The sequence below is a fragment of the Aulonocara sp. 'chitande type north' Nkhata Bay genome, linkage group LG1, assembly GCF_057382095.1.
Source record: "Aulonocara sp. 'chitande type north' Nkhata Bay isolate Kocher_YH1m ecotype deep benthic linkage group LG1, A_spYH_male_GT1.1, whole genome shotgun sequence".
In the NCBI taxonomy this organism is placed as follows: domain Eukaryota; kingdom Metazoa; phylum Chordata; class Actinopteri; order Cichliformes; family Cichlidae; genus Aulonocara; species Aulonocara sp. 'chitande type north' Nkhata Bay.
This window is the reverse complement of record NC_141344.1, coordinates 17897311-18185668: the sequence shown is the minus strand read 5'-3', so window position 1 is coordinate 18185668 and position 288358 is coordinate 17897311. Positions and strand designations below refer to the sequence as shown.

Sequence of the window (288358 nt, the reverse complement as noted above, 5' to 3'; positions counted from 1 at the left end):
AAGTAGGTAAACACGGTTTGAACCTGTGAAACATATTGTAGCTGACGTGCAAACACAGCCAACAGTAAAATGACTGATTTATGGTTAAAACATGATCTTCACCAGATTTTGCCACTGATAATGCTTGAAAGATTATCCATGTGGAGTCACAGTTAATGATTTCTAATCAAGGTGAGTGCTGTGGTCTTTTTGTTTGTTTAAAAACTGACATTAGTAGTGCTGAGTCCATCAAGTGTGCTGAGAAGTTGTGAGTCTGGGATCTGAGATGTCTTAAACTTTTGAAGCCAGGATTGCTGTAACAGAGATGTTTCTCTTACATCACTGTGCAGGCAGACCTTGCAGGGACCTGATGCTGTAGGAGAGTAAACGCACCTCCTCTTGTGAATCATATGACCCTGGCGAGAGTGTTTGTGAAACCACTTGGTCTGCTATTGTCCTCCTGGGACTGGCCTCCTCTGAAAAGCTGCAGAAAGCCTGTAATCAGATTAAAGGTTGCTGGGAAGGGGAGGGGGGGATTTTTGAGAAATGGCGAAGAGGTCGTGGAAGTTCTCTAATCAGTACCTGCCATTGAAGTGCAGAAGAGGGGCTAAATAACGCAGCAGGAGGGGAGGCGGGAGCCAAGCTGGAGGGACAAATTGGCCTGTTGTTGGAGGGGGATAATAGGACAATGAGGGAGGGGAGTATAATCAGTGTGTATTGAGCGGTAGAGAATAGGTGCAATGGGAAAAGGAGGAGACCGAAGAACTCCAAAGGCAGTGGGCCTTGTCCCATCTTGCACTGGCAATTATATCACCTTTGTGAGCTGATTGGAGCAGGCTGCAGTGTCCATCTGGGCTTATATATGGACGCAACAACCTACATTTTCTCACTGTCCTTGCCAAGTGGTCTCACCAGGCCACTGAGCAAGATATCAGGGGCTCTTATGGTCTAAATTAATGACAGTGGCAATCATTAGTCAAATCTATATGCTTTTTCTCAGACAACCCAAGGCTAATGATGTTTATTGTCCTTAAGGATAGTCATATTACAAGCTTGTTGCTGATGCAATCAAATGCGATGAGAGATTATCTAACCAATAAAAGTAGCCACCTCGCTGACTCAAGCTTGCCTCTGTCACGAGACGTCCCAGTGAGTGCTGAGCTCCAGCGGTTTTTCTGTCGCATTCTTTCTGTCATTGTGATCACTCATCAAACGTCCACTGCCTGAACACCAGGCATCACTAAAGACCAATCCCTACTTTTTATTCAGTTGACAAGAGTCCATTTGTTGGGGTCAAAGGGGAAAGTCTCAGGGGGAAGACCCCTAGGCCGGCACTGGTGATGAGGAGAACCAGAAAAATCACTATTCATAGCAGGGGACTGCTTTGATTTGGGCACAAAGGCCACTAGTTCCCTGCCTAGATTAAACAAGTGGAAATAAGAGCTGGTTTAAAATGTGTGCAAGAGATCCAAATTGAATGGTTTAGATAATTAGGTGCACCTGCCAGCAAGAGCCTTAATTAATGCCTTTAAGATCATTTGTACTATTGTAATAAACCCTAAAATGCAATATTTCTCACCTATTTATTGCTGATTGACAGCGTGCATCCAGTTTAATGGAGAGATATAAGATTTTGAATTTTAATTTACACAACACAAAAGTACAAACACATTAAATCTACAAAGTTAAACAAAAGTTACAGATACAGTTCGTTGAGGTTGAGTTAATGATCAGAGTTATCAAACACTGCGAGAAAAGCTAAATATCAATGCGATTTGGTCCTGCTTTGCTAGTTAAGATGTTAGTAAACCTGTACAATTTAAAATGACAGTCCCCCTCAGCTCCAAATTATCCTACCATTAAAATCATTGTTACATCATTTAGCAGAGGGTTGAGAAGACATGCGAGGAGTCTTAAATGTATATCAAAGCAAGCAAATTGCAAAATATATGAATGAAACGGGTTTCACCTACCTGTTCACTTCATTTTAAAAATGTTAAAAAAGAGAGAGAGGAAGACGTGAGGGAGCATGGTGGTGGGCGAGTTGCCTGGTGAACTGTTTAAACAAGCTCGAGACTCCTACATAGATGTTTTAGCCCTTCTGTTCAGGCAGGATGGGAAAGTAGTCTGCACACATATACTGACACACAACAAATAGGCCAGATTAAAAAATAAAAAACACTCAAAAGTTTGCTTTCCCTTTACCAATGTTTTGAAACACAAATTATTCATGATCAGCTTTTCAATTCATCTATGCTGCTGGAAAGAAAAAAATGACTTGCGTTATTAAAGCAGACGTAGTAACTAAAGTCCTTCCCTTCCAAAACTCGTCCTTATAGACACCACAAGATGCTTTCTACCCTCGACCTTATGTGCTGTAAGAACTCTGTAGTGTACTTTTCTAAACCTACTTTAAACACGTGGCCTCACAGGTTAAATATAACAACACATATCAGTTTACATGACTTACAATACAGAGGGGTCAAGATTTGTAGAGTATTTTGAGCTGTAGTTCATGTACAGTATTTTAATGGCTTCGTCTGCAGTTTTTCAGTTTTTTTTCTCATTCTTGATAAAAATTATCGTCATTTTAGGTTCGAGAAGTACATTAAAGTCACGTTCGGTGCCTTAGGTGGAACTCCAACACAGTGGGCAGGTGATCTGTCACTGAGAGAAGATCTGTAACTGTATCTAGCTAGAGAAGGTTCAGATGTCTATTCCCACTCTGCATCAGTCAAGTTCTAGTATTTCTCTGCACATTTAGTCTCACAATGGTGATTCGAATTGTAATCCTTAAGCACAACAATCTGTTTTCCACAAACTAAACAGACAGCACGATCTCTGACTTCAGTAAATAAAAGCTTAAAAGACCATATCTTGTTATAAACTCTAGAAAGTTCAGATCTCTCAGAAAAGTTAGTTCCAATGGATTTACTGTGAAGCTGCGTTCACTTGCACATGACTGTGTACCTATAAATAACAGTCACCTTAAAAATAAAAGCAACAAAGTTGCTTTGTGCAAATTTTGGGGGGGATTTTCTCTAAACCTCACAGGCTCAAATACACACATACACACAACCCACTAACATTTGGTTAAATGTCCCTTTGTAAATTGCAGCTCATTGCACATTTCTCCAGAAAGATTTTATGGGCTCAGTGTGGGCAGTTGCAAATTTTAGTCGAGCTTGGAGGTATAGATTTTAAAGCAGGGGGTTCTTTCTTTGTACCCTCTCGGTCCATGGCGTCCCATTTCTCATCTGAGGGGGACAGTTTGGGTCTTCTTCCAGAGCTCAGCAAAGTGGTGACACATCTGAATGTTTGAACTGATGGTCTTAAAATCAGCAGTTGTTTAGAAATGGTTCAAAAAGACATTGTAGAACCTTCAGCACTACTTACAGTATTAAAGGATTTAAGTGAGTGTATGTACATATTTGAACCTGTATGTATAAATTAAGCCTTTGTGGATTCGAAAAAATCAAAAATGAATTCAACGTTTAAAAAAAATTTAATTCTTGAATTCTTGAATTCTTGAACCCATTTTTTTAAGTCAATAAAGAAATATCCTGTACAGGCCATACAATGCCCACATCTTTCCCAGGATATTTTTATTTCTGTAAAGAAAATTACTGGCAAAGATAACCTTTATTAATGCACAGATGCTAGGAACTGACTGCTCTTTCTGACAATTAATATCACATCCAAAATAACGGATATACATCTAATAATAAAGCAAAATAGCAGTAGAATCAAAGTGAAGTGCCATCATCACAGAAGTAAAGCACTCTACAACTGTAGGAAATCTAAATCTCCCATATATTTACAAAATGTTTCATTTCACTGCACCTCTTTTCACACCAATGAGAAGGTGTAATCAGTGCCTGATGCCCCACTTTAGAAACTGCACACAACAAGCAATATGTTGCATAATTTAACAAATTTCCTTACAGTCGCAGCTACAAATTCAAAGTGGAACGTAAGCATATAAAGTTTGGTGGGGAGAAAAAAAAATGTGGAGAAAAGATGTGGCATGCACCGTGTCAAAGCAATAAACGGTTTAGTAATAAATAGTTTTGTCCAGATTGATTTCTCCTGTGCTGTCTTTTTACAGACGTATGTTACCACCTGGAAAAACCAAGCTGATGAGACACACTGACAGAGAGAGGGCAGTAATCTCACACTTCACACTCCCACAAATGCAAAGGAGGGAAAGTCATGGAAAAAAGGAGGGAAGATGGGGACCGAGAAAGGTGGGGAGAGCAATGATTCTCTTGGGAAGGGAGGGTGTTTGGGTGAAAAGCAACAGCATATGTATTGTTGGTGGCCCTGACTCGCCACCCTGGAGAGCTTGCTGTTCCCACGGTTTGCTCAACAAACAAACGCACCCCTCCACCCCAAAACACACACACACACACACACACACACACACACACACACACACACACACACACACACCACCATGCTCTTGCACGCAGTGGTGATGTCATTAATTACCATCAAAATGAGCATGACAGCAAGCAAGTGTGCGTGCGTCCGCCATCGAGGCTTTGTGCATGTTTGTGTGTACGTGTGTCTGTGTGTGTGTGTGGTGAATGTGTGTGTGTGAGGGAGAGCGAGGGAGATGTTGGGAATGAGGAAGAAAGAGACCATTGTCCATTCTGAAATAAAGAAATCTCCACTGAAGCATTGTAAATGGAAAAGGCAGAAAAATGGACCAAATTCTGGGATCTTTGAGCGAGAGCCGGGCTGTCACATCTCGTCAGAGCCTCACAAAACCTGATGTGCACACATTGCCCTGCCTGGATACAGAGACACACTGTGGCCCTGTGCTTGTGTGCTTTCCTGATGAAATTCAAGCCTTTTCCCTCCCAGCCTCACGGGGATCTTGTTTTATGAACATTGTTTGTTTCGCACGTGCTTGTTGTTTGTATTTTCCACAAACAAGCAAAATTAACAGGTTTTAAAGCACAACTGTAGATTTTACAGTAATTTTACTGCATAATGCCACGTTACGTTCTCACTGGACGAATTTTGCATGAAACCAGCTAATTAGAAAAACCAGTCAGCTTCAGCTTAAAGAACATTTTTCCCCCAAATGGTTCAGTATCTTATTTTTTCACCATATTTGACATCTTTGCAACAATATATGATGAAATATAAGATAAATATGCTTTGGTTGAACATACTCAAATTTGTTATTGCACTCAGGCAACACGTAATTTTCCCATCTTAAAAATTTTGTCTTATTTGTTGTCACAGTTGTCTCTCTCTCTGTCTGTGTGTGTGTGTGTCCATGTGTGTCTTTTTAGTATCTTTGTTTTTTGTATTTCGCATTAAAATGATTAATAAACTTGAACTTGACACACAGTTTACAGCCTAAGTTAGCAGGACTTTCAGGAATTACTTCCCTATAGCCAGTTTTACTTATTATGAAACAATGTAATTACATTGAGTCTACAGCCATGTTCAAAGCTATGTATGACCGAGTGGTGCGTTGAGCCCAATATTGTCACTAACATCCATATTTTTAACCAGGTTAATGATAATCACTGAAAATATAAATCTTCTATAATAATATAAAGTTAGTTTAACAAGCCCAAGATGTGTGTGTGTGTCAGTGTTTTTGGCACTACATGCATCATTGTGTGGACCTTCGTTAGAGATCATTTGGTTTTTTGGTGCAGTGGGCCTCACTAAGCTTTGGCTGTGCAGTGAACCAAACCAGGGACTGAGATTACTATTGAATGTGTGGCCATAAATGCACGGGATTCCACCTCATCAAAGTTTGCACAGATAATTGCTACTATTTGATCTCCACTATCTGAAAAGACACCGTGTTAATTAGAGGCTTTGATTGAGACGGGAAGAGAAGAGAAACAAATGTGTGCTTTGTTGTCCTGTAGAAATCTCTCCTCTCAGGGGTTTATGTATCTGCAGAGCTGGAAGGCTTTTGTCGCCAAAAACTTTGATGAGGTCCTTGTTTCAGGACCGGTCCCATCCCTGTCTTTGGGAAAACATCCAACTGCCAACTCATCAAGCATCCCGGAGAGCTAAAACAATGCCCAGCATTGAAGACTTGAGATTGGCAGTTTGAAATCCTTTGCTCTGATCTGTAATACGCCTTTAAACTAATGGAAGCATAGTTATGTCCCCGAGATACATCTTGTTGTTTTCAAAACAGTTGTGACAAAATCACTTTATTTTAAAAAAACAAAACCAGTCACAGAGAGTTTTTATTTATTCTTCTTTGACTTGAACCTGATGTAGAACACCGAGTTTAGTTAATGGGAAACAACCAGTCTGTTTGCTAAATGCATCCATTGAACAAAATCATTGGAGCCTAAGGCAGTCCCCAGAATCATGTGATCACTTATTAGAGACTCTTAAGTGGTGCTTGTAAAGCTGAGAGCTTTCTGAACTGTAACTGAAACAAGTTTGATGGGTTTTTTTTAACCAATAAGGATGTTTCTATTTTCTTTGATTAACAGTCATGACAGTCATAGCACCAAAAATGTTGGCTCCTCATCCGGTTGATCACTTTAATAAGACCTCCCTGCAGTCTGAAAATGAACTCTATTCAGGGGAAAAAAACAAAGACAAAAAAAATCTCCTCACTCTTTGTCAAATAACAGTTGAAGATGGTTAATCCACATAAATGGCAGCACCTTCATCATCAGCACAATAGTACACCGTTTTCTTTGAAAGCCTTGTTGTCAAGCATTTTATGTTTCATTTCTTTAGTTTCTAATGATGTAAAATGGCCTAAAAAAAACTTGAACCACATATATTTTTAACACTCCATTAAAAAAATCATCCACACCAGGTATGAATCATGTAGGTTGTACACTATCCCACCCTGTAAACACAGGCATGCACTTAATTCCTGGATTACAATAATAAAAATAATTTTTTTAAAAAAGAGATCAATATTTAGCCCTCTTCTTGCTGTTATTACTGGAAACAGAATAACTCTTTGTTTGCTGGAAACCTGATTCAATAAGTCAGCCTGAGTAGCGCAGATGCTTCTATATACGATTTATAATAGGAGAAGAGCTTACAATTAAAATTGTGTTCAGATTAAATTAAATCTTTCTGTGTGTTTGTTTCTGATTTGTCTTTGTGTTTCGATCGCTCTCTGCTTATAAAGTATCAATTCTCACCATATACTGGATTAATAAATATATTAACACAGCACATGAAAGTAACTCTTGGTTAACAAGCCAAGTCATTTAATTTTTTTTAAAATAAATATTTATCAGTGAATGCATTCGGGCTGATTTCTATAAGGAGCGAAAGTTTGGAGCTGTCCATGCCAGCAGCTGAAGAGATAAACTTCAATTTTAAACAACTAAAACTGTATAAGCTTATATAAAATGTATGTTGCATAAATGTGTGCATTTCATCGCTTAAAGAACTGCAACAGAATAAAGGGAAATCATGAACTCTGGACCCCTACAGTGAGGCCATCGCTCTGCTTTACTGTGGTTGACTTGGTGGGTGTTCTCTCTGAGTGATGAACTTTATGGTGAATCTTCATGCGACTGGTCTCTCACACCATGAAGGCGCAAGTGGTGTGCTGAGTATTAAAACAATGTGAATTATTTAAGCCCTTTGGGAGTTTTTGGACTGGTGTCTTTGACAGTGCTCTTTTACTGCCTGTCAGAATCAGTGCCATACGGAGACATAGACATGACAAGGCCCAGCGGCTTACTAAAACACCTTATGTTGGTTCTTTCTTTCAACATGGAGACTAGCTGAGAGAGGATGCAGAATCACCGTCCACATTTGTATTCAACTATTAAGAATAAGCACAGGAAATGTGCACAGGAACTTTGTTATGAGCATAATCATCGAGGTGTTCTCTCTGACAGTGAGGACAGCCAGGATCAGTCAGGGCAGGTTTACTGATTCCTCTGTGAAGCACTTCGTGTTTGGTCTTAAAAGACACTATGAAAAAATTTTACTTACTTAATTACTTTGAGAGATTTTAGCTTTCTGTTGATAATCACAGTGACAACACTATATGTATCATGATGTCATTGCATAACTGTAGACCTCCACCACACAGTTTAGTTAGTTTAAACTAGCATCAAGAGTTAGGTTTGATCGTGTATGTATATTTGTTCCCACAAGACAAAAATTCAGGCCACTGAGGATATTTCACTTTAAGTGAGATAAATGAATAGTCAGACTCTTTCATCACCCTGTTCATCAGCTATGTGGTGCGATTTCCCTCTTCTATTAAAATCAAAAGACTGAACAACAATAGAAAATACTTTTTCTAATTATTTGACGCTAAGGCTTATTTAGCTACTAATAGGGAACTTGTAGTACCACAGCAGCTCCTTAAATTTGCCGCTGAGTATCACTGATGAGGCCAGAAGCAGAGAATGCCTAAAACAAACTGTAGAGGGGCTTCAGCAAAACAGCCAGAGGCTTAAGATATATTAAATTACCATGATTGGGACTTAAAGCATGGTTAAAGCCCGTTTGAGAGGCTGGGGAGCCTCAAAGCAGTCCCATTCATTGCTGGGGAGTTGGGTCAATAGGTTGGGGAACTTCACAGGACCAGATTTTATTCTTATGCAAACGAGGGGAACAAGACCTAAAGTTCACTGAGTTGGAAGATATAAATGACTGGACAATCATCTGCAGCCCTCCACAGACACAAGCTGGGACCACAGCTGTGTGAGGAAGTACAACTACATCTGAGTTCACTTTAAACATCTCTCTTCCTGTGAAAATGCTGATAAACTACTGGAAAGAGTGAAAGTGTCACCTATCACCCAGACTTTAGTTTAAAATCTGTGTAATGGATGGAAATGTCATAATAAATATAATAAAATGTTTGCTTTCTTCTTGATAGCAAGGTATGAAAGTTAATTTCTCAGCTTTAGTGATATGATTTCCAGTGTCTTCTAACAAAAACAAACCATGTCCATCTATCTACATGTGCCAACTACTAGAATATCTAAGCAGAATGAATGTATGAATGAATGAACACACACTGAGTGCCATGAGAGGGAACACCTGCAGCCTGCTCCTCATCCTCACGTCAGCTGGGTCTCACACACGCATCACTCACGCATACAGTGCAGCATAAATGTACTGTTACTCTGTGCACAACATGAAAGGAGGAGAACTGAAGGCAGTGCTGTCTGCATTTAAAATGAGGTGTGTTTAAACTTAAGAGTCGGGCATTGCAGGACTTACAAATAAAGAAGTGGACTGCAAATGTGTACAGCGTGGATGTTCCCATTCAGTGGTATCAGGTGGACACCGATGCTTGCTTTCTTTCTTTCTTCCAAGAGGAATGACGCAAACTTCACCAACCATGAAGTCGTGTCGTGGATCGAGGAAGGCGCACGTGTCCGACGGGTTGTGTCGGGTCAAGTTGTGTCCCAGGAGAGTAAAGGGTCACGACCCGCTTTCCAGCAGCAGACAAGTTCTCGGGAACTGGGGTCGGGTTGATCTCCAGAAAAGCAGCAACTAGAGGAAGGGCAACATGCTGAAGTCTGCCTTACGCTGTCATCAACAGCTGGATCGAATTACATTTATTTGACCTGTTTTACTTTACGATCGAATCAACAGCAGGGGCAGGAAGCTAATTTTAAGCTTGTCGTAGAGTATATATCATGCCATCTTTGTTTCAAATTTGTCATAATTCACCTGTTTTAAAAAAAAAAAAACTAAAATAAAAATAAATAATCGTCTTTCATTCTTCACCCTCCAAGCGTGGAGCGCTCGTTGCAGTCTGCCTCTGTCCAAGGTGCTGACCGAAACGGCCTTTGTGAAGATTTTGGCTCAGTTTGGCTCAGATTTTAGTAATAATGACAGAGTCATCTCATTTCTGTTTTTTTAAATTACATTTTTATTAAATAAATAGGTTTCAGTCACTTTGCTGAGATACAGTTTAAAAGGGTTACTCCAAAAAGATGCATTAATACACTGTCGACGTACAGAAATTTTACATTACACGTTTATTGGGTTAATTTATGAGTAAGTCATTAAAATGACGAAATACAAAGACCTGAATACAATATGATTGTAGTAATAACTTTCAGGGACAAATTTACATTTAAATAAATAAACAAAAAAATAAAAATTATACACATTTTAGCTTATTTTCTAAAATAAGAAAAAGCACGAATCTTCTGCAAAGAGTGTGAGAACATTTTTGTTTTGTTCGCAGAGCAATTTTATTTGTAATCTGCTTGAAGTGAGATCTGTTTGCACAGCTCTGCTCGCATGTGGGGATAGAAAACTTTGAGTCCAGTAGCGGAGACGGGATTCCTCACAGTGACCCCTGATCCTCCACAGCTTGATGACTCTGGTACCATTTTGGTCCTCATCTGAGGGGAAAAAACAGAAAGAAAAAAAAGAGGACAAATGACATCAGCTGTAATTTAATATACAAAAAATAAATTGAATATTTTTAAAAAACCGCTGTATGATTTTTTTTTTTGTGAACTGCTCTAAACATTTACTTTATTCTTTAACTGGTTGCATCATCTCAGCATATTGGTAACTCCTTTCAAATGAAGTTCAGGCGCGGGCTCGGTGTAGGATCAGACTGAATTCAGCCCTGTGGCCATGCTGCTGCCAGATTCACCAAATTATATATAAAGAGACTCCTGGACAATTTAATCCCACTGGGAGACATGGTAAAGTCCTTTCTCTGCCAATTTTCACCCTCTCTCTTATTCAAACCTCCTCTTTCTTCCTGCAGCCCCACAATGCAGGATTGTGCTCTTTTTTTATGTTCTCTTATATCTTTTCTCTGTATGGCTGCCACCCCCAAACCCCTCAGACAGCATGCAGTTTATGCAAATGATCAGCCTTTCATGCTCAAAGTTGAATGAGACCTCAACAAAATCTCTCCCTTGTTCTCCCACACACACAGACACACACACACACTGCATGACTGAGTGTAAAAATACGCTCAAGTATCATCTTCAATTTTTGCATTTGATTTACCATTTTTTAAAATCTGAAATTCCTTACTTGATCCCACAGTACACCTGTGTCGTGGGGCAGGCATCTCTCTAAGTGTGGGTAGTATTTTAAAGGAGTATTTTAAATATTGGATGGATGAATTGATGGGTAACAGAGTTAGGATTTGGTTGGGGAGAAAAAGTGGAAGAAGGTTGAGAGGGGTGTGCAGGGAGTGTGTGATGAATGATGAATGTGAAATTCTCAGTGTTCCCAGGGTCTGGGTGGTGTTTGAAAGGCTGGAGGGGGCGGCTGGAGGCTGGAAGGGGGGTGATTGTGCCCAGCTGTTGAGGGGGGTATCCTGAGTCTCTCTCTTCCTCTCCCTCTCTCTCTGTCTCTGACAGGCTGTCTTTTTCACCAGCACATACCCAGGCCATCCAGCCTGCTGCCATAACAACGCCACAGCCTCTGTGTCATAGTAATGCCATGCAGTCAACGCAGAGCATGGGAGCAGGGAGAAGGAGGGAGTCCAGGAGAGGAATGAGAGGAGTGAATGAAGAGTCCAGACGTTCCTACCCCTGTGAACTTGAACTTGACTGACAGCCAAATGACGACTGGCGGGAAGAGAATGCAAAATCCACTCCTGAGAGATTTTGTCCTTTGATATGGTCAAATTACATACTGTGTATGCATTTTAACTCACAAATAGATAAATGTTTAATTGGGAGGAAGACAGGGTTTTCATTTTTGTAATGATTATAATATGATTGGTGCATAAATTACATATGAATTGGTCATTTGCAATTATAGTACTACACGTTGGCCTCTTATAAAATAAAATAAAATAAATAAAATAATGTACATGTTAGAATAAAATAGGGACTCGTGCCTATAAATGAATCCCTGTTACAGTTACATTAATAATAGAGATCTAATATTGGGAGAAAAAATAACACATTATTTATTTAAAACATTGCCTTTTTCTTCCCTATATTACTACATGTATGAATATGGACATTTAATTATTTAGTTAACATAACAAGCTGAAAAACACATTTTGATTCTGCTAATTATAAAGCTGCGTGCATGTCAGAGATCAGGATCTTCTATGAGGAGCTGCAGCTCTCTAACCTTTTCAGTCTTTTGCTCCCTTAGAGTCAGCGCGGGGTTGATTGCTTGCCTACAGCTGATAAACGACGACTGGTCCACATCAGGGGTCTTAGCTGCTCAGACCCACTCGACCATGGGAAAAAGGCGAGCTGTGAAAGGTCCCCTGTCGCTGTTACAAAGCCAAGAACAAGCCATAGCAGGATAATCGTGTTTATCCCCAGATTAAGACTGGATCGCAGCTGCGGTATCCTTGTGGGAGGAATGGGGGCTGCAGAGATGTAAAAAGGACAATGTCCTGCCTTCAGGAGACCTCATCATCATCCTTACTATACACAGGTACTACACAGGTACTGAGGTATGAGACTTTGACTCATTCGGATCAGGCTCATTCCCCTATTAAAAAAAGTTCTACTGTGTAAAACTTTGCTTTGGTGAGAGCAAAACACAAATGAAGGTTTCTCTAATGTGAGCCATGAGAATGAAAGCTTCACTCTCACTGCTATCCTTCACTACTCTTCACTTCTCAAGCAAGCACAGCTCACCCAGACAGAGCTAACCAGAGTCTAATCTGTGCGTTGTTTTCGAGTATTGAATTTGACACATGGCAACATAAACTGATCAACCAATAAACTGATCATCAAAGCCCTCAAAGACAAACTAAATGGGCCAGCTCAGACTGTCTTTCCAGTTGTCCAGTATGTTTCTCTCATTTGTATCTCTGTGTCGTCTTCGTTTGCTGTTTTGCTGCCAGTTTATACATTTCTGCAATGAATCGTTGCAATCTTTCCGTTACTGCTAAGATTTTGGGTTTTTGCTGGGATATTTGTAGTGTGTCATGTGCTGCTTGTTAAGACATGTTAGGCAAGATTTTTCTTAATCGTTCTTTGGAAAATTAAGACTCATGACACATGACCACATTCACAATTCAGTTTGTGATTCGCAATAGTTCAGGCGTAAGACAGTGCATTAATTATATGCTCACAGCATGAAAGTCAGTGTCAGACATAAAGAGGCAGGAAGACAAAAGGACAACTTCTACCAGAGACACTGTTATGGCTGCTGTGCTAATGCAAGCATCTGCCACTGTCTAGTCTTGACTGTTGTTCCCACCACAGGGTTTACTGCAGCAGCCTCTCAAATATACAATGTTGGGAGGGGGACAAAAAAAAAGAAGTGGTGGACCTTTGTGAAATACTCCTTTCACAAAGCAGCCATTGTGGAGAGAAGGCAGGATCAGAATTATAATGTGGAGCCTGGTCACTGTTTACCAACAGGCCAACAGGTCTCCTGCAGCTGCACTGTCCACCACCGACATGCAGACTGCACTGTGTTTGTATGTACATGTGCACGGGTGCACATTAAAGCCTTTTGTGTTTATCCAATATACCCCTGAGTGCAGTCAAACAGCACTTTTCCAATAAAATACATTTCAGGAATGACTTTTTTATACGAGAAATATTTTTGAATTCACTATACAGTTATTGTGCAGAATGGCAGCAGGTAAATAATCAAAGATGCAGTCACAATTCCTTGCCCTTCCAGATGTTTAGCTGTTTTCTGGACCCAAAGCACATTAAACCCAGCGTAACCTTACTGTATGAATTTAAAATTTAAACAAAGATCCAGACATAGAAATTAGAGAGCTGAATGCTTCTTGAAAAGCTGATAATGAGGATTTAAAGCGTGTGCTGTGTGTTGCTAGTCACGCAGTATTCCAGTGTGTCAGCATTTATAATTACCCAGCTTTGCCCTCACCCCCAACCCTTCCAGTTGAATGTCTAATTACAACATGTAATAAAGGGACAGTTCCCCTTTTACTTGTTCAAGCCACAGCCTCTGGCTATTAAAACCAGTATTTTGGCATGACAGAGAAAAAAAAACTATAGAAAAAACTAAGAAGCACATGGAGGACTGCCAGCCAGCAAGAATCTGAAAGACAATTTTTTAAATCTAAAATAATCTAAAATAGCATTTTCTCAGCATCTAGGCACAATAAAAATTTAGCTGAACTTTTATCTAATCTAATTATTATTATTGTTATTATTATTGTTATTATTTACTACAACTTCAAAAATATTTAGGACAATAAAACAATCTTTATATTAAATGTAAGCATAAAATTATATTAACGTGTTCAGAATCGCTCTGTCTTTGCATTGCTGGGTGGAGCTCGTAGGTGGTGCTGTGCCTTTAAATGGGCCTACTCGCTTTTACACCCAGTTTTGATGCAATTATGTTAATATGCAGAGCTTGTCTGCGTCCTATTCATTATCTGCTAGAAATGCGTGATTGTTTTCTTTATATTACAGTCAGGGTCTTCATGCATGCCGTGATCCAACAGGGAGCTGTAAGGTGGGTTATTGGGTGCACGGTTTATTCTCCTTTAAAAAAAATAAATAAAAGGAAAATATATTTACTAAGTACTACATAAAAAAAAATCTAATTGCCAAGACTGATTTCCTTTTTTCATAGTCTAACTATTAAATCTTATGTAGGTCACCGGACGCAGTTCAGCCCACTGACAGACCTCGACTTAAACCTGGGCCTAACGTTAATCTCTTTCCGTTCATCAGCATCACGGCAGGAAACGGAAGGCTGGAGGAAGCATTTAAACATGTTTGAATACAGCGAGTTAGAAGAAGGAAGGTTTAAAAATAAAAAGGTTTAAAGGTGGAGGAAAAAACGAAACGTGTATGTCGAAAAAGGATGTAAGTGTAAATGCATATTAACCCTTCAGCTGTATCCTTTTTTTTTTTTTTAAATAAAAGGGGGCAAAGGTTAATTTAAAAACTTGATTCCTTTACAAATAATCATTCTTTTTGAAATAACAAAAACGTAAATCAGTGTTTCGTTTTCCAGGTCACAACTGCATGTTTTTGTCTTTTACACCAAAAATAATTAAACAAGCAAACAAAAAAAAAAAAACCCCATAATAATTAATGCATCCGTTATTAATGGTCTAAAGGAGTTTTACCAAAACAAGACGTTTGCCATACCTGGCGTTTTGGTTTCTAATTTTCTACTTGCAGATGTCATTAAGCAGCTGATCTCTATTTGAATTTAAAATGATTACTATTGAGCTAAAAAAAGAAAAAAGAAAAGAAAAAAAAAGAGGAAATATAAGCTAACATTCTGCATTTTTACTTTCATTTAAAAAATATTATTTATAGTTTACTTGTATTTTTTTTGTATTTTAAGTGAATGATTTGTTTTTAAAGGAGGCCTAACAAATAAACTCAATACTGAAAAAAAGGAAATTACAAATAAATTTTATATATTTCATTTCAAACTTTTTTTGCTGACTAGCTTTTATGGGAAAAGAATTAGGCATAAACAGGTAACAGGTAGTCACTCTAAACTGCTTCAATAACCTTAAAATGTCAAAAGTTTAGAAAATGTTGCACACAATAACACGGTGCTGTTACTTACATTAAGGTTTTAGCTTTTGAGAAGCATTTTTCTCCTTTGTGCTTTGCTTCGGTAAACTTGGGACAATTGTAGGAATTTTTACTTGTTTTACTTGTTTCACCACCTGCAGAGTCACAGAGATGCAGGTTCCCTCTCAGCTTTAATATAATCAAATGTCATGAGGTTTTTTTTCAGCCACTGACTCAATGACTTTCTCCCGCTCTGTTCAATTACAGCAGCAGTTAGAAGTGCAGTGACTCACAGAACGACCTTCAAAAGGCCACAGAAACGTGACCTCAGTGATTTGCTACATCTCTGTTAAGTGAGAGCACACCGGAGGTGACAGTTAAGACAGGAAGGCGTAAAGACGGCAGTGATTTGTATCTGACGGACGGCTGATGATGGACCACATTAATGCGGCTATACTTTCTGCTACACATCCATTTTAAACGCAGCATTGAACCTCCGTCTAGATGACTCCCAAAATACAAACATCCCCACGTACTTAAATTTGAGAAGGAGGCCTCTCATTTAGTGAAATCCCTTTATTATAACCGTGCTTTTAAAAATATAACCTTTTGACACAAATACATGGGTGCTAATCCTTGGAAAGACATAAGCTAACACTTGTGATTTCTCTCCTGGATCTTAACTGTTCTGACCAATTTAAGGAATCTGGGAATTTATTGTTGGTTTATACTGTGATAAGTAAAATACACAGTCTGCTGAACAGAGTCAAGGCAAAATAATATCAATTTTCTAATTTTTAAAGCTAAACTGCATTCAGCTTTAAAAATGAAAACATTTAAATGTAATAGCATTTTTTTCAAGACAAAAAGCACGACTTGTATCTCAACAGTCTCATTATGCTTACTTAAGGTTTCAATCACAGTAACATAAACATTAACATGAGGTAAAAATAGTGTTTTAAATTTGACAACATGAGGCCAAATTCTTCTGTTATACAAAGAAATGTCATCAGTGTGTTTCTAAAGGAAGTCTGTGGTAGGAAAAATCATTCATTCATGTACAACAAAGGCCCCTTGTAAATTCTTTCTACTTTCAGAAATATTTAAGTGACCCCGTGAGCTTATTATTCCCGGATCACTTCATTAAAGCAACCTTCAGAAAAGTTCAGTGTTAGAATTTATTAGAACAAATGCTTTAATTTCTGGGATTCTGTGTATTTGATCATGAGGCTGATAACTGTTGTGGACAGGTGCAGCAAAAACACCTTATTTTGAAAAAAGCTTTTTCAGTTTACTGATAAAATATTTACCCAACATTTTCACAACCATTTTCTAAAACCTAAGACAATGTGTTCATTGTGCCAGTCTTTTTCTCACAAATAGGAAGGAAGAGGCACTTTTGATTGAAGAATAGTCAATAAGTAAAACCTTACTGTATGCATTTTCATAAAGAATCTGTGTATTATTAAACCTAATACACACACATAACCTACCTGAAAAGACAACATGTCCTCCTTTTGGAGTTTTTCTTTCTTTTCTTCTTCTTTTTTTCTTAATCTCATAAACAAGAGGCTGAGGATTTGGAGGTCATTCCTACTTTCGGTTATCTAGCTTTATGATGCATGATTATCACTCATACAGCTAGATAACCAAAGACAGGAACAGGCTCCGTCATTAGCGACAACAGCAAAAGGTAAGTCCGAGGCTTTCTGGGAACAAAGAAAATGATTTGGTATTTATGCAAGTTTAGCTTCAGGTTTCACTTCAACACCATCGAATGATGATTTCTGTTTTTGTTTTTAATGTTTTTAAATCAGATATGTCAATCCCAAATCTCCATAACTTCCCCAAAACTAATTAAACCATTTTAATATCTCACCGGTCTGTCAGTCACCGAGATGATACTCCAATTCTAGAGCCTAAGCACCAAAATACACATGAAAAATAGATGTGGGGTGACAAACTGCACAGTAGCTGTTCCTGTTGTGCTTTAAGGTGCAACTTCACAGCTGTGTAGCCTGTGTGACTGTTTGTGGATTCTGTGCTCCTTCTCACACTTTGCAAACAAACCCAGATCATCAGAATTCATCAAACTCCACTGCTTTAACGTTTCATTAAAGCCCATCTTCCACAGCAACACCTTAGGAATCTATCAAACATGTATGCTAGACATTATTATTATTAGTAGTAGTAGTAGTAGTAGTAGTATCTGCCTTTCGGTTATTTTTACAGCTATATATGATGAGTATTGTTATTATAGGTATTCTAATGGTGCCACTACATCTTTGGTCACAATGCAAGAGCACCCTGTCATATATTTATATCTATTTCAAAATTATTTTGTTAAATATTTGACTCAAATCAACCTCGTGATGACCTCACGTTTTTCCCCTGTACGTCTGACGTCAATATTTTTAATTGGGAAATAGATGCACCGACAAGACGTGCGTCATTTTCTAACGCACACAAATATTAACACTTGTATATATGTGTATATAATTTAAAATATTAAAAAGGCAATAGCAGGTTTCATAGTGTGTTTTTTTTTTTTTGGGGGGGGGGGGGGTCATAAATTAAAAATATATATATCACTGTATGAGTCAAATTGCCTTCAGTGGCCTGGACGGTGTGTGAAAGGCTTCTGGCCTGCATAAACACTGCTTCTCTGTCACAACTAATGTTTTGCCCTTGTTATATGAGTTAAGGCACAGGTAACTGGGTTACTCATGTACCATTTTAATGTTGTTCTCTTGCAAACTAGTTATAGAAGCCAGCACACATCGTTATCTATTGGTCATGGGTTTGACGGTGAACTTGAGCATGTCACGTTAAATAAACGCCGACAATATAACCATAAATGTGTCAAATGTCAAGTCTGCGCCCTCAGATCGAGGCGCATTTGTTGAAGGTGGAATGATCTGTGGAAACTAGTCAAGCCTACCCTAACCACAATACTCACTTCTTGAGATGCCTCCTGCGTTCGTGGAGACCAAAACATCCACATGTGGCAAAGAGGGGCGGCCAGCGTCGCATCATCCGGGCTCCAGATGTTTAGAACATGGAAATGAGTTTCTGTACAGCCTCGCTTCGACAAACAGGTGAGCGCGTGGATCAGATCGATAAATCCCACGCCATCTGCCGAGCCTGCGCAGACGGCTGTGGATGAGACATCCTCGTCGTGCCGTGTGCTTGTATCCGAGATCAGGACGTTCCCGGGTCAGTGCCGTGATCTCCGTGGGACCGACAGAGGAGCGACACGCTTTTCATCAACAGCGTCCAAAAGCGCGCATCATCAGTCCGCGGTCCTGAAGCTGCGACGTGTCCCCTGACAGACACTTCAGTGCTCTCATCTCGCCTCCTCTCTTTTTTTCTCAATACTTCCTCCTCCTTTTGCTGACGTCACGCGGACAGCAAGTTGCCGATAACCAATCGCAAACTCTCTCTCTGTGCGTGTGCGTGTTTTTGGAGAACTCACGAAGACATCACGTCGCCGTTGCGCTCTTTTAACTGTGGAAGTGGAAACCGAACCAGCAAAACAAAACTTAAAAAAGAAGAAAAAGAAGCAGAGAGCACGTTGTTGCTGGCTAAAGTAAAAAAAAAAAAGAGTAGTTACAATGTTTTGTTATTATTATTACATAAGTTTAGTTTTCTTATCTCGTTCAGCTTGTTGTAGCCATATCGCTCCTGGGTGGTGTAGGTGTTGTTAGTCATCTATTATTGTTATTTTTTTTAAAGATGTGTTAGTAAAACAGGAAATCATCTGTGAACCGTTGGAAGCCGGTGTTGGCACATGCTTTTCTTTTTTCTTTTCCCTATATTATCAACGGCTCCCCACTAATTAAAACCATCATACAGATCTAGTCAGTTTCTGACTTTAACGCCACCCAGCGGTAGCAAAATCAACTACAACGCTGTGGCAGATAAGCAATACCCCACGTCCATCATGTGATCTCTTACTCTCTTACTTACTTTTACTTACTTTTCCACTGCTTTTCAAAGGTGGGAAAAGGAAACACGTATTGTTTTCTTATCGCATCACAAAAATACAAAAATGTAACGCAAACTCATTCGGACCAACTCACATTTTCAGCTGAATATTTTTATTTATTTACTTATTTTTATGAGAAGAGGACACAAAATCCCCCCAGCTTTTCCTCAGATACACACCTTTTTGCTAATGGTGTCCTGAAACAAGGCTATTTATTTATTTATTTATTTTTTCATATATAATATAGTTATTTTCAAGCCACCACTTGCCCCTTCTCTATCATGCCTGTTTTTGAAATTAGAATGAGTAAGAATCTGATGTTTGATTAAATATTTGAATTTTAATTATTAATAATTAGATGTAGATCAGATTTTCCATCAGATTTTCCATTGGGCTCTTTTCCATTGATTGATTACTTGTTCCTTTTGGACTTGCGAAAGTCAGCAACACAACACAACACAAACACATACATGCTAATGTGTTTTTTCTTTTTGCTCTCTCTCAGAAGTCAATGACTTTACGAAGAACCAGTTTCTGAGCCCAGAGGGGAAAACAGTCCACAGAGATGAGACTTGAAAAAGTACAGAGATGTTCAGTCCACATTTCAGATTTGAGGTTATACTGCCTTCTAGTGTCCATCCAAACTCTCATGTCCCAGATAGTCTCCATTATCTTTCATGTGTTCCTCTGTATCTAACAGAAGAGAGAAAAAGATTGTGTTCATTAAAAATTGTAGAGAAAGAGAGAAATGGGAGAATATTGTGAATGACAATATGTAACCACTGCCCTAAAGTGTGGTACCTTTTCTCTTACAGGTGGGATTTGGCACCTGAAGACACAGATCTTCAGACTTTTGTATTTAAGAGTAATTTTTCATTGTGAACAGATGTGCACTTTTAGGCTGTGTATAATAATAATAATAATGATGCAGTGTAATGCATCTTTGAAAACCATGAAGCAAAGTTTTACCTGGAATCTGGCTTCTTTGTCCTCAGCAAATTATGCTAATTAAAACATAAAATGATTTTTCTTCTCTTATCAACATCAGCTTTGCTAAGATTCATCCAATAATTTAACATTCAGAACATGCAAACGTCACTCCAAAATGATTGTTTTACAAGTCCTTAAAGTACAGCTACACATATTCAATGTAATTTAGTTTAATTGCTAAAAATTCATTTAAAAAAGCCCCATCAACGTGCTTTATACTGCAAGGTCGAGATTTACAAGATTAGAGATAAATCTCAAACAATTAGACAATCCAGTATCTGCGAGCAGCGAATGCATTTTAAATTCATTCCTGGATTCAACACAGAAGTGAAGCTGATATACAACAAATATGTTGCAGGAGTGTTTAGAACAAATGGGATCAGTGACATTCAAGCCTAGAAGTTAAAAATACACAAACAAGTTTTTCTGCTTTACTGGTGATGGGACGTTTCTAATTTTAGGTATGCTGCACAGATGAAAGAATGTAGTTCTACTTTTTTGTTTAATGCACACCTTGAAGGACATGCTCTGGTCAAAAATGACTAAGATTCTTCATAATGCTACTGGAGAGCAGATACTGCATCTAAGTAAGACATGTTTCTGAGATTTCTAGGTCAAAACACAAAAACCTCAGCTTTATCAGAATTTAGAAGTAAAAAAATCACACATCACTGTATTTCCTAAGGGAAGCATCTATAATATAAAAAGCATGAGTCCCAGAACACAACTCTGTGGAACTCCATGACTTGTGCTGCAAACATTTTTCTTTAATCGTTCTTTAATAATAGTTCCTGTCTCTATAGTAATTGGTGTAGTCAGTGTTATCAAATGTTTCACCTGTCAGAGGCTATAGGAAGATCAGTGATAACCTTCAGTAGTGCTGTTTCTGTGTTGTGATGGACTCTAAATCCTGACTCAAACTTAAAATGCACTATTTCTCTGAGGTAATTTATTCAAGGTTTGACATCTGTGGACTTGAATTCAGTACAAAAGAAAATAAGAAACATGAGCATAGAAGGCAAAAACCTTTTAATATAAAATATTCAAGAAAGTCAAAAGACTACATCATCAGAGAAAGACAGAATCTCGTTTTGTAGGGATGAAATGAGCCATATTGTTAGACCACATACCTACCATCTGTATGACATGAAAAACTTAGTGGAAAGTGCTTTGTATCAAAATCAGTGGGTGTTCATTATTTAAAGTACAAAATTCACATAAAAAAAGCTAAAAGACTGACAAAGCAATAAAACCTTTCAGCGACCACAGAGCAAAAATACATGCGAATTACATGTTACATTTACTTTCAGACAGGATTCTTTCGCACATCTATTAATGCATTGTTTGAGGTCAGTGGTCCAATGTTGAGGCTGGAGCGACGGGACTCCCGGCGAGATTTAACCACAGGCAGGGATGTTGGCCCACTCCAAGACCCCACAGCAGTTTGACCTACACGTTTAACAGGGCCATCACTGGCCACCTGAAGCCACAGCTCCTCCATGATGGCAGGTTCCTCCGTTGGGAGAGAAGAGCGCCTCCACGTGGACGGGAGAGGGGTGTTCACCAGCTCCCGCATTTCCTCCCTAGACTTGGAAGGTCTGTCCAGCTGCCCTGCCCCACTGCCTCCTGAGCTGTCTTCGGGGCAACGGGGAAGCTTTTCCATGCTGCCAGCGTTCGCAGGTTTACCATCAGATGGCACGACTGAAAGACAGTATGTTATAAGGATATTTACTAATGCAGGAATACATTATTTTTAACGGTAAAAATCACTAAATTCGACTGGAAAACTCCAAAAGTTACAAAACAGAAGGAAAATTTGAACTAAAGGCATCTTGTTCCTAGTCCCGCAGAATGACATCGCAATCACACACTAAAAATAAACACTTTTGCACCTTTAGGATGCTCTTTTGGCTGCGTGGATGACCCACAGAGTTCCCTCAGTTTGTTGTTTAGTTCCACATTAGCCGCTTTGTAATGGTTCAGTTCCCTGCTGAGGTTGAGGATCCATCCCTCATACTGCCGCTGCCGCCCTAACAGACCCTCGTCCATTTGTTCTGTTGGGATGATAAAACGTACACAGTATATTAACGGAAACACCATCTGCCACTTTAACTTATACTCTACCTTTGAGCCTTACATATGTTCAGTGTGTGAGACTTAGTCTGCAGTATAGCGTGACTGGTTTATGTTAGTCTCACCTCGACACTGCTGCAGTAAGAGCTGCACACTCCTCTCATGTTCCTTCTGCTGTTGTGTAAGCCGGCGATCTGTGTCGAGTTGTGTGCGATCGAGTGCATTTTCCAGCCACTGCACCAGCCTCTGCTGCTCATCTAGTTGCATTTCCAGCTCAGCTAGGGCAAGTTGCAGCTTACGCTCTTCTTCACGCAGAGATACCACCTGCAGGAAATGTGCACACAAACACTCATAAGCCTACAACTGGTGAGTCCAGACGCAGTCCAGAGTCACATGTGCAAGGTGCACCTGCTCAAATGGTTGTTAACATAAATATATCTAAACATGGCAGCAACTCCAAGCATTGTGCATGTAGATATGGCCAAGACAACTTGCAGAAGTTCAAACTGAGCATCAGAAAAAAGGTGGGGGGGAAATGGTGATTTAAGTGACCTTGAATGGCTGTTGGTGGCAGCTGGGCTGGACTGAATGTTGCTGCTGATCTACACAACCAATTTTAGAGTTTACAGAAAATGGTCAGAAAAAGAATATATCCAGGGAGCGACAGTTCTCTGGATGAAAACACCTTGTGGATGTTGGTAAATGACCAGATTGTTTCAAGCTTATAGGAAGGAAGAGTGACTCAAAAAACCACTCATTACAATCAAGTTATGGGTACATACTGAACCCTGAAGCAGCCTGGGTGCCACTCCTCTCAGTGAACAACAGGAAACTGAGACTGCAATAAACACGGCTCACCAAAACTGGACAATAGATGACTGGAAAAACATTGCCTGGTGATGAGTCTTGATTTCTGCTGTCACATTAGGTAGGGTCAGATTTGACATAAACATCAGGAAAACATGGATCCATCCTGTCTTGTATCAACGGTTCAGGCTGGTGGTGGATGGTGCTGTAACGGTGTTTTGTTACTAACCAACCCCTTTATGACCACAGTGTGCCCATCTTCTGATGGTTGCTTCCAGAAGGATGACACTCCATGTCACAAAATTCAAATCATCTCAAACTGCTTACTTGGACATGACAATGAGTTCACAGTACTCAAATAGCCCCCACAGTCAACAGAGCACCTTTGGGATGTAGACACTCACAGATGTGGTGTGACCGTGATGCTATCATGTCAATATGAACCAAAATCTTAGAGGAATGTTTCCAGCACCTTGTTGAAGAATTAACGCATTTCTGAAGGTAAAAAGGGGCCCAATCGAGTGCTAGCAAGGTATGTCTCGTAATGTTTCTGTTGAGTGTATGTCCTACAATCACCATCCTCATTGGCTACCTTTTCTTTGGCGCATAAAATCAACTCTCTGGAAACAGGCATCAATATTGGATATGTGTTGCTCTTAATTCTCTAAGAGTTTCTCTTAAAAATCTCAACACAAAGACACATTTCAGCTTTGTAACTGCTGATTTGTCGAAAGGGAAGTAAAATGCATCACCGGGCGTTTCTGTCAAGGCAGGCATGGGCACATTAAATGTGAGGGAGAGGGCATACTAAGGAAGAGCACAGCCACAAACTAATCAGACTGAGGTCCTTACATGGGCACAGTTCTCTCTTTTTTATCATCTTAAGGTTTATTCTACCCCCTAAAAATGACTAAAATTTGTGTGGGTCTGTTTATTCAGAACATTTTTTATTCTGTTTCACATACCTTGTCGAAGTACTTGCACAGCAGAGCTCTGGTCTCAGAGGCAGACAGGTAACTGAGCTTGGCCATGAGATTCATCTCCCACTGGGAGAGCATACTGGCAGAAACCCGAAGCTGTCTCTGTCTTTGAGTGATGGCTTCATTCTTATACTCAATCGCTGCATCCAGAGCCTCAATTGCCTCGTCCAGCTGGAAAAGCGTTCGCTCCTCCTGGTAACATCAGAGTGAACAGATGTCCTTAATGAAGATTTGAATACGATGTAGAATTCATTTTCAGTTTGAAACTAGTGCTTTCCAGATTCTTGATAATTAGGCTGTTATTGTGACTGTATTCAGTACATGTGTTCTGTACAGCAAAATATTAATCTAAAGAGTGCTGATAATTGAAATCAGATAAAAGAGCTTGAACCTCAGAGTAATATCTGACCTCTGGTGAGAGCAGGCTACCCTGCCGCAGTTTATCGTCCAGCTCAACTCGCTGTTTAAGCAGTGAATCTTTCTCTTGACGTAGGTTGGAGATCTCTTGCCGGATCTGTTGGGAGTCTTGAGCACTACTACTGCGAAGGAGACCATTCCTCTCACTCAACTCTTCCTCGAGTAATTCAATGCGCCCGGTGAGTGTCATTAGATCTTTACTTAGGGCCTGGAGGAAAGATGAATAAAACAGGACTCAGTATCTGCAAGTCCTCTGTGCTAATAAGCTGAATTGTTTATGTTAATACCTGACTGGAGCGGAGCCTCTTGGTTTCCAATCCGCTGCGTTCCTGTAGCAATGCTTCTTTCTTGGCCAGGATTTCCTCTCTTTTCGTCAGCTCTCCCTCCAGATCTTCCAATCCTCTCCTCTGTTCTAGTATCCGTTCCATCTCCTCATCCAGCCAGCGCTTTTGATCCTCAATTTTCTGCTCACAGGCAAGTTGAGACACAAAAGGACACATAAAAGCACAATAACAGACAGTAGTAGTATTTCTAGGTGCTTTACGTGTATACACTACTACTGCATCTCAGCTCTTGCTGCACCTGCTGCTCTTCTAATGAGATGACAGAGCCGTTGCTGCCGCTGCGTCTCTGCCTCTGGAAAGCTGCAATCGCTTCGGTCTTTATCTTCAGGATCTTCTGCTGCTGCTCATTCTTTATTTCAAGTTCCTGGTATGGTGTAAATAACATGAAAGTCACATTTTCACACATCGCACTGCAAGAACAGGAAGAACTGCAAGAACTGCATTCGGCTCCAATTACCAGTTAAGCTAATTTGCTCATCATTGCCCCCCAAAAGACAGATTCTATACTCATTCTAAGGCTGCTGAGTAAAAAGTATTTAAATGGAGGTGACAGAGGACAGACGTTTGTCCTGTAGGAGAGTTAGACCCTAAGATGAGACGTTTTTGACTCTAAAGCCTTTCTCGCAAGGGCAACCACCAGTCCACGCCACCCTACCACCACTGTGGGATGTCTGCGAGTGTAGCCTGGGGGTAAAGTGAGCCCCATTTGCTCTCTCTTGGCTTGAGCTGCACTAAACACTGAGTGAGTTTAAGCTGCAAAGGAAAGAGGTGCTTGATTTATAACTCAAGAAACAAACGACAGCTTTTTAGTGAAAATGAATTCAAAGGCGTTTAATCTAGATTTTTTTTGGTTTCGTGTTTGTTGGAAAAAAAATCATAACTGACATAAAATTGGATTAATTACCCAGCCTTAACTGAAACTGCAGTGCCATCTGTCGCACAGACTAATATTTTTCAATTAAACTTTGCTTAGTTACAAACAACAAAGCCACTCAGTGGTACCTTGACTCTGTGAGTTCTCTGCTGCATTTCGTTCTCCAGACGACGCTTCTGCTGACTTTCCTGACGCAGCCGCTTTTGCAGCTGCTCCTGCTGCTGTCTCATAGACTGGACGCTTCTCTCCAGCTCTAACACACGGCGCTCACTCTGGGCAGGGAGGTTGGCGAGACGGGCAGTATCCCTCTGACGCTGACTTAGTACCTAATGTTTAACCAGAAATATTTTCACTTTTAGAAGTTTACAGGTCATGTTTAAAAATCAGGAAAGGAAATCATTAAGAACACAGTTTTAAAAAGCAGCATCTCACTGACACAAAACAACAACATCACTCCGAACTTGGCGTCACATGAACACAAACCTGAACTTTGCTCTGAGCAGCAGCTATCTTCCTGCGACATTCCTGTGCTCTGGTCTTGTCTGTGATGCTGATCTCTCTCTCTTGCCTCTCTAGGTCCTGCAGCTGCCGCTGGGCCTCCTGCAGCTCCTGCCGAGCTTGCACAGCTTCCCCCTCCAGAGCTGTGATCTTATGGCTGTACTGCTTGTTCAGAGCCTGAGCATCCTTACCTTAAAAGGCAAACAACTGATTCAGAAAAAACACACAAGAGAATATTTTCTGTGAAAAGGATAAAGCCAAAATTTTAATTGCTACCTGTTTTGACAAGTTCCTTAATGAGTTCTTCTTTCATGCGAATGGTGACAGAGAACTCCCTGATCTTCTGCTGTGCCTGAAGAAGTCCCCACTCTGAAACACCTTCAAAGCTTTTTAGACTTTCCCCACTGCTGGAGTTGGCTACAGAGAAATTTGAAAGTGAACACACAAGGTTGATAGGATGGTGGTACAATTAGGAAGGAGACACAGCTTTGACTCAACTCAAGCACGAGTGGAGTGTAATATAGAAACAGAAAAGAGGCAACAGAAGAATAACAATCAGTTTTAGAAGTCTGCGGTAACCACTGGTTGAACATGTAACCACAATAAAGTACAGAATTAATCTTTCCACGTGATGTTAGTGTCCCTGCAATTTACTTAATTCATTTTCTGTGCATGCCGCACAGAGACTGGATACGCAGTCTGCAGAAAACACAGAAAAATAAGCAAAAGGACTTAAAACTGGATCATAACTGATCGTGTTTGTAACAGAGTGTTTCTGACTGTATGACACTGCATGACTTAAACTTGATTTCTGATTTAAGAAATGTTCCACTAGTCAAGGCAAATATAGTACAAAAAAGAAATCCTGACAATACTTTCAACATCCCGCTCAACGCTCCATTAAATTATTTCTGAGCATCTGGTAATCTTGGTAGTGAGCAAGTTGTTAGACTTACATGCTTTTCTAGCTAAACAGGGGTGCTGGTCTGGCTCCAGCCCTTTGCCAGCAGCTGGTAATCCCCCTGACTGCATGTCCCACTTGGTCCAGGTCAGATTCACCTGCCTGACAGAATAACGCACAAGTCACAAATACCATGAGCACAGGCGTAACACAATGACACTTTGAGTGAATGGTTGATTGACATGATTGCCCAGACAGTTGTTTAGCAACTTTAAAAAAAAATTGAAACTCAATTTAGATTCAGAAGAAACAACATACTTTGACCTCTCTTGTCCAGAATGACTGCCCTCTTTTTCCCTGTAATGCGTTTCCACTCCACCTGGGATCTCCTGCTCCTCATACAGTTTCCCATCCTGATCAGTGCAAGGCCCATTACCAATGTATCCCACTGGACTGACCTGCAATCACACAAAACACACAGATGTAGAGGTATGAAAACTATAAAACAAAAGAATAAATTGTACTCTTAATGCCTCTTAATATGGATTTTCTATTTCTTTTTTTTAATGGCTGGTTACCTGTCTGTGGGTGCCTCCATTCTGGCTGTGCTGCATGGAGCCCATGGGGGCAGTGTGCGGCCGCAGCCTCATGTTAAGACCCAGGCCCATCAGTCCTGCAGTAGAGAGCTGACACTGTAGATCTGCTATCAGGTCCTGCTGCTCCTGCAGCTTATCACTCTGAGACAATAAGAGGACAATAAAATCAGTATCACATCACTAAGATCAGATATGACCTGAAACATCAGTGTATTAAGTGTTGACACAGCTCGGGTGCGGGTCAGTAGGATTAACTTTGTGATGACAATTAAAAAAAATCAAAAGTGTGAGTCACTGCTCCAACAGAAAAACAATATAGGAGATAAACTTTGTCTAACCTGCTGCTTGTACTGCTCCATAGCATCTTCCAGAGCTGCTAGAAAGTCTGTGTTCTCCCTCTCTAACCGCTGGATCTGTGACTGAAGGTGTGCAATAGCATCTTCTTTCTCTCCATCTTTATCACTGTCATGGTCATGGCTCCACCTCTCCTCCACAGCGGTGTCCTAAGGAGTAATTCATAGTTAGTAATACGTGTCCTATGTTTTTGTTCAAAACGTTACTCTTTAAAAATAATTACTAGTGATTTAGTAATTATTTTAGAGTGAAAGGGACAGACCTGGTTTCTTACAGAAGGCCTGCCCCTCCTCAGGCCAGCACTGTCCTCAGTGGAGCTGTTCTCAATACCGCTGTCTGGACCGGAAGCCGTGGTCAGCCCACTTCTCTCTTCCTCCACAGAACAAAGCCACTCCTTCACTCTCAGACTTTGTTCAGCAGTCAGAGCCCCTTCACTCTGCAGCTCCCGCAGCAACCTGTGATCCACCAGCAGCACAGACATTCAAATGTTTGTATAGCCATTGATTTCACTTATCTCTTCTACATTTTTGTATCAAAGAAACATCAAAAATTATGATTTAGAATAAAATACGCAGATGACTGGGTTTTAAATAGTTTTAAACAAGTTACCTTATGTGAAAACCACGCTAAAGTCCCAAATTTTAACTTTTAATTTATTCTCTGTCATGCAACAAACAGTTTGCATGACAAATTTCTACAAATTTTACTTGCATTCCCAGAATTATTATTGTTTAGTTAAAACGCAAATGGAAAAATGTTTATTTTCAACACATTTATAAATAACAAAAAAAAAACTGTTTTAACGAACAAAATCCATACAGCATTATCACCACAGGCTAAAGACAACAGTCGCCAGCACTGGGTTGCAGTCCCTAGGAGTGTGAGACCGTTTTTTCTTATCATGGTTGAGTTTTGCTAGATGACAATACGGGGCAAAATAGTGCATAAGATACTGTTTATGCCTCAGAAACTGTTCAAACATGCATTTTCTGACACAGTTTTGAGAGATATCTGCAGAAAGTGAATGTAAGACAAACACTGGAAATACTAAAAAGTTCAGTTGTTCCTGATTCTGCTATTGCTTGTTTTTTTATGTTGGTAGCTGAGATTCTCAGTCTGCATCTTTGGCTGGCTATTCCCATCCTGCGTCACATATTAAGACTTTGGCTGATTGGACACTTTCATTGTTTTCCAATATTTAAAAAAAAAAAAAAATTATTACGTAATTATAAAATAAACCAAACAGTGTTGTTTTTGCACTGGCTTTTTAAATTGTATGATATATACATATATCAAACTTTTCTCTCTCTAAAGATGTAGATGAGGATTAATTCACAAAGCAGCTGTCAACCAATGTGTACGTTTTTCTGGTAGGTTAAACAGAGTGTCCAAATCTTACAGCACAGGTTAAATAACGCAGACTAAATCAAACCCATCGATAAATGCTCTTTAACCTGTAAGCAGTGTCTGTGCAGGTCCTATAGTGAGCGCTCTGGACTTGCAGTTTGCTTATTTCTCCCTCTCCAAGTCGAGGTCTCCTATTGGGTTCGGCGTGAGAGATTATGCGGGTCTCTGAACGCTGGCGGTTTTCGAGGGCTCTGCGAAGCGCCTTGATTTGCTGCTCGAGCCCTTCCACGCGATCTGGCTCACGTTTGCAGTTGACTGTAGCACGGTTCTGAATGTTTCTTGCCCTTGTGGCATAGTTTAGTGTGTTCAGGCTCTCATCAAAATCAGAAGAAGATGGACTGATGCAAGCAATCATCAGCGTTTTTGAATTTCCTCCTAAAGAATCTTTGAGTATCCTAGTTGAAAGAAGGAAAAATAAAATGATCAGGTATTAATGTTTAGTTAGATTGATATGCTTAAGTCCAGATCAACTTATTATAACTTACCTTGTAATTTTAGAATCTCTGTATGGTATGTGAGAGCCTTTCCTCTTGGGGTCCCCCAGTGCCCCGATAACATTTCCTAGAGCTAAAAGACCGCTGTTAATCTGGATACTCTCCTTTAGTCTCTCTCCAGTGTTTCCTGTCCTTAAAATGCGCTCTGATCCTGCCAGGTCAACAAAGTGAAACTTGGAAGACAACATTTGTGGTCCAGAACTTCCAGCAGTCCCATAAAGGCGAGAGCTTCCTCGTCGTTGGTCCATGTACACAGTAAAAATGGTGTGAGACCTGCTGGAGTTGGGATTCATCTGGGTTGCACCAGTGTGCCTGGCTGTGTTTCCAGACTCCAGTAAACTTAGCACTTCATCAAGACCCTCCACTTCACACTCCTTTACGCCGCACAAAACTACGAAGTCAAAATGCAATTAAATACATCAACAAATACTTTTTAAATGAAAACATTTCTGCATTGACTACTCAAAAACATGCTTAGAAACATTTAAGACTCTTTATTCCTCACCAATATTGCCCTTATCCTCCCGGATGTGGATGTCCTTGCTGGCAGTCTCAACTTCCAGCAAGTCCTTGAAATCCTCTTTGTAAATCTCCAGATAGGAGACTCGAACAGAGAAGTCTGTGAGGTCATTTTCATCGAGCAGCTTGAAGATATCTGCAACGGCCCTGGGGATGATGCCCTGCTCCTCATCACTAAAGGAACCTAAAATTACAGTTAATTTTTAAAAAATGGAAAATCTGATTCTGTTCAGCTAATTTTTTCAATCCAATAAAAAAACTGCAAAATAGCATAGCTTGTATTTTTAAAGTGTGTGCCATGCATGCTTTGTTGAAACCAAAGATTTTACTAATATTTTGAAGTAAAAAAAATTCTAAAAGACAAAAAAGAAAAACTTACAAATATTAGCTTCCCCAATGGTGTAAGTCTTGCCTGATCCTGTCTGTCCATAGGCAAACACTGTAGCATTGAAACCTTGAAAGAAGGCATCTATGAGCGGCTGAACAGACGCAGAATAAATCTCCTCCTGACTGCAAGTTTCCTCAAATACAAAGTCGCAAAGAAAGTGTCGGTCATGACCCAGAGTAACCCTACACAGCTCAGGATCCACAGTGATACAGCTCTCATGGCAGTGCAGAAGCTCTTTAGGCAGCAGCGGACGTACTCGGACAGCCACCTGCACTGCAGAATACTCCCCTCTGCCCTGGCCAGCAGGCAGTTTGGGAGACATTTCTTCTCTCCTCTCTGTTATGTATTGATCATCTTTGGACGCCTAAAGAAAACAAAAATCATTTATTGACAAATATTTGATGAACATCTCATGTCACATTTATGAATATGGTACAAGGTAATAAATGAGGATGCGATTGATGGCATGATAAGATGGGAAAAAATAAGTGCACCCATGACTGAGTAGCTTGTAGAACCACTTTTAGCAGCAATAACTTAACGTAATCGTTTTCTGTACGACTTTATCAGTCTTTGTGGCCCACTTTTCCTCACAACATTGCTACAGTTTACTGAGGTTTGCCAGCTTTCATTCATGCACAGCTCTTAAAGTTGTTCTACAGCTTTTAGTCTGTTTAATGTCTGGACTTTAACTGGGCCACTGCAGCACCTTGATTATTTTATTTTCTGTTGTAGATTTGCTGCTGTGCTTGGGATCACTGTCCTGTTGCATGACTGAATTTGGGCCAAGTTTGATCTGTCTGACAGATAATCTCACATGTGAATCAAGAATAAGATGCAACTTTGCAAACCTACGCGGTGTTGCCATGTGCTGTAGTTCTTGTTTTGTTTTCTTAGTTTTTTTGCATTTTCTCTGAGCATTGCATGATCTGACCTTGGGGTGCATTTGCTGCGATGTCCACTTCTGGAAAGATTGAGGCCTTTTGTTAAGACACACTTGAATGGTCCAGACCAGCAAACTACCAAAACCTCTGCACAAACACCAGGATAAAGGCACATGCTGATGCCCAATTAATCAAAGTCACCTGATTAGCAGTACCTGGCTGCTACTAACCATCAACTACACAACACCTTTCCTGGATGTAGTCCTGTAAAAGGTTTTTCACAATACTGTACTTACTGCTGAAGAACATTGATAAGATATGTGTTCTATAAAAAGATAAAATAAAATAATGTTATTACAGTTATTTAAAAAACAAAACAAAAATGAAAGGAGATCCATGCACAACAAAGTTCTTATAAGGTAAACTCTATAAAAAGTGACAACACCACTGTACTGTATGTGGTAATGTCGACTCACCTAGAGCTAGGATATTTAACTGCAAACCCACTTCTCTTTCAGTTTAGCCAACTTTACCCTTCAGTCAAAGGTCTTTTGGACACAGGTCTTTTGGTCAACCCTGGCTCTTCTTGGCTATGTGTCAAAGTAACACTGAGCAAGATACTGAACCCCGGGTTGCCCCTGATGCACCAACTGGAATGTGAGTCTGTGTGTATGTGTGAAATTAGATAAAAGCACTGTATGAATGTGTGTTAATGTGTGTTATAGTTTGATACTTGTAACAGCAAGTACTCTGAGTTCTCAAAACTGAGTAGAAATGGGACTATATAAGTATCACACAATTTACCATTTTAGACAAAGGCATACAGCTTCTGAGTTGATCATTAAGAAATGCTGACCTGGGTGCAAACATGAAATAAACAAAAACAAACATCTGCAGGAAAAGCTGCTGTGTGAATGTTTATGATTATCATTCATATTCTATTCATGTAAATGTACACTCCCTGAAACTACAGTAAGGAAACAAACAACAACATTTTAGATGAAATAACTCACAATCTTTTTTAGATGCATGCAGTATAAAATAAGTTTTGATTTCGAGGCTTTTTAACACAGCTTATCTCTCCCAAAGTTATAGTGTTACTAAAAATATATACCTGTACCAAGATCTTATTCAAAATAAACGTTTACAATTTCACATTAAACCCCTTCAAGGATGCTTTATTATTACTTGGATTAGTCTGAGCCTATTTACTTCCCCTATTTACTGGTTAATTACAGCTCTGCACTAACGACACAGTAGTTATATGACACAGTTAAAGTCTTCAACAGTTTAAAATAGCGGGTGTCGCGTTGTGAATAATCTTTTCTTATTTTTTGGTCAAGTACTGTTACGTTACTGCGTTTTAACCCAAGGGTAGCGTTTCATCACCGACTTCATTAGTTAAGTTATCGCTTTTTCACGCAGACAAACCAGCTTTGTATCGAGTAAAGAAAAAAAAGTTATAGTTCACATCCAGAAGTAATCACAGCGCTGCTAACTTGTATTTCCCAAGTTAGCAGGGTAACGCTAGCTCGCTGTTGTACAGGGTTACAAAAAACAAAAGAAGAAGAAAACACAAAAATGTACTACCTCTATTAATGAGAAAAATGTCGGCTTTATTTTAGGACTGTTTCATTTTCACGCTGCTTCCTAAAGTTCATAAGTTCGTGAGGCTGCTTGTTGTCCAGATTCACTTCAGCTAAGCTAAAGTTAGCTGACAGTCTAAACAACAACATCAAAAACTTGAGGATGAGGGTGGATAAAAGCTGATAACGCGCGAACTAGCTGGGCCCGTTAGAAATGCGTAACGTTAAACGGCGTACATTGACAGTTTTCGTAACCACTAAACATTTTTCACGACTTACTTTAATGCAGCAGGAGTTGTACCACGGGTTCAGAGTAACTCTGGAGAGCTTTTTTGGGGAAGAATGGAAGCTGAGGGGCAGTCCACGGGCAGCCCAGGGGAGGAGCACGAAACCGTGGCCTGGGTTTGATCTGCAGCAGCAAAGCATCTTGGCTGAGAGGCGACAACATCTCAGCAGGTCACAGCACACGTGATTTAGTATAAAAGGCACTTTAATCATTACGGTTTTGTTTTGTTTTGGATCCTGGATTGTAAAATAATTTATGGGAGCTGAGAGAAATTTCTGTTATCTGCACGAAAACCACATGTGTAAATGCAACTAGTCAAATCACGAAAGCTGTTTTTTTAAATTCACTTTTATTTTTTATAGAGCCAAGTCAAAACAGCAGGCGCTTTATATATTTATATATACCCTACAGTAATACAGAGAGAGCCCCCAACAATCACATTTAACCCTCTGAGCAAGTACTTGGCAATGGTAGGACTCACCTTTGACAGGAAAAATCTTTGTGCAGGCTCAGGTAAGAGAGAAAGACAGGGCAAAACATACTGTAGAAGAGAGCTTGAGAGTAATAATAACTAGGGATTGAAAGCAGAGTGGTGTGTAATAATCACCTAGTGTAGCTAAGGGCGAACTCAGGGGCACCTGGTGCATCCCTAACTATGCTTTATCAAAAATGAAAGTTTAGAATTTTACAGTGATATTTATTCCATGGTTCATTCTCACCACATGGCCAGCCTTGTTTGGACCATAACTGACATTAAAGCAGTACTTTTCTGTTTTCCCCTGTCTCATTTTTGCTGAAAGGATAATCTTAGGTTGTGTCTTCAGTAAATGCAACTTACATTATGTTTGAGAAAATTAAAGGTTGAGGCCAGAGAACTGTTTAGTGGAAGAAAACTAAAGTAAACAGCTTATGGACTATAATAAAATGAATGAATGGACACTGAAAACTATGAATTCCCAAGCAACAAACAAAAAAACAAAAGATCAAATTTGATGTTTATGTGTGCTGGTGATCATCCACCAATCACATTATGTGAACAGGTCAGTTCAGATGTAACAAGACTTGAAATGTAGGCTATACATGATATGATGTTGAATGAAATGTTGGGCTATATTTAAAGTTCTTCAAAAATTGCCCACTTTCCACGGCTCCCGTGTTATATTTAAATATAACAGGCTTATTTACAATGCCCTTTCGCAGGACAGTCTAATGGTAGCTGTAGCTCTTACTCTCACTGAAAAACTGGGTTTAAATGCCCACAAGAAAATGTGCTACAAAACTATTACATTCTCTGATTTTGTTGAAACATTATGCATTATACTTTTCCTAATGTTTTATTTGCTATTATTTTTGTATTCTCTCTATACAGGCCCTTCTTAAAAAAGAGCTCCAACTCTCAAAGAGGCTAGTTTTTTAAATGATGTATCTAAAAACAATAGTGATGCTAATAATCATAGCCACAATGATTACAAATGGTGATGAAAAGCCACAAGCACAGTAAACAAATAAATGTGTGTCTGGATCCTATTGCACATGAAGTTTGGCCTTTCTCTCTCTCTTGCAATCTGTTAAAATCTTAGTAAATTCCAAACCGATAACCAATAACTGTTTAAACAGATATGGTTTATGGCCACTTTTAAAAAGAGTTGAGGGTGCAGTATGTCTAATTTGTGAACAGAGGGCAGTGTTGCATCATATTTTGAAAAGGTACATTTTCTTTGCAAAGTCTCACAGTGTAGGTTTAACAATAAACTTGCTTTTTGAAAGAGAATAGTAATAGTATTCCTAACAGTAATCCTACTACTTGTAATTGATGTTGCCATTTCTTCCTGACCACAACACTGTTATGGGACTTGTATGTGCAGTGGCAAGGGTGAGGTAGGAAGCAGGTGTTTTGTATGGGGTGTCAAAAAATTGAAAGAATGAAGACCAACAGCGCACCTCAGGAAATATTAAACAAACATTGTATTATTTTTTGTTATATATATCATATTGCCTATTTGTAGTAAAAGCACGCAGAGTTGCTGGTAAAGAAAGGGGCATGGCAGATTAATTTAACTAGTTTATTTGACAAAGCAATAAACCTTGAATAAGGTTAGATCTGCAAATAAAGAAGGAAAACTCAACTAAAACCCCATAAAAACTCATAGAATTCGATTATCAAAATATTACTTTACTATAACATTGTAATATGCGGTACTGTGCAAAAGTTAGGCAGGTGTGAAAAAATGCTGTATGCAAAGAATGCTTTCAGAAATATAAATGATTGTTTATTGGCCCCAAATGCATTCTGCAGCAGCACAAGGACCCCAAACATACAGCCAAAGTCATTAAGAACTGTCAGTATAAAGAAGAACAAGAAGTACTGGAAGTGATTGTATGCCCCCCCATATTTCACTTCAAACTAAGACAGTATCCTTCATATTTATGTTCTTACATCACTCTCTGCATCAGCGTTTGGACCTCACCAAAGACGCCTCGCAATTACATGGCTCTCCAGCTTACTGAAAGGAAAAACTAAACAAAAACAAATTAACTCTAAAGAAAGACATGGCTACTCAGTTAAAAGATGAAACACTTGTGTGGCTACTACATTAAAATACACAAGCTAGAATTTATTTAAAAAGGCCTAAACAGGAAAGAGCAGGGGAAACATATTTTTAAAAAATGGAGAAAAATGATTAGTAACTGAGGACCACACTGCTATAGACTAGAGACTTAATGCTGTGATCCTCACTGCTGCCAGGCACTGGGAAGCCAAACACAGGAAATAAAAATTTGGTCCAAAAACACCAGGATCAGACAATGACATAAAGAAAGTCACTAATGTGCTCATTCTGGTACCATCCTTAACTGGAATAAGGCCAAAAAGGCAAGAACAGGCTGAATAATGGGTGCATAGGACAATGTAAGCATTAGAGGAGTGAGGGTTGATGGTGCGTTCAAAAACACTACTCGGGTGAGGAACATTTTTCACTAAGAGTTCTCTACTACACATGCACAATCTGGAGATTCAGCAGACACCATCACTCTCTCCTTTTTCCATTAAAAGCAACATGAGACCAAGATACACGCAAAAGTAAGTACCACTGAAAACCCAAGTGGCTGTCAAAGTGAGCATGCTTGTTTCTGATAATAATGCCCCAACAACCAGACTGAGATCAGAATACTCACTGCAGTCTCACTTTGCAAGCACTCATTAGGGGGACTGTTTTGTTTTTTTATCTGCACAGAGGTGTGACTCATCCACACTGGAAAAAGCTGTAGAGAAGGGCAGTGGAGCCAGAGGAAAAGGGATGGAATGACAAGAAAGTGGATGTAATGTGATAAGGTTAAGGAGCGGTGGAAAACAGGACAGTGAGGTGAAGAGAATGGGCAAAACATCAGATTTCAGGCCAGGTGCTCTCACAGACCAACTTTGTTGTGTATCAACCTAGACAGACAATGGAGAGGTAAAATGCAGAGGATCGGGGGCTTTATTACTGAATCATTACCTCTTGTGGATCCCTGGGGGACAGACAAAAGCCACCCTCCAGCCTACAGTCTTTTATTAAGACTGTAGAGGGGAGATCTGAAGAACAGGGAGGTCTTTTTTGTGGTGGTAATAAACACTACTGTTTTTAATTCACTCTGCAGCTAAGTCAGTGACTGACTGGCTGGTGTGAATTGTCTTCTGTTCAGTCATCTCTATTCATCTGTCATTCTCTGTCTGCCTCCCTCTCTATCTCTGGGCATCTTTTTCTTCACTCACCACTCAATCTTGTTTTAGAATTCTGTGTCTAAAGTATCTCTGCTCCCTCATGGAGCCATTGCTGCGTCTCAGCCAGAGTACGGAGCCCTCTCTGCAACTAAAGACTTCCTGTTTCCCTCCAGTGTAACTACATCCTGGCACACTATCCACTATGTGATTCCTTATTTCTCAGAAAGCTGTGTAACATCAAAGAGAAGATAGATGGCTGGTGCAGCACAGTGGCGACACATTTCATCACGCTCCTTGGAAACTCCTCAGATATAAACCCCCCCTAAATGAAAGGAAAAAGATTGCACAGACTTTACTTTTAGGGCACATGACACAGCTCTTTTCTGTGTGTACTTGTTTTGCAAATGCAAAAGTTAAAGTTATTCGTGCACTGTAGGAACACAGAGGCTCTTTTCAGCAAGCCTTCCTTGGCTGTCAGGCGAACAGCGTTGCTCTGTGCTGCAGGAACTGAAGTGTTAAACAACCTCTGCTCGCATATGTCCCTGCTCACAGTCTATCGGGCAGTTCTTAAAACACATTTCAGAAGGAATAGAGTGTAGAAAAGCCTTAAAGAATTAGTAAGGAAAAGACTGAACTGTTAATGTTTTATATGATGTTTAATGGGTGTACTGGAGGCAATACAGGTATTATAGTTTTATCACAGAAAGAGTACCAAAACTAGAATCAATAAAACATAATTATAAACCAAAACATCCGTAGGCATAATGATTACGTGCATATAAATTTTAAGGCACTATTACAAAAATAATGCTTTATTTCAGGACGGGCTGTCATTCTTTAGTCTTTCCAGCTTATTGCAAGTATCCTCAAGTCAAGTGCTGTTACTCTTTGCTACATGTACCAATTTTCTACATGCATTTCTATTTTTTTGCACAATAAATAGATTTTTCTTAGAATTCATACTGGGAAACAAACATAGTGACTTTGGTGATGTATTTCCCCAGCTGCACTCGCCTCTCCAGCTCACTCATCTCCACCTCTGCCTCCAGAGTGGCAGGGCCCTGCACAGGGCTCACCAGCATCAGCTCGCCCGTGAGGCGGTCTGAGCGCTGCACTGTGAAGTGGCGGCGAACTGGCCTTCCGCCTAGCAGGGAGAAACGAAGGGTGTCACCTATCGGGCGCAGTGCTGACACTCTGAACATGACGCGGGGAGCTGACAGGTTGGAAACAACAGCCAAGTAATGGTAGGAGAAGGAGTTTGGGGCCTGAGAGCACATCTTGTTGTCCACAGGGCAGGGGTTACGTTCACAGCGCCTGGAAAATAATGAGAAAGATGTTACTAAAAGAGAGATTTTAAAGAATTAGTTGTTACTATGCATCTCACACAAAAATAAGGATAATGCTCACGTAGGTGACGTTTTGACATATGTAGCATTAGGAATTTTGGGGCAGTCCACACGAACACACTGGAAACCACCATATGTATTAATGCACATCTGGTCCTTCGTGCAGTTGTTTTGCCTCGTAGCACACTCATCAATATCTGCCACAAAAGAGAAACACAAAACCCCCACATTTAGTTGGGACATCATTTAGGCTGCAACTCTTTGATTTGCCATTACTGAAAAGAAAAAGAGTCAAAATGAATAAAATTGTATTAAGTGTACTTGTAGACTCTACATTTTTGTATTACATTCCTCAGAATCTGCCTTTTGGAGGAATGCTTTGAGTACTTCTGAGTGCAAATTTGGCAAAAGAAAAAATCAAAACAAAAGTGATAGCAAAATATAAAGCAGGAAGAAGGACTGCTCACCTTTGCAACTGCGTCCGTCACGGGTCACGTTGTATCCCGCAGGACAGGAACAGCGATAGCCTCCAGGGGTGTTAACACAAGCGTGTAAACACAACCTCCCAGCCTGTCCGTTATGAAACAGCTCACATTCATCAATATCTAAAATGCATAACACACACAGACATGGCTAACAACCCATATGGGAACATCATAATATGAAAAATGTATAGTCTGTGTTCTACTAAAGCTGTTAGGTGTACCAGTGCAGGTGTAGCTGTCTCTGCCAGAGATGGTGTATCCTGGCTCACAGGTGCAGTGGGTGGTCCCCTGCACTATAGTGCACTGTGATGGGCGAACATGAGGCCCGGTGGTGGCAGCTGGTAAAGTGGATGCAGCAGCAGCTGTGGATGGGGAGGTGGCGGCAGAGGTGTTTGTCATGGTGACAAAGACTGAATAAGGAAGAGAAGACAGGTAAGCAATGCTGGTGTGTTGTAGAAAAGGTTTTCATAACCTGTTTTCATATTTTCTTTGCTGTAGCTTTGTATCTGCCCCAGGGATACGAGTTATTTATTTAGTCAGCTGACAATATATGTCAGACACTGATGTTGGTGTGCCGATGGTGATATGAGACAGTGTCAGTCACGCCTGCCCGTGTCAAATGGAATCCAAGAGGAGAGTCACTGGGTTGTATCGGTGGCAACAACATAAAGCCCTCACAGATACGAGTTTGATAGTTAATATTTAATAAGCTCTGTTCTTCTACAAGAACAAGACAGCAGCATGAGCTTAGTGAAGATATCTGAGTGTTAATATATTTGGATTTGTTTATTTTGCCAGTAAGGAATAAAAAGAAGCAAATGTTTGTGTAGAAATTCTGGTGAAATGTAATTTAGATTATTATTATTATTATCATTATTATTAGTATTTTTAGGGCAGCACGGTGGCACGGTGGTTAGCACTGTTGCTACACAGCAAGAAGGTCCTGAGTTCAATTCCACCATCAGGTCTTTCTGTGTGGAGTTTGCATGTTCTCCCTGTGTTTGCATGGGTTCTCCCAGGGTACTCTGGCTTCCTCCCACAGTCCAAGGACATGCAGTTTGTGGGGATAGGTTAATTGATAAATCCAAATTACCCATAGGTGTGAATGTGCGTGCGAATGGTTGTCTGTCTCTGTGTGTTAGCCCTGTGACAGACTGGTGACTGCAGTTACCCACACTATGTTAAATGGGGGTTGTGGGTGGGGAGGAATATGTTGTGTATGTTTAAATAGTGGGAGGTATAGTGGTTAGTGCTGTGGCCTCACAGCAGAAACGCTCTGGCTTTAAACCTGTTTGTCAGCCAGACTTTTCTGAGTGGAGTTTGCATGTTCTCCCTGTGCTTCATCCCACTGTCCAAACATATGTGTTTTAAGTAAGCGTCTAAATTGAACCTGCGTGTTCACAGCTGTCTCTCTCTCTCTCTTAGCCCTGGAAATCTGTCCACATCTACCACTCCACTCTCTTGGGTAAAGTTGGTGGATGTTTTAATGTAACGATTGGATGACTATCAAAAACATTACCAGACTTTCAAATCTCTCAGTAAACTATGAAACCATCTGTAACTGTAGAAATATTTAGATAGTGTGAAAAAGGAGATGAATTTAGTAAAACTGTTGGTGTCTACTGAATTTTAGTGCCTACACAAGCAAATGCCCAATGCAATCTCTTTCAAATGGTAAAGTATCACTACATTTCATTCATGTGTGTGGTCTGAGTATGCAATGTATTATACTTACATGTTGGCACAGGGCTTTGACAGGTAACTCCAGCCCAGCCTTTGGCACAGACACAGGAAAACTGGTTCACCTCATTAACACACGTCCCACCATTCAGACAAGGGGAGGATGCACACTCATTGATGTCTGAGGGAAAAAAGATATTAAGGTTATGTTTGAACTCTGTCCAGAGATACACACATGTATGCAACTCAATAGCTTTGATGCTTGAACATCACGGAACATTACATAATGACATATGCATGTGTGTGGAGACATATGAGAAAATACGGGAGCAAATGAGTTAACAGGAGGGGCAGCCAAAGTGTAGGGGATGCCACATCCTGATCAAACAGCCTTTGAGTTGTTATCTCAAAGTCAGCAAGCTGTCAAAGGACAAGGAGGCTGGAATATCGCATGTCACAGCATTCAAAAAGCTCTCTGGACAATGACCAAAGTACATAAAGAAATATGATCATGGGTCACATGTGAAATGTATCATCGTATAGAAAAATGTTGTCGGCATGTTTGATGCCCAGAAAGCAGAATAGTGCAAATAAAAGGGGGCAAGGAGAAGAGAGGTTACACAGAAGATGTTGACAAGATTGTAAAAGTGATCAGTGGGTTAGATAGCATGATGAGTGATGGTCAGAGTAATGAAGTGGAGAAACACTGGTGGGAGGAGGATTAGGAGGACGCAATGGAGAAAATGACCATCACAGCAAGGCCAGGCAGCAGAAGGCTCCTCTCTCACCTCGGCAGGTTGGTTGCTGGCTGCTCCAGGTCAGGCTTTCCTGACAAACCCTGCTCTCTGATCCCACGAGTTCATAACCAGGGTCACACAGGAAGTGAATCTCATGGCCAATGCTGTGCGATTTGCCAAGTTTCCTCCCATTAATGAGGGACTCCAGTTTGGGGCAGGTACCTAGAAATTATAAGAACATAACAGCAGAAATACTCTGATATCTAAGAATTTGAATAAAGTCTTTCTAACATATTTACTTACTGTTGATGGCTTTTGTGTTCTGCCTTGCAGCACTGCTCAGCAGTAAATTTATTTTCTTCTTTAGGTTGCGCAGACTCTGCATGTAGGAGGCTTCATGGGCTGACAGAAGCTTCTGGACCTGCTTCAAGGACCCTTGAATTTCTTGCCTGCTCGGACAGTCCTAGAATAATACAGAGCTACTGAATAAATTCATAAATGTTGAATATTTTAAGTCAATACTGATCTTCTAATTCACAAAGAGGATCAGAAAAACAGTTGCAACCATCTAAAAAAACCACGTGAGAAGGTTAGGCACGCTATATAATATTACATTGAAAATGACAGTTTCTTATTAAAAAAACAAAAAAACACCATCCTTGCTAAATATCTGAAAATGGAAAAGCAATTTATTTGACTCAGGACAGGTAAAATTTGTTGAGAGATGAAAGCACCACAAGCCAGTGATGCTGCTTCTATTAACAGTTTATTTATCTTCCTGTTCATTCAAGGACACGAATTCATTCAAAAGTCTTCAATAAAAGGATTTGGTTTTCTTTTTTGTGTCAAATGAAAAAAAATTCAAAATTCAAACTTCTAGTGCATTTCTGTAATGTTAAGTCATATAAATTGCACCTGCACATATTTCTGTGTGAATGCTATCGCAATGAGGAAAAAAAATCTCTTCATCTAAATGAATAGACAAATGAATCTGCTCTACCTACTGCGCTATTTTACCCAGTGCACTGCAGAGGCTGATGTGCTCATATGAAGGAGTAAATCTTGTGGGGATCAGAGAATGTTTTGTCACTATATTTGCCAGCAGGAACCTCCCCCCCCCCCCCCCCCGACAAGAAAGGCTCTGTGTGTAACACTTTCTTATGTGGTTCCAGGTGTGATGTTCTGCTTAGGTTTGAAGTTTTAACTACACGAGTCATTACAGAAATGGAGGTAAAAGCTTTCATTAGAGGGTAATTACTTGCTGATTTTTGACTCAACCAGTCATCTCCTTCCAGCGCCTTGCTTTCATTTAACAGGGTGTGAGCTCAAGTGAGTTGTACACACCTATTTTCAACCCATAACCGTTCCCTCATTACTCTCGTTGATTCAGCAGCATCAGTCCCCACCAGACCTCTGCTCTCTCACATGTTTTCAGACAACCAATTAGTGTTTTCATCCAGCAGCAGTTATGTAAGAAGAGTCAATATTTGTTGAAAACGCTTTTCTTATTTAGACTGAACTGAGGTTTGGAATGACTTCAGTCATTTTTGGTGCTGATGGCTGGTGTTTATCAGGTAGTTGTCAAAGGCCCCTTTCTGCCTGTGCTAGGAGATATTTCACATGGTGTTCATGTTAACTGGGTGATGTTACCACAGTCTGTAGGAGGCATGTGGTGCTGAAGCACAAAATTGCAGCACAGTTCTATTTAATAGATTTAGAGCCTAAATAACAATATGCTCTCACGCACATATGCAAGAGTCTACAGCATCACACTCACATTATTATGCACTTCTACAAACACATAATTGGCTGGCCATTTTTCAGTAGAAAACAAACAAACAAACAAACAAACAAACACATACAGGCACAGACATGCATGGCAGAAGCTGAAGAGAGCCATTCACAGCCAGATGCAGCGTTTTGGAAATGTTTTGCTGGTTTGCAGTGAAGCACAGCATAGATATAGTGAGTGAATTCAGCCACCGGAGCCTCTGGGATGTTGCTCTTGAGGCTTGCGTGCAAAGTAAGGGTGACTCAAGGTTTGCTCTGTGAAACATTTTTTGTGATGCCAAGAAGTACATTCACATTAAGATCTGCTCTGGACTTCAAAAGAAGTTATGCATGCAATTCTCTTTAAGCCATACATAATTCATGAAGCACATTTTAACCAATTCCTTTTGACATAAGAACTTTAAGTGGAATGACGTGATATAAGTTCAGGTACCCTGCTGCGACTAATTCCTTCATTCATTCAGTCAATAGTTAACAATTTTAGTTACATGCTTGCTTACCTGCCCCAAAGTAGGATGAAGCAAACAGAAACACAGTAAGGTGATAGCAGTCACAGGTGATGCAAACATGTTTCCACTAAAACCAGTCCAGTGTGCACTCACTAATCGCTTCTCAAATGTGTTAGAACTTGCGTGCAGTGTGAACTTTGTGCCGCCGGCTCCCAGAGTGTGTAGGAACTCCAGGTGAGAGAAGGACCACAGTTGGCAGTGGGAAAGCTGCCGCAGCTAAACGTTGTGGAATGTTGTTTACTCTTCAGTAGCCAATCAGCAAAGGAGAAAAATGTGACCACATTATGATCCCTTTTTACTTAATTTGGAGTGCACTTCCTCTCTGTTTAAAGCAGCTTGGTCTTGGAGAAAAGGTACAGTGAAGCTGTAACTTCTGCTGGAATAAAGGTGCTTTCCTGTTCTGTAATTAGACTGATTAATTAGATTGAAATAAAGACTGGTTTCAGCTTTCGAGCATAATGTCCATACCTGCCGTGGCTATTATTGTAGCAGTGGATTGTGGGCAGCTGTATAACATCTGGATCCAAATCAAAAAGTTCCCCCAGTTCACTTTTACTTTGCTAAATTCATCTCTTTAATCTCAGATGCTCTTCTTAAACGAGCTATACGCAGCAAGAGTAAGCAGACTACATGTACACCTATCAGCCAGAATATTACAACTGCAGACTTGGTGTGAATAACACTGATTATCTGAATATAATGCGAGATAGAGTATCATACGTGAGATCTAAGGGAAAAACAAGACTTAATATTCTGAATATTATACTATGGAGGACCAAACCTTCAGCTTACTGTATATGCTTGCAAACAATTTGACACCTAATACCTCAGGACACCTTTACACACTTTTTGGAATCAGTGCATTGACTTATGAAAGTTTTGGCAGCATGACTAGTTGTTGAGGTAAGTGATAGATTATAATTTTTAAACCTGTCTGTATGGTGCACGAGTGATGTAGAATGAAGTTGCACTTGCAGAGCTAATCCTTAGTTCTAAAGAAAGTGATAAAGAGCTGCACCTTAAACCAGTTCTGCTTTGCCCTATACCTTAGCCTTTCTTTGAACAACAACGTTAGCTGTAGACAGATACACTTGTAACGTTGCAATAGGGATGAAACAGATATGTCAGTTTCACTCTGCTACATCTTTTTTTTGAGTGAAATCTCATCATTTAAATAAAAATGTAGAGATATGCTAAAGAAAACATTTGTGTAGATGGACTATTGTCATCACACCCCTGTGAGCAGTCAGCAGCGCTACATTTCGATGTGTAAAATGTACCGAAGACCTTGACTACTGCTTTGAACTCAAGCATGAAGAATGTTTTGGTTCTTCCTTTGATTGTTGGTTTTACCTGAGAAATCATCTTTGTGGGTCTGTGTTTGTCTGAGCCTTTAACAGACTGAGCGCACAGCTGTCATTTGGCTCAGCAGAGTCAGAATGTTCCTCACTGATACAGCAAAATCAAAAGGATGGGAAAAAAGTGGACAGCCGAGGGACCGAATCCTCAGTGCAAAATACCTACAGACCACAATGGAGAGAAATGAGTGGGATTGTATTGTACTGTGCTGCAGTCATCTCCAGACACTGAATCACCTCACAGTTTGCAGATTCATGATTCATGCTTCCTGTACTGGGTCCTTAAAAACATTGTCACCAAGTCTAAACAGGCACCCAGAGAGAGCACCATACTGTACTTTTACACAGATATTTGTAGGCTTTTTGTACCACACATCATGTTCTCCTACAGTTTCATATGGCTTAGAAATGAAGACAGATTTCAACTGGCTCATTTGAAAAACATATCAGTGAGCAATCCATCAATAAGAATGACAGAAATCATTAAGCCATATGTTTTCCTTCCAGCGTCTGACAGTAAGTGGCAACACACCTGCTGTCAGTTTTGGATAGTAGGCAAACAAAGCATTTATTTTCAAGTGCTATACTTTATTATGGTATTCCGCTGCCTACCACATTTATCTTAAAACTGTTGTTATAATCTTGCTATACTCATCATATGTGTCACACAACAAGCTTAAAGAATTCTTGAAATATTGTAGATTACATTACTAATCGGTAGATAGTGCGTAAAATTGCTATGGCACTCAGCTTGGAGCGCTAAGTGCCTCTGCCATGATGCTTGTACTACAAACTAGAGCAATTTATAAAATATGGGGGGAAAAGTGTATTTATTTTTAAGTGCATTGTATTGAGAAGAAAACAGCATTAGGAAAACTGCAATATAATCATTTCATTTTAAGTTCTGTGGAAAGACAGCTCAGTCTGCTTAATGGATTTGAAAAGATGACTTATTTTACTTACTTTTATAACCTGTTGAAAGATCAGTATGCTTTAAACACAAATTAAAATTGGGATAATTTGAATATTTACTTAGAAATATATTGAAACAGCATAGAAAATCTACACTGTGTCTACAGTCCCTGTAGGATTAGTAAATTCCTCTTTGAATAGTCAGTGGCATGTGCCGCAGCCTGAGGTGAAAGCACTTGAGCCGGTGAGGATAAAAGAGGGAGGAGAGGGGCAGGGAGGCAGGATAGGATAGCAGAGCAAGTGGCCACTGTTGGTGCAGACGCTGCAGGAGTTCACAATGGGGTCGGTAACAGCGTCCGGGCGTTTGGATGTTTTTGTCGTTTGCTTTCTTCTGCCCTCGTTTAACTCAGCAAACTGGATCATGGCAGAGACACCGGAGCTCCGGATTTTCCCCACCACCGGTAAACACAATTAGCGTTGTGAGAGAAGTCAGGTGGCCACAAGGGACAGTTTCCAGTAGAGAGTGATCAATTTACACACATTTTAGATTGGTTAAGTGCAGCTGTGAAGTGGGTGTTTGAAAGGACAGGTTCAGTTATAAAGGTTCAAATTTTTTATCTAGTAGTTAGAAGTAAAATGTAAATTTCTGCTGACTACTAAACTCTATATTAAATGTGGCATTAGCTTAAATTGAATTAAAAAGGCTTCTCTTTAACTTTTTCTTAAAATGTTTTTAGATCTAATATCAGTAAATTAAGTCAGTAAGATGTGAAGTTGATGATCAACAGATCAAAGTCAGCAGTGCAGTAAAATTTTCTCATGATACAGCCTAACAAATAAAGATTTAAGGTGGTCAGCCCCAGTTTAGATTATTATATAGCATTTATTTTAGCTTGTCTAAGTGCTAAAAGTAAGGAGAATTGGGAATACGTTCAGTTAACTGTTTTACTTGAGTTAACATAAGAAGTAGACACATTCTTAGCGTTTATTTATAGCATAATTACATACACTATGATCAGCAGACATACACATGTTGTTTAGAGACGCTGCCAGCACGTTTATATTATTAAAACGGTTTTAGATCGTTCATATGACAAAGAATTCTCTCAATAAGTGTTAAAAAGTTTTAAAATGTGTTGTGATTGATTTTGTGTTTAACCTACAGACTCCCGGGTGTAGATGTGATAGACTTTACAGTCCAAACTTTTACTCTCTGTCTCTCTCCAGTGTATTTGCATTTAGTTGCCACAGCGACAGCAGTAGAAGTATAGTTAATGACCATCTGTATCTTCTTCCAGGGCTCGGGGTGAAGGAGCACTCACAGATTGTTGCTCACCACAATAGACTGCGCAGCCGGGTCAAACCCATGGCAGCTAACATGCAAAAAATGGTTTGTGGCACCTATTGTCTGTCTCCTCTGTGTGTTTTTGAATAGTGCCTTTGCTGTCACTGAGTTTAACATCACGCTTTTGTTAACAGTGTGGGCTCACGTAAACTAATCAGTGTGGGTAGACTGCCTGGTCTTCCTATGCAGCTCATGTTTTTCTCCTAATAAGGAACATTAGTCATTTGTTGTTGTTTCTCTTCCCATTCCTGTGTGAAAAACACTTAGCTGCAGGTTGTAAACTTAATTGTTATGCTTCTAACATTAAGTAAGCCTGCAGCTTCAGTCCCAAGGCCCAGAAAAACAGTAATTGTCATAAGTGTCAGTCACACTGATCAGGAATGTGTGAAGATATGAGGTAGCACGTCCGAGCTGAGTGCTCTATCAGCTAAGTGTGACTCTCCCATGACAGCATCTATAACTTAGGAGGACTCTTGAGGTTACTGAGGTCCCTGTGCATTTAAAGGACACGCTGAAGTGCAGAAAAGGCAGCTTTGATCAGTGGCCACAGTTGTTTCACTGAAAATAATTTGAATTCTTAAAAGTAAACTCACCAAATGACCACACAAACAGCAGGGTTTGGGGTCGAGCTGTCTTCCTTTGTAGTGCTGATAGTCTCGGCGGTGTGAAATAGTAGCGTTAGTGCACAATTTGTTCTGCTCTGCTGCAGGCTCACTGATAGCGTCAGAAATGAGAATGAGGCCAATATCAACTGGGTGTGTGCAAGTTTGTCAGGGTCACTAAGTTTATTTCTTAGACAACTAAAGTTAAGTAACTAAGCAACATTTTTCACTTGTCTCTTTATTCTAATGATCAACAGATAGGTCTATTGTAAACATGACAATAACAGCATGTTTCGAGAGAAACAATGAGTAATGTTTCTGAATGTGCAGCAAATTCTAAACAGCAGTGCTAAATTGTTTCCCTGTCTTACTCCATCAGTTGATACAGTGCTTATCTGCACAACTCTCTTGCATGTATGTGATTATGAGAGGTAATGAAGGATTATGAAACTCACTGTGTACTAGATACCCTTTGGGCCCAATATGAGATTTGTGCCAGGGCAAACTGTCACTTTTTCATAGATTACATCCTCAAAGCCAGTCGTACAGACTGAGCCCCTTTTCTTCGACTGCTCTTCAGCCTCAGAGAACTGTTCGCAACTGATAAGGCAGTAATGAGAAAAAGAGGATGTGGATAATCACTTTGCATTCACAACTCTGGTTTTACAGGTAATTTCCCCATGAAAACCCTCAGAGAAGGCTTTGCCAAGCTGAAGAGGCATTATTAAAGAGCTTTACTGATAAACGTTAAAAGGCTCAAGGCTTCGCCTGTGTTTGCGAATATCTTAATATACTTTTTTTCTTCCCCCTCTCCCGCACAAGAATGAACCAGCAATTATTATGGTGAGATTGTGTTGAAGTGATTATTATATGGTCCTTTAGGCTTTGCTTTCAGGATGAGATAAAATACCAATATTCCAAGAATGAATGATGCTCCTCCTTTTCTCACCCAGTGCCCTGTCGGCGGATTTTCTTTGAGCTCTTTAGGCTAAGAAGTATTGAGGTCATACCATCACTCAAAGAGGCCGATATTGAAGTTTAGTGGTCTCTTTTGATATGGAAATCATGACCTCTGTTTGTGAGATTTTATCTTACTAATCTCTCTCAGAACTATACCCAAGGGTCCAACGTGTTATTTTAATGTAGTTAGCTTCAGAGGGAACCATTTTCCTGAACTTTAGATGCAATTCCATTTTTTCTGTATTTTTACTGCTACTAAACACCTGAATATAACAGTTGTTGGCGCCACAAAGAAGGCTGAAATGCATAAATTGTTCATGCTGTTAGGCGCTGATACATAATGGCACACTTCAAAATGAAAGATATTACCCAGTGATCTAATAGCCCTCCGTCATCAAAGGCTTTGGCTGGCTGACATCAGAGAGCAGCGTGAATGATGAACTCAAGAGGCCTCAGCGTTTTGACACTACACAGCAGAGTTACACCAGGAAAACCTGTCTTGAAAATCCTGTCAGTCTGACATTTCAGACAGATTTGGATTTTCCATCTGTACTAATTATGAACAGAACAGAGGGACAGAAATACAAGCAGAAACAGGAATCTCTGTCATTTAGGCTAAAAAATGATTGTGGACATTTGAATCATTCTTCTTTGACCTAAAGTTCGTCAGGATTGTAGCTAACCATGGACTGTGCTCACTGAGTTCACGCCTCAACTCTTAACAAAGCCCTGTGATTGATTTGGGTAGTGCAGTCTTAGCAGTGCATGACATCAGAGAGCCAGCCAAGCAGACACATCGATATAAGATCCCTCACTCCTGTTCTGGTAGACATATTGCACACTGCTACTGCAAACTAATGGTTTTGCACCAGAATAACAAAGAGTTTTATGTATATCAGTGGACTGTTATACAGCACTTTATTTGAACACCCAAAGTGCTTTCTTACTGCACTCATTTACTCATTCACACAAGCGCTTTTATCAAATTTAGCATTCACACTCCAATAGATGCATCTGGGACAATTTGCATCTTGGCCAAAGATACTTTGATGTGCAAGCCAGGTATCAAATCACCAGACAACCTGCTCTATCTCCTGAACAACAGCCAGCCCAATATCAATAGTTCCAAAGTACATCATAATGGCTTTCACACGTGCACTTTAGCTCTTAACTGTTCTAGGTGCTTAAAAAGGGTATATGAGGGGCACATTTCTGACACATATTCTCAATATTAGCCGATCTTTAACTTGCCAGGTCCCTGGAATAAAGCCTGTCTGATGCCTAACTGTATGAGAACAGAGTCACTCTATAAAGGCAGTTATTCACTGAAACCCCACTGAGGATTTCTGGTACTGTTTTCTGCATCATGCTTAATCTGCAAAAAGACAACTTTTGTCCAATTCCTCTTATTCCAAAATTACAAAAAGGAAAGGGACAGAGCACCGATGCTAGTGATAGTAATAGAAGTAATAGAAGTCTCCTTAAAGCTAGAAAGTTATTGGTTCGAACTCACCAGCTACCTGGGGCCTTTATGTATTTTGCAATATGAATGGTAGTTAGTAAGTGCATAGAAGATAGTGAATGTGGCGTGTTGTGTAGAGTACTCCAGGAGAGTAGAACATTGCTATATAACAATCAGTCCATTTACCATGTAATTTTGATAGCTGACACTGGCTAGTCATTGTGTATAATTAACCTACTTTAGATGGCCTTGATATGCATCACTTTTTAAAAGACAAAGTAGTTTATTTGGAACTTTTGGTAGGAAATACTGACAATACTGATCAAGTCTGACATAAATATAAATAAATTATAAATATTATAATCTAATGCATCTTAGATTATAAAATGCATTAGATTATAAACAAAAAATCAGAGAAACACAGTGTAAACAAGACAAAGGGCCTGTTTGAGCTGCATTTTCTGATGACCCTCCTATGTTAGCCAGTTGCCTGGGACCATAGGACCATAAAAACAGAGACGAGATTGGAAGCATTAGCCTTTTATCTGTGTGTCTCTTTGTTTACTGTTGAAATTGAAACCCATGCCACTCTATTGCAGAATAATGGGGATGTTAATTTTCTATAGGACTGGAATGAGGAGTTGGCTACACTTGCAAAGGAGAGAGCCACATTGTGTCACAAAGAGCCTTTCCTTCAACACTCCTCGTCTTTCAGCCATATTGGCTGGAACACACATCTTTCTGTTGTTGGTGCTGCTTCATTTTCTGACATCATTGACTTCTGGTTCGAGGAAGGAAAAGATTTTCTCTACTCCAGCGGCCGATGTAAGGAAAATGCCACCTGTCAACACTATACCCAGGTATTCACCAGCATATACAAACCTTACACATGTTTATATGAAGTCCCACAGCTGCATACAGTTTCTGTTGCCTATAAAAATGCTGTTTTGTGTGTCCAAATCCTCTCTTGTCTTGTAGCTGGTCTGGGCTACTTCAAGCCAGGTGGGCTGTGCCAACCAACAGTGCTGGAGAAATGGAGAACTCTGGGAGATATTTGTCTGTGCATACTATCCTGGGTAACAGTTTGCTTTCCCAAAAAGCTAAATATTAAAAGTATTATTAGAAAACACAATTTTTTTGCTGCATATATTTTCATGTTTCAGGGGTAACTGGGAGGTAAATGGTCAACTGGTGATGCCGTATAAATCAGGGCTGTACTGCTCTCTCTGCACCTCCTCAATGTCTGGCTGTTTGAGACTGTGGGACCATGTAGGCGGACTATGTGGTAAGACAAACACACACACAAAATGTATTTATAGTTGTATTTTTTCAGTGACAGCAAACTTTCTTTAATATTTAATATGATCAGTTCCCAGTTGTTCATTTTGCGGCCTACATGTTTTTGTGTTTCTAATCAGAGATTCCAAAGAACCCATGTCGTATGAACTGTGGCGAACACGGCCATCTTAATATCTCCTCTTGCAAATGCAAGTGTGACCTCGGGTTCACTGGACGCTTCTGCCAGGGTACCAATTATCAACAGCTGATGTCATAAATATCATTCTCAGTGTGCTGTCCTTGTTTATCTTAATGTACAAAGAGAAAGCAAAGGCAAAAATGCTGCTGTTTTATTGTGTGTTTTTCAGTTCGGTGCAATGTGCAATGTGTGCACGGACATTTCAAAGAAGAGGGATGCTCTTGCTTGTGTGCTGTTGGCTATGGGGGTGCTGAGTGTGCAGGTAAGTGAAGTGTGCTTTAGTATGCAACAGTCTGCCACAAGAGTAAGGCCTCCTGCTTGATATTGTGCAGGTCTCAGTTGAACTGACTGATAATCTCTAAGCTGTCAAGTGATGGATTTCACTGGATGTCAGATGCTGACTTGTGGTATCAGTCAGCAAGATGTTAGCAACACATCTTTTAAGTCTTGTGAATTGTGAGTTGTGGTCTCCGTAGTTAAAATTAGTTTGTCCAGCTCACATGTGCCTGATCAAAATGAGATCTGGAGAATTTGGGGATCGAGTCTACACCTCAGATTCCTGTAAAGTTTCTCCATCTGTTCCTGAACATGTTTGTTACAGTGTTGCAAGGTTACTGTACTAAAAGTGATCGCTGGCACAAAGGGCTGTCTAAGGTGTGATAATATATATATATATATATAGGAACAGCACCATAAAAATAAAACAAAGGCAAAACTAATAATAATAACAACAATAATAATAATAATGATAATGAAAATTAAATTTGATCTACTAGTTTAATTTCCTCTTCTTGGATCTTTTTAAGACAGCTTCCAAAGATGCTGCTATTCTTTGATCACTTCCTGGAAGTCCCATTCTGAGCATGTGCACTGTCCACTTTGCAGTTTCATCACAGACCTCAGACTTGTAAAGTCAGCAAAAATTAGCTTCTGTTTACGACTGATTTCATTTTATCTGATTTTATGTGGACAATCATTGGTGTTAATGAGAGCTTGATTGGATTTGCAAGGAGTTTTCAGTTTACGAGTCCACATGCAGCATCTCAAGTGATGAGCAAGGTTAGAAACACGTTAGTGGGTTAAAGGCTAATAGCGTTGGTACACTCAGTTAAGACCTGAAGTACAGAGTGTGCTTTATGGCCACACAAACACAGTATGCCCTCAGTGCCCTCCCTAGTTACAAGATTTGGTTCCTTGCACTTCCTGACAAGGAAAGGATAACCTATCTGACACATCAGATGAGTTAGAGCACAAAGACCCGTGTTAAAGGAGGCTTTCACTGAGAGATCTCATAATAGCAACTACACTGAAAGCAGCCGAGAGAAAAGTCGACCAAACCACAGGGTTTTTTTTAATCACACCTCGACATAATGTGCAACAAAGTTTAGGCTGGTTGTATGTGTTAATGAACATCCAGAGGACAATTAATGCCTGCAGTACACACACACACACACACACACACACACACACACACACTGTTCACTGATATAAATGAAAGTGCAATTAATCATTTTTATCAAAAGCAACAGCTTTTTTAAAAATGTGACTTACATTTACATTTTAGGTGCTTTTAGATGGTGGACAGTCAGCGTGTACTACAGCCTGAAAGCCATGAATGTTTTACCCTTGTCAAAGTTCCTGAGATGCTCACTCTTTTTTCCAATTGTCCTGCTGCATTATAGAGCCAACAATTTGACATTTGCCAGTGGAATCAGACAAGAAAATCTTACTTCACCAGTCAGTGGTTTTAATATTGTCACTGACCAACGGTTCTTTATGTTTTTATATATCTAATCAAGTTTTGCTCTGAAACCAAGAAATGCTTTAATTCGTCCACATAGTCCACACACATAATGAGAAATGCCATCTGCTAATGACATGGTAAAGGATACTATAGTAGTTTATTGATGGTTTCATCATTGACCTTTAGAGGAGATATGAGGGGATTTTCTGTGATCTCATCAGGTAGACCGGTAGACACTTTAATACCTTAGTGTACATCTGTCACGGTCCTGGGTCCCCTGACCCAGCGTTTTTAGTTCTTTGTGATTTTTGTATTATTGTACTTGTGTGTGATTTATTCTATGGCTTCTAGTTTTGATCCCTTGCCCTTCATGTCTCTCTGTGTCCCCTCTGTTCTGTTTAATTGTGTGTCTTTGCATGTTTGAGTTTCTTGTTTTCTGTCACTCTGCATTGTGCATTATGTTCTCATGGTTGGTCTTTTGTTACTCCCTCTAGTCTAGTCTCTTGTGTTCCAAGCTGAGTATTTCCCTCTGTGTATTTTGGTTCTTAGACCTCTGCCTTATGGTTTGTCTCTGTGTTTCTTAGTTGCTGTCTCCACTGTGTCAAGTTCGCGTCTCTGTGTGATACTTCCTGTTTTACTTTGATGGTCCGTGTCTTATGTGAATGCGTCCTGCTTTGCTTGTCTCGTCAGTCCTGATTTCTCCCAGCTGTGCCCTCCTTCTGTGTCTCATTCCCCTCGTTACTTCCCAGTGTATTTAAGCCCTGTGTTTCTCTTTGTCAGTGTCGTAGTCTCCCTCATGGCTGTGTTTCCCTGTGTGTTAGTCATCCATGGTCCAGTTTAGTTTTCCATGCCATTCTGCAATAAAGCAGCTTTTTGAGTTTAATTTCATTGTCGTGAGTTTTGCGTTTGGGTCCTTCTCCTACCTGTACACAGCCGAAACATGACAACATCACTTTATTTCTGAGAAACTGGCAGCCACTGAGTAAGGCAAGGCAAGTTTATTTGTATAGCACAATTCAACAACAAGGTGATTCAAAGTGCTTTACAGAGACATTAGAAACAAGAACAAATAAAAAGCATGATTTAAAATTGATTAAAACAAGCAAATAAACTAATTAACTAATAAACAAACAAACAAACAAACAAAACAGTATATAAAATCAAAACAGATAAAATCGAGTAAGGAAATTTGTGCTTGTTCCCAAGCATGTGTAAGCCTGTTCTGTCTGATTTGAAGTTGGTGGTCAGTGTTATTACTCTTCATTTTTAGTTTATGTGCTTGTGTCCCAACAGAGAAAGTGAAATTCCCATTTCAAAGTTGTGATCTCATCATAGATGGAAATTGCTTCATGGTGTCTTCTGATGTTGAGACCTACTATGGGGCTAAAAGTCACTGTCAGGTGTGTGTGCGCTTCACTAAGGAGCCTCATCGAGTTTTCTATAAAACAACATACAGAGACCAAGTTTAAACTTTTTCTTATGTAAACCATCAGGAACAAGGAGGCATTTTGGCTCAAATCCACAATCAGAAGGTTCAGGACATTCTGGCTTTTTATCTTAGTCAGCTGGAGACGAGCAACGAGCTCACCAGGAATGACTTTGAAACTGAAAACTTCTGGATAGGTACTCTTTTGTATTATAAATTAATATAAATGAAATATATCAGTTATATCTTTAACACTGAAAAACACTGACACTTTAACTTGCTGTTTTTTTTAATTTAGACATGCTATGGGTATGGATGTAGTTGAAATGGTGCATAGATAAAACAGCATGTTTTTACTCCACAGGCCTGACATATAAACCTCCAAAAGACTCATTTCGCTGGGACACAGGAGAGATTCCCAAATACTTCAGCTTTGCCTTTGGGCAGCCTGACAACCAAGGGTAAGAGACCCATTTAGAATGAGACATTAGCTACTGACAGACGGCCGAGGGAAATGGACCAAAACAAACAAAGCAATTCTCCTGAAAGGTGGAAAAATCTGCTTCTCTGTTTTGTTTTTTGGGGGGTGGGTTTGGACGTTTGTTTTCTTTTAATTTAGCCCCTCCCCCCTCTGTTTACTTTAGTTCTTTATTTTTATTTCAAATTAATTAATTAACCCAGTTTTTAACCAATAGAAAAAACAGTGATCTTAGTTGACATGCATCCCTCATTAATGCCACTAGATGTCTCTGTTTCCCTCTGTTTCCTTAACCTTTGTAATTATAATCACTTCTTTTGTCCATGCTCTCAGTAGCAGTGCATAATGCTAACCATTTCTGGTATCTATCACAAACCCTTCACATTAGTCCACTCACAGCTTCTCTTTTTCTTTACAGTTTTGGAAACTGTGTCGAGCTGCAGGCATCGAGTGGTTTCAACTGGAATGACCAGCGCTGTAAAACACTGAACAGATACATTTGCCAGCACGGTATGGATGAAAACCTAGATTAAATTTTTGCACAACTGGCTGCCTAAAAATATTGTAACAGAATTTCAGAAAAAATAAGACTTGACATTTTTTATTCAGAGATAAAGCTTAACCTGAGAGGAACACTTCTTTTTTTCTTCACTATGAAATCTTTGCACATTAATTTTACTCAAAAGCAACCGCTGTTTGTCCACAGATGATTTGCAAATGAGAATGTACTGTCCTCCTATGGCAGTCTTCATTTTGAAAGAGATCTGTGTGTCCTAAAACCTCAGTGCCAATAGTGCTATTATAAAAGGATTCACTACACTGACTACTTTGTAATTTGTACTCTTTTTTTTTTTGACATTTTAATACATTTAAGAGAGATTACTGTGATAAGATTAATGCTACGTTGCAGTTCAAGGACAGTGTTTTATCTTCTAAGCCACATGGTATAAGTGATCCTTTGACATAACGAAAAATAAATATTATATTTTAATATTAAAAAAATCTATATAAAGAGAGCTCAATAATAGTTTGTTTGTTTAGGTAGCAGAATGGACATCCCCTCATTTTTCCATTTAAAAATGGCCTCTTCTTTACAATTTTGGTTTCTGCTTCTTGTACATGCTGTGCTGCACTGTGTCGAGGCAATTAGTTTTCCTACTTCACTGCCTCTGTCACTGATGTTCAGTGAAGTGTAAAATATTAATCCAGTGTGTCCAGTAATGATGTGAAAACACAGAAATCTCCATGTGATCCCGCTCACACCTGCCTCTCAGTCTAAATCAATGGCACTCAGTGCTCACCATCAAGAAGCTCTGAGTAATCAATATTCCTCAGCTCCACAAAAGCCTTCAGTGTCTGAAAACACACACACACACACACACACATGCACTTACATTGATCATGAGAAATGAGATGGTGGCAGATGTTTAGTTTTGCCCACTTGAGTGTGTCTTTGCAAGTGTTTGCTGTGTAATCTATTGATTACTCACAGCTGAATGATGGATCTGCTCTGAATCTGGTCCTCGTTGCAGGGATGTGATTTTTTACAAACCACCTTTCTGTTTTTCCTTTGTGTACAATGTGTAAAACATGATTAGTAAATTGTGATCAAAGGAGAGCTTGCTGCTGAACTGTGTCTGTAGCAGATAGTCCTACATGGTTTTAACAAAGCTAAATTTATGGAAATATTCTTCCTCAATCAATAACGTTGTCACACTTCCTCTCAAAATAAAAGCAAAATTTCACTAAAGCAACAAAGAACTACAAGCATAAATTAAGCTGATTATAAGTGCACAGAGCCCTGCAGCCCATCAGACTAATTTCCAGACATTATTGCTGTGTTGTTTTAATTGGTAATAAAATGATAAGTGGATATCACACAGCCTGGAGCAGACACTAAGTTGTGTGTCTCCACAGTACCGCTTGTACTTGTGTCTATGTGTTTTTTTTATGTATGAAAACGTATCCACAGTTTGAAACTCTTTCATGACTTAAACATTTATGACTTTACAATCATTTCTGAAGAGAACCGAAGGATAACTTGAGAATTATAACACAAATGCGACATTTTTTGTGTGAACAACAAGCAGAATCTCTTTTATATTTCATGTTTTTCTTTTAACAGATGCAGAGCATATTGCTCAGTGGGAGGACAGCAGGTGACCTGGATTTTTCAAAGGGGTGAAATACTGCAGGTGTGATTATTTTAAGATGCTGGGACAATAGCCACCAGTGTTGGTGAATGTTTTGCTTTTGTTGTAGTACTTTACTGTGCAAATCTCTTTAACTACCATTTTTACTGGGAGAGCAGGAAATACGTGTGATGCAGTGACTGTTTGACATATGTGTAAACATGCATGAAAATAGAGTATGTGAGGCAGAATTTGTTAATGAAAGTCAACATTTGCTGTGAACACCTTAATTCTTCAACACAGCCTGAACTCTCTTGGGTAGGCTTCCTTGTAATTTCTTTATGTAGTGTTCAGGAATAGTTCTCCAGGCTCTTAAAGGACATTTAAAGTTCTTTTTTGGACCTTGGCTGCCTTTTGTTCAGTTCTCTGTCAAGATGATCCCACACTGCTTCAATAATGTTGAGGTCCAGGGGAGGTCCTGGAGAGGATAATACATGATCGGACAGGACTGAAAATGACTGAAAAAGGCACCAGTGTTCATGCACTTTCAGACCTTCAAAAAAACAACAAAAACAACAACAACAAAAAAAACAACTGGAGAGCTTATGCTCAAAACCACTGGCTCCTTTGAAGCAAAATAAAAGAAATAAGGGGGTGCTTAAGACTTTTGCACAATACTGTACATGGATTCGGTTAGGTTTAGATGTGCTTTAAATAATTTACAAGTATTTTACAATGAAATGGCTTTATGCCACAGCTGGAATGAAAAGTCTCACATGCATCAGTGCACTTTTTAAAATATCTTCTTCCTCACCTGTCCTGGAAACTCATGTGTTCAGCCAACATTAAAGCAAATTTGAGTTCTGTTCATCTCGCTTACAGAAATCAGGCATATTTATTTAGGTGGTCACTTTGATCCAAGCTACGGCATCTCGGTACATTTTGGATCTGCATGGATTGTTTTTAAGCAAACATCAATGATTCACTATCTCCCGAGGAAGACCTTCACAGCTTTGGTCATCCCCTAAATTCTAAACATAACCATGAGGTTGACATTTCTTGCCATAGTTTGATTTAATTTAGAGTTTAATTCTTGGTTACTCTTTGTTTCTTTGTTACCTTTGTTGAATTTTGAAAGGATTTCTTTACTTGTTTGTTTTTGTTGCTCTTACCTCTGTTTGCTGTGTCTTAATTCTTCCCACCTGTGATTAATCGGTCCTGTGCGTGTGTGTGCGTGCGTGTGTGTGTGTGTGTGTGTGTGTGTGTGTGTGGTCTTTTCCCCTGCCTGCTTCTGTGAGTCTCTTCTAATTATTTCTCTGGGTGTGTTTTTTAAATTATTTTTATTCTTCATGTTTTTTTCCTTGTTTTGTTGGATTTTAATGTGACTCCACGCTGTCTGTATCTTGGGCCACTTGGGTGCTAAATGTTAAAAAAGCAAATAATAATTTTAAAATGTTGTCACTTTTAGAAAAAATATATATAGATAGACACAGTTATAATGGTTTCAGATAGTGAATTCAAATGGTCTCTTCTAGAGCACCAACATGGGGTACTTATATCCTGATATACGTGGCCAGCTGTGTATGTAAGCACCTGTCAAACTCATCACCATCAGAATGAAGATGTTTAGGAAATATGAGGACCTTTTCGTCATTCAAATACTTGTTTGAAGTTGGGACTTGCTTTTTACGGTTCAGGTTAAACATGCTCTACCTCAACTTTAGCTTAAAGTACGATGGAAGTTTAGAGACTCGAAGGAAAGACAAAGGTTTGGGAGAAAGATTGCATTTGGGAAATGAACGGCCTCACAGGCATAACCATGCAAATGAGTGTGTGTGATTTAAATGTGGATCGGGTCAGTGAGCTTTTAATGGGGACTCTAAGGTCTGACATCACGATGGCTTTTGAATTAGCAGAGGAAGATACTGCTGGATGGTAAATAATACACTCAGATGGAAGAATGGGATCAGTGCTGCAATATAACTGGGTCAAATCAGCCTGCAGTGAATTAATGCGAATAAGCACACAGGGTTAAATAGTTACAAATGTCCTTAAGCTTTCAATTTCTACTTTATATATTTTATATATTCTCTCTGCAAGTATGCAGCACATCCAGTTTTACAGACACATGATACAGACAATCACAGCCCTAATCCTGCTAGTATACCTGTACCTATAGCTAATGCTCCAACACAGACATTTAAGGGTTAAAGAAGTGTTTAGCTGTAGCGGTTAAAGTTGGTATTTAAAGAGTCATTGTTTCAGTGATGACATGAAAAAAGTCGTTGCCTCTGAAAAGATAACATGAGTGCAGAGAAATATTCAGCCACACTGTGTGCCATCAGTGAGACGTGCTGTCCAATAAACTTTTTTTTTTTTTTTTGCTGATGTGTTGGTTTACATCTCTGACAGTCTTTCTAAGCAGAGTGTGAGTCCTGAATGTGCCTGCGTCTGTCTGAGAGCGTGCTCAGTATGTGTGAATCTTTGCCTCATGCTCGTTGCTCGCGCAGCTTCCTGCTGGTCTCATGGTGCCCCCTGATAAGCTGGTGCTGCAGAGGGTTTCAGAATGGTGCTAGTGGCAGTGGAATTAGCTTCCATTGTTATGATAATGACAGTGATACTCGTGCCCCTTCCAACTCAGACCAGCCATTGTATGGAAACAGGAATGCAATTTCTCCGGCAGCGGCAACCGACAATCCTCTATGAGAGTGAAAGGTCCCTAAATGACTCTCTATTCAGGCGAGGCTAAGGGGCCAGCAGCCAATTAAAGTGGGAGCAGAAGAACAGTGCCATCCCGAAGACCTGAGGCTCTCTAAACACACACATTAAGCAATACTGAGACACACACATTAGATTCTGTATTTTCTTTTTGACAAAGAACATCTAATCCTCATTTTTTCCTCACAAACCTGATTCTTTCTGGGGTACAGACAGTTTGCACTATATAACTCAGTGTGTACACAGACTCAGGAACACGCATTACTGATTTGAAAGTGCCTCAATATTGAAGTTGGGAAATTGTGGGACAGAGTTCCAGAGCAAAGTGGAGACACTCTCCCAACACTACCCATCACCGTTAAATTGTTCGGCAGTGCTTACGGTATCAGACAGTCTCCTCTGGCAGCTCAGGCTGAGTCACGATGGAGTACGAAGAGTTTCGAAAGTGTGAGCGGTGAGGTAAGTGCATGTGTGCTGTTGGGATCTATGAGCCTTAAGCTCATCAAAAGCCCGCTGGGCCAGATACATTTCTTTTAATACAATACAACTAATACTGCCCATCACTCCTCTGACAATTACTCAAAGAGTCTCCCAGAGAAAACAATGAACTTGAAAGTTTCATTTATTCTACGGCCACCTTTAGCCCCAAACTGTTTCTCTGCTCATTTGAACTGCTACTGCATAAACATCTTGTCCCCATCTAAAGTTATACGTGTTTAGCCATCTGAAAACTTTTTGTAATAACTGTTAATATGAAATCAATCCTCATATACTGCTTATAGCTACTCCAGCCTTATTAATTATTAGGTTTTAAATGCACGGTGCGGTGTCCATATTTTGCAGTCCATTGCTTTTGTTGTTAGCGGAGCCCCTGCCAACTTAAACCTTGTGTGACTCATATATTGCCAGTTCTCATATAAAACCTGTGTCTGATCAGACTAGTCAGTCCATAAATATAAGCTCAAGTCTAAAATATCAAACAAGCAGCCTTTGTTTTTGTTTTTTTTGTTTTGTTTTTTGCAGTATCTGACCTCATAACCAGCTTTAGCTTTACCAAGATTAGTTCAAATGATTTTTATTTGCAGCTGAAAATATTAGCCAATGAAAGGCACTTTCACTGTTGGTGTAAAAAGTGAATAATTGCAAAAAGCAGCAAATCCCAGGTGTTCAAGAAAACAGCATTTGTCATACAGGATGAGCTTGTAATATGAACTGAATCAGAATTTAAGTCATAACTATTCTTTGTAATGTGCTGGTTCTCATTTATGTTGAGGTAGAAAACATCATTTCATTCATTCCTGGATGATAATGTATCCTGACTTTATTAGAGTGTCTCGGGGGAGCTGGAGGCCACTAAGATAAAACAACAGTCTTTAGCGGGAACTTTATTAAGATGCAGCAATTTCATGAAATGTTGGCTCTTTTGCAGCAGAGCAGTAGGCATAATCTGCATTTCAAGGTACGTGGTACAAAATATCTTTCCACCACACAATATTTCAAGACCAGGACTTAGATGAAAGCTCTCATACAGCTGCAATCAGTCTGCAATTATCGCTCTTTACATCTCAATGAGGAAATCCAGCTGCACTTTAGTCGATGATGATACAGGCGGAGGAGTAACCATGTATTTTTTTGTGAAGAGGCTGATGATACTTAGAGAGAGAATTACGAAGGGGGTTTCTAATCATCTGAACAAATCATAAGAGCTGCACTAAACACTCCCTTCTCGTCTTCACCTGATGAGGGTCTCTGTTTACCAGAAGTAGGACAATGTTTTCTTTCCTTTTTTTAATGTCCCTTGCATCAGTTTTTGAATCCTGACATCAGCGTTTCTCATATGATACTAAACTGAGAACAAATGCCACGAGAGCATTCGAATTCTATTTAATTATTTGTGCCAGCCATTTGTTCTTCCCTAACTTCTTTCCTAGCTCTGTAAAAATCAAGTGTTAGGTCTGTTTTTAATATAAACTATCAGAGTTTCAGATATGAACAGAGTTTAATTTTACATCAAACCAATATTCAGTCCACACCGTAAAAAAAAAATCCTACAAAAACAGTAATATTCCGGCAGCTGGGGCGCCAAAATAATACCAGAAAATAACAGAAAATAACTTTCTCATAAAAGTACGGTTATTTTCAGTAGTGACAATACAGTTTGTTGCCCTAATTTTACATGGGATTTTGCCTCTTTCAAGTGCTTTTAAACATTAAATTAGGAACATTTTAATGTGATTAAACAATGAAATGACCTATAAACAAGGTCAATGAATGCGGCAATATGAATAATAATACTTAAATGTACAGAAATATACAGTTAACAGTTGGTTTAAATAATAATAATAATGGATTACATTTATTTAGTGCCTTTCGAGACCTTCAAATCACTGTACAATTCCAATATTCATTCACTCTCACACACTGGTGGAGGCAAGCTACAGTCATAGCCAGAGCTGCCCTGGGACAGACTGACAGAGGAGAGGCTGCCATATCGCACCATCGGCCCCTCTGGCCATCACCAGTAGATTAAGTGTCTTGCCCAAGGACACAACGACCAAGACTGTCCGAGCCAGGGCTCAAACCGGCAACCTTCTGATTACAAGGCGAACTGCCAACTCTTGAGCCACAATCGCCCTAAATAACAATGATAATAATAATTATTTGATGTAAAGAAAGTTTATAAGAACCATTATATATATTTTTCCATAGCATTACATTTGAATTTAACAGTTCAATCTTTCAAATAACGGACAAATATTTGTGAAATTATGATACATTTGTGAATGTATTTTAGCAATCTAAATATGCATATGTACAGACAAATACATTTAAAAAAACAAGAAAATTATGTTTTATTACATTTACAATGATTTTACGTTAATTTACATTTGAAATGTAAAATCACAGTCTATTTATGTGAATTTAATGATATTCTAGAAAAACAGTACAAAACTGTAAAATACACAGTAAAATACTTTTATATTACAATTTTTTTACTGTGCAGTCAGACGACTGCCATGATTATTCCACCCATCTCCAATCACCATTAAACTATTATTTCTCTGTCCTTTATCTACACACTGCTCTCTCCCTCTCGTTCTCGGCTGCTTGCTTTGTCTTTTTCATTTTCTCCTTTCAGTGCAGTCGGTATTGAGCAGCGCACAGCATTTGGATGCAAGATTAACTTTGATAAGAGTTAATGTGAATACAGCATTGTGCAGGCAAAGAATGGCTCGGGCTGCACTCAAGAGCCTCCTCACTAGGAAATGGACTGCAAAGAGCTGTAGCCACCCACCCCTCCAGTTTGGAAGAGGTGAGGACAAGAAGAACCGAAGGAAGAAGCAGGAAAAAAAAGAATGGAGGAAAACTAAATGTATGACCGAGAAGCAGAAATGTAGAACAGCACAAGAAGTCCAGGGTACAAACATAATTACACATAATTGCCACATTTATATAACCAACATAATTGTACTCAGCCCCAAAACTTATTGTTACCTTTTTTTCATTAATCAAAGAAAAAGAAAAGAAAAGCACGGCCTCCATTGGCTGGCACTTGTTCCAGCACTCTATCAGACATGATGTTCTTTTAGGAATGAACAAGCTCTTCTTGCAATTGGCAAAAAATAACCAGTACAAAAGAAAACAATGTTCAACAACTGCAACTTCTGCCTTAAAATTCTGAGCATCCTTGTCTGTGCAGCCTAACCGTCCACAACAGAATTCCTGTATGTATTTGTTTGGGAGCAGTGCTGTGCGTGCACTTTTTTAGTTGTGTGTGAATAGTCCTTTGTTAAAAATGCAATAACTACGGAGTCGTGCACATTTGCATTTCTGTCCATGTAGAGTTCTCCTAATCTGTTATTATAAAGGTCATGTTCTTTAGCTAGTCGAATAAGATAAAAGAATTGTGGTTCATATTTCAGGGAAAATTACAGAATCCACAAAGACAGAAGTCAAGCTTTTTAAAACAAGCTCACACTGTCTGCAAATATCAGTGCTGTGATCAACCACAAAAAATTATGGTCAACAAAGAATCATACCCGTTTTTACCTGCTAGCCTTCTGAGCCTCAGTGAATAATTAATAAATGAGTGTTTGCATTTAGTTAAATAGTCATTTATACACCCATACATTTTCTTCTCCTTATCCAATTCAGGGTCACATGGGGTCCGGAGCCCATCACAGATGTCACAGGACGAGAGCTGGGGTACACCTCTCGTCCTGCCAGCCTGTCACAAAATTTTAAATGATTTTAATTCCTCTATAAAAGAGAGAAACACAGTCAGTTACACTTAACTTTCTGACCAGCTGTTTTAACAAAATGCAGTTACACAAGCATCGTCTTTAGCACAGTGTCCCTGGAAATATCTAAGTACAGTGAGTGTTTTTTTAAAGGTAGTTGATTTTTTCCTTAGGCAAAACTAATAATCAGTCCATGGACAAATGGATGAAGTCGCCTCATAAAACATACACGCAAAGACGTTTTGACCAAACTATTGGCGAGTTGACCGGCAGATGTTTGAAATCCAGTCATCTATAACATTCTCTTTTTCAAGATCAAAGAGTCCTGGCTTGAACACACAGTATTTTGTGTTTTCATAATCTTAAACAACAAAGCCATCATCAGAAATCAGAAACATCTCTCACCAACATTTATATTTCATGTGCTAGCTGAATCTTGAAAACTGTAAACTCTATCACAAAAGAATCTGAGGGAATATTTAAAATGCCATCTAAAATTCAGTGGTTGTCTTTCTTCTTTATCTGTGAAACTTGTTCTTGCTGGAAGAGAAAACTCCCTCCTAAAGCTTCAGCTTTTGAGGAAATAGCCTCCGGGTAAAAAATATAAACAACTTTGGTTCAGAATTTACAGGTTTTAGATTAACGCACACTGTGCTCTGTACCCCGACTCTTTTAGCTTTGTCATACATCGAGCCCTGAATCTCACTTAAAGTGTTTTTTTAACACATTAATCTCCTTATAACTGACCCACGTGAGGCGGCGTTATCAACATCCAAGAGATGTGATGCATTATTGTAATTTGTGTTAATTGTGGAAGTTACCAAACACATTTTTTAACATATTTTGTAAAGCAAATAAATTAGATCCATTCACATTTCTTTACTCATTTTAAAGAAGAGGGATGTTGACAGACGAATATAAAATGTGATGCAGTGGAGTAAAAAGACACTTAGACGAGAAGCTTTTCTGTAAGGGACTGAGTAGGAATAGTGATTAAGAATAATGGCCATAGTAGAGTGTAAGATGAGGGTAAAAATGAGACATTAAACAGACATTAAGACATAGAGTGGTGGCATGATGAGAGTCCCAAACAGGAAAAGAGGAGGAGAAGAAGAGAAATGAGATCTGGAGTGAAACATCTCCAGGAGGCTCTTGATAAATGAATAAATAAAGGGCTGTGAGACGAGAGGGCTTCTCAAGGATGTCATATCTTAATTGAAAATGACAACTTCAATTAAAATTGTAATCATTCTGTCCGTTTTCTAATTAAAAGCGAAACGACTGATAGTTTTGACTCATTAACTTCAAAGAGTGATGCAGCCTGACAAACTGGGAAAAGTATATTATTTTCTGAATGCTACAGAGGGGAGCTGATGATGAGGAGTGGTGCAAAGGATGAAGGAGACTGATGCATAGGGTAAAGGATAATCTGCTGCAATGACTTTCTATTACAGAGACACGGGTCTTGGTCAAAGAATGAAGGCTTAAATGATAATAACCAGGAAGCATAGAGATGTTATTCTGTCAAAGAGGCAGTTAGTCCTGACAAAAAGTAACAGCAGTAAGTGGCAATTATTCTGTTTTAAAACGAGTAGCTGCTTCCTCATTACTGCTTTTCTGACATGGATACAAAGTTTTTTAATATAACAAGACAAGACGACACACACATGCACACACACCTATTACTGGAATCACATATAGTTCTTGCTCCATGAGTACGCCATTTAAGGTCTTTTGTTGGCCTGGTCGCTGCCTATGAGAATGACTGACATTTGAAGAACAAAATATTCTGACATTGCCACTGGATAAAAACAACAGCGCACCAAATACAACATGGCAGCTTTGACTGCCCGAACCAGTAGTTAGACTCAATAATAGCCAGTGCAAAGTCAACATGAACATTTTGTCACTTTCTCAGTCTGATTAGGCAAATATGAAGCTATGTAGTTACCTACAACACGTTTGGGGCAATAACAGTATTCATTCTGATTGTGTGCTTCTCTATAACTGGCTAAGGAGAGAAGTACAACCATGAATGTCTACAGCCATCAGTAAAACACGGTGGAGGCTCTGTCATAGTTTGGGCTGCAATTTAGCTTTGTCAAAATTGGTTGTATTAAGAATGCCACAAAAGTATTTTGATCTACCATGCGATGCAATTTGGAAAGTGTTAGACTGGCTTCATTTTTCAGCCTGACAAAGATCCTAAACACAGAGCCAATGCAGTAAAAGCATACCTAGATAGAGAAACAGAGGAATCCTGTCAGCTGCCCCAAGTCTCAACTTCAATATTTTTGAAGCAGTGTCGGGTTAAAATCCCAAAATGAATGAATGAAATGAATAAAATATACGCTGACTTTGAATTCGATTCCTGCAACATGTTTCAAAATGTCGGTCAAATGAAATACATGATTGGTTATGTACTGTTTAAAAACCACCTGGCTGAACATTTCACAACTAATGGCCTTAATTAGTAACATGATTACATACAGATTACAAAAGAACATCAGAGACTGAGTCTTTCTGAAGTTAAATAAAGGATTTTACCGCCTTGTGAGAGAGACTACACAGACAGATAGTCCAACTGGACTGTTAGTGTAACGTAACATTTTATCCTAAAATTATGGGGGAAAGAATAAGTTTCATCATCTAGTGTATATCACTTCATTGAATTATTTAGAGGTCTTAGACAAAAGTCTGTACACAGGGTCAAGGCCAAAAACCAAGAATGAACAGTGCACACTAACCACACTATGGCCCTCTTTAGTGCAACCTAATTTTTAGTTTACTTTTTCAACAAACTGACATGCAAAATTGGATTAGCGCTAGATCATTTAAACTATTTAGACATCGGTACAAATGTTTCTTCACACATGGCTTGGTAACTCTAGTACTGGACAACAAGCTGTTCTATTTGACACCCAGAGGAGAGAAGTTGGCTGAATAAACAATCTTGCAATAATGATAGCATTCTTCTTCACCCAGGTTTTGTGATGATATTTTCTGCAGCACATTGATTCTTATGGAACTATTTTGACAAATCAGACAAAATAAGTCTTAAAATCATGAATAAATGAGTTCTAATATACACAAGCAATATACCAGAGTGCACTGACATAATATTCTCTCCATATGTCTTATTACTCCTTCCTAAGAAGAAAAACTAAAATTCTATAAATAACTATGCATTTACTTGTACAATGTACATACACACACATATATATAAATATATGTTACGATATATGTATGTATACACATATAGCTCTTTGATTAAGTACTTTCAAGAACTTAATCCTTCATTCAGCATCATTCCTTTTTGTTTACATAAAGTTGATACATGGAGTACTATGCTGAACCAGCTCAAAAATAGTTACTGTTACAAAACCCCCACAAACTGTTACAACGGACAAACACAATCAAATTCAACCCAGAGTTTATTTGTAACCACCAAAACAGGAACAGTATATTTACACAGCTATCTTATTTTGTTGTTACATGAGGAAAATGGAAAATAAATATATTTAGAGAAAATTGTATTTCGAGAGCCTTTTGCTAGATAAAAATCAATAGAAACAAAATATTTAAACAGGTAATTTCTGGCATGTATATAAGTTTAAAGTCAGCTGTTTACCTTCAGTTTTTGTCTCCTTCTCAACCCTAACATGTTATAGCATAATACTGCCCCTCCCTAAGTCTGGTTCTGCTGGAGGTCTTGTCTTGTTAAATGAGTTTTTCCTTCCTACTGTCACAGAGTGCTTGCTCGTTACTCTGATTGTGAAAGGTTTTTTTTTTGTATTATTGTAGGGTATTTACCTTAAAAAAATAAAGGCAACTGTTGTTGTGATTTGTTGATACATAAATATAAAACTCCATTGAATTGAAAATCTACAGCGCTTGAGTAGATCTGTACTGTGTACTTAAACGAGTTAGTTTATCCTTTATATCTGAAAGGCCTACTAAAGATAAATGAATCCAGAAAAATGCATAAAGTTTGTGCAGTAAACAGGCAACATGTCATATTGGTGAAAAAAAATGATATCCTCACTATGCCACCCTCAAGTTTTTTTTAAAAAAAGTTTTGTCCTCTACAACACAATAATTTGTGTCCAGTTGAAGCAAAGAAGACCAAAACAGAAGGATACTTAGAGAGTACTCTTACATCATAACTACAGTACCCAAACTTCATAACTGCTTATTAGAAAAACAATTAATATGACGACATGTACACATGCCCGAGTACTTAAATGCCAAAGGAGCAATATCAAATATCAATTCACTATAATGTTTATTAAACTACTCTGAAATATTCTAGCATTTTAGAACAGCTGGCATGCTGTGCACACCTCCCTTTATAGCAAGAGATCAATGCAAATTGTTTGAGGGGACACCTGGTCACAAGGTGCTGGTCTGATGGAAATATTCAATTCAGTTTCAATTGAAATTTATTTTTAAAGCACCAAATCAGAAAAACAGTTGCCTCAGGGCATTTTACATTGTAAGCTAAAGACCATACAGCAAAACAGAAAAAACATAGAAAACACCAACAATCGTATGAACCCCTTTGAGCAAATATGAAACAAACTTCCAGTACCCTCATATTTATCCAAATCAGCACCAAATTGAATTGGCTCTTTTTTTGCTGGTGCTCAAGCTCTACATCAAAATTCCCTTAATTCTTAAGGTCGTTTTTGCTTGTTTGTTTGTATATGATTATATTTGTTTTTATTAAGTGTGTTTAATAGTTATAGTCTCTTTCATATTTTCCTTGTTGAGTTGTTTTTGTTTTTCTGTCTTTTCTAATTTCTGTCAGGCTCTCAAGATGACACAGAAGTTTCTGGTTAGTTAAGAAATTTTTTTTTCTTTCGTCACAGCTGGGCAGTCCAAGTGAACAAGACTATCCCTGACAGAAAAAGATAGGGCTCTGGAGGATGATGAATGGGGTTGTTTGAGAATGCGACTCAGTTCAGCCACACTCTCCGCTCTCTCACGGTAGGAGGCAGGGAAGGAGGCAGTAATGCAAAGTTAACTGAGTTTCAGGTTCTCACTATCTCTGAACATAATTGAATCCTCCTACTAATTACTCATCAGAGAATGCCCAATATAGGTTGGCTCATCCTCTGAGGAACCTACTGTGCTCTTTGTCAAGCCAATTTTTCTTTGTTCACTACATCACAAGTCTGGAAACAGCATACAGTTTTGTGTGTGGTCTCTGTCCGAGAGATGCTCCAGGGAGAAACGGCCTCATCCAAAACTGAGATCAAACTGCACAGAGGACACTGTTATCTCACATTCAAGCTCCTCACAATAAAGACAAAGTCCAAATTCAGGTTTTACAACCTCACAACACTGGGCTATATTTTCAGGAAAAGATTACAATCCAAGGTTGTCGATTTTTGTATACCATCTTTTACACTTTAACATCTTAAAGTATAACTCATAATAATTTATAGGTATTCTGGAAGCATTGGTCAGTGTTTGGTCATAAATAAAATGTTTGTACTGCACAAAAGAATATGTTTAGCCCGATCGCTCAAGGTTAGCATTAAAGCTAATTGAATAGTGCCAGTATAAAGCTGTCTTGAAATGCATAGCCATTATCATCAGCCAAATTACACGGCTGCCACAGTTATTAAATGCTTAAAAAAACTGCCCCACCTGAGGACTGTCACAGTGATGGAGCCCTTTTGATTCATTCACCACAGATCACATACAGGTGCATGCACGCACACAAAACAGAAATGAATGCATGCGCATCCACACTCAAACAGAAACACAATAGCAGACACACTGGCTCAGACATGAACTATAACTTGCTGTCCAATTGAGTTTGCAGGTCCAGTAGCAAAACATAATGAGGTTTTCACACTGAGACACTCAAGCTGGAGAGAGTGGCAAGGGGAAGGTGGGGGATTCAGTGGGTGTGACATGGAGAAGGAAGGGGTAAGGAAAGAGAAAAGGCACTCAATGATAATGTATGAGCTGTCTGCAGTGCTCCATGGTGGAGGAAAGAGTGCAGTGGTGCATTTAAAAAGAAGATTATCATGTCAAGATACAGTAATACCTCGCTGGGCATTGGCCGCTGCTGTCTGTCTGGGTGTGAACACAAAAAGAGGCTAATCAGGAGAGGAGAGTGTGTGTAGGACATGCTGCCGAGTCATCCCATAACAGAACAAAGTAAATTAAAATGAGAACATTTTAATTCATCCTGTATTTATTACAGATGGACCAGCTCATATAATCCTCTTTTACAGGCACGTTCAGTCAAATAGAGGTACTTCTATAATCTTTCTAATCTAAAGTTTCAGGACATCATAAAAATAATGTGGTCCATAGTAAGTACTTAAACTTTGTAAATATGAATATAAATGACAAGAGTGATTATTTAACAAAAATTAAGCCAAAGCGCAGAAGCAGTGTGAAAAAGTAAATAATTGGATAATTCAGTTGCTTGAAGAATCTCACAATAATTTAAAGTAATTTGAAGCATTCGTTTTCTATATGACTTTATTAATCTCTCACATTGTTGTAGAGGAAAGGTGGACCACTATTCTTTACAATGTTGCTTTAATTCATTTGGGCATTTGTTTATGCACAGCTGTCTTAAGGTTCACTTGGGTTAAGTTCTGGACTTTGAGCCATGTGGAACACCTCGACTCTTTTCTTTTTCGATTTCTATATTAGATCTGTTGCTGTGTTTGGGACCACTGTCTTGTTGCATCACACAATTTGTGTCAAGCTTCAGCTTTTGGACAGATGGCCTCACATTTGATATACAGAGGCGTTCATGGTCGACTCTAGGACTGCAAGATATCTAGATCCCAATATGGTCTTATGGCCTAAATCAGCGGTCCCCAACCTTTTTTGCGCCACGGACCGGTTTATGCCCGACAATATTTTCACGGACCGGCCTTTAAATACAACAAAATAAAACTAGTACCGATACCGAAAAAAAGAAGATTTATTCATAACACACGTGAAAAGACCCAGGAAAACAGAGTTAACGATAAAAACGATAACAAAATAACGCTGAAAACCGATAAAAACCTTGAAAAACATACATTTCACACCTGAGCCTCAACTCTCGCGGCCCGGTACCAAACAACTCACGGACCGGTACCGGTCCGAGGCCCGGGGGTTGGGGACCACTGGCCTAAATCATCAACCCTCCACCTCCGTACTTGACAGCTGGTACAAGGTTTTTGTGCTGATACGATATGTCTGATTTTCAATAAACTTGGTGCTGTCCAGCCAAACATTTCCATTTGGTTCTTGTCCTGTCTAAACAGGACAGGGTGGTTTGCTCAGATGCACTTTTTCAAACTTGAGCTCTGCTGCCATTATTTTGTTTTTTACAGAGAAGAGACTTTTTTTCCTGGCAATCCTTCCAAGCGAGACATAGTTGTTCAACCTTTCCAGTGTCATGAACTTTAATATTTAACATGCTAACTGAGGCCTGTGGCTCTTGTATTGTTTTGCAGTTTCTCTGAGTGTTGCACAGTCTGACCTTGCCATTTGTTGCTACTTCCTCTAGGAAAATTGGAAACTCTTGCTTTCCACTTGTCAGTCCACATGTTGGTTCTTTGTAAATGTCCATGTACCTTCCAGTACTGATAGGCAATTGTTGATTCTTTACATTTACCACTGATGTTCTCCTTGACTCTATGCTAACACACATGTGATTCCTCCAAGCCAGCAAACGTCTGCTGTTACAGAGATGCTCACACTTGGTTATGATGAATTAATTAAATGCATTCGATTATCAGCACCTAGCTGCTTCTACGCCTCTTAATTCGTATGGAAGCTAAACTTACTTAGTTTTCACAGGACTGCTTCTGCATTCTGACTTAATTCTTGTTGCATAAATAAACTGATTTGGTGTAAGATGCTATGTTTTTTTATCCAACTGAGGTAAGACTTGCAAAGGACCAGATTATTATTATTGTTCCCATTTTTTAAACAGTGCAAAGTATTTGCTAGTATTGTTGCATGTATATGTTTTCTGAAACAGCTAACAAAGTAGGTTCTATGTATTTTTCTATCCAATAGAAAAAAATGAAGAAAAGGAATGAAGCTTTAGCTGAAATAAATGAAGACCTGTTTCATTTGAAAGCAAGCAGGTGATTGCCAGCTTTAGACTTTGAGACCTTAAGAGGGAGATGGAGAATGCACTATGCGTTCACTTATGCTCTTTTGTTATCCACATCAGCTGTAACGTACTGATATTGAAAGGTTCAATTCTGTTCTTTTAATTGCTTCATAACTGTGCTGGAGTACATGGTATGATTTGTTGATATCCAGGTGTCAGTACAAAAAATAACTCTTTTCATATATTCTTAGGATCTGCGTTTGAATGCAGAGAATTGAAAGAAAACTGAGACTCCAGCTGTAAATTCATGTTTTAAACACAAAAGAGTTTTGTGTTTTATGTATGTGTCACAGTTTGTGCAAAAGACTCGATGGCAGGACGCAGTGCAATGGTGTTAATGAACACTTTCAGACAGTGACTAAGTACTGACAATAGTTCAAGCAATGAGTTTCAGGGGTTTTTTTGTTTTGTTTTTTGCTGAGTTAAGTCCAATTACAACCAGGCGATTTGGCAGGTAAGAGTGTTTTGTTCACACAGGTTGCCAGTTCAGGATAGTAGTAACTGTCTTTACAAGGAAGGCTTTAGATTAATCTTCTTTGGCATTCAGAGGCATGGATGTAGGACTTTGCAGTTTCTCCACAAGGGTGTGTACAGACAAGTATTCTCAAAATCCACAAATTTGCACTCAGGTAAGTATGCTTTAGTGGACAATAGTTGAACAGGTAGGTTTCTCCAAAAGGCGGATACACCAGCAAAAGATCTGTGATGGCTAAATCAGGTAAGTATGGATTAACAGGTAACCAGGAAACAGAGCATCAAAACTAGGCAGTCTAAGATACACAACCAATCATCTATATCAGATGTGTGAGTATCTACTTCAGATGTAGACGAGAAAGCAGGTCTAAGACCAAGAGGGCAGAGGGACCATGACAGTATGAATGTGAATAAGGATTTAAGAATCTTGAGTCTATTACAAATTTTTCAAGATGCATCACTAACCAACAAAAATACAGTATTTTTAGAAGTTTTCATGTAGGAAAAGTTTATTTTATTTTATTTCTTGACCTCAGTCACTACTTCATGCTAAACCTCAGCATGGGTGCCTGCCTCCTCATGAGAGTTTATCAAGAGTATATAGCCCACAGCATATGCTTTGCTATGTGGTCAATTTTTCAGATGGCTAAGCACAGCTTGAGTATGTCAGCTAAAACAAATTTCTTTCTGCAGGCCTATAGCTGAGTTTCGACTTAACTGTGTAGGTGTATCACCGTAACACTATTATTCACACACTACTTTTTTTAAATTACCACTACACAAATAAAGTTCAACTTCCACCATAAGTACCTTCAACCTGAAAAAAAAAAACAGCAGTATCCCATCCCTAACAGGCTTCCTGTATATCATCTCTACCTCTTTTTCCGTATTGTAATTGCGCTGGATTTTGAGTAGTGGTCAGTATTCTGAACTGTACTTGTGATATTGACTCTCACACAAAAGAAAGAGCTGCGAAATGCTAACTAAACCAGGCACATGTAAAAATAAATAAATGCATTTTATAATTATGACAAATCCATGGAGTAGCTCGCTTGGCAGGGCTGAATCACAGTACTGTGTAGTACTTTTTTCTGTATATTTTGGCTGATTTTGTTCTGTTCAACACAACCCCACACTACTTCAAAAATGATGAAATCCTGGCTTTCAGACCAGGTATGCTTTTACTGCATTAGCAGGGTGTTCGGGATCACTGTCATGCTGAAAAAGGAAGGTGTTTCAAGTCAGATGCTTTCCAGATGATGTTACATGATGGATCCAAATTCACCATCATGGTACTACGATCATAATTCCATCAGTTTTGACAAGATCCCAAACACCACTAACTGAACTGGAGACCTAAACCATAACAGAACCTCCACTGTGTTTTACAGACATCTGCTGACACCCACGGTTCCAGCTTTCTCCTGACCTCTTACATATGTATATATGTCAGGATTTGAACCAACACTCATAATCAGTGCCAACAGGTTTTATGGAATGATGATTGTTCCCTTCCTTAAGAATGGCATTGTTAAGAAAGGGAAACGGCATTGACAGCCATCCTTCCACTAAAACCATTTCTGATGAGGCTTCAGTGAACAGTAGCCAGATCAGCTGAAGGGCCAGATTCATCTCAGGTCCAGTGTCAGGTTTTTGCTGGATTTTTTTCCTATTTTTCAGGGACATGATTTTCTCATACTGTTCACCTGTTGTAAATCCCTTTTCTTAGGTTTGCTACTTCTTCTTTTCCACTTTCCATTTTCCTAAACCTTTCAGGTTGTCAAATAAAAGCTCTTTTAGAATCACCCTGTTATGTGTTTTTGTACTGGGCAGCTAATAAAAAAGTGTCTAAAGATACAAGATACACTGTGCTGTTCTACCTTACTGAGTGATAAGTTATAGGGTTTCAGCTCCTTGTCACTTAACAACACAGTTATCCAAGAGTTAACAGTTTAATAAAGCAATTTTGTCTGGGTTAAGTGTAGTGTGAAAAGAGCTAATAATCATTTTAGAGTTGCCTAAGATTAAAGTTTGGCTTGCAGCCAGTCTCACTCTGTGTTGGTAGTTAAAGGAGCTAATTAAACAAACCCCACATGAAAGCCCCCTCCTCGGGAGCTAGAAAGATTAAACGCCCTCAGGTGTATTCGCTCTCTAACTACCGCGCAACAAAAGTGAAACAGCGATTAGACAGCATGCACAGTTTTCACCACGCAAAACAGGATTCTGCTGGGTGTGTTTTGCGATACAGTATTAATTATAATCAAGATCCCAGAGATGGAAATAATGCTGAGAAATGGGACATTACTAGGATTGCAATGAAATCTTCGGTTACTTTCTCAGCTGTTTTACATGTAACTTGCCTCCAGTGCAGTATAGGTTTTGTGTAGAGATAAAGTCACTACTTATATGATCGTTTCCTGTTTTATTTTCTGTTTACTCACATAATGTGTGTGTACTATAAACTGTATATAAAAGATGGGCATGACTGCAGTGATTAAATTTTATTGGTTGAGGGAGCCCTGTTTTGAAGCTGTATTAGCATGTTAGCTACAGATGATTTTGTTTTTCTTTAAGACAAAGTGGCAACATTTTAATAAGAGGCTGGCATGCTAAGTTACTCTGGTTAGCAAGCTGCTCCATGGACTTCAAACATATCATATTTGCCAATCACCACACTAATAGCATACAATAAAATACTGGAATTTCACTTGCCTGGAACACTGGACCAGCTTATAATCTCGATGATATTCAAGGCTGCACTTGTCCAACCAGTCTACATGTGTTTTGTGGATTTGATTCAACATTGTTCACGAGTGAAGGGAGAACATTAGATTGACAGATGGACTGGGGCGAGATCCAAAGTGAATCATATTCTTTTTTATTATTATTTTTTACATTTATTTTCCTTTGAAGACTAGCTGGGTTCTCCCTTAGAGATAGAGTGAGGAGCTCGGTCATTTGAGAGGGACTCGGAATAGAGCCGCTGCTCCTCCACATCGAAAGTAGCCAGTTGAGGTGGTACAGGCAACTGACTAGGATGCCTCCTCCTAGGTGAGCTACTCTGGGCATGTCCTTCAGGGAGGAGGCCCTGGGGCAGACCCAGGACTCCATGAAGAGATTACGGATAAGAAGGATGAGCTGGAATAGGTGGCTGTGGTGAAGGAAGTCTGGGATTCTCAACTCAGACTGCTGTCTCCTCGGCCTGAATCTGGATAAGCAGCAGAAAATTAATGGAAAATAAATGGAATTTCACTTGCCAAAACCAGGAGGCCAGACTTCTTGAGTGAGCCAGTAATAGAATTGATGGCAACACAAAGCATATTATTTGACAGATAATTGTATTAAAATGCACCAAAATTGACGTGAAAAACAGTTGAAAGCATGAAAAATCATAAAAGAGGTGAAACCTAGCAGACAGCTGCATGTTAATGACACGGGAAACTATGGGAAATAGGTCACTTTTGTCCTTTGATTGTGGAAAATTTATTTCCCTATTGCATTACTTTTAGTCGTGCTAATTATATACAGTAGAGACTACAGTTCTGTATAGTGCACATGTGAAGTGAAACAAACACACATCTGTGCCTTCAGGCTTCTGCTCTTCTTTGACACATGCATTAAAGTGCAAACACAAACACACACATGCACTACATGCACTATAGCAGCTTCCTTTTCGCCTGGTTTGAATTTGTAAGCCCGAAGCTCCTGCCAAAGCTCCTGTTGCTGTGGGGAGAAGCAGCTGCGCACTCATCCTACCCTCCTTCCAGTTTTCCAGCTAATGGAACATTCCAGTGCTCCCGTACGCCCCTGCCACAATAACAAATTTGGTACATCCCATTGGTGCTTCTCTAGCTGGTTTGTCACTGACTCAGTAGTATCACAGCAGTCAGCCAAACAGTATTTTGAGCACACGCTTACCGGCGCGCGTACACGCAAACAACACCGCGCACATAGTCTGAGAGTGAGGACATAAGACGAGAGAGTTATAAAACAGAAGGAAAGAAATCCTCGGCTAGTCCTTCCACTCAACAGTCTTCTGGTTGTTCTGCATCCCTGATATGACCCTGTTCAGTCCAAGATGTGAGTATACCGAAGTGTTTCCTTGTGTATGTGTGATGATGCCTGTTTTAGTGGATGTTTGCATGCACCACGGTGTTTCTGAAAGACAGTATTTGCCATTGTTCCTCTCATTCCTTTTCTCTCCACTGCCATTTTCCCCCTTCATCCTGGAAGCTTTTCAGCTTTTGTGTGCTCATCTGTGCACTTCAGCCTGAAGCTCCGGTTTCTCTACATTTGTACCTCAGAGCTGTTTTTCTCGCTTTTCCCTGTCCGTAAACATTAGTCCAATCAGAAGGTGCTGTGGTAATATAGGAGACACTGGACTTGAGGATGTTAAACACTGTGATGCATTAAGAGGTGTTTCAGGCAAATTTACCTTTAAGCAAAAGCCAAGTGTGTTTCTCATATTGGCAAGGTCAGCACATGGTCTAGTCAGGATACAAAGGCTTTTGCTAGTGAAATGACTTATAGCTTAATTATGTTGTAATACCCATCTCTCCATATGGATTGAGATTTCTTTAGTTTTCTTCTTCATCTGCAAAGTGAACAGTGCATCCATGAACAGTTTCTAATAAGACTACATTACCATGCAGGCACAGTGCCAATATCTTCTCACAACTTCCACACTAGTTTGGAAACCTCAGTCTGTTCTCAAAGCTACTTGTCTGGTGGGGAAGCAGAGGCTTCAGACAAGGTCAGTATAGACTAAAAGACTCCACAGTGAAAGTAAAACGCATCTTAAACTGTTGAATACTTCCACAGTGCAAAAATAAAGTCAAGTCACTGTTGTCGTCTCCCTCACTATAATGCTGCAATCTGCTTCACTGTTGAGACGTGGTTTTTAGCACACTAGCATCTCTCTCAACTTACCATGTATCCATGCCAGCAAACAGTATATTTCCTGTTTTTTATTTGTTCCTTAGAGCTGTAAGTAATAATTTATGTTACACAGTTTCGTGTTTTTATCTGTGAGTGGAAACTAAGTGTTCATGGTTGCAGGAACGTGCAGAGACTCGGCATATCGACAAGACCTGCACACGCTGCACTTATACCTAGACATCGTCAACACTACCAGGATGTGAATTAATTAATAAGCTTTATGACAAGTGAGGGGGATTTATGTGATCCTACAGTCACAATGATATCATCAACTGTAAGTCTAAATCAAATTTAGGTTAATAAAATGTTAATTTCTGCTATTCTGGTTGTGCTGCTTGATAGTACTGTATACTGTGCCTTGACAAATTTGTTCTGGTCCAGAATAAGTAGTAGGCTTAAGTAAAGCCAATAACCAGTGATCAAAAGAAAAGGCACTAAGGACAGACAAAGAACAATACAAGAGCAGAAAATATCTTACTGTAGTTTAATCTTTTATCAAGGTTCTTTTGTAATTTAACCAATCTGCTAAATTGAAATCAGCTTTGCAGTCCTGGTTTAAATGATTGTTGCAAAAGCGTTCAGCCATACGCGCTCTCTTTTCTTTTACTTTTAGGATGCAGCGCTTCAGAAAAGCAAAGTGAGTGTGCGAACGGTATTACCAAATATTCCATTTGAATTAAATGCCTCTGAAAATTTCAGTGTCAGTCTGCAGCTCAAGCGTTTGCGTTCTGCTCTGAAGTTAGTTACTCGATTAAGATGTTGAATCAAATTACACTGAAAAATACATCAAACATTTAGGGATGCGGTTCAGCCCAACGCGTGATAAATTGAAGAATTGGGATGAAAATAAAAATGATGATAGAAGACGGCAGATTTAGCTGTTTTTATCTGATCACATTATCCAATCTCCCACACATCCGTGACTTCAAGTGTGTGTGTGTGTGTGTGTGTGTGTGCGTTCAGACTGTTTGCTAAAAAAGAATCTGTGAAAATAAAGTAAGTGCTGTGCACAGACTCCCCTTAATGCATGTGTTGCAGACTCTTAAAGCAACTTTCAGTGTTTTCCAATGAGGTGAATACACAGATTCCTATTTCCTAACTTTGATCCAGGTCCAAGGTTTCATTAGAGCAGGGTGGGTGCTGATTGACTGGGATCTTCAGGGGAAATCTAGGCTCCTTCTAGCTTTGAAAACTCAGAATAAGAAAAGCTTTTCCACATTGTGTCTATGTAATTTTGTTTCCAGGTAGTGTGATTAAGCTGGCTCTAACTTTGGCTGGGTATGAAGCGGCACTCTGGCAGTCAGCCTGACATCCGCTGATACAAAGCATAGTGATGGACTGTGGCAGAGGCTGAGGCTTTATAACCCATTACAGCTGATCGCATGTGACCTTGCTGTGTCCTCTGATGCTCTTTGAGCCAGTTTTACGAAATAACTGTCTATCAGATTATACTGCCGTTTGAGTTCTATATCTCCCTGCCAGTTTGCACCTGGAATCTCTCAGGCTGGTCATGGATTTGTAAATGAGTCCTGAATCACTACACAATCTTGTTATGGCTGAAATATTAGTATTCGTTGAAAATAATCCAATTTTGCACGTATTGCAGAATTGCTGTCTGTACGGTTTCTAACCACACGGTGATGATGTAGTAATGTTTCAATTATGTGTTTATATTTAAACCATATATTTTCTTAAATCTGTCATCTAAACTAGAAGCAAAAATAGAAATAAAACTAAACTAATAGTCTACTTGTGATTGCCCTCCAATAAAATGGATGGTATAAATGGATAATAAATGACAGTAGTGAAACATAGTGGTTGTAATCTGCAACATGTTTTCATGATAAAAGCTACAATTTTGACATATGATCCACAATACTATATGTATGTCCTCAAAACTCTTTAGTCTGCATTATATTCATTTAGCAGATGATTTTATCCAAAGGCCTACAATAGTAGTGTCTTTCAAACAAGTTATTATTTTTTTCTAGCTCTAATAAATGCACAATGTAGCTGCTTAAAGTGAGACTGTTTGGTATTTGCAAGGGGAAAAAATGCATATTGCATCACAACAACCATGAATCACTTTTTCCTTTGCGTTCACCGTGGTTAGAGCAGGGTGGAGTATTTTATAACACTGTGAGTTCACTTCTTTTTCATGGGCCTCTATGTTTCTGTAGCCAACTATAGGGCAGAATCTGTGTGTGGCTCACCAAAAAAAGTTGTCATTTATGTGAAGTCACTTTAATTCAAAACGCAGTTTGCCTTGTTTTTTGAAACTATACCTCTGAACAGAAAACCCCCAAAACAAAACAAAGTATAATACACATATATATACGTGCATACATGCATGGGCATAGATGTGAAGTCTGCAAAGGAGGAGCTAACTGTGGTGTATATAGGATTTTGTTTACTCTGATAGCACTCTGATTACCTCCTGAGGTTTTGCTCCTGTTGAGCGACACAACTGTGCTCAGCAGCATCCTCCCCTCTCTTCCTGTGTAATGGCTTCATCACGCAGTCAATCATACAGTCATCCTGTTGCTCAGCAAACTCATTATAAAACTCAGTTTTGTTTTCCTGGCACACAATGCCGAGCCATTATATTTAAAAGATAATGTGTAGGCCTTTTGTCCTTTTAGTGTAAGGAGATGTAGTCACTTTTTCATGAAAATACTATGTCTACTTTGGGAGGTAAAGGCGCATACGTATGTCTAAATTTCTTTTCACACTTTCAAACCCATACTTAATTAATTGTCGCTTCCAGCCATTTGACAATCATGCTGTGCGAGTGTATGTGCAGCTGGCCCAGTCACACTCCATTCACCACCCATCTGTCCATGTCAGACTGGACTTCTCTCCTCTCCCCGTCTCTTTGCTGCTTACCTCCTGCCTGTTTTTGTTTTGTCTTTTACTCACCTTTGGTAAATTGACAAGAGAGCAAGCACAGTGAGAGCAGTGAGCTGCTGGTGTGTCCTGTAATCAAGATGGTTTATGGTTAAATGGCTAGTACAAACATGTATATAAAAGTGTTTGCAGGAGAGAAAGAGTGAGATCAGAGCTCAGTTGAGCTTTTTAGAGGTTGTGCCAAGTTTCCAATGTATCCTTGCAGACAGGAAATAAAAATGGAGTGAACAGTCTAGCTCAAAGTGGCTGGAGGGAGGTGGACGTGAAAACAGATACTGGCTTCTGTCAGTCTTAGCTGGCCCTTTAGTCAGCATCATGTCAAGCTGCTGTAGATTATGTAAATGTTGCCAGAATAAAGAAGACCCAAGTGTAGGATAAACATGACCATGTGTATGCCATTTAGTCATCTGGAGGTTCCTGTGTGTGTGTGTGTGTGTGTGTGTGTGTGTGTTTGTACTCTCTCTTTGTTGTGTTGCAGTATGTCGCTCTTTACTGTATCAGTACAAAGTTAATTGGTTGCTCTTTCATGCAGACATGAGCATGAGTGGAGAGTTGAAGTCAAGCCGCTCTAGGGCAGCCAGTAAGAGGGCCAGCAACACCACTTATGGGTGAGTATGACACCGCCCACCTCCCCACACCCACAAAGCCCACAAAGCCCACAAAGCGCGCACACACACACACACACACACACACACACACACACACACACACACACACACACACACACACACACACACACACAGGAACACTCTCCTATCCCCCACACACTCAGAGGTAATCATGCGCTCTATTATTTGCTGCAGCCCTTTATCTGTAACTCAATGGTTGCACCTCAGCTTTCCAATCAATGCAGCATTATTTGTTATTAGCTTCATACCAGTGTATGTAAGCTGCTATTGATTTTGGCCAGAGGTGCTGTCTCCATCAGTCAATGTTTGAATCCATCTGTTGATGTAGTGCACACATATGATTGGAGCTGATTACTGTTTATTGCTGACAGTTCAATACTGCGGTGTGCAGCTACACTAACGTAAACTCTGTGCTCAGATGGCTGGGGAAGGGAGTTGGAGGGGTAGTGGAAGAGATGACAGTGTGTGGGCTTGTTTGAATTCGTTCATGGCTTCATTACTCAACTCGAACTCTCTCTTTGAACTGCAGATTTTTCTCTGGCTACGGCTCTGTAGGCCAAAGCTCCTTTTATTAGCACAAACCACAGAGAGTACTGTCTTTTTGTTAAGTTTGAGTCGATCCTCATTTTGTAGCACTCACTGGTAATGGCTCATTGTATGTACTCTGTAAATCCATGTATGTCCTTCAAAATTAATTTAAAACAAAGGGGAACAAAATAGAAAAGTCCAAGAAATTTAGAAAAAGTCACCAAATTCCCAAATTAAATGATAGTTTCTGAAAGCATACAAAAGTGTTTTTTTTAACATTTAAGAAGCTAAGATGAGAAAAACATTAATTTTTAAAATATGTTGCCGGACGTCCACTCTAGGATAAAAAAAAATACTGCAAAGTAGGTTAGGAATGCAAACAAGAATAGAAAATGAATATTAACAGATGTACTGATATTGAGGCCAACTTATTTGTCTCGGTCTCAATCAGAAAATCTCATTAATATTCTATCTTCTGTGCAACAGGGCCTCCACATGTGTTTCCAGCTCCACAATACACACTGATGATTTTCAATTCAAGGCAGCTGTATTGATGTCCTTCTGTTGGTTTCATCATATATTAGAGTGGTGTATAGATGTAAAAATAGTGCAATATGGGTCATTATGTATTATGTAGACAGCATGTCCTTGAAAACAGTTAATCCAGCTCTCTACTTGTGCTCCCTGCTCCAATCCCTCTAACCAGCCCTGCCTAAACCTTGAACCCCCAAACATTATTCAGCCATTCCACCATGCAGTTATTCAACAGCACTGCATGCATTAATGAGATTAGTCATACAACACACATACTCACGATGACTAACACCCAGTGGAAAACACCTGAGGTAGCAACCCCAATGTAGCCTGATATAGCCTCCGTGATATTTTGCAGAAATGACATAGACTTAAAGCAGAGGACGTTGGATTTCTGTGGTCGTTTGAGGCTTATAGACACATCCAGCAGGCTAAACTAAGCACGGGACACATCCAGCCTGTTAATACATGCAAAAAACATGATTACAGTCATGCGGGTCGCTCTGTGACGCATGTGCAGTGGTGCTTTAAGCCTGATGCTAATCTTCACGTCAGCGTATTTATGGACAATGCTGTTCTAATGATAAGCAGGTATTGTTTTGATAAACAATTTAGATTACTATACTGACATATATCACTTACAGCACAGACTTGTGGATGTAATTCTTTTTGCAGAGTTTTGATCATCACTCAAACTAGTGTGGAACTCAAACTATTTTGAGTCTGTTCACATTTAAGGGTACATGAATGCATGATGGTGTACTAACTAACTGTCACAAAACATGAGGATGAAAAACTGCCTTCTTCTCACCCTTAGTGGTCATGTGGTCATTTTTCTAGCCACATAGCACAAACCACCAAACAATTTTCACCCAGCGTGAAGAAGATTAATTGCGTGTAGTGGCTCAGTCACACTAAAGGAAAAATAGGACAGCAGTGTCCTTGCGAGTAGGAAAAATCAGTGGCTGCCCATTACTGCATTTATTTATTTATTTTTCTATTTGTATTTGGCAACTAGTTACAAGTAGTTTTGGTGAGCAACTGGTTTCTTGATGGTTAAATGTCCAACATCCTGAGCGTCTGAGTGACCAGAATGTAAGGAAGTTGCCCTGCAACTCAAACCAAACATCACACGTGTTGTGTCATCTTGGTTTTATTAAACACAACTGTTCTCTTCCCTGGAAATGAATTTAGCATTATGGTCAGACACGCATCAAATTGCTGATGTTCACAAAATGCACTGCATGAGTGCAGCCTGCTAACAGAAGTACCTGAGTTGAGACACGCTGGGATAGTCAGAGGATTACATTATTACAGTTCATCCTGAAAGGGACACAATTTAATAAAACTGACAAATCACAAACTCGTAGTGACACTAGAGGAAGATTCAACAAAGTTTATACAATGAGGATTTGTGTATATGGACAATTTTCTCCATACATTTTAAAAGGTAATCCATCAACAGTTATCAAGACAAACCAAAATTACCAACCGTTAGACTGATGGCAAAATCAAATGCATGACAGTAAGTTACAAAATAAAAAGGAATAAAATGCTTTCTTTTGGCCTTACTGGAAGGCAGTGTTTACAATTCCTCTGCATAACATATATATTTTGATTTCTAAAGAAAATGTGAGCAGTACAGCTACAGTTACACATGAAAATGTTGTGAGGCAGCTACCAAAAAATCTCTCTGTCCAGGCTCCAGTAATCTTGCTTTGTGCTGCTAGCAGCAGCGTGCCCTGACTACTCCCTCCCACTATTCTCACAGCGCTGGCCAACAAACGTTCGCCTGTGGCCTAGATTACTTTGCAAACAAACTTTCTAAGTCATGTCTAAGATGCTAAAGCAGTGTAATCTACTCATCCAAAACCATGTAGCCTACCACTCTTTCTAAACTGTTATTATGGCTTGAAAGCTGGATTATGAAGCTCACAATAAAAATTTTAAACTCTATTGATAGTAAAACCCAATAAAGGTTTTCATTTGATGTCTTAATGCACTGCAAGTCATTTCTTGCCTCATGATATCAAGCACGTTTGTTTTTTTTCTTCTGTCTCTTCCTGCTGCCATTCTCTCATGCACTATATCTACCCCCAGGCTATTTCCTCTACAGCGACCCTGGCAACATATGGGTGTTGTCATCATTTATCGTTCATGCTTTCTGACTGTCACAGGTCCTCTCTATTGGTGAGCCACAGCTGTGGAAGCAGTGATGGGGTGTAGCGAGTGGCAAATGTTCCACAACCCAGATGCTGTTGATGCTGCAGCCGTGGCCCTTGTGTGCTCCAGTGCATTACTACAAAGCTCACTGCACTGTACTGTGTGGCCCATATAGGAAGGCTCAGGTGCCATATGAGGGGTCTCAGAGGAGCGTGTGTGCTTGAATGTGTGTGTGCGGTCAATGTATAGTTAACCCATGGCTTGGGATAGAAGACTGGGTTGGGTGATGGAGGGAGGCTTGCTGTTTAGTCTTTTTTGGCCTTTGTCTCTCAAAGCACTTGCTGTTATAATTAAGATGGAACAATAACACACAGGCATAGTCATGTTAACTAATATTTTCTTCTCCCCTTGTTATGTGTGATAAGACTTTTGTGGCTGTAGTTGTAATTTTTTTTCTCCCCGAAGTATGTCCAGTCTATCTTAAGGTTACTACAGTATTCATTTTACTAGCTGCTCCATTGGTTTTCTCAGTGGTAAGGGGAAGGAGAGAGGCACAGAGGAGGGGGATAGGAGGGTAGCCTTGAAACCGAGTGGCAATGTGCTGAGCATCTGGTCGCTGGTATTTTCGTCTGATTTCTTCTTTAATTATGAGAGGGGCTACTCATAGAGGAGTCGGTGTTAGGATGGAAACAGTGCGAGCCATCTGTTAGATCAGCTCAAAGACGCTGAAGGGGGCAGAAGGGGCAAATATGAACTCTGAAGTGGCCAGAAACAGTAGATGATGAAGTCCTACGTTATACACAGTGAACCAGAACTTAAAAGCTAATTTGACAGCACGGCGATGGATAAGAGAGTGACAGGAAATATTTTAGGTCATATTATTAACTTCATTTAATGTTGCTCTTTTTTTTATTGGTTATGGTAACACTATAAAATCACCAGCCACATCATTAGGTACACTTTTGCCTTCAGAGATCCCTAATTTATCAATACATAAATTCAAGGTTTTTTTTTCATATTGACATGATAGCGTCACACAGTTGCTGCAGATATGTCGACATCAACGGACATCAGTGATGTAAATCTCCCAGTCCACCACATGCCAGAGGTGCTCTGTTGGATTGAGGTGACTGTAGGCTATGAGTACAGTGAACTCATTGTGATGTTCAAGAAACCAGTTTGAGATGACCTGTGCTTTGTGACATGGTGTGCTACCGTGCTGGAAGCAGCCATTAGAAGATGGTACATTTAAACAATATTCATTTGGTACTAAGGAGCCCAAAGTTTTCTTCTTCTTCCTTTGGCTGGTCCCTTTAAACAGGTTTTATGCTTTCCACATCCACAAGTCCACTAGGGACCGCTAGGTACCTGTGACTTAATTTTGGGTCCCTGTCCGTGTACGCAACAGAGTATAATAGCTTTAGTGGTCACGTAAGTAGATCATCTGCCTCCATCTCACTTTAACCCTAGCATCCTCTTCTGTCACACCAACCCTCTGGATGTCCTCCTTTACTACATCCATGAATCTTCTCTGTGGACCCTTTTTTTCCTGTTGCCTGGCAGCTCCATATTCAAAATCCTTTCACTGTTTCTCTTTTGCACATGTAAAAACCATCTCAGCCTTTCTTATTCTGTCTACAAATTAAAGGGCCCAAACTGTGTCATAAAATAATATATGTTCTCTTTAGAGAAGACTGTGTAGGAAAATCCCAGTAGATCAGCAATTTCTGAAATGCTCAGACCAGCCGTTTTTTGTGTCAACAACTGCCATTTTCAAAGTCACCTAAATCACCTTTAATCCCCATTATGATGCTCAATTTGAACTTCAGCACGCTGTCTTGACCATGTTTACATGCCTAAATGCATTGAGTTGCTGCTATGTAATTGGCTGATTAGATTTTTGAGTTAAGAAGCTGTTGAACAGATGTATCAAAGTGGCTCTTGAGTGTACTCTCCAAGCTTGGCACTGTGAATGGGAATGTGTTGTCACACATGGGGAGAGCTGGCGAGTAACCAAGTACAAATACTTTGTAACTATACACGATTTTCAGGTATCTTTACTTGAGTACTTATTTTTCTTTTTACTGTTACGTCCTACATTTTAACACAAATATCTATATTTCCTACCACTTACATTTTCAAAACAGACGTGTTACCTTTGGTTTAAGACATTTGAGGGGAGTTATTATTTCAAGTCTCTGCACCCTTTAACAGTAACACATGAAAAGCAATCCTAATGGTTATCAATTACAAAGAGATATAAGTTGTATCTGATATAGCACCTCATTTGTTAAACCAGATTTTGGATCTGTATTTGATGTAAAGTTGTGTTGTGAAACATCCTGGAAAACAAACTAAGTTATACTAACTGTGTGGTATTTAAAGGTTGCAGTTTAATGTTCTGTGATGGCTGTAAAGCAAAGAACAGTGTGTGACTGGTGCACAGCGGCTTTGGTGTTCATGGTCAGAGTTAGGCTAGATTAAGTGTTGCAGAGATGAATTTGAATTTAAGCTGATGATGCTTAGATTCATTCACTGAACGAAGGACAGTGTAAACATTGTACTGTCAGTGTAGAGGATGGAAATCAGCAAAGACCATTCATGAAACATCTGCTGACATCTTGTTGAATTCAGTTGTGTAGATCCACAAAGAGTAAACAGTAAACCTCAGGTCAGCTGATCACAGCCTGTACATCTAAAATCGAATGGATCTTACAATAGAAGTTATTCTGGGATGTGATTCTTTTCCCTACGTGGAACCACTGCAGTCGATCTTAAGGTTCCTCCACCCACTGAATCCCCCTTTAACCCTGACTGTGCTCATTTCACAGGCAACAGAAAATATATATATTTTTAATTCTCCTTTTCTTCTAGCCTCATGTTCTACATAACTGATTCAAGCCGGGTACATTCATTAGAATTTAAATTTGGACTAAAATAAAGTTTGTCTTCTCATGTGCTTTTAGAATTTTGTGAAATTATTATAGTACGAGGTTCAGATGGCATCGCACAAAAATAGCTTGTAAAAGTGTCCTCAAAAGAGCTTTCTTACTTTGAGTACATTTCAGAGCCTTTTAAATAAGTTGTACTCGATTTGAAGTAAATATAAGTACTTCTAATTGAGTATTTTTTAACAGAAGTATTTGTACTTCTACTTAAATACTGAATGTCTGTACTTTTGTCACCTCTGATGATGGGGAAAGAAGAACGAGCAGACAGGTTTAAACCAAGTTATTTTAAAGAAAACAAACAAAGATGAATATTAAATTCCAAACATTCGGTAGGATATATACACTACACAGCCACATCCTATTACAGCTTTCAATTAAACATACTTGTCTTGACTGTGCATGGCGTGCACTATTAGTTTTACAGCATGAAAGACCAATAAAAACTCTTAAAAAAGACAGATGACATAAAGCTTAAGCTGTCATTCAAGACGGCAGTGTTGGGAATAACCCATAAACCTACATTTGAATCTTAAAAAACAATATCCTCCTCCTCCTCATTTGTTTCCATGCAGCACTTGTTTTGACAGTTTGTATATGAGGGTCTCGCCTTAGGCTCGGTTGGCTGACATCTGTAAATCCACCAGCAGTGCAAAAGCAAAGGGCAAACTGAGGCACTGTCAATGTTCGCCGATTTTAAGAATGACCTCTTTCTGCTGGATACAGTTCTGTGTCTCTCAATTGTCACAACGCAGCTGACTACCAGCTGTTATGATCCCTACCCAGAGCCAAATGTGCGCACAACACATTGTAATCAATTTTTAAAATGACATTTGTAAACATTATTTATAGAGAGAGGAGTGCAGTTTGCACAGAATGAGAAACTAAAAAAAGGCCTCACATTTATTAGAAATGCAAAAAACAGACTTCTGTCACTTCTAACATATAAAGAGAAATAAATATGTAAAATAGATGCAAAACCTGATTACACCGCCTCCTGTGTTCTTCCCAGCGTGGGCTTTGGGTTTAGAATTGACATGATATCATTGTTCCTGATCTATGCCCAAGACTAGTGTGAGCTCATATCTGAGATTGTGTGACTTATGCATGGTAGGAGTAAAATAACATTTATTTCCTTTCATAAACTCGAAGTAGTTGCCCTGTCCTTGCTAACTTTGCAAAAAGTAACTGAGCAAGGGATATGATATTGGATGTTTTTCATCTGCATTCAAAAAGTATCTAACAAATAAAATAGCTCACCTATTGCTTTGGTGTCCATTTGTTTAAAAAGTACTTTGCTGTGTATTCCAGTTTACAGTGATGGATTTCTCGCTATTTAATTTATCCTTACAAATAGGACAAATATTCTGCCTATGTCTGCACCTTGGAAAAATTAAGTTAAATCAAGTGTGGAGGAAGTTCTTTGTCTGTGTGACTAATGCATCCGTGTTTTCTTTGTGAGCAGCGTTGTTGTTGTTCTGCCAGACGATGAGGCCAGTCGAGTGCGAGGCTCGCTGAGTGTGTCTCCATGTTTTGATATCACGGCTCATTCCCAGATCGAGAAGATTTGAGTATTAATTGTGTCAAATCCTGAACACTGCATTATTTAAAGTGTTGAAGACTTGTGTGCAACTCATTTACGCTCGTGTGAAAAAGTGGAAATCTGTTATATTGAAAACATTACACAAAATGCTGACAGAAATGAACCCAGATTAGTCACTTTAGACGTTAGTAGATTTTGAACAAAGCACTTGTTGCATTTTTTCATAACCTCTGACATGTGTCCAGCAGCGACTAACCAGGACAAGTAAAAGTAGCGCGAACTTCTCTGTGAAGCTTTTTATTCTCATCACAACCACGTTTCTTTTAGTGTGTACGACAAAGTGACAAGGGAGGAGAGTCTGACTGTCTGAGAGAGTGAGTGAGAGACCATGGTGGCAGCCTTGACTTGTGCCTCGGCCAAAAACAGCCCACTAACTATTCATCAAAGCCTACTGTTCCCTCCCCTTTCCACGTGAACATCAATTTTACAACATAACTGTCATTTTCATTTTTGTGTCCAGCTTTTCTCTCTGTCCTTTGTCAGCTTGCTCTCCGCATGAATGCACCTGTGTGATGTGCCGTTTTCAGTGCATTCCTGAGAGATGACTAGGGCTGGACTGTGGGTAAAGGTCAGTGCAGTCAGAGGTGGATGTACTGTTGGGGAAAAGGTCGCTTTCCATGGAGACAGAAGGAAAGTGCATCTGCTGGTTTCAGGGCCACTGACAAAGCCTTTGAGAGAGTAGAGAACAACAGAGATGATAGAAGATAGGGTTTGAGCGGTTCGAAGGAAGGAGCAAGGGAGCGGCAGGCTGGCTGCAGACACAATGTTCTTTGGAAATAAGGTCATGAGCCAGCAATGGTGACACCGGTGGCTCAGGGCATAATGGCACGAAGGGCCATATTCACCAGGAAGAAAAATCTATCTCTTTCTGTGTGTGTGTTTCTGTTGGTTTATATCCATATACTGTGTGGCTGTGAGCATTACCAGGCCAGATGAGTTATCTTTCCTGTCCTACAGGCTTATCACTCTACCGTGGCTGGCCCCTTTGCTAATGAAGTCATCTCTATCCCCACAGCATTCTCCACACTGGGAGGAGAATGTAAGGCAAGCAGGTGGAAAAAAGGAGGCATGAATAAAGATTGATGCAGAAACTTGAAAGACAGGCAGGGTGTAATACCGTAACAAGACAAGTGTGAAACAATTGGGAGACGGGTACGTAAGAGAGAAAAATGCAGAGAGAGGAAGAAATAACAGCATTCAGGGAGAGCGAGGGGTGAAGAAAGCAAAGGAGAGAAAGCAAGTGAGCACTGCACTGCGTGTCATTGGCCCCCTGGCATGAACAATCCATCTCAAATTGATCTTCCAGTTCGGCCCAGCAGGGCATTCTGAATCAATCTCAAATTGATCTCTGTGCCAGAGGTCGGGAAAACTAGCAGTGGAGCTTATCAGAAATATAGTGGTGCTGGGAGGATCTGACAGGGAAACTTATCACGCTGCACAACAGGAAATGGGCTCTGAGCCCCCGGGGCAGCGAGAGGACGAGTCGGCTCCCTATACACACGCAAACCACAAGCACAATCACGCACAGATTCAATGTCTCTGCATGTACCCAACACACCCATACACTGACACATGCTCCCCAATGTTCAGCACAGTACAGAAAGGGTATACTGTGCATTCACACGGGCTTATATACCATCACACTCACACAAGCTCTCACACACGTGCGATCCAGGTGTCAGCACACACACCTACAGGCTGCCTCACAAAATACAAAGTTTGTCAGCGCACACTGCGTCAATATATTTTAACCTAGACATGTGAGATTTGAGACCTGGAGCTCTTAATGACTTATAACACATTTAATGTGTCCTCAGCAAGGCTGTGTGAATGGCCCGAGGAAGGACGATCAATACTGGATTGCATTTAGACGGTCAGTCAGCTTAGGGGAGCAAGCTGCCTCTCCAGGCTTGGTAAAAAAGTAAAACGATATAAACAATTGTTCAAAGGTGACTTTCGTCAATATCACTGGGAACACTTAGAAAATCCAGTCCAGGAGCACAGGAGCATGTCCAGCTTCTTAAGAGCACAGAATAATGTTTTTATACTCAACTGCGCGTGTCCAGTGACCAATATCCACATGTCAACATCAATATTAAAACCATTTGCCTAGTGTTTTGTAGGTCCCGCTCATTAACCCTCATGTGGGCTTCTGCACATCCTACAGATATTCCTTCATTTCGGGCCTTGGGTCAGTGCTTGGGCTCTTGGTAGTATCGACCCATTCCTGAGCAGTTTCATGTGGTGGGGCAGGGTGTGGGAGGCTGCTGCTGTCAGAGTGTGGTGTACCGACTGGGTGGGGATCCTTTATCTATAAAGATTGCTAGTTAGGTGGTACATGCCAGGCTACCATCGACATAAACAACAGAATCCAAGATTACCAAGCAGAATATTACGTTGTAATGAGAACATAAGTGTCAGTAGTTTTAATGTTGTGACTGATCAGTGTACATTTCACAGCCCTTGTATTGCTGCGTCTCACTTCCTATTACTTCTTGGATCGCAGGACTGTAGCTACCAGGGACCAGAAGACACAGAAAACTTACTCAAGGTTTATTCTGATGAGAGCTGCAGAATGGCACACAGATAGGGAAAGGTGAGCAATACAAACAATGAGTGGCTCAGGGAGTACAGTGGAAAGGGTGATGATGGGAGGGGTGTGTTTGAGCATGTCAGCGTTTGGGAGGCAGGAGCCCCTTTTCTGTCGCCTGGACCTGAAAAGCTCACTGTCAGCACAGAGAGGTAATGGGGGTTAGCGGGGTGAACAGAGGAGGTGAATAGTGAGTGTGTGTGAGTATATAAACAAGTGTGAGTTTTTACAAAGAGCACTACGGTATTTTAGTAACCCCACTGACCCCCATGATTGCAGATGAACAACAATGGAAATGTACGTAATGCATACGAAACTGTTTGTCAGTTTGTTGCAGGATTTTGCACAAAATAATTTATTTTCAGTCTGTAAAATGCCGTAAGAGGTGGAAACCGAAAAGCCAGCTTAATCGCATCTTTAAGTGGACATCTTGTTGCTTCCTGTCCTTTGCCAAAATTCCCAAATAACATCCTTTTCTCATGAGAACCAAAAACAGACAAAACCTTTTTTTTGACCTTGGGGTCCCATGAGGAACAAATTCATGCACATGCACACACTTCAAAGTTTCCTCCTTTCAACTTTACGCTCCATTTATTCTTGCAATCTCACCTGCAGATGAAAGTCCCTCAAATGTCAGTCTCGTACACCTTCCCCCGCATCGATGTTTCCATCAAAAGAGTTTAAAAGGGTCATTCGTCAACTAAATACATTCCTTTATTCATAACACGCACCTAACATCATGGTTATCTGTAGACAGATGAAACACTAAAACTCAAAAGTACCACACTGTGTGCCATGTATGTATTAAGTACAACAGTACAGACAAGTTTCTACATGCGTTTTTGTTCATCTCAGATTCACCATAAGCTCCAGGTGCAAGATTCAAAAGACTAGATCATAGACTGTATATAAGAAATGGGCATAGTTATCATGATTTCACTTTGTGGTTTATTGATTTGGACTTCTGAAGCCTTTTTGTTATGGGGTGGGGGGTGGGGGGGGGGGGGGGGGGGGGATTAGTTACAGAAATGAAAAATGTTTTTTAAAAATAGCCATTTGATGAACTCTAGTTTCTTCTTTGGGATTTTTGAGACCAGTGGGCTACCACACGTTTCTGAACAGACTTCACATGAATTTTCACCTTTAAAATTTACCTTGTGTTTTGTTTGAGTACATTAAAATTTATTGGAATACCCTGTTTAAAAATTCTTGACTGTGCATATGTTAATTTGCATCATAATAACAATATGCTATTAAAATTACTTGATGACTGCACAGTGCAGAAAATAAATTGGAAGGCAAATCCATTTCTTCCATAAGTCAGTCCTGTTCATTATTTTGCAACATTTTCTGCAATGACTCACTGCAAAAACAGATATTAAAGGGAAAGCTAACATGAAAGAAAATGCTATAGAAAATCTCTTATGTCACATAAATTTATTTCCCTTATTTTTTTAAATGTATGTGTAATTGTTTTTCACAAATGCAAAGCCACATAAATCACACAGCATGCAGTAATCATTAGTTGTGCATTAGTTAAAAACTTTCGACAGCGTCTGTTTGACCATTTAGTTCTGCTGCATTACTCTTAGATTTCCTTAAAATTCTGCTAACGACTCGGTTTCCACAGCACCATACTGCGTACTTTGTCTCTGAGCTGTGCAAACACAATGTCTTGAAGTATTACACTTGTCTCCCTCCTTTTAGACACATGTGCCACTTGATTCATCTGCCGCTTTTAGTTTTTGTGTTAGCAAAAGTCAGACAGATACAGGGAGGTTGTTGACAGAGCACTGCTCATGTTAGCTGAGGTTAAAATTTTGTCCAGTGAGGTTCGTGGACTGCAGTCTGAAGTTGACTCAGCAAATGTCAGTCCTGTCGATCACAGTTAAAACCGCAGACGGCTCTCGTGAGGGGCTTTCTGAATGGCAGCTTATCATTTGCCCTAGATATCCTCTAAATGGACTTCCGGTTTATGTGACTATGGCGTAGGTCGCACCGAGCGTAGCTCCTGCAGAGTCTAGTTATTATCTAGCATTTCCAGGCACATTTTGACGGGTTTTTTCTTTTTGTATAGTTCCGAGACAAGACTGTTTTTGCCTTTTGTGTTTACAATGTCGCGTAAGGTTAATAAGAGCGCAAGCACCTCTCAGCCGAACTTGCGGCCTGCTGCTAACACTGCATCCCCGCCTCGTGGTAAAACTTCGCCACGGCCTGGGTCACCCGACACGCCGCTCGTCGATACGGAAAAATTCACGAAGGCTGAACTCCTCTCTGAACTTCGTGAAGAAATTTCATCACTGTTTAAAAAGGAACTGACGGCAGCGTTTGCGGAGAATCTCACGTCTATCAGGTCCGACATACAGCAACTAAAAACGGACCTTTCCTCAGATATAACTACCATGCGGCAGGAATTCGCTGGCCTCAGGAGCACGGTTACGGGGATGGAGCAGTCTCTCTCCACATGTACAGATGATATTGTCCACCTCCAAGCCAAAGTTGATGCGATGTCAAAGGAGTTGGCCAAATTGGAGAATAAATGCGAGGATTTGGAGTCCAGGTCTCGCCGCAATAATATACGCATTGTTGGTGTGCCAGAGGAGAACGTCCTGTCCGCTACAGATGTGTCCGTGCTGTTGATGGAGGCATTTCAGCTTGGGAAGGAGCCGCTTGTAGACAGAGCCCACCGAACTTTGGCCCCCAAACCTAACACCGGTGAACGTCCCCGTGCTGTGGTTGTGAGGCTGCACTATTACGCGGACTGTGCTAGGATTCTCCAGAAGGCCAGGGAGCTGCAGAGAGTGCAGATAAATAATATGACCATTTCTGTGTTCCCCGACCACACCGCTAAGACAGCGCGGGCCCGTGCGGCTTTCAATGAGGTCCGTCGCCAGCTTCGCGGCATCCAGGGAGTCCGATTTGGGATCCTCTATCCGGCAAGACTACGGATCACTTATCAAGGAATGCAGCGCGACTTCGTCTCGCCAGATGAGGCCAAGGAATATATTAAGACAATAACCACAAGATAAAAGATATAGCAGGACAATGTTTGTCTGTTTGAAATAGCGTATGATCCTAATCCAAACATCATTGTGGTAAGCTAAGTTTGTTACTCTGCCAAACACTTGTTTTGTTTTACCTGTCTAATAGTAAAATATAATTGGGTTATTTTTATTTTATTTGTGCCTTTTAATCTATTGAGAAAAGACTCTGTTGGAGCTTTGGTTTGACACGGTTCGTTTCGTAGTCGGGAGCGTTTTTGTTCAGATTGCTCCGGGTGGGAGCGTGCACTGCCGTCTCCGTCGTTTGGGGATGGGGGCTTTTGCTGTGCAGGGGGGAGGCGGGTGGGTGTGTTTGACGTGTTATTATTATTTTTATTCTGAAGCTGTACTTTTGTTGTTGTGGGTTTGCGTTGTGTGTTTGTGTGAGTGTGTTTTTCCCACTTGTTCTTTCTTTGGGGGTGAAGAAATAAGTATTTTCTCTTTTGTCTTTCTGCAATGATCAGCACTTCAGGTCAGTCCTTAGGCAATAGTGGTATTAGATTTTTAACTTGGAATGTCAAAGGTATGAATAGCCCAATTAAACGATCTAAAATATTTACGCATCTTAAACGTTTAAAGAGTGATGTAATGTTTTTGCAAGAGACCCATTTGCGAGATCGGGATCATCTTAGGCTCAGGTGCCCATGGGTGGGTCATACTTTCCATTCAATGTTTAATTCAAAAGCCAGGGGGGTGGCGATCTTAATAAACAGAAGGGTACAGTTTACAGCCTCTGAGATTAAAGCTGACAAAAACGGGAGGTATTTGGTTGTTGTAGGCACCATGTACAATGTACCCGTCCTCTTAGTCAATGTGTATGCGCCAAATTTTGATAATCCAGGTTTTACAGATGCACTTTTGAGTAGTCTCCCTTCCCTTGATACTCATCTTTTGATATTGGGTGGTGACCTAAACTGTGTTATTGATCCTGCCTTAGATCGTTCGAATCCTCGGACCCTGACCCAATCCTCTATGTCCAAGTCTATTTCTGAGTTTATGTTTCAGAATGGTTTTGTAGATCCCTGGAGGTTTTCTAACCCTACTGCCAGAGCGTACTCTTTCTTTTCTCAGGTACATCAGTCCTTTTCGCGGATTGATTATTTTTTTGTGGACGGTTCCCTTATTCCAAAAGTACTGTCATCTACATATCATCCTATTGTCATTTCCGATCACGCACCACTTAGCGTTGACATCAAGCTCATAGCCCAGTCCTCTTTTTCCTCACCCTGGAGATTTAACTCTTTGTTGCTTTCGGATGAGGGGTTTGTTACCTTTATCAAATCCGCAATTGATGAATTTATGGTGTTTAACGACAGCAATACTGTTACGAGGTCATTGCTTTGGGAATCTCTTAAGGCATATGTGCGTGGGCAAATAATTTCTTTCTCTGCCCATTCCACTAAAAGCCACAAAGCCAAACTTCAAACTTTGACTACACAAATTTGTGACATAGATAGACAGGTTGTTGACAGTCCCACTCCCGATTTGCATAAAAGACGACTTGACTTGCAGACTGAATTTGATTTACTTTCTACGGCAGATGCTGAACGTCTTTTACTTCGTGCGCGTGCGACTTATTATGAATATGGTGATAAGCCCAGAAGGCTTTTGGCCCATCAGTTAAAACGTCAGGCCTCGTCTCGATTAATTTCCCAAATTAAAGATGCGGCAGGCAACTCGGTCTCTGATTCAAAGGAAGTAAACGAGGTGTTTAAGACGTACTATTCCTCCCTATATGAATCTGAATCTGCTGCTGACGCCTCAGAGATGGATTCTTTTTTTAATGGTCTTACAATGCCCACTGTCGATCCTGTTATAGCTGAACAATTAGATGCCCCTCTTAGGCTGGATGAAATTGTGCATGCAATCAAGACCATGCACAATGGTAAGGCACCAGGACCTGACGGGTTTTCAGTTGAATTTTTAAAAACTTTTATAGACAAGTTAGCCCCACTACTTCTTTCAGTGTATAATGAATCTTTTGAACGTGGTCTATTGCCCCCTACATTGTCTCAAGCACTAATTACTGTTCTCTTAAAGAAGGGTAAGGATCCTACGTCTTGCACCTCGTATAGGCCTATTTCACTGCTGAATGTTGATGTTAAAGTCTTGGCTAAAATTTTAGCAATTCGCCTTGAAAAGGTTCTTCCTACTATTATTTCAGATGAACAGAATGGCTTTATTAAAGGCCGCCAGCTGTTCTTTAATGTCCGCACGCTTTTGAATGTCATTCTTTCCCAACACTCAACCACTAATCCAGAAGTAGTTATCTCACTTGATGCTGAGAAAGCTTTCGATCGTGTAGAGTGGAGCTTTCTCTTTGCGGTCTTGCAAAGATTTGGTTTCAAGGACAGATTCATTTCATGGATTCGACTGTTGTACAGGGCACCCCAAGCCAGTGTCTATACAAATGGTGTTTCCTCTGGCTACTTCTCATTGTCACGCGGGACGAGACAGGGTTGCCCCGTCCCCCCTACTTTTTGCTATTGTAATTGAACCCCTATCTGTAGCTTTGAAGGCCCTTCCTCATTTTCGTGGTATTTCCCGGTCAGGCCTTGACGTAAAATTGTCTTTATATGCAGATGACCTGCTTCTATATGTTTCTGATCCCTTATCTAGCATACCATCGATTGTGTCTCTACTAAACAAGTTCGGCTCTCTGTCAGGTTACAAAATAAATCTTCTTAAAAGTGAATGTTTCCCCATAAATTCTTTAAGTCTTACACTTAAACAATCTGACATTCCTTTTAGACTTAGCCCTGCTGGCTTTAAATATTTGGGAGTTAACATGACTCGTACTTTGTCTTCTCTATACTCTTCCAATTTCTCCCCTTTAATGACTCAAATTCAATCAGATTTTCAGAGATGGAAATCGCTACCTTTGTCCCTAATTGGTCGGATCAATGCTGTAAAGATGAACATTTTGCCTCGACTGTTATTTCTGTTTCAGAGTATTCCTATATTTTTACCTAAAGCTTTTTTCAAAAAGTTAGACCAGCTAGTTACATCGTTTTTGTGGGGAGGGAAACACCCCAGGGTGAGGAAATCATTATTACAGAGACTGACATTTGATGGTGGTCTTGCCTTGCCTAACTTTTTATTTTACTATTGGTCCTCTCATGTTCACAAATTGACCCATTGGCTTGAATCTCAAGACCTGCTGTGGTGCAAACTGGAACGCCTGTCGTGCACTTCCTCATCCTTAGAAGCTTTATTGTTCTCTCCACTACCACTTAAGCCTTCTCATTTCACCCAAAATCCCGTGGTACAGTCTAGTCTAAGGGTCTGGTCACAATTCAGGAGTCATTTTAAGTACATCTCTGCGTCAGTACACATGCCCATCACGCAGAACCATCTGTTTACTCCTGGCCTCATTGATGGTACCTATGTACAGTGGAAGCGTCATGGTATTAATACATTTAAGGATCTCTATAAAGATGGCACTTTCTTAACTTTTTTAGACCTGTGTTCAGAAACAAATCTTCCGGCTACCAATCTATTCCGTTATTTTCAGGCACGGCATTGCACTTCTGCTCTCTTCCCCTCCTACCCTCTTCTCCCAAATGTCCAACCGTGGGAGGAATTCTTATCCCTTAAACCCAATAAGAAGTCAATTATATCTTTAATATATAAACAACTTATGGATTTAAATGTCCATTCCGTTGCTAAAATTAGGGGGGCTTGGGAGCAGGAGTTAGGAATAATTTTTTCGGATCAGCAATGGGAGAAAGCAGTATCCAATGTCCGTTATAGTACGTCCTGTGCCAGGTTACAACTCATCCAGTTCAAGGTGTTGTACAGGGTTTACTATTCAAAGTCTCGTCTGTCTGAGATTTACCCACAAGTGATGGATCAGTGTGAGAGATGTCATGCCACCCCATGTGACCTAGGCCATATGTTCTTTCTGTGCCCAAGACTCCATGGCTTCTGGAGTCAGTATTCAGTTATTCTTTCCAAAGCTCTTGGGACCCAAATCTGCATGGACCCTTTTCTAGCTGTTTTTGGGCTTCCAGTCAACACTGGTCTAACCGACCCTACACACTTCAAAATATTAGCCTTTACATCACTTTTGGCTAGACGTTGCATCTTACTCCTTTGGAAATCTTCAAAGCCACCTTCAGTTTCTTTTTGGTTTAGAGATGTGATGTCATCTCTTAAATTGCAAAAGATAGGCCTTGTGGCGAAGGGCAAATACAGAGAATTTTTTTCTATCTGGGGCCCCTTCGTGGACTATTGCAAGTCATTAAACGCTCTACCAGCTGATTAATATCATGTCTCTTCCCCCCCCCCTTTTTTTTTTTTTTTCCCCTTTTGGGGTTTGTGTTTATTTTGGGTTTCTTATTAGGTTTTGTTTTGTTTGTTTACTTAAGCGTGTGTGTAGATGTGCCTGTGTGTGTGTTATTGTGTCTGTTCATGTAAGAAAAACTAAAAAATATGTGAGGGGAACAGATTGTGTTGTCATTGTAAACTACTGTACACTTGTCTCTCAATAAAAATAAAAAAAAAAAAAAAAAAAGATATCCTCTAAATGTTCATGTCCTCTCTTGCTAGGTGATGTGGAAGATGACTGCGTTTTCTCCATGGCTAAATGTGAAAAGTCTGACTAGACACAGCTGCTCACACACGCTGAAAGCCGTTGTATTTTTGTTGCATTTTTATGACAGCGCCTTGTCTTTATTGCTTTTCTTTTGATAGACAGCAAAGATGTTAATTTTAGCTCGGTGTAACCATGCTGCTTTGCCCTTTATGCAGTTGAGCCAAACTGACTTTTAGCTTTTAATTCTTCAGTAATATCAGGACAGCAGCATAGTTCAGAACATGGAAACGATGCAGGGGCTTGACAGAGTTGAAAGGGCTGGAAGGATTAATTACTCCAGGCAGCTTTGGTTAACCTTTTAAGTTAGCACTTTAAGTCAGTTCTGATGGGGGACCTTGTTAGTGGAAGTGTCTTGATATTTCTGTTCCTTTCACCCCTGTGGGTAATGGCTGGATTGGAGGGGTGCCGTGCATGTCACTTGTCACCTTCCCGTGTAATGCTGCTAATTAGCACTAAATAGCCTGATCTCTGAAATTTCCAATTACTGCTCCCAGTGAGACCCTGAGCTTTTGATAAATAACACCATACTAAAGCAGTTGGCCCTCCTGGAGAGAAGCCACACATATAAGTCTTCAAAGAGGTACATGCACCACATTACTTCCAGTCAGATGACATGTTAACAAGGACCTGTCCCCATTTCCTTCACACTCCTTTATGAGCCATTATCCAAAAGCTCCTTTCAGAGTTATTTTTTGTTGTTGTTGTTGTTGTTTTTTTAAAGAAGAAGCTTCATTCTCTTATTTTATTGTATGTCGAGCTGTGTGCAGATGGTCTTAAGTCATGCAGAAGAATTGGACTTATCCCTCTCCCAACACCCTGCCTCCAATAGGATCAGGCCACGCTGTCGACACTGCTGAGGAGAGACTGTTTCTAGCTCTCATACACGTGGAACTAAAGCCACATTTATCTGCATATGCACATATTTATGAAGTGCATACATACCTACACCCACATAAGGTGCATACGCGCTCGCGCTACAGCCACTGTAGAATTCACCCAGTCACAGGGTACGCTGCATGTCTTCTCCTCATTTAAAAAAATGAAGCTTTTGTCTCTGATCCTTTGTTCTTCAACTTGTTTTGTATTTCTGTGTCAAACAGAGGCCAGCCAAATCTAGCACCTGATCAGAGTGAATATGAATATGAAGTGTTTTGTCTGGAAGAACAAAACATGTACAGTATTATTTATTCATGTGCTGTCCTACTACTGAATGAGCAATTAGTATAAAAGCTGTTTGGGCATCTAATCACAATAAACACCTGCACTGTAAAACCATCTGATTTAAAAGGCAGATTATGTTTTTTGTTTTTTGTTTAGGCGTATTCACAGGCCTGCTAGTTCTCTTGTTCCAGTCTACTGTATCCGCTCTATAGTGTTTTATAGCTTTCAGACATTTTAATTTCAGTGTCTTCAACTGTGCGATCAAAGCCTATCTGCAGTTGTGTATGTATATATGCATTTTCCTTTGTGGGAAAACACAAAATGTAAGAATCTGATTGTCAGCTTTCCGTCGCTGTTCACTGGTAATATGTCTAAAGTCCCAAAATGGATGAGAATAACTTCCAGCTCATATTCTGTAGCTGGATGACCGATCAAACAATAACCATACCAGGCCCTACCCCTGCCGTGGCTGATCCTATAAGCCCAGCCAGGAATGTCCACACCCTGACAGCTGTGGGAGAATCTGACTCATTCTGCCCAATGTCCGCATCCTCCTGTCTTTAACAAATGCTCCACTCACCCTTTCTCACTGTCTCTGTATCCTTCATTCTATCCACTCTGGTTTAAGTGCTCTGGAACGGTGGCATTGCTCCGTTCTGTGATGTGAGTGTTAATTTACCGCTGATGATCACTCTTATAAGAGGACATAAGAGATTACTTCTGATGGACATTTGGGCTGGAAGACCAAATAGGGAAAGCGCCTTTCTCCTGTACGACACTCTTCATTGAGTCTCCTCTTCAGTGATGCGTGCCAGTCGTCTATATGAACTGCCTGTTATGCTCCACCTCTGCTCCTGCCTTATTGATACAGCATCACTCCCCAGCTCCTATCTATTAATTTACTACTCTTCTGCACCTCCTTTTGATGGTGATACTGCCAATCAAACCTAAGGAACTGCTAATCATACAGGGCTATTAAAAAGAAGGGCAAGAAGGATGAGTGCAATCTGACACATAACCCTTGCCTGTTTACCTGTACTTCTAAGACTGAATGAAATACACTCAGGCCATAATTTAACCTTGATGCATGCAATTAATCAGTCAATCAGTCAATCAATCAAGGCTTTATTCACCACGTGCAGGTTGCCGTGCAGTGAAATAGGACCCCCCTGACCTTACACACACACAACACAGACATCACATGGGGATACAGGTCAGAGATCGATAGTGTTACAGAAAAAAACCCACTGAACTATACACTACAATGGGAAAGTACAAGAGGAAAAAAGAGACCTCTACTCATGCTGCGCTCCTGGGAGGACAGCATGAGAACAGGAAACAAAAAAACTCTTCTGCTCAAAAAAGCACATAAATGTCCACAGCACAACATTATGGAACACGTGACAAGCCACAGGGTCGGGTGGGGGTGAGGAATAATCCGAAGCAAACACAGCAGCCATCCTGCTCAGCATTACCATTCCAGCGCGGGCTCAGACCCGCCGTGTTCCCAGAAGGGAACAAGCATCAAAGGCGTTTGGAAAGGGAGGGGGGATGAGTGTGCGCATATCAGTGTATATGTATGTGTGTGCGTGTCCAGAGTTCAGCTGAGACAGTGTCCTTCGCCCTGCTAGGCTAAGTAAAAAGTCTTCCAGCCAACCCAGGTGGTGTGATGTTGTCATTCTTTTGCTCAAAGAGCCGATTCTGAGAACTCACGACCACAGTGAGCCTCCCCAAGATGTAATCCAATTTGCGCTCAGAGATGTTATTCCAAGCGAGCCCTTCCAAGATGTAATCCAGTCTGCACTCAGAGATCTTATTCTGAGTATTCACGGCAGCCGTAAGCTTCTCCAAGATCTTATCCGTGCTGCACTCAATGAGCCCATTTTGAGAAACTCACGCCTCTTCCCATCGTTTCAATCCCAGCGGGCAGCCTTGTGGGGGTCTGAACAGCCAGTTCCGCTTTCTTAATTCTTCGATAAGTCAGGGCCAAGCCAGCTCCGATCAGCAAGAACCCTGTTATCATGGTTCCGAATAGGTAGATATCTTCAGCACTCAAGCTCACCCAAGCCCAAACTTCTCGTTGAGAAAGGGGTGTCAATTGCATTTAGGGACCAGTTGATCAAATCCATAATTCCTCTTTTAGGTTTTAGAGAACAGACTGTGAGAGAGTGTTCCAGGGTAAAAGTAATTTAAAAAAAACACGAGACTAGACAAGGACATAAGAGGCTAAGCAGGGAAGCTAAGGGAGAGGAGGAGAGGAGAAAAGTGTGACCGCCTTCGTCAAGAGCAAGAGCAGAAAGCCTGAAAAAAATTTATGAGCTCAATGAGTTACCATTGGGTTGTAGCTGTATAAAACCATCCTGGAGTATGGGCAGTATATTCAAGTAATGCAGACCAGTGGGCCAAGCAGTAAGGGATGTCCATAAGTAGATTGCACAGTGATGTGCTATTGATTAGCTACTGTCGAATGCATGTCATTGATTGAACCAGCAAGGTGTGTGATTGCTGCATGTTGAAATAGGTTCTCTGGAAATGTATGCTTAGTAAAACGTTAGAATACAAAACAAAAACTAGTATTTAATGGCTGTGTGAGACCATCAGGTAGCAAGGCATTAATTCTAGTCTCAAGCACATTTAAGAAATATGTGCTTACAAAGGTGATAGATGAGGAAAATTGAAAAACTGTCCTGCAGTCTGACAACGCAAAATTCCAAATAATTTTTAAATTATATTCCCCAGGCTAACAAGGAGAGGAACCATGCAGTTGTACTTTAGTTAATGCTGACGCTATATGCAGGTTTTGTAACTGCCTTGTCTATTTCATCAAGACACTGCCAAACTACTTTCTGCAAATGTGACAACAACTTTGCTCAGTAATAAAAAGAGCTTGAGTGCTATTTTATAGAGATGCACCAATGGCAATTTTCTTGGCAGTTATTCATTTTTTTCCCAAGTGCAAAAGCCACAACACTGATAACAGTTTGAAGCATAATTAACTGTGCATGCTGCATCTATCAAATAGGCACATATTTGTAGTTTATGCAGAACAGTTGGCAATGATTGTCATCTCTGCACAGGCTTAAACTGACCACATTATATAAATCCATCAGAAATCAAATAAAATTGCTCTATAGTTCGTGTATATATACAGTATAAGTAGATGTGGCTCTGTATGTTGAAAGCAAGCCATTATATTGAAGTATCTTAGATGCATTTTACAAACTAAAAAGGACTTAGAGAAATAAATTAAAAATGTGAGTGGAATGGAGAGAATACAAGTGACAGTGATTAAATGAAAGCGAAAGAGGGAGTAGATTAGCTCAGAGTCCATCCTTAGAGAGTGCCTGATAGGGTGAACAAGCTGCCAGCACTCCCTTCATCTTCCCCTCCTCCCCCGTCAAAGCTTCTCTGCTCTTATCTTCATCACGCTCACCCTTAATATATCATGGTTTCTCTTTCTTTTCTTTCTCTCTTTGTGTCTCCTCTCATTGTCAGTCCATGAGCATGATTGTAGTGCCCCCCCCCCCCCCCCTTTTTTTTGTGGCAGGGCATAATGAAAACTCCTATGTGATAGTTTTTACACAGAGTAATCTCATTTCTTCCTCACTGCTTGCTGTTTCCAGTCTCCCTGAGTTGGTGTGGGCTGTGCAATGTGTTCCCTCTTGATTATTCAGCTGTGTTTTGTTTTCCATATTTTTCACTGTAACTGAGTAGGGGGGCATGGTGACTACTGAACTAGCAATTCTTATTATGCAAAATGTCAACAAGACAAATAAATAAGACTTAGTTTTTCCATATTCTACATGTTTTGTAATTGTAATGTTAACTGGACTCCTGTACTAACAAAAAATTGCAATTACACTGAAAAAAAGTATTCTTAAGAATTGTTATTTACATTAACGTGAGCTTGTCTGGGATGTTTACCACCCTACAGTTTAGCAGTCTGTCCTCGGGTTCCTTGAGCTACGTTTTTGTCATGTTTCACTGCGCTACACATTGACATACCCAGTGTACAATAATAACCTAGCTGACCTTTGCCTTTCCATCAGAAATGATATGGAGCTCTGGGAGTCAGTGCTGAGCCATTAGGGGGAAACGACACCTACAAGCATCAGAGACAGGCTCATAAAAAGATTCTTGTCTTCCATCCATTTAAATCCTCACTTGAAAGAAGTTTTTTCATCATTATTTAAACTTTTCGACACACCAGAATTAGAGGTTTCCTTTCTTTTCCTAAATTGATTCCAGTTTTCTTTCTAACTATAACTGAACACATGCAAGGAAAGACAAAATATTGTTTTCATGGCAAAATGAACAATTATACTTGACAGTTTCTTTCAAACTGCAGTAAGTTGCTTGATCTCTCACTGAAACAAGTAAAAATAAAGAGGTAGAAACAATTAACTGAAACTGAGTTGCTGTACACCCACCTTTACCTGACATATTTTACTATACCAAACAAAAGATGATGCAGTAGATTTATATAACAAAACAAAAGTTATGTACATAATTTTCTAGTATAATTTAATAACTTCACCAGATAACAGGACATTGACCTTTGCTCATACTGAGGCTCTTACGATGGCTACTGGCTTATGGCTGATTCTGAGCTCAGGATGGTATTACATTTAATTAGATTTAGCCAACTTGTGGCTTCTTTCACTGCCCATGTTCAGCTGGGTAATGATTTAAGTGTGATAAAGGTTTGTTGCTATGGACATTTTTGTGGTGCTCCTCCTGTGGTTTGCTTTGGAGAACTTTGTGTCGTCATTGACAGTGAAGAGCTTCCATGCTAACAACATGTTAGTGTGTCAGTATGAGTGTGACTGTTTGCCTGTGCCACTGTGTGCGTGGTGTGCATGCATAAAATGGACTTGCTTCTAGTCAGACATGCACGAGGCTGATTGACCCATCTAAGGTCAAAATGTTGGAATCAACCAATTCCAGTCCCTGGCTGGTCAGTCTGTGCATCTCTAATCAGGATGTCTTATTTCTCCATCACATACTAATAAAGATTACAAGTAAGAAGTTTGTAAATGGAAAAGACAGGATGGTTTGAGTATTTCAAAAACGAATGATCTTGAATAACCAGACTGGTCCAGAATAAATGGCCAGAGTTACTCTGATAATGATTTCTACAGGGAGAAAAGCGTACGATGAAGTCAATACTAACTATTTTAGCAGATGGGCCAGAACAACAGAGGACCACCTGGGATGATGCTTCTGTCCACTAAGAACAGAAAACTGAGGCTTTAGTAACAACGGTGCATCAAAACTTGATAAATGTTGTCTGATTTAATGAGTCTTCATGACTTTAAAAGCTTTGATTCATCCACTCTTGTATCAACAACTCGCACTAATGGTGGTCATGTAATTGTGTTGGGGGTGTTTGAGCCCTTTAGTACCAGCTGAGCATCATTTAAATCCCACAGTCTACCTGAGTATTGTTGCTGAACATGTCCAGCCCTTTATGATTGCAAATTGCTAATCAGCAGAACGTGGCACCGTGTCTCAAAGCTCATTTTGTCTTGTTTCTTGAGCACGAGAATGCATTCACTGTAGTAAAATGGCCTCCACAGTCACCAGATCAGGAGCTTTGCACCATTAAAGTGTTATCCACAAATCTGCAGCAACTAAATGATGTCAATATGAGAGATGTCTCCTAAATCTGCGTCATGGAAAATTAAGGAGGTTCTGATGGGGAATCCAGTGCAGTCATTAATTAATTAGTATACATGCAAGTAAGTACAAAGGCATTTTTAGGGGGGGGGAAACATTAAACTGTATTAAATAAACAAAATGGAAAACACATTAGTTTGAAGCAAAATGAAACTTAAGCATTCAAATATGCATTTTTTATTCATTCTAAACATATAGACATGTTTTAACACCTAGATCGTGATCAAAACTGTTAATATGAAGCATAAAATTTCATGTAAAATAGATGTTTGACTTATTTTTAAGGCTTAGACAAAGTTGTTGTAGTTTTTCTTTTCACTGTCACTGTTACTCACCACTGTCAAGAACTGATTGTCAGTAAAATGTAAAAACTGCCTAATTTGGTTCTAAATTAATTGAACTACATAACTAGTAATTAAACACAGTACACACAAACAATATACACAAAAATATACTCACATACAATTTCCATTGAATCTGTTAAGTTGTGGTGGTGTTTTGCCTTTGGTGGGAGTTTATGTTGGCGGAAATCCCTGGGATGCTTTGTTTACAGAAACAGATTACAGATGCCTGATCTCCACATTCACACACGCACGCACACACGTACACGCACGCGTGCAGCCAGGCAGGCTTGTTGAGGCTAAAATGATTTATAGCCAGCCATGTCTAATGGATTGCTTTGGCACTTGAGAAATTATGAAAAAGAATTAATTAGCCTTCAGTGACCCTGCTGTCCATCTGCCTCTCTCTCTCCTGGCAGAGGCGCTTGGCTGATCACTTTGCATGTAATTACAGGTTAAATGGGCTGTGCTTACCTGTCACAGATTCATCTTCGCTAAATCACATAAAAAATACCTAGGTGTATCATTACTGCAGTATGGTGAGATTTTAATGGGCCAAACACTATTACAAGATAAATAAAGAGTTTATTATCCAACATTTATGGGTTAGGTGACAGCTAATCACTCTGTATGACTCGTACTGTTTACGTTGTAAGGTTGTTACTGTCTAATACAAAAGCTAACACCCAACAAAAGGATAATTTTTATTGATCAAAATAAAGTGACCAAGTGGAAATAAAACACTATAAAAGCTTTAATCAACAAAAACAAATTCAAAATCATTTTGAATTAGGCCTTCACTATTTGCAATTTACATGATTTAACAAATAAGAAATACTTGCCATAAAGCCTTGCAAACAGCCAAAGGTAAACCAGAGAATCTCACAGCAAAAGAAACGAACAGAACGTGAACAGCAGCTTAGTTCCCCCTCAGTGGGGATTATGGTGAATAGCTGTTATTTTCTCTCGTCTAGTTGAATTCACTTGGAGAACAGAAAGCCCTGTTCGGGTAAGAAGCTGTGGAGTTGCTGCTTCCCTTTGTCCTCCTCTGTCCTCAGTGAGTCCTTAACTGCTACAAGGATAAAAGGCAAATTCACTAGAATTGCTTTCTTAATTTTATACCTTCAAATGTCAGAGAATTACATATTACCTAAGAAAATGAACTAAAACAACTTGTAGACCTTGTTCATATCAAATAGGCTAACAGAAGGCCATCTTTAAATTAGATTGAAATTGCGCTTTGCATTTTTGGCAAGTGTATAGCTCAGGCATGATTACATGTTATGAATTATTTTGTGGTTTCCTGTCTCCTGAGCTCAGAAAACCAGCTGGTATGAGACAGAAAAGCGTCCGTGAGAGCGATACTGGAGGAGATGTGATTATGGTTCCCTCCAAAATAAGCCTACACTTCAGATCCACACAAACACACAGTACTAAGGCTGAGACGTTATTATGTTTGTCTTGCTTTGTATGTAATTCTGACTGTGTGGCACTCACTTTAGTCCCCTGATGTTTCTCCTTATACACAAAAACACCTCCTCTTTGAGATTAGCTGCATAACAAGAGAACCACAGCTGCCCGTCAGCGGCAGATAGGCAGATGGCAGGGACTTTGGTTTTGGTGACGACTCCTGAAAAAATGAGATATACGAATCGAAGGTATACATAAATGGCACAAGCCAACAACACAAATGAATGAATTAATACAATTTCATACCCCATCTTCATATGCACCACGTTTTCTTGCACCCATTTCAATAAATTTCATGGACCACAAAACTCCTGCTACATAAGAGAAACCCATCTTGATGTCAAACCCATGCGGAAGTATAAATCAGCTAAGCTCTAAAGAACTTTTTACACTTGGTTTATTCTCTCTCAGCTCATTGTTTTGGGTTTCTGGCTAGCAGCATCACAGCCTTGGTTTTCATACAGTGTAGGTTCTGGCTGCAACAGCATGTTATTTCTAGCAAAAGGGCTCTGATCTACCGCACACACTGTAGTCATCACAGTGGAGTAATTAGTCATTAGTAATTAGTTAGTCATATTCAGATGCATGTGTTGTAAATTTATATTGCATAACCAACAGCAGGATGCAAGACACAGGTGTAGAACATAAGGTGAGCTTTTTATGCTGATTAGTTTAGAGAATTTGAAAGTCCAAGATCCAAAGAACACAACGTATGAAACGTTGGGAATTCTGGTTTTACAGATATAAGGAATACACAATTACACAGACGACACAACAAAGAACAAGGGAAGACTGAAACAATGTATACAACAGATAATGAGGATGGAGAAAAGAGGTGGAAACCCACACACAGCTCAATCAAGCAATCAAGAAAGCAATCAAGACGACAAGCAGGAGAAACAAAATTAGACAAGATACAGAAGATCAAACTACTACCAAAATAAAACGGGAAGTAAATGAGTCAGATAAGCAGGAAAACAAGATTAACTTGACTCGGAAGACAGAAGAAGGCAGGAGAACATTCAAAGAGATAAGACAAACACAGAGACAAGACTAAAGGAACAGATTGGAAACACAAAATGGAACTAACTAAATATAAACTTCAAAGTTACCTCTAACTAAAAACAGGAGTTTAAAAAAAATAAAATATAAATGGAGATCATTATGAATCCATACAACTCATGAAAAATAACACTTGAAAACTGTATGAATAGAACGGTAAATATTAAAGAGAAACATAACTCACAGAAATCCAATGCAAGGACAACTTAAAATGCAAGTCTTACATAATTGGTTAAATATATAGGAGTTATTTTTTGTTTCAAAAGAAACAAAGAATAGAAATCAAACACAAATCTCATCTCCAAACAAAAATGGATCGTGAAGTCAAAAATTAAAAAATCTACGACCATGACATTAGTTGCTAAGAGACTATATTTATAGATGTGATATTGGGAATAAATCTTGCAGAGCAAAATAAAATAAAATAAATTAGTTAATAATACTAATAATATTCTTGTAGGGCATTTACCTTCCAACTTTTGTCATTTGGCACTAAATGAATTGAATTGAATTGATTTGAATTGAATCGAACCATAAGGCTGACTAAAAGACAAATAGAGAGACTGGGGTCATTTTAAACAGAGAGAAAACATGACAAATAAATAAACAAATGACAGACAGACATAGCAGAGTGAGTCAGCGAGAGACACAATGAGACAGAGGGAGGATGAGCAACATGGAGGGATTATTAGTGACTCTGTGAAGGGATTAGGGAGGAATGCTGAGGTCTGACACACTAGAATGTGAAATTGCAGTGGCTTAGTGTCACTTCCCCCCTCCACTTCCTCTGCTCTTTTCCGCAGGTACGGACCATTCACTCCAGTCACATCACTCACCTGCCTCTGATTCTCCCTCCTCTCTCTCTCTCATTCTGACACATATGCATCACTGCTTACCTCACCAAGCTTACACATAGAGGTGTTCAGTGGGTGGTACAGTTGGAGCACGATCCAATTTCTATGGATTATCCACCTTGGATGATGCAGCAGAGCAAATTTGATGTTTTTTTTCTGGCTGGCTGGAGATCATGAACATTGTATTCTTTCCAGATGAAGTGTTTGTACTGTATAACTCTGTTAAGACTTACATTTACAGACTGACACACCAACCAAGCATGCTGTCAGTTATGTGAAAAATGTGATAGCTTTGGTAAAAGCCCATCATGTAGTTTTGACAAATTCTTGACCATTCACCTCATCTCTCCTCTGACTTTTTCTCCACCTCTCCTGCAGATCTGAGTTCGACCTGGAGTATGACAGCTATCATGAGGACTACTATGACAGGTACTGCCAGAAAGCTATGCATGGCAGCCTATACACCTTACTGCTTGTCTGTGTGTCACAGGCGCCTAAAGGCAGAGGCTAAAGTGGATTCGTCATCCTGACAGCCGCTGGTAGTGTCTGCTCCCTGCTGCTGTCTCCCACACAGCTGTCAGTCATTCTGTCTTTGCTTACAGTTTACAGTGTACCCATTTACTACACAACCTACACAACCTCACTAGTTGCACACACACACACACACACACACACACACACACACACACACACACACACACACACACACACACACACACACATCCAATACTATTTACAGACACTAAAACGGTGGGTTTTGATGTGCATTCTAAATCAAGGGTGATTTATTCTAACATGCAAACATAAACTGCAATGTTTGTACGTTCCAGTATTCTTCAACACAGCCTGAACACTCTAAGTCAAACTTTAGTTTAATTTCTTTAAGTAGTGTTCATGAATAGTTCTCCAGGCTTCTTTGAAGCAGTGGCGGAGCAGGGTGGTGGCTTACTGGGCTTAAGCCCGGGTTGTTTTTTCAGAAGCCCGGGGTCTTTTGAAGTGTAATTTTTTCATAGTTAGATGCCTGGCTGACAACTGTATAAAACAAAAACTACACACAATATTCAAAGCACATAGTGCACACTGTGGGAATTTACGACTGTGCGTAAATCCCCCCTAATATTGGTATGATCCGAGCTCAGGCACTAAGCGACTGAGCGAGGGGGCGGGGGAGAGCTGCTGCCTGCGAGTGCGCGGTTGGAGAAGCGCAGACTGAGGAGAACTGAAGTTTGACCAGGTACCAAAGAAAATCATTCGTACTGTAGAAATAATGTAAATATAACGGTGTATCACGAAAGATTGAGGTCAAACTGATCACTTAACATATATTACGTGAATTATTACGTTGATTATGAATCAACAAATGGCGAAATGAAAAACCAAACAACAACAATGCTGTTTTTTCAGTCCTAGCTTACATGTGTGTTTATTTCATATTTTCAGTTTTTCCCTCCACGGCTAAATAAATCAGTTTCAGTAATGCACTGATATACAAGAATGGACATAAGGAGGTTCTTTCAAAGAAAAAACTCTGGTAGATGTTATTTTATATATTATGCTTGTTGTTCAGTATATTTCTATGCAACACAAGAGTAATTTAAATACACAGCAGTATATTCACAGATATTTACATACACTTTAATGAAAACACAAGAACATTTTTGTTACTGTACAACATCAATTTAGAGTAAACTTGTTTTGTTTTGGATAAATAAATATTGAAATATCTTTTGAATCAGTTAAATGTCAGAATAAAGAGAGAGCTGTCTATTTTTTTATCACTTTAATCAAATTTAGGAGCACATATACACTAAGTTTATTGTTAATTAATAAGAAAACTCCAGAGGATTCCATTCTGAGCTGAAGAAGCTTCTGATAGGTTAGTAGAGTCCATGTGAGTAAATTGGTGGCACAGCTGTGGATGCATATAAGGCAAAACACAGAGCCTGTTTCTTTGAAATGGGAAAATCAAGAGATATCAACCAAAACACCAGGAAAAGAACTGTGGAGCTCCATAAGTGTGGCTTAATTTTGAATACAATTTGGTGCCATTTACAATCAAGAAATACAGATAGTTTCTCTCTTTACTCTTAAAGTTAACAAATATGTTTTTTATATTTATCAACCTAAAAAAATAAACATTTAGTCTGATTTTTATGTTACAATTTAAAAAGTGTATCAGTTTTTATCTGAAGAGTGTGTAAATATCTGGTTTCAACTGTATATTTGATACAGCCCTGATTTTGTTCTGCCTTGCTGCTTAATTAAAAAGCTAGTTTAAGGTGTCCTGCATATGTGATATATTTTTTTCCCTATATGAAGTCGTTCTTTTTTAAACAAAACTCAAAACAGAGCCTATTAATCTTTCAGTCATTTCTTTCAAAATCTGATGATACCCACAACACTGCCCAACACCACAGACTGAAATGCAACCCCAAACCGTGATGAAGCCTCCGCCGTGTTTAACAGATGGTTGTAGACAGTCACTGACCTTTTCTCAAATACATATTGATAATGATTTGAATATTGAGTGATGAATGGCTTCTTGACAGCAACCTATCTATTGAGGCCATTTCTGATGAAGCTTCAGCAAACAGTAGATGGATTCACTGAAGGACTAGATGCATCTCTTGTGCCAGGTCTTTGCGGGATTTTTTGTTATTTCTTAAGAACACGACCCCAGATACTGTTCATCTACTTTAGACCTTGTTGCAAAAAACTGTTTAATGACATCAAACTGTGTTATCTTTGGAATATTTCATATATTAACCTGAGGAAAGTGAAACAAATTATTTGTTTTTGCAACAGGCTGTTAGTAACAAAAATACTCAGGCCACTGAAAATGCAAGAAAATCCCTCTCCTAGGAAGAAAAATATAATATAATATAAAAACAAGTAATAAGAAATGCCACATGCTTTAATACTTTTACTCAGTACCGTATATTGTATGTTAATCTTTTCTTGAATATCCCAGTGAGATTATAAACTCCTTGTCTGTTGTGTCTTTGTAAAGTGTTTGGCCAAAACCAGTTTAACAGAACTGCTGAGCTCAATTTTTTAAAGTTTTAGATCTCTTTTACAGGAATGAAAACCATTCCTCGAAAAACAAGTGAAGTGACTGTGACAGTTCTAGCATAATATTGATATCCTTTTTATACTCAAAGTCTTTTAGTGGCCCCTTGTGCCCATTATTAAAATATGTTTTTGTTTCTCCTCTTATTTATTCAAGTTTCTGCTTTCAAGTTGCTGATTTCAAATCTCCAGGCCTTATTAAGCAGGAAAACTAATAACTGATTTGATTTCGCTCACGCCTTCACTTTCAAATAAAGTGAGGTCTTAAGAAACAACTTGTACTGGGAGATGACTGAAAAACTAAAAGTGCCATAACGCTTCACTTTAAATTGGTTGTAGAAAAAAGTGTCAAACATGACAGCTCTTTTTGTGGAAATGTGACAGGTTTTATTTAAGTTTTCTCTTTTAAATTTGCACTTCATACTAGTTTCTGAAAAAGGTTGACAACAGCCATACTCTTAAATTAAGTGACATCTCATAAACACCAAAATCTGTCCTTTGGACAGCGTGCATTTGTAGCGTGAGCGCAGCTTTTAGGTAGATGGTGTAGTTAGCTGAGCTTCATATCTGAATAAAAGAAGGCAGTCAACTTACTGAAACACACACATGCACAGGAGAATAACACCTCATCCTGTAGCTTCTCTCGCACCTAGTTGAGTATTATTGCTGAGTTGAGTGTTACCTGTCATTTTTTTTCATTGTTTCATATTTTCATGTGGTTTTCCTCGCGTCGCATTTTTTCGTCTTTGTTCAGGGGGGAACACTCATTGCTGATTTTCAATTTTTTTTTAACACAGTGCATGATTATTCCCCACACTGTTGGCTTGCGCTTTTGACAGCTGTGCGTGTTTGAGTGCATGTGCGTGTATTCCTCTGGGTTTGAGTGAGCGGGAGCTATGCGTGTGTACACGTGCACGCACGTTTGCATCTGTGTTTGTTGTTTGTGTACGTCAATATGTGGGAAAGGGAGAAATGACTGTTTTTGCCCGCTGTCCTCTTGAGCAAACACAACAGTAAAGTGTCTTTCAACACAGATAACACCTCAGGCTGACAAAGCTGCTTTCCATGTGGGGTCTAATCCATGGAGACAAACACTCTCACACACACTCACACACTTTTCTGTAATCCTCACTCCTCTACCGTCTCTCATTGTCTGAGCTTCTATTCTCTGAGATGACACTTCAAAGCCGGTGTAACAACACATTGTCTATCTGCCCCTGCACACAGCTCTAAAAGACTTTAAACTCCCCTAAGTCTTTGGTTTCAATGTCTCCCCGCACGGACAATGCTCAAAGCCTCTAATCTCACACACTTACGGTGGCCTAATACACTTCATACTTATGTGACATTGTGATGCATATGTGTCTGAGTGTGTATTGTGGATGTGCTAAGAACACAGTCTGTTCAGAAATCACTATATCAAGTAGACGGGCTTCACATAATATCATAGATCAGGAAACAATATAGAAAACTCTTCAGGAAGCCAGGCTGTGTCTGACTGACTGGCTAATGGCTCAATCAGTAAATCTAAATTGCCATCCAAAATCAAAGTCCTTGCAGATGACAGCTTCACTTCCTGTTGTTGGCTCGTTATATACAACAGAGGAACACTTCACTCGCAGGCTTTGCAGAAATATTTTCATTTGTTTTCAGACTGTCTTTTATCCTGAAATATCTAACACGTTATTTTTTTAAGTCACTGACACTATTATAGTAGTGTCATGGTACCGGATCGTTGAGCCAGTGTTCTCTGTTTTGTGACCTTTTGCATCATGTTGAATTCATTTTTTTGATTTTGAGAAGTGAACCTTTTTTCTGGATTTTATTAGGCCGGGTTTTCTTGTTTAGTTCGTGTGACTAGAAATGGTAGCGTTTGGTAATCCCTGTTAATTTTCCTGCTATATTATTAGAGGTCTCTAGTTTAGTTTTAAGTTAATTTAGGGTTATCAGTTTATGTTCCCGCTTCTTTGGTCTGGTATTTCTGTTTTGTTGTTTGGCTTCCCCTCCTGTCAGTCATGTCTCTTGCCCTGTCTCTCCCTCTCATCCGTGTCATATCTCTGTGCTGTCTCCATGTTCTTCTCCCTGTGTTTTCTCCTTTGTCTCCCCCGTCTGTCATGTGTTTCTATGTTTGTTTACCCCCATCTTCGTGTCAAGCCTGTGTGTCCTTGTCTGAATCTTGGTTTGCGTGCTACTTCCTGTTTTATCTTTGACAGTCCCTCGTTTTGCTTCCCCTGTCTCGTTATGCCTGATTTGGAAAAAAAATGAACATAATAACAAAGTGATTGAAATTCTTGCAAATGTATTTTAAAAAGAAACAATTTTACAGCATGTGCGTGTATTCATCATTTGCCATAACACTCAAAAATGAGCTCAGGTACATCCTGTTTTCACTGATGATCTATCAGATTTTTCTACAACTTGATTGGAGTCCACCTGTGGTAAATTCAGTTGACTGGACATGATTTGGAAAGGCACATGTTTGTATGGATAAAGTCCCATAGTTGAGGATTGTATCAAGTCACAGATATGGGGAATGGTACAGTAACATTTCTCCAGCACTGAAGGTCCTGTAATCCGGTAATCTGTAAATGGAAGAAGTTTAAAACACCAGGGCGCTTCCTAGATTTGGTTCCCCGACCAGTATAAGTGATTGTGGAAGGTCCTTTGTGAGGCAGGTGACCAAAAACCTGATGGACACTCTGACAGAGTTTGAACATTGCTCTGTGGAGAGAGGAGAAGAAGGAGAACCATTTCTGTAGCACTCCATCATCAGACCTGTATGGTAGAGTGGCCAATCAGTTTAGGCCCCGGATGACTTGGGGATAGAAGCTCCTCTTGAGTCTCTCTGTCCTTACCCGGATAGTGCGGAACCTTCTGCCGGATTGCAGAAGTTGGAACAGTTTGTTGCCAGGTTGGGATGGGTCCTTCAGTACCTGCGCTGCTCTAGTCCGGCATCTCCTGGTGTAGGTGTCCTGAAGGGGGTGGGGGGGAGCAATCCTGCAGCAGCGTTCTGCTGTACAGATCACTCTCTGAAGAACTATTTGGTCATTAACACAGCTGTTCCCAAACCAGGATGTGATGTTCTGTGTGAGGATGCTCTCCACAGCACCTACATAGAAAGTCCAGAGGATCGCTAGCGAGACCCTGAACTTCCTCAGTTGTCGGAGGTGATACAGGCGCTGCCTAGCCTTTTGGTCTGGACCTGAATGTGGGCAGACCATGTCAGGTCTGAGGAGATGTGGACACCAAGATACTTGAAGGACTGCACCCTCTCCACTGGAGCTCCATTGATGATAGTGGGCTTGTAGTCTCTGTGCTGACTCCTTCTGAAGTCCACCACCAGCTCCTTGGTCTTGCCAACGTTCAGCTGGAGGTGGTTATCCTGGCACCATGATGCCAGATTCTTCACTTCGTCAATGTAGCCCGCCTCATCGTTGTTGGAGATGGCGCCCAACACCACTGTGTCGTCAGCAAACTCCACAATGGTGTTGGAGCCATGGGTGGCTCCGGATCTGTGGTGTCTGGAATGGAGGAGGAGATGATGTTCTTCAAGGCACATGACACATGACAGGCAAATGACAACCCACCTGGTGTTTGCTAAAATGCACCTGAAGGAGCCTCAGACCAGATTGAACTTTTTGGGCTGAATGCTAAGAGTCATGTCTGACCTGCCCAATACCAGTGCTACACCGTGCTACAGTGAAGCATGGTGGTGGCAGCATCATATTATTCTAGGGATGTTTTTTGGCAGCAGGAACTGTGAGGCTAGTCAGGATTAAGGGAAAGATAAATGGAGCCATGTACAGAGAGAACCTTGATGATAACATCCTCCAGAGCGCTATGAACGTTGGACTGGAGCAAAGTTTCAGGTTAGAAAAGGACAACGACTGTGAATTCCTTGACCCAGCCATAGTCCAGCCATAAACCTGACTGAACATCCCTAGGCTGTGCAGGGTGTTCCCTATCCAACCTGAGGGATCTTGAGAAGTTCTGCAAAGAAAAAGGGAAGAAACTGTTCAAAAGTAGGTATGCCATGCTTGTAGCATCATTCTCAAAAAGACTTGAGGCTGTAATTGCTAGCATAGGTGCTTCAATAAAGAATAATAACAATGTCATTGTGTAGAAGTATGGAACAAGTGAAGTAGTATGAATACTTTCTGCATGCACTGTACCATTCAAAACATTAGCTTCCCACACTTTCTACAGGTTTGCCAAGTGATGATTGGTTGGTTTGGATCCTGTAGCTCTGTAGCTTCACCTGGTCACTGGGTCAGTGAGTGTCGAGGCCATTGCATTCTTCAGTCACATCATTATTTCTATTTTTGAAACACCCATGCACAAACACAGTGTCATTTTTTGTAACCACTATAGAGGTTGACAGTGATACACCCCCTGTCACCGGCACTACTAGCCTGCCGGGGAGCTATTGATTGGCCCTGACAGAACCAATTACATTCAGTGACAGATAGAGACATGGAGCTGTCCACAGGGAGGAGGCAACAGTGAGAGTGAGACAGTTTCACTCTCTTGCATTTGATAAATAGAAAATACAAGTCAAAGGAACATAGAATAGACCCCCCCCCCCCCATATTTATTTATGACGGCTGGACAACTGCTTTAATTTGCATCTCTTTTCACTTCGTTTGAATATGATTACATTTTTTTGTAGTCTAAGTTTAGGTATGAATGCTGATTTGAATTTGATACTTAAAGAACTTTGAAAACATACAATATACGTTCAGCTGAGCAAGAGAATATTTCAAAATAAAATACAAGCAAACTAGTCCCAGTTTTGAGCATTGCAGTGTGCCCTGCATCAATCTGCCATCTGAGTGAAAGTTAAAGTGGCCTCATGAGCATGAAACGTCATCACCACCTGTTGCCTGAAACGGTGGATCTAAAAGCTGTGTACTCTGTACGGAGGCTGTGAACAGCTCAAATGATCTGCGGAACAATAATCTGCATACAGCTTCTAATTTGAGTCATTTTCACCTATGTGTGACAAAATGCATTGTTTCCAGCCTCTGATTATCATTTCAGACACAAGCACAAAATCACACAGACACAGCTACAGCACAAAAACACAAGTTGCTGCATGAAAACAGTCATTTAACAATATTTTTTGTTAAAAATGTGTCTACCTAATCTACAGGGTGTATGACTACCAGCGTGTGCCAGCTTCCTTTTCTCCCCTACCCCTGGGACCCAGTCTTGCCAAGCGATCCCGTTCCTCCTCCCACTCCTCTGGGCACAGACGCAGCCGAGACAGAACCCACTCCAAAAGCTCCAGAGCCCACTCTACTTGTTCAGCCACAGCCAAGTGTGAGCAATATGAATGGGATGTCACTGAGATTTGATTGTTGTGGAAAAAACGTAACAAACAAATTTTAAAAAAACAAATGGCTTTATTTTACATCTTAAATTAGACAAGTTGGATAATGTAGGTTCCCATTGTTTGCCTAAAATGGTAGTAAAGTTCTATGCATTTAAACTTACATGCTTAATAAATATATTTTATAAAAAAGAACTCATGCATTTTACACTGGCAGTTTTGTAGTTTTGTCTCTCTACACACCATCACAGTGAACTCTAAAATCAACCAATTAATTGAAGTGCAGACTTTCAGCTTTAATTCAAGGGGTTGAAAAAAATCATTGCATTAATTGTTTAGAAATTGCAGAAATTTCTAGTCCTCCATTTTCCCAGAGTTAATTAGACAGTTGACTGACAAGCAGTTTCACGGCCCGTTCCCTCGTTTTTCCATGACAAGCAGATCAAAGATATGGAGTTGTTTCCAAGTATTGAACTTGAATTTGGTAGTTGTTCACAGGGACTCTTAGTATGAGGTCAAAACAGATGTTGATAGAAGTGAACCAAACAGTAGATTCAGAGGCAGAATAAAAGTCTTTATCATCAGTCCAGAAATTCTTTGGGCAGAATAAACCATGATTAACTTGTACCGGAATGATGGGAATAGAAAAGTACAGAGGAGAAAGGGAACATTTCATGATCTGAAGCATACTGCATGTATGTCCAATACGACTTTACGGCATGGCATACAGCATGTATGGCTGTGGAACCGGATCACTATTGTTTTTTGATGATGTGACTGCTGATAGAAGGAGGAAATGCAGCATTTGATGATGTCTGCATCTCAATCACATCTTAATTCATTTAAAATTTACTGTGGTGATATACAGGGACAAAATTACATGTATATATGCATCTAAATATTTATGGACCTAACTGTATATTGCTCCAGTGTCCTCAAAGAGGTCTCACACTAGCTGAAGTACATTCAGAATTCTTTCCAAAGGTGTTTCCAGGTCGTGTAATTTCCTAATGCCGCTTACATTTTCTCGCTCTCTCTGTCCTTGCAGTGGGGATGGAGGAGTTGCAGGTGATTAAAAAGGAGCTGACTCTGATAAAGACACAGATCGATGGGCTGCTTGACAGTCTTGACAGGATGGACACACAGAGGAATGACCACAAAGGTGAGACACTCATTCAGAAAGACAGTGGAGTCGGGTGGCTGTAAGATCGAATGATAGATAATCCATTTGCACATCAGAATCATTTTAAGGAGGACTCCGGCAATATGCCACGTTCAGATTCCTGCTTGATTAGCTCCTCCAGTCACAACCCCAATCAAAACGATTCAGGATCTGTACTGCAGGGAAACTGGGGGATGGGAATGCACTGCATGGATGGAGCCACTCTTATTTTACCTGACAAATCAATTATTTTCCCCCAGTCAGGATCTTTTAAAAAGTTGAATCCAGGCTGTCGGGGGAGAGGTGTATAGATTTATGGTTGGGATCAAATTATGGAACATGCTGAACAAACAGCGTGGTTGAAGTAACTGACTGATGAGACTTCTGCAAACGCAAATAATCAAGTACTGTGAACGGCAGCCGATCGCTACACACAGAAGGAAGTGCTGTTGCTGCCCTCATGTGGACATCTCCAGGTCACTGCAGCTGGCTACGAAAAAACGTCTCAGGGAATAAAGGACAAAGCTCTATTGTCCTCCTTAAGGAAATTATTTTAGCCTCTGCCTTAATTAAACCGACCATAACTGAAACACTGAGTTTACACCACTCCCTCTCACTTGATGCAGTTCAACCTCCTCTGAGCTCCCAACCCCTCAGTCACTGCTACACTTAAATGTTGTTGAGTGAAGACAGTACTTTAACCTTGAAACCATTATCACAACATTCGACTAAAAAAACAGTCCTGGACAACCTTCATTTTACTATCTGTGGATTTGCACCTGCAAAAGTCTGTGTTAAAACTCTCCTGTCTACTTTGATTGACCTTGGCTGATAGATAGCTCTCATCTTTATATTAATTTATCTCCAGCTTTGCTTCATTCCCCTGTCCCTCACTGTCTAGCCTTGCCGTCTCTCATCTCCCTCTCGCTATCATCACATCTGTCCTTCATCTTGTCACTCCCACTCATTTTTCTACCTGTCATCTAGTATAAAATCAGAGAACACGAATTTTCTTCAATACGCTGTACGAACAGCAATTAATCTCAAATAAAACTGCGAATGTCGTGTGTACATATGTTTATTCTTTTTCTTTTTTTTTTTCAGGGTCTCCACTGAGAGAGGATAGTCCAGTTGGCTCACCATATGCTGCATCACCCAGCAGCCCAGAGCACTCCCTTTCCTCCCTCTCGCCTCCTAGTTCCCGCCATCGAATTCACAAGGAGAGCCCTGACCTGAGAGAGCCTGACGATGACCACCACACGGTAAATGATGTTTATGAAGCATAGTTTAAGGGGATACAGATGCTATGACCAAAAAAAGTTTAATATTTTGCCTGGAACATTATTTGGGTCTCTGTTAGGGCTACATTTTGTGAATATGGATGGGGAGTAATGTTGTATAATTGTTTTTGTTTTTTTAGAAAACATTGTTTTTACTTGAAAGTCATACAGGCAAGAAGCCCACATATTTCAGTCTTATGAGTGGCTTGGACATTAAGCAAGACTTTGCTTCTTGAAATCAGCGTATACTGGCATAACAAAATTTTCCTGAGTCATTCTGAGCTGGCAGTTAATGAAACGCCTTCTTTGTTTCCCTCCCACTGTCTGTCTGCCTGTTTGTCTGTCACAGATGAGCAACCACAGCTCTGACCCTGAGGAGGAAATATGAAGGAGGAATGTGAGAAAACGTAAAAGACATGGATAAGGTGCCAAACATGGAGGAAGAGAACCTGAGCCATCAGGCTAACACCCACATCAGAAGCTCAACATAGGATGTACATATCAAATAACATAATGCATTTAATTGAATCACAGCAACTCGTTTAACGTGACCATGATCCAGATACAGATCAATTTTGAGAAGCAAGTACACATACATCCAACTGACCAAAACTTGACAGGCTTACCTAAGAGAGTGACAGATAGACCGTGACCTTGCTGTAACAAATAAACAAAACAGAACGATGACTTTATAAATTTTACACATCTACCTGAAATGAACCAGTTCTACTGTATGAGTGAGTTTGCACCAACAGCAACACTCCAGCATGAATCTCAATGTTTCAGCAAAATAGATATGAATCATTAAATCATAATGACACAAACCTGCCAGTTTATTTTGCTCACGTCACAGGCGGTATAAAAGATGGACGTAGCTACCGTGATGTCTCACACTGGTTTCTGAAGTCCTGTTTTGAAGCCTGGAGATGAGCATTTGGCAAACTGGAGAGTGACGTCTCACTTGCTAATGAGCGTGCGATTTCGTACCACAGATAAGCCTCTATTTTGAAACACAGTATTACCCAGGTTTATAAAACAAACAAATTTCTTTTTTTTAATTCAGTGTGACCAAAAATGAGTGACAGAACCCATAAACTGAGCAGGAATGTGTTTACAGGGGTCAAGTCAGAAAGTCATTTTCCCATGGACTTCTAAAGGACCTGAAGTCTTTGTGCAACCACACTGGTGTCTATCAGATAGTATGCAGGTTTTCAAGCACGTCCTCATTAGTTTAATTTTTCAGTTCAGATTGTACTTTTTTACCATGCATGGGTCACTCTGGGTTTTTATTTCTTTGTTTTTACGAAAACAGATGACATAGAGTAATGTCAGACTTTACACACATTAATCATTTATAGATACTGTTAATATGAGTGTTTCTACAGCTGGTTCATCATTTTTTGGGGTTTTTTTCCTTTCCGCTGGAAACAGCAAAATCATTCAGTGTTACAAAATGTCTAAAGGCCTTAAGGACCTTGAAGTAAATCATGCACAAAACACATAGGACTAGATATTAATTAAGCATGGGTTTTTCTCAACCATGTAAACATGCCGCTATTTCCAAATTAACACTAGAACTGGAATATTGTGTGGACAGTATAATGAAAATGAACTCGGTGTTACTTCAAGTATTCTAAACTCTGCACACAGCTCTTTCATTTTTAAACCTTAACTCATATTTTCCAGATATCAGAATTTAGCTGGATAATCACTCAGGAGATAAATGGTTTGTTTTCCACCTGTAGGTATGAGTATGAATGATATACTATACCCATTAAGTATTTTCAGAAGGAAAGAGTATTTTATCTCCTTTAAGTGTATTAGAGTAATGTTATAACTCTCTTCCTCTATGTATTAGACACTTTAAGATGTGCGAAGACCCAGGTCAGTGTAATAATGTGTATTATTGTATACTTTACTGTAATTGTTTAGCCGTACAATTTTAATCTTGCTTTAGGACTTCTGTGTGTTTTTTAAAGAAAATAATGATATTATTATAATTCCTATGGTGTTACATGTTTTTGTTTGCATTCTTAAGATATTGCCAAGTGGAAATACTCATTGTCATTGTAGTAAAAGTATTTTCATATTGAGTATAAACATTATTTGTGGTGTTGTGTTTTTATTCTGAAAGACCGAGGCAAAAGCAGACATTTGATAAGACTTTCCAGCAGCCTGTGAATTTCTGCTGAGTCAGAAAACACTGAAACAAAATATGACTCATTTTTTTTATATATGTCAGAGTTTGAAAAACAAAAATCCACATGCAGCCTTTCCATCAGCAGCTGTCTCTTTAGAAAGCTGGATTAGCCTGTGAGAGATAATTAAGAGAGAAAGGGAAAGCTTTACTAAGCTGAGATACGGAGGCCACGTGGGGAAAATGGCCAGGTTTCAGTTTAATTTAGGCCATAGGTCACAAGGACCTGATAGGGTACTAAAAACTAAGACATGTAAAAATCTTTTGCTCTCTTTTTCTCATCAGTAATAATATGAATGATTAATAAACAAACATGAGATGAAGACATGAAGTGAAATGTAGCCAAATAGGACAGCCTGGTGATTTTTAGTGATTGATGATGCACATTAACCACATTGCCATCTTGCGCTCTAATGTCAGCATGTACCTGATGATATAGTTTGATATGGAAGCATCAGAAAAAAAGAACAGCACTGCTAAAAAGTCACCATTATGAACTGTGAAGCAGAGCTCTGCTGTCAACAATAAAATCAACAAGCCTTTATATTTAACAACTCTGATGCTGAACTCCGGGAGCTGAATTTGAAGCTGGAGGTTAAGGTTGAGTAGTTCATATAAAATTATGTTGTGAATATTCTTTTGTGAAATTCAAGCAGGGGGAAGATGTGAGAATGCAACTTTGTTACTTTTAATGCCATTTACTGTGCTAATCTGCTCGGCCCCAGAGGAAGCAACTTTAATCATCCAAGTTCAAAGTGCTGAAAACGAAGTGTGACAAAAGGAGCTCTTGCATAACTAGCGTGCTGTTGACAAAAAGATAAGCACATGTGAACTGAATGTCATACTGAAGAGGACAGTGTTCAGAACTTTGTGGGGGTTTTGTAATAAAGATCTGAAGCTGTTACATATACACCATAAAATTACATTACTCAGTAAAAAGCTGCAAACCCAGAATTTTTATTCCTCAGTGCTCATGAGCGCTTCCAGGCTGCAGCAACTGAAGAGTCAGATTTTGCCTGATAATAAGGTAAGTGTAACATTTTAAGAAATACATGATAAAACTGAAGATTTGTGATTTTAAAATAAAGTGAAACAGCATTATATAGTTGATAGGTTGTTATGTACTATAACTTATGGCTGAGGTGACATTAGTTTTAGTTAACAGTTCAATATCAAATATAACAAAATATGCTATTTTTAATTATTGAACACAGTCTTGTGGCAAATTTAAACCAAGGGTTCTGCTGTGGTTGCTGTCTAAAATCTTTAAAGTGCCAAAGATAGTTTAACATTGCAAGAACTCACTGGTGCTTTAAGAAAACTACACCAGCACCAGTATCTCATTTGTAAGATGCAAATGTGTGGATATAGTTTCATCTTAATATTACTATTTTAATGTGATTCCTCCATATTAAGCTGCTCTGTTTAAAGTCCTATGTCTTCGGTCTGTAGCTCACAGCAATGTCAGAATCACCTAGTCCTCTGACCACACATGTGCTGAACACTGCAATGGGTGTCCCCGGGTCAAATATGGCCCTCAGCCTTTATCAACAAGACCCCTCCACAAACACCTGGAATTTAATCACCACCGGGTAAGAACCTGGAAAAAAAAAGCATCACCAAGAAACCTATAATTAGTTGAAAATCTCAAAGACTGCTGTAAAAGTTGATGTCTTTGTGCAAAGCTCTTCGATCTTATGCTTTTTGAACAGGACCACTAATGATGATGGACGTTGCCCTGGACTTATCGCAAAACAATCATTTAAATCTGGTGTGTACAAAATGCATTTTGAGACGGCTCAGTATTGGGCGAGTATGGGAGAGACCTGCTTTTACCCGTATGTTGAGGTGAGGAAATGCTAAAACTGTTGATATCTCACGATTTACTTGTGGTGTCATCACAATTTTTGAGACTAAATCGGTAAATTTGTGTCCAATTTAAACCATTTGTATGGGCTTGAATATTAATCTTATCTCTGTAATCTTTCTGTTTTTCTTCTTGAAGATTGTCTTCACCATAAATGACCCTGGGCAAAAGTACCATATCCCTCTGCTTCTGAGTCGTTTCTCTTACAGTACATACAGAGGGAGCTAGATATCAAGCAAGAGGAACCTCCTGAGATTACTCCACCTGTCAGCTGTTTGACACATCACATGATGGCACTGAATGAACTGTCACACATATTGGACATATTGACAAGGCACAATACTCCATTTCAATTATTCTTTTTGTTGTAATAGTGCCACAATACCATATTTTCTTTCTTTAAAAAAACAAATTAAAAAACTTATTAATATATGCTGTACTTTAGTCTACCATATCAATTATTGTAAGCTGTTATTTTAAGATGTGTAAGGTCTAAACGATCAAATAATACATCTGTCTAAATCACCAGTTTCTGTATGTGATACAAATTGAAACATATTGATTGATCAATTGTGTTACATGTGCACTGCCTTTAAAAAGACAGTAACCTTCAAGAAACCCCTCCAGGTCCTGTGAAACCTGAGAGTATATCATCACAAGAACCATACAAATCGCTGTAGGATAAAGTTAAGATTTTTCATATTTCCAGTTAGAGATCCTTCTTTCAGTATTACCCCTATGAGGTATAAGTAATTATTGGTGGTAACTTTGGCCACAGCGCTACCCTAACCTTATATTTTGGAGAGAAATCAAACGGACTTCCTGGGAAAAAATGTTATAATGATTGCCAAGACACTTTACCCTACCGCCTACTGGTGTTGGCCAGAGGGGCCGATGGCGCGATATGGCAGCCTCGCTCCTGTCAGTCTGCCCCAGGGCAGCTGTGGCTACAACCGTAGCTGCTTCCACCAGTGTGTGAATGTGAATGAATAGTGGCATTGTAAAGCACTTTGGGTGCCTTGAAAAGCGCTATATAAATCCAATCCATTATTATTATTATTATTAAGACTTGGGAGAATAAAATATATAACTTCAGAGGCATAATGATACAGTGCACGACTGAGTGAGCCTGACTCTCTCATTGATTGATCGAGCCTGTCGGATCTGTTTTTCTGACGTCGATTATCCTTCCTTCAGTTAGGCTGGGCCTAGCCTGTGATAGCAGTTTAGTGGGAATTTTATTGCGATACACCATCCCAGTTTTGACTTTTAGGTCAATATTACGGTTATAAAAAATGGCAGACGAAGAATTAGAGGCGATTAGGCGGCAAAGAATGGCGGAGCTACAGGCAAAGCAAGGGGTAAGAACCGAATAGGCACCGGAAAGCATGGTTTCACCCGCCTTATATGGAGATGCTGAGTTCAGTATACTGCTAGCTAGTGTAGCTAAAACAAAAACAAACCACCACTTAACTCTAACTTAAGGGATATACACAGCTAACTTAATGAGCCTCATGTTTGGTGCAGATGATATTTGCTTCCTCATCTAGATGTGTTAACATCACCATAGTGCTAGCTTTGTATCAGTCAGCGCTTACCCCTCTGAAAATCAAAGCGCTGGCTTGTTGGAACAAAATTGAACAAATTTTTAGACTTGCTACTGATGGAGTGGTCGTTATGCTTCCTCCTTTCTACAGATAATTTGTGTGTGTGTGTTTATCTAAACTTTGACATTAGCACAGCATGTGAGTAAGCGGCAGCAATTTCTGACGTGTTTGGTGAACTGTCAATAGTCTAATACATTACCATATGTCAGAAATAAGTATTTATACTAATTCACATGCAGTGCAGTGATTAGAGAGTCCTCACGTGTCTGGGTTTCTGTCATTGTTTTTGAAAATATTTGACACTCATAAATTTCTATTTTATGTCTTTTTGTGACCTCAAAAAATACAGTGATCAGTGGGTTTTAAATCTCATTGATGATATCCAACTTACCTCAAGAAGACTGTAATTGGAACTTTTCACTGAATGTGCCTATATATAAATCTGTCATATGAGTTTTGTTTGTTTGTTGACAGTAGTCTAACTTTATTTGTTACAAAATAGAGAACATACTGGACTTTAATTCATTTTCTAGAGTACCTACCATTAAAAAAATATCCAAAGCAACAAATTTACAAACTCGATTAAAGATAAGCCATTATGGTATACTTTGCTATACTGGTTTAAGTAAAATATAGAATTTTTAAAAACAAAACGAAGAAACTTGAAAACATAACCGAAGAGATTGCTCTCATGGTCCTTCTTGTATCGTCAGACCTGAAAATAACAGCGAATAAGTTACTTTATCAAATTTTCACCATTACCAACATTAAAGTACTGTTTGATTGGTGGATGGAATAAAATAAAATGTCTACCAGTTAGCTGAATGTATAAATAAAATCTGTATTTAATGGTGCTGTCCTGTATACTTCCAGGAAGGTAATAATCAGCAAGCAGAGGAGGCCAAACAAAGGTACGATGTGTAATTGATCAAAAAAGAAACTACTTTAGCTGAATTTTTCCTGTTTATAGTACTTGTACTTGCATAAAGGACTGTTTTTTTTTAAAGACTAACTGTTATATGCCTTAAGTATTGCACTTTTTTTGTAACTGAACTAAAATATTTCCATACAGCAGAAATGTGTATATATACCTTCAGTTGAATATATTTTTTCCTATTTAACTCAGTCTTATTTATATAGTGCCAAATTACAACAACAGTCACCTCAAGGTGCTTATTATTGTAAGGTATAGACCCATTACATTAATACGGAGAAACCCCAACAATTAGATGAGCCGCTGTGAGCCAGCACTGAAAGTTTTTGACATATATGTAATATCTAAACTCTCAGTGTAGCTGACCAACCTGGTATTCTTACTGCTTAACTTCTATATAAATGCAGTATCTTTTTGTTTTCTTTTAGTTGGTCTCAGTTGACCAATGTAATTGTTTTCTAATTACAGAGAAACAGATATGAGGAACTCCATATTGGCTCAAGTTCTAGACCAGTCTGCCCGTGCGAGATGTAAGTGTGGTTTCATATACTGTATATCCTTCATCCTAATAAAACTCCTCTTTGGAAATTAATAGTGCTGTCTCATTGTATTTTATTTTTTAGTGAGCAATCTTGCCTTGGTGAAGCCAGAAAAGGCAAATGCAGTTGAAAACTATCTCATTCAAATGGCTCGTTTTGGAAAGCTGGGAGGAAAGGTAAGAAAGTACAGACATGGGGAAAAAGTTTTCACAGCACTCTCTGCGATCCTATGAAAAACTAAATACACCCCACCATTCAGTATCTTGTAAAACCACCTTCAGCCAAGCTATAGTTGCCAGGCAGATTTAGCACTATAATATTTCCGTGTAAATGGTAAATGGCCTGTATTTATATAGCGCTTTACTAGTCCCTAAGGACCCCAAAGCGCTTTACATATCCAGTCATCCACCCATTCACACACTGGTGATGGCAAGCTACATTGTAGCCACAGCCACCCTGGGGCGCACTGACAGAGGCGAGGCTGCCGGACACTGGCGCCACCGGGCCCTCTGACCACCACCAGTAGGCAACGGGTGAAGTGTCTTGCCCAAGGACACAACGACCGAGACTATCCAAGCCGAGGCTCGAACCGGCAACCTTCCGATTACAAGGCGAACTCCCAACTCTTGAGCCACGATCGCCCACAGTGGTGTACAGTGGAGTTTGCAGTTAACTCAACTGCAAGGTGCCTGCATGGTGCCAGCAAAGTGCCAAACTTCTGCTTTCAGAGGTGGTCACACGACTGACGATCATTTAAGTTCATTTAAGCAGCAAGAGTGTATGTAGTTTTTCACTATGCATTCCTCTCAAAACTCTTTTTTTCCTCAAATGACTTTAACTTTGAATGCTTCTAGCAAAACATATTGAATAAACTCATTTCCACTTTTGTCAGATTACAGAATCAGGCTTGATCGAGATCCTAGAAAAAGTCAGTCAACAAACAGAAAAAAAGACAACCGTTACAGTAAGTTTCTCTGAAATGTCACATACATTTGATTTTTTTTCCTGTAATTTATATGTATTACATTTCTAATACACTCTACTTGACAGTTCAACAGACGGAGGGTGATGGACTCGGATGATGAGGACGACTATTAACTTTCAACAGGAGCTCTGGAATGAGCAACCAAATCAGAGCAGTTGACATGCTTTGCTGGGACTCTGACAGGATCGCTGACTAGTGTGTTCCTGTTAGCTGAACCCTGAGATGCCACACTAGCTTCTGTGTGTCTTTGGAAACTACCAACCAAGATGGAAAACAAGGACTTTGATATTGCAGCATTTGGTGGGATTGTTGAACACAATGTCAATTAACATTTTATTTTGTAAACTCTTCAATCTAGATGCTACAAATTTTTACTGCTTATCTGACAGCTCATGGCACTGTTTGACTCTCCTAGTCCATCTCAGTAGTTTCCTTTATTTTCACCACCGTTCATGCATTTTCTTCAAACATTAGAAACTAGTTAAAATGCAGATGATACTGATGTTAATGCATTTTATGTGGGTCTACTCTTTAATTGCCATCTAGGCTACTATCCCATTAGCTGTTATTCTAGGATTCTTGTTGCTGATGTGTACCTTGAGGGTTCACATATAATTAAATGAGCCTTAAATTGAAATGTTTTTCCTTATTAGTGGACTGTTTCTAAAATTGTCCTTCACCATTTAAATGAGTGTTAAATCTTTCTTTTTTTTTTTTAAGTTTCCATTTAGAATTAAACACAAATTGTATTCCACTGACTTGAACATCAAATATCACAATATCAATACACAGTAACGTCCCCACCATACAAAGGTAGACTGTCAGTCTATGGAGGTGGATAATTGACTCTGGACTTTTTGCTTTATAAATAAGTTCACATTTTGACATTCAATTCAGAAGCAGGAGTTAACAGACTGCCAAATGTATCCAACAACTTTTGAAATAAAATGCAAAATGAGGAAATTTGTTTTATATTAATATACTTTATTATCTCTATAAAAGTCTGTCCGAAATCACTGTAGTCACCATACTGACAGAACTGTTTTTATCGGGGTCAGTACCAATAATGATGTACAGTATAAGAAAGCATTTAATGTACCTCAGTTGTTCATTACATGTCAAATACAATAACCGAGTACCTTTTCAGCACTAAATCCTGCAGCTTATCTCTAATTCACAATAGTCATTTCCTGCCTGAGCACTTATTAAGATTTTTAATTCATATTGCGTTTATAATTCAAAATTGCGTTGACTTGAATAAACCCTAACACCGACGACAGGGGTCTGGGTTGGTCTTACGCTTGCCTCATTTTCACACGACCGTGGTCAGATGATTTCTTATTGGCTATTTAGAGTTCAGTACACTCAGCCCGACTCTGATTGGTGCTCGGGTTAGTCACATGTTCATCACTAACCAATCCGGTGAGTCTGCTAGGAAACGCTACAGTAAGGTGCAGGCAGCCACGCTGAGAGTGCTAAACTCGGGGAGAGGGTTGTACAGTGTGTTTTAAAAAACATTCAGGTAGTCTTTTTATTAGTGTATATGCAGAGCCATGCCGGAGGACAGAACTGAGCAGCCACATATAGTTACATGTACCGCTCCAGTGAATATAGCTGTCATTAAATACTGTAAGTATCACCTGGACTTGTGTTTGAGTTAGCATTGTTTTGTTACGGTTGTATCATTTGGACTCAAGTAAAACTGAATCGACAGTGCCTGTGTGTTAATGTCTGACTGAATATTGGCTATTAAAGGTCTGAATTACTCTCGAGTCTATTTATATTTTATCCTAATATCAGGCTGATGACACCTCGGTTGAGGACTCCGTGTTAAAGCCTTCTTACTTTTCAGGGGGCAAGAGAAATGAAGACATAATTCTACCCATTAACTCATCGTTGAGCGTCACATTGCATCAAGACCAGGTATGTTAATTAAAACGAAATCCTCACGAAGCCTGTGTCTGTAAAAAAAAACACTCTTTCTCTATGTTTTCTCATTTCGTCGTGTTTCCCTGTCGAGAGCTGCAGAATAAACTGCTGCTGTGGCAGTAAGAGTTCACTGAATGGAGCCAAAGTCTCTATAAAATAGACTGTTAAGAGAATATTATGTCATAACATTACTGTTAGTCTCAATTAGGATTGCTAGACAAACTTTAAATATTTATCTGCTGTTTTAGTATTTGCAGTGTGAACACAGTTATATTAAACTTTACCTGTTCACGTCTATTAGATATTCTACTAAATGAATATTGGGGGGGAAAGTATTGTGACAATCTGGAAGAAATTCTCTGTTACTCAGATTACAGACGATTGGCATCACTTTTGCACTGTCCCTTGAAACTGGGATACACAGACATACACTGTGTTTTGTGCTTTTCACATGTCTCCGGGCTTCAAGTTGGATATTATGTTATATTAGTAATAACATACACTACTACATACAGCACCATTATTTCTCTAGTTTCTCTTTTGCTCTTCTTTGCATGTTTGCTGCTTTTTTGTTCTGTTCTCTGTAAAGATCTGTCAGTTCTTTGGTCCTTTTTGAAGAACACACTGCACACCCATGATGAGACATGCTTTTGGCAAATAACGCTTTGGGAATCATCTTATTGGTGCAAAAATACATTTTTATATTTTATGTAGCTTTACCTAAAGAAATCACGAAATGTTTTGGAATGGCTGAAGTAACAAAGTTCTTAAAGATACAATTTAAAATTGGTTTGGCTAATTGGTCTGTTATGTATGGACATAACACTGGTTCATCCCTTGAGTCAGGTGCCTTTTTATGCTTGAGTGATTGATAAATCAGTTTTAAGTGGCTTAATAAACAAAAACAGATCCCTCTATAAGTGGTTAGGTACAAGGACTGGACTAAAAATGTGTATAAAAGCATCCAATGTCCAAAGTAAAACTTTGAAAGAACTTCAGAATGCCTGGAGAACTATTGCTCTCGAGCACTCTTAAAAAACTACAAAAAGGTCTGGTTCTTGGAAACATAATAGAAAAAAATGAGGGATGGTTCAAGATTTTTGCACACCACTGTAAATGCAGCTTGATACCGACGTACCTTCCTTTCTTCTTCTGCTTAGCTGAAAACAACCACTACAGTTGCAACCAGCAGATCATTTCAGGAGGATCGAATATGGCTCAACGGTAAAGAGGAGGACATAACCCATCCCAGACTGCAGTCCTGTCTGAGAGAGAGTGAGTGTTGTGCATTATATTTGTAAAATCATAGAGCAGACAGAAAGGAGTGCATACTACAATGTAGTTTTCTTTCTTTTTTCTTTATGTTTAGTTCGACGATTGGCACGGAAGAGGCGTAATGATGGAGACTCTGGCGTGGATTCAGCTAGTTTGTCACACAAAGTCCACATTTGCTCAGTTAACAACTTCCCCACTGCTGCTGGACTCGCCTCTTCAGCAGCTGGATTTGCTTGCCTGGGTGAGCTTGTCTGTGCTATAATTCACTTTTGCTAACATCTCCTTCTCCATCTTTCTTATAGTTGATATTGCTTCACTTAGTCCCAGTGTCTTTGTTTTTTTTGACTGTTCTGTGGCACAGTTTACTCTCTGGCTCGGGTGTTTGGAGTAGAAGGAGAGTTGTCTGGGATTGCTCGTCAAGGCTCTGGCAGCGCATGCCGGAGCATGTATGGAGGTTTCGTCCAGTGGATCATGGGAAACAAAGAGGATGGGAAGGACAGTTTAGCCCAGCAGGTGGAGCCAGAGACTCACTGGCCTGAGCTCAGAATCCTTGTACTAGTGGTAGGTCTGATTGTGGGTATAGAAGAGTGACACTAAATAAGTGAAAATAATACTGATGAATTTGCGCTTTTACAAATGCAGGAATGCAAAAGTTACATCAATTTGATGCACTTCTGTCACAGGCCAGTGCAGAGCGGAAGCCAGTTGGCAGCACCTCTGGAATGCAAACCAGTGTAAAAACAAGCTGCCTATTAAAGGTGTGTTCACCTTATACTGTAAATGTCAGAATTTTAATGTATATTGATTGGCACTTTATTTAAACCCAGCTCACTAATACAACACATGTCTGACTGTCATACCTGTGCCTGTGTTAGCACCGCGCTGAATCTGTTGTCCCAGGCCGGATGGTAGAGATGACTGAAGCAATACGAAAAAAGGACTTTGCAGCATTTGCTGAACTAACCATGAAGGATAGTAACCAGTTTCATGCCACCTGCCTCGACACGTACCCCCCTATCTTCTACCTCAATCATGTTTCGCAGCAGATCATCAGTTTGGTCCATCGTTACAACAAGCATTACGGGGAGACGAGGGTGAGCAGCTTTTACAGTGACATTATGGGAGAAATATCTGGGCACTGGACTTTATTTATTTATACATATTTGTATTTCCATTCCCTTATTTACATTTTATTTTATTGTTTTTCCATGAAATTGATTTTTCTTAACCACTCATCCAACTTGGGGTCACAGGTGCCTGTCCCAGCTGATATAGGGCGAGAGTTTAGTTTAACAGTGGACATGTTGCCAGTCCATCACTCAACACCATGCCATGCTTTCAATGAAATAAAGAAAACTTAATTTCCTCATGTGTTAAAATAATGCATTTTTTTATGATGCCGTAAAGAAGATGTGAAAGATGTGTGATGGTTTTAAACTGGAGACAGGAAAATCTCATTTTTTCTGCAATAGTCACATTCTGTTTATTATCTTTATAGGTAGCCTACACTTTTGATGCAGGGCCCAATGCTGTGATCTTCACTTTACAGCAGCACGTTCCTGAGTTTGTGCACATGGTTCAATATTTCTTTCCCCCAGAAACCAACGGAGCAGAGTAAGTTGAAGGATGTTAAGCTCATTCCCTTTAAAATCCGTCTATAGCAATTAATTAATCCTGAAAAATCAACATTTAAATGCATATATATAGATATATACAGTGGAAAGTATTAGGTCTTTTCGTGTAATCTAAAGCTGATAAAGCAGGCCTTTTGCCCATTAACCTACTCTGAAATTTGTGAAAGTGAAACTTGTTTTGGTTTGTTAAAAATCAAGAACTGAAATCAGTTCTTACCAAGGTGTTTAAACCCTTTGCTGTTGCATTCAACATTTTGATCAGGTGCATCCTGTTTGCTTTAATTATTTTTGACACGTGTCTACAACATAACTGTGGAAACCTAAATGATTTGAGCACAGCTTACCAAGGCATGTGCCTGTAAAGAAAGTCTAACAAATCATATTGTATTAAGGCCCAAAGTCCAGGAAACTCTGTAAAAACTGCCCACAAAACTGGTCAAGAACACCATTTCTGAGGTTTTGAGTGTTCCCAAAAGTGCATTGTACTCAGTAGATTAACATCTCTAGAAGATATTTACCAGAAGTTACCTTGCCATCCAACCAAAATAAGTGATCAAGCAAGAAAGGTCTGCTCTGACTGAACCTCAGAGGTCCTCAAGTTGTTGTGAAAACCTGTTGGAAAGACAGCCAACTTACTGGTCAAATGATCCACACACTTAACTCCCTGAGCAGACCACTATTTCTGACCAATACCAGGCACTGCTTATTATCTTGCTGAAGGCAAGTGAATCAGGATGCTTGCATACTATTGGGGTCTTTCTCCACAGAAGGGACATGAAGACGCAGGGATGTAAAGATTTCAGAAAGGGAACATGAAGATAACCTGCTTCAAATTGCACACAACCTGAAAACACAGAAATAGCCTGAGCTAGAAAAAACCTGCCTAGAAGAATAAATCTGAAATGTCTATGAAGACCTGAACCTGCAAATGCTGCTAAATGGACTTCCACAGAGGACTTAATGTTGCATCTTAATGTTGAATAATGTTTTAGAACAAATGGTAGACTTGTATTTTTGCTTATTAAGGTGTATTGGCCTTCAGTCCTTTTTAAAATGTGTCACTGAGTGCTTCTTTCCTCTCTGCAGCTTTATTAAGGGTCTTCCAGTCAACTGTGCTTCTCTTTCTGAGGAGCTGAAGCAAGGTATTGGTCTGGAACCCATGCCAAAGGGAATAAACTACATAATTAGTACTAAGGTATTCACTCATATTTATCCACACAAGCAATTACTCCAACTTTGTATTATAGGCTTACTTTAAACAGCAGCTGAAAGATACAGAGGTTTTAGATTTAAATGATCCATCTATGCTGCACAAAACTGCAGTGATGTGTCTGCTGTAGGATTGCAAGAAGGTTCAGATGTGTCTATGCAATACCTTTCAACATGCTGTTATGAAACATAGTCTTGCATTGGTCCATTTAACTAGGGCACTGAAAGACCATGACAGTTATCTGAACCTTTGACCAGTGAGTGCTTCATTTGAAAAGCTAACGTTTCCAAGTGGAAAGAATAATTGTATAATTTTGAAGCTGTGAACACTCAGACACACATAATTAATCTGTTGTTTCATCTTCTTGTATTGTCTTCAAGGCTGGACCAGGCCCGCGTGTTGTAGAGGATCCTACTCAGCACCTGCTTTTATCTGATGGTTTTCCCAAGAAAACAATGTGATTTCCTCCTGCAGCCCTAAAGGAGCGAGTTCTACTGAGCAACAGGAAAGCCGATGTGACTTAGTTGCATACAACTTTTATCGCAGCAATACCAGACACCTTCCTCACAAGAGCGGAAGATGATACGTCTCCCTTTAAATATTAAACTGTCCTGTTTGGTCTCTTTTCATATCATCATTACTCCTTTGTGTTCTTTCATAGCTTTAATCATTTCTGTGTGTCTGTAGGTAGATAAACACTGATACTGCCTTGACTCTCTGGTAGTAAATAAGTGGAAACTCTTGCAGTGAGCAATGCACTGAGTCATAAATACAGATCGGACCGGAGACTGGAGCTGACCCATTGTTCTCTGACCTGTCTGATCAAATCATTGTCTGTACAGTTTTTTGTTTCTTCTTGTTAATCACCATTTCCGATCAACAGTGCATATTTAATTCATGTCAATTCAATGTCAATGGCACACAATAAAATATATTTTGGTCAAGATTTCATTTGTTGTTTGTGATTTTTGTCATCATCCGATTCTCATCCAGATGAAAAAATAATTCTCTATTCAATCTCAGAACTTTAAAAGATTGACTCATAATTCTGGTACAGAAGCAGCAAAAAGGACAGCAAATAATAGATAAGGAAAAAAACAAAACTTTTACAAATTCCGGTAACCTAACAATCACCGCCACAGTCAACAATCACAGTGTGAATATCTTGGGATAAAGCCGGTCTTTCTTTTCCTTGTGTTACCTGCCAGGAGTTTTCGGTTCTTCCTCTTCCGCTGTAGCGCTGCATTTTTTTCGGACATGACGCTTGAAACGGAGATTGGCTAAGGCAGAACAAGCCTCGCCCTCTGACCTGCCCTCCTGCACCCCTCAAATCTCGTAAATACATTTTCTTCCTTGTAGAAACTATTATCACCGTCGGTAATCCACGCCGGAGGAGCTCCAGGAGGTTGCAGAGGTGCTGTTAGGTTAACATAATGGGGAAGATTGAGTGGGCGATGTGGGCTAATGAGCAGGCTTTGGCGTCGGGTCTAAGTGAGTATGAAAACTTTATTATTATGGAGGGAAAGGAGGGGGGGGGGGGGGGGCGGTATTTAGCGTGTTTCTTGTCTTATTCGGTTACATGAGCGGTTTAATTCAAACAGAATATTTTCAAAGGGAATTATACTTTTAGCCTCTTGTCTAGCTCATTTACAGAGTGTTTCTGACAACATAATAAAGCACAGTTTACCATCTCTTTGTTTGTGCAGTCTGCTGGAGTGTATAATTTTAATCTTATCTTCCTGTTTTCTTCTTTCAGTTCTCCTCACAGGAGGAATCGTAGGCGTTGCTGGACTGTTCAGAGGGTGGCAGTTTGCTGCTTATGCAGTGTATCCTTTATTTTCAGTTGTATTTTTTAATTGTGTCTGGATTTTTGGATTATTAAGCTTTTTCTGTGTTGTAGAAATAATAATATGCTAAATAACTTAAAATAAAGTACAGATGTTATTTACGTCACAAAAATCTCGATTAGAACTGATATAAAGTATGTATTCAGGCTACAGTTTGCATACAGGAAGCTGACATACTTATAACAAGTAAATACATTATAGGCTACACAGCTAATACTAGAGCCTTTAGCTTTCTGGTCTGTATTGACGTGATAGAACAGATGATGTGATTCATCTGTCCTCCACTACATCTTAAACAGGCTCTGTTGGATTGAGGTGTGGTGATTGTGGAGGCCATTTTAAGTTCAAGAAACCAGTCTGAGACTGCGTAGTGCACTGCCCAAGTGAAATGAGCAATTACACTGTAGCCATGCAGGGACACATATGCTCATCAACAATACTCTGCTGTTACATTCAAATTATACTAAAACAGTAACGATTCGTTAAATGATGTGCCAAATTTTGACCCCACCATCTAAATGCTGCAGAAAGAGAGTCATCGCCAATCAACCAGGCAATATGTTTTTTCCAGCCATGCATGTCCACTCATGGGCCCACTGTGTGCTCTGTTTACTTTTCTTAGCTGCACAAATTGAAGCCCGTGTGGTCTAAAGCTGCTGACGACCATTTGCTTTTTCTTTGACAGATTTTGTGCTCAGAGATCCTTCTCTGCACAACATGTCATTTTAGTTTCTATTGCATTGTTGCTCAATCAGTGCAGCCATTCCTCTCCTATCTTTTCCATCAGGAAGTGTTTTCGCAGCTCAGTGGGTGAATTTTCTTTCTCTCTAAGGCTTATTTAAAGTTATTAATATATGTCAAAAGGCATTTTGTTCCGGCCTCATTAGTGACTGAATTGGTGTTTTTATTGACAAGCAGTTGAATGAGTGTTATTAATACAATAACTGTCAAATGTATATGATGCATCACACAGTATGTTAAGCACAATTATGCAGCAAGTTAACATCAAACCTGACCAAATGTTCTAGTATTATGGATTTAACTGATGCTGTGCTTAACAATGTTCACACTGACATGCAAGAACATTATTTCTTTTTATTCATTAATGGCAAAAATACAACATGGGAAAGTACTTTCTTTTCCCCCCAGTAGCTATTCTTATGAAATAATGGACATATTCTCTTTTGTATTAGAAACAATGCTCTCATTCATTATTGTCTTTGCCTGCTGAACCGCTCAGCGTCACCAGTGTTTATCTCAATTTCACTTCTCAGACTTATCTCAGTGAGCATTCTTATCTGACTTCTTTTGGTCCTGTTGACTTAGTGCACTGTGTTTACTGATGATGATATATTGTTTCTGTTTTTATGTCTGTGTGACACTTTGCATGTAAATAAAGAACATTATTTTAAAGAAAACACCTTGACAGATAACTAGTGCTGCTGGGGTGTTTGTGTGTCTACTTGAGTATCCCAGAAGCAAGAGGGCCAAGGGCACGAGTGTGGAGAGAACGTAAGCAAACACTATTCATTTGGATGTGTGATGGACTTTAATGGACAAGTTCTAAGTTGCTCATGGTTGTGTCTTAATTTCTCTCAGAGGCCAGTACTGCTTCACTGTGTGCGTAAAAGCCTTTGGACCACTGACCAGGAACTACTATGTCAGGGCATTCTTACATGCTGCGTGAGTTCCTTATCTCAGCTGCTATCTTTGCCAAACAGCTTTCTATCACTGTCGATTAGTCAAGAATTATGACTTGGTTTATTTTGTCTTTTGTCATCAAATTCCTTTGTTTTTGTTTTTTTCCCTCAGCATCTGTGTACCTGGAGGTTTTATGCTTGCCACTGTTCTCGGATGTGTCTGCCTTGGCATTGCCAGCCTCATCTACCTTGCAGTAAGTTTGCAGCTTTTAACGCATTTATTTTTCTTTTGTCCAGCAAGTTAAATAACTTTTTGATAAAGTTGTTAACTGAAGCAGGAACTGGCCAGTTAGTGGAAACAAGGAAATAGCAACAAGGAACAGGTTGTTTCGTTACTGGCACCTCTGTTGAAAGATGTAGTTATGAAATCTGAACAGTTAGGGGTGTGACTGAATTCCTCAACACCTCTGTGGATCTCTGTGGAAGCTTTCGAGGTTGCACTGTTTATTTTTATATTTTCTAAACTACTGTGAGTGTCAAAGAAAAGGACCAGTAATAATAATCTTCCTAATTTTCAGACTTGAACAGTAACGTTCAGTCATGCTTAACTTAATCATCCACAAGCCAGTCATTGTTGATTTGTCATCTTCTTGCTTTGTAGGCCGCTATACGAGGCGAGCATTGGGAGCCCATTCTTCCACGGAAGGAGACCCGAAAACCAGTTGCACAGAGCATCAAGAATCCTCCTCAGAATCCACCACCAAGACCTCCTCCAGAGATGCGCAGGAAACAAGCAGGCGACCTTGAAAAATCAGCCTATGACAACCCCATGTCTGTTACTGATGATGAATAAGCAGTATAGCTTCAGTCCATAACCAGTTACAGTTGGAGTTTACTGGATTGTGTAACTCTGGATGAACAACGTTTTTCTGAAGTTTAGTGTTTCTGTTGACCGGGCAACAAGTTAGACACACACCTCCTTAACTCAACTCAACTAAGAAAAATGGGAGGAGAAAATGAAGGAAATAATTTGTTCAATGAAGAAAGAAAAATCAGACAACAGAATATAAATGTAAACACTGTAGCTGCTAAGTGTCATCCGCTAACAAATATTGTCAATTTGTTTTAAGTTGTTCTGCATCCAAAATAATTACACTGTGTTTTAACCCTTTACGTATTTCTTAAAAAGCAGCTCATCCCAATGCTGTTTAACAGGAATAAATTGACCTGCTGTTTTTGACTGTATCTGGCTGACATTAAGCCATTTATTAAACTTTTTGCTAGCATTTTCACTGTGTTGTAAATAAACTCATTTTATCCTTTGACTCATTATGTGTTGTAGGCGTATTCTTTAAATCTCTATTCTACAAGGTTTCTGTGGTAAATTATTTTAAGCAATGCAACTTCCCCATTTTGCAAATGTACACAATTTCAATATGTCAGAATTTCCCTTTCTTGCCTCAGCTGTTTCTTTCTTCTGCATTTTTGTCATATTGCCATCAATTGTTGGCTTACAAAGGGAAAAAAATCTTAGGATCATTCCTTTGGTTTAGGTGCTGGTTGTCAGACAAGTTCTGCATGTTTATGTATTGTATTATATCTTTTGTTACCCCTCATGTTTTTGTGTGTGTGTGTGTGTGTGTCACAGCTGACCTGTCAGGCAGCTGGCTATCCCTATTTTTAGCATTTTTAATGTATATGTTGTATTTTTAAAATAATCATCAAGACAATATGATTCATATTTTCACGGGTTCTTTATGCTGCTAGAAAAGTTGTCTTGTTTATAAAGTAGGTTAATTCTGCCACCTCCTGTTCAACGAGAGAACTACAAACGAAGTTGTGCTGCATTAGATGTTGATCCAAAGGCAAAGTAAGACTAGTTATGAAATCAGTTTCGTTGATTCATTTGTTATTTTTCAAATCATTCAAAAGAAATTATAAAACAACTGATCTTAATTGTAATGCTCATGATTTTTCTTTAAATAATGAAATAAGTGTGGAAAATCTATAGAAACACATAACTTAACAAATGTCAAAATAAGTTCAACTCGTATGAAATTCAGATGTAGGTCATATAAACACATTTTACAAGTTCTGATAATTTATCGATAAATCTAGCGTCATTAATTGCGCAAGTTATTTAAATTGCATGGCTTTTAATGGCTTGGGTTGTGTATTCCCTAGTAGGGCTGCCACGATTAGTCGACTAGTCACGATTACGTCGACTATCAAAATCGTCGACGACTGATTTAATAGTCGACGCGTCATTTGAAGCTTTGTAAGATCCCAAAAGCAGGAATAAGTAGCAGGATTTAAGAGTGTAATAACGGACTGAAACAGAAGATGGCAGCACTGCATGTACAAGGATGCCAGCTGCCGTTAAACCCCGAAGAAGAAGAAACTGTGTCCCAGAATTCATAGCGCGGCCCAGCGCAGTTGTCAACAATGGCGGCAGCTAGTTAGTTTTAATATTACTCTTATTATTCTTTCTGGGTCACAAAATAAACGTTTAACATATTTTCAGGCGAGAATGTAGCTGTGTAAACCTCAAATATCTGCTCAGTTTATCAAGACACCACATATTTTCAAAAGCGCTCCGACGTTTTCGGAGGCGTCTGTTACCCACTAGCTCGATAGCTAGCCGGGGGCCATGAGAGCACCGGACTCCCGGCAGATCGTTTTCAAACCCACCGCCCTACTCAGGTTAAACATATACAAGTCACTTAGATAACTTAAAAATGTTATTGTTTGGCTTTTTTCAGTATTTTATTTGTTCCTGAGTAAATCGGCTGAGTTTATTAAACTCCACCGAAACAATCTGCACATTTAATTAGAATTCAATTAACTATCATCTTGTCTTTATTTTTAGTTAGCACAGACCTTAAACACTTAAAGCTGTAAGCTAATGATAGTTATATAAGAGCAGATGCTGCTGGTGCAATAAGCTGTACTTTTACGTTCAATGGATGATGATCTGATTAGTCGACTAATCGCAAAAATAATCGGTGACTAGTCGACTATCAAAATAATCGTTTGTGGCAGCCCTATTCCCTAGTAGACATATATCTTGCTCTCCCATCCTCTGTCTTGCTAGTTTGACAATTTATTGCGTGCCTGTTCCTGTTCTTACGTACTTTGCGTAGTGACAGTTTTATATTTATTGTTGCAATTCCTCATCTATCCTATGGATGGCAGTAACACACGGAGAAGCGCAGAAACATTTCGATGAAGAAGAAAAGGAACCCAATGGAATTCGTCCTCAGTTTATTAGTCTGCTGTGTCTGTCTGCTAGCAAAACAACAGTTTTAGTCGTTAATATTCAAGTGTATGTACCTCATGAGTATCAGAGAATGTCTACCCGGGCTCTTCGAAGGCTTAAAGGGAAACAGCGAGGCCAGGAGGCGTTAGACTTGGGGGATCTAACTTTGGGTGACACCCCGGAGGAGCAGGCTGAGGCTGAAGAGGAGCAGTTGGACACGGCTAACGTTTCTCCTTCCAACAAGAAAAGTGACGGCCGAAAGGCAAAGAAAAGCAAGGCTCAGAAAAATTTCAGCAACATTTACGAGTTGGTAAGGTGACGGTGTAATCCACCAACTCATGCTTATCATGAAGTTAGCATAAAGTTAGTGTCTTAATGGCAGCTGTTTACGGCTAGCTCTCTCTGGACTAGCCGTATGACATGATGCCCAGCTGGCTGTCGCTTTAGAAAATCGTCCAAATGTAGGCTCTGTCTATACCATCAGAACGAACACCGCCAGAAAAGGTCTGGTATTTGTTTTCAGCGCGTCACTATTCTTTTAAAACTTACCTTTAAAATGCCCTGTACGGCTGATTGCACATGGACCGACAATCGACAGCTGTCGGTGTGATTCCTCATCAACACGAACATAATCCTAGTGGGTTGGGAGTCGTACAGGCGCTGCCTTTTGTACTTACTTCTACTTATTGTGAGACCGTGTTTAATATAACTAACTGAAACCTACAGTGCTGTGAAAAAGTATCTGATCCCTTCCTGATTCCCCCCCTATTTGTCACACTAACATGTTTTTGGAAACTTTGGTTTAATTTTACTTGACAACCAGGCTTGATTACTGCCAGACCTGTTGAATCAATAAATCACTTAGATGAAACTGAACCTGTCAGACAAAGTGTAGTATGTAGGTTAAAAGATCTCAAAACTCAACACAGTGTGCTACCATCTAAAGAAACTAAAGAACAGATGAGAAACAAAGGTGGAAAGGTGTTACCAAGCCCTCTTAAGGCCACAGTGAGTGTCATTATTCATAGGTTAAGAAAACCTGCCACAGTGGTGAACTTGGAGTGGCTGGCCTACAAAAATCACTCCATCTGTAACTCATCCAGGAGGCCACAAAAGAGCCCAGAACATCATCTAAAGAACTGCGGGCATCACTTGCCTCAGTCTGAGATGCTTTGGCATGACCTTAAATAGGCCAGTAATGCTTGAAAACCCTGTGAATTATAACCACAGTTGAAGAATTATTCCATGGCAATGTGAAAGACTCATTCCCACTTTGCGGTTCTTGCTGCCATGGGTGGCACAACCAGTTATTAAATTTAGGGCTAATTACTTTTTCATAGGACAATAACTTGTCTTAACTTAAGGCCATGAAGGAAAAATATTTCTGTCACAGTGTCACCAGCATTAAAGGGTTTCTTTTGTTTGTTTGTTTTTAATTTTCAGCTCATTTCATATCAATACTGTTTACATAGATCAGTTTATTTAAATTCTCCATTGATCAGAATAGAACTAAAAATATGAACTCCTCCCACAATTTAAGTCACAATTCACCCACAAGCTGTGGTTAAAATGTCATCTTAATATACCTTCTCATCATGAACACAGACTTTCGTGTATTAGGTATTGTTTTGTGTTGGAGTTGTAGCTGTGCCGTGTTGTGACGGGATGCTTTCAGTGCCAATGTCCTATTTTTACCAGATCGGTAGTACAGACATCGAAGGAGAAAAAATTTCAGCTGATGAAGAGGCAGAGAAACCAAACAGAAACAAAACAAGCGACCCAGCAAAGAATGACAATAGAGACACCGATAAACTGGATCAAAAGCACGAGGAAGAGTCAGCCAAGGTAAAATGAAAACAAAGCAACAGTGATGCACTTCTGCAGTCTTCTAGGTCCATGGAAATCTGATCTTATTGTGTATCTTCTCTTTAACAGCCCCCTGGAGACAGAGTTAAAAAGAAGAAGAAGAAGAAAAAGACAAAAGTGACATCAGAAGATGGACAGGTAACATATTTACTATATACACTATTTATTTAATTAATGCTTCAGAATCAGAAGCTAAACTCACAGTATGCATAACTTGATCCCCTCTTTTTGAACTGACTGTGTGTATGTGCTTTACATTCAGGAGGCTGCAGCAGATGATAACATTGATTTATTGCTGGAAAACTTGGAGCAGTCTAACGGTCTGAGTTTGCAAAATGACGATTCTGGAGTGTCAGACAGAAGACCTGTGCTACATGTGGAGCACAGGTGAGGACATGTTTGATCAAGACATCAAAAATGGCACAAAATGATCCTAATAACACACATTAGGATCATTTTTCATTAACCAAACCTGACCAGCAAGGTGGCAGAAGCATTTATCTTTCTATATATATTTGTACACAAAAATCAGTTTTTTTAGCATACTGCATTAGTTAGAAAATAATAACAAAAAATTCATTCATTTTATAGCTTTAGGATTTTTTTTTAAACAGTGGACAGCTGAAATTCCTTGATTTAGTCAGTTTTAGGTTGGTTTGTTTAGTTTTTAGCCTCAAACATAATTTCTGTGATTCTGAAATGCTGCCATGTGGTGGCGCTTGGCTCACAGAAGAAAAACAAAACACAATAAGGCCATTAGTCGTTCGGATTGTACAACAGTTTATTAATACCAAAGTGCAAAAAGTTAAAATGGTTTAGAAAATGTTGCACAAGACAAATCACCAGTGTTGGTGGCAAAGCATCATTTGTTCCTTTCTGCATTAAAAGACTGTTACAGAACAAACACTTTTTTGTACCAGTAAGTCAGCTGGGTGGTTCCAAATAAATGTGCAAATTCTGCACTGTCAAATTATAATGTTAAGGTGATTAACAGCCACTGAGACATTTCCACTCAACTGTATTTTTCCTGTGGCTTTTGTGAGAACCTTATTTGCTGCTTTCAACTCGCAAAAATACAGTTAATCGTGTGAAACTCGTCTGTGCCCAAAGCAGTAAACAATTACACTGATGACCTGGTTTTATTTTGGTTCTGTACTCTGACTGATATAAAGTCAGCTTTGAAATCGGGTGTGCTTCTGGTACGACCACTTCTTAATCTCAACACTTATATGGTGTGTTTCTCATGGTCCTCAGTGAAATTGTCTGCTGTATGATATTGTTTTGAAATTGAACTTGGATTTAACTGGAATGCATTTCTTCTACCAGTTCAAAGTGAATTTCATTTTCATTTTGAATTTCTGTGGTAACTCAGGAATCTCAACTCTGAGACGGAGCTGAAGAGATATTTTGGGGCTCGAGCTGTTCTAGGGGATCAAAGGTAATAGCAAAACCTTTTTTTTCTTTTTCTTTTTTTTTTTTTAAAAAGTAGTCAGTGCCACTTTTTTAAACAAGTAAATGAATTATATCATCTATAGTTTAAAATATAATCTTGCACTTTTTTTTGTTAGGCCTCGACAGAGAAACAGACAGTTTCACCGTAGCACTTGGATGACCAGTCCAAAGGACAGCTGGCCTCGCTTCAGCCGCCCAGGTATACTTTTATATATTAATTAATCATAAGGAATTTTATGTGGCGTGATTTGCTGATAATTTCAGTAATACTTTTAATGATGCTGATCAAAGGTTGACTTTGTGTGTCGCATGCTGCTGTTTGAAACTAAAACATGAAAAGTTTCGTGATTACCTAATGGTTATTTTGGGATACGATTCAAATGCCAAAACACCCACAAGAACACTACTGATGACACTCAGTGTATAGGCAGCTTTCTGTGTAAATAAATGTTTAGTTAGATTGGTGCACATGTGTTTTTCAGTTGTCCCAGGATGAGGACAGTTTTGCCTGTTAAGCTCTTATATGACACAGCAAAAGCAGAAGACACACAAAAGCACACATAGCTGTGATAAATTAGTTTCTACAGCAATTTATATCAATCAAAAGCTCCTGATCTATTCTCTTTTAACTATACATAATTCAAGCTGACAGGCACATAATGGTGTTAAGACCTTTTCATGCTACTTTATCTTGTAGTTTGAAGGAATTACATTTAGGGTAAAAGTTCTAAACTGTGCTAGTTATAATAGATATTTAGGTGTAACGTGTAGTGAATGTTATTTGATACTCCCATCGTAAGACCACCTCATTGTGAATAGGGCTGCCACGATTTGTCGACTAGTCACGATTACGTCGACTATCAAAATCGTCGACGACTGATTTAATAGTCGACGTGTCGTTTGAAGCTTTGTAAGATCGCAAAAGACGCAGGAATAATAGCAGGATTTAAAAGTGTAATAACGGACTGAAACAGAAGATGGCAGCACAGCATGTACAAGGATGCCAGCTGCCGTTAAACCCCGAAGAAGAAGAAGCAGCTGTGTCCCAGAATTCATAGCGCGGCCCAGCTTAGTTTCCAACAATGGCGGTAGCTAGTTAGTGTGAATGCTAGTTAGTTTTAATATTACTCTTATTATTCTTTCTGGGTCACAAAATAAACGTTTAACATATTTTCAGGCGAGAATGTAGCTGTGTAAACCTCAAATATCGGCTCAGTTTATCAGGACACCACATATTTTCAAAAGCGCTCCGACGTTTTCGGAGACGTCTGTTACCCACTAGCTCGATAGCTAGCCGGGGGCTAGGTCACTAGCGCCGTGAGAACACCGGACTCCCGGCTAATTGTTTTCAAACCCACCGCCGTCTTTCGTGACTCAGGTTAAATATATATGAGTCACTTAGATAAATCAAAAATGTTGTTGTTTGGCTTTTTTTTTTTTTTTGTATTTTATTTGTTCCTGAGTAAATCGGTTTGGCTGAGATTAAAGTTATAGTTTTTACACAGCTGAATAAACGTCAAGCAGACAGCTGATTATCAGAAGTGTGAGATGCTGGAGAATATACTCCGGTGTCCTGTTATATTTTAGATAGCAAGGAGTTTATTAAACTTTACCGAAACAATCTGCAAATTTCATTAAAATTGAATAAACTATCATCTTGTCTTTATTTTTAGTTAGCACCTTAAAAGCTTAAAGCTGTAAGCTAATGATAGTTATATAAGAGCAGATGCTGCTGGTGCAATAAGCTGTAGTTTTACGTCCAGTGGATGATGATCTGATTAGTCGACTAATCGCATAAATAATCGGTGACTAGTCGACTATCAAAATAATCGTTTGTGGCAGCCCTAATTGTGAACATATTGAAAGTTATCGTTGATGGGTTATTTAATTGTTCAATTTCGATTCTTACACTTTGTTTGAATCACATTTTTCTCATCTAACGTAAAAATCTTTTTTAATATATTAAAAAAATTTTTTTCAATATTTATCAGTTGTTTATCAGAGTGACTTTAAATGTAACATGAGTTGTGCTTTTCTTTACGTGATGCTTTGTTCCTTCCTGCCTGACCTCTCCGCAGGAATCTCAATGACCTTACTGGAGACAAAGGACGGCGTTCATTACTTCACGTTTGAGCACAGTCGGGAATACCAACAAGTGCAGTTCAAGTTCCTGGATGCCGTGGAGTCCATGGACCCCAACAACATTGTGGTAAATGAAATTCTTCAGTTGTGTGTGTAGACACCGACGACTGTGTCAACCTAAATGTTGGCAACTAATTTTTACTTTAAAACATTTAAATCTACACTGAAAAACTCCAAATATTTTAATCATTTAATGAATAACGTGAAGCAAATGCAATGTAAAGATAAACTAGGTTCATGATGGATTTGAGTGTGGAAAACAAGAAGACTAAAGACGCCAATAAGGTGTGTGTGTGTGTGTGTGTGTGTGTGTGTGTGTCCTTTCTGATCCAGGCCCTGCTTCAGCTTAACCCCTACCACATCGATTCCTTGCTGCAACTTTCTGATGTCTGTCGCATACAAGAAGACCAGGAGATGGCTAGGGACCTTATTGGTGAGGATCATTGGATGCTCTGTGTCATGAAATACATTGTTTTTTTTTTGTTTTTTTTTAAATGATGATAGCTGGGGATCCACTCTGTTCAACCACAATCTGTTAAGAGCAAATGACGCATCTAGCTTCAAGGCAAACTAATGATCTGCAAGTACGATGGTGATTTATTCAGATATCTTTAGACTGTAATGAAATTTTGAATCTTAACTGGGTTGTGCTTCATTCACTTGTTTGACCTGCACCCACTCTGGCGTTCTGATCTCAGTGACTTAATACACAAACTCTTTCTGTTCTTGCTGTAGACACGAGGTTTTGGTACAGACATGAAATGCAGCCTGTCTTAAGGCATTATTCTGCCTTAAGACAAGCTTAAGTGCATGTCTGTTGTTCATCATCACTAAGAGGACCGAGCATATACTGTACTTTTTTTCAGTATTAACTGATTACTTAATTTGTTTTGGTATATGAATACCTTTAGAATTCAAGCTTTTAATGTTCCATTTCTTTCAGTATAATTACAATTTAAAAAATGTATTTTATCATCATTTGTAAAATGGAAAAAAAAAAATCTGAACTCTCGATCAATTAAAACCATTTAAAGCAAAAATGCTGGGCTTTCTAAACTATAGGTGATGATGATGTAACATGGTGCCAATTGAGGTTTTGTCATTTTCTTTTTCTTTTTTAAACCGTGTTGCTGGTATTAAGTTGACTTTTTTCCCCTGTTTTTTGTCTGTTCTAATCAACTAAATGTATTCACTTCCAATATCTGATGTTTTGTCTTTGTAATAATTTCAAGTAAAAATGCATTTTACCTCATTTCTAAACTGTCTTTCTCCACATTGATTTATATTTGTAGTTATTTCAGAGGTTAGGTAGTTCCTTGATATACTGTGAGTAAACAAACTAGCCACTGTTAACAAGTCAAAATTCATGCAAAGGACAATGATGGGTTTAATTTCACAGGCGCCATCCTATTTATGTCTCTGAAATAGTTTGTGTAGAAGACCACAGGGATACTTTGTCCTCTGCAGGGATAATTTGTCTGATTTACGTAGTAACACGGCGCCAGCCAAATGCAAGCTGAAGGCGTAAGAGACGTTGTTTTCACTGCTGGTACATGTTCGTGTACCAAAACTTTAAAGGTGGAATGATGCAGCCTTGTATACTTATTAATAGTCATTTCCTAAGTAAAACATGTATTTTTGTTTTTTCCAGAGCGAGCTTTGTATAGCTTTGAGTGTGCTTTTCATCCTTTATTCAGTCTGACGTCGGGCACCAGCAGACTGGATTATCTGAGACCAGAAAACAGGTTGGTTGTTCCCTTTTGTACTTTTTAAAAATGTTGTTACACAACTTTTGTTAAACATCTTGTAGACTCTACAGTATAGTTTTCAACTTAAATTATATATTTATGAAGTGATTGAACTCAGCAATTCAGTAATTCAATCTCCCCTGTTTGCAGAGCATTTTATCTGGCTCTGTATAAGCACATGATGTTCCTGGAGAAGAGAGGATGCCCAAGGACAGCTTTGGAGTACTGCAAACTTATCCTGAGGTATAAAAAGAAAAGCTTAAAACGTGGGAAAGGATAAGCTACATAATTAGATATGAGGCATTTATGATAGCAATAATAATAAATCCTCACTCTTCCCCATTCAGACTCTTCCCCCTTCAAACAAACTTTAACTGATGTATAAAACATTATGTTCCAGATTTTTTTTTTTAACAGCTAATTTACAGTGCTGTGAAAAGTCTTTGACCTTTCCATAACATTATGGACTCTTGTGAAAAACCGAGTGCACCCAATGATTCTATGACTTTGTTTAGTTGCATGTTTTCTGTGACTTTATCGCCTTTCACATTTTGGCCTCTTGTCTGTATAAAATTGCTTTAGTTCAGTGATATTTGTGAGGAATTATTTATGCACACCTCTCTTAAAGACCCGCTATAGCATTTCAAGTCTGGGTGAGGTCCGGCTGGGCCATCTCAACATGTTGATTCTTTTCTTTTCAGCATTTAGTTATAGATTTGCTGCTGGGTATGGGATGATTGTCCTGTTGTGGATGACCACATTTCAGTCACACTTAAATTTTCAAACAGATGGCCTCACATTTGACTCTAAAATACTTTTCTGTAGAGGTTTTTTGTGACATCATAAACACAGTGATTGAGAACTCTCAATCACATGGTACACATGGTCATATTGGACATGGTACAACCACTGCTCACGGGGCAAAAATGTGTTTTGTCCAACTGATTTGTGAGAGGTTTGCAGAGGTTCTTTGCAAGATGCCAACTTCTGTACAAACACTCACCACGCAGTAGTCGGTGTGCTCCATGCAAACTACTGACAATCAAGTCAATCTGCTAGTGACCTGTTGCTAAGAGGTTTTTGCTGCAGGATTAAATAACTTTTGTTACCAATTTCATCCGGTAACTGCCAGCAACCACTTGGAAAACAGTCAGGGAATACATTTCCTTTGCAACCAGTGGTTGCCAGATGGATGTTGTCCAGTGTCTGAGGTCTTATTCACTTTGAACATCACAGTAACTGTAAGGTGGCCAGATTCTGTGACTGCAAAACTAAGCCTAAATCATCACCTCCAGCTGTGCTTTACAGTTGGTATGAGATGTTTGTGCTCATATGCTATTTGGTTTTCACCAAATGTGGTGCTGTGCATTCGAGTCAAACATCTCCACTTTGGTCTCATCTGTCCAAAGGACATTGCACTAGACTTTTGAAACATTGTTCAGATGCAACTGTGCAAACCTAAGGCATACTGGCATGTTCTTTTCAGAGAGAAAAAGCCTTGTCTTAACAACGCTTCCAAATAAACCATCTTTGTTCAGGCTTTCTTTTCACTGTCATTAGCTTTGACATTTAATATTTTTTGCAGTTTCCCTGAGCATTGCACAGTCTAACCATGGGGTGTATTTACTGGGACGTCTAGTCCTAGGAAGATCGTGGCATTTTGTAACGCACTTGAATGGTCCAAACGTTTAAACGGTCAAAACTGCTTTTCTCGAGGTGCTCGTGATGATCAGTTAATCAGCTGCATTTGATTAGCAACACCTGGCTGCTAGTTACCTTCTTAATTGCTGAGGAATTAATGGGCTGATTGGACATGTGAGCAATAACGATGAAAGAACACGATCTGTTTCTACTCAAAGAGAGAGGATGCACATTTAGACGCTTTCACTGTCCCATTACATGAAAAGTATTACATAAATGACTTTCTAGATAAACAAGAGGAACCTTTATTCTCTTTATAAAGTAAACACTAAACAGGCAAATTTGTTGAGGCACCTTTTTTATGTGCACTAATGTGGTGAGACTGTCTGCTGATAACGATCCGAGATGGACTCGGAATTATTTATAAGGTAAAAAAACAACTGAACATGTGTTTCAGACCATTCATTCAGGTCATGTATTGAGATTCGGGCTAATATCATGACCCGTCTTTTACAAATAATAGAATTAAACTTTTATGGAGACATAATTTAAAAACAGTCCATGTGTTTATATCATTATCTCTTATGTTAAGAAATCACTTACCAAAAAGCTTTTCACGAAGTGTTCCTGTGGGGACACTGCTGCCATAAGCTTCAGCTTTGCAGACTATTCATATAGTTGTCAATATTTTTTGTGATTTTCATCAAATTCTGGCTTCCTGATTTAATGTTCCGGCCTGAAGAGCAGCAGTGTGGTAATAAAAAGCACTGGCCCTTTATCACCGGCAGATATTAAGTCACTGTTTGCTTTAACAGAATCTTTAGCACGTTCAGCTACACATACATTATATGAGATGATTAAAGAAGATAAGTAATAATCTCATCTGCTATGATGTTTAACACACAAACTTTATTTGTCGTTATAATTACAGTTGTTGTTAAAGAATTTATTTTTTTGCCCTTAGGTTGATTTTAAGCTATTGTAAAAAGAGACTTGTGTGCATAGATTAATACCTCCCTCCTGGTTACTTCAGTTGGTTTTCTGCCTGAGGGTCAAAATTTACTGAGGAAACAAACAGCAAAGCAGTGGTGTTTTGGAGCTGTCTGGTTTCGACCCTCTTCATTAATGCCGTCTTTACTAAATATCCCTAAATGCCATAACCAACAGTGGCTGTAATGTCTGAAACACCGTAAGCAGCCCAGATCATCGTGGTGTGATAGTTTTATTTGTACTTAGTCTAAGACACATCTTTGTCATGGTTGTTTTATATTCATTTTTTTTCTTCCCCATTTGAATTAGTTTGGACCCGGACTCTGACCCTCTTTGCATGCTGCTGCTCATTGATTTCTTGGCACTTCGATCCAGAGAGTACCAATCCGTCCTTCAGTTATATCAGGACTGGGAGGTAAAGTGTGCACTTACGTTCTGTGTGCGTGCCGGAGTTAGTGTGCCACTGTTAAATTTTCAGTCTGTGACAGGAATTGTTTGTTTTTGCTTTTCAGGAGCACAGAAATCTGTCTCAGCTGCCAAACTTTGCATTCTCCACTGCCCTTTGTCATTTTCATCTAAGTCAGCAGGAAAATATGGACCCTGAAGAAAGTCACAAACAAAGGCACAAAGCCGACCAGCTGCTGCAGATTGCCCTCATCATGTTCCCTGCAGGTTAGACCCTCAGCAATGAACTGAATCAAATGGTTGCCCTTTATTTAGCTCTTCATATTCTAAGGCATACTCTAAAGAATTTTAATAACTTCCAGGACTGTTACCATTCACCTTTTGAAAAGTGTAACTTTGAAATTCCCTGCCCTTTAACGTGTTCCCTTCTCCCCACTATAGTCTTGATGCCTTTACTGGATCTGTGTACTGTGCAGCCAGATGCCGCAGTCACCTCCCATAGCTTCTTTGGTCCAAATAGTCAGATAAGGTAACGTATACTCTCTTTATTTTCCAAACTATTGCACAATGCAGGATTTTAAAAACAATTGAAACATTTTTTTCTTCCATCTTTGTACCCTCATGTTAAAGCTCTTTGCACTTGTTCCATCTTTAGGCAGCTGCCAGCTCTGGCTGAACTGACAGGTCTGTATGTGGGGAGAACTTGCACTCTGTGGAGGGAGGCTGCAGTAATGCTTTGGCTGGAAGAGATGGTGAAAGAAGTGCTGCGACGAGTTGATGCCAAAGACCCTGTAGTGGAGGACTGCCAAAACAAGTCAGCTTTTTTTTTTTTTTTTTTTTTTTCCTTGTTCTTTTGTTTTTTTTAAACATTGGAGGCATTTGTTGATGACAAAGAGAGGCAAAATTAACTGTGGGCTGGGTCTTGCCTCTGCACTTAGTATTCCTTTAATTAAAAGTACATGCCTCTCAAAACCTTCCCCTTCATGTCTTTCTAATAGGAGAAAGCAGAGGTACCAAAGTGCACCAAGGAACATCCATCGCCATGTCCTACTCTCTGAGATCAAAGAAGCCACCTCAACTCTGCCTCTGGTAAGAAACAATCACCATCTGCACCTCAGCGTCTTCTATTCTGAGAACTGCACACAGCAAATTGCAAGTGAAGTGTAAATGTTTTGTATTTTATTTTTTTGTTTTTTTCCTCAAATGTTCTTGGTTACGTTATCTTGATTAGGGTGCTGAACAGTCTGAGGCACCACCCTGATAGCAGAAAGCATACTCCAACCATTGCTAGTGACACATCTCAGTGTCTTCAGTTCACTCTCCAAATCTCTAACTGTAAATCACAGAATAATTGATCTCAGTGTCATTGTGGGGAAATGATTCCCTGTGAACAAGCACACAGTCACAGTGCAAAGAAAACAATCTCTGGCAGAACCAGATTATGGTGTGTGGTTAGTGGAAAGCAGTTAGAGCAAAGAAGACCTGTGAGAAGCAATAGCTGTTTTACAAACTATTCAATTGTCTAATAAATTTTAATTTAAAGGTTTGTACCAAATGTAGTTTCTTCAAAATCACATGATTACAGCTGTATTTCATACTCTAACAGAAGTCTGCTGTTCTCCAGCTCGCCCAGGTCATCGCCTGTAGATTTTAAACTATAAAAAGACAAACTACACTGCTCAAAAAAAAGTTTTATTTCTGAGCAGTGGACTTTGTGGACAACTTAAGTTTTTTTTGTTTCTTTTTTTCTCAAATTACTGAAGAAAGAGGCCAGACTGCTTAAAATCCATCCATCATTTTGCACACAGGCATTTGATAACTAGCTTTTCTGTTCTATATTCATGTATTTTTGGGGGGATTTGTTTCACCACCAGGAGGTGACCACTCAGCCTGTGATGGGGTTTGATCCTTTGCCTCCACTCGACTCAGTGATATCATATACACGACCAGAAAGGTAATTGTGGATCCTTATACTTTTTTTTTTTTTTTTGTCTCAATTTTCATTTTAACTTCATGACTTGTTTATTTTTGGGTCTGCATATAGGCCGCGTGTTGGTGCATCCAATGAGAGTACACTCTCACTGTTTTTCCGGTCATTGCTGCCAAACTTTAACATTCAGGTGAGTCAGTCAACATCAGTATTTTTCTAGGGTCAATGTCTATTTTAGATTTTATATTGATTAACGCTTGTCAGGAAGCTTTTAAATGCACTCATAACAATTTGTTTTTAACTTGAGTTTTGCTTCCCCTCTGTTTTGTGCTGCGTTTGCCACACAGACATGCAGCAGAGTCTTTTTCACAAGCACACAGACACATGCACATAGCAAAACAGGAGGAAGAGAGAGTAACTAGTTTCTTTGCAAACTGTTAAATTAAGCTATCTTACAATAAAACAACAGACAGATATATCGATTGTAGGTCTGTATTATCTCATTTTCTGATGCACTTTCATTTTTAAGGTGTGCAGTGGTATAGCATTGATTGTGCATGTTGGTTGTGTCAGAAATGAGGGGTAAATGCTGACGTGAAGCTATTGACGATGAAGTTGGGGGAACATTTTGAAAACTAGCCAGTGGAAAAGGATGGATGGATGACATTCAGTTATACTGTAGATGTCCCTCCTCACTCTCAAGAGCATACGCTACTGCTATAGCTTCTCTAAACAGCTGCATAGGCTTAGAATACCATGAAATACAAATAAAGAACCCATAGTGTGTGCATGTGGTAACACCATGTGACTAAGCTATAAGCCCCTGACACAAAACTCACACAAGTTTAAAAGAAACAAATAAGCGCAGTTAGTGAATGAATCATTATGAACTGGTGAACTCAGAGGGCTGTAAAGTGATTTAATTATGTTCTCCTTGGTTCTCTGATTTCTTGCAACGATGTCTGTTGAGTTTACATAAAACATCACTAAAGGAGCTACAAAGCTTTGAATGAGAGTTTACCTGGTAGCTGTTGAAAGGATACAGTTGTGGTATACCAGTGGTCAGAAATGCCATTATTACTTTAGTATTACTTTAACACAAAATCAGTGTTGAACCAGGACCACTGCTATGAGTCACACTATGCAGCATAAAGGCCGTTTCACATCGGACACGGCATGCTCTGTGCTCACCGCTAACTTAAGAGCGAAGGATCCAGAATTTGTTGCACTGGCTGCTGAGCTCTGCTTGTATATTGTTTTTTAGCGGCCGCTCTAGGTGTACTAGATGCACCTGATCTTTGTCGTTTCAAAACGTGTATCTCTCTGACTTTATCTCCTCTACGAGAGTTTGTGTTGTATTAAGTTCAAATGTTTAATAAAAACGTATCTCTCGTTCATAACAAGGAAAGCTTTGTAACTGTCCCAACTAGTGAAGAGTGTGTCATTTCCACAACACTGCTTTTCCTCCGAGGTCAACAGCGCCTTTGAAAACGCCCTGCTTGTCCCTGTGTAAGCACGTCAACCTGTAAGAAAAGGTTTACTTGGAAACACACCAATGTTTTCTTTCATGGTGTGGCAATAAGAGACATGAAAGGGCATTTATCCTTCAAGGACCTGCAGTTCAAAAAAAGCACCCCTCCGACAGCCAAACCCATCTGTTCTCTGATTGGATAGTTAAATTTGTGATTGACATGACATTGACCAATCAGCTGAAAGGAAGAAAAATAGGGTCAAAATCCATACTTGTAAGTTGAAACCTGAGTGCAGAGTTTCAACTTACAAATTCTCCTTACACATAAAAATCTTTTTTACGCACACAAATTCTTTTTACGCATACAAAACTGAAGTACAAAATATTTATGACCACAATTTGAGCCCATATTTTTGCCTGAGAGATGGGACTTGAAGAACTGAAAAATCGGGATTAAAAATGAAATACAATAAACAATTATTTTCAAAGTTATGATAAATTGATTTGGTGTCAGATAACAGAATTTAAAAAATGTCTGGCTCTCACCTCCTGACAAGAGCAAATGTTGTTAACCTCTACTCTGTGCAGGTACTTTGTAATTATGCAAAAGAAATTAAAATTAGACACATAATAAATCAAGATTTTTATTCTTCCGTAATAAAGTTTAATAAAGTGACTCTCTCTTTCACCTTCCTAAACGGTCCGTGGGTCTGACACGTTCTGATGACAGTCATACCTCCTCCAAAGCAAACTCCAGTCTAGTGTTCGCCCTCAACACCCTGAATGATGCATTTCAAGTAAAGTTGTGTTTTGGGGGGGGGTTTTCGGTTTGGTTTGGTTTTATGATTAAAGCAGACACGCACAGATACACCCATTTAATAGCAGCACCCTGCAGGGCTGAGCTGGTAAACGATCTGGGAAAACATTTTAACACACATCCGTGACTGATGGAAGATTTCCTCTTAAGACTCATGGTCACCCTAAGGCAGACCTTCCCAAAGTGCCATGGCAGAGGAGGCGCGGTATGAAAAGGGGGGAAAAAAAACAAAAGGCTTAGACACTGCTAGCACGGGCGCCTACAGAAACGCAGAGCAGGAGATGAAGCATCGCTGAATATGTTTCCAAACCAACTTCATTCTAAGCCAAAGACTAGAAAATATGGTGAAGAATATCTTCCCTTTGGTTTCACCTGCACAAGTGCTGAGGTAGGTCTCCCCTGCTTAATTGGTTTTCCCTTTGTCGGGAGCAGCGCTGGGCTCTTCAAATCAGGGACAAACAGTATCCCACATTTTTGATTTTTAGTTCACAAACACTTGTTATAATGACTCACTACTCCTGACATTTTGGAGATTCTAGCTCTTTATACAGTAAAGTTACAGCGGGATACAAATAATATCAGGCTGATCCTGCCACAATTTGTCCCCCGGTTCAAATCACGGACAAACAGTATCCCACAGTTGTTTATGTTTTTAAACCCATTTTGCACAGAGGCATTTTTTGATTTGATTGCAATGTTGAATATTATTACAAAGGGAAAAAAAACAACTACAAGTAAAATAATTACAGTGATGCCTCTGCTTTTCTAAATAGAGGGACAGTAACTGCGTATATATGTAAGCTGTAAAACCTGAAGATGGTCAGATTAACAGTATTTTGTCTATCTGCTATTCTGCAATTCATCTCATGTAAACAATAACGTGGCGCACAGCCTGACGTGAAAAGGGGCACATACCTTTGACGTTGCGTGACGAACTCTGTATTCCTCGTCCACACGTAAACGCCAAAAAGGAGTTTTAAAAAAATCTCAGTTTTCGGTGATTCCAAACGCCGTTTACGTGTGGACGAAACAGCTGCGTTTTCAAAAATACCCAGTTAGTTTATTTTCTTACTACCTGTAATTTATTGCAGATTACTTGTATTTGCTTAATTGCTTACTAAATGTTTGAGGTGTGAAATAAACCGCAATTGAGCAAAATATGGGTGTGTGGTTGGAGGATGTGCGCGTGCACGTGCGGGGGGGCGCGCGAACATTTTTCTTGTAAAACAAAGGGGGGGTCTAGCAAAACTGAAAAATATCAAAGAAAGCATATGACCTTATTACAGTTAATTCTGTCGACCATTTCCAAGTTCAAGAAAACGAAATTCATGAAGTGCAAAGTTGACTCGATGTCTCTGCTTTCTCTTTGCTAATAAGGAAGTTCAGTGCTTGGATTTCTTCATTAATTTACATTTTGTTCATCTTGAATGACACCCGTATTTGTAAAATCAGGGTTCTTCTGTTCATCTGTTAATGTGTGAACACTAAACCATTTTCATCCCGTCTCACACAAACCAGCTTAAAGCTCGCTGAGTTTATGTTTATGTAGTTTGTATAGTGTAGTGTGGCTCACAATGCTCATGCAGATATTACAGATTTTTAGTTAACCATGTTTGAGAAATTTGAGGATGTGGATCTATTTTTTTATTTTTTTTAAGATATATTTGATTAATAGGAAGTTGTTTAGTTAATTGGATTAATTTAAATGTCAAAACGTGGAAGCTTCATTACATAAACTGTTCAGTTTCATCATGATTTACTAACTATCTTTCGTTCTAATTGATGTCAGCAGCCCATTCTTCAGAAACAAGATGTAAGCAAATAGTGAGGTGAATGAGCAGGGAGGCTGATTTTTGTCTCGATATTTTCTTACGTCTTGTTTTGTCAGAATGATCTGCATTTCAGCTCAGAGACTGTGTGAAAGAGAACCAATGTATAAAGATTACACAGTCCATACATTTTTATGCTGGGGTAGACAGTGAGACGTGGAACAATGTTTTGTTTTGTTTTTTACTAGTTGCATTCAGACCAGCAAAAGTATCAACTGTCGTTCTCCCTGCAGTAACTCTCTAGGTCTCCTTTTTTTTTTTTTTTTTTTTTTTTTTTTTTAACACAGTGTTGCAGCATTTCAACCTAGCATCTTACCTTTAATACCTTTTAACTAGAAAAGGCTTTACAAGCGTTGATCATTGCAGTCGGACAGCTAAAACAACATTGCTAAAATACAGCTTTTCACTGATCTGTGCTGGCCATAATTAACATGGACCAACACTGATTTCTTAGCAGAATTTTACAAGATGCCGTTGTTGAAGGGATAAAAAATGAAGAGCGGTTTATATAGCAGTAAATATACATTCTCACAGCATCAGTTTCTGTGATGTTTCTGACAAGGAAAATGTGCTGAAGAGAGGATGATTTCATCTACTTGGCACAAGCGATATAAAAAGAATGTACTGCTTTTCACAAAACCTGCTGATAATAAAAAAAAAACTCGCTTGTATGATTCTGCATAAAAGAGGCATTCAAAGGCTTTTTGGTAAACAAGTTCATAACATGTGGCAGTTTAAATGGTGTACTTTTACTCTGCAAATATATCAGTGTGGATTTTAAGTAAAGCCCTTGCATTTAAAGTTGTTTTTTTGTTTGTTTGTTTTTTTTACTTTATATGCCGTTAAGAGGAAGGGAAAAAATTGCAAACATGCTTTCTGTGTGAAAATGGTATATGAATGCATGGAAAGCAGGACCTATACTGAACCCATTTTGACCTTGTTTGGTTGTTTTCTGCAAATAAGACTAAATTGAAAGGTTCCTTTAACTGTTAATTTATCTAATGTGTGAAAGTGATTATTGCAAAGACACCACATCCACTTCATGGCTTTTCTGGTTTTAAACCTCACCACAGTACCGAGACAGCTTTACTGAGAGTTTTTAATGATCTCCTCGTAACTGTTGATACAGGGCGCCCTGTGGTTTTAGTTCTTTTAGACTTGTCCTCTGCTTTTGATACGGTCGACCATGATATTCTCCTTTCAAGACTTGAACATGTAGTTGGCCTTAAAGGCAAAGTACTCTCATGGTTTAAATCATACCTATCCGAGCGGTTTTTCTCTGTCTCTATGGGAAATCACTCCTCTTCCCCCGCACCCCTTCGTTGCGGTGTTCCCCAGGGGTCTGTGTTAAGTCCCACGTTGTTCTCTCTCTATCTGTTACCCCTGGGAAAAATCTTTAGAAATCACAATATCTCTTTTCACTGCTATGCGGATGATATCCAAATCTATTTCCCTTTGGATTTGGATCTTCAATCCCCGCTATTGCCGTTGCTTAATTGTCTGTGTGACGTCAGAGACTGGCTACTGCATAATTCGCTCACCCTCAATGAAAACAAAACAGAAATTATCGTCTTTGGTAGCCACATGCCGTTGAAACAGCTTTCGGAGACTTTAGGTTCCTATGCCAGCCACTTATCGCCCACTGTCAGAAATCTCGGAGTAATGCTGGACAGCTCCCTCAAATTAGATAAGCAAGTGGCTGCAGTGGTAAAAACCAGCTTCTACCAACTACGCCAAATTTCGAAGGCAATGCCTTACCTACGACATAAAGACCTTGAAAGGCTCATTCATGCTTTTATAACCTCTAGACTGGACTACTGTAATTCTCTTTACTTAGGCCTCCAACTCTCTCTTATTCAACGCCTACAATTAGTCCAGAATGCCGCAGCACGCCTTTTAAGCGGCGCTAGAAGACAGGATCATATTACTCCCATTCTAGCTGACCTCCACTGGCTTCCTGTCAAATACCGTATTGTTTTTAAAATTCTTTTATATACTTTTAAAATCTTAAATAACTTGGCACCCAGTTATTTGATTGACCTTCTTAATCTATATATCCCTACAAGGGCACTCAGATCCTCTAATCAGGGGCTTCTAATGCAACCAATGTCTCGATTAAAGACGAAGGGGGATCGGGCCTTTGCTTTCGCTGCACCAAAACTCTGGAACAGCCTACCGGTTGATGTCCGTGTGTCGGAAACTATCCAATCTTTTAAATCTCGGTTAAAAACCCATCTATTTAAGCTCGCTTTTCAAACTACTTAGCTTAATTTTCCCTGATTCATGCCTGTTCTTATATTATTATTTTATAATTTTATTCTTTGTTAACTGTTTTCTCCTGTTGTAAATTGCAAGTATGGTTCGTTTGTGAAGCACTTTGTTGTACTTGTGACTTTTAAATGTGCTATAGAAATAAAATTGAAATTGAAATTGAAAGCACTTCTCTCGTGCTACACTGAGCATGACATGTGTCTGGTTTATGTCCAGTTTTCCAATGACTGGCCTGCTGAGCATGAATGTCTTCATTGGTCTTACAGGCTCCTGCCAGCATGCAGCACACACCAATCTCTGCCACTTTAAGATACAGTAAATGTATGGCAAACACTCACACAGTCAACTGTACATGCTTACTGTTAACGGATATGCCCGAGGCATGTTTCCATCAGGACCGTTCCAACTCTGTTATCCACTTATGGAGAGGAAGAGATACAATATGGATAAAGGAAATATAGTTAAGAGTTTAATATTTAAAGAACAACGTGGCCGTAAATTAGAATTACATTTCTGAAAACAACCTACAGTTGTGTTTGATAACATGAACCCTAGATTATTCTGCTATATCCAACATAGATGCCGTATATTTATTTGGACACCATCAGTACAGTTAAAGTAATGTCTTGCAATGGTTAACCATTTCCGAGAACAAGTTAAATTATTAGGACATTGTAGCGGAGCACTTTGGGTAACTCAGGAGATGGATCAGGTCATCTACTAATTGGGATGTTGATGGTTCAATTCCTGGCTGTTCCAGCCAAATATCCTTGGGAAAGATAACCTGATGCTTCCACTGGAGTATGAATGTGTTTGAATGTTAGATAGAAAGAACTTGAATAGAAAAAAGCACTTGAGTGAATGGGCGTGATCGAGGTACTTTGTATAAAGGGCTTTGAGTCCTCTGGTAGAGTAGAAAAGCACTATATAAGAACCTCACTAGAAGTTTGTAGACTGAATAATCTCTCCTTCATTCTCAAGGATCCACCGAGGCAGGAAGATGACATGGAAGTGGCTCGAGCTGGTCAGGAGCTGAACCAGGAAGTAAATCGCCTAATGGTGGCAATGAGGGACATGCTGGCAAATATCCGGTTTCAGGAGCCACCAAGAGAGGACAACCCCTACAGAGATGATGATGAATGGGACTGAAAGAGGAGATAGAGGTGGACTAAGTGATGGATGAAGAGGAATAAAACTGAAAAAAAAAAAAAGCGATGTTAATAATTACAAGGAAAATAAGTTGGACAGCTGGATATTATTTTGTTGTCATAATTTCAGAATAGTAGGCTGATTTTAAAAAACAAACACAAATACTACTGGGGTAATGTAGATGGATGTGAACCTGGCACACTTTGTTCCAAGCTCAGAAAGCAGATTGTTAGTTGGACCTGTCGTGTTGCCAAGGTTAAGTGTATTATTTATAATTATTAGTTCCATAATCAGTTTCCAAGCATTGTCAGTTCAGCAGCACTAACGGATAAGAAGTCCTGCTTTTCTTCCTCTGGTTTCTGGCTTTCTGAGAGTTTTTCATTTTCTCTCATAAACACCTGCAGTGGAAGCTTTACGAAGCTAGAGTGAGATTCATGTAGTCTCATTCTGAGTGCAAGTTCTAAAGCAAACTGCTGCTTATCTGCACTTTAATACATATACACAGAATCATAAAATTTTTATTCTCATTGATTTGATCACTCCCAATAAAAACAAACTGAAAAATCCTTTGAAGTTTTCTTGAAGGCTAAAATGATTACTTTTTTTTTTTAACTTGAATATTTTAATGCGTAGCTAGTAAAGCATTTTAAATTGATCAATTCTGTTTTTCTAAAAAGGAAACTGCCTTTTCAGGCAGTTAGTCATGCCATCCATTTAGGTCTTATTTATAATTTGAACTGAATTATAGTTGATGCACATCCAGGCATTCGTATGTGCAATTCTTTTATTTTTGCAGGGATTCTGTAGCCATAATAATCTTACTGTGAGACTTCTATGATTTTTCGGCTGAATAATTAAGAAGTTCCAAAATATAACGGGGGCCACATGAAAAAATGTAAAGTGTTTTGACTCTTGGTAATAAATTTAATCAAACTGAGTCATTTCTGATGACAAACAGTACCACACAAACCTCAGCAAGATGCTGCTCGGCCTGATGACACACTTCTGTTGTGACCTGTTGCAAAAAGCATGAAAAGGTCTTCCACGTACACACCTGACATCATTTTAAGCATCCTTAAACATGATAAACTAGATTTGTTTTGTCTTTCTGGTCTTCGTGGTATTTTCTACTCACTGTCTTAATCATCTTGGCTACTGTTTTTGGTTTGTTTAAATTCTGCTGCTTTCTTTCTCTAATATTCTTATTACCTCTCAGACTTCGGCACAGATTCTCACATTTCAGTTTCAGTTTACTTGCACTTATTGACAACGCAGCTATGGCAGATGTTTTCATTTTTATCTCTTAAACTGGTAATTAAATGAACTCTTTTCTGTGTACACTCAGATTCTCATGACCTCACTTGATTATGCTCATTCCATGCACACTAAATCTGAAGCAGTAACTATGCTTCTGTTATCATCAGTGATATTTATCGTTTTTAACTTGTGCTTATTTTTTTTTTTTTTAACACTCTCCAACTGTTGCCCTTTCTTCTCAGTGTCCTTTCATGTTATCCATGGGAGACGATTCACCCCATTTATGCTTTACAGTCACTGTTCAAACATTTTTTTTTCAATACAAACACAAATGACGAGCTAGCCTGAGGTCTGTTACTCTCAGTCAAAGGACAAAATCATTGCGAGATGCTGTACACGCTTGAAACATACCTGCTTACTTTGTGTTCCAATGAGCCGCAAGGATGTGGGTGACAGTGCTAGATGGTCAAATGAGGTCATTGTTCCTAATTCACTTGGAGCTATGTGTGTTGTTGTGAAAACTTTTCACGTGATCATTCTGCTGTATTGAAAGCGCTTTCAGATTAGCGGCTCAGAGGCTGCTTGATGGGACTGCAGTATTACCACTGGTGCTGTGGGTTAAACGTAACCAGTTGCCATAACATAATTTAACAAAAACACCTAGAGCAAATTGAAATTCCTGAAAAAAAATCAATGCAGAGTTGCAACAAATTTTTCTTTTCTTCGATAAAATATTTGTGCAACTTACTTGATTTCAGAATTGTTTTTTCGTAGTCACACGACTACGTGTGACCCCTGATATTTTTGTCATGGTATAAATTAAATGACACGGCAAATCCTCAAATTTCAGAAGCTGGACAGAAGCCGGTCTGCTACTTTTTTTGTGACGTGTTTGCCTGCATGACTTGTCACTTTTGATAATACAAATGAATTTGAAACCACATAAACATGCTCAAGAAGTTGAAGTTGAAATTATTAAATTTGATTTAACAAATTGTGTGGATATGTATCAAAGTTACTGTGCCGTTAGCTTGAGAAGCAAGTTTAACCACAAACAGCACGTTTGGCTCTATGAACACAAAGATTTTCACTTGCACATTTGTCTTAAAGCTATTTAAGACTTATTTTTAATGGAAATCATTTTTAAGCACAGGTAGATGTGTGGATTTTGTCCTGGATTACTTAAGCCTTAGATTTCATATTTAATGTTTTCACAATATGTACCTGGTCAGACTGACCCAGGCCAAGAATTGCCTCACAGTGTCTACACCAAATCTAGAATTATGCATCTGTTTAGATTTTTTTTAATAGCATAATTGTCATTTGTAGATTATTGTCCTAAATTAATGTTTAGGTTGAAGTTTTCCAACCGTTTTTTGTTTCAGAGAAAGATCTTTACTATCACACAATTTCCTTTGTTGTTAAGACATCATTAAAGAGTTTTCATAACTTACCATCCATAATTATTTAAAGATGATTTAACAAAAATAAAATTTAAAAAAATATTGCAAAGCAGTGAAGGGGAGCCTTGCATGTGTGGCAGTTGCACATGTGTTTCCCACACTCACTGAATTAGCAGCTCAGGTGAATTTTATGACACCCCAAGCCCTCATTTGGTCACAGTTAAATCAGAACAAATGGATTCTGACTGTTTTTAGATTATTTAGTTACATTGCAGGTGCTTGTGCTTGCAGGAGCAGATGCTGTGTCTATGTTAAGGGACCAACTTTGTTCCCTACTTGCACCTACTTCCTCCGTCTGCAGGAACCTGGGCAAATATGATTTGAGCACAGTGTTAAGATCCCTCTTGACCCCTCTCTTTATTACTGTCTCAAAAAAAATACACACAGACATGGCGTGTGCATCTTTATATGTGCAGTTGTTTTTAAAATGAGAATATCTAAGAACAAAACAGTAGGCTAACTACGAGTAAAGATTTAAATCTGCTTTCCAGAAAGTATAATGCAAGTTTTCAGAGCTTTTTCTTTTTTAGTTTTCAGAAATTATATTTTGGACACCAAGACTCTGATTAGAATAATATTAGCGTAAGTGAAGCATTTTCTTAAAGCAGAAAGGAAAGTGTTAAAAAAAAAAAAACAGATCGAACTATTACTGAATTCAATCCATCACCGTTCAGCTCTCTCCCAAGAAAACTTGGCACAACTTTCGCAGACAGGACCGCAGCGCAGCTGACGCTTGTGAGGAGGAGCCGCTTGAAGTCATTCAGGACGCAGCATCACTGTGAGAAATAATCCGGCATCTCTCTCTCTCTCTCTCTCTCTCTCTCTCTCTCTCTCTCTCTCTCTCTCTCGTTTCCAGTATACTATAGACTGTTCATTGCCACTGTGCTGGTCAGAACAATGTGAACTAATGGAAGGATTCTGGTGGATCGGCTGCTCTGTTTGAGGAAAAAACGTGAACTCGGAGTGCAAGATTGCAGCGGAGAAGGAAAGATTACAGATGCCCATCTCGGAGCAGCTGGTTGGATGGGGCGAAAAATAATAAAAACTCAATAGGCTATAATAAAAATAAAAGGATTACTCGAGTCAAGAAACTCACTTTTCACCGGGACCAACGCGGTAGCTCGCCGATGATTTTTCAGGTTGAAATAAATATAAATACATATACTTGAACTTTTTGCGTGGAGTTTGATGATCCTGGACGGTTGAGGCTTCCATGGGTTTAACAAACAGTTCGGATGAGTTGCTTGAATCCCCAACCTGCTCAGAAGCAAGCTGTAACTGCGACAGCTGATGTAGAAGCATCCTCTAAGCTCCAGAGACAGCTGATGAAGGTTCCTTACCCAGTTTAAATCTGTGCTGCAGCAGCCTAAAACCCACACGGAGCACCTGAAAAGCTAAAAGCTTGCAGTTACCTAATAGAAGGCAGACATGGAAATGACCAACGGGTCCCTGCAGTATCCCTCCATACTTCACACGGACTTCGGACCGCTAAATGACCTTCTGGAGGAGAACGAAACGAACTCAACCGCAGGAGAGCGAAACTGGCTGAACTGCGTTCAGATCCGGGTCCCTCAGGAGCTCTTCTTGGCACTGGGACTCATCAGTCTGGTGGAAAACATCTTGGTCATCATGGCGATTATTAAAAATCGAAACCTCCACTCGCCCATGTACTACTTTATCTGCTGCCTGGCCGTGTCTGACATGCTTGTCAGCGTCAGCAACGTGGTGGAGACCATATTCATGCTTCTCAATGACCACGGCCTCCTGGATGTGAACCCCGGCATGCTTCGCCACCTGGACAACGTCATCGACGTGATGATCTGCAGCTCCGTGGTGTCCTCTCTCTCCTTTCTGTGCACCATCGCTGCCGATCGCTATATCACCATCTTTTACGCGCTGAGGTATCACAGCATCATGACCCCTCATCGCGCCATCATCATCATCGTGGTGGTGTGGCTGGCCAGCATCACCTCCAGCATCCTCTTCATCGTATATCACACCGACAACGCCGTCATCGTGTGCCTCGTCACTTTCTTCTGCACTACTCTGGTATTCAACGCCGTGTTATACCTGCACATGTTTGTCCTGGCGCACGTGCATTCTCGGCGCATCGTGGCTTTCCACAAAAACAGGCGCCAGTCCACAAGTATGAAAGGAGCCATAACCCTCACTATCCTGCTCGGGGTCTTTATTTTATGCTGGGGCCCTTTCTTTCTACACCTTATCCTCATCCTCGCCTGTCCCACCAGCCCCTTCTGCAACTGTTTCTTTCGAAACTTTAACCTTTTCCTCATCCTCATCATCTGTAACTCCCTCATCGACCCGCTTATATACGCGTACCGGAGCCAGGAGCTGCGTAAAACCTTGCAGGAGATGGTCCTGTGTTCGTTTTGCTTCGGCGTGTGATATCATGGACATTCCTGAACAAAACCGAGCGCAACACAACCTTCTTCCTCTGTCTTCAACATGTCCGAAGATAGAATGAGACACAACTGATATATGTTTAAACATGCAAATGTTGCCCGTGCGCGAGTGCACATGGCAGCTGAAGACTCTCACACTGCAAAAATTTGATAAATAGAACTGGCTTCCGTTTTAGCTGTAAATTTATTTATTATTGCGTTACGCTTTTTTTTTGTTCTTCACTGGGAAGCTTGTGGATAATCTCGTAAATCAGTCAACAGTTTCACAACACTACTTATTGGATCTGGTCTTAGTGGTTTTTTTCTTTCTTCTGTAAACATGTTTGATTTTTTTTGTCTAAAAATGCCTCTTATGGTGGTCAAAATATGCTGCCTTAATTCTTTTTTAAAAAGGCGTTCAATTATTATAATTTCTTGAAAATAAAAAAGGAAGTTTACTTTCATTTTTAAAATGGCCAACAACAAAAGGTCGCTACCTTACATCTCTATCCCTTTTAAGATTATTTATTATTATTTCTGAATCAATATCTTAATTACATTTTTCTTTTAATGAATGATGTGCGTTGCAAGAATTAAAAAAATAGAAGCAGCGAATAATCTCTTAGTTACTGCAGCTCAAATGCAGATTATTTTATATATAGACTGTCTTTGGGAAAATGTTCAAGCATGGTGCAAACGGAGCAGGGGACGGATGAAACACAGCTTAATTGGAGGGGCGATCAGACTAAACCTTAAAATGACACTGTGTGACAAACTCCAAAATTACTGTTGCAAAAATAAACGCCAAATATCCCAGTGACATAAAAAAAAGAAAAGAAAAAAAGGGGACAAAAGTCACATGAACATGCTTGGTGGTAGGCCCGAGGCTCATGGCATGAGAGGGTTTATGAAAGAAGAAAGAAGCCATGTCAAAGCTATATTTCTGGAAGTTTGTGGGTTCTCTGAAATGCGCAAATAAGGGACAGTTTGGGCTGAAGTTTTTGTTATGTAGGACAGTCTAGGAAGGAACGGACTAAAGATCCATGATTAAAAAGACAGCATACAGGTTACACCAAGTCCAGCTAATGTAATTAATTAACTTCATTGCATAAATTAATTATTAACATTAATAGTTTTAGTTGATGCATATATTCCATGGTGTTCTTTATTTATCCCACATAAGTGCTGGTAACAGGCCTGCATTTTGCACTCTTATCATTTTCTGTGGAAAAGATGAAATTCATCCATCTTAATTTAAACTCTGAAAAGTTTTAAATCCCCACATGATGGTGGGAAGAAAGGTTTCTGGGTTATCAAGCTGTCTGCCAACAGATAAATAAAGAAACCATGATAGCAACAATGCAATGTGTAATGTGAAGTTGTGCTCTGTGTAATGTTTTTGTTGTTGTTGTTTTTTAAAGATTAATTTTAGAACCCATTTTTTTCTTTTTTTTGTACACTTTGTTTTTTGTATACTTGATTTATTAGACTAGCTTTATTAGGATTGTTTTCAGAGTGCTGGCTCGATATAGAACTGATAATATACAACATTGTCATGTATAAGTCTTTAAGAAAACCTCTGTTAAAGATAATGACAGTCAGAGCTTCAGTATACAGCCACAAATAAACACAATTCCATACATAGTATAAAATGAAAATGTATAAATGTGGGTGTTTAACAAAAAAGAAAAAAAGAACAACTGTGTGCATCCAGGTCAACTTAAAATTGAGTAAAACAGGACTATGTTGTTCTGCATGTCATATGTATATGTATGTTAGTGGAATTGTTTACCTGTTTTCCCAAATAAAGGGGTCAAAACATACAAAATAGTTTGTATTGAATCCAGAACAACAGTGGTATTGCTTAGTTATCATCTGTCCATCATAAAGTCAAGTATTTTTCATCTCATTATTATCTTCAGATTTTTGCACATTGCTTGTAAGCATTATTTGAAGTCTTTATTCATGTGCAATCAAGCAAAAAAAGACTGCAGCTTCTCTAGGAAATGCCTCTGCAGTCAAATAAAGAACACGATATCCAGATTTTCAAATTATGGACAAATTATGGTTGCTGTATTGCATTAAATGGTAAATGGTCTGTACTTGTATAGCGCTTTACTAGTCCCAAAGGACCCCAAAGCGCTTTACACATCCAGTCATCCACCCATTCACACACACATTCACACACTGGTGATTAAGGTAGAAATTGTCAGTGTATTGTATCTGTAGGTATCTCTGCAGCATCTGCAGACGACATTCTAACTTTAATTGCAGAGCTTTTAAAGTTTGCCTATTTATTTGCAACATGAACATTTTCTGGTTCACATTAACAAAAATATGCAAGGCAACGTTTGCTCTGGGCAGACAGTAGAGCCATTGATATACAACACAACAGAGGCGTTTTTTGAAATGCTCCATTTTTAAACTCATGATCAAGTTCATTTGCTGTGCCTTAAATAACAGCAATGAGCACAGGGGATTTCCAGTTTGAAAGAAAAAGAAAAATCCCTCATCCTGTCCTCAAGGAAAAAATTAAAAAATCCTAATTGTTTAAGATGATTTAAAAAAAATTCTTGGCTTTTTTGTATGTCACCCACACGCACATTATTAGAGGGAAATGGCTCATTTTTCCATTTTATGAAAGAAATGGAGGGAATGCGTACAAGTGAAAATGTACATATGTCAGTTCGTTAAGTGGACATTCTTATATACTGGTTTTCTACTTGAGCACTGAAAGTATCTATACAACATGTCTCATTCACCTGTTCACAAATTCATTCATACAAGCACCTTTTTCTGCTTCTAAGTGCTTTCTATCTAACATTCACACTCCTGAACATATCAGGAGTAACTTGAGGTTTGATATCTTGCTCAAGGGCGTTTTGGCATGCAGACATTGGCACAGCCTAAATTTCAAAGAAACTTCAAGATGATGAAAGATAATCCCAAAATGAATGAATGCTATTCATTGTGATGGTTTGTGTCTAAAAATAATTTATTACCCTTATTAAATAGTAATTTGTGAATGGTAGTTGCTTTGGAAGATTGTCTCACGGCTTTGAAACATTTGTCTCTCCTGCCAATCGATCACGACACGTGCTTCTCAGAGGAAAACTGACATGGACCAGAACACACTGACATCACTGTCAGTGACCTGTAATGATAACGTTGACCATGAACCCCAGATTCGTGACCATGAAAATAAATGAAAAATGAACCATATGTTATCTGTAGTGTCTCACTTAATCAGAATTACTGCTGATTAAAGGAAGGAAGAGACGTGTGACTACATAATTTCCAGGGAACAGCATGTTATTATTGGTGCTATGACTTCTGCCTTCATTTAGCCACACAACACAGCTCTGTTTGCAGTAAAGGAAAATCTCCACAGCTGCTTCCCCCAACAACAAACACACTCAAGCTATATCCATATGACCAGACCACAAAATGCCTACCCTCAGGGATGAATGCCAATAAAATATATTTTTAAAAGGTTTTTAATCAAATGATTTTGATTAGAAAATCTTTACAAACAAAACCTCCCATAACTGAAAATAGTGGATACTGAAAACTGAAACAATTATAAAATAGCATAAAGTAATGCAATAGTTCTCCAAAAGTTGATTCTGTTCATCTGGACGTAGCGTTTTTGGGAGAAACGTTTCGTCACTCATCAGAGTGACTTCTTCAGTCTCAGCTGACTGCAGGTTTCCCCAAATCTTATAAACAGTACATCTGCACAATCATCTGCACTGAAACCAGCCCACTGAGGGGACAATGGGCTGGGAGGTCAGTTCCTTAATCATAATTATGCAAATTCTCATTTGCCCAATTAGAGAGACTGGACATTCATCCATCTGTCTTCTGTGTATCCAATTCAGGGCCAGCAGGCTGGAGCCTATCCCTGCTGTCATAGAGGCAGGGCAGGTAGCCAGTCTACCACAGGGCTACCACAAACAGGCAGACAACCAGCCACACTCACATTCGCACCTGTTGCCCATTGACAATAACCAATTAACCTAGCCCTCAAATCAGATTGAGATGCTTTGGCATGACCTGAGTTAAAATAAAGAGCGGGCCAATATTCCTCCACAGCAGTGTGAAAGATTCAATGCACCATACTGTTTGACAGCAGTTCTTGCTGCTGAGGGTTGCTCAAGCAGTTAATAGGTTTAAGGAATATAACCTGACCACCTAACCACAGGGCTAAGCAGGTTTGGATAACGTTTTTCCCTTAATAAATTAAATCATTATTTAAAGAGTGCATTTTGTATTTATTTGGGTTGTCATTATCTAATATTGAAATGTGATTATCTGAAGCACGTAAATGTGACCAATAGGGAAAAAAAACCATAGAGGCATGCACACCTCTAAAACATTTCTATACACTGTGAAATTGTTTTGGTACCCCCTGAAAGTTAACACACTCGTGCACATGTGATGGTCATTGTCCACAAATCTCTTAGGACAGCCGTGAAAGACAATGAAAGACCCGTGTTTACCGAGTCTCTACAGTGAAAATTTGCTCTACAACCTCTGATACTGAACATTATCTCCATAAATCTGCTTTAAGCTGAACCAAAATGGGGTCTGAATGTAGTACTGGTGTGTGTTTTAGTTTCCATTAGATGCAACAAGTAAACCCATATGGAAAAGATCTATATAAATCTTATAAAGTTTGTATCTGTCTTGTGTGAAACTTGGATGAAAAGCATACAAGAGTGAAAACGGATATAAGATCCCTTGAAAAATTATATAAATGAAACTTGTATGTTCTGGATACTTACTAAAACAATGTATGAAAGTAATGAGAAAGTGGCCACTTTCATGAGTAAATCATGTAAGTTTTTACTATTTCTTTTCCACATGGGAAGGCAGCTCTGCTATGTATGGTGGTTATTTGTGAATCTTAATTTCAATTCAGTTCATGTGGTGGAGGTGTGGTCCCAGGCGCGTCTGCAGGGGAGGAGTGGTGCAGTGGGTTCAACGGGGCTGTGCTGGAGATGCCGGTGAGAACAGCTGATGGCGATTTGGACTGATAATGGTTTCCTTCCCTTTTTATAGTGAGACGGAGAGGAGCGGAAAAGAGGGAAATCAGCTGGGACCGACAGCTGTCAGACTGTGTTCAGTCATAACCTGAGAAAATTGTAAATAAATGTGGAACCTGGTGATAAAGACCTGTGTGTGTGTGTGTGTGTGTGTGTGTGTGTGTGTGTGTGTGTGTGTGTGTACCTGTGTATAGTGCATTTCACAGTTCACTTTTTATATAGTTCCAGTTCACAACAACAGTCATCCTAAGAAGCTTCACATTGTAAGTTAAAAAAAACTTTGATTGCAAAGAGAACTTCAACAATCAGACAATACCTGCTGAATATCTGCTAAAACTGGTTTGGGTGGGAGACAGAAAAGAGACCACAACAAAAAGAAGAGAGTAGAGAGAGAGATAATAGTGGCATACGATGAGTGAAAATGGGGAAGAAGAAGTCCATAAGTAGCCTGATCCTATAACTTTATTAGTCTAGATAAGAGTTATCAAAAAGGTAAAGCTTTAAATCTTTAAAGCAGTGAGAGTCTCTGTCTCCCAAACCCAAACTGTGAGCTGGTTCCATGGCAGAAGGCTCTGCCTCCCATTCTACTTTCAGAAACTCTTAGAAGCACAAGTAACATGACAGTCTGAAGAAAAGCTGCTCTATAAAGTCTTTATGTAACCACGAGGCCTTATAATTCAAGACTTTGTATGTAATGGAAATAATCATCTATAGAAATAGAAATGGAAAAAAACAAAATGCTCATTGCCACACACTTGCTACATTTGTGCACAAATAAATGAAACTCAATGTAAAAAGGTTTTTATGGCAGATTCCTAGTAGATTACAGAAGCAGCATCATTCCCAGAAGCAGTAAAAACAAGGAACAAGGAAAAGAATGAGGCACCAAACTGATCACACTGAAAAATACAGTTATGATAGGGTTATGGCCTCTTCATAGATATGGCAGACATGTAGCAACATCAGCATTCATTTTCTCTGGAAGCCAACTAAGGCAGGTTATTATTATTATTATTATTGTTGTTGTTGTTGAAGTAATGCAAAGTGACGTTTCTTATATGTGACAAGTCTAGGGATCTTTCCATGTAGATTTACTAAAGCCCATCTTTATGTATTTTAGCTTGGTGCAAAGCTTTAAATCTAATCTTCAGTGTGAATCATACATGGTAATAACTTCTAGGAACTCCCAAACTGTTGTAAATTATAATTCATAACAAGCTTGGTGGTCAAAACATTTTCTCCGAAACCAAATACTGAATACTGTTATTGGAGAAATGTTATAAAAAGACTGTCAGCTGCTAAGGGGATAATGTAAAATTTTATTTAATATGTGCAACAACCCTGAACTCCAACAGTACCCTCTCCCTCCTTTATTTGAACTGGTTTCATCATATTCCACTGAAGTGCTTTTTACATTTTTAAGCATTTTTAACCAAGGCAACAAGCCACGGTAATAAAACCACACTTAAAAAGGTTTCTCTGTAGTTGCTTGTGTATTAACAGCAAAACCACTGATATACTGGACCAGATATAAACAGACTGCTTACACTGTATTGATTATTATTTATTTATTTTCGTTTTCTTTTGTTTTTTCAGTTTTTACGCAACATGTTTGCTGCGAAGATGTTGTTTGCCATATTCAGTAAGCTCATGAACATTCTCCCTTAAAGCTAGCATCTGTGATATTTATGACCAGTCACTAACTCTAATTTTTCAGAAATCCTTTTGTGGTATTTAAAACGGACAGTTTATGAAAATGACATTAGATGAGTATAACATATGGTTTTGCAGAGTGCAGTGTTCAGGTGCTAAATTTGTAATAATTTATTTCCCCAGTAATATGTGACCTCATTTTTTGTACCCTTGAGCTAAGCAGCATGAAACGCGTTTTGTCCTTGCATGAATCCAAAAATTCCCAGTTTAAAATGAGGAGTTTGAAATGGAATTTCCTACACAAATCATTCTTGTCTTCAAGCAAACAAAAGCCACTGAAAAGCCAAAGGGAACTATAAAATCAGCGGTCAAACAAACAAATAATAATAATAATTTTAACTGCCATTTAGGAGAATTATATTGTATTTGTTGTAGAGAAAAGTATTATTTATATGACATTTCTTTCATTATCAGTACAACTAATAATTCATTTAAGGATTATATTTAGATGATGTGTATAAAAAAGAAAAAGACATGCAGTCAGCACTTTTAAAGGGATCTTACTGAGGAAATTAATTGGAAGGTACCTAAAATCACATAAAATGAGAAAAACTGAGGATGATGTTTCTTTTCAAATTAAAGGTACCGCTTTATTTTACACCATTAACAGTAATCTATATTGGTATACCACGTGTCAAAACATATTTACTAAGTTGCAAATACAGATGTCGCTTTAAATGTAGCCTTTGTTTACCACTTGAGTTTCTTTTATTTCTTCTACACTACTTCATTATGGCAATGGTTATTTTTTTATTTTGAAAATCTCGCCGGAACTCGCTACTTTGACGAAGTATGACTTGACGTTTTTTTCCCCCTGTGTGATGTTACCCATGACAAAGGCAAAACAAAACGGGGACGGCTGTCTATATTCATCATAAACGTCGTCCACAAAATATATTATTATATTATAATATAGCTGCTAGTTTGCTGCTGATAAATTCGTTCAACAACGGGGTAAGCTTCCAACTAGACGGCCGCTTTAATGACCAAACATTAGCATCAAATCAACGGACGACTTGCTGGTTTAAAAGCTTGTTAGCTAGCTAGCATTAGCTGTTTGTTGACATCCGTGTTTGGATATGGACTTGCCCTTTTAGCGCCCTGTTAACGCCCTGTTAAGCTGTTTAGCTGTGATGAACGAAATAACATTAAGGTTACCTCTTAGCACATTATGACTTACTGCAGCATCATCCTTAAGTGGTAATAATTAGTGAAATAAAGCTCCAACTTAACGTTTCTCGGTCTTTTCAGTATTTGCAGTGTTACCTCGTTTGACCTTATTTACTTAAGTCGTCCATAAAATGTCTGTAGGGCGTGTTTTTGTTGACTGTTGAAGTAGAGCTTACACATACCACTGAGATTCATGCATCTTCAGCCTCAGTGAAAATTAGACTTAATGGTAATTAACCAGCCAAAGGGAGTGCTAGTGTACCTGTCAGGCTGTCTCTAGTGTAGCTTCATAAAATCTACATGGAATTAAATTACAATTACTACTACCCTTAACCCTTTAATTATGTATCAGAGTTTCCTTCGTTATGGTTACAATTTTCAACAGGACATTTGTATTCTCTGGTATTCTAGCATATGGATGTGGAGTTTGAAAGAGTTTTGTGAGGTAGGGAGGATCTGATGAAAAAGTAGATTTTGTTTCATTTTAGATGTAAAGGAACTTTTTCTGTAATGTGTAAGACTAAATCTTTTTTAAGATCTGACCTAAATTGCAAGTATAAAATAGCAGTAGCCTTGGTATAACTCTCATTCAGGACTATGTATTATGTATTTGAACGAAGTTAAAGATGTGCACGGATTCATATTTCTGCTTGTAACATGCAGCACATATTTTGCCTTTATTTTTCTTGAAACCATTGGGCTCTTAGTGAGAGTTATGACCCATGAACAGCTCATGACCAAGTAAATGTCAACACAATGTCTATCACTGCACAGTAAGCCGAACCAAGTATAAACACTGGCTAACCAGCTTCCTTCTGAAAGGAAACTGAGATTCCTCGTAATGTTTCAATACATAAAGCCAAGAGAAGACAATTGCTTTGTTTTGTTTGTCTTTCTTAGATGTAGCCAATAAAATGGAGTATGATGAGAGACTTGCACTTTTTCGCCAAACCCGCCTCAATCCATTTGATCGTGGAGAGGAAGAGGATGGTCCCCAAGGAGACAAAACACCCCCGCAACATGGTGAGGTTTGCCACAAGTTATGATACAACTGTCTAAGGATTGCTTTCACACCTGTAGTTAAATTCAGGAAAATAATATACATTGTTTTCTTTGTTGTCTTTCATTTGCCTGCTTCATCTTAGTATTAAGCCATATAGACAGAGTTTACACCTCACACTGATCGATTTCTCTGACTGTCTTCCTTCATCGTCACATGCGTATTTAACATTTTTTAAATCTCTTTATCATGATGATGCAAATTTTGAATTTAGCCGTGCCTGTAAAAGGTGACTAGTTTGATAGACAGGAAAAAAGTTGAATATACAAAAAAATTGCATCTGGTCTTCCAGTGATGTATCTGCTGTTTGCTGAAGCGTCGTCAGAAATGGTCTCAGTGAAAGAAGCCATTATTAATAAAGGAAAACACTGAGAAAATTACAAATTGCACAAGAACTGGACAGAAAATCAATGGCAACAGTACTTATGGAGTGATGAAGAGAAATACAATTAGGGCTGCACAACTGACAGTGCTTGGAAGATTACTTTTCATATTCCACTGCAGATTACAGAATACATGCCCAAAAATGTAGTTTGCAATGTAATACGTTACTCAATGTGAGTAACGTATTCTAAATACTTTGGATTAATATATTGTAATGCCTTTCACATCTACATTATTGCGCTAATGCTCTGTGATTTATTACTATTACTGAAGGCTACTCGCCACCGAGCTAACATTGTTAGCTGGCTTTAGCTGAGTTTAGTTCATAGACTGCTTTCAGAACTTCACATGATTATTGTTACTGCTATCCATCAAGTCTTAACAGTCTGCAGTCTATTTTAAATACATAAGGTAACATGTATTCCTTTACTCCCCAGCACTGACAACTGATAATCAAGATTATTTTAATTTTTTGATTATGATTATTTTGACTAATATTGAGATCGCACAGGGGCAGCACGGTGGTGTGGTGATTAACACCACAGGTCCTGAGTTTGATTCCACCATCTGGCCGGGGCCTTTCTGTGTGGAGTGTTCTTGTCCCTTTTCCGTTTTCTCTGTGTTTGTGTGGGTTCTCTCCAAGTACTTTGGCTTCCTCCCACAGTCCAAAGACATGCAGTTAGTGGGGTTTGGTTAATTGGTAATTCTAAATTGCTCATGTGTGAATGTGAGTGTGAATTGTTGTCTGTCTCTATGTGTTGGCCCTGTGACAGATTAGCGACCTGTCCTGGGTGTGCTTTGCCTCTCTCGCCCTATGGTAGCTGGAATACGTTCCAGCCCCCACCATGACCCTGACAATTATAAGTGGAAGACAGTGGATGGATGGATTGAGATCACATGTAACCACAACACTGCTTTCCTATCTTCACATCTGTCCAGATCTTTGCATGAAAATAAAATTGGTCCTTTTTATTCACCTAAATTATCTTTAAAGAAAAATAACAAATATTTAAAAGAAAAAAACCAGTACCAAAACCTAACTAAACAAAATTATCAGGACACTGCATGACAGGATAACATATGGTTTGCGCAGTAAGTTTACCATTTTCCTGAAAGATTTGTTACTCAACTTCTTTAGTGGGCACACGTGGTGTATGTCTGCAATGGTACTGAATGATTCATGCTAGCAAGCACTGCAATGGTTTTCTTGGCCTTCATGCATGAATTTTACTGCAGTTTTTGGTGTCTTTTTAGGTGATTGAAGTTGTGTTGCTTTGCAGTACAGACACATAGAAGTAGCTGCATATGATTTGTTCCAGGACACTTGTGCTAAATCCAAAGGATTCCCAAGCAACAGATGATGATGTTTTGAGGGACAAGCTCTTCATATCTGTCTTTCAACATAGTGTTACTCCAAATTAGTCCAGGAACCGCCAACAGCTGTGATTAACACATGGAGGCATGTGCCAATCACAGTGCTTGATTTGTTTTTACTTTGGATTTTAATTGGGAGCGCACACATTTTAAATATTGCTCAATCATGTTCATTTAATTGCGGGAAGCTAAAGTTGCAGTTATACAGCCATCTGTATAGCCTGGTGGTGGCTTTGTGATGCTTTGCGGCTGCATTACAGCGAGTGGTATTTGTGATCTTGGCATTTACCTTTCTAAAACAGTTTGTTGTTGCAGTGGGAAGTGGGGTTTTTTTGCATTCATGGTTCCAGTTTTTTCTTAATGTCACTATGTATGTTTGCTTCCTTTTCAAAAACACAAGCAGTATATCTCAGTTACTGTATAGGCAATAAATCCCTCATTAAAGTTAATTTGTGCAGAAACGTTTCATCACTCATCCAGGTGACTTGTTCAGTCTCAGCAGGTTTTCCCAACCGTATAAACAGGACATTTGCATAATAACTGAAACTAGCACCACTGACAAACATGGGCTGTGAGGTCAGTTTCTTGATCATTAAGCAGTCAGCTGAGACGGAAGAAGTCACTTGGATGAGTGACGAAACATTTCTCCTATGGAAAACGCTACATCCAGATGAACAGAGTCAACTTTTTGAGATTTCCCTACCTGAATGATTGAGCTTGCATCAATTTGTGCACTTAGTTTAATAGTTTCCTTGTAATGTAGGGCAGATCCTGCTAATGCATAAGGAGCAAGGACACTGGTCTGTTGTGACTAAGGAAAAGGAAGTTGGAAATGCTGTAGCTGAAGTAGAGGAAATGAAACGCATGGGAGTAAGCAGTACTTCAGTAACACTTCCTGTAATTTAGGACTTGGAAAAATACACTTTTTGCTTTTTGATGAGCAAGAATGACTCACTGATAGCTGTTCTGATTCTACGGTGCCTCATTACTCTGAGTCTATTGGGAACTACAAGGCTGAATTCCTTCAACATGTTTTGTTCAGAGGTGTACGCAGGTAACAACACTGTTTGTATAATGTGATTCTTTTAGTTTATTAAACATTATTTGAATAGCTAAACACTGACTTAATCTTTTTAAATATATTTGAATTTGTTCAACCTTTAAATTCCATCATTCAGTTCTGTTTACTAATTTTTCACTTCATCAGAATAATCTCAGTTGTCAGTATGGATAGCTGAAAGTTTACTCTCACTGCACTTTAAATGTTAATTTGTCACTTGCTTTAATTTAAATTCAGACTTGTATTGTAACAGATGAAAATGCCAAACATCAGTTTGAGTAAAGAATGGATATTGATCAGACTGTGAAAGTGTTGGTGTCAATTACTGCTGCGCGAATTTTGATATTGATGTATTTACACCAAGTAAATGCAGGGCCAGTTATTGCTGATATCAGTACTGATACTGATAGTTTTAACTTGTAGACAGGTTATGTAGGCCAGGCTAGTGCGTAATCATTTATGAGAAGAATTGTCATTAATTTGCTAATGCTGATCACATTTTAATCACTGTCACTGTAATTTTACTTTCCACCATAACACATAGATAAAAACATCTTTCAGATTTTCATGTATCTTGAAACTTGGGGTTTTTTGAAGACCAGTAATGTAAATGTGCTGTCTCTAAAGCACTTTGGGTGAACTTCTGTTGATTAAATATGTTATATATGAAAAAATAGATGTGACAGTCAACACAAAGTATATATTTTGTGTATATTTTTATGAATGTTAATTTAGTATAGTAGCATATAGTGTATAGTTTAGTATATTTTAAATTTAAAATATACTAAACTATAAAAAAACAAACATTTATTTAACGCAATTCAGTAGGCTACATACTGAACTTGGAGGATAGAAACGAAGCATCGATCCTATCACACTAGTATCTGTCTAATGCCATGGCCAGCATTTGCATCAATAATATTGATATTTGGATCATTCTGCCAACATCTAGTGCCAATTATTAAACTGTATGAAAGAAATTGAGATTGGTAAAACACAAATTCTATACAAAGTTGTTCTTGTTGTTGTTGTTTTTAAACAAAAGTACAAGTCATACAGGGCTCGCAGAATTTCAAAATCCCTGGTAGCCCTTCGGGCAGGCACTCTTCGTTTTTGGTAGTCCAAAATAAATTTAAGTTGCCCAAATAAAAAAAAAAGATTAATGTTTTGTTTCCTTTACAATATTATATTGTAAAGGAAACAAAACATCAATCAAAAAATAGTTAAAACACAAATTACAACAACTGTATAAAAATTACAATCATCAACTCAAATATTTGGTTCAAATTGAACAGAAATTTCTATGAACTTGTAAGAACTGTGTAGGACATGAATCAGTGTGTGTCAGATCCTGATTTTGAAATTTCCACTGAAATCACAGGTAAGTGGAACCGAGATCTAGGCCATTTGCCTTTTGAAGTTTGCAAAGGCTGCTAAATTTTGCCAATGGTAGTTCACTCTTTGCAACATAGTACGCTGTTCTAAACAGATTTTCCAGGACTTCTTGTTGTGCTTGGTTTATTTTTAGTATGTTTTTTGAAATTGGTGTTTGTTCTGGGAACGATACTGCAGACTGAGCAATAATGCATTTCTTGCATTTCTCATGGGTTCTGATGGGGTCTTTCTTAAAATTACTGGTCCCAGTAACAAAGGCGCTTGCCGACTCAGAATTTGAGGGAAACTCACGACACACCCGGCAGAACATTATGTTACTTAGCTTATCATATTCCAGCCTCAGAAATTATTTTGTCCATGAAACCAAAAAAGCTGCGCTTTCTTTTTGCTTCATCGTCTGATTTGTAATAACTTTTCTGTTTTGTGGTAGGCTTTTCTTTGGCTCTCCCTTCTTCACCCTGAACTGTCTTATTTGGCTCTGCAGAACTAAAATACCTGCGTAAATCCATCTGCTTTTACACACGTACTTACATAACGGTCAGTGATTCTCTGCGCAATCAACCTCTATCACATGTTTAAGCTTGCTGCGGGAGATTTTACTTGTCATGTTTGAATAGTAAGCTAACGATTGATAAGACGATGCCAGAGGAATTGGTGCGCAATTAATCTGTCACTCACCAATCAGTACTGCCGCTCTCTATACACAGTTCATGCGATCGCAACGTGAAAGTGAACGCAAAAAAAGCACAAATTCAAACGGCATTTCAATATGTCACATATTGACAGTGACTCATTGATGCCAATGACAAAATTACCCAGATACATTTGCGAAAGAATGCAGAAGCATTGACATATATTTTTCCTTCCTATGATAGCCCGACAGGCAGGGCTGAGATGGATTTTGGTAGCCCGACTGGAAAAATCGCTAGCCCTGGGATGTCGGATGGTTTAACTAATTTCGACACATTCAGAACGAATAATTGTGAAAGAGATTGGTTGCAGACATGTAAATGTGACAGTAATAAAGCAGTAATAAAGCAACTCAAAGTTCATTCCACAATAGTCATGTGGATGAAATTAGCAAGCGTGACCGAGTGCACTTGCCAGAATGTAGTGTGTATGCTTGCAAGAAGAACAGCGCTTTATGCCATGTTTTCCTCAATTTAGAAGCAAGACCTGAGGTTTTCCCTGGGACCAGAACACACAGTTCAGATCGAACCATGGACCTCGGTCTAGCTGAGGATCACTTCTCAAGGCCTGTGGTAAGTACTCCTTACGTTTTTCTGATTTGTAACCCAGTAAAAATAATTTATCACTTTCAATTTAACTGTTTATACTGTAAAATGTGAAACTTCCTTGTCTTCCATTTTCATATCATGTTACAGGGTTCTTTTGTGGCATCAGACATTGAACAGCTTAAACTGGCAATAGAAGAATGTAAGAAGCTGATCTTGGAGCTGCCAGAGCATTCAGAGAGACAAAAAGACAATGTAGTGAAACTTATCCACCTGCGCCTCAAACTGCAAGAACTTAAGGTTGGGACTGAGGGGATAATTGAGAAGGGCATGACATTATATTGTAGTTGTGTGTTCTTGGATAAGTGTAACAGGCTTTAAATATTAATGGAAATCTGTACAAATGCAAAGTTCCATTTTATTAATATAGTTTTAAATTATAATGTCATCTGAAAGACTTAGTAAGGTCAAAACCTTAAAATCAAGTTGAACTCTTAAGAAACCCTTAGAGAAGTGACCATGTGTGGAGGATTGATGTCAGAGGAGGAGGAGATTCTTAGTGATCATGTTGGGCCTGTAAGTATACAGGGTGATAACTATGGTAGGAAAACATCTAAAACACTCCAAACTGCTTTGATTTGAGTATTTTGCCCTTTATGAAATGTGTGAAAATGCATTGCAGACATTCTTGGAGAAGAGTTGGCGAAGAGTTTGCATAAATTCCCTTTTTTGTTTATAAATGATAGAAAACAAAGTTTTACAGTCTAGTGTATTAAAGGGCTTTCAAATAAACAAGCTCATTAATCAAGCCCATTCATCAACAGTAAAGAAAGTATCAGTTATCATCTGGCTTTGTTTTTCAGTGCATTAGTTTGTTTCCAATAGCAAGATCCCGGTTGACCAAGAAAGATTACTCTGAAGTCACCCCCCATGTCTTAACAATTTGACAGTTTCTTCACTTTAACAACACTTAAACACTAACAAGAGCACTTTAACACACAGGAAGTGTGTCACACTGTAACATAATAAAAATGTTAAAGAATAAGTCATGGTGATAATAACGGACAAAGGAATCTTCTTCTTCTTCTTCTTTTTTTTTTTAAAATAAAGCAGTGAAACATATCCAATTGCTTAGCTTGATTCTTAACATCCATAATCTCTTTCATTTTGAACTTTATCATGTGAAGCAACTCAAATTATATCTCTATCTATGAAATTTACCCAGAGCACTTCAAATTCCATCGTAAGACCGCTGTTATGCCTTCTGGTCCAAGTTCAGCAGAAAAGTTTTGTGAATCAAAAGAGTTTCATACATCAGGAAATTAATCCTTGATGTTTTTTTATGCATTCCCATCAGTTTTGTTTAGGCTATACAAAACACAAGGTAGTGTAAGTGTAAACAAACTTAATTGCACATAGGTTGCTATCTCTTGCAGCTGTACACAAAACAGTGTTACAGCCATGTTTTGTGTGTTCTGTTTTTCGCATGCATCATTTTAAAGGATCCAGAGGAAGATGAGCCTAATCTGAGAGTCCTACTGGAACACCGCTTCTCCAAGGAAAAGAGCAAGAGTGTGAAACAGACCTGTGATAAGTGTAGCACTATTATCTGGGGCCTTATCCAGACTTGGTATACCTGCACAGGTGAGACATAGTAGATACTGGTAGAGCGCTGTAAGATTACCGAAAGTTTAGTTCCCAAAAGTTTGAAACATTTCTGTTAACACTGCTCAAAATTCAGACTTCTAATATCATTTGCTGTGCTCTCAAGCCTTAATACACTCAGAAGGTAATTAGAGATCTGTGCAATCCATTTGCCCCCTAGTTCAAAGAGGCTTAACTTCCATTCTGTTGTATGAAATGTTTCTGTCTGAACCAGTGACAGGTGAGACAATGAGTAATCTTGATGGCGAAAACAAAACTATATATTATAATTTGAAGTTATCTCTTTCTTTTTTCAGGATGCTATTATCGTTGCCATAGTAAGTGTATGAATCTGATCACTAAACCCTGTGTCAGGTCAAAGGTCAGCCACCAGTCTGAGTACGAGCTCAGTATTTGTCCTGAAATAGGACTAGACCGGCAAGATTACCGCTGTGCAGAATGTCGTGCACAAATTTCACTGAGTGAGTACAAATTCAATGTGTTTATGTTTGGTTAGCCCAATTAGGAGTGTATATATATATATAAAACGACCTCTGGTTGCCTTAGTTGTGGAAAATTTAGATATTTATGTTTTCTATAGTATTTTAAATGCATTTTGGTGATGTGTACATGTTCTTTTGTTTTATAGTTTAACTGTACTTTTTTGTATTTATCTTGCAGGGGGCGTACCTAGTGAAGCCAGACAGTGTGACTACACTGGCCAGTATTACTGCAGCACATGTCATTGGAATGACACGGCTGTCATTCCAGCTCGTGTCATCCACAACTGGGAGTTTGAATCAAGGAAGGTAACCTCAACAACCGCAGATACACTCAGCACATGAAAATAAAATTTATAAATGTGTAAACTAAATTTCATTAACATGTTATCTGAACATTTTGATTGGACTGAAAGAGGCTAGAATTTGTAAATGTGCTTTTAATATTATTTAGTGGATGCTACTGCTTTACATCAAAGTTAGACAGAATCGTATACATATACATGCATATCACGCATGGACATTCCACTGATTAACTCAATTTACTAGAGTACTACAAAACTGTGAAACCATCCTTTAAAGAAGTTTCCCCAGGTTTTAAAAATTTACTCAAGGGAAGTCAGATTAATGTTATTTATATGTCACTCAACTCAATTACATTCCCGTGTCTGGTAGAATCATTTATCTGGTGGCATGTGACCTACTTTTAAAATCATCCCAGTGCAGGGCGAGGTTTGTGAATTTGAATCAGATGATGCACATTTACTCGTTAAAGCTGTCGACCAGTGCAGGATTAACCAAGCTCACTGTCTTATGATGAAGGTATGTCAGTGTGTTTTGAGGGCGTATTGAGCCAGTTTGTGTTCTGATAGTGTCTCTATCTCAGGTCTGTCGCTCCTCAATGCGCTACCTGGCCCTGATGATGTCACGCCCCGTGCTAAGGCTGAAAGAAATAAACCCGCTGCTATTCAACTTTGTGGAGGAACTGGTTGAAATCAGGGTGGGTAGCTTCCCATTGAAGTTTATTTTTCAGCTTATTTTTAATAGACTTGTTTTAAATAAATAATTACTTTCACAGTTGTGTTGTCAGCCAACCTATCCCTAAATTTTTTTTTTTCTTCATTCAGTGTTGCCAGGACAGGCAAGTGGGTGAGTCACTCCATTCACTAAGAGTGACAGAAATGTTTGTGTGTGTTTTCTCCCACAGAAACTTCGTCAAGATATTCTGTTAATGAAACCCTATTTTATCACCTGCAAGGAGGCAATGGAAGCTCGGCTGCTACTACAGGTCAGTAACTTTTTATTGTCAGAGGTTTAAGATGTAATTTTTTAGTAGATTTTAGTAAATTTTATCAGAGATGGGCAGTAACGCGTAATCTGATTACTTTTTTCAAATAACGAGTAACTTAAGGGATTACTATTGCAAAAACGGTAATTAGATTACTGTTACTTTCACGTAAGCATGCTGCGTTACTAAAACTGTGATTTTTTGCGAGAATGTCTCATGACAGTGATGTAAGCGACGTTCGTGACAACAGCTGTGTACAGATCAACAATGGATAATATATCGAGTGTGGGAGAGAGTATGAGCGTGCAGCGTTTAAAGCGTGGAAGTACTGACCTTATTTTGAGTTTGATTCCATAAAAAGTGACGAAAACATTAGTGTCCGTTGTGCGTGGGAAGAAAACGTCTTTTTACAGCAAAAAAACCCCCCTAAACTTCCAAGCAAGCACCGAGTGCACAACGACGTAATGGGAAATTCACAGAGAAACTCGCGGATTCTTCAACTGACCGCTGCTGCACACCTGCACCAGGGCAAACCTCTGCCTACCCTACTCCTGCTTTATAGGTGAAAACAGGACCGCTAGTCTTTGATTTTATTTATTTTCTGCTGTGTTTTACTTGCATTTATTTGAAAGAGTGAGTGTAAACACAAAAAACTATTTTATTTTATGTGCTGGAATGTGCAGAAAATAGGTTTAAATGTTAAACTAATTTATTCCAGTCAGAGAATGTTGCATATAATTAAGTTTTTGCTTGATGCATAAAGTTAAAAGATTTAAAGTTTTAAAAAGAGACTTTTCCATTTGATTACATTTTATATGATAGATTATGCAGAAAAAGTAGAATTGGGCTGAAAGATCTATCGCTTTATCACCTATTCAGGTTGTAAATCGTGTTTTTAAAAAGTAACTAAGTAACTAGGTAATTAATTACTTTTGAAAATAAGTAATCAGTAAAGTAACAGGATAACTTTTTGGGGGAAGTAATCAGTAATTAGTTACTGATTACTTTTTTCAAGTAACTTGACCAACACTGAATTTTATTGGGTAAAACAAGGACTTGCTTTCAAGCAGAAACGTTATCTAGTTATAATAAATTATCTCAATTAAACCTGATCCAAGCAATACTATTAGCCTATTAGACAATTCTGCATGTAAATCATAAAATTATCTTGTAATTGCCCAATGTCTAATAGGCTAATAGATTCTTTTCATATAAGGTTGGGATGAAGAACTGATAGCCTCAACTTTTTTAAACTGGCATTTACAAATTTAGACTAGGCCTTTTTTTCTCAGCTGTATATAAGCGTGTGTGTATTTGTACAAACAAACATGTGCATTAAGAAAGTTTTTTTTTTCATTATCATATTATAAACAGTTAATATTGTTTCAGTCTCCACTGGATGATCAGAGTTTACAATTTAACCCTTCAAAGTTAGCAAGAATGTAAACAACCCAGTTTGGAAAACTTGCTATCAATTTACTTACCATTTAGAAAAATGCAAATGGAAGCACTGACACAGGCAGCCTATTAGCAGTATGTTAAAACAGCACCACCATGTGATAGAAGTGAAGAGTACTGAACTAAAGAAGGCTGATGATGTACAGTCGGGTGAGCCACTGGATATCACTAATTAGCTTGCATAAATTAAATTGACTCTTGTGATCTCAAGTTCTGTATTAGCTCAGTTTTAATCTATACTAAACATATTTTTATGAATTGTCAGTTTGAATTGTTTTAAAATGTTTCCCTACTGTTAAAATAAATAAATAATATGTTTAAAACTATGCTTGAGTCTGATATCCTTTTTTTGCACTAAAGAGTTGAGTCTCATAATATGAAAGTTGCCCATTTCCTTTTTTTGCATTTATATTTTCCAGCTACAAGATCGCCAACACTTTGTCGAGAACGACGACATGTACTCACTACAGGATTTGATTGACATTTCCACTGGCAGACTGAGCTGTTCCCTCACAGAGATCCACACCACATTTGCTAAGCACATCAAACTAGACTGCGAGGTGAGCTCATACATAAAGCACAAACTTCCCTACTGATGGCACTGTTGAACTATATCATGAAGAAGAGGGGCTGTGTTGGACTTGCAAATTCACCATGTACTAATATATGGCTGAAATGTTTTTAGTATTTGTTGATATCATTGTATCTTTCTGTGCCATATTAATGGTTTGTGCTGTCCATGTGTGTATTTGTAGCGCTGTCAGGCCAAAGGATTTGTGTGTGAGCTTTGCAAGGAGGGAGACATCCTGTTCCCCTTTGACAGTCACACCTCAGTGTGCCATGACTGCTCTGCTGTCTTTCACAGGTTAGTCATCACCAACGATTTGGGCTCAAAAATACAGCAAATTTTCTCTTTGTGAAGTGTTTAAAATTAATTGATAAAAGGAAATTGTTTGTATAAAAGTTTTGAGTGGAGATACCAATAATAAAACAGATCTTCAGAATAACATACCTTCAAATTCCATTGCTAAAGTGGTAATTAGGAGTATTTCTGTTTAACAAATGGTACTTCAATTTGCAAAGCACTATGATTTCCCAATTATTAAACTGTTACTAAAAGAAATAACCAAACTGACATGAATGTTGATGTTTTTTTTGTTGTGTACCTCTGTAGAGATTGTTACTTTGACAATTCCACAACTTGTCCACGATGTGCACGAATGACTGAGCGTAAGCAGGATGAAGAGGAGCTGGATGTGAAAGAAAGCTAACTATGGAAAGGACCCTGGGATTTAAGTGGATGCTGCACTTTGCTTCGTTATGGAAAAAAAAAACCCACAATCTTTCTTTATTTTGTTTTATGATTATGCTCTGACTTTTGTTTTTCCTGTGCACTGCATTATGAGGCAGGGTATTTAAAATTCATCTGGAAATTAATATATTTTTATCAAACCTTTGCATTCCTACAGAACTTAGATGTACAAACCACTGCGTGTATGTTTAATGTTGGTGTGTGTTTCTAAATTTACAAGTAAATGCTCTGTAGAGAAAAAATCCACCTGATCAGTAGGTGGTTATGCATGCAGAAATTGTATATTTACTGTTACAAGCCTCAACTACTTTAATCCAAACTGCCAATAATGCTGAACTTTAAAGTTGCCATATATCAGAATTTTAAAGTTTAGAAGCCCAGCGTCCAATAAGAAAATCGCCAAAAATATGCCTTTCAGCATCCAGTTCCTGTGCTGCCATGTCCAAGTTTCAGTTTATTAGGTTCAGATGGGTGATGTTGCACAAAAAAAGCTATATGTTGACATAGTTTAAAATGGGATTAAATCTGTTAGACTGTGTGACCAGTTGGTCACTGCCACTTACCCATCTCCCCTTTTTGGACATATTTTCTATGAGTTCAATTGCTGTTTATTTAGAACCAATATATTGATCTGTTGATATTTCATAAAGTCTTCAATTATGTAGATTTTCAGGCCTTAACTGTTTATTTTCAGCTCTTTTCCTATTTGCACCGTACCGAATGGTATAGGTGAACAAAAAAATTAATGTGTATACATACAATCACTGAAAACATAACTTCAAATATGTGTACTGTATTGGCAACAGAGATATATATATATATATATATATATATATATATATATATATATATATATATATATATATATATATATATATATATATATATATATAAATATATATATATATATATATATATATATATATATATATATAAATAATGAAAGCATGCATTAGCGGTACGGTACTTTTCCTTGTAAAGAAAATTGTTAAACTGTAAGACACAAAGACTATGAGAGTTGTTTTATGTGCTTTCATTTTTTTAAATTCAAAACTGTGAACTAATGCTGTGCAGTTTAATATGTGTTTAATCAGTGCTGTTTTCATGCAGTGTAGCAAATGTCTGTTGATGCTCATGAAAATTGTGTGCCTAAGGCTGTCAGGTTACTTAACAGCTGTTATCCAAACCCTTTCATACCATCATGGTAGTTGTTTCAGTCTAAATTCCCTTAATTAAGTCTCTGTATGTTAAGTGGCAAACCTTGGTTAATGTGTAAATGCTGACCTTTATGTATTTGTTTTAAAATAATGAGTTTTGGCTGTGTTATCTTTCAGCATGATGTATTGTATATATATTTTTTCCAAACTAATGGACTTACATGGTGTTGGTAAACACCATGGCTTGTTAAACATATGAGTAGTGCATGAATAAATTAATGAAATGCATTTAAGCAATGGTTTTAATTCTGTCTGTTAATGACCGGTCTGCAACTAAGAACAACAAAAAATCCAAATGAAGATAGATCTCTTTGGCTTTCCAACATTAAAACTGGGCTTAACAAAAACAACAACAACAACAACAAAAAAACCCCGCTGGAAGACTGGTGCCTACCTGTAGCGTCTGTAACCAAAATCTCGCGAGATGACTGTGATACGCACCGTGCCTCCGGTGCCTCTCCTAATGGCTCTGCGGTGAGTCGGTCCGTCAGTCAGTCGGGCTGACAGGATGAGTCTCCTCTCTTTGACTGTCGGCTACTGTAGGAACCGAGTCCGGACGCTGAGCCGCAACTATTCCTCTTCATCTACTTTTCGCTTCTTCGTGGTTCTCACGTCGGTAGGTTGTAAAAACGCCGTTATTGTTTTATATCAGCTTAACTACACTTAAAAAAAAAAAAATAGATGACGCAAGTTTTTTTGTCACCTGCGTTTGCTAACAATGGTTTGCAAGGAATTATGTTAAAAGTTTGTTTTTTGGTATTTTTTAAAATCCAGATATAGCAGTCAACTCCAAAAAAAAACCCAAGCAAGCTGCAGCAGTGTTTATTTATCATTCCTGCATTGTTTGTTCTCTCACGGTAGGCGATGTCCGTTCCGTTAATGTAGTTTATAAATCAGTTTCCTCAGTTTCATAATACATTTGTTTTTAAAGGGGCGCTCTCTCTCTCGCTCATTTATCCATCCAGTTTCCTTTAATATTTAAAACTGTTTAAGAAGATGAATTGCATCACCCATTGTCTCTCCTTCATAAAAAAAAATCTACTAACTACTATTAAAAATACATTCATAGTATTCAGTTTCTTTCTGTAGTCAACTGTATAGGGGAAAATTGTCACCAACAGGTGCCTGTATTCCACTATGGGATCATTATTTTTACCGGTGTGAATGTGTATGGTTGAGCTGTGTAAGATTAATTTTCCAGAGTCATAACCTGCAGCAATGGTTTTATTGCGTGCACTATTATGTATGTTTGATACTGAGAAATGCTCTCTCATAGTGAATCACAATTTGAGCAGTTGTATGGTAATCAGTTTAGTCAAACCATAAACATAACTGAATCAACATTAAATATGTGCAGATGGCCAAAATGAAGTAAATATTTGACCTTAACAGCAGCTGTTCAGTGTTATTGTTGCAATGACTGCATATAATTAGGTTATATGCAACACATTTCAGTGTGCCTAGATCTTAATCAGATTTCAGTAATCCTTAAACATGTGAGCAAACAAAAGAGTTTTTTTTAAAATGTAAAAACACGAATACAGTCTCTGCTTCATGAGACTGTATCCTTTCTCTCAGTTAGTTTGTTTACATCTCTGTTTTCTTTGTATTATTGTAGGCAACTGTTGTTGTGATTTGGCAGTATATAAATAAAATTTAATTGAACTGAATCTATTTCATGTACATTTCTTTTTATACATGGCTTTTGATGACTGACTTCACTGCTAACCTATTTCAGAAGAAATCACTCATCCAAAGAAGATGCGGAGGTTTACATCAACACATTTTCCAAGTTACTCGGTTACTTAGCTCAAGGAAACAGCCAAAAGGTAGTCCATCTTTTAGTGCTGTTTACCTTTTTAATGACTCTAAATCAGTGTGCACATAGACTGTAAACCTTAAGGGCAGTGTGAAGAACACAATTGCTTACTTTTCTATGTATTGTTGAACTGTGTATAATTTCTTTACCCAGTGAGTTTGTAAGCCCTGTATTTCTCAGCTCTGCCGCAATGAACAGTTGTGTTATTATTGCTGTTCAGATGGAAATATAAAAGAAGAGTCTCGTGGAAGGGAATGGCAGGACTCAAATAACGGGAAGGACCAAAGACGAAAACGATGGAAAAAAGGGGAATCATACTGGTGGTCACGCTTTCAGGTGTGAATCATAGCCAGAATTGTGGCAATAACTGCCTCGTCTTCAGTCACTAAATAATAACAAAATATGCTTACTAAAATGATTCTATATAGGAGTTGTAAACTAAAATATTTTTTCATTATCCTATTTCTAACAGGAGGAATTTCCCTTTGATGATAAAACGGTCCAGAACCTAGCAGCCGGTGCAGCAGGCATGGCCTCAGCTTTCTTGTACTTTCACTTTAGAGAAACAGGAGTCCAGATCTCCTGGAAGGATTTTGTGCATCACTACTTGAGTAGAGGCTTGGTGAGAGGCAGAGATCGTTTTAATTACGGTGTCTTCCTTACACCTGTGTGTCTGTGCTTGTGTTTGCAACCATGTGAACAAATGATTCCTTCTGCTCTCCTCCCAGGTGGGCCATGTCGAGGTTGTCAACAAACAGTATGTCAAAGTATTTCCAGCCCCCGGCGTGAACACATCACGAGTGGTCAGTTTCATTAAATGTCCCAGTGTGTAATTGCAGTGTCTTATACAAACTAAATGCATTTATTTTTACTGTTAAACTGATGAGAATCGACAAAATGTACTTCACTATATTGATAAAAATGACTGTATAAACAAACAAAACAAACATCTTTCTTTTTCTCACACACTGTATTCCCATTTGCTTTTGTTGGTAGAGGACACACATACTTTCTGAAATTCCAAGAGCACAAGTTTTAAAATACAGATCTCAGCAGTCGACATATTTGTATTTGGCACATAAGTACTTTCGTTTTCATTTTCTCACTGTCTTTCCTTATCAATTGCTTTTTTTTTCTAAATAAAGCTTGCTAACCTTTATTTGCAGCAGGCATTTGACTGATTACACTGAGAAAATCACACGAGGAACAATTGCTATTCTAACAATGCACAATGGTAGTGTGCCTCCTCCGAGGGGCTGCAGTCCAGATGAAGAGTCAGTCAAAGTACAGTAAAGGTAGATATACTTACTACTAGAGATGGACCGATCCGATATCACGTATCGGTATCGGTCCGATACTGACCTAAATTACTGGATCGGATATCGGAGAAAAATAAAAAATGTAATCCGATCCATTAAATATCAGGAAAGCACCTCACAAAACTTGCAACACGCCGTAACTCACCTCAGAAAGTTAGCACGTCGGAGCAGTATGCATCACGTGATAGAGCAGCTGTGGCATGCGGGACCTGTCGGTGGTCTGGATAGCATGTGGAGCTTCGCTAGCAACCCGGCATTTCATCTCCGACAAAGTTATCCCCGAGAGAAGTAAAGCAAGTGTGTAAGTCCATCTCTGAATGTTTGTAAAGCATTCCTGCGTTAAGCTTAACAAGCGACTGCCTTTTCTTGCTGTTACTTCAATCATGAAACTGCTTAATGATCAGCTGATCGGGTTTTCTGTCGCTAGTCCGTGTCTCTGGTTTGTTTTTGGCCCACTTTGCACCAGAAAGAGGAAACCAGCGGCTGAACAACAGCAGCACGTTTAAGCTTGATCAGCTGTTGTTAGAATGTATTTATTATTACTTTCTACTCCAGGATCTTTTTCTACGCAGCTGATGCTGGTAACTGTGCAGGGGCGGATCTAGCAAAGTTTAGCCAGGGGGGCCGATAGGGCATTAACAGGGAAAAGGGGGCACAAAGACATAGTTTTCTTTCTTATTCTCATTTAAAATGTCTAGCTTTTAATAAATAATTATCTGACACCCAAAGTTTTAATTTGATGTAAAATGAATAGAAGTCAATTACTGTATATAGTGACTATTAAGTCTAATATATATACCCTAGTAAGCTATAGCACTTTTTCCTTTGGGAAGGTACCATCTGTGCAGTCTGCAATTTTGTTGAAGAAAGATGTTGAATCTATTTAATATTTCTTGAAAAATAATTGATTTCTGTGCATTTTTTTTTTCACACTGCATCAAATTAAGGTTGATTACGTCGATTAAGCATCATGAGGTGGAGCGTGAGGGGTGGTTCCCTATTTTTTATTTATTTATTTTTGTTGTTGCTGGGAGTTGGAACCCTATTAGTTAGGTTGCTTAATATTTACGCTAAGTACTCTTTAAAATACCAGAATAGGGAGGATGGTGTAGGCTTAAGTTTATTAGATTGATCAGTATTGCTGAACTATGAAACATTTTTTTTTGCATACAGGTATAACAGAATAGCTTTAGTGTAGTTGTTGTTTTAAACTTGAGTATGAACTTATACAAAATGCAGCAAGATATTTAAAAAAACAGTTTTGTTGATTAAAAAACACTATATCGGATTCATATCGGTATCGGCAGATATCCAAATTTATGATATCGGTATCGGTATCGGACATAAAAAAGTGGTATCGTGCCATCTCTACTTACTACATATACTACATGCTGTTGTCTTCATGTTTCAGAACTATTTGTGGTTCAACATTGGCAGCGCAGACTCATTTGAGCATAACCTGGAGCTAGCACAGCAGGAAATAGGTCTGGACTCCATTCAGAAAGTACCTGTGCTCTACAGCAGTGAAAGTGATGGGTGAGAAAGTACAGCAGCTTCACTTTAAAGTTACTGCATATATAGGTTATTAGAATCGATGTCCTAACTAAGGTTTTTCTCTTCCCATAGGACTCTGTTTTTGAGTGTTCTCCCAATCTTACTTGTGGTCGGATTTTTACTTTTTGCAACACGGCAGGGGCCGATGGCAGGGGGACTTGGTGGCTGGGGGAGAGGAGGCCTCTTTGGGATAAGTGAATCCAAAGCCAGGATAATTAAAAACAATGTCAGTGTCCATTTTAAAGATGTTGCAGGGTGTGAGGAGGCCAAAGAAGATATCTTGGAGTTTATCAATTTCCTGAAAAGCCCACGTCAGTATCATGACCTGGGTGCTAAGATTCCTAAGGTGTGTCATTTCTTGATAAAGAAATTTATTATTTTTATTAAAATAAAGCAATTCTGCACTTCTGTATTCTGATCATACTCACTGGAACAAAAAATTCCTTAAGATAGAAAATACATTAAATCTGATTAACTCCCTTGTTTACAGGGTGCAGTGCTATGGGGTCCATCTGGAAATGGGAAGACTTTGCTAGCTAAGGCCACTGCAGGAGAGGCCAACGTTCCTTTCATCACAGTCAACGGCTCGGAGTTCCAGGAAATGTTTGTCGGTGTGGGTGCAGCAAGGGTTAGTACGGAGCTGAATGATTGGACTCTCAACAGGTCTGAAAACAAAATGATGGGTCACATGCTTGTGATGCTGCAGTGTGACCACAATATGTGCAAATACAGCAGATCACTGAATTACTCATTCTCGTATCAAATTAAAATGATGAAGACTTTCTACTTTTGGGTGTTTTGGCAATGTCAAAAATTAGTATAACTGTAGAAATAAATAGATCTTTTCTGTGTTTTATTAGATAAGAGATTTGTTTGCCACAGCTCGAAAAAATGCTCCTTGCATTCTTTTCATTGATGAGATTGATGCCATCGGCAGAAAGCGGGGCAAAGAAAACTTTGGTGATGAGGGCGAACAGGAGAACACCCTCAACCAGCTGCTTGTGGAAATGGATGGTGGGTAATTATGTTTTATGTCAACATTTCTGATGCTATTTTTTCACAAGCCCTCAGTCCTCTAAATGCTTTTGTCATTGCAGGATTCAACAGCAGCACTAACATCGTGGTTTTAGCTGCCACAAATCGAGCCGATATCCTGGATCCAGCTCTGATGAGGCCTGGACGCTTTGATCGACATGTATACATAGGTGAAGTATAAATATTAACCTCAGATCTGCCTACTTCCTCTGCAGTCTCCTCGCTTGTTGCAACTCAGTTGCCTTTTATGAAAACTATAAATATAAAACCATTATTTCTTTGTTTATTAAGATGCATTTCAAATTTCAGTTAATTTTCAGATTATTGGTGTCTGACCACAACACCAAGCTCACTTTTACTTTTGCTGTGATTAAGTTTATTTTCTTTTTGATTTCTGTTTCCCAGTTTATTATTCCACATGTGATTCACTGGCTCTGGTGTGCATGCAGACCCAGATGGTCTGCATAACTTTGACTTTCCCTGCTTTAGATGAGGTGTTACGTTTGACATTATTGAAACTCATATCTTGTACTTACTGTATGTTTCTTCTTGCCTGTTTACGTCTTATGTCATTAAAAGCACGTGTTGCATAATGTTTGCTTTTATCTTCGGTTAATTTGATATTTCCTGCCTGCTAAGATCTAATTTTCCTAACACCAGGACTACAGGGTGGGTGGCCAGACCACTTTTCTCTATCAAAGAAAACAAGATCATAATGAGAGAGCTGTTTTTCTATAAAGGACAGATTAGGTAACTGGAGGCCAACACGAGGGATGGGATATGTTGCTCATTTCCCTGTTATTCTCTGTTCCCCGTCCTTCTGTCTGTGTATATTGTCTTTTGTAAACAGATGACAGAAAGATGGGAGTGCTGAAAAAGTTCACATTTCTAATTGGTTTAATGAGCAATTAGTTATGTAACTTGGTATTCCAAGCCACATGTTTGGCCACTGCCTTAGGACTTATATTGGGTCCTTTCCTGGATGCTTGCAAATGACAAAGGGTTTTTAAATGGTAAAATAAATTACGCTGAATTCATGGCTTTAAAAGCGAATTAAAACATTTCTCCTCCAGTAAGAGTTAATGCTTCTGTACTGAAACTTTTAAGTCAATACATTGTTGTTTTAGAATTTGCTCTGCCTTTCGACCGAATATAAACCTTTAAAAAAAAGTGTTATTGTAAAGTTTCTACAAACAAGATTCACCACCTTTTCATGCTGGCATGGTTTCAGTGAACTATTTTTGCAGTTGCTAATTGTGCACGTGTAATGCAGCAGAAGGCTGAGTAATTGTCAGCATCAGCTCTATAAGCTTTTTGTTTGCACAGTACTGTGCAAACAAATTTGAGCTGCCTCTCGATTCTTTATATTTTGCTAAATAAACTGAACATATGTGCAGTAATTTATTAAAGCATTTTCAAACATACATGGAAATACAGTATATTAGGTAAAAACATTCAAGTTAAATTCAGTTCAATTCAATTCAATTTTATTTATATAGCGCCAAATTAATTAATTAATTAATTACAACAAAAGTTGCCTCAAGGCGCTTTATATTGTACAGTAGATTGCACAATAATAGATACAGAGAAAAACCCACCAAACATATGACCCCCTATGAGCAAGCACTTTGGCGACAGTAGGAAGGAAAAACTCCCTTTTAACAGGGAGAAACCCCCAGCAGAACCAGGCTCAGGGAGGGGCGGCCATCTGCTGCGACTGGTTGGGGTGAGAGAAGGAAATCAGGACATGCTGTGGAAGAGAGACAGAGGTTAATAACAGATATGATTCGATGCAGAGAGGTCTATTAACACATACTGAGTGAGAAAGGTGACTGGAAAGAAAAAACTCAATGCATCATGGGAATCCCCGGCAGCCTACATCTATTGCAGCATAACTAAGGGCTGCAATGGACGTAGGCTGTTCATTGCATTCATTGATATGACCACCTTTATTCTTCAAAACAGCCTTAACTCTCTCAGGCAATTTTCTTGTAATTTCTTCAAGTAGTCTTCAGGAATAGGCTTCTTGAAGGACAATCAAAGTTATTTTCAGATGTTGGCTCCTTTTGTTCTCTACACTATCAAAATGATCCCACTCAGGTTCAATAATGTTGATCTTCAGGATCTGGGCAGGTTCTCTTATGAGTTCCTCCATACATATTGATGAGCCTTTAAACTAAAAATTGTAAATTTGGTTTCAGTACTTCATTTTGAGTCCAATTCTTGCATAATTTGACATACTTCAGCCTTTTCTTCCGGTTGCTCTTCCTTTAGAATTGCTTCTTGAAAGCCACCCTTCCACTTAGACCATTATTAATGAGGCTTTGGTGAACAGCAGATTGATTAATTGAAGGACCAAATGCATCTCTGGTCCTGTGTCAGGTCTTTGCTCGAAAGCCTGATGAACTTTTTCTCAAGATCACTTTAGAAAAGTCTAGCTCAATGAAAACCAAATATAAAGGAATTAAGGAGTGAGACTTTTGCACAGTGCTGTATATGTGACAGAACTTGAAGCAGAGTGATTTATTAATGAATTATACAGACAGTGGTCTTCTTTTTTGTTTTTTGCAGGTCCTCCAGATATGAAAGGCAGGGCATCAATCTTTAAGGTGCATTTAAGACCTCTGAAGTTGGACTCCAGTGTAGATGTAGAGACGCTGGCCAGGAATCTTGCTGCTTTAACCCCAGATTTTACTGGTGGGAATAAAAGATCATGATCACTGAATACCAAACAAATCTAAAAAAGAAAATCATACAGTTTCAGCTGATTCTTGCTTTAATTTCATCACACTCTAACTTATTTGTTGCTTCTCTGTGTTTGTATAAGGGGCTGACATTGCAAATGTGTGTAATGAGGCAGCTCTAATAGCTGCACGTCGTCTCAGCCAGTATGTCAGTAGCAAACACTTTGAGTGGGCAGTTGAAAGGGTTGTTGGAGGTAAGTCAAACAAAATGAACCAAAAGAAACTGATAGTATATATGTGAATCTTTCCATAACCACTTTTTTGATTACATAAATACAATGACAATACAGTACAACTGAGTTATAAAAGCAGTGGTGTCAAAATATAGAGCTTATATGTTATTTTATGTCAATCCATTAACCTGATGTTAATATTATGATTTAAGCATTTTTTTAAGATCTCTGTCGTGTTCTCAGGTCTAGAGAAAAGATCTCAGGTTCTGCAACTTCCAGAAAAAACTACTCTGGCATATCATGAAGCTGGGCATGCTGTCACTGGGTGGTTTCTTGAACATGCAGACCCACTTTTTAAGGTATTATTTACATTTCTTGCTCTCTTTTTGCAGTAATCCTGTAATAATTATAATGATTAACTGATTATAGATTCATCATTATAATGTACTCCACCAGGTGTCACTTGTTCCTAGAGGGACAGGTTTGGGCTATGCACAGTATCTACCTAAAGAGCAGTACCTATTCACACAGGAGCAGCTGTTTGACAGAATGTGCATGATGCTGGGTGGTCGAGTGGCTGAGCAGGTTTTCTTTCGTCAAGTCACCACCAGGGCACAAGATGATCTCAGGAAAGTCACACAGTCTGCCTATGCACAGGTACTCGCCTCACTGCAGAACAGGCTTATTGTAGAAATTTAGGCGTAACCAAACCGTATTTTGTCCAACAACAAAAAAAAAAGCATAACCATCCATGGAGTTAAAATGACTCATAGAGAATAATTTATGATTTTTATTGACTATATATTTCTGTTCCAGTCTTCATATTCTTCTTCTCTTCATATTTTAGATTGTACAGTTTGGAATGAATGGTGCGGTGGGTCAGGTTTCTTTTGACCTACCGCAATGGGGCAGCCTTATAACTGACAAACCTTTCAGTGAATCTACAGCCCAGGTTATAGACCAGGAAGTTCGCTCACTCATAGATGCTGCCTTCCAACGAACACTTGAGCTCATACTTGACAAGAAGGAAATGGTGGAGAAGGTGCGAACTTTTTAACATTTGTAGTAAGTGCTTCAGAGACATTTGCAGAGTGTGATGCTGCAAATGGATTTTCATTTGTGCTGAGCATTTTTCAAAACTGTCATATATTTGGAGTATGAAAAAAATGTGTATTTTAATGACCTCAAAGCTTGATGTTTCCTGTTGGTCATGTAATGCAGGTGGCAAAGCATCTTCTAGACCAAGAGATTCTAGACAGGGCTGACATGGTCGAACTGCTAGGACCTCGCCCCTTTCAAGAGAAGTCCTCATATCAAGAGGTTGTTGATTGCTTGGAGAAATCTAAAGAAGACACTTTTCTACCTGAAGGACTAACAGACTGGCAAAACAACAAAGGAGATACAAAACACCTGCAGAATCGGCAAAACACATCAGCCCTTTACCTGTAGGTTGTCTTTAAGGTTGTCTCTCATGTGCGGCACCATCTGGTCTGGACTGCAGTTTGTCAGAGGTCTGTTAGTGGTTCATGTGACTGACAACCTTAGGATAAAAGATGGTGATGTGTTGCCCAAGGTTTTGTGCAATCTGCAATTTTTTTCATTGTAGTTTTTATGTACAAGTGCACTATTTTGCTGCAGTTGCCTTATGTTTCCTTTTTCCACTCTGTGGAAGTCTCTAAGTGCAATAATACTAACAAAACATACCATGAATAATTAGAAGAGAATTATATTATGTTATTAGAAGGGAATAAGCCATCATGCTATGTTCTTATCAGCTGCAGGAATCATGTGTTAAGTTTTATTTTGAGGTTTGGATTTTCATCCTTTTGCAGATACAGTTTTCTATTCTATCCTATTATTTGCCACATGTTTAAAGTTCAGATCTATTTGATTGTTGATTGTTTTATATTTCAATCCTTTTGCAGATGTTGTTTTCCTTGGAGTCTGCGTATATTTATCAGTAAAGGTAATTAGAAATCAGTCAATGTTTTCTAGCTTTCTCTCTGCGCATACTAATCAGTGTCTCCCAGTGTCTCATAATAATCAGGGTAAACATTTATGTAGATATAAGAACTTCGGATTAGCACTGGGAAAGTGTAGCTCAGTATGGGTCAAATTGTTTGTCTTGTCTCTGTGTTACAAACTGTCCCTTAGAATATATGAAAATATCACCTGCATAGTTCACTGGTCAAAGTAGTGATTAAGAAAGATTTCTGTCCTTTTATTCTTTCAAACTGTGTTTTCAGCACATTTAATGAGGATAAAAGAAATTAGCAACAGCTTAAAGTAATACGAACACTAAAGTATTTGTTTGGTACTGTAAAAACATGAACTTTGCTGTTATTCAGGAAATTACTCTGTCAGTTATGTATTTATTTTATTTTTTCCTACTTCCTGTCTACACTCTGTCATCTACTGTTGCATTTCTTATGCCAGCTGCTCCTCTGCTGGGTAAATAGTATTTTTGTAACTATTGTACTATTATATACAAATATGTACACTAATATATACCAATCATTACTTGAACTTGCAATATGAGTAAAGTGGGTACTTTTGCACTTTTAGCCAGGATTCCCATTAATGGTAAGCCGGTGGTACATTGGTGCTATAATAATTTTAATAATAATGATTATTCAAATTCTTTGGAGATCCAAGGATGGTGAAATAAAGTTTAAAATTTCTGTTTGAATTTAAAAACTTTAACAGAACAGCCATCTCAGACTGGGTTTGGCAGTTGCCATAGTTTCCCTGCTATTTATAGAACACATTGTCTGCAGTGAACATGAGAGATGTGCATATTTATTTGCGCAGACTACATTTGTAGCGAAAGACTGATATGAAATCAATTGCTCTCCATACCATACAATACAGAATGGGTCTCCTCCACACTAGTAACAACAGAAGTCACATAATAACTTACACTGTTTTCATTTTATTTTTTCCTTCTACCATCCCAGTGTCACTTTGAATCCACTGTGTCACAGCATTCAGAATTATTGGCACTCTTGCTAGGGATGATGCAATGATCGGGGACCATTCTTCATTTCGTTGTTCTCGTGACAATGACAATAAAGTTTCTGATTCTGATTCTTGGTATAGACAAGCTGAATATGCGACAAATAAATCAAGTAATTAGCTATTCCCTTTACTGAAAAAAATAAGAAATATTGCATCAGGAGTTAAATTCACCTTTTGGGAGATTTGAGTTATAAAATTGTTGGCACTTTGTTTTGCATGAATCTGCCTATAGTGAGATTTGACCTTTTTTTTTTTTTTAACTGCTTTAAGTTTTACCCCATAATGTTTCAGTGTAACTTTTTTTTTTACTAACTTTGGATTGCTTTATGCTAGTAGCAGCAATTGTGGCAGATAATCTATTCATAATGATAAAGTGAGCAAATTTTGCAAACACAAAGTTGGGTGTGGAAAAGTACATAGCATATAGCTGCTACTTGGTCTGTTTATCTTTGTGAATCATCTGCACCAAATGCCAATAATTCTGCAGGGCACTGTATATACAGTTCAGTGAAGAAGTGCATTATTTTTATTTAGGCATTTAAAACAACAGCACACATTCTTCATTACGATTGAGAAAAGGTGGTGGATAGAGCTTAGCCTTGCAGAAACCAACATCCCCTGCTTCACTTAACTTACTTCGAGGCGTTACAGAATTAGCCTCAATAAGAGCTCGATGTGATGTTTCATTTAGGAAAACAAATGTTTGATTTATGATTTATCTTATGACTTTGTAATTGAGAGTGAAGCTCACTGTCATCTGAGTTTCACGTGAAGTCTAACCTAACGCTGTGGTTATGTCCGGATCAATCTCATTGTGCAAGCCCATGCTGAGAGGTTTCACGGATAAAAGTGCTATTATTCTGCTGACCTAATACCCTGTCTGTCAACCAATAAACAAAGATTATAATCTGGCAGCTCAGAGTGCACTAAGAACCTTTTGCTTGAGCAACACAATGATTGCATGTGTTTGTGAGTGTGGGAGAGAATGGGACGGGGAGAGAAGAAAGTGTGCACATTGCACATCTCAGCATCTTTAGTTAGAGTAGAGAGCACAGTGTCCAGAGTTCAGCCTGAACTCGCCAGCACCATGTAAGATTATGTGAGAGCACGGTGGCAGAACGAGGCATCTTGGTCCGCTTTGTGTGACCGCTCTGGCTGTATGTCTGGCTCTGGGTTTTGTTTTCCTCTCTGCAGGCTGGTTGGTTCATGTCAGAGATCATGGTTGCTTTGGCCTTTCCAGCTTCATTAAGGGCTCTGTGGTGTCTGAGTCACTGTGGTGCTTTCTCTCTCGTGGAGGCTCAACTTTGCTGCATCGTGTCCACGAGGGGGAGCGCATGTACCCACCTCTGGGAAGCGCAGGGTGATGGGAACCTGAGAATTAAACACACAGCGGCCTATTATAAAAACAAATGCAAATTCTTTGCTGATAAAAAATACAGATGCAATGTTTTGCCTCATATGGAATCCAACATATCTGTCATGTTTGAGCTTAAAAATGCAACAGTCTTCATGTTGACGAGCATTTGTATAGATAGCTTTACACCTGCTCAAAAGATATTAGAAACTCAACACTACAGAAGCAACAGGAACCTTGCAGGATACAGCTGCTGCTTGTTTTTCCTCTCAGCCATGAAATCCTTTAATCCATGCTTGTACAAGCAGGCTGCACATATCAGCAGTGTATAAGTGGTCCAGTTTTTTGTTCATTATAGACTATTGTGAAAACAATAACCACCTGTCAGGGTTGTTATACTGTTTTCCCAGTTTTAGCATTTTCTGTAATCCAATCAATTTGGAGTATTGCTTGTATCATTTTTTTTCACTTTTGAATAAACTAATCAATAAAAAAAATTGTATTACTGCTGCAACTCGCCTTTATATCAAGTTAGTTGTTTTTTAGTATTAGCCATACGAAGATGTTTCCATTTCACACCATTTGGTGGCGATGTTGCCCCTACTAGGAAGATAACAAAGCAGCATGGGAGACTGTTAAAGTGACAAAAAGCTGAAAACTGGCCATCTTTGATTTCATTTCATATTGATCTGACATGATTGATGGCGTTTCCACTGGGTTTTAATTAGAGGGACAGCAACCTTCTGAGCACTGGAAAGAGTTTTGCTGACAAGCAGCTGATGATTGTTTGTTGTGTTCAAGTAGATCTATAAATGTTTGTCTAATAAGTCTGGTATATAAATATGTAACTGTGTAATACATGCACAGTAAATCTGATCTGCATTCCTTGTGTGCTTTGCTCAGAAGAAGCGGATGAAGATGAATACAGGAAAAAGCTGAAAGATACACAGAGAATAATGCAGAACAACGCTTCTTAAACACAAAATTCTCCTGCATGTGTGAAGGTACCAAGAAGGCAGCTGCAGCAAAACACTAAAATTGTACAGTTTGAGAGAATGGTTGGTTTTTTAAAGCCCTTAATGGTTTTTCGTTTGTTTGTTTTTTAAAAAACATTTAAAGGTTGAATTGCATTTAGTGAATCTTTTGACAAAACAAACAAACAAACAAAATAAAAATCACATATCAGTTTAAATTTGTATCATATTTGCTACAACAGGCATTTTATTTATTTATTTATTTTTACAATTTATTCCTTAAAATTGTATCATGCATCAGGAGGAAAATCACACCGATAATGTAAAAGTCTCAAAAACTCACAAAAACTAGTGCATCAAATGATACATTTGGCTTTAAAGGGTTAATCCTCTGCTCGCTAATTCCAGCACAGCCCAACAGAGTTTGGGAACTAGGGCAAGAATTTATCAAAGATAATGATCTGTTATGTCATTTAAAGCACATGGCCTAGAGTTCAGCTCACTGGAATCTGACTGTGCAAATTTAAGACCGTGAATCTATGAAAAGGTGTTTACAAAATGGGTTGTGACATAAAAATGATCGCTGAATGGCAACAGACAGCAAGCTGCCATTGCACTGTGTGGATTTACAGGTAATACGTTTCACATCTCAACCTGTGACTCACTGCAAATTTTGTGTCTTTGAGAGCAGAGGAGAAACGCCTCCTTTGACATGATTGATCTGGGTGTGGCATGCATAATTGGGATCGTCTGCACTGCAGCACATGAACATATCCTGGGGCCCTCTTGGTGTGTGGGGGGTGGGGTCCTATTATCACTCACAGTTTCTACAAAGGATCTGGCAATGACATGATCCCTAACTTCCATTCCACAAAATATTTAACCCACAGCTTTTAATACCATAATATGCAACAAAAATAATACAAATAGACACAATGTTTAATGATTTAATGTGCAGTAAAAGAATGATGGGAGGCCACAGCTATGCCTGTTGTTGTTTTCCAGAGATATGGGTAAACTTTATGCCTCATCAAGCTCAATTGAAAGAACAAAGAGCAAACCTGCTGGACATCAGGCTTTTGTTCATTGTCTCTGGCGCTGCTCTAGAACGTGACGCTTGATGAAACAGTAACTATGAAGCTGCTCAGCTGATCGTGTTTGGCAACATTCAAACTGAATGCTTAAAAGAACACACACGATAGATTGAAGTGAAAGAAAGCAGCTTTTGAATGTTGAAAAGGTAAACATACAAAGAAGACAGCAGAGAGAAGAAAACAAACATGCTGCAGACATACAATAGTCATATGAAAGAGGAGTTACACAGAACATGATAAGTGTTTAAATGCCTTTTGAAGGACCAGGCCTTGTTTCCAGCAGGGGGAAGTGAATTATTCAAGAACCTACATTTAGCTTGAACTCGGTCACCCATCTTTTGCTCCTCTCCTCTACTTTGCTTCCTTTAACTGCTTCCTTAGCTCCTACTTGCGCTCAGTAGTTTCCCATGGAGGCTTATGCTCAGGCAACATAGCTCAGTGCTACCTGACCCACATTTGCAATGCAAACTTCACCAGTAAAATAATTAAATCTAAGTCTCAATCTGAGGTCACCAATGGCTTTATGGGGAAAACTTGGTCCACGTTTGCTCAGTCTCACAGCCTTTAGCGTGTTTTGTTTTGCCATATGTAACTGCATGCTTTCAGCAGGATTGTTAACAATTTATTAAATTATAATTTGCATAAAACTACATGGCTGAATCATGAAGTTTTTAGGGAATCCATAAACAAATACACTGGTCCTCAAACTGGATGATTCCTACTATTGTCCTATTTGATTATGTCATGTTGTTTAAATATATATCTTTGAATCATTTAATAAAGTTATTCCTTATTAGAAGCTGTACTCTATTACCTTAGAGTAATTTAACCAATTTAACATTTTAGCTCATCTTTATGTGTTGAGTTTTCATACAAACTCACAAGAATAGCAGCTTGGTGCACTGCCCTATCTGCTGAGCTGGACACAACCCAATTTTTTATGACACCTGAAATCATACAATACAAGCCTGAAACTGCACGAAACTGAAGCAGACATGGAGAGAGGCAGACAATGGGATTAGAGATAAAGATAACCTAGAGCACAGAAGAGAGGAGGACTGTGTGAAAGATTAAAAGAAACATTGCTACAAGCAGAGTTTTTTTTTTTTTGAAGAAACACACTGCACAGAATGAAACAGTTTATTTTGGAAAGGTTAAAATCTTCAGACAAGTAGCGCCTACATTCTCAGACAGCTGAGCTATTTTTATTCATGATGATTATACAACTAAAAGGACACAAGTGAATGAGATGATTAGTTTAAAAATCATTTATTGTGTGCTAACATTTAATCATTGCTGGGATTCCTAATTGTTTGTATCATTAACAGCAGGATGCTGAGTGGCAGCCATAACAGCTGGTTGGATTCTCTAAATACTAAGGTGCTTTACTGCTTCCTTTATTGCCTCACCCATAGGACACACTAGACCAGGGGTGGGCAATCTCAGTCCACGAGGGCCGGTGTCCCTGCAGGTTTTAGATGTGTCCTTGAACCAACACAGCTGATTTAAATGGCTAATTTAGCTCCTCAACATGTCCTGAAGTTCTCCAGAGGCCTGGTAACGAACTAATCATGTGATTCAGGTGTGTTGACCCAAGGTGAGATCTAAAACCTGCAGGACACCGGCCCTCATGGACTGAGATTGCCCACCCCTGCACTGGATGGTTCATAAAAATGACCAATAAACTGACTTGCTGATATATTTTGAACCTTCTACAAGAGGCTGTTGCACCTGGTAAAACCCATTAAAATATGAACTATGAACATCAAACTGCTGTAAAAATATGTAGATTTACATAGATTTACATAAAATCTCTAAATCAAGATTATGAGATAAATTAATTGATCAAAGTATGTTCTATGGCTGTGGTTCCTTTACTAATGTCTATTATTGGTATTGCTCGCCTTTAAGGTTTCCAATAAGTAAAATTTGACAGGGATAGGCTCCAATTGGATAAATGATGGATGAAGGAAATTTTTCCTTCAGAGACTGAAGCAGGGATCTTAAAGGTTAAAATTCCCACTTTTCTAATTAAGTGATATTTTTTTACCAAAGGTTCTCATTTATATGACTTGTATGAAGCAAGTCTCAGAGGATGCTGGGGCGAATTTAGCTGTTGTTTTGGTGTTAAGGAATCTAGCATGAGTGCGGTTAAATTCTCTTTCACATCTTTCCCTGATGTCATACAATCTTCCATCAAGGTCAAGGAAAAGCGTTTAGAAAAAGGAACTCATTTTTAGATGCCATGACACAATCTTAATGAGCAACAGCTGACAAGTTGCTTGGCTGCTTGTTCTCCTGCCTTTGCACTTTCGTCCTGCAAGCAGCTGTGGCCTTTTACTAACAAGAGGAAAGTTAGTTAGATAGTTCTGAAGAGGACAGCTACAGTGGGGCAAAAAAGTATTTAGTCAGCCACCGATTGTGCAAGTTCCCCCACCTAAAATGATGACAGAGGTCAGTAATTTGCACCAGAGGTACACTTCAACTGTGAGAGACAGAATGTGAAAAAAAAATCCATGAATTCACATGGTAGGATTTGTAAAGAATTTATTCGTAAATTAGGGTGGAAAATAAGTATTTGGTCACCTCAAACAAGGAAAATCTCTGGCTCTCACAGACCTGTAACGTCTTCTGTAAGAAGCTTTTCTGTCCCCCACTCGTTACCTGTATGAATGGCACCTGTTTGAACTCATCATCTGTATAAAAGACACCTGTCCACAGCCTCAAACAGTCAGACTCCAAACTCCGCCATGGCCAAGACCAAAGAGCTTTCGAAGGACACCAGGAAAAGTATTGTAGACCTGCACCAGACTGGGAAGAGTGAATCTACAATAGGCAAGCAGCTTGGTGTGAAAAAATCAACTGTGGGAGCAATCATCAGAAAATGGAAGACATACAAGACCACTGATAATCTCCCTCGATCTGGGGCTCCACGCAAGATCTCATCCCGTGGGGTCAAAATGATCATGAGAACGGTGAGCAAAGATCCCAGAACCACACGGGGGGACCTGGTGAATGACCTGCAGAGAGCTGGGACCAAAGTAACAAAGGTCACCATCAGTAACACACTACAACGGCAGGGAATCAATTCCCGCAGTGCCAGACGTGTTCCGCTGCTGAAGCCAGTGCATGTCCAGGCCCGTCTGAAGTTTGCCAGAGAGCACATGGATGATACAGCAGAGGATTGGGAGAATGTCATGTGGTCAGATGAAACCAAAGTAGAACTTTCTGGTATAAACTCAACTCGTCGTGTTTGGAGGAAGAAGAATACTGAGTTGCATCCCAAGAACACCATACCTACTGTGAAGCATGGGGGTGGAAACATCATGCTATGGGGCTGTTTTTCTGCCAAGGGGACAGGACGACTGATCCGTGTTAAGGACAGAATGAATGGGGCCATGTATCGTGAGATTTTGAGCCAAAACCTCCTGAGAACTTTGAAGATGAAACGAGGCTGGGTCTTCCAACATGACAATGATCCAAAACACACCGCCCGGGCAACAAAGGAGTGGCTCCGTAAGAAGCATTTGAAAGTCCTGGAGTGGCCTAGCCAGTCTCCAGACCTCAACCCCATAGAAAATCTGTGGCGGGAGTTGAAAGTCCGTGTTGCTCGGCGACAGCCCCAAAACATCACTGCTCTCGAGAAGATCTGCATGGAGGAATGGGCCAAAATACCAGCTACTGTGTGTGCAAACCTGGTAAAGACCTATAGTAAACGTTTGACCTCTGTTATTGCCAACAAAGGTTATGTTACAAAGTATTGAGTTGTATTTTTGTTACTGACCAAATACTTATTTTCCACCCTGATTTACGAATAAATTCTTTACAAATCCTATCATGTGGATTCATGGATTTTTTTTTCACATTCTGTCTCTCACAGTTGAAGTGTACCTCTGGTGCAAATTACTGACCTCTGTCATCATTTTAGGTGGGGGAACTTGCACAATCGGTGGCTGACTAAATACTTTTTTGCCCCACTATAAAAGGATCATCAAATGTGATACACATGTAAATTTACCATCATTTAAATTTTACCCCCCAAATTTTAAATGCTGTGAACTTTCAGTGACTATAAGGATTATGCAGGATTATCTTATATTCTTCTAACCACATGGATGTGTTCATTTATGTATCTACCCATTTGATTTGAGTCAATGAATTTGAACAGTTTTCAAGTCCTTTTAGCTGATTTTAAAGAAGTGCACAACCATTTTATGTGTAAACATTAAAATACAAGTGGGTAACCACATGTGACTATTTTCTCTAATTCTACTCCACTAACTCTCCAGGTCTTAAGATATTAAAGTCAAAAGTGTGTAGATGCAATTCTGCCCTGTCATACTTTTTCATTTGTGTTAGAGCACTATAATCAACTGATTTATAAGGACAATGTATCAAGTAGCAACATGAAGACAAAGTGACAATGCAAAAGGGTTGTTTGCATAAACCCATTGGATTATCACATCAACCTGCAGCTATGCTCAGCTCTTCGAAGCTTCATAGTTTATTTGAGGTCACTGTTTTGCTGTCCAAGAGGGACCCGCAACTTACTATTGTGCCATTGTCAGCAGCAGCAGCAGGCAGCTATTTGTAAAAATCTTCTACAATCCACTGTACTACACCCGTTCACCATTCAGCAGCAAACAGAAAACAACTGATACCATCCTAGGGCCTAGCTGAGACCTACAGCGGTACTAAATGAGAGTGATTATTAGACTTCAACAAAACTCTGAACAAACAATAAAGATCTGTAACAACTGGGTGTAAAAAATAAGATGATAATAATGTGTTTCCGTATAAAGCCTACAACCTGCTTCATCGTCAGTCAAAACATTAAAGTTAGATTCTGCTGTATAACAGCTGTGGCTGGCTGGTGGTTTTCTATTACTGTTTGGACCGGATCCAGATGTCCCCTGGAGTTTCTCCCTATGTGTGGAAGGCTGCTGTTTACCTCAGCTGTCAATGTAGCTGAGAAGTGTCCACCTTTATTTGTTCTGGAAGATGCTGTAAAACCATGTGAAAGGAGTCTGATATGCTCACTTCTGACCAATGACTGAGGTGAATTGTTGAGGATATGTTAAACCAGTGGTTCCCAAACTTTTTTTGCTAGGCCCCCCTTTGTTTTACAAGAAAAATGTTCGCCCCCCTGCACAAACACATCCTCCAACCACACACACCCATATTTTGTTTCCAAACTCGATTGCGGTTTATTTCACACCTCAAACATTTAGTAAATAATTAAGCAAATACAAGTAAACTGCAATAAATTACAGGTAGTAATAAAATCCACTACTAACTCTTTTATGCTATAGCCACACCTACACGGGTATTTTTGAAAACGCAGCTGTTTCGTCCACATGTAAACGGCGTTTCGAATCACCGAAAACTGCGATTTTTTAAAACTCCTTACGTGTGGACGAGGAATACAGAATTCGTCATGCAACGTCAATGGCATGTGCCTTTTTTCACGTCAGGCTGTGTGCCACGTTATTGTTTACATGAGATGAATTACAGAATGGCAGATAGAGACAAAATACTGCTAATCTTACTATCTTCAGGTTTTACATGCTTACATATACACACGCAGTTACTGTCCCTCCATTTAGAAAGGCAGAGGCATCACGGTGTAATTATTTTACATGTAGTTGTTTCAACATTGCCATCAATACATTTGTCTCTCTGTGCAAAATGGGTTCAAAAACATAAACAACAGTGGGATACCGAGAGCCCAGCGCTGCTCCCGACGCAGGGAAAACCAATTCTGCAGGGGAGACCTACCTTGGCACTTATGCAGGTGAAGCCAAAGGGAAGATATGCTTCACCATATTTTCTAGTCTTTGGCTTGGAAGGAAGTTGGTTTGGAAACATATTTGGAGATACTTCATCTCCTGCTTTGCGTTTGTGTGGGAGCCCCATCAAAAACCTGTCCACTATGCTAGCAGTGCCCAAGTACTCTTTTTTTGTTTTGTTTTGTTTTCCATACCGTGCCCCCCCTGCAATGGCTCTGCGCCCCACACTTTGGGAACCTCTGTGTTAAACTAAGCGGTACTGTTTTTGCCACTGTTATCGACTTAGCCTATGTTAGCTGCTGCTTGCTGGCATTAGTGAAACTGTCTTTGAACTAGATGTAGCATCATTTGACTCTGATGCTTAGTAAATAAACTCTCATGAGATGTACTGTAATCAAACTGTTTATCAGAGGGAAAGTGATTTTTAAGCCACCTGAAGCTAATGTTACCTAGCTTAATGTTAGCTTATAACCAACTGTTGTTGCTGTTTAGTCAGCTCTTGTCAGCTGTCCCAAGAAGGGAAGGTCACATGTGTAAGCTGCTGCCAATTAGTAACTGTGACAACATCAAGAATAAATAAATCCAAAATAAATTTATGGACATTTTCATGTGTTAGAGTCTTGACTACAGTGCAGGAGAAAAGGCTTGAGGTGGGAAGAAAGAGAACATTTTATTAAGAAGCTGGTAAAAAGCTCACTCCTTCTCAGTTTGGACCTCTTCTTTAAGAATAAAACATAGCTCTGTTTTAGTAACCACTCTAATGTTAAGCTTAAGTGTACATGGGAAGGAGAACTAGGAATTCGAATACATGAGGAGTCTTGGGAACAGGCTATAGCGAGGGTATGATCTTCCACCTCCTGTGCTCGTCTTGGACTTATTCAATTTAAAGTCATACACAGGGTGCATTTCTCTAAGTCTAGACTTTCTGAATTGTATCCAGAAGTGGAAAATAAATGCCATGGTTCTCCTTGTCACCTTAGCCACATGTTTTTTCTGTGTCCTGAGCTACAAGGTTTCTGGACAGGGTATTTTGCTATTATGTCAACTGTTCTTGGGGTAACTCTTCATCCTTGTCCTCTGATTGCTGTATTTGGGATTCCTGTTCGCTCACTTACACTTGATTCCACACAAAAGGATATATATATATATATAAACACCCAGCACGCCCCTGCGGGCGGTTTATCCTTCAAGCTCGGGTCCTCTACCAGAGGCCTGGGAGCTTGAGGGTCCTGCGCAGTATCTTAGCTGTTCCCAGGACTGCGCTCTTCTGGACAGAGATCTCCGATGTTATTCCCGGGATCTGCTGGAGCCACTCGCCTAGCTTGGGAGTCACCGCACCTAGTGCTCCGATTACCACGGGGACCACCGTTACCTTCACCCTCCACATCCTCTCGAGCTCTTCTCTGAGCCCTTGGTATTTCTCCAGCTTCTCGTGTTCCTTCTTCCTGATATTGCTGTCATTCGGAACCGCTACATCGATCACTACAGCCGTCTTCTTCTGTTTGTCTACCACCACTATGTCCGGTTGGTTAGCCACCACCATTTTGTCCGTCTGTATCTGGAAGTCCCACAGGATCTTAGCTCGGTCATTCTCCACCACCCTTGGGGGCATCTCCCATTTTGACCTCGGGACTTCCAGGTTATACTCGGCACAGATGTTCCTGTACACTATGCCGGCCACTTGGTTATGGCGTTCCATGTATGCCTTGCCTGCTAGCATCTTGCACCCTGCTGTTATGTGCTGGATTGTCTCTGGGGCATCTTTACACAGCCTGCACCTGGGGTCTTGCCTGGTGTGATAGACCCCAGCCTCTATGGATCTTGTGCTCAGAGCTTGTTCTTGTGCTGCCATGATTAGTGCCTCTGTGCTGTCTTTCAGTCCAGCTTTGTCCAGCCACTGGTAGGATTTCTGGATATCAGCCACCTCCTCTATCTGCCGGTGGTACATACCGTGCAGGGGCCTGTCCTTCCATGATGGTTCCTCGTCTCCCTCCTCTTTCTTGGGTTTCTGCTGCCTGAGGTATTCACTGAGCACTCGGTCAGTTGGGGCCATCTTCCCAATGTATTCTTGGATGTTCGTTGTCTCATCCTGGACTGTGGTGCTGACACTCACCAGTCCCCGGCCCCCTTCCTTCCGCTTAGCGTACAGCCTCAGGGTGCTGGACTTGGGGTGAAACCCTCCATGCATGGTAAGGAGCTTTCTTGTCTTTATGTCAGTGGCTTCTATCTCCTCCTTTGGCCAGCCTATTACCCCAGCAGGGTACCTGATCACGGGTAGGGCGTACGTGTTGATGGCCCGGATCTTGTTCTTACCATTCAGCTGACTCCTCAGGACTTGCCTGACCCTCTGCAGGTACTTGGTGGTTGCAGCTTTTCTAGCGGCCTCTTCATGGTTCCCATTCGCCTGCGGGATCCCCATGTACTTGTAACTGTCCTCTATGTCTGCAATGTTGCCTTCTGGTAGTTCAATCCCCTCAGTTCTGACTACCTTCCCTCTCTTTGTTACCATCCGGCTACACTTCTCCAGTCCGAACGACATTCCAATGTCATTGCTGTATAGCCTGGTAGTGTGGATCAGTGAATCGATGTCTCGTTCACTCTTGGCATACAGCTTGATGTCATCCATGTACAGGAGGTGGCTGACAACTGCTCCGTTCCGTAGTCGGTATCCGTAGCCAGTCTTGTTAATGATCTCACTGAGGGGGTTCAGGCCTATGCAGAACAGCAGTGGGGACAGAGCATCTCCTTGGTAGATCCCGCACTTGATGGTGACTTGTGCTATGGGCTTGGAGTTGGCCTCTAGTGTTGTACGCCACATCCCCATTGAGTTCCTGATGAAGGCTCTTAGGGTCCCATTGATCTTGTACAATTCTAGGCATTCCAGTATCCAGCTGTGGGGCATTGAGTCATAGGCCTTCTTGTAATCAATCCAGGCAGTGCACAGGTTGGTCAGTCTGGTCTTGCAGTCTCGGCTGACTGTTCTGTCTACCAGTAGCTGGTGTTTTGCGCCTCTGGTATTCTTGCCAATTCCTTTCTGTGTCCCGCTCATGTATTGACCCATGTGCCTGTTCATCTTAGCCGATATGATGCCTGACAGGAGCTTCCATGTAGTACTGAGGCAGGTTATTGGTCGGTAGTTGGAGGGGACCGGTCCCTTCTTGGGGTCCTTGGGGATCAGGACCGTCCGACCTTCGGTTAGCCATTCCGGGTGTCTCTCGTTAACTAGCAGCTGGTTCATTTGTGCTGCCAGACGCTCGTGGAGTGCAGTCAGCTTCTTCAGCCAGTAGGCGTGAACCATGTCGGGCCCTGGTGCTGTCCAACTCTTCATACTGGAGACCCTTTCTTGGATATCTGCCACTGTGATGGTTACTGGACCCTGTTCAGGGAGGTCGCTGTGGTCTGCCCTCAGATCCTCTAGCCACTGAGCATTGCCGTTATGGGTTGCATCCTTCTCCCATATGCTCTTCCAGTATTGCTCCGTCTCCAGCCTTGGTGGTGCTGTTCTCTTATTGTTCCCTTGCCACTGAGAGTACACCTTTGCTGGTTCTGTGGAGAACAGCTGGTTTATTCTCCTGCCTTCTATCTCTCTGGTGTACCTCCTCAAGCGGCTGGCCAAGGCTGTGAGTCTTTGCTTGGCAGTTTCCAAGGCCTCAGGTATGGACAGCTTGCTGTATTTCTTAGGCACCTTATTTGTCTTACCTTTCTGCAACTCCGTTAGTTGGCTAACCTCCCTCCGTGCTACTTTGATCTTGCCCTCTAGCCTCCTTCTCCATGGAGGGTACTGCCCCTTGTCGCTGTTCAACTTGTAGCCAAGCATCTCACTGATCACTGCTGCCGTATTGTAGATCAGCTTGTTAGTGTCGGTAATCGTGGTTGTAGGTATTGCCCGTAGTGCTGCATTAACATCATCTAGCAGACCTTCTGAGGGTACTTCACGTAATCTTGGTAACCGGCTACGGGGGATCCAGGTTTCAAGCTTGGCCATGATCCTATTTTTCAGGTCAGTTCCTCTCACACTCAACGATCCTTCTCCTATCGCACTTGGGGCTATGTACCCAATCTCGGGTGGGGGTGATGATATCGCCCCCCTGACCTGGCGTCCTGACTCCTCCTTGCCGTAGCATTTGTGTTGTACCTCGTCAATCTCTAGCTGTGAGAGCAGTCCCTTCTTTCGAATGTTGGAACACTGAGCTACTAGTTGTTTCGCCGTCATTGTGGATGTTGGGTATCGAAGAATCCATAGGTCCCTCATCCTATTCATGTAGCCCCTTCCGCCGGGGTTACTTGTGTAGTAGCATTCCAACAACGCCCTGTTTTCGTCTCTTGCCCACCGATGCCCACCGATGCCTTCCAGTTATATATATATATATATATATATATATATAAAGTTTATTTACTTAGGAAAATGAAGAAAGGTTGATTGTATTTCGGTAACTGCAAGTACTGTTGTTTTCTTTTTTCAATAAAAATATTTTCAAAAAAAAAAAAACATAGCTCTGGTCCTTCACATCTTGACTCTGAAAGGTGCTGAAGGCATTAAATATCCTTCCACAGCACACCAAAATCTATGGCTTCTTTTCTCTGGCTTTGTTGTACTACGTATGTGGCCGGCCTCTTGCCACATACATTAAACTCCACTGGGAGATCTCCTTCCTGGCCATTGTATTCAAACATGGCAACTTCAACAAACTGCAAACCCAAACCTATGTATTTTTAATAGATTAACTATAAGTTTAAGATGGTGCATCAGTTTTTTTTGGATGATGCAATTACACAATATTATATGCATATTTATTATTACAGCATCCTCTTTTTTTCTATTAAAAGCCTAAATAAATTACTGAAATTACTAAATTATTAAATTTTTTCCATCTAGCTGAGTTGCTACAGTGAACCATGAGAATACAGTTATCAGCATACCATTACATACAGCACATAAAACAGAGTGGATTTACTAAAAACAAAGGAAAAAGTCTATTTTTGGACATAAGATGTCCCTGCAGTAACCACTGTATCTCAAATTTAAATAAATGACTACAGAGCTGGAGGCAGCAGTATATAGCACAGATCCCACTGGGGCTATAACTCACACTTAACACACTGTGTCATGATATAGAACAGTAGCAATAAACAGAAAATAAAAATGAAAGAGGTTAATGCTGTTACTGTAGGTGCCTATAAGAGTGTACATGTCATATCATCACCAGCACTGCTGTGTTACGGTGGATTCAAACAGGGTCAGCACTTTATGCTAATATGTGTTCAACCTTCTTTTAGGTACTCTTGGACAAACAAAGAATGAACGCCCCACTGTCCATGGAACGAAAATAGACTGCTAATGTTTATATCAGACTTTTAAATCTTAAGCTGACAAAAACCTATAGTGCATGTTGAGACGCTCAGAGGACAAAGTTGACTTTGCATGTGCAGCACGCTGCTACCTATGGTGTTTTTTTGTTTGGTTTTTGCACAACAGCTTTTTTGCACCTGCTGCTATGACAGCGAACCGTCTCACCTCTTTAATACGCACAAACCCCATGTGCTGTATTTGACTAATTTGGCTGATGTGGGGTTGAAGTGATGCAGCTCCAGCCCTTAATCACTATAATCAATATGAAATTCTTTCCTCTCACTGTTAGGCGACGTAAAAATGGAAATTAACCAAGTTAAACTGCCCCTTTTACTTAACCACTGTGACACTGTGAAATATGTTTTTAATGAGTCTGTGAAGGAGTCACATGATATTTCAAATCGTTACAGCTCAGCAGGCTGTTTTAGGACCCTGCTGAGCCATAATGATTTGAATCTGTCTCTTGCACACACACGGTCGTGTTTCCATTACTTCAGAGGACTTTACATTGACTCGCATTCAGTTCCTGGAGACAAAGGCCTGTTTACTGCTTGCATTGACCTAATCTTACTCTACCCTTATACAAGGTCTTACAGTACTAACACTGATCGATTGATTTTGTTGGGGCTTGTTGATGTCAGATCAACAATGTTACTGCGTAAACAGGCGCATGTCCCCACAAAATGAGTAACACAAATACACATTCTGTCTCTCTTACGCACACCCTCCACCCCCACAAAATGATTGCTTCTTTACTTTTTACACCCACAGTCACTAATCTGGGAAATGCTTCCCTCGGCAATCAAGCTACAGGGAAAAGAGTTGCAAAAAAGTTTTGCGCCTTGCATAAATTAAAATCTGTGCATGGAGTACAAGATATCTTAAGGAGATTGCAGAATGAGGATAATCAGTTTTTGTATGTGCCGTTGTCTCAGCAAACCTTGAGGAAATATAACATATGGTGCAAAACTCTCATTTCAGGGGAATGGGGAGTGCAGAAGTACAGTCTATGAGGCAAAACAGCATTTGTACAAATCCAACACACTTGAACCTTGATTTAACATGACTATCTTTACTCTTCAACACAGTCTGAACACTCCTAGGTAAGGTTTCTTGTAATTTCTCTTTGGAATCAATGTCATGCTGAAATATGAAACTGCTTCCACTCAGATCCTTTACAGATGATATTGAATATTAGATCAAAATGTGATGGTTCTTTTAACCACTGGTGGAAATGCAGTCCCAAACAATGACAGCACCTCCACCATGTTATACAGGTGGCTGTAGACACTCACTGTTGGATCTCTCACTTGACTGCTTCAGACATATTGATAACAATTTCATATTTGGATTCCTCACCCCATCAGACCTGGATTTCCAGTCCAGTTCTTGTATTATTGGCATACCTCATACCTTTCTCCCTGTTTCCCTTCCTAAAGAATGGTTTTTGGATAGTTCCCATTCCACTGAGAGCATTTCTGGAAAAGCTTCATTGAATAGTAGATGGATCAGCTGTAGGGCCATGTTTCTCTCAGTCTTTGCTGGATTTCCCATCATGTTTCTTAAAGACACAACTTTCAAATAATGTTCATCTGCCTTAAATAGTTTCTTTAGGCCTGCCACTTCTTTGGCCCTCCACTTGTCTAATTCCCTAAACATTTTGAAAGGACACACCGCACATCGTGTTGAGATATGCCAACATGGTCAGGTACAACGAATGTTCTGAAAATTAGTGAAAAAGCAACTCAAAAATAAATAAATAAATTGAGAGACCTTGAGACAGGCACAACTATTGCTCAAGAAAACTTTATAGAATTACAATAAAGTCTGTTTCATCAAAGGCAAATATAAATAAATGAGGGGTGACTTGTACACTCCTGTAATAGTCCTGGTTCTCTTTACTTTCATGTTTTAATGATCAGTGTTTATTGCAACATATATATCTAATCTCAGAAATCCTTACCTGCTGGGGACTCATTGTGGTTTTCCTCATCAGAGTCAGCGAAAACTTCAGCCAGCTCCTGGTCAGACATATCGGTAAGTTCAGTGAGATCCAAGAGGTCAAAGTGCACCTCTAAAGAAGAGACACTGCTCAACGGTTCTATGAAGCAGAGAAATAAAAGAGTCCTTTTAGTCTGGAGAGAAAATGGGAGATTAAAATCACTCATTTTTGCTCACAGTGCAGAAAAAAGTGTCTCTTTCAAAGAAGTAGGAGATAAACTGCATATATTTCAACAGCTCAAGTAAGGAGCTCTTGAATCTATTGTACTGATAATCAGATCGATACCTGGCTCTTGCAGTGCTATTGTAAAATCGATTTCTTTTCTGCTCCTGCATCCACTTTAATCTGTACAACTTGTACAGTGCTCTCTATTACAGAAGCATTTCACATACTGTACATTTCCTTAAATCTGTGTCTGATTTTGATGCTTCATTCAGTGAATTCCTCTCTCACCATGACGCCCCTTGTGTTGACTCAGGAGCTTACTGAAGAAATGAAACAAGAGCTCTGTAGAGATGAAAATAGCCAGATCTTCATTTTTTTTCTCTTGGGTGTGTTGCACCTGTTCTTTTCTCCACAAGCTTGTGATTCTTCAGCAGGCCATTTCGTCCGCTGCTGCACAGAACCGGGTGGTATTAATGTACACGGGGTGTGCACCCAAACGCCTGACTCAGCTTTCCAGTCAAAGTGCCTCCAAAGGTGAGATTTTAATGTAATGTATGCAAAGTCAGATTTATTCAGAGATCTAAATAATCTTTGCATAAAGTGCACCAAGAGAACATCTGCTTGTCTCAGCATTACCCAAGTTAGGAAACAATTAGATGTAATTGAGCAGGACTAATCTAACAGTATAGTGAGAAAGAGGTCTCTGGTGAGGCAGACTGACGTGTGCTTGCATTTCCTTATCAATCAGTGGGTGCTAGCCTTACATGCAAAGTCCTGACTAAAGCACATCATTGGCTGGTTGTAGCGTGACTTGTAAAAAAACGATGGGCTCCATGACAGGTTGTTATTATCCCGTGCTGTTTGCGTGCTATTTTCCAGGCAGTTTAAGGCACTGTCTCAGGCTGAAGCAGCTGAAGAAGCAGAGCCCACTCTCCTCCTGCTGCTCCTTGTCTGCTGCTATATTTCATTTAATTCATCATGGTCCTGATAGAGCACATATTGATTTTTAAAAGACTATTTATTATGCCAGGGAAGTAGCTGTGTCATTTTTAAGATATAAGAGAAACACTCAGCAGAAATCCCAAGAGGAATGAAACAGGAAGCTGTGACAAAGAGAATATAAATATAAGTAACTGAATATAGTAGACATTTGAAATATATTAAGGATTCAGCTAGCCAGCTTCCATTATCACTCCATTAACCACCACAGTACATATAATTAAAACAGCCACAGAAAGACTCAGCAGAGAGCTCTCAGAACTTCACATCCAAAGCTTGAAGGTCTCTATTTCTGCTGTCTGGGATTGGTTTTAAATAAGCACTAAAACATACAATAACTGTTTAAAAAAATCATAAAAGTTCTTTTTTTCATGTCTTTAGGTTGATTCTTGTGCATGTTTCTGAATATATATTATGTTTTCTGCAGGCAGAAATGTGCTTGCTACAGTTATCAGTATTTTTAACTGCATTTTGGGAGGTAAAAAACTAAGGCAGTGAAACATGAAGAAAACTGTGGGGGAGGAGATGAAGAAAGATGAGGGAGAGGCAGGGCGATGGGAGAAGAGGGAGCGTTAGGTAAGGAGCTAAATCTAAAATAATAAAACGGGTATGGCGAAGAAAGAGACAAGAGGGGGAAATGAGGCATTATGTGAAACAACACAATACCTCCTTATAAGTTCTGTCATTATTTTCAGCTGATAAGGGTTATTCCCTTTCTATTGCGCTTGCTTTTAACCACCTCTCCCCCATCTCTTCTTTTTCCCTTTTCCACACCCTTTCTCCTTGAATAATTGATCAGTCGGTTTCCAGTCCCAGACAGACACGCTGAAACAACTGCCTCCAGTTCAAAAGCCAATCAGTGGCACTCTGAGAAGTCAGTGGGGAGAGGGGGAGGACAAAAAGCAAAGACTCCTGTGCATACAGCAGATGTAAGAGACGACCATTTCTTGGCCGGTGGCCCGCACATTCACATTCATTCATTTTGTCTCCTTCTTCACTAATACTATATTTTTTCATCACATGCTTGCAGTCCATGTGTGCAAAACAAAAGTCCCCTGATTTCAATAGAACCTCGCATTTAAAAGTCTCATTTACTTCAAGACAACATGACTATTCAGTATTCTCATTTTTCCTTTTTCTTTCCTCTCTTTACAAGTATAAATGTACAGATAGGTTCAAATGGAAGAGCAAAAATAGGGAGAATGGATAAGAGGGAGGGTTTCACATTTGGGAGAAGGGATCAGAGAGTGGAATGGATGCGCCGTGCATCTTGGATCTGTATAATCCCCTTTCTTTCCTAGCCTATCAGGGCTCTGAGGTCATCAGTTCAGTCTGAGCAGATTGTAATAATGACTGAGACCAATGAAGTGAATAAGACTGACACCAGGCTAAGCTATTGAGATGTATATATTAAACAAAGAGTGTCAAAAATTTCTATCATGTATATAATGCATTCTTTTTAACGGATCTGAATGTTATTGATAAACATGGCCTAATGTTGTTTACTTATTTTCTGTTGGATTGCTTGTTAATGAATAAATGAGGTGTAAATGCTACACACATAGCAAGAAGAGTGCTTCACTAGGGGATGAAATCCAAATTAAAACACGCTGGAAACACAGGAAAAAGAGCTAAAATACCTCATCGAAACGATTCAAACGCCGGCCTCTGCAATAGCCCACACAACCAGAGTAAACCAACATTTGCCTACATTTATCTAAATATCTTTTCCTTACAGGATGTTTTAATTTGAAGGACACAAGCTGAATTAAAATCCTAATTAAAATTCCTTTGATCTTACCCACTTTCTCCTATTAAAGAAACTGATAGTATGGGCGGTTGCCATAAATGTTTTATTTCTTTCCATCCATGCAATCAGAGTGCAATTGGTTTACAGTGCGGCTTTCTTTGGCTTTGTATTTATTTGTGGATGTACTGCAGGGTTTTTTTTTCTTACCACCTTAGTTCCTGCAAACCAAATGATCTTTTCTGGGATATTAAGATGTTTGATTTTTTGAGGCTGAGCCTAAAAATAAGCCTTGCAGATGACTCAGGAGCAAACTGCAGCTCTAGGAGATTATTTGTTTCTGTGCCATTTTTGGATGACGTCGTGTTCTTTAGCACTTTAGCGTTAATGAATGACTCTCACTGATCAGAAGGGTAATCTCGTTCAAATCAGACTCTAAATGTTTTGGAAACATTTCAAACCACCAGTCTAGGTTTCACTCTCTCTCCATAGACTCTCTTGCCATAGACTATTAAGCTGAGCTGCCAGGTAGCGCGATTATGTCGTGGGTTACGTTAAATCAGAGAGACACCGAAATTGGCCTGTGGATGAGGTGTCTACTTGAAAAAGAGTTCAGTTTGTGAAGCAGAAAAAGGCTGCCTTGTCATCCATGTAGCTCCTGTATTCGTCTCTGTGCTTTTGTGCCTTGGGAGTCTGGCACTTACAGAGAAGCCTCTGTATGAGACTGATGCACAATGGGTCTGTTCAGTCGAGGCTGTGGTGCTTTGAGAATGTTGGACCAGAATACATAAAACAGGCAGTAGTAAATCCAAAGGGATCCATATACCTGGACTTGACTAAAGAATGCTTGTATAATCCATAATTACATGTGTGAAGTATGTATTAGAGCTCCACAGATATGTTAGTATGGGATTGTTATTGTGTTATGATATCAATCCGTGACCGGCACTGATAAAATACATTTTCACAGAAGAATATCCTCTTCCATCATTACTTATTTTCTTCATTAGAGACTATTGATCAGGTATCTTGCTCAAGGCTTTTCCCATTTATAATTAGCCTGTAACACCTCTTTACTGCCAATGAATATTCATCACTATTTCATTTTGCTAAAATAACCCACTCTTTATACTATCGCTTGTACTCACGTCTCTTCTCGTTGATGTGCAGCAGGCTAGCAGTGTGCCCTGACAAGCTGCCCTCCTCCTCTGCTAATGGGTGCTGAAACAGCTCCTTGGACAGGTCACCTGAGCTGGAGGGCTTCAGCAGCTTCTGGATGTCTTTATTGGGCTCTGTCATCCGATGAAAACCCAGAAAAGGAGATTGAGCATAAAAGAGAGAATTAAAAGGAAAGCTAAGGAATTTTAAGCCTCAGGTAAATATTAGGTATGCTTTATTGTTGCTAATCAAATGCAATTTAAGGCAACACAATAATGCAGAGAAGATGTTGAGTAATGAAATGAAACAAAGTACTCAGAAATTTTCCAGAACTGAAAGAACTTATTATTTGCTCCCATGTTTGCCATGTTTAGTGATAATCCTCCTTGTATAACCACTATTATGTGTTTTCCAAATCAGACACCAGCTGGCCATTAATCCCAAGCTACCTGCGTCACCTTATAACGCTCAAGCATCTCAGCTGCTTGTCTTTTTGTTATATAATGCAAAAAGTTCTTCACAACATCTATGCAGCCTACGCATCAGTGTCAGTTTAGTGTTTAATGGTACATGTCTGTCATACACAGTTAGATGCATACATTTGTGTATAACCACATATACACCACTCTGTGTACCACCACAGTGTTATTTAAACCAAACAGTCGCAATTTGATTAAAGTCAGTTTTTCAGCTTTAATTCAAGGAGTTTAACAAAAATAATTAATTGCTTAGGAAATCAGTGACTTTTATGCACAATCTTCCAAATGAAAGTAATTGGACAACTGAGTGAACTGGACAAGCAGTTTAATGAGGTCTGTTCCTTTATTATTTCATGACATATTAAGCTGATAGAATATATCAGACTGATTCCAATTGTTTTACTCGCACTTGTTAGGGTTGTTTATTGTTTTTGGGATGGCGGATTGGCCAAATCAACAATCTGCTACATTGTTAAAAGGAAGGAATAACAGGTCATTTCATCAACACCAAAAGGCCTGAACGATCAAAGAAGTGAAAGAGCACTAAATTGCACATTGATCGAATTATCTCCACCTTCACACCTTCACAACATTTAAGCAAGTTGAGAAAATGTCTACAAGAATCTGCACAGTCCTGGAAAAAATTCGTTGAAATGATTAACTTATATCGGAATGATGGAGAATATCGAGAAGGAAAGAAAGAGCTCGTGAGCTGAAGTATAACACATTATCTGCCAAGTATGGTGGAGGCAGTATTTATAGGCAGTATGGCATTTGCATCTATGGCTGAAGGCAGAGAATCCACAAACAAGGAACAGCTGAAGATGGCTACAGTAAAAGCCCAACACAGCATTTCAAGAAAAGAAAAACAGCATTTGGTGATGTCCATGGGCTACAGACTTCAAGTAGTCATTGATTGCAAAAAAATATTTATCCAGCTATTAAAATGAAAATTCTCATATTTAACATTTCTCCAATGTTGCCATACTGTAGTTCAATATCCAAAAATGTGGAACTACGTATCTATAAGAATGGCTATAATTCCTAAGCAGTTAATGGAATACTTTTGTTAAACCTCTTGAATTAAAGCATGTGTGGTTCCTTTCAGTGAGATTGGTGTTGGCTTTTTACAGATCCCTAATTCATCATTTCTGCTTTACAATATAGTCACTATTACAAAAGATAATGCATTCTAACAGCCCGGTCATGTTCCCAAAAACATCTCAAACATCTATTGAAAACAGTTCACAGAGGCCATTAACAAAATCTGAAAATAGTAGAGACTTAAAATAGCATTCTTCCACACTCAGAAGCATGCATAAAATCTAAATTGGTTAAACTTGATCAAGGTTAAATTTTCACCTGTTTGACAGAGTTGAAAGCACAATGCAGTATGTGAGGAGACTAAATGAGGTAAGCTGCACATTTAGTGACAGGAATAGAGAGCGTAACCAGTATTCCAGACACCGGTGGGAGTTTAAAATTATACAATAGTTTTATCAGATAAGTAAACTTTCTGATCACCACTGCTGTCATCTGGGTAAGCTCTTCCTTCAGATCGGTGCGCTACAGCATGTGCATATATTATTCTAAGTTGTAACCCAAAACATGTTTTGTGAAGTCACAGTGACCTTGAACACCTAAAAAAATCAACTTCCCCGACATACTGCGTCGTGAGATTGCGACAGCTGATGTTGCCAAGGAGACATTAACCATACATTTGAAAGTAAGGGGAAAAAAGCTGAAAAGAAGAGTCATTTGTTTATGGCGCAACATGTAGCAATAACTTTGGCTGCATTTGATGATAACATGCAGAACAGATGCAACTGTGGGAGTACAGCAGCTTCCTGGTGGGCCTCACCAGATGGTCTGTACCATTTCTGCTTGCAGTATGTTCAGACTTTGGAATTTCTTATTTCAGATGAAAAAAATATGTTACAGCCAAGGTGAAAGCAGAACATGATGGATTTTCATTGCAACCTAAGACGCAAAGTGTTTATCGCCAGCTATTGATTAATTTCCCCAGTGAGGAACCACACAAACTGAAACACTACACATTTACCCCTGTTGTTATAATGAAATGTTTGCTCAATATTTTGACTATAAACAGCTCTGGTTTCTATTTCCTTCAATGAACATTTGTTTCCATCCATCCATCCATCCATAAGGAAATGTTGCCTTTTAGATAGAAGATACATGTAAGACACCAACAAATACATGTGTGTGTATGTATAGGCTTGCATTTAGCATTGTAGTTAAAAATGACTGTCTCCAAGGTGCAATATTAATCAGTAACAGCTGAAAAGGTCTTTATTGGAAGTCACAGTATTCTTTGCATATACAGTTAGGCACTTTGCACAGATGGTCTGATCTAGCCACCAACTGCTACAATGTCTGTGAAGAAGCCCGAGTAAATAATGACAATGTAAGTCAGTGCTGTTAAAAGACAGCCAGTCATACATGTGCCCTTTTTCAGGATGCCACTGACCCTGTCTTGAGCTGTCAGCCATGACTGTCTATGAATCAGCTAACCCGAGACATGCAGACAGATGGTGGGAGATGTAGAAACAGAGCGAGGGAGGTTGGTGGGATGGTGTACTGTACGACTGCCAAAAGTTGAATCAAATTCACAGCCTCGGTGTAATAAATCAGTTGCTGTTTGACTGTGTTGCACTGGCAGGAAAAGTTAACATGGTCTATGACCTTGCCAGGTCATTGTGCTTGCTAATTTCTCTCTGTCTTACATCCCATATATGCTCTACTCATATTTTACGCTACACCCGCAGTGGCAGATTTATATAAACATTACTCCCACGGGGAAGTGATTATACAGAGGATGATGAATATTTGGCTGAATTGAGAACACAGTTAACATGGTTTACAGTGTTTTTAATGCAGTTTCTTTTAACATTATTTCTCATCCTTATAGATAAGACAAAGGCCTTTTTTAATAAGCTGTTACTGTTCTTAATTCAGAATCTCCCTTCATTCAAAGCAGTTGCTGTGTTTGCCACATGATGCCATCAAAAGGTCATGCTTTGTGACCCACTTCTGTGATACATCATAGTAATGATGTTCACTCTAATTCAATCACATCTTAATGGACAAATATGATCATTATTTGTAGTGGGCAGGTAGCTCTGGCAGATAGCATGAACATGCACTGCTGAGATAAAAACAGTGGTACAGGGATCAAGGCCAGGAAATGGCATTTTCCATTTAAAATGTAATTTCATTCAGTACTGCTGAAAATGCTCTTATAGCGACATACTTTTACTTAGTGGACCACAGTGGATAATAAATCAAACAATCAAGAAGTGATTGAAGTGTAAATTTTAAGCTTCAATTCAGAGTCTCAAAAGCAATAAACTGACTGAGAAAAAAAGTTTCATGGACAAGTGAGGCCTGTTCCTTTGCAATTCCATGACAAACAGATAAAATATAGGGAGGAGAAACCCCTTACAACATCTAGTCAAGCCAAGGACGCTCTTGAGGATGCAGGTGTATCATTGTCAAAGTCTACAATCAAGCGATGCCTTTATGAAAGCAACCACAGGGTTTATAACAAAGTTCAAACCACTGGTTACACTTAAGAACAGAGAGGTCAGATTCAGTTGTGTCAGAAATCAACAGATGAAACCAAGACTCACTTGAATCAGTATGATGTAAAAGCATGGAGAAGGAGAGAAACACCTCATGAACAGAAGTATAACACATCATCTGTCAAACATGGTGGATGTAGAGTTATGGGAACGGGCCACTGGTGTTTACTGCTGATAGAAGTAGCACAAAGTACCAGGATGAATTATAAGGTGTACAGGGCTATACTTTCTGCTTAGATAAAAACAAAACAAAACACTCCAACACTTTTCCTGGCTGCAAAAGCAACCCAGGAGTTTTTCAAGACAAAGAAATATGATATTCTTCAATTCAGAATATCCTTATATATTCACACAACTGAGCACGTCTTTCAGTCCCTGAAAGCACAGACCCTCAAATAAGCAGCAGCTGCCGGTGGTAACAGTAAGGGTCTGGCAACATTGGTTCTAAACTTCAGGGACTCAATTACTGCAAAAGATTTTCCTTCACTTATTAAAAACAGTCCTTACATGTTATGTTAGTTTGTCCAACTACTTTTGAGCTTATTAAAATTGGGGACTATGACCCTCCAATAGAAAAAAACAAAACAAAAAAATAATCCTCAATGGAATACCTTAATCAAATCCGTTCATTTCAAGCTGAAAGTCTCATCATGTTTGTTTGATTTAAAATCCATTGTGGTTGTGTACAGAGACAAAATTAACAAAATGATGTCATGTCCAAATATTTATATACCTGACTGTATATTATCAAATTACCATTTTTATATTTTAAAAGAATATTTTAACAAAGTTGCCTGAAAGAATCACCAGAAAGTATTATATGTATGATGAAACAAGGACTTTATAAAGTTCATTCATTAAGGACATACATAATGTATGAAAATAGGGCCCATGGACTTTCACAAAATCAGACACTAAGGAGAAACCAGCTTCCAAAAACCTTTAATTACTTGTGGGACATACTAAAACCGAGCAATATACACTGACAGCTACAGACACATTATCGTATATTATGTGCAAAAATATTACGGCTCTAAATAGTAAAGCTTTCCTCGATTTCTCCAGGGTTCCACTATAAAAGCGATACTGAAAATTATAGAGCAACACTGCCTGTCGCTCTTCATACATTATGAGAAGTATTCTGTAGTTTTACATTTATTAAAGTTAATTAGTCCCACGAGGAGACTTGATTTAGGACTTCATCCCATCACCCCTGTGAACGTACTGGCACTGAAGCCCAACTCAGTGGGTCCACGCAGCGGAGGCTTCTCTGGATGGCCTTTACGCAAAGGCCATATGCCTCTACTATTGTTCTGTAATTTTCAATCAGAGCAGCTTCAGCATGGTTGACCTACAGTGAGCATTAACCTGTATAATTAAACAATAGATTAAACACGAAGCAGTGAACCCCCTACTGCTGGACGCCGGGGTGATGAGAATGAGCAGAAGGGTCACTCCTCACGCACTATTTCAGTGATTAACTCTTTACAGCAGAAGAGTTGCTCACTCGTGAGATACAAGCATTAATCAGAGAGATCGGGCTCCGGGCATGTAGCAAGTCCCCAACTGCACACGTCATGAATGTACGAGGAAACAGGACAGGCAGGTTTTCCACAGCACAATTCAATCAGAACAGGAAAAAATAAACTCGGCCGTGACCAACCCGCTATAGCACTGAAAAGAGCAAAAATAGAAAATGGCTCTTACCTGGGCTCCCCGCCCCTCCCTGTGCCTCCATGCAGCTCAGCGGAGAGTGTCCTGCGGTTCACCACAGCAGCATCAGAGAGTGGGGGAGACAAATGGGAAGAAAGGGAGAGGCAAGGAGTGAGAGAGAGAGAGAGAGAGAGAGAGAGAGAGAGTGTCTCGTGTGGGTATATAATAGAGTAAGGGGTGGGTGGACACAGCAGACCTAAGCTTCCACCTGCCTGTCCCTCCTTCCTTTTTGTCCGCTGTTGTTCTAGATTTCCCAAACAGGTGATCTCGCCTTTTCCTCTGGCACAGTCCACGTGCCCCGATCTGCCATCAGCGCTGTCTGAGCGCTGCACCGCTTCACAGAGCGAGTCCAACACAGGGAGGGTGGTCTGGGAACAGCGACATCGCAGTGAATTTCCAAGCCACTTGCTTTAGTAAATGCAGCATTGTGAGGCTTGGCTGGGTATGTACAGAATAGACAGGGAGAGAGAGAGAGAGGGAGGGCTGAGCTGGCAGTGGGCCCAGACTGAGAGGGAGAGAAAGAGAGAGGGGGTATCAGGGAGGGTTATGGACCAGTGTAGTGGGGGACACGCTGCGAGTGTGAATGAGTGTGCAGGAGTGTGCAAATGCATTGATGTGACACAACAATTTGTGGATTGCAGGCACTTTGTTGAGCCAGATAATGTGCAGGTCAGACTTAAAGCAGAATACATTTTGTGTGTGATACTTGACAGAAGTATGAATCCCATGCCTTCAAAAATAGTGTTTCTTTCTCTTGAGGCAAATAACCTGGTGGATGTCGCTCTCTAGTGGCAGGATATGATGTATTCAGGTGATCTGTTAGGTTTACCGTCCAGGTTTACATCACACAAAACCAGACTTTGAAATCAACAGCAGAGGGGAAGCACAGCACACCTTCTCTTTAGAGGCTAGACTCTGGCATATTATTACTGTATTGAGGACACTTCAAACTTAACAACCACAGCAAACACGTTCAGACTGACTTTGCCCAATTAATAACACCTCCAACCACTCAAAACCATCCAGGTAACACAACCCTGTGTTTCCTGTTATTCCCATGTACTGCATCACATTGAGGGAACTAATTATGTTAATGTGCATTTAAAAGGAACAATTCATATTCGTTAATATGTGCCTCTTATGAGTCTTGATATGTACACACTTGAACACTTAAAGAGAAGAAATTATCATGTGAACTTTATAATCAGTCGGTTATCTAAAGTCAGAATGTGAGCACTGGTATTTAAACACGTAACACAATAATTTGATCCTGAAATATTTGAAGTTAGAACTTTAATAGATTCAATAAAACTATTTTAAAATGTTTTTCTCACTGTTCTTAGATCATGGGTCACATTTGATATGATTAGCACTTTTACAATTCTTTCTTCTGCTCGTTCTTTTGTTTCCATTAAACCATTTAGTGACCCCATATATATATATATATATATATATATATATATATATATATATATATATATATATATATATATATATATATATATATATATATATATATACACACACACACACACACACACACACACATATATATATATACACACACACACATATATATATATATGTGTATATATAGTAAAACCTGACATAGATAAGAGGGTTTTAAACAGAGACCCTTTGATGCTGTAGAGTCTGGGTTACGTTAATTTTATTTCCTTTCTCCTTTAGTTTAATTTCTCAAAAACGTCTTAATGGATCAAAAATTTAGGAGGTAAATTACAAGCCATAATAGCCAGGAACTGAGATTTTAAACAGTTTTCACCAGCACATCTTAACAATTACTTCATCATTAAGTTTTTCAGATTATTTCCTGTTTCCTGCAAGATTGCTGTTATCACAGCTTGTCATTCGTGACAATCAGTTGCTGTTAAAGCGCACACTGAAGCCACAACCCTATCCTGCCTGTTTTTACTCCATAACAGATGCTGAAGTGGCCCTTTCCTTACACAGACAATAGTGCTCTGGAACCCTGCAATTTAATTTTTCTGGCCACCTTAAAGAATTTGCACCAGCCCATCCTGTCTTAATTTTTTTGTGTTAAGAAACAAACAAACAAACAGAAAAGAAAAACACAGAAAAGAAACAAAAGAACAAAAAACAAAACAAGGAAAATATAACAACTCATAACATATTTTTTATTTTGATGATTGATGATATGGGCGCTAACACATCAGTCCAGTGCTTGGGTGAGAAGTGTTGCCTGCAAAGCAAAATCAATACCATATAATTCAGAGTTTCCATTAAACCATTTAGTGACCCCATTCCTAACAAATGAAAGTGGGTATTTTCAGTCATTTTCATCCTACTGTTGGAGGATATTTTGTGTCCCACCCATGAATTTGAAAAATAATCCATGCTAAAGCATCTGTTGTGTAAACTACACCTGTCCTGAGACATAATGTAAACCTAGTTGTTGAAAAAGTGGTTCCAAAATAATGTTAAAAAATGCAAAATATCTCTTGATTGTCTTCCAATTGTAAAATAATGTTTAAAAGGAAATGATTATCTTACAAAAAAAATGGAAGAAAAAAAACCAGTGGCATACTCTTTTAATTTGGCTCATACAACTGACAAAGCTTTGACTGCTATTTTCCACACGCATCATTTGCTGTCACTATAAAAATGCATTTTGTTGTAAGGCATAAAGATCAAAAATTTGAAATAATTGACTTTACACGTGTCGATAGTAAGAAAAATTAGCTTTTTCTCGACTGTATTTTCTGTATTTAGAGAAGCGCGAGTGTTCTGCTTATCAGACTACGGTTGCCTAGAAGTTCAAAACCACCTTTCCCTTTCGCGTTTCGTTAGGATCGTCCCTCTGAGCCACCGTAGCAATGATAAACATTGACAAGCAGCTGTTCCGTTAGTATTATGTTACAGAGCTCACGTGTACGATATTACTGCGTGGAGTGCATCCGAGTGTTGTAGAATAAACCTACCCGTGGCTCTAATAAAGCGATGGATCCCGTCATAAAAATCAACCCGGGTAGGTCAAGTGTTTTGTAAAACGTTTGTTTTGCCGTTGAAATTGTTGTTAAAGTCGTCGATTCGCTAAATGTGATGCTGAAAACGTAAATGTTGCTTCGGTTAGCGTTTATGTTAAACTCCAATTTTCTCTCCAGGAGGATCGAAATGGGACATTCGTCAGAAAGTTTGGGACTACATAGAAGAAAAGAATCTGGCAAACTTTCCGAGGCCCGTCCACAACAGAATCCCAAATTTCAAGGCAGGTTAAAGCAGTTTAGCTGAAGAGCTGCAGCGCAGTTCTCATTCAAATCAATGCACTGGCAGGTCAACCTCTGCCACTAGTCTCCAGTTTTTTCCTCCCTCCTTCTCGAATTAAAAAAAATATATATACTTGAAAAAAGAAAGAAGAGGAAAAATCTGAGCCTGTGACTGTCTGGGTTATATGTAAAGTACTGTAAGTAAGTAAATAAATAACTGAAGAAAATAATAAGGGCTGTAGGGGTGAAATTCTTGCTACACTCAGGGTACCAGCACAGCTTCTGACTGATGTTCTTAAATTTTGAATCACTAATGGCTGTCTTGTCTCTGTGCATGCATACATGTCTTTTCCTGTGCACCTATTGACCAGGGTGCAGGTAAGGCATGTTACAGCCTTGCAGGCCTGCAGGAGTTCAAGTCCAGCCAGACAGTCAAAGTTAACCCAGACAGACCCCAGCAGCAGGCACGCTTTATCACCTTGGAAGTAAGTTGACTCGAGGAACCTATGATCAGATGCCTTCCTTTCTGCTGTAGGGTGCTTTTGCGGCCTGCGCCAAGGTGTTGGAGCTGCAGGCGTTCATCCACACATCTGAGGTGAAGGTGGATCCTGACAAACCTCTGGAGGGTGCTCGGCTGGCAGTGCTGCAGGTAGCACTGCAGTGTTGGAAAAAAACCAAGAACCAGAGTGCCTCAGGCTGGATTACATGATTTTCTTTTGAATTTTTAAATGCAAGCAGAATTTTAAATGAGAAATTTTAGACTGTTTTATTACTGTCTAGAACAGGGGTGTCAAACTCCAGTCCTCAAGGACTGGTGTCCTGAAACTTTTAAATGTGTTCCTGCTGTAGCACACCTGAATAACTTAACTAGGTCATTAGCAACACTCTATAGTACTTAACTGCATGCTGAGGTGGCAACCCCTGAACCTGCTCAAGTAAATTGAAGTAAAGTGTTTGGAAAAATTTACTTCTAAAAGTACTTTTATTGCACCATGTTCATTCACTCATGAGCTGCTGTAACATGAATCAAATGGCTGAATTGCCACCTCGGCATGCAGTCAAGTTCTATGGCAGGGGTGTCGAACTCCAGGCCTCGAGGGCCGATGTCCTGGGTGTTTTAGATGCGTCCTTGATCCAACACAGGTGATTTAAATGGCTAAATGAGCTCCTCAACATGTCCTCAGGTTCTCCAGAGGCCTGGTAATGAACTAATCATTTGATTCAGGTGTGTTGACCCAGGTTGAGATCTAAAACCTGCAGAACACCGGCCCTCGAGACCTGGAGTTTGACACCCCTGTTCTATGGAGTCTTGCTAATGACCTACTTATGTTATTCGGGTGTGCTGCAGCAGGGACACATGGAAAAGTTTCAGGACACCGGCCCTCAAGAACTGGAGTTTGCACCTGTGGTCAAGAATTTGCTACATAAGATTGTTTAAGTTATTGTATAATATCCTGTAGGTTCTTTGTAAAGTCACATTTCAGCAACATCAGTGTTTTGCATCAGTTAAATTTAAATGTTTTTGTTTTTTGTAATTTTGCCATCACTCCACTGATTTTATTCAGCTCAGTTTTAATTTCTAGTCCTATTAAATAACTCAGGATCTTTTTTTTAATTTAATTTTATTTATTTTTATTTATTTATTTATTTTTAACATTTTACTGAAATAATTTTTGCAGGCACGGAAAACTTTGTTGGTCCCAACTCCTCGTCTTCGTACAGGCCTTTTCAATAGGATTACTCCACCTGAAGGGGCTAGCAAAGAACAACTACGCATATGTTCTTCCTCTCAGGTATAAATGTACTAATGTTTGCTCTTATTTGTCAGCATTGTCATTCCTCTTTAAATTCCCAATAATGATAATTAGATTTTCTTTCTTCTTTCTTCTGAAACCTTCAAACCATCTCCAGGGTGTGAAAGACTTCAGTGTACCTGTTGGCCTGGATGCAAAAATTAAAATTGACCTGATGGTGGTTGGTTCTGTGGCGGTGTCGGAGAAAGGTGACTTATACACCATGTCACGATACTATTTCAGTTTCATATTGGTAACCTAAATGATTTATGATTGTGGGAGAGCAACAGAGCAGTGAATTCAAGACCAAGTTTACCATACATGCACTAAAATATATAAAATCTAAAGAAAATGCAGTACTCCTTAAATAGTAGTTAGAACCACGTGTGCAATTTACTGTCTATTATTGCAGAATAGACAATATTTTTTCAGTTCAAAGTGAAACAATTTTTTTCTTTATTTTCATATATACAATAGTAACACTGTTGGATACTTATATTAAACATGGCCAAAGTTTCAGCCAATGAGTTTAGGGTATATATAAGCCAGCTGAAAGGTGGCTTAAAGGAGACGAGTGAAAATGGTGTCACAGAGATTATGAACGGAGAGACTGCAGCAAGGTTAGTTTAGTCAACTGTGCTGCAGTCCAAGAGGAAAACTATGCTGCAAATGAGCTCAATAGGTCTCCTTGAACCTCTAAAGGTGGAAAAGGCAGCATGTGCTGCAAAACCTGCTTTTTCAAGCATGAATTTACAATTATTAGCTGAGTAATGAACAACATAGTCTGTTATTATATAGCGATTCTCCTAAATCACTACTTGGGTGATTATAAATTGTTTTATGCAAGGCTTGTTTACTACACAGTGGAAAATGATGAGAGGCTGTGCTGACTGAAAGCAGAATGGAACAAAGGTATCGTGATTGCTGCACGTGTCTAAGCCTATTGAGGCACTTCTGCACACTCTGCCAGCATAGAGGAAAAAGAGCAGAAATAAGATTGAGGCAGATGCACGTAATCAGATCCCTTCTGCTTATTGTGGCTTCTCCTGTGTTCTTCCCGCCATGTAAATTGTCTGCTAACCGCACTCCATGGTGATCCTCATTTCTAAAATACCCAAGATAACTCATGCAGTACTGCAGCGAAACACATGTTTTACTGTAAGGCAGTATAAAGGAGTTTACAAATCTCCAAAAGGATTTCGTAAACTGCACAGTATACATTTTTTAAATTAAGTTTCCCTCTCTGCCTTCCGCTGTAGGCTTTCGGATTGGAAAAGGAGAAGGCTTTGCTGACTTGGAGTATGGAATGATGGCTTCAATGGGTGCCGTGAATGAGTCTACTGTGGTGGTTACTGTTGTCCATGACTGCCAGGTTGGTTTGCGCATTCAGTTTGATCTCACTGAGCAGTTCAAATGTTTTATGGATCTTGTTTTGCAATAAGCAGCTTGTCCCTTTTTACAAAGCTAAAGAACACGTTGGTATTAAAATGAGGAATAATACAGTTTTAAATAAAGATGTGCAGCTCGAACTGACATAAACAGACATAGTTTAGAGTTTTTTTCCTCCCACTTGTTGTTTCAGCATTAGTAATTTGAATACTTGAGGAATAACTGTGCTTTCAGGTGATGGACATTCCAGAAGATCTAATGGGAAGTCATGACCTGACTGTAGACTACATCCTCACACCGACCAGAGTTATTAAAACAGATTGCCAGTTGCCTAAGCCATGTGGAATCATCTGGAATAAGGTAACCTGAGTGTGCTTGTTTTTGCTTTGTGTAAAGCATAGTAGTTATTTCATAGTCAACTTGATTTTGAGAGGTCAAGGCTGGCCTGACCTGATACATGTCATTCCTCGTGTCTCCCCTCAAATCTCTGTGATGGATTTATCTAGAAGAGGGGCATACAAAAAAGCGTTCAGTAAAGCATAGCTGAAAGTAACTGATTTGAACACTGGAAAAATTATGACGTTAATGCCTTTATCTATGAAAGACTTAACATCTGTGATTAATGCTTCGCTCTTAGTATGTGGATTTCCATTACTGAAAAATAATGTTATTGGAAAAATCCTGCACCTTTTAAAAATGTTTTTCAGTCAATAATCTGATAATATGGATGTTCCAGTAAGATGACTTGCTCTGAAAGTATGTTTTTCATGAATGTTTGATCAGGTCTCCACCCCTGTTGTCATTCAACATAATGAAACCGGCATTTAGAGGGAGAATAAATGCCCAACACTAAATTTAAAAAAGGAAAAAAAAAAAAAAAACAACTGAAGTTTTTGTGTTCAGAAAGTATACATTAGCTTGTACTAATCTCTTCTACAATTTAGGACAAGACGAGATATGACACTAGCACACATGAGTCTTTATAATTACTTCATGGGATCAAATATTAACATAGAGTTTATAGGAAAATGCGCTGCTTTGGTTACATGACAAAAATGTTGCGTTTCCTTAGTAACACTGCCCTCTAGTGGACACATAGAAAACCTACAGCTCACTGGAGGACGGTCTATCCAGCATTGTTTATTCTTCTGAGTGCACTTACTGTAATAATGCCATTTTGCCAAAAAAAAAAAAAATTCCAGTTATTTTCTTTTTTATTTCTTAGAAATAAAAAAAATAGTTTTAGTTTTTATGGATGGTGTGTACAGTGCACACTTATGTAAAATTGTTTACTTTAAAAAACAAACACAGTTAATTAGTTTGTTTTATCTTGGGAATTTTACTGATATATTTATAGTGCTTTATCAGTCTTATTTACCACTCATTTCACATCATCGTCTGTATTTAAATCAGCCTGGACCATAAACAGCTTCTGATTTACTGACAGTGGCACAAAGATGAAATGTGTTTTTCCTCTTGATAATTTATCTTTAATTAGACATAGGTAAAGGTTATTTTTCTTATGTGGTAAGTTTGTGTGTAACCTCTGGGTTCCTTACAACATGCATATAAGTAAACAGGACCCAGTGACCTCATAGACAGGAAGGCCGCGTCTGATCATCAAAGGCTTCTCTGCCCAGCCACCTTGGCTCTGCAGGGGCAGGGGAATGACGGGTCAAACAGGCCAGTGTAAAAACAATAGGTCCGTATATCCTTTACAGGACTGGTCAGCATCAAAGTCTGCCAAGACACTTGAAGACCCAACAAATCAAGATAGCAGTCTTTATTTTTAACTGCTTGGGAAGTGAAATATCCTGCTGGTATTAAGATGGTTTTTAAGCATGGGCTGTGAGGAGCTATCAGCTTTCTCTTTATTATGAATAGGTGCATTGCATCGGCCCTGAGCAGGTCTGTTTGTATGCTGTGTGAGACACATTTTTTTCGTTTCAGCATTACTGAGTCTGTCCAGTTTTGTCTTCAGCTGGACACAGAAAAGCTGCAAAAGATCCCCATCCTGAAGAAGCTGCGTGCTCTTGAAGAACAAGCTGGAAAGGATGTAACACTGGGGGCAGCGCCTGTTGCGGCAGAAGCTGGTCTGCACGCCAGTCAACCCAAAAGGCAAACCAGACGGAGGCTGAGGCCAAACACACAGCAGGATGCTGAGGGAGAATCCAGCCAGGACTCTAGACTGGAAAAAAGAATAGCGGGAGAACCAAAAGCCAGACAGCATCTGACTAGAATGAATAAAGAAAGCAGAGGAGACGGCAAGGCAGGTAACGAGCAAGAAATTGGCAAGACAATAAAGGGAAAAAGTAGAGGGAACACAAAGGAGCAGGTCCCAGAAGAGGGTGGAAATGAAGTCAAATCTCAGCGTAAGCTCCATCTGAGTGTGACAACAGTTTATCTGGGAGGAATCCCTGCTGGGCTGCGTGTTAGTGAGCTGAAAACCGCCCTCCGAGAGAGGGAGGCCACTCCACTGAGACTCACCTGGCAGGGAGCTCAGCACAGGGCCTTCCTGGATTACAGTGACCCCCACTCTGCAGATCAGGCCCTGGAGGCTCTGCAGGGGCTCGCTCTCAATGGTCACAGTCTGCAGGCTGAACTGGCCAAGAGCCAGCGAGGAGGCAGGAAATCTGGACAATCCAGTAGAAGACCAAAACCAGCAGCGGCTCCGAAGTCTGAAGTATCAGCACCAGATGCTAAGAGTGATGCCACAGAAAAAACTGAGCAGTAAAAGCAGTAAGAAATATACCTAATGTAATGCTTAAGTTGTTTACAGTTTTGGACAACTGCAAACACCATAAAAGGAGTTGATTGGTTTTTTTTTGCTTTAAAAAAAATATGAACAAAAATGTGATTTATTAGAAGAGAACATATTTGAACCTAGCAGGCATGACTAAATATTAACAACACCTGAAACTATGAGAGTAGTGAACCTTGTGCTGATTTGAATCCAGACAAATTCTATAACGACTAAGATTTTGCTATATGCTCTGTTAAGTGGGCTACAGGAGCTTTCTTTCTTTAAATTTGTCCCAATCGTTTTCTCTTCAAAGTGCCTTTATCAGAGATTCTTAGAAACACAACACTCATTTTCTCTTTCAGTCTACAAACTGCATGCAGTGCTTTTGCTACCATACAATAATTAAAAAAAAATAATAATAAAAAAGGCTAGTGCTTTTTTTTTTTTTTTTTTTTTTTTTTTCCTTCTCAAAACTAGCTGTCAGTATTATCACATCCATGATGTTGCCAGACCTGTTTGTCTGCATCCTACTTGTTTAAAAATGGGTTCGTTTTGTTCAAAATGGCACCTGCGTGTGGCAAGTCACAACATTTGATCATTTGAGTCACAAAACTGGGAGTAAAATATAACATTTCATCATCTAACAAAAGTCTAGCCACGCAGGCTTCTACCTTTGACCATTTTTGCCTTTTTCATTGTCCAAGTTCATCCAGATTTACAGAACTTGTGAACAGACTCCAAGTGTTTAAAGTTTAATGAACTTTAATGAGACTACAGAAATGTAAAGAGTTTACAAATAACCGTGACTTAGTTGTGATTTTCTTGGCTTGATTGATTCTTGTACATAACACGGGATTATTGGATAGTCTCTACTACTGTATGATTTTCTTTTTTCTCTTTTTTTTTAACCATGAAAATCTAAAACAGGCAGATTACAACGATAAACAGGGGAAGAGCTAAAGGCCTCTATTGCTGCTGTTCTGTTTTCTTTGTTTTTGTTTTGTTTTTTAGCTAGCGTTCATTTTTACAGTTATATTTGCACCATTATAGTGACTAAATACAAATTTATTCATTGTATTTGGTGTGGTTGGGCCAGTGAGAGAGTGATGCTGCCCTCAATATTAGATAAATTTGCTCCACATGACTTTACTTATTTCTTCACTAAAGCGTTTGACTGTACCCGTTAACACTGAGTGTCTTTTTATGAAAAACAAACAAAAAAGAAAATTGATGGATTATAAATGTTCACAAGGTTTTGCAGAATTTGGAGATCCGACTCTGAAGTTCCCCACCACCTCAAACCATCGTTCTCGTGAAGAGGCAGAACTATGTTGTTAGTGGTTAAATATGATATTTCAGGCCCGTTATTGGATTTTCATAAAACTTGATGTGTTTCACCCAGTTGTAACATATAAAATGCCAGCTTGTAAACTTGAAATAGTTTTAAGCTTAAAGAAAACTTTAAAAGATTAATTCATTTTTGCAGAGTGACATTTTTCTTATTCTCTGTTTGGAAAATGTGTCTGTTAACATTACCTTCAAACTTCTGTAAACCCAAGTGCTAGATAACCTGCCCAATGACTCTATTTTTTTTTCTTCTGTTTACACCTGTCTCTGTAGCTGCACTGCCATTACCTAAGAAATTAACCCATAGATGTCCTGTTTGCACTAAAGTCTTGGCAGGATTGGGACACAAGCAGTGTGTCTGTCTGCACAGTACCAGGCCTCTGGCTTTTTATGGAGCTGTCATCCAGCCCTGGCCAGGGAACAGCTGTGGAACGCCATCTTTCTCCCTCAGCCCTCCAGAGCACTGAACCTTGGCAAATGTCATCAGTTTGTTAATGCTCTGTTCCACTGCTGTTAAGCCTGCTTACCCCTGTGCTCAATGGCATGCTCGTTTTACTGGGGTTCAGTCAGTGGTCATGTGGTGAGATTGCAAAGCGTATCACTGTGGAGCATGTTACATCCCCTTGTAAAGATGTAGTTGTACACACAAACATCAGCAAACATGACTTAACCGTCAAGATTAAAGAAGATAACAAAAGGCCTCAAACCGCAGTTGGTTTACTTAATCTAAATCACAAGCATGAGCATCGGATTAATCTACACTGACTGTGTTGATGCACTTAATAGATTGTACCCACCATACTCTTACATTAGGAACAACTTTTTAAACGCCATAAATGTTGCTTGAAACTTGAAGAAATTTAAAATAAGAAACGACGTCCGGATTTTTTTTTATTTTATTTTTTTAATGATTTGCGGTCATTCAGATGAAAAAATTGCCAAATTGGTTTTAAGCCGCACAGACATGCGTGTTTGTGAATGTCGAAAAACAACAGTTATAATTAATGGATCAGAAATCTGATAAAGAAAAAAAAAAAAACGTGTCCCTTATAATAATTTGCATCTGTAAAATTAAAATATTTTGACTCTGAGATAAGATAACCAGGATTTTACACAGTACAATACACGTTATGCGTATTATTTATGAGTACTTTTAACTGCTTATTATTTTTGTCTTTGCAGTATCATGAGTGGTATATCTATTTTATGTAACAAAAACAACTCATTTTAGATGAGAAATAAAGATGTTCTTCTTTATGAAAAATCGGCCCTACTTTTTTTTCTTTTTCATTTTCCTAGGCCAATTTTCTGTTGTACAATTACGCATTTTGCGGAACACTCCAAAACTAATTATTACAAAGTTATGCTCCTTAAATTAGATCAGCGCAATTTATTGTATTTCCACCATGGCAAGAAATGTTCTTTGGACAAATGCGTCTGAGGAAAACAACTGCCTCACTGCCAAAGCAACGGGACTGCTGCAGGTTTTCACCCTGTAACCAGACGCGTGTGAGATCTCTGCCTCGGATTTGTTACGCCTTAACTACTGCACACTCTCAACAGATCGAAGACATGTTACGATTAACCTTTCAAACCCTTGACTGTTAATGTTCACCAGTCGACCAATGGATTGGGAAAAGTTTAGTTTCTTCTAATAATTCTAATTTTCAAAGTTGGACGTCAACTGTAGGTGAAAACAACAGACTGCTGCAGTAATTGCTTGAAATAGAAGACCTAACTGCACCACAGTGACAACTGTCTGTAGTACCGAGGGTACCGGTTGTGCTTTAAACCCCAAATAAACGAACCATCGCTTTACATTAAAGAATTGCAATAATATACATTTACACGAGAAGGCTGCTGAAGAATTGGACACACACACAAAAAAAGCTTCCCATCTTTAAATAAGCTAATTTGGGGTTAATTATGCAATAAGGATCACTGTCTTTGCATCTGTTTACAAGGCATGTTTGCTTGCAGGACCATCGCCCCCGAAAATTGTCTGTGTGCGATAAAATCGAAATGGATATCGTTTGGTGGAATTGCCGGCTTAAAGAGCCGAAAAGATATTTTATTTCTTAATGCTTTGTTGTAATATAATCTAAAGACAAACCCTCGCTGGTGGACCCTTTGCTAGACTCCCCCCCCCCCCCCCCCCCCCCCCCCCTTCTTCTACCAATGTATACAATGCTGAAAGTAATGGTCTACATATAGCTGACACAAAAGACATAACAGTGTTTACAATATATCCTCAATTTTTCATTTTAAAACAAATAATAAGCGTTCTGACAAATATTGCCAATAAAGCATATAACTCCTTGGCCAGTTCGCCTGAAATTAAAATATAGGCCTACAGAATAAATAAAAAGAAAGTTGCGCTTATAGGTTATTCAAAAAGTGCCGTCATTGTTTTTACACAGTATACAGTATATGGACTTACATTATACAGGCTATGTAACGTCCATAATTGTTCATCTCAGAATCTAACATTTGTATGCAAGTCCAAAAAAATGAAAGGAAAAAAAAAGGTAAAAACATGAGACGGGGAAATGTGTGCATTTTTTTTCTTTTTTTTTTCTTTTTTTTTTTAACATTGACCTACTTTAACAAGATGAATACACAAGAACAAAAGTGTGAAGTGGTAGTCATCCGCTCTGCAGGACTAAGTACCAAACAACAGCAGGGTGTCTTACGCCCACGCTTTACCCCGCTGGTCGATGTTGATGAAGATGGCATAAAAGAGTTTGTTTTAATTATTATTATATATTATTATGTGGTTGCTTTCTAATTGGCCTGTCTCCGTGTCTCTGTCGCTGTGTGTAACAGCACAGAGAAGTAGTCCAATCTACTTGAAGCAGTGAGCACTCTCCAGGACTGGGGCATGCCTCTCAGTGGTAGTTTACTCATTCGTTGTTCATTTCAGTCCGTTTTGCTTCATGGCTCAAGTCTGTGACACCATCTTCTAGTCTCTAGACTGTCCACGGAGGACATCACATCACGCAGGGCTTAATGTCCTGGTAGGAGACCTGTTGGTGGTGATAGTAGGAGCCGCTGCTCGGTGAGTGCATGGCTGAGGAAGTCATGGCGTTGAACGAGAAGACGAACTCCTTTCGGTCACACATGCTGGGAGACTGGGAATGGTACCGAGGAATACCTGCAAAAAAGCATTTAAAACATGAATGGAAATGCTACTAATAATAATAATTTTAAAGGGTCACTTTTAAATGTAATGTACTTGAAGGCTAGTAACCTATGTTACCTTATGTTCCCCCAGTTAAGAAAAATGTTGTTTATAGTTCTGAAATAAAAAGTTATTTAAATGCTTACAAGTTATTTGCAACACGATTTGATTGGTAATCTTGCTGATACTAGAATTATCCAGTTCTACAGACCTTCGCTATGCGTTCTGGAAACCCTAATAATAAAACTGTTATATGTGGTGATAATAATAATAATAATAATAATAATAATAATAATAATAATAATAATAATAATAATATGCTCTATATCTACCATATTTTACCGCAAAAAGATTGCTGTATGTGTAGGCACTTTATAGTCTGTGTAAGAAAGAAGTTTATATTTGTAAATTGAGCTTCACTCTATTATACTAACTGAAATGCATGCATTCCTCTTAGGGCCAGAGTCCATTTAGTAAACCCGATAAAGATTGTCAAAAGGGGAGGCGGGCTTGCAGGGCTAATTGACAGTGGCCCCTTTGCACGCCAGTCCCGGAGGACCGAGAGCCTCGAGGCAAGGCAGGCTGGACCTAACCGCGCTTGTTTTTTTTGTTTTTTTGTCCACAGATTGGCGTGACTCTAAACTCTCCCGGTAGACTCTTTCAACCATCTCTTGATTTATTATTTTTTAATACCACACGTTCAGGAGGTTTGAACCCCTCTGGTCTTCTGTCTGGGTTTTATTTTAATAAACCTGATTTATTATGTTTAATGATTCACAAAATACTGGAACTTTATTTACGAAAAAAGTGGTTAAGTTGTGTTGTATCATTTCCTTAATAGCCTTAATTCCAATCCCTCAATTATGCACAGCACAGATAAGCCTTATGTTTACTGACTGCAGAATAAATCCGGCGCATTTCAGTGTGATGCTCTTCAGAATTACTCAACATTTCCACTAGGCCCAAGTTTGGCGCATGATATGTGAAATAAAATTCTGTAAACCACAGACATATGTGGACAGTATATCATCTCTGTCTCTATCCTCTAATAACCAAAGCGTCTTAATTTGAATAAAATCTTTCGTTTCCTTTATCTTTGTCATAGCTCGCAAATGTTCTTTATATCATCAGGCCCGGCTTCTCTGAACCTTTTGCGCTTTTTTTTTTAAATTAGAAAATTATATATATATATATATATATATATATATATATATATATATATATATATATATATATATACACACACACACACATATATAAACTTACCTTGTAAATCTGTGGTGCTGTGGCCATTCTGGTGCAGGTATGGTTGGTCTAGTGAATGTGTGGGCAAACTTGGCTGCAGTGGGTTCGCTCCTGGATTACAGGGGGACAGAGGCTGCTGCTTGATGTAGGAAGCCCCGTTATTCAATGAGGCCGAAGGGGCTGGAGCCCACGCAGAGGCTGAACTCGAGTATACGGGATGAGGCTCCATGACTCCTCCGCTGGTGAGCAGAGGGGAGGCGGAATTGTCGTGGTGGGGATAATCACTCCCAGTGGATCCTGTACAACTTCCCATGTAGGAATGTCCACTGTTGGTCGACAAGTGTGACATGGAGTGTCCGGACAGACCCATCCCTTCCATGTTACCTGCCAAGTGTCCATTCATCATCCCAATCCCACTGTCCAGAGACAAACTGTTGGGCGGACAGGATAGGCCCCCGCCGCTCCCTTGGAAGTTGTAAGACTCGGGGATGTGGTTGAATCCCAGGCCGTTCATCATGCTGTACATGGGCTTCAGCGCCTGGCACTTGCGCCTAAAACCCCTGGGTCTCCTTCTGAAGGAGCCTTCCTCGAACATAAACTCACTAGCCGGGTCAATAGTCCAGTAGTGTCCTTTCCCCGGTCGACCGAGGCCTTTGGGCAACTTAATGAAGCACTCGTTCAGGGACAAGTTGTGACGCACGGAGTTCTTCCATCCTTGGTACGAGCCCCGAAAAAACGGGAAGCGGCTCTGTAGAAACTGATATATTTCACTGAGGGTCAGGCGTTTTGTTGGAGAGCTCTGAATAGCCATAACTATTAAAGCTATGTAGGAATAAGGTGGTTTCTCTGGTCGTCGGATCCCTGCGTTTGTCTTTTTAGTTTTCGTAGTGGAGGAGGCAGTTTCCATCACCACCGTTTGTCCGTGTGGCTTCTCCGGAGCAGACATCGGGCTGCTCTGGGCAGGAGTCTGTGCTGGGGGCTGCTGAACCTCTGCCGTCATTAGTTAAATTTAATCTTCGAGACGGAAAACAAAAACAGAATTGCTTTTCCACCTATAAAAAATAGTAAGTTAGGTACTAAATTTGTGTCATAAAGAAAAAAAATCGAATAATGATAGTGGCGATAGAGGCGAAGGCGCGATTATCTTCTTAGCTGTTGCTTTTGATTCAGTCCTGCAGCAGTCTGAAGCCGGACTGCCTTGTACGCAGTGCCCGAAATGGGATAAAGAGAAGAACAGGAGCCGCTTTCCACTTCAGTTGGTGTGTTGTCGTGCGTCCGAGGAGCTCACTTTTTACTTATCTGTTGCCATCGGCGCATTGGAAGCTGTATGTCTTGGTCATCCTAATGTTGGGACCCGCCCAGTTCCCCGATTGCCCTCCTACTCAAGTGGTGGGCTGTGAGCTTGCACATCTGTGTGCGTTCACTTTTCAGTGAAATCTTTCTTTTTCCTCCGTCCTTACACAGAAATAGAGAATATATCTCACATATAACATTTAATTTCAAGGACCCATACGCTAACACATCCCTCAGAGCACAAATAAATTCAAATGCCCGTTAATGATTTGCATAAGCTTATACTAAGTGAATGCATTAGATTCAGCATTCGGATACAGATTTTGGCTTTGCTTGTTCTCTAATACGATGTTCTTTTTAGGGTTATGATCATTTTAACACTATTTATACAACTCATATCTGTTGTTAAACCTGCAAGCAGTATCCCGCCATTGCAGGCCACATAACCCAAGAGCCACACGACTGCAGCCTTGTTATGTCTCCTTTGTAATTAAAACGATTTAAAGAAAGCTACTTTATATCACATTTTTAGTATATGGAAAACATTTACCAGAGAACATGCCCCTCATATTCAAAACCACCCTCTTGATTTCTGTAAAAGATAGACAGGAACATGGGCAGGATGTTTATACAGCAAAATGTAAACATTTTCCCTGGCCTTCTTTAAATAAAAAATCAAGCAAAAGCCCAGTTAGATCAGCTAATACTCAATCTGATGCGATATGCTTGCCTGTTCGGAGAGTCGATGCTGGACGTTTTAACACATGAATATTGTTTGTGTAATGTAGTCATAATATTTACGCGGGGACGCAAGAGGAGTGAGGTGGAAGCTCCTCCGAACTCTGAACACAGAAACTCGGACTGGGACTTGAGATCGACTTCTGCAGGCACTTCTCCATCGAATGATTGTGGAATTGAAGTAAGGTGGATTTAAGGCTTTCATTTCACAGGATTACTAGTGATGCAGCTCTTTAATCCCCACAGCAGGAGACGTAGAGTGTTCGATTTGCATTATGTTACATAATATAGGACAATTAGAAAAGTTGAGTTCAAATTTGGATCAAGCTCTGCCTTCTTGCACTAAGTGACAGTTTACTTGGAAAATGGTTGTTTTCTTTTTTTCCAACACTGAAAAACCAACTTTAAGATCGCTTTATTGCTCTCTCACAAAATTGCGAGCGAGAGCTACTGGAAGTCGAGGAGTATAGCCTGAAACTGTTGACAGTAGGTTGGTTATTGTTCCCTGGAGATCTCGATAGCTGCAGCCTGCAACCTTTTGAATTCAGTTAGATGAGCGCGTGTTTCTGCTCGCTGTCGGCGTTATTGTTTTTTAGGGGTTCGTGACTGTTGATTTTGGCACCGTGGACATAAATACGAGGAGAATATATGTATTTTGGTTCGTGCGTAAAACCAGTGTTTGACGACTCCATTGTGCGCAAAAATCCTGTAATCTTTTCAAGGAGTTCCGTTTGAGGTGACACATTTTAATCAAACTCAGTGTATCAGTAAAATATCGCGCGGTTTATTAATGTTCCTACTGATTAAATTCCCCAGTGCCAAAACATAAGCGGGCGGTTTTCTTTTGTTCCAAGTAGTTTGCCCAAAGGGAAATCGAGAAAACAATTCTCTGTAAAAAAACAAAAAATCATTGTCAGCCCAAAGGTGATAGCTGTGCCAAGGTTAGATTTTACTGTTGCAGAGGAGATTTAGAACCACGGATAAGTGAATGTAAGTATTGTTTTAACCAGTGCCTGTTCGGCCAATCGCCTGAAGTGAGGGCCACACATTTATCAGCATAGCAGACCACCCAGCGCGCACCAGGGGCAGGCGCGCTCCCGTCCTCTTTCTGCCCACTGCATTTAATTACCGCTGATGACTTCATACCATTCTTTGTCTCACGCTCTTCAGAGTCAGGTTATTTGCAAATATATCTATATATACAAAAGCATTTATATAGCTGAGGGGATATGTCTCTTGTGTTTAAGAAGAAATTATCTGTTTGATGGCCTCTGCTGCGTATTCACACGGTGCAAAGTTATATATTTTCATAATGGAGAAATCGATTAAAGGTATTATTCACCCTCAGAATATCACATAGTACAAGCAGTACAAGAATACAGGAATATTATACAGTACAAGTACAAGAAATGTCCTTTTTTGTATGTAATGGAAACAGCGAGTTTTGAAAATCTTTTTGCCCCCTCCTATGGACAGGTATGCAAACACACACACACACACACACACACACACACACACACACACACACACACACACACACACACACACACACACACACACACACACAAAACTGCCTAAAAGGTGGCATATTATGTTCATCATCACTGGGGCTGGAGATCCGAGGTCAGAACCTCCCCTTTGCTGTGTCGCAGACGAAGTCGTGCACTTTTCCGTGACGTCGCATCTTGAAATATTTGACAGCGCTGCATCCTCAGGAATGCTTGTCCACTTAGGTGGAGGTACACCGCAGAGCGCACAGTACTGACAGGCTTTCCGGGTCGCTTCACTAGTATTTACTGAAACAGATTTTCGGTTGATCGCGTTGTTACAATAATCTGCTGACCTGTACGTAGACATTTTTTGTTTGTCACATTCTTACTTAAGAGAGCCTACTTTTCATAGGATCACACCTATGATAGATAATAATAATAATGAAAAAAAAACTATGTATGTATATAAAATGTAATTATTTTCCAATTCAGTCTAAGCAGCATTGCCATGTTCTTCAGCTCAGTCTTGCCACTGCGCACAAAATAAAAAAACAGAAACTTACTGATATCTGTTATTACGTGATTAAATGATAAAATGAGGTGCCGTGATCATCTAAGAAAGACTTGACATTATAAAGTTAGAAATAATTTCCTTGTCACGAGTATTACATTATGCCTACACCTGGCGGATCACAGATTTAAAAGAAACGGAAGCTATGATCTTAATTTGATTTGGACTCTGAACAAAATACAAGCTCGGCGAGATTAGGCCTAAGGTGGAGAGAGACTCTCAAAATATTAGGTGCAATAACTTGGTTAAATGTTTCTTTCTTTAACTAATAAACCGTTTACCTCTTTAATGGTAAAGGAGGGTCACAGAGAGGCCGCAGGGACTTGTTTCAAGGAGTGTATGACAAGTAATCGATCAACTGGCTGTAAATTCGACCGACTTGAACTTGAAATAAGTTTATAGGCAAAAATTTCTAATACATTTTTATTTTATAAACAGTACTTGAAAACGGGAATAAGATATGGATAGCAAAAAAACCGAACAAAAAAACACATGAATAAATGTTTCCATTAATGTCGTTTGTTTGACCTAAACTGACTGCAAATCTGAGAAAGAAAAACACATTTTTAATTGTTATGAGCTCGAATCAACACATAAAAGATAAGATCTAACCTCAGTCTCTCAGGGAGCTGAAATCAATTAACAAAGACATGAATGGCTGTTAATAAGAGAATCTGGTTCAGAGTTTGAATTATCGTATTTTTTAACGACATAGGTTTTTCTCTTTACTTTTTATTCTCACACCCATTTTATTTTTACGTGTTCTACAGAACTGAAATGTCAGCAACTCTTTAAATGCACAAATAGTGCCGAGCTCTCAGTTTTGCAAATGCTCGAGAAAAATGTAGAAAATAAAAGTGTTTATCTCGCATTTATAAGAATTCTGATAAATATTTAATGCTTTATTGACTAACATTAATAACCCAAATAAAAAAAGTAATCCTATTGAAATGTTATTCATATATATGTGGTTATGATGTTTTTTTTAAACATTTTTAAACAATTTGTATTCTTAACTGTGTAAGATGGGTTTCTGGCTCTTTGCTTCTGCAGTGTCGCCTGTAGTTCACTCAGCATTGTCACTTTAATTAAAAACAGTGTGTCCTAATGTCGGAGTGGGCACCCCCTCATCACTTTCCCTGCGCTGTAGGTGGTCGTGTATATTTTCGTTTAAGTGGTGTTTATGTGATCGAGAAGGGACGGGATTGCTAGCAGACCGCTGATTGCGCGCGTTGGGCCACTATGTGGATTTGAAGTGTATTTGATGGGCACTGCCGTCTCCAGTAATCAGCTGCTGCAGAAATGGCTTTATGATCATTTAATTTTCCAGATAAGATATCGGTACTACAAAGAAAAGTAGTTACCTCTAATCTGCTCATCAAGACATGTTTTCAATATTTTTTCTAACCTCATCAATTCTGACAGAGATGTCCACAACTTTTATAGAAATGTTTGATTTTGCTCAAATTAAAAGGATGCACACAATCGCGCTTCCGTAGGTCCCTAGAGTATGACACTGAGCCGAAGTTACTTATATGAGCACTACTGACAAATCAAAGGATAAATCAATGTTTCCAGCCTGTGCGTCATGCTGAAGATATCGGAGTCTGATGGATATAAAAATGTGTAAGTAAATCTTATCTCAGTTAATTTGTGTTACCTTTCCCTCCAAAAAGGGAGGGGAGGATTTATTTAATCAGAAAATTAAATTTTACAGTGCAATCATTTTAATTGGAATTCGTGGAAGAGTGTGGAAACACAGCCTTGCTTAGTTGTTTTAAGTTTCCCATCGGTTACATTCTGGTGTCACGTCTCACATAGAGACATACAGCCACCTGCCTGCATCCGCCTCACACCCGCACTAATAGCTGTGTTGTTATCAATTCCTTCGATTCAGCTTTATTTCTGTAGCGCCACATCACAACACGATTTATCTAAGGGCATTCTAGCAAAATAATAACCTTCTATTGTCATGGAAGGTCCCCTGCAGAAAAAAAAATTCCTGCAGGACTAGAAGCGCAGAGAGGGGAGCATTAAAGGGGGAGAGCAGAGACAAAAAGATCAACTCGGAGAAACAGCAGACAATAAACATTGAGTAGGTTGGTCAGGTCAGTGACCTTATCCTTAGACTTAAACTGACAGCTGGGAGTCCTCCATAGAGATAATAATACCGTACAGCATGAATTCAGATTGAAACCATGAACTGAATGAATTTGTTTTAGTTAAATTAACCCCAGGCATCGTTAGAATATCTTATACTGTAACTGTAAAATTAGTACTAGAGTCCTTTAAGCTTTTGGTCATCTGGTAATTCATTTTAGATTTATATGTTGGATAAAGGAGCATTTTTTTCTTTTTTTTGTCATTATCAGTTAACAGATAAAGAGGTTATCATACCAAAGTATGAGTCATTGGTTTAAAAAAACGCTATTGTGAGAACCCCAGGCTGCTCAGCGACACTTCACACGCCTTCCCGCAACTGTCCCTGGTGTGCCATATTGTCAAATTATAGACAGCCCACTCCCACTCCTGTTTTCTTTCTTTTTCTTCTAGATTCAGTTGTTTGTCACATGTAAAAGCAAATTTGACCCTGTTTTTTAAAATTTTTTTAAATTGTCTTCTTTCGACATCCTCATGTCGAAGCATTCCTTTCAGACAATGAAAAAACAAGCATGAAAGCATATGTAAAATTCTTTGTGGTTTATTTTGTGATTATAAGCAGTACCACATAATTTGACATGAAGGACAGCAGTGGGGAGAATTTGGCAGGTCCGGAGCTTTCACAAATTCCTGACTTTCCAAATGTGGTTAGCACTTGTAGGGAAAATGCTTCATAATTTTATATACCTGTATATAGCAGCAAACTGGTGTTTCGGTAAGTTTGTAACTTTTTGGATGTGTGTGTGTTTAAAAAGGAAGTCAAAAGGGCAGAATTCAAAGGAAAGAGAAAAATATTATTTAAAAATGTATATTGCATACAATAGACACACAATATACATTTTATTTACAAAGTTAAAGCATTCATGGTACGTTTTTTTAATGGCTCAGTGGCTGTTTTCATATTTAGTTCTGTATTAACGCAATTTCTCTTATAAAAATATTTCACAATGTTCCTTAATATAGTCAATTTTCAATGATTTTCATGCATTATTTTTTAAATAATATTTTATTTTGGTTTCTTGAAAACATTATAATCAAAAGTTTAATTACAAAAACAATACATTGCAAAGCTTGTCAGAGTAATAGTAAGATTGGCTATTTTGGTGAATAAGAGATGATTAAAGCAGCAGTTACACTAGCAAAATATTGAATGACAGCATGTGATATTTCTCAAAGTTTCCGGTTTCCTTCAGTGGGAGTGATGGTGTGTGGTCTTCATATTTGTTTACTTTCCTTTTAGTAAAGCTTTATTTAAATGCGTAGAATATTTAAACTAGGACATACTTGTCGTCATCATGCATGAGTGTTCCTCAATAGTTCTGTTTTTTTGCATTTAAGTTAATTTAGGGCTCAGTGTGATTCATCCAAAGCTGCTTTGTGTGTTAATTAGCTTTTATTCATGATAAAAGTATCTATTTGATTCAAAGCCTTGATTAAACGCATTATACTTGAGGCAGTATGATCTTTTGTTTCTTGTGTGACATTATCTGGTGGATTTTTTAAAAGTCGCTGCACATCGTTTTGTGCTCAACATAAAAATGACATTTTTTTAGATGCTTTCCTGCATCACGGCCTTACTATTTCTCTCTCTCCCTCTATTTTTTTAAAAAGAAAAGACTCAATCCCACACAATGAGTTCGAGCCTGTTTGGTGCCCCACCCTGGAGTCCTGCACACCTCCCAGGGCCGGTCCATCATGGTCTGTCTAATGCAGGCAAAGACATCAATAATGAGAGCTGAAGCAGAAACCACAGCGGAGAACACAAAAGAGAGAGGGAGGGCGCACACAGGCCACAATTGGCTCTGCTGCAGGTTAGCTTCTTTGATATTGCCTTGATTTCAGTTTGATGGGTGCACATGGGGCGACATGGGTTTATACGTATGTGTTTACATAATATGTATGGTGTTTACGCACAGCCCACCGACTCTTTTTTTCTTTACTCTGAAGGGGGATTTTCCTGTGGCAAGCTGCTTCGGAAAAAGCAATTAAGAATTCCCAAACAGTACACCACAATGGGAGATATCGTTTGTGCAATGTGTGTTCCATGTCCCTCACAGTTTTTGTCTGGAATGGGTTGACTATTTTTAATCTGCACATAACCGAATCCACCTACAGACAAACCACAAATTGAATGAAGGGGAGGGGGATGAGTGGGCACTGTAATTGCCTATTGTGGAGCTCAAACTCCTCTGTTCTGCCATAAACAGCTTTTGGTAGTTCACAACTTGATACCCAGTGCTCTTGAAATGAGGGCATATCCTTGTCATCTGTGGGAACCCATTGCCAGGCAGTGGTTGGAATCAGTCAGGAATGCTTTGGGATGGTAACTGGATTCAGTTGTAATGCCCAGCTCTCCACAGCGGAACACTAGGGTGGGAAAAAGGCCGGGAGCATTTCCTGAGTGGAGGGGGGTCCCAGCGAAGCATCACGCGCATGGGCATCATGTGACAGAGACCCTGCCAGGTTTAGGCTGTGATCCCAAGTGAAGAGAGGAGTAGAGATGAGTACACCCGTTAGGAGAGGTGTGGTTGGTGCGGTAGGCAGTGCCAGGGAAATAAATGAGAGGACAGGGAGAGGCTGGAATGAAGAAAGAAGCTTAAATATTGTAAGTGCAATGTAGTGTAACCCCTGAAGGACTAGTCAAGAGCTCAATAAGAGAAGGGGGTAAATTGGTGGCATCTGTCTGAATTATTTATTTATTTATTGTGAAAAATGTGAATTAATTTGTTAAATAGCCTTTTTAAATTGTTAGAAATTATTTAGAGATTCATTTTTTGTGTTGAATTTTTGTATTTGTTTAGGTTCGCCTTCATTCATGTTTTGAGTTTAGCTGCTCACAAAATATGCAAAACAACAGTAATGTTTCATACAGCCAAATCAAATAAAGAAGCTCCTCCCTTATTCAGATGGGGTCACCACAGTGGGTAGCTCCACGTGTTTGATTTGGCAGGTTTTATACAGCGGAGGCTTTCCTGATGCAATTCCTAAGGGATTTGTGTCTCTTCCCAGGTCAAGCAGGGATCTTTTTCTTGTTGGGCAAATGTGTAGATCACTGTGCTATGGAGAAGTTTGTAATTTTTTAAAACTGTGTACACAGCAGGGAGGTTTTAACAGCCTCATTGGCTCACCACCAGAAGTTTTGCATTTAATGAGAGGAAGCGTGCTTGAAAAGAAAGTGTCTATGATTTCAAAATGACCAGGTTATTAACAAACAAGTGTCCTCAGCACACTGCAAATCACTGCCCAAGTCTCCAAGGGGCAATGGCATCAGATTCGGTAAATTTTGGTACATCTGTTCACAATAAAAGGCCATGATCGCCTCTGAGTTTTTTAACTGTAAAAAATGAATGCAGTCCAACTATTTATTTATCTTTTGAAATTTAACCTCAGTGGAGACCACTATAAAGTGTGTGTCTGTGTGTGAAGGCAGATGCCTGTGTGTTTTGATTTGACTAAGTTATTGCTCTGAGATGAAGGGGGTGTGACCTATGTGGCAATCTGTGCAAATTGTGTGACAGAAAAACACAACAGAACAAATATTGTTGCACAAGAAAAAAAAAAAAAGAAAGAAAAGGAAAAAAATAGCAGTTTGTTTGTTCATTTCCCTTCCTGAATTTGATAATGCTTTCATCTCCAAACTCAACTGCAACAAACCACATTTTAAAGCCACTATAACGAAGCCAACAGATGTTATTTTAACAGTGTTTGTTTAAGCTCAACGCACCACTTACATGTTCGTTTGGACTTGAGAAAAATAAGAGTGTGAATCCATCCATCCGTCTGGCTCTGTCTGCTTTTCTGTGCAGTCAGTGGCTGCATCATTGTTGTTTTTACATGCTTCTTGCAGCTGCCTATGCCACTGATACATGTATTCATGTATCAGTGTATACGAGAGTCTCGCTGACTAAATATTGGTGTGTATATGTGTCCAGCCTGGTGCTGGCAACCAGACATTGCTCTCTTTGGCTTGTGTAAATGTTGTGGTGATCTTGGGAAGAATCTTACCTTATGGTTGTCAAAGGGCTTTTTATTTCCACCTGCTACCGGCCTCTTTCCGCTGGTCTGCTCTATAACAATGGTACTGCGAAAGCTGCGGAGTTTAAAGTGATTTATGTTAGACTGTATTTGGCCCTTCTTCAGATTGGGGCCTGAAAGGAAGTGGCTATCCCTCCCTTCCACCTTAAATACCCTGCAGGCTTCAAGAGCTGATCAGGACTTTCTTAGGCATCTCATTTTAACAAAGTGCCAATGTGCTCAAAAGACTAGCTGGCAGGTGCAGATAAACAATGTTTTCAAGACTTATAAGTCAATTTACCAGCACATAAAACACAATGTAGTTCATTTCTGCGATACACTCAAACCCAGATTTAGCCCCTCCATCCTTTCTCTAGCCATCACTCTTTTTTCTGGTCCTGTCATGGGGGAACGAGATACAGCCTCATCCCCACTGCATTCTTTCCATTTTGCTGAAGAGGAGCGTGGCAGAGAAGGCAATCTATCACCCAAACTGTCCGTCCATCTCTCTCCCTAACTGTGTTTCTCTTTCTCCTTCCTCTAGGCTAGAGTGGGCAGGCATGCGGCTTTGGCCACAGGAAGCTGTGAATTCTTTGGAGAATGGAAGATGTCTGATGGAGAGACATACTGGCCCTCCACCCACCCACTCACCACCTCAAAATGACCCCTGACCCTTTTCATGTGTTTATATCAGACCGTGGAAGTGAGAAATAGTGATGAGTCACTCTGGCTGTGTGTTTACACTCTGGAGTCACGCAAGGAAGGAAATCAGCCACGGTCTGCTAAAAGTGGCGAGGTGAGAGAGAATAGCTGCAGTCCCGAGTGCTGCAGTGATTTACCTCAGAGCCAGAATTTGCTTCGTGTCATCTCTGCTGTGAAAACTTTCAACCTGCAGAAAAGCACAGTAGACCTTTGTGGAAGAAAAGGGCCAAAACAAGTAGTAGCCACTGGGGATAGGTGTGCGTATGAGAGAGAGATACGGCATATTTCAGTTAGAATAAGTAAGATAATTATTTCAGCAGAATGCATCTCATCGAGATGTTACAGAGTTCTTAATATGTTGGACTTTTGTGTTCTGTTAGAGATGACCACGTTTAATTTAATTGCACTTTAATCATTCTCACACCTCACTGTGTTTAAACGAAAACCTACACTCGCACACATTCACTTTGTTTTTAAGAAGAGCTGTTTTTAAAACTCATCACTGCACATTTAACTGTGTTATTCATCTTTCACAAATATTTTTTTAGGAGTATTAAATAACTAACTAAAACTGCTATTGCACTTTCACCTGGCATTGTTTTGAACCAGGAGTTTATGCGATTGAGTTTTTGCAGTCGATGATTTTCAAAAGAAAAAACAAAGCAGCAAACATTTGAAAACCCTTAATTACTTTGCAGCATATTTTAACATTTTACTTGAATATTTCAAATGATCTCACCCTCCTAATTGTCTCCAGGTTGGACAATATCCCAAAAAATTATAAGATTATTAAAATACTTGATGTATAAATGTGATTTCTTTTATTTTTAAAAGCAAAGCAGATTACATGAAAGCAAAAAAGAGTCCATTCTAATGACTACAGCGATATACGGGTGTGAAAATATTTCATAAAAGATAAAAGTTAGCCGGGTTTCTGGGTGACATATTTTTACTGATATGCATAAAACAATTGAAATCTGAAATGTAAATTTCTGGTGGAAGACAAACATAACACTGTTCGCTGGTCTTACTTCATCATTGCCATCAAAACCAGTTGTGTTGTGCTCAGGAAGCCTTTATGTTCAGTGTACTGTAAGGTGTGTTTACTGTGGCTTCCACCAGTGTTTCAACCACAGTGTCATTGTTGTCCTCCACTGTGCGTGACTTTAGCTTTTAAATTGCACAACTGTTGTTTGCGAGACAGAGCTGTAGTTACTGCCGCTGTGCTCTGTAAATAAAAAGTGACACTTTATTTCTTCCTGTCATTGCACTGGTGCAAGTACCTTCATTGCTGACTGCACCGCGTATCCTTTTACACACCCCCGTACACACCGCCACAATGAGAGAGTCAGCAGCTCTTATTTTGGCCGATCTCTCCTGAATTGTAAGTCCTGTCAGGGGTTTTGATTGATAGTTGCATTTATCACCATATTATTAAGTAATCAGGCTCACCACAGCTGGGCCTGAAGCTCCTTAATTCTAGCTAAAGTACACAACTTCATGCTAATTAAAGGTTTGGTAAACCTGTTTATTTTCGTGAATTTTTAGAATATAGTTGTGTGTGTTATTATGTGTTTTAAGTGTGCTGATTATTGCATTTGTATGCTCTCAGGAACATTTAGAGCCAAGCTTTACTGCTTCATGTTCATAAGAAAAACTGTGAATAATCACATGTGGAGAGAAATAATTCATGCTTCATATGCTGCATGTAGAACGTAGAATATTCTGCATTAGTAAAAAAAATATCTACAAAATGACTACGAGGGAATGAGACTAAATTCTGTAAATAACACAAGAGGGTGAAGCAGTCTGTGTTCTGTGGATCAGGAGAGGTTTGGTCTCGTTTTCTTAATAGAGCCTGCAGTGAGCTGCATTTGTGTATTCCTGAGGTAAACACAGTCATGGCAAAGTGGACGCGCTGCTGAGTGTGTCCTGACTGGAGACAGAGAGCACTGTGGCACTGTACTTTCTGAGACGCTGGCAGCTCTCTCGAGGTAGGGTTAATTTGATGAATGGCCATTTGCTAATGGGCCATGTATTAGGGTGAAAAAGCTCCTTTAAAAGCCATAGTTTGAGTCGTTTCTATGGGCAATTTGATTTAGGAATCAATCAAGTGGCAGATGTTCCATGTTGCATCAGTCAACTTTGTCCTATACGCTTGCTTTTTACTTGATATGAATTGCTTGAATGACTGTGTGCAGTAATCAAAGCAGAACATAATTTCATATAAGTTAAAACATCAGTGAGGCCATACCTTGATTTTAAAAAGCAATTCGTTTTAGCTATTGTATATGTAAACTGAATAATGTTAAAAATGAAATATAAAATCTTATTTTTTCTTTACCACCTCCATAAGACTTTAGTACTTGCAGCGTTAAGTTGTCCACAGGGAAGAAACGCAAGCTGGAGTTCCAATAAAGTTAATTTATGTTTTCTGTATATTCTGAATTTTTTTTGTGCAGTAAGCTAAATACCTAAAGTGGAAAGACTGACAAATATATATACATAAAGATTTCGTTGTACTTATCTGCAATAACAGTAAAAAGCTTTGTTCTTTTTTGTCTCTTTAATGCAGATTGTGTGTGTGTGTGTGTGTCGCAAAACTGTAATAATAGTGACACTAATAATTATATATAAAAATATTAAACCTATGGCTGCTGGTGTTTGTGTAATAATTGATCCCGTATTTGTTACTATGCTTCTGTTTTTATATGTTTTATGAAAAAAAACTGAACGGCTATTTTGCAAAAATTGACAAAGTTTCCATGTTTTCACCAATAAATGTCCAATTTCTGCACAAACTTGAAATGCTGGTTGTGCATTTTTGATATTTACCCTCCTTTCTCTACTTACAAAATCCACACATGAACAGACGACTAAATAAGACCTACTAATGGTGAACTGCAAGGCAAAACTTCAGTCAATAGCTTCTTTTTTTTCTACATACGGTAATCTTTTGCGTGTGAAACCACTTAATCAGAGTTAAATTTAGCATTAGAGCCAAATTCAAGTGAACAACCACTTAAAGACCTTATGATGACTTCTCTGGTTTTCTGTGGTAGGGTGTAGCGCACATATGATAAACATTGCCAGATACAAATTCAGAAATATTGAAGCTGCTGGTGGTCCTCATTTTTATTTATGTTAACTTTTTTTTCCCAAAGAATTGTAGGTAGGTCAGTGTTTGTACTGTCCAGTTTTCCAGCTAAGTAGACCTTGCAACTGAATGACACTTGATCAATAAATAATAGCACTGCTTATCCGTGATATACAACAGGCTCGAGCGCTTGTGTTGTCTGTGACCTTGGACCTAAGTTTGGCTAAAAGCAGATTCACGCTGGCTTATCAGTGTTTCTGCAGAGGTCGTGTGAATCAGAAGAGCTCAGACATTCTTAAAATATATATTTTGAATACTGAAAAAAGTAGAAATGATCAGATGGATTGTAGTTGTACCGCTGAAATTAAAGCCGTTCAGCAGGAATCTTGAACATGTCTTTTTCATTGGTGAATATGTGTCAGTAATGAAGTGCAGAACTAGTTATATAGCATTATCTAGTTTAAAGCAACAAATACTCTGCAGTGTTTATCTAAAAATCACACTGTAGTGGATTGTACTTACAATCACTTCTGTCCTTAATATTAAGCAGAGAGTGACAGACACTCAAGATGTTAATTTTCCAGGAGGCCATGTGCCATTTCTCCATGTCCAAAACGCTTTATCTCAGGTGTTGGTAAGGACAGACTGAGAGACAGACAGCCACATGGTTCTACTTTTGCCTGCTAATTCCAGGGAATCAATCCTAAATGACACCTATGGGATACACAGAGTGGATTTCTCTCTGATGCAGATTGGTGGTGGTTTGCAGATGAAAGACAGTAAAATAAATAAAGTTGTGGCAAGCAGGCAGAACTCTTCTGTCCACACAGTACAACCATAATGGGATACATGCTGACATGCGGGAAGAAGTGGAGGCCTGCTCCTGTTTTCACCGCTGTTGCCATGGAAATGCTGATGGACTGCTGCTGCTCGTCCTAAATATCTCTGTTGACATTTGTTTTGAAAAACATTCTGTTTTTCGCTTTCAAAGGGTCGGAGAAAGTTACCAAACAAGTAGAATAATAGTGATTAGCAGAAGGCAGCTCTGTTTGCCGTTAACCTCTCAGCTTGCTGGTACTCTTTTAATCCTAAAACACGTCATTAAATCAAACTCAGCAGTATCAAATGGCTTTTTAACCTCCCCTAATTAATCTTTTCATCAGCTGCTGTGTCTGCGGTTGGCCTGAAGTAAGAATGGTAATGGTAAGGCAATCCTTGCTTGACTCATCCAGGCTGGGATCATACATGATACTCCTACAAGTTACTCCAACCTGCTTTTCCCCCCTGGTGCCAATGCAAATTCATTGTGTTGCACAATACAGGACATTTCACTCTTGTTGGGGGTTTTTTTGCATCTCTATTTGAGCATGGCTTAAATTCAATTCCTACTGCTTATTTTGCTTATGTTGAACTGTATTTGTACTTATTGTACTTGGTCTGCTGAAGGGGAAAGTGTGTGCTCAATGCAATGGCTGTATATATAGGACTGTTTTGTGAACCATTTTGAAACCAGTCACCGTTCCATATGCAAATAGCATATATTATATCATGTAAAAATCTGCAGCCTCCAGTATGCATATGTTGAGAATGGACTTTTCAGAGACGTCAGACCTCTTCAACATCTACTTATTTATGCTATGATGACAAAGAACTAGAAGAGGCAACATTTAAAAACATCTGTCTAGGTAATTGCAAATTCTTGTGAGGAAAAAAAGCCATTTTAATTCAAGCCAAGCCAACTTGGGGGATTTTTATAGAACTTCATATGTGTCCATGGGGAATCTTTAAAACTGAAATGGACTCATTAAAAAGGTAGAAGCAGTTACACAAATGTCCCTCTTATTGGCTCAATAATTAGCAGCAAATAGCCTGCAGATAACAGAGGGGCATTATCAAGTTTTTGTCACTGGTGCCACTGAAGTGATTTATTCAGATTCTGGTCAACTCCCGTCTGATGCACTTTAACAAATCACAGCCTGGGGACTAGCAACCCCCCACCCCACTCACCTCTGTCTCCCTCTGACCCCCACACACTCACAGTGACAAGGTCTAACACTGCTATCACCCAAAGTCAAGCCATCCTACACTTCAGGCAAAAAAAAAGAAAAAAAAAGAAAACAGTAATGAGACTGTTATCTTTGGAAAAGTGATGTAAAAGCTGTGTCACAATGCTAAAATTGTTACCTTCATTCCTCATGTAAACATATTATTAACTTTTGCAAGAAGCCAAAAAGTAGACTCATTTATTTACAAGAAACAACATTTTATTATGAAAAACTGCGAGCTTTTTTTTAAATGATTAAACTGTCTGTGACCACCAGCAGTACTGTGTGACCCAGGGGCTCAGGGTGATAAGACCTCCATAACTCTACTTTATCCCCCTGCTCATTATCAACCTCAATCCCAGATCTGCCCTGATCCCTGAGGCTACAGCAGGACAGGCTGCTCTCTACCTTCCTCTGCCTGAAGATAATGCAGGAGACGCACAGGCTGAGTTTAACTAACGTCAAGCACTTGACAGCTTCTTTCTGTGGGAGGTATTTTCCAACAATAAAGTGTAAAGGTTGATGCGTTTCAGGTTATGGACCTATTGTCAAACAGGTAATTTATCATGGAAAGTGATTTAAAACGATGCAGTTATATTATAATCTCAATGGCTTTTGATTTTTAGTTTGAACTCCACATTAATGTCTGCTGTAAAATGAGAATTCGCTTTGAAGCTTTGATTTCTTTGGCTTTTTTGGATTCCGCATCTAATTATTATCATGATCGATGCAATGAAAAATATCAAAATGTAGTGCTGCTGAGGCTTCGGTGTTGGAGGATCCTGCTCCTCTCAAATTTGGCTTTTTACAAGGGGACTTATTGCACTTTGTATTGGAGACCAATAAATGTCAATAAATTAACACAGTATGATTTTTTTTCCATCTCATGCTGTTATTCCTGGACTCTTTGTCTGCCACATGGCACACCGCACGTACTTTTCATCACTTTCTTTAATCGGCAAAACAGCGGACTGTTTAAATGTATTTAACTTTCTAGTCCCTCGAAGAGGGTTTTTATGAATTGAACCACTGTCTTATCCACGAAACATGATTGATGTCTTTCACATTAACCTGCTAATATTGTGGTTTCAAAAATGTAATTTCTTGCTAAAGTTTCTTCTAATGGCGACACGTCAACATTTGCGTGTTTTCTTTACCCAGTCTCTGAGTCGCATTCAAATAACGTTGTATTCTGTGCTGGGTTTTTCATTAGATTTTTAGCAAGTATTCTCGGCACATATAACTGTGTGCTCTCCAAGAGCTGCGTGTGCGTCTGTTTTGGTGCGTCCGAGGATTTCCTTCAGCCTTTCGGCTGCTTTGTTTATGCATCCAAGTTTATATATGTGAGGGAGAGTTCATTTCAGCATGTCTGTGTGTGCATGCTTATGTTTCTGTGTGTATGTTTTATATTTGGTGTGAGAGGCACGGTGATGGACATGACTAAAGTTAATGGAGTTGCGTTCTTACAACAGTCACTTGCATACTCTCTGCCTGATGACCAGTCAAATATTTAGTAATATGATGACAAGGATATTCTGATCATGTCAGAGCTAGACAAACAGCTATAAATATATTGTGAAAATTCGATATTTGTAATGCTGTGCCTTGCATTTTTATCAGATATGCTCGTTACAAAAATAACCCAAGGGCAAGAGAGGAATGAGATGTCAAGAATAAGTGATTCATACGTTTCATAATTTTGCAGAGACAAACTGGAGCTGTAACATTCGTTAAATTGAAATTTCACCCGGAGACACAAAGTTTTGTGGTAAAATAACAACCGCCGCATAATTATCATTAAACCAAAGATGTATTTATGAAATGTTGAAATGTATGAATGTAATGAAATGTACCATGGAAATCGTAAAACTAAAGGGCCTTACACACATCATACTTCAAAGAGATGTTGCAAACTGCTGCAGTATTAAATATTTATTTTTTGACATACGTTAAATGCAGATTTGTTGCATTTGTGTTAAGACCTTATGAACAATGCTTTGACTAAATGAAAACCTTTGCTTTTGACCATATATAAATATATTTTGTTTCAAATTGTGGAAGTAGAATGAACAGATTCAGAGTTGTTTAAAGGAAAGCTGCTCAGCAGTTATGCTGCAGTTGTATTTTTGAAGCGACATTGTCCGTCTATTCTGTTAGAGAGAAATGTGAAAGTGAAGGAGCGTTACTAGAAAGAGCTTGGCAGACACGGCAGAGCAAAGTAAAACCCTGGACAATATTCCTGCTTCATGCCTGAAAATCAATAACCCAGACTCCGTTGGTGAATGCACGCGAGAAAGACCCCACACAGCGGCAAACTTCTCCCTTTCCGCTCCCCCCCCCCCCCCTCACTTCTCAATCTTCCCCCTCTGCACGATTCGGTCTGTCCTTATCCACTCTTTTTTTTTTTTTTTTTTTTTTTTTTGCTTCGCAGTTGATGTCTCTCTCTTCTCATTTATTGCACTCTTCAACAAGCTGGGTTGCAGAAAACCAGTGAAAGGATCCTCGGAAATAGCTGTAAAATGATTCATCAGCTGGCTGACCTTTACCACATGCATGAATTTTTGTGAGTGCACGTGCATATGTAAGAGAGCAGAGCCAGGAGCTGGGAGAGGGCGGAGACCTGCAAATTTCTTGTTTTTAATTTCTGAATTGGCTCTTAACCAGGGGTCAAAGGTTGGCTTAGCACAACAACTGTGACAAGATAAGCACCTGTTTTCTCTGCTGCTAGAGGCCAGAGTTATCCTATTACCCGCAATATGTAAACCTCTCAAAAGACCTGTACACACATGCGTAAATACTGACGTAAATATGGGAAAACACCAGTTCTTCTCTCTCAGGGGAAAACACTAACACTGTCAACACCTTCCACCCCCGTAACTTCAGAGAAATCCAGTATTACCTGAATACAAACGCCTCATCAAGACCTTTGTTTTGAGTTGTTTGATGCTTTGTTTACCTCGTTAGTAGAAAATCTGTAATTGAACATTTCAGGATGCTCATTACACTTCACAAGTTAAGAGAAGATGCTTTGTATAAAAGGTACTGGCACGGATACCTCTGTGGGCACGCAGTTTTTTGGCCTGGCATGGCTTTATTTTTAGACACTAAATAGGCACAGCTAAACCACCTTTCTCCGCCACATTTTAGCACCCGTAATTTAGCCCACCCCTTGTTTATCCTCGTTGGGGCTGGCATAATCTTTCTGTTTTTCTGCTGGTGAATGATGAGGGGTCACCACGGCTGGACACGCTCACGGAGGTTGAAAGAAAAGGAGATAGCCTCTTGTTTTTTTAACAGTATATGTTCTTCATTCCCTCCATGTGAATCCATCACAGCGAGGCAGGAATAGCTTCATTAAGTTAACGATGGAGCTAATCAGACAGTACCAGCTGCTGCATGAGAGCATACCATTAGGTATGAGCAATACAGCTGTATTGTACATAGCTGGAATTAATTCTGGCTCTACTTTTTTTTTTTTACTGTGTCTTTAAGACTAGTGGCAGAGATGGTGATATTCCACATAGTAGAGTTAATGATGCTGAATCTGCCAATTTTCTGGAGTTCTGTGAATTCTCATTAGACCAGAATTGGCTCATGATGGCATGTCATATTTGTGCACTTGTCAAGTAATGCTGGCCAAAATCCCCCAAAGCCCAGAGACAGAGCACTGTTTAGGTGTCAGCAGAGACAGGTGGTGAACAGAGCACGAGAGGACTCTTTTCTCTTTCTCACCTTTTAGCATAGTTAGATTGCTGTTTTGACATTTTTAAATCCAGTAGATCTTATCTGTGATATAAACACTTTCTTTTATTGCTCTGCTAGTACTCCACAAAGTGAATAAAGAAGCTTTTATGCTATGTGTTTGCTTTCCTTTTCATTTCTTATTATATGTCACGTTCTCTTAGAGTTAGGCACTTATTTTCTGCTGCAGAGAGTGTGCGCAAGTTGCTACTGAGCCAGTGGTCACTGTGTGTGGTAGCCAGCCAAAGAGCAACTATGTGTATCTGACAGGCAGCGATGCTAATCCATACTTGAGTAAAGGCTCATGTTACACTATGGGTTTTTCTAGGCTGCACTTATCTTTGTGGTGTTTGTGTGCGTGTAAATGTCTCCCCTTGCCGTTCACTGTTAATTAGATATGGTGATGTGAGTATGTTGCAGGCTTGCATGATCAAACGCAGTGGGCTGAATGTGAAACCGTACAGGGACGAGGGGAAGCAGTCACGAAAGCTGTCTTGGCAGTCATGTGTGCGAGTGCCTTTGCTGTGAGCTTGGAGGGAATGCTGTCTGAATGCTCTGGCCTTTCACTAAGCCTGGGCTTTCTGCTGTATTAATTACCCTCCGCAAAGTCTGATTTCTTGGCCCTGCGCTCTGAGACCGAGGCCTTGACACTCGACTCTTCGCTTTGTACTGCCCATAAGGATTGAGTCAGCATGGTTTTCCTCAATGTGTGGTTTCAGATGTGTGTGAATACACGAGGAGGAAACTAGTACGATTTGACGTGCGTATGGTTGAGGGAGAGTTGAGCGGAGGGGGAGGTTGGGAGGGAAGGAGAGAGCGGTTGGGCTGCCTGCATCTGTGTGTGTGTGTAACAGCTAAAACTGGCAGACCTGATAAGAGGGGTCGGTCCAAATGAATGGGGGTCAATGCTGGATTGGTGTAGGGACTCAGTCTGGTTAAGAGAGGCAGGGGTCCCATAGGTCAGAGTCACACAGACAGGGTGTGTAGCCTTGCATTGTTCTGCAGCAGAATAGTGTGGTGTGTGTGTAAGAATGACAGTGTGTCATGATGAAAATACTTTCTCACAATTGTCTGTAAGAAAGTGTGCGCTCATGAATTTTATGGTCAAAGTATTAGCAACCTGACAACGCATATAAACTCTGTGCATGCTACTTTGCAGTATACGTGTAAAACTGAATGGACCAACTGTGAGGTTGCAGGTCAGAGTGATGAACTGTCGAAAAGGCCTCACACTGCTTTTACTGCCTCTTCTGTGTAGCTCACAAGGCTGCAGGGACCAGGGAAAGGACACTTAGCCGAGAGTGAAATCATCGTATTTTCCTTTTTACACTATCATTAGGAAATGCGGCTGGATTTTCACAAGGTGTGTGAACCCTGACTGTATTAGTTTGACCTTCTGGTTTAGTGAGAAAATGTCAGGACAGAAAACAAAAAAACACTGAAGTATGCTGGGAAGTTGTTTGTCTTTTTGGGGCAAGTGTGGAAATATTGTGAAACCAGATGTTACTTCTATAATTCTGCGAGTCTCTGCTTTTCTGCAGTGATGCTCTTTGTGTGTGTCATGTTAGCTCAAGACTGGCAGTACCACTTTAATGACCTAAAGCTTAAAGTCTTGAACCGGGACAATTTTGCCATTAAAGCCCTGTCTCTCTCACACAGAGCTTTTGCTTGAGTGCTCTTGTTACTGGGGGGAATCTGTCAGTGTGACGCAGTGCTGGTTTGTCTTGGCGGCCACTATACTGCTATGGGATACAGATGTTAACGGTCTCTGTGTGTGTTTCTCAATTAAAGCATTAATCCAAATCAACCCAAATGATCGCACACAGCACAACGACAACCAGGGAGGCCCCTTGTACTTTCTTTCTCCTTTTCTCGCCTGCTTTACATTTCTATCTTCCCTTTCTTTCTTCTTAAATGTCCACCTTTTCTCGCCCCGTGGCCTCTTTAATTGTCTCCATCACCTCTTTAGTTCATCAGCGTAATCCACCTCTCTCCTTCCTCCTCCCGCTCCCTCCTGTGATTACTCACCCTGCATTCCTTCAGCATGCATCAAAGCAGCCATTTCTAAATGTGGAAAAAGTGAATGTGGAGAATAGGAAGACAATAGCGCAATGAGGCTCTGCTCTGACGACCATTTCATTTTTCCACTATTTTCTAAGATTTGAAGGTGTTTATGTTCCTCTCTCTGCATCTGCTATAGTATACCGTATATTATGCTGCTATACAGGGCATGTAATTTGACGCAATGACAGATTTCGAGCTTCTGAAGGCAAGCCTTTAATTCGGAGGGATAACACGACTTTTTAGGGCATTGCAAACCCCCATGGTTAACGTCTGGGTGCAAATGCATACAAACACCAGCAACCCACCCACTCACTCATAAGGCGCTCTCAAACAGCAGGTCACAAACATCCTGCTGTAGCTACCAGTAACTCATCATGTGTACAAACAAATGTCTTGCGGAGGCAGGATGCACTTTGGAGAATGACACCCACCTGCACAGGTCAAGCAGTGTGCAAGTCTATGAACTCAAATATATGTTCACATTTGGCCAGTGCTCACTGAAGACCCCCTTCGCCTTCACCCAAAGAGGGCACACACTTAAACATCGTGGTGCTTCTCCACATGTACATAAGTTAAACTCCCACTTCAAATGTTCCTGAATGTATTCACAGAGCCAAGCAGGCTTAACAATGGGCAGATATAGAGCAATCTTGAGTAAACAGTCAAAATATGGCTTCAGGCAGGGAGGGGATGAGCTCCATCTGGAGAAGTTGGTGCCAGATACACATAAGTGATCACGGGCCTGCGTGTGTCTGTGCATGTGTGAGCACGCTCATGTACAATGGCAATTCTAAAGATGAAGATGTCAATGTCCTGGTGTATGTGCGTGCACTGCGGAGTGTCTGAATGTGTGTGTTCCCCTGTCCTCCCAACCCAAACACAGTTAACAGTAGCATGCTGTCATAACACCCTGCCATTCAGCAATGGAGGCTGCTGTTCATACTAAACAGGCAGAAAGCTGGAGGAGGGAGAGAAATCCTGGAGAAACAGGGAGAGGCTGATGCAGCGACAAGTGTGGAAGTGAGTGAACGGGAAGAAGTAGAGATAAGGTAGGCGTGAGATATTGACCTTGAGTATATAAAAAGAAAAGAAGGATTACACTATTGTGAACAGGTTTCTAATAGTTCAGAAGGTTTCATGGTAGAGGGTTGGAAAACCTGCAGTAAGCTTCCCGAGGTCATCTGTGATTGCATGTGCCTACATGTTTTTTTGTTTGTTTGTTTAATTAAAAGGGGGTACATGTGCATCACAGTGCATATATTTATACCTGTCGCTTCATGTAATTAAGCAAATGGGAGCCTAAACTAAATAAATGACACCAAAGGACACATCCTGATATTTCACGTCAGATTTCATGCTCAGCTAAATTTCTTCATGCCTGTTACATGTTTTCATCGCTTTCATTTTCATAATTAAAAAAAGATAGCTACATATAAAAATCTAAAGAAACCATTTTTAAATGTAAAGCATGTTGAATTCACATGAAAACAAAAATATTCCAAAATAACTCAAAACTGGTCTCGTGGTGAATTTCAAAATGTCCTTTGAGGTCAACTTAACAATAACCGAAACTCTAAACAGTGAAAACGATGGAACACACACAGACTCGCACACAAGGGCCTTCAGTTTGGGGGGGGGGGGGTGTTCCAGTGTAAACAACAATGACATGATTTTATTTTATTTTCCTCCTTCCCACCGCTCTGTAACCCAGCTTTCTCGCTTGCACTTTCTTTCCACGTCTTCTCACGATGAAGAGGAGCACACATTGCGGCTCATTATGCTCGTTTCACTGTGAAATGCCCTTGTAATGTTCTAAGAAGACAAACAGCTATAACAGTTTATGTCAATGTTAAACTGCTTCTTTTAAAAGAAAGAAAAACTGTTCACTATCTTTTATAACATCCCTGTCTAAATCTATATCAAATATCTGTGCTCAAACAAAGGAAATCTCCAAATAATTTCCATTAAGATTTTATATTTAAGTCAGAATTATAAAAAAAAATCACCTTTAAACAGCTGCAAAGCAGACCCATGCAAAGAGAGTACAGCTGGAAATCTTGTTTAAAAAATGTATTAATTAATAATTGTCTTATCTGGCTTTTAGTTCATTTTTCAAGATTTCTGAAGTTTGAGAAAATGACTCAAAAGAATGACAAATACTAAGGTTTCTCCCCACAGAGCCTTTAATTGTCTGCACACCCTTAAACCATATATTACATTTTAAAATGACAGAACTACTGGAGAACAAACATTTTACTTGATTAAAACACCAGCTATATCAGATGAAATTACAGAACAGCCTGTGAAACATTTAACATTTAATAATATTTCAAATTTTTTAAAGAAACTCTTATCAAAGACCTTTTGTATCACACATTCTTCATGTCCGTTAGCTACCACGTATTTCACATGGGCAGATATAAACCTTACATTTGCCCCTACTGACTGTGTGAGGTAGTTTTTTTTATCTGTCTTACCCCATCACCGCAGTGCTCTGCAGGATTATAGGGTTGAGAGCGCCACCTAATAACAGGGTGCACCACGAGTTGTGCTCATTTTGCGGACGGATAGCTGATACCTCAACTCATCCTGTCATTGTCATCTAAAATGCATGGCTCTAATTAGCTGTAAATATAGGTGATTTTTTTCTCCTCCAAATTATGCACTGGGCTCTCTCTTATGTAAATTAAGTTAGCGAATCAAAACATCTTCTCAAAGACACACAAATATGGAAAGACAGAAACTTAAATTATTAGAGTATAATATTGTTTAAAGTGCAACCTGCTCAGTAAACAAACTTATGGATCCCAGAAGTTTGATTTTTTTTCTCTTTTTCTCTGGTCAGGCTGAACTTGGCAGCAGTATTGGTGGACATTTTTCTCTGTCAGGCCGCAGGAGTCAGTACAGCGGAGCCAGCTGCCGAGGCTCACAGCCTGGCCTCTAATTAAAACAGTGGAAAATGAGATAACTCCACAGATCCATCATGGCCGCTGTTGGCTGTCAGAGTGCTCAGGGGCTGCCACCCACCGTATGTTTACACCAGGGCCACTCGGCCTCTCTGCTCTCAGGGTGTTTTTAGAGTCCCGGCCTGATTTCTCTAATGGGCCGAGAGTTGGGTTTTTTTTTTTGGAAGTCTCCTTCCACCCTTACTTTGCTTCGAACCTCTCTTCCACCCCTCCTTCAAGTGTTCCTGAAGGGGTTGACAGAGGCTTGGGGTGGCGAGGCACCTCCACCTCCCCTTTCCATCCCCTCCTTCCATATTTCCCACCCACTCTGCCTCGTTAGGCCTTCATTTATTAGGCCCTAATGGAAGCTGGGAGAGCTGTGATGTCATGCACTAGAGCACAGAGAGGGGAACCTTTCTCTGTTTTTTCTTTCCTCATCCTTTAGTCATGCTTCAGATTCTTCATTTATACCCAACACTTTTCCATTTCACCCTTGTCTGCTTACAGCATCCTTTCCTTCCCGTTTGTCTTGAACTCCTGCACTTTGCTTTGCTTAGCTCAGGGGTTCGCAGTCGATATAGACAGAAAAGTCCAAGGCCAGTCTGGCAGATCTGTTGCAAGGTCTCGCGCGGGTTATGAGGGAGTGCACAGAGGTCCACGGCACATCACGGTCAGCAATTCATTTATGGGTAGAGACTTGGAACGTGCCAGCGGTGCTTGACTATTTTGTGTTTAAAGACTTATTTTGACAGGTGCCATTTAAAAGAGAGTAAAACTGCCCCTGTGATTAGAGTAAGGCAAAAGCTGTCTTCGTTCTAGCTGAAGAATGGCAGAGTGTTAGCAGATATCCTTCAAACTCTCATGCCAGCCTCGCTAATGAGCCTAAGGCCTCTTCCATAGCTTTTGCCAAAACACTGCAGAGGAATCCAGCTACCAGCTCTGTTTCCTTTCAGCAAGCAGAGAACAGCAGCCTTTCACACTGGAAGGAATGTGAAGGTAGAGATGAAGGACTCGTCACAGCTGGAGCTTTGTTAGCACCCTGTTAGCAGCTCTGAAATCTCTGTTGTTGAAAAATAAGCCACGAATTAGCTTCTCTAATGCTGTCTTGAAAGAAGAAATATTTTCCATTTGACTGAGATTTTAATGATTTAACAGGTAGTTTCATTTAAAAAAAAAAAAAAGCTCTATATGTTGTGACAAGTGTCTTCAAAATACATAAATTAAATCTCCATTACCGATTCATAATTTTTAAAATCTACGTACTGGGCTTTTTTTCGTGACCGTGGCTAAATTACATTAAAATATCAGAGTTTGTTATGAAAGAATAAACACAAATAACAGCTGGAAAGACGAGCAGGATATATTCATGTTTCTAAGCCTTTGTGTGTGTGTGGTGTCCAATAGGCCACCCAACGACAAAGCTCATTAGTTTCAGCAACACATTACTTCATGTTTCAGGTTAAATATCATTACAAAAAGCCCATTGATCATGCCGCTGTGAATTCAGCTAAGTTGATGACAAAGACCACAAATGTGATACTTGGTCCTGTAACTGGATCTGGATGTTTTTGTTCTCATTTCAGAGGCGTGCACACACAGTTTGGTCAGCAGCATGTGCCTCATTTAGAAATCAAGCAGAGATCATTACAGTACCACCCTCTCTCTCGCTCTCTCTCTCTCTCTCTCAGTAGTAGCTAACACATTTTCAGACGTCAACAGATGTCAAATTACTCTACAATTAGGCCAATGGGCCTCCTTGCACGATTGCATTGTGTGCTTTTGCTAGAAAGGGCTTGGTAAGTTGGGCTTTTGATTTCAATATGATGACAAGTCATCCATCACGCTGAACACTCTCTCTCCCTGCTCCCCTGCTCACATCTCTCTCTTCCAAACAGACTTTCTTCTTACTCTCTCTCTCTCTCTCCTCCTGACCTCACTCCATACTCACTTGCTCCTTCCCCCCCCCCCCCAGACTCTCGGTCCCCTCCCTGCTGTCACTCTTAGTCAGGATGAAAAAAGGTCAGTGTAAGAGTCAGCTATGAGAAAGAACAGGAGAGTAAACAGAGGAGAGAGATCAAGAGCATTTTACACCCGGTATAAATATTTGCAGAAATGTGGCTGCAACACGTGGAACACACATGAAGAAAAATAAGGAGGGGAGAACATTGCTGCAGTTGGATTTCTGCACACATGCACATGCGACCCACATGTAGGCATGCACATATACACAAACCGACAAAGCATTTTTAAAGCCTTTCTCTATTGCTGGCGTTTGGCCTGGTAGGGCAGTGCAGTGAGCAGAAAGACCACCCTTTAACTGAATGGCTTGTGATGCAAGCCCGCATGTAACAATGTAGTGACCTTGAGCACAAAATCCAATCCCTCCAGAATCAGATGACCATTTGCTTCATAAGAAAAAAATGCTTTCCATGTTATTTCAGTTCCAGTTATTGTTATGTCAGAACAGAAGAGCGATTATCTTGTATTACTGTGGATGATGTGACCTGTGGACATGTCGTGAATTCCCTGTCTGACTCTTGTCATCTGACTGACCGCTAAGCCCGCATTGCACACAGCTGGTTTCAGTATCACTACCTCCCTTGTAATTACTGACAAGCCTGCAAGCACCCAGAGACACCACTGAAGGTCTTGGCTGTGATGGATGGACAGGTGAGGAGACCCTTGTCACCGAGAACACGATAGCTCACAAGAAGCAACTAGGTGTTAACAGAGTGATAAGTTTATACTAACAGATCACAGATAACTTGGTAGATTGGCGAGACTGGCGCATGTTAGAGGTGCTGACAAACAGCAACAGCAACTTTTAAGAAATAGCACCGAGGGACTGATTAAAGAAGTTGACCGATAAAGATACTGTAAACACGCCTAACTTGGAATTCCCTTTTATTTAAGATACCAAAGAATGAATGAGTCAAATCATTACAGTTACCAAAATTAATGGTAACTGATCCTAAATTACTGGAGTAGTCCAAATACAAAACTCTTTGTAGCTACCCTTCAAGAGAAAACAGAACATCGCTGTTGCCTTAAAAGGAAGGAAACATCTAACAGATGCAGAAAGACATGATAGGAGATGGTGGCTCTGTTCTATTCCCTCTTCTCCAGTCACTGCAGTCGCCTTCATTCAGTCATACATTCAATCCTAACTCTATTTCCTTTTCTTTATCTGTCCAGCTTTCCTCCACTGGTGCTTCCAGAGAAAGCTCACACAGACCTCTTCATTAGGCGGCCTAAAACATGACTGAGGTAGACCGTTGGACTTTACTGACCTGCATACTAGAAAATATTTCCTGAATGTTAAAGAAACTCTGACATATATGGGAAGAGTGACATTATATGTGCCAGAATATGCATTTATGAGTCACATAGCTTCTGAAAAAAAATGTATTTAAGTTTGCACCTTCTAAAACTAGGACCTGTTTCCTAATTATAAAGTCACAAAGTTAAAGTTAGCCAAACAAATATTCTGTGTGTCTTTAAGGAGCTATATGAAACCGTTCCTCTTGTTCTTCATTAAACAAATCATGTTTTAAATGTTGCTGAAATGTGTGGCAGCTTGCGGTCTGTATAACATTGCAAATACACACGCTGTCAGATTAGGTTGCAGAGTCTTGCTAACCTTAGCATTGCTAGCAGTAGTAGCCTTGGGTTCTTCTATGGTAGCATTCACGTCCTGGTGCAGAATATGGTTGCACAGTTTATTATTGAACAGTCTAGGAGCCAGAGAAGGTCCCTCCTGGCCTCCATCTGGATGGATGATAACATCTGAAGCGGGTGCATAAGTTCAGGTTCAGTAAGTTTATTCTACATACAATGAAAATGTTATTGATCACTGAATAAAATTCATAAATAAATGAATTGATGGGTGGAATATTTTTGTTTAAAAAATGTAACCAAAGTCAAGTCATTAGTTTTGAACAAATTTGGTTGTCTTTAATCTTCTTTAAGCTCACCTCTGTGAGGAAGACCTGAGAAATGGTTGCACATTTACTAAGCATGCAGATTCCTCTGGTCTCTTCTGTTTTGTCATTCTGCAACTAGTCCCATGTGATGGCTTCCCTTCCCTGGGTCAGGTTCAGCTGGAGGATTCTTCCTGTTGCAATAGTGTTTTTCCTTCCCACTGTTGCATAGTGCTTGGTCGTCTGATTGCTGGGGTTTCCTCGCTAATATTGTAGACTCTTCACCCTACAATATAAATTGCCATAAGGTGACTGTTGTTGTGAATTGGTGCTACATAAAAAATTGAATTGAATTGAAAATTCAGAAAAAAACATTTCAGTAACAGCACACTTTGCTGAGAAAGACAGAAGACAGGTAGACAAAAGACATTACACAATATCTACAACATACACTGAGCTTAAACATAATATAGTTTATTAAAATAAATAATAAATGACTATTAAAAAAGTAGTTTTGTCAAGTAAAATGATATCATTCTCTGATTTCATTTCTCTCTCAATGCAGCGCTTTTATATAACAAAATGGAAGGTGAACTTTGTTTTCGCAGGCATATGAATCAGCAAATGAAGTAATCAGCAACTTGACTATCACAGCAATTATGTACACTAAACAAACAGTTTTACATAATTAACAGCAGATTACACTCAGTGAACCTTTGAGCCACTACATCCCACCCCTTCATCGTTTATCTGTGCAGCGAGGGTTAAAAGGCCATCACCAGCCTCTGCCTCCTCCCAGTCCAGCCCCATGTAACCACCAGGCTGCTCATCTGAGGCTTCAAATGCCCTCTCCAGCACAGGGTAATTGAGGGGTGAACAGATAAGGAAACTAGCTCAGTTGATCTGCTGGTATGAGGAGGCGGTGGTGGGGGAGTGAAGGGGTGGTGTCCCCAGAGCATCAGGGTCATTTGGCTGCTCTCCCTGGATTGTCAGTGGAATGTCAGAGACAACCAGACACATTTTATAGACCTACTTCTAAAGAGAATTTGTTAGTCAGTCTCTTAATTCTTTTTGACTTTCTGACCCAAAGCTAATGCGTTCCCACAGAGGATGCAAAGTTTTGGGGGTTTTAAGGTCACAAATATAAACCTACAGTAGATATATAATGTTTACTTTTAGTAGTTTAATTCACTTTACAAAGTAGCTGAACTCTGTAGTTTTTACTCGAGTTTCTCCGAAATTTCAGCTGTAAACTGGGCGTGCTGTTTTTGTATTTACAACAGGGGGTACGTAGGGTTAACTCAAAATGAACTATAAAGCCCATGTTCATAGCAAGAAAGCGTCGAGTCGCCAAATGTGGAAAACTTTTACTAATTAAAAACTAAATCTGCTAATTGAAATATATTTATACTGAACACAAGTATTTCCAGTCCAAGCTACATTTGGAGACTGATTTTAATTTGTATAGAAAATACAGTAGTGTACAAAAATCTTAAGCTAGCCCCTTTTAGCCCCGTTTTTTTATTTATTGGTTTTAAGCGGCCAGACTTTCTTGTAAGTCTTTAAAAAGGTATGAGCAGTAGCTCTTCATCAGCTTTTCTATATGTCTTTTTTTTTTTTAAAAGGTTGTTAAGGCACTTAACACTGATCTACGAGTCATTCAACGATAAAAATGGCACATAACTCTAGGGATGAGCCAGTGATGTGTCTACACATAACAGAAAACTTAGCAAAGCAAAGAACCAATTTTGACTTACCTACCTACTGTTCTCCAAAGTCTCATCACATCAGTCTAAATGCAGGAAAAATAATACCTTTGGAATTTGTTCCATCCTGACACAGAATGGAACAAAAGGCAGCCAACGTCCAAAGAAGAGCTTTGAATGTCCTTCAAGAAGCCTGGACAACTATTCCTGAAGACTGCTTGAAGAAATTCAGAGAAAGTTTGCCTAAGAGACCTCAGGTTGTGTTGAAGAATAAAGGTGGTCCTGCCGAATGTTGACTTCCATACTCTTCGGAATAATACAAACTCTTGTTTTGCTTTGTATAATGTATTTGTAACAATGTAGTTTATTGTAATGTATTTAATAATGTATATTTATATGTTTATGCATACTTTAATAAATCACTGGCCTTGTTTTCTATTTTCCTAACGATACGTAAAGAATAAAGGAAATAAGTGTCTCAAGACTTTTGCACAAAGACTGGCACCTGTAAAAGCTGCTACACCTGTAGAGGTTTTGCTACCTTTGGACAAAGCCACACTAGGCTTTCCCTCCTTTTACCAACAGTTAGCTGTAAAGTTGCCTGTTTCTGCTCACTCACAGCAGATTCTGGGTTCTGAGGTGAAAGCGCCATCATTTAACGTATCTCACGTTCATTCAGACATTTTTTCATAATAATCAATTATGATTATTACAATACTGTCTGTTATGTACTCTATACATGCAAAATCTGGTCCCGGTCATATAAAAAATATTTCTAAGATCTCTTCCTATCCCTCTGTCACTCACTCTGTGGTTTCTGCGCTGCTCTGTGTCTGCTACATGACTCTGAGCTCTGGCGCTTCTGTCACTTCCAGCTGCTCTCTCTATCAGCTGTCATCACGTCTGCAAGACCATCACTGCCAATTAATTCTCCGCATCCCTACACTACTTTTCAAGAGCAGCAGCTCCATGTTGTTGTGCGTACTATTCCTGGGAGCTACATCAGTGGTGTTCAAGGCTGTGACGTCGTCTCAGAGGCAGCTGTTTTTATTCTTATGTCCTCCTTGCACCCACTCTCAGGGCCTGGCAGAGTGCTGAGTAATAGCTTAATGCTGAGGAATTTTTAATGTTCTTCCTTCTTATAAATGATTTAACTACAGTTACTACCTCCTACTATCCTCTTCCAAAATAAATTCTCTCTTTGTCATGTATTTGGGCAAAAGCTCTTCTTTAGGTTCAAGCATGCCAGACTTCTAGAGATTCTGAGGAAAACAAAATAACTAACAGGCATCACATTTGAGGTGTGTTCAGGGCTTGGTTGTGCTGTGGTCAAAGAGTGAGATTAGGAGGAGGGGCAATGAACCCTGGGGTCCTGTGTTGGCCCAGTAATGGCCCAATTTTATCATCCTACGACTTCCTGTAGCCTCCTCTCCTGGGAAGGCCTGTTGGAGTTCTGCTGGAAGCTCCTGATAAAAAAGCCTGGCTAATGTTCACATGCTGCTGGGAACAAGAGGGCGAGAGAGGCAGAAAAAGAGACATAGAGAGAGAGAATGTAGAAACAGCAAGCGTGATTAATTTCGACTGTCACAAAAGCAGAAATAACCTAACATACCTCTGCCGAGTCCTCTAATGATGTAATAAAATGTTGTGTGGGGTCACGACGACACAAACCATGAGAACACTCACTCACAGACATGTGTCACATGTCAGTAGTTGTAAGACAGTGGAAAGCAGACCAGAGTGTACGAGTGCATAGATGATGGGAGGGAAGATTGTTATTTTGGTGTTTTTGGCCCCAGATGAGAGTAAATCCAGTCAGAGGATAGGCATGCTTGACGCCAGGCATGAAAAACCATGGGAGCAGGGACCAGGAAGAAGAGAGAGATCCCAGGGCACCACGCTGACTTCCTGTGTTGTGAAACAAAGAAACTCAATAAGAGATTTAGACACGGGTAGGAAGTGCGGGAAAAGGCGAAGTAAGATATAATGAGATGAAGAACACTTCAGTTTTAATCAAGCTGAAAAAACTGAAAACTTGCAGTAAAGATCACAGTAAAGAGGAAGGAAGGGGGAACGAGATGAACTGATAAGCGCTCAACAGGACTCACACAGCTTTGTGTGCTTGTGGACTCTATAAGTGACCTTACACTGACACAGTGTCATGCATTAATAAATCTTCAGGCAGATTTTCAGTTTGTGAAAGTCTGTGTGACATTTTCGCACATGTCCGAAGAATATCAGCATTTTTTAAAGATCAGCTGCAGTTATGCAATCTATTTCTCTGTTTATAGCTACACAGTACCTCAGAAATATCATTGACAAAAAACTGTGTAGTTGTTCATAAATAAGACCACAGTTACCTGTTTCCGTCCACTTGAAGCAGATCCTGCCATTAATAAATTAGATGAAATCAGTACACTCAGTCAGAGAACTTTCAGCACACATGCAAACTGTCATTGGAGTTGGCCAATTATTTTTTATGATATACTTTTCTCAATCAAAAGAGGCGTTTTACCAAAACCTGATAGAGTCAGGTAATGAAAATCTGACTGGTTATATGTTATTGGCCCATATTAACACAATACCACCATTGATCACAGTTTTTAGTTTAGACAGGTAATTCCTGGAATTGTTGACACTCCCAGTCATCCTGAACTACCAGCCTGGTATTTACTTTAATGTGTTTGGTTTGGTTTCCCAAAAATTCTCTAAATATCAATACAGCGTTTGATAGATGCAGTAATATGAGTTTTGTATTCATGTGAAGCTGAGTTTATATTTGTTGGCATTGTACCTTGTCCTGTTGGACTTTTCAACTTTACGTTTTACTGTAAGTCCATTGATAGGACCGCTTGATTAACTGACTCATGCTGCGTTTGAAGAATAGTTTGTTTCCCGTGTAAGGGTTGGTGACCTATGAGTTACCGTTTCAGATATCCGTTGCACTGTCAGTGCTAGGTAATTTGCCAAATAAGGTAGATATCTGTTAAATCTTACTTTCTGTCTGGTCCAATCTTAAGTGAAGACCAATTATCTACTGGAATTATATTTGTTGACATTTCTCTTTTCTCTCTTCCTCCTTACCTGATGAGGTGCATGTGTTGAAAGTAGAAATGAAATGCTTCCTGTCCCTGTGTGCGCATATGTGCAGGGTGAGCAGCATGCACCAATGAAAACAGATGAAATGGAGGAGTTGGGGTAAAAGTGGGTTTTAAAGCAGCCTGCAGATTAGATAACCTGTAGACTGCAGGTAAAAGCAGCACGAGAGAGAGAGAATTGTATCAGATATGGGGGGGGTAGTGATTTAGCCTCACTTTGTGGCAAGCCTGAACTAATTCTATGATGATGATGAAAAAGGTATGTCTTTATAAAAGGACACTTTGGCTCTTCAGCTGTTTTTTTTTTGTTTTTTTTTAGCAAGTTCTTATTGTCAGACTTGTATTTACACTTAATAGACCTAATACATCTTGAGCTTGAAAATAAAACTCTTGAGTAATTTTTACTATAAATGGTATTAGTGGTGAAAAGCTGCAGGTTCCATTAATAACTGCATTATAACAGCTATCAAATGCTAAAATAGAAGAGGAGAGATATCAATTTAGTTTTGATGAAAACCCTGGAGAGAAAAAGAGTGATGGGAAAACACCGTATACTGTAGTACTGGGACAACTGGAGCAGGGGCTAAAATGAAAGGGAAGTTTGAATCTGTTTTGTCATGCCAAATAATGTTTTATTTCTCTGGAGATAAAAGCCTTTCATGATGTCCAGCATGAAAAAAAGCCATCTCTCTACAGTGCTGTCTGGGTGGAGCTGATGCACAATGTTGAATGAATTCCATTAGGCCTTAAATTACCTTTAATAATAAAACAACAGGCAATTACCGGGGCACCATTAACATGGAACTGAGGTGTTTGCTCGTGCGTGTGGCGTGGGCCAAACATATGGTTCGGCTCATGACTGGTCCAGCGTTATAAAGCTAACATTGTCATGACTGATGTATGGTGGCGTAGTAGTGGGCTCTGAAAGATCCATTTGTCTTCTCAATTAAAGCTGAGAGGGGGAAGAGAGGAACGGGATATGGGGCCAGGGAGGTTAGGGGGCTACCCCCTGTGCGGTCCACACTTAAGAACATGTGGTGGGGCTGACTCTGTGTATTTGTGTGTTTGTAAGACAGAAAGAGGGAGAGAGTGAACAAGTGTGTATCCGTCAGTTGGATGCAGGCCAGATGAAGCCTGGGAGTTGTTTTGGCAGCCCTTTTCACCTAAATGCCCCTACTCTCCCACTTCACTCTCTTCTCCCATATCTTTTTCTTGCTATGTCCCCCACCCCTCTCCATTTTGCCATGTAGTCAGGAATCTCTTCCCTGGGGCAGAGACCACTTTAATGTGGGAAGCCTGGCAAAGGCAATCAGAGACCCAGACTTTTCTACGCCACACACACACACACATGCACACACACACTTGCACTTAAACATAGACATACACCCAGAGTAGTCTCTTATCTGACTTGACGACATGGCATGCATGTTCTCTATTTCCTTCTATGATCTAGCACTGTCTCACCATCAAGCACTACAACCTAGATAAGACCAAATTAGGGAAAAGGGGGAAGAGGAGAGCTATTATTACAAGGCTTAAAACTTCACAAATCAGTTTTTTATCCATTAGGGTACAGTTTTCATCAACTAGTTAAATAATTATACTATCTACAAAGACATTCTTTGATGCTTGTCAGCTTATCTGGCACATGCATAGTGTTTTTCGTGTTATTTTATCTGACAAATTAGCTTAAGTAGAGCACAATTTAGGTCAAACTGTTTTCTCCTTGTGTGTATCAATTAGGGGAACTGATGAATTAGTAGCTGTGGATTTCTGTCTGAGCTGGGAAACTAAATGTTGACGAAATTCAGACTGTGTGAAACCCAACCATCACAAATTCAAATGTCACTTTGTGACAGCCACTAATATTAGTGCCTTACTTTGGCCACCAAAGTGCAAAAAGTTCAGTAAATGCAATGGTTTTACCGTAAAACACATCTGAGATTAATAATTAATGCTGGAACAAAGAATCAGATTACTTCATATGACGAGGTTGACTATTGCTGCAAGGCATAAGAAAATGTACACCAAAACTGAAATTCTCTGTGTTTGCCATCCAGGGCCTGAAGTGGTCTGCACTAAACAACCACTGAGACTAAACAACTTTTTGTAATGTCTCATTCGTTATGTGAAGTATAGCCTTTCATTAGCATCATGGCACAAAAAAGAATAAAGGGTCTTGCACTTTTGTCTTTGTCTCAAAGAGTAGACTGTAGACACATAGAATAAAGGGCGCAAATGGTTTTCTGTGAACTTTCTGTGAGTTTTAAGACACCAGTGGTGCACGTGCAGCGGTGATCATTTTAGCATGAACAAGCAGGAATGCTGCATAGTTAAAATGCTGTTTTCAAAAAGCGTTCATTTAAGAACCACTGTACTTTTTACTAGTTCACACAGTCACGTACTGGCTATTTAAATGCGATAACTGATTATTTTAAGTTAATCAAATGTAAAAACTTAATCTGCAATTCTTAATTCGTCTAATCAAATAAATATAACAGAGTGGGAGGCAAAAGCACTGAATTATATGTGACTAATGATCTATCTATTTAAATAAGTTAAAATATGAATAGTGAATTTAAAGCGCATGTAAATCAGAACTGTACTTGTCCAGATGTAATGAATTTACTTCCCACAGCTGGAGTAAACACACTCCGCTTTCCTAACATGTGATATGCAAACAACTTCAGTGCAATAGTAAAAGAAACAGAAAAAAACACACTAATCCAAACTCCGACTTTCTCCTTTTTCATCGCAGACAACAAAAATCACACGTATTCCACTGGTGACTGTATTCCCAGCTGCGGCTTGCAGTGCTAATGCTATGGAAAAAATCAAAATAAAGGCAGTATTGTTCTGAAACTTTTTATCCTATCCAACAGATCCTAATTGGCCCTTCTCATTATCCTGCCTCGGTGGTACACTGTTGGTGGTATGCAGTGAAATAGAATAGCACTTCTAAGGAGCACAGGGGAAGTGCACTATGCTCAGTGTGTGATGCTTTTTAATTCAAGGTCTCATCCAATTCCCCGTTGCTCCTTGTGCCGGAACATCTGGAGCAGGCGTTAGCCCTCTGTCCGTGCGTCTAATAATTGCTGGCAGCACAGCAAAACAGATCTCACTGGCTGCTTATGAGGCTATAGTATGACACCAGGTATGGTGATCATTTCCGAGGTTTAATACAATCCTGCTATGGCAGCACACATCACTTTCACTCACCTTATTTCAACTTGTGCACTCTTCAGCCAGCTGAATATGTTGCGGATTTTTTTAAAAAAGAAGAAAAAATCTACTTTTCTATCACAGAGTAAGTTGACACTTGACACAGCACCAACAGGAACACGGTGTGGATTGAAGTTGCTTTAGAGCTAACCTCTTCTAATGAGATGCTGGCCGCATTTCTCTTTGTATTTATTGTGAAAATGTATAATAACTTAAGCGAGCAGTTTAAGGCGGAAATGTTTCGAGCGTGGTCTTCTCATGTGAAACTAAATCCTCTGCTGCATTATGGAAATTTGAGGCTCGCAGCGAGTGCTAAGCAAACTGAGGCCACTCTAATAGTGTGGTGCACTCTAATGAAATCAGCAACCCTAGGCCTCAGGAATGAGGTCCATGCACCACTTTTCATTCCCTACATCCTCACCCAAGCCGGCTTTTCAATTGGGCATCCCACTGCTAGTTTTAAGGAGACAAGGCTGCGTGTCTCATCTGGCTAAAAGGATGGTAGGCTATCTCGCAATCTGCAGCACTTTAGTGTTTCAGAGGCACTGTGTTCCCTGCCAGGGTCAGATTGAGAACAGAGAGGGAAGAGATGTATAATGCACTGAATCATAGGCTACTGTAGTTGTGTACCAAACACAAAGACCTTTCTGGAGACAATGCCAAGAGTCGTAATTTTAACTTTATATGGATGGTCTGATGAGAAACAGGACAGAAAGTCCGAAAAAAAGGTTTGCCTTTGGTTATATGGTCGTCTCTGTCTTTCCTTCTGTCTCACCACAGAGTGTGACAACACTCTCTAAATACAGACTATCGTGTCTAAATGAAACCCGCTGCCCTTGCCTTCTTTGCACTATAATTTAATAATCTAATATTTATATTAAGTCCTGGTATTAGTTTATGGAAAATTGTCACATGCAGTTTAAGCCGAAATCAGTTAGCCAGCCAATTTCAAAAGGTGTGATTACAAGCATTGAAGCTACCATGGGTAGCAGTTCTTCCTCTTTTTAACTCCTTTACTAAAACCATGTATTTTAGATTGGTGGGTGAATGATGTATCAAGGTTTGAGTGACTTAATTGAGGAGACAGACCCTTTTAAGGAGGTGAATTGGCAATGTAAGAGACACCCGCACAGCCCCACAGACGGAGGAACCCTTAGGAAGTTCTGGGTTAATTAGATTTGTCCTACAACGCAGCTCAGCCCTTTTCACTTTAAATATTTATGGATCACACATCAGGAAAACAGACATTCGAGACCTTTCTGAAAGCCGGCTAACTCCTCATACTGAACTGTTCCCCCAACCGCCTGCACACACACACACACACACACACTCTCTCACACACACAAGAGGCAGGAACGCACAACACAAACAGAGGACTGGAACTGAGGTACAGAAACACTCGCCCACATAAGCACGAGTCCACTCTCTGCTCAAAATAAATTTAAATTTAATGGCTGTGATTCACTGTTTATCTTTTTCTCAAGGGTTCCTGCATGTGAGGAAAACTAGGGGATATTTTGGTTTATGTTGAAGTGATGTCCACCGCACATGAAGCCAGAATATTTTAATGCCATTTCAATACCCCATAATTTCTAATTAGAAAATTGTATTGGGTATAATGTTTGCATCTATATGTTCCCGAGTGCGCAAGGAATTTGGGACCATTGACAAGTAAGGCCTGAAATAGTTGTGTTTTCACTGTACTAGGACATATGATGTGTCAGCTGCTGTTTGTGCAGAAGTTCTGGGGCAAAGTCAGTTGCATATATGCATGTGTGTATTTGGCATCATTCATGTGTCTGTGAATGACGGGGCCTGTGTGACAAGAACTCCCCGTGGACTGCTCTGCTCCGTGATGGGTCACAGAAGACCCTCCATTCTCTGTGACCCCATTCGACACTTCAGCGATACTCTGGTTACTGTTTCTCCAGACTTGTGCTGCAACCCTTGCCAACACACTGACACAAACACACACATGCACACATACCCTTAAATAGCTGTGTTAGACCCTTGGTTGTTTCTCTGTACAAGGAAAGACACTGAGACACAGAGAAGTCACACTAGAGAGTAGACATGGGGAGGGGAGAGATATAAAATAGATCAAAAGAAAAAAGGAGGGAGACAAAGAGAAGAACAGAGAGAAAATCTGAAAATTAAAGAGGCTTCCCTGAGGGGAAGAAAGGGAGAGCGACAGAGATGTCTTGAAGGCAGCCAGACGCCTGTTTGCAGCCTGAGAACAGGCCTGTCCAACTATCTTTCTTTGTCCTTTAAAGCTCTACAAGGCCTGGGAGACGTTTTATAGTAGCAGATCCTCTTGGCTTTTAGTCCATCCCTGGATTCCATGGGATTGTATTCCATTACTGTTTCTATATATAGACGAGGGGGGTGGGAACTAACAAAATTAACAAATTCAAGCAGTGAGAAAGTTAATAAGAAAAATGTTTTCCCCCCTTAATATTAAAAATCTGAATTTAAACAGTTCCAGAAAATTTCCTACGTAAAATTCCTTCACATGGTAGCAAGCATTCACAAGCATTCTCCTGACACTGAACTTGGAAGTTGTCTAAGTGCTTGACCCTTTGATAATGTGACACAACAGTTCTTTTGTGCCATCATATGATCTGTTGTTAACTGGAGTGTTATGCTGCTATTTGATCCAGAGAATGAATGTTGTTTCTGTCCCGGGAAGGGCGGCGGGGGGGCATACTGCTTTTCACTGAGCCGGCTGTGTCTGCTCAGGACCACACAGCCATGCAGCCTGGGACCCTGGGACCCCAAATCATTAGATATAAGAGGTCTGTGAGACACTTCATGCTCCACCCCACCCCTTGGCAGGACTGTTTTAGCCCAATCATGTGCTTCCAGCTGACAGACTGATGCAACAATTATGAGCATTTAGCACAGCAGATATGAGAAGATATGTGAAAGGGCAACAGGCAAACCAAAACGTCTGAATGATGAATAGGTCACACCATGTCTGTGTATGAGAAGTCAGAGATTTTAAGATCTTTTCAAGAAGCGCTTTATGATTCTAATTTCTATGTAGAGCTCCCAAGTTGATTTTTCTCAGCTATCAACTTTTCAGTCACTGTGATGTTTTGTGCACACCACCAGCATAAAAGAATGCAATAAATGTGAGTTCATGTTTTCTGAGTAATTGGAACGCAAATTACAAAACAGCTTCACTTAACTGACGTTTTCAGGTAAAAGCACACTGACCCTCAAAGCATGTTAACGCCATCTAGAGGGTGCTATTAGCAATCCATACACACTACTAAGCCACACACTCAGACTCATGTCCAGCATTGAAACAATGAAGGGTTTTTTCATAATATAAATAATTACTCTAAGAAAAAGCAATACTGTAACCCAAGGAGCTTCTTATATTACAAAGGAAAAAAATACACTACTGTTTATCCTTAAAGAAATTTTAGACAGTCATCATCATCGGCGTGGAAACACAAGTGTAAATTGAGCGCAGGTCATAATTCTAAGTCTGCCAAAGCTGCAGAGTAAATGCAACAAGTGCAATCTTAAAATCTCAGATTTGATCATTTTTAAATCTGGGAAACATTTAAAATGTTGTTGCTAGATACGATAAAAGAAAGACGAAAGAAAGAAGAAAAAGCAACTGTTCTGTGATCACTGACAATGACTGTGGCAATAAATAGATTTAATTAAAACAGCTGGGATGCATCTTCATTATATAGTTTTATTTGTTATGTTGTTGCAAAATTATGGATTTTTTTCTATAGTTTTAATAACAAAGAAAATGCATCATGCCAGGCAGGGACCTGTCTGATACTTTATTCATTTCTTAGGCAGAGGGGTGCAGAACACAACCATTTTTCATCCCCAGGATAAGTGCTACAAATTCTAATGTTTCATGCACGATATCCTGGTTATAACCCGTGCAGCGTGTTGTTGGCACAACGCATTTTAGATAGCAACAACAGAAAAAAAAACAAGCCACCGTGTTGAAAGTAGCAAAAGTTGTATGGTATTTCACCTCTGAAAGCTAAACACAGAGTGCGCTTTGAGCCCAGACAAACCAAAACTCCAAGTATGGATTTTGCCATTGAGAAGAATGCCATGTTTAAAATAAACTGCTTATATTTTGCAAACCACTGCTCTATAAATACTCCACACAATGAACTACTCTTAGCCTCTGAATGATAAAACTGTTTTGCTACGTTCTTTATATAAAATGGGCTAATAATTTTTTTTAACAATAAACACAATAAAATAAATTATTATTATTATTATTATTATTATTATTATTATTATTATTATTATTATTATTATTATTATTAATTTGATTTTTAGAATGTTTCAGAATTTGGACGAAAAATTCAAACATTTGGTGCAAAATGGTTTTTAAATAATTATTTATGGATTTTTTTTCAGAGGACATCCTTTGCACACATAAGGTTGGAGCTAAGATGGGAAATGCAGTGAAGCATTTTAGGACCATATGCCCACCTTTTAAAAAACTGAATGAGTCACCTCTCTCTCAAGCCTTCCTGTGCCGTGGCTCTACTCCCTCTCCTAGGTTTCCTCACCAGTTGGTCCTCCTTTTTCCTAAGAGGAACCTGGGGACAGGCTTTAAGATGTTTGGGGAGGGGGGGGGGGGGGGGCATAAGGGAAGTGGCCTACGTGAGAGTCTCATTAAGGACCAATATAGCGGGTTTAGGCCTTCATCTGTCTAGGGAAACAATAGAAGATTCAGAGCTAAAGTCTTTTAACTTTTAATCTGACAGTGTCTGAAGTAAATGAGCCTGAAAACAGGTCGTATTCATACTTTACACTCCCCATTTAGGCCAAGACATCTGCATGTCTTATATTGTATTCATTTATTTTTAATCTACCATAATAAACATAATAAATAAAGAAGAAGAATTGTAAATTATCCAAATTACCCATAAAATAAATATTAAAATTTAAAAAGTATTATTTTTTGACTAATTTCCTAAAGGGAATATCTATTCCAAGAGTTTCATTTATTGCTAGTTTTAGCTAGTGAATTTTACCGTGACTGTCATCAATATTTTATATCTTATGGCTTTGGAAGAGGTCTTGTATGTATGTATATGTGTGAGAACTTCGGCTCAACCCGTGTACAGGTCATGACCTCATTGTGTTCCCTGGTAGGGACCCAGACACTCTTGTGGCAGGCCAGGAAGGACAGAGTCTGTGTTATTCTTCCCTGCTACCTGTCAACCATATTTCACTGCTCCGTGACCTTCACCAGCTCCCTACTCAGCAGGCAAGTGTCCAGCTCCCCCTGAAACTCTCTGCCTGGGCTCCTCAGTGCCATGGATCCCCAAAACTCCTGTCAACAGATATAACCTCGCCATCATATATCTGCCCTACAGCACTATTTTCCATCTTTAGGGACACTGCTTCCAATTCTTTTCCTCAAAAACAGTCCTGACCTCAAGTCACAAAAGTTTCTCAACCCCTGATTCTTCCTGTCCAGACACTGACCCATACCAATGTCCTTGTCCAGCTGACCCACTGCAGCTTCAAACTTCCAACTTAGCTCACAGCTTTGTTAAGAAGTCCTTCCTTTTGCTCTTGAGGAATTTGTTGTTGGCTAGTACAACAATGCTTCCTAGGTCGTTTTAGCAATTCTGTTGGTTGCACCTCATTAATGTGCACAATGCAAAATCCACCCTTATATTACAATTATCATAATATATTAGCAGCAATATAGGTGTTCTCAACTATCCTTTCTTACAGCTAAAAAAAAAAGATAGTGGTGTTGTGGCCATCCTGTGATTGGGATTTATCAAGCCTTGGAGGGCTGTGTGCAAGAACCAAGAATTTAGCTTGTTCCATTATGAGATAAAGGCCAGATGAGGAGGGAACACAGCCCAAGCTACCTGTCATTCGTTATCATAAATGTGGTATTAAATGTGGAGATAAGCGATGAAAGAAGAAGGAGGCGCGGTGCTGAGGATTACTGATGCACGGGTGGGAGTGTGTTGTAAGCAGACAGATGGTGCAGTCCAGCTCTGCTCTGCCTGATCCCCCTGACAGCTGCACTAGATCCTCGATGGAGGTGAGCTTGGAGTCGTTGCTGAACTCAGAGTACATCATGTCTTTCCACTGGAAATGCTGACCTTGTGTTTCAGTGTGTGTGTGTGTGTGTTTCTGCGCATCTATTCTCATGGTAAAGTGATGCGGGGTAGGCGGCATGACTGGTGGCAGTGGGGAGTAATTGTGATTGAGAGCATTACTTCTCACTCCACCCTATGTCACGGTGATATACCCCCCCACCACCACCAAAAAAAGCACGCACACACACAGACACACACACATTCATAGGCTCTCCCATGGGTCATTCTGACACTGTCCAGATAAAGAATGAGACTGATGGTTATGTGGACTTGTGGAAAGAGAGAAAAAGGATGTGTGTATGTGTGTAAGTGTTTGTGTGGTATATATTTATTTTTGTTTAGCCTTTGCGTGTTAACATGTTTGCCAAACTTCTAAATTGTGTGTGAAGGCGAGATTTGTGAAGTATGATAAGCTTTTTTTCCCCCGTGTTTCGGATTTCAGCAGAAATTTGAAGGAATCGTTAATCGTGTGCATGCTTGATTTAAAGCAGTACCTTGTGTTTTCTCTGCAAAATGTCTGTTTTCTCTTCATCTAATATTCCAGAGAAATTAATCATGAAGTTATAGTGGGATTTAGTGAGATTAAGATATCTCCAGATGCAGTTATTTTTCCCACATAAAGTAAAAGCAGTGTATCAAAGTGTCATCATTTGTGCTGTAAAGATCAAGACAACAAAATGTATTTTTATATTTTGATAAGCAACTCAACTGTGACTTTTGGTTAATCACCATGATGTGATTTCCCAGCTAATCTATGTGTGGTTTTTCCCCAGAAGAGGCTGCATGCCTCCGACATGGAGGCGGACACACTCTTCAAACTGCACTTTGAGATTTGGCAGTAGAACAGCAGTGTACTTACGAGTCCCTTCCTGTTTGTGTTTACTTACTGTTACAGCACTGCTATATCGAAAGATTGCACTGTGTGAAACCTGTGGGTCTTTCGGTAATAGTGAGGCTATTGACGGTGTCATCCAGGTTCACACAAGGTCCTAGGCCAACCATGTGCCAGTCTGTTGTTCCTCGGTGCTCTATGTTGCTCCGCCCTGACCTGCCGTATGCTTTTGCCCACAGGGGAACCCTGCCGATGGGGCGTGTGCTTGCGTGCGTAGGCCCCTGAGCCCCGGCCCCTGTGTGGTCTGCCTGTATGTGTATGTGTGTGGTCTTCCCGGCCCCCTGCTCATCTGTCCGAGGCCTGCTAACGGCCTGCCCAATGACCACGGCTGTTTACTTTACTTCTGTCTGCACCAACTGAACTCTGATCGCCCGCTTCCTCCAGCTGGGGCAAATCAGGCCCCAGCTCCAGCTCTCAGCAGCCCATGGAGAGGCCCCAGAATGTGGGACAAGATGGGACATTGGGTCCTGGTGGATTAAGACACCTTCAGATCCACCCACGTATCCCAACTCTGCTTTCCTATCCACTCTTGTTCCCAACTTCTCGGTGACTGGTAGCCATACTCAGGCATATGGTTGCTGCAAGGCAAAGCTGCCTGTAATTATGCTGTCAGAGGCCTGTCCTCATTGGCCAGGATAATTGGTCTCTCTGTAACCGTCAGTATCAGGAACATTTCAGTCTCTCTCATCAGTGGAAACAGACAGACTGGCAACTCACCCAGATGCAGACATTCAGATGTTGGAGGTAACCATTGTTTTTTTTCGAAAATATGAGCCTGCAGATGTTGGCATTATTGAGGGTAGATGTTCTGACAACAAGAGGAGAGACAAATTTTCTAGTTTTTCAGTATGTATGTATATTTTCTATCCACTTCAGTATTATATATCGCTACAGATCAGCATGAAATTGGTTAGAAATGTGTGCTTGGATTTCGTGCTACACTCTATCTGCTGTATTAAATGTTCTTTATCACGTTTTTATTGTCTCACCCACCTCTATACACAGAAAATCCAAAGGTTTGCATTTATTAATTAACTTATTTACAGTGAAGGTCAAAGAGTTAAATGGCCGAGTGTGCCACTATACACAGGGCATATGATCCTACATAAATCCACAGAGTAATGAGGTGGAAGAGTGGCATGCTCCCCCCGCCCCGACCCCCCTCCTTTTCTCTTCTTCCCCTGTCTTTGGTAATTCCTCTTATTAAGGATGGATTGGTGTTGAGTGTGTATGCACGAGTGTTGAACTATAGGTCCTGATTTTGGAACTGGGGAGAAGACAATCAGGGGGAGGCTGGTAGTGTTTAAGACCTGTGTTTGGCCAGGGAAGCCAGGAAAGGCCCTCTGGGGTCACCCTCTACTGCTTTACAAATTGAGGGCTATGCCGGCAGGCGCCAAGGCAGAGCCGAATGAGCGAGCCTGCTGACCTGTGACCCTGGGCGAGCCCTTGCGCAGGAGCCCTTGTAACCCAGGAGAGGCGACCATTGACATCTGGGGGTCAAATTCCTCATCTTCCTCCTCCAAGGCTGCAGGGGATTCCTGGGTCTTCCAGCATCCATCCTGCACAAATTAGATTTAGCACTGGCCATTCCAAAAATAAACAGCTGGTTTAAGCATATATTTATTCTGATCCTAGTATTAAATGAAATGATTTGTTGGAGGAGGTGGCTTTACAGGCACAGAAGAGGAGCAGGTAATAATGACTTGGTTGTAAATTTTGTTTAAGAAAAGCATCAGGCAATCTTTAGAACTTCCTGAGGATTTTCGTGAACGTACTGGCATATTACTGGAGTCCTGAATTAGAGTGGAATGATGCAGTACTAAAACAAAACATGATATCCTTGAGTTAAAAGGCCTGCATGGAATCACTTATTTCTGGGAATCTGAACTACTGACTCATCAGAGGATGCTGTCATAATCTACAAACAAGCTTTCTTACATTTTATGATATTTTCAGATTTTGTAAATTTGAAAATATGTTTACTGTGCCACTGAATGAAAAAAATACTCAGTTTCAGAATTTGTGTGAGGGAACTTTTTCACATTCAAGGGCCACCACTTCTGAGCATGGCTGTCTCCAGCTTGCTTTCTTCTCATTATGTATAGAGTGTGTGCAACCAGAACCCCAACTTTCCATGTACAGCAGAGCAACATCTGTCTGTAATGTAACGTTTCCTAACATTTCATACTATATGGGTAATTCCTGACAGCTTAGAACCTGTAAAAACACACGGTTACACCCACACTCTAACAGACAGACTCAATCTTCTCATGCCAGCCTAAAGAAACCGTCATCGGCTGCATCTGGCGTGGGTGTCACCAGGCTCCCTGCGGCGCTTCATGTAAACATCTTCCCACCTCTAAAGCTCTTTCCATGTTGCGCTCTCTGGTGACTGCTGCTTAATAGTAATTGCTTCAGGAAGTATGATCACCATGGTTCAGGGGCTTCCTAATTCTATCAGAGGCCAAAAGGAGGGGTTTTTGGGGGTGGAGGTGGGGGGG

General features: G+C 39.5%; 15 protein-coding genes and 2 long non-coding RNA genes across 25 annotated transcripts; 12 read left to right on the top strand and 5 right to left on the bottom strand.

The window, feature by feature from the left end:
* Positions 1-9823: 9823 nt before the first annotated feature.
* LOC147338929 (uncharacterized) lies at positions 9824-17087 on the bottom strand. Its single transcript, XR_015128373.1, has 2 exons — positions 16889-17087; positions 9824-10328 (listed from the first exon to the last, which is right to left on the bottom strand). It is a non-coding gene; the product is annotated as an uncharacterized LOC147338929 (long non-coding RNA).
* Positions 17088-21385: 4298 nt separating this feature from the next.
* On the bottom strand, positions 21386-33923 carry kif7 (kinesin family member 7). Of its 2 annotated transcripts, none has more exons than XM_086286302.1 (20): positions 33775-33923; positions 31017-31389; positions 30624-30821; positions 30110-30509; positions 29672-30019; positions 28480-28672; positions 28202-28366; positions 27846-28004; positions 27586-27725; positions 27323-27429; positions 26643-26783; positions 26352-26557; positions 25997-26194; positions 25233-25358; positions 24938-25114; positions 24643-24858; positions 24219-24425; positions 22572-22770; positions 22266-22427; positions 21386-22074 (listed from the first exon to the last, which is right to left on the bottom strand). In XM_086286302.1, the coding sequence occupies exons 1-20, from the start codon at positions 33919-33921 to the stop codon at positions 21680-21682; spliced, it is 4257 nt and encodes a 1418-aa protein (XP_086142428.1). In that variant the 5' UTR covers positions 33922-33923; the 3' UTR covers positions 21386-21679. The 2 variants fall into 2 exon arrangements, with proteins under 2 accessions (XP_086142428.1, XP_086142439.1); XM_086286313.1 differs by lacking the exon at positions 33775-33923 and adding an exon at positions 33500-33518.
* A 4223-nt stretch (positions 33924-38146) lies between these two features.
* On the bottom strand, positions 38147-44171 carry LOC147338927 (fibulin-7). The gene is made up of 8 exons (XM_086286326.1): positions 44021-44171; positions 42033-42192; positions 41781-41951; positions 41048-41173; positions 39534-39722; positions 39295-39432; positions 38889-39024; positions 38147-38795 (listed from the first exon to the last, which is right to left on the bottom strand). The coding sequence occupies exons 1-8, from the start codon at positions 44087-44089 to the stop codon at positions 38432-38434; spliced, it is 1353 nt and encodes a 450-aa protein (XP_086142452.1). The 5' UTR covers positions 44090-44171; the 3' UTR covers positions 38147-38431.
* Positions 44172-46625: 2454 nt separating this feature from the next.
* Positions 46626-58646, top strand: LOC147338926 (C-type lectin domain family 18 member A-like). Its single transcript, XM_086286261.1, has 12 exons — positions 46626-46760; positions 47598-47689; positions 51295-51528; positions 51647-51744; positions 51832-51953; positions 52087-52194; positions 52315-52407; positions 55183-55289; positions 55383-55512; positions 55680-55776; positions 56212-56303; positions 57919-58646. The coding sequence occupies exons 1-12, from the start codon at positions 46637-46639 to the stop codon at positions 57954-57956; spliced, it is 1335 nt and encodes a 444-aa protein (XP_086142387.1). The 5' UTR covers positions 46626-46636; the 3' UTR covers positions 57957-58646.
* Positions 58647-77384: 18738 nt separating this feature from the next.
* LOC147338925 (uncharacterized) lies at positions 77385-123492 on the top strand. 2 transcript variants are annotated; one of them, XM_086286276.1, is made up of 7 exons: positions 77385-77584; positions 81882-81957; positions 110928-110978; positions 118771-118940; positions 119999-120112; positions 121217-121374; positions 121742-123492. In XM_086286276.1, the coding sequence occupies exons 1-7, from the start codon at positions 77563-77565 to the stop codon at positions 121778-121780; spliced, it is 630 nt and encodes a 209-aa protein (XP_086142402.1). In that variant the 5' UTR covers positions 77385-77562; the 3' UTR covers positions 121781-123492. The 2 variants fall into 2 exon arrangements, with proteins under 2 accessions (XP_086142402.1, XP_086142412.1); XM_086286286.1 differs by lacking the exon at positions 110928-110978.
* A 921-nt stretch (positions 123493-124413) lies between these two features.
* uraha (urate (5-hydroxyiso-) hydrolase a) lies at positions 124414-125886 on the top strand. Its single transcript, XM_086286243.1, has 4 exons — positions 124414-124616; positions 125042-125181; positions 125302-125437; positions 125595-125886. Exons 1-4 carry the CDS (start codon positions 124563-124565, stop codon positions 125682-125684), a joined length of 420 nt encoding a protein of 139 aa, XP_086142369.1. The 5' UTR covers positions 124414-124562; the 3' UTR covers positions 125685-125886.
* Positions 125887-126621: 735 nt separating this feature from the next.
* pdcd5 (programmed cell death 5) lies at positions 126622-130158 on the top strand. Its single transcript, XM_086286251.1, has 6 exons — positions 126622-126817; positions 127937-127974; positions 128466-128527; positions 128621-128712; positions 129429-129500; positions 129587-130158. The coding sequence occupies exons 1-6, from the start codon at positions 126752-126754 to the stop codon at positions 129632-129634; spliced, it is 378 nt and encodes a 125-aa protein (XP_086142377.1). The 5' UTR covers positions 126622-126751; the 3' UTR covers positions 129635-130158.
* Positions 130159-130627: 469 nt separating this feature from the next.
* Positions 130628-136515, top strand: mvda (mevalonate (diphospho) decarboxylase a). The gene is made up of 10 exons (XM_086286235.1): positions 130628-131150; positions 131374-131444; positions 132611-132725; positions 132820-132966; positions 133087-133286; positions 133409-133483; positions 133601-133819; positions 134224-134339; positions 135446-135554; positions 135950-136515. Exons 1-10 carry the CDS (start codon positions 131075-131077, stop codon positions 136028-136030), a joined length of 1209 nt encoding a protein of 402 aa, XP_086142361.1. The 5' UTR covers positions 130628-131074; the 3' UTR covers positions 136031-136515.
* Positions 136516-136882: 367 nt separating this feature from the next.
* cyba (cytochrome b-245, alpha polypeptide) lies at positions 136883-140385 on the top strand. The gene is made up of 6 exons (XM_086286230.1): positions 136883-137060; positions 137326-137395; positions 138854-138928; positions 139016-139099; positions 139229-139310; positions 139718-140385. Exons 1-6 carry the CDS (start codon positions 137003-137005, stop codon positions 139907-139909), a joined length of 561 nt encoding a protein of 186 aa, XP_086142356.1. The 5' UTR covers positions 136883-137002; the 3' UTR covers positions 139910-140385.
* Positions 140386-142229: 1844 nt separating this feature from the next.
* Positions 142230-164277, top strand: tcf25 (TCF25 ribosome quality control complex subunit). Its single transcript, XM_086286218.1, has 18 exons — positions 142230-142625; positions 144014-144160; positions 144251-144319; positions 144444-144568; positions 145554-145619; positions 145750-145832; positions 147712-147842; positions 148109-148208; positions 149427-149520; positions 149674-149766; positions 152464-152569; positions 152667-152826; positions 153001-153088; positions 153215-153373; positions 153558-153648; positions 154434-154513; positions 154604-154679; positions 161859-164277. The coding sequence occupies exons 1-18, from the start codon at positions 142245-142247 to the stop codon at positions 162024-162026; spliced, it is 2217 nt and encodes a 738-aa protein (XP_086142344.1). The 5' UTR covers positions 142230-142244; the 3' UTR covers positions 162027-164277.
* A 1380-nt stretch (positions 164278-165657) lies between these two features.
* Positions 165658-169053, top strand: mc1r (melanocortin 1 receptor). Its single transcript, XM_086286224.1, has one exon. The coding sequence runs from the start codon at positions 166175-166177 to the stop codon at positions 167150-167152; it is 978 nt and encodes a 325-aa protein (XP_086142350.1). The 5' UTR covers positions 165658-166174; the 3' UTR covers positions 167153-169053.
* A 5655-nt stretch (positions 169054-174708) lies between these two features.
* Positions 174709-188618, top strand: def8 (differentially expressed in FDCP 8 homolog). Of its 2 annotated transcripts, none has more exons than XM_086286194.1 (12): positions 174709-174863; positions 175980-176102; positions 181523-181614; positions 181738-181887; positions 183090-183231; positions 183549-183713; positions 183913-184040; positions 184618-184731; positions 184939-185019; positions 186897-187037; positions 187233-187342; positions 187652-188618. In XM_086286194.1, the coding sequence occupies exons 2-12, from the start codon at positions 175994-175996 to the stop codon at positions 187746-187748; spliced, it is 1329 nt and encodes a 442-aa protein (XP_086142320.1). In that variant the 5' UTR covers positions 174709-174863; positions 175980-175993; the 3' UTR covers positions 187749-188618. The 2 variants fall into 2 exon arrangements, with proteins under 2 accessions (XP_086142320.1, XP_086142313.1); XM_086286187.1 differs by having other exon boundaries at positions 181520-181614.
* Positions 188619-188699: 81 nt separating this feature from the next.
* On the top strand, positions 188700-201368 carry LOC147338917 (mitochondrial inner membrane m-AAA protease component AFG3L1-like). 2 transcript variants are annotated; one of them, XM_086286172.1, is made up of 16 exons: positions 188700-189622; positions 190745-190835; positions 191046-191161; positions 191298-191447; positions 191554-191628; positions 193556-193680; positions 193771-194044; positions 194189-194326; positions 194559-194712; positions 194796-194903; positions 197305-197430; positions 197561-197671; positions 197894-198009; positions 198107-198307; positions 198498-198692; positions 198872-201368. In XM_086286172.1, the coding sequence occupies exons 1-16, from the start codon at positions 189515-189517 to the stop codon at positions 199097-199099; spliced, it is 2316 nt and encodes a 771-aa protein (XP_086142298.1). In that variant the 5' UTR covers positions 188700-189514; the 3' UTR covers positions 199100-201368. The 2 variants fall into 2 exon arrangements, with proteins under 2 accessions (XP_086142298.1, XP_086142303.1); XM_086286177.1 differs by lacking the exon at positions 190745-190835 and having other exon boundaries at positions 189508-189622.
* dbndd1 (dysbindin domain containing 1) lies at positions 200432-227523 on the bottom strand. Of its 3 annotated transcripts, none has more exons than XM_086286207.1 (5): positions 227291-227523; positions 227089-227139; positions 221291-221434; positions 217193-217330; positions 200432-202039 (listed from the first exon to the last, which is right to left on the bottom strand). In XM_086286207.1, exons 2-5 carry the CDS (start codon positions 227117-227119, stop codon positions 201885-201887), a joined length of 468 nt encoding a protein of 155 aa, XP_086142333.1. In that variant the 5' UTR covers positions 227120-227139; positions 227291-227523; the 3' UTR covers positions 200432-201884. The 3 variants fall into 3 exon arrangements, with proteins under 3 accessions (XP_086142333.1, XP_086142337.1, XP_086142327.1); XM_086286211.1 differs by having other exon boundaries at positions 227307-227523; XM_086286201.1 differs by having other exon boundaries at positions 227089-227523.
* A 2389-nt stretch (positions 227524-229912) lies between these two features.
* Positions 229913-236690, top strand: mthfsd (methenyltetrahydrofolate synthetase domain containing). Of its 3 annotated transcripts, none has more exons than XM_086286150.1 (8): positions 229913-230101; positions 230238-230341; positions 230875-230988; positions 232019-232132; positions 232251-232341; positions 233392-233504; positions 233756-233881; positions 235503-236690. In XM_086286150.1, exons 1-8 carry the CDS (start codon positions 230074-230076, stop codon positions 236253-236255), a joined length of 1443 nt encoding a protein of 480 aa, XP_086142276.1. In that variant the 5' UTR covers positions 229913-230073; the 3' UTR covers positions 236256-236690. The 3 variants fall into 3 exon arrangements, with proteins under 3 accessions (XP_086142276.1, XP_086142281.1, XP_086142289.1); XM_086286155.1 differs by lacking the exon at positions 230875-230988 and adding an exon at positions 230711-230824; XM_086286163.1 differs by lacking the exons at positions 229913-230101; positions 230238-230341; positions 230875-230988 and adding an exon at positions 231611-231747.
* Positions 236691-239789: 3099 nt separating this feature from the next.
* foxf1 (forkhead box F1) lies at positions 239790-243337 on the bottom strand. Its single transcript, XM_086298780.1, has 2 exons — positions 242059-243337; positions 239790-240765 (listed from the first exon to the last, which is right to left on the bottom strand). Exons 1-2 carry the CDS (start codon positions 243035-243037, stop codon positions 240602-240604), a joined length of 1143 nt encoding a protein of 380 aa, XP_086154906.1. The 5' UTR covers positions 243038-243337; the 3' UTR covers positions 239790-240601.
* A 724-nt stretch (positions 243338-244061) lies between these two features.
* Positions 244062-255696, top strand: LOC147338913 (uncharacterized). The gene is made up of 3 exons (XR_015130220.1): positions 244062-244249; positions 249901-250100; positions 252848-255696. It is a non-coding gene; the product is annotated as an uncharacterized LOC147338913 (long non-coding RNA).
* The last annotated feature ends 32662 nt before the right edge of the window (positions 255697-288358 follow it).

Bases quoted from the DNA above. Each gene is read 5' to 3' on its own strand.
- kif7 (XM_086286302.1), bottom strand. From the start codon at position 33,921: ATGCTTTGCTGCTGCAGATCAAACCCAGGCCACGGTTTCGTGCTCCTC. The intron at 30,020-30,109 runs GTAAGTTATAAT...TCTTTCAACTAG, and splicing joins AGAGATTCTAAAATTACAAG to GATACTCAAAGATTCTTTAG. The intron at 24,859-24,937 runs GTATTAACATAA...TCTTTCCTCCAG, and splicing joins AGAGGCTCCGCTCCAGTCAG to GCCCTAAGTAAAGATCTAAT.
- LOC147338927 (XM_086286326.1), bottom strand. From the start codon at position 44,089: ATGTTTGCATCACCTGTGACTGCTATCACCTTACTGTGTTTCTGTTTG. The intron at 42,193-44,020 runs GTAAGCAAGCAT...GTATTATTCTAG, and splicing joins TTCATCCTACTTTGGGGCAG to GACTGTCCGAGCAGGCAAGA. The intron at 39,025-39,294 runs GTGAGCAGTCCT...CTTTTGTGGCAG, and splicing joins TGACGGACGCAGTTGCAAAG to ATATTGATGAGTGTGCTACG.
- LOC147338926 (XM_086286261.1), top strand. From the start codon at position 46,637: ATGGGGTCGGTAACAGCGTCCGGGCGTTTGGATGTTTTTGTCGTTTGC. The intron at 51,745-51,831 runs GTAACAGTTTGC...TTCATGTTTCAG, and splicing joins GTCTGTGCATACTATCCTGG to GGGTAACTGGGAGGTAAATG. The intron at 55,777-56,211 runs GTAAGAGACCCA...TTTTCTTTACAG, and splicing joins GGGCAGCCTGACAACCAAGG to TTTTGGAAACTGTGTCGAGC.
- LOC147338925 (XM_086286276.1), top strand. From the start codon at position 77,563: ATGACCCTGTTCAGTCCAAGAT. The intron at 120,113-121,216 runs GTGAGACACTCA...TTTTTTTTTCAG, and splicing joins ACAGAGGAATGACCACAAAG to GGTCTCCACTGAGAGAGGAT. The intron at 121,375-121,741 runs GTAAATGATGTT...TGTCTGTCACAG, and splicing joins CTGACGATGACCACCACACG to ATGAGCAACCACAGCTCTGA.
- uraha (XM_086286243.1), top strand. From the start codon at position 124,563: ATGAGCGCTTCCAGGCTGCAGCAACTGAAGAGTCAGATTTTGCCTGAT. The intron at 124,617-125,041 runs GTAAGTGTAACA...TTCGGTCTGTAG, and splicing joins AGATTTTGCCTGATAATAAG to CTCACAGCAATGTCAGAATC. The intron at 125,182-125,301 runs GTAAGAACCTGG...CTTTTTGAACAG, and splicing joins TGGAATTTAATCACCACCGG to GACCACTAATGATGATGGAC.
- pdcd5 (XM_086286251.1), top strand. From the start codon at position 126,752: ATGGCAGACGAAGAATTAGAGGCGATTAGGCGGCAAAGAATGGCGGAG. The intron at 127,975-128,465 runs GTACGATGTGTA...TTCTAATTACAG, and splicing joins GCAGAGGAGGCCAAACAAAG to AGAAACAGATATGAGGAACT. The intron at 128,713-129,428 runs GTAAGAAAGTAC...CACTTTTGTCAG, and splicing joins TTGGAAAGCTGGGAGGAAAG to ATTACAGAATCAGGCTTGAT.
- mvda (XM_086286235.1), top strand. From the start codon at position 131,075: ATGCCGGAGGACAGAACTGAGCAGCCACATATAGTTACATGTACCGCT. The intron at 133,820-134,223 runs GTGAGCAGCTTT...TTATCTTTATAG, and splicing joins AGCATTACGGGGAGACGAGG to GTAGCCTACACTTTTGATGC. The intron at 134,340-135,445 runs GTAAGTTGAAGG...TCCTCTCTGCAG, and splicing joins CCAGAAACCAACGGAGCAGA to CTTTATTAAGGGTCTTCCAG.
- cyba (XM_086286230.1), top strand. From the start codon at position 137,003: ATGGGGAAGATTGAGTGGGCGATGTGGGCTAATGAGCAGGCTTTGGCG. The intron at 137,396-138,853 runs GTATCCTTTATT...ACAGATAACTAG, and splicing joins CAGTTTGCTGCTTATGCAGT to TGCTGCTGGGGTGTTTGTGT. The intron at 139,311-139,717 runs GTAAGTTTGCAG...CTTGCTTTGTAG, and splicing joins CCAGCCTCATCTACCTTGCA to GCCGCTATACGAGGCGAGCA.
- tcf25 (XM_086286218.1), top strand. From the start codon at position 142,245: ATGGCAGTAACACACGGAGAAGCGCAGAAACATTTCGATGAAGAAGAA. The intron at 152,570-152,666 runs GTAAAGTGTGCA...TTTGCTTTTCAG, and splicing joins AGTTATATCAGGACTGGGAG to GAGCACAGAAATCTGTCTCA. The intron at 153,649-154,433 runs GTAAGAAACAAT...TTTCACCACCAG, and splicing joins CCACCTCAACTCTGCCTCTG to GAGGTGACCACTCAGCCTGT.
- mc1r (XM_086286224.1), top strand. From the start codon at position 166,175: ATGGAAATGACCAACGGGTCCCTGCAGTATCCCTCCATACTTCACACG.
- def8 (XM_086286187.1), top strand. From the start codon at position 175,994: ATGGAGTATGATGAGAGACTTGCACTTTTTCGCCAAACCCGCCTCAAT. The intron at 181,615-181,737 runs GTAAGTACTCCT...ATCATGTTACAG, and splicing joins ATCACTTCTCAAGGCCTGTG to GGTTCTTTTGTGGCATCAGA. The intron at 185,020-186,896 runs GTCAGTAACTTT...TATATTTTCCAG, and splicing joins AAGCTCGGCTGCTACTACAG to CTACAAGATCGCCAACACTT.
- LOC147338917 (XM_086286172.1), top strand. From the start codon at position 189,515: ATGAGTCTCCTCTCTTTGACTGTCGGCTACTGTAGGAACCGAGTCCGG. The intron at 194,904-197,304 runs GTGAAGTATAAA...TGTTTTTTGCAG, and splicing joins TGATCGACATGTATACATAG to GTCCTCCAGATATGAAAGGC. The intron at 197,431-197,560 runs GTGGGAATAAAA...TGTTTGTATAAG, and splicing joins TTTAACCCCAGATTTTACTG to GGGCTGACATTGCAAATGTG.
- dbndd1 (XM_086286201.1), bottom strand. From the start codon at position 227,119: ATGGAGGCACAGGGAGGGGCGGGGAGCCCAG. The intron at 221,435-227,088 runs GTAAGAGCCATT...ATCGGATGACAG, and splicing joins GGGAGGGGCGGGGAGCCCAG to AGCCCAATAAAGACATCCAG. The intron at 202,040-217,192 runs GTAAGGATTTCT...TTTAATTCTCAG, and splicing joins CCACAATGAGTCCCCAGCAG to GTTCCCATCACCCTGCGCTT.
- mthfsd (XM_086286150.1), top strand. From the start codon at position 230,074: ATGGATCCCGTCATAAAAATCAACCCGG. The intron at 232,342-233,391 runs GTGACTTATACA...CTTCCGCTGTAG, and splicing joins TGTGGCGGTGTCGGAGAAAG to GCTTTCGGATTGGAAAAGGA. The intron at 233,882-235,502 runs GTAACCTGAGTG...TTTTGTCTTCAG, and splicing joins GTGGAATCATCTGGAATAAG to CTGGACACAGAAAAGCTGCA.
- foxf1 (XM_086298780.1), bottom strand. From the start codon at position 243,037: ATGACGGCAGAGGTTCAGCAGCCCCCAGCACAGACTCCTGCCCAGAGC. The intron at 240,766-242,058 runs GTAAGTTTATAT...GCTTTTTTGCAG, and splicing joins CAGCACCACAGATTTACAAG to GTATTCCTCGGTACCATTCC.